Source organism: Dipodomys spectabilis, unplaced genomic scaffold (assembly GCF_019054845.1).
Source record: "Dipodomys spectabilis isolate Male_0828 unplaced genomic scaffold, ASM1905484v1 ptg000069l, whole genome shotgun sequence".
NCBI lineage: Eukaryota > Metazoa > Chordata > Mammalia > Rodentia > Heteromyidae > Dipodomys > Dipodomys spectabilis.
This window is the reverse complement of record NW_024870746.1, coordinates 9,338,430-9,585,501: the sequence shown is the minus strand read 5'-3', so window position 1 is coordinate 9,585,501 and position 247,072 is coordinate 9,338,430. Positions and strand designations below refer to the sequence as shown.

The following is a 247,072-nucleotide window of genomic DNA, read 5'->3' as shown; positions in this document are numbered from 1 at the left end:
GGGCAGGAAACGCTGTGAGACTCTTATCTCCAATTAACCACCAGAAAACCAGCAGTGACACTGTGGCTCAAGTAATAGAGCACTAGCCTTGAGCTGAAGAGCTGAGGGACAGCACCCAGGCCCAGAGTTCAAGTCCCACGACTGACCAAAAAAAAGAAAAAGAACATATTTAAGAAGAAAACTATAGCAGGATACAGTGGTTGGGCCCAGGAAGGCTCTGTATGCAACTGGAAAATTCAAAGCCATATTTAGGAAACACTTCTAAGGGACCCAACTTATTAGGACCAAATTTCTCAGCTTACGTGAATGCTTTAAGCATAGAAGCAAATGAGTGCTGAATGTTGTTAAGTTGATTATTTTTATAAATAACTGGTTTTATATAAAAAGGTTTCTAATACTTCTAATATACATACACCAAGAGCCTTTAATAATTGTGCCTGAAAATTTCAAGTTACCTAATGCTTTTTGCCTTATATTTTTGGAACTGATTAGCGGGAGATTAGAAGCAAACTTTGGGGAAATAAAAAGCAATGTATTCTATTTCTAAAGAACGAGGCACTCTCAACTATCCTGAGGTAATTTTACCAAAAATAAATTATGAGCTTGGAATGGTGGTGTACATCAATAATCCCAGCACTCAGGAGACTTAGGTAGTAGGATTGCCAGTTTGAGGCCAGCCAGGACAACATAACTAAGCTCTGTCTCCATTATGTGTCCATAGCTCAGATATCAGTTTAAAAAGTGGAAATATTGCTGGAGATGTAATTCAGTGGTAGAATGGGTACTTAGCATGGATAAAGCTGGGTTCTGTTTCTAGCAACATATACATAATTTTTTTTTAAAAAAATAGCTGAGTGAGAGTGACTCTTGCCTATAATTCTAATTACTTGGGAGGCTGAGACTTAAAGGGTTGATGTCTGAAGCCAGACCTGGCAGAAAAGCACAGCACACAGTCTCCAGTTAGCCAGCAAAATACCAGACTGGAGGTTTAATAGAGGACCAGCTATGAGCAAGAAAGCCCTGCAAGAACACGAGGCCATAAGTTCAGGCCCCAGTACTGGCACAAAGAAGAAAAAAAAATCTGAAATCAAAAATTTTTAAACTATAAAGAACACTTGTTTATGTGGGAGAAGTGTTGTATATAAAACCCAAGTCCTCTGTCTATAGTTTCACAGTGCTGGAAAACAGCCAACAAGAGGCTTACTGGGCTGTGAAACTAGTCTTGATATAAAAACTTAACATTGACTCTATTTTAGAAAATTGTAATCAGGAGGATAGTCTGAACAACTTGTTTCCAGACATTTATTTATATAAAATTGAACTGAACTCTTTAATTTTAGAAATTTTGTTGAATCTCCAGTCATTTAGGATACATGGACTTTTCTATGGCCCTGTATCTTACATGCAAAAAACAGTCATGGAGTAGAGATGATGAATGCTGAAGACTATCATTTTCATTTCCATTTGATTTTGAGTGAGTAAATCACTCTGTTTCTCTAAGCTTGGGCCTAATACAGAGCTTTATGCCTTATCAGTATGTATGACCAGGGGAATAGCAACTATCCGTGTGATAAAATAAGAAACCAGTTTCTGACCCCTTTGTCTACCTTCCTCCTTTTTCTCCCACTGCCTACTCCATCTGCCCAGATGGAGGTTAAGTGGTTTCATTGCTCGGTTTTCTTTGTATGTCAGCATGAGGGTTCCTCTTTTACCTCTTTATTTGTGAGTGTCCTACAATCTCAGTTTCTGAGGAAAGGGGGAGACAAGTTCCTAATTCCATTTTTCTTTTTTTTTTCCCCCTACCATCCCCTCCCTCCCTCCCTTCCCCGAGGTTCTTTTTTTTTTTTTTTTGATTGTGATTAAATGATTACATAATTTCAAAGTCACAAGTTCATTCTAACTTCCCTGGAGCAAATTGTCTACCACAGTCTTGTGTATTATATAACAGTGTTCACATGTTATATACCATATTTGTGATCAGCAGCATGAGGATATTTAGTAGTGGTTCAACCAGATGAGCGGGAGTTCTTTGTTTCTTAAGTCCTGTTAGTTTTGTCGTATCACCTAACCTTTTGGATTTAGCATCCACTTATCAGGGAGACCATGTACCGTTTGTCTCTTCGTTCTTGGCTTACCTCGCTCAACAGCATGAGGGTTTAAAAAAGAAAGAAAGAGAAAGGGATGGAGAGAGAAAAGTTGTGAAGAGGTTACATTGGATAGGTTACTGCCTTTGAAATCCAGCCCTCACCATTTTAGACTTGCTTGCTTGTTTGTTTGTAAATGAGAAGAAACTTGAGAGAAACTTTTTTTGGGGGGTGGGGAGCTGTCTTGGGGCTTGAACTCAGGGCCTGGCACTGTCCCTAGTTTCTTTTGCTCAAGGCTAGCAGTCTACCACTTGAGCCACAGCACCACTTCCAGGGCTTCATGCATGCTATGTGAGCACTTACCACTAATCCACAGTCCCAGCCCCCAAGTAAACATTTGAAAGATTGTTTAGAATATGGTTTTCTTAATTAAAGGTCATAGGGAAAACATGCTTTTTTTTTTTGTGCCAATCCTAGGACCTGAACTCAGGGCTTGGACCCTGTTTTGAGCTTTTTTTTTTTTCTTTTTTGGGTCCGGTCGTGGGGCTTGAACTCTGGGCCTGGGCGCTGTCCCTCAGCTCTTCAGCTCAAGGCTAGCACTCTACCACTTGAGCCACAGCGCCACTTCCTGCTTTTTTCTTTTTGCTTATGTGGTGCTGAGGAATCGAACCCAGGGCCTCAGGCATGCAAGGCAAGCGCTCTACCACTGAGCCACCTTCCTAGCCCCTTGAGCTTTTTTTTTTTTTTTAACTCAAGACTAGCACTCTACCATCTGAGCCACAGCTCTACTTCAGGCTTTTTTGGTGGTTAATTGGAGCCCAAGCAGGCTTTTAACTGTGATCCTCAGATCTCAGCCTCCTGAGAAGCTGGGATTACAGGCATGAGCCACCAGCACCAATCAAACACATGGATTTTTAATTTGGAAAAGAATTTGACAAGTGGGAAGTGGCACTGTAGCTCAAGTGGTAGAGCACTAGCCTTGAGCTGAAGAGCTGAGGGACAGTGCTCAGGCCCAGAGTTCAAGCCCCACGACCGACCTAAAAAAAAAAAAAAGAATTTGACAAGTTAACTTAATTCTCTTTACCTTGATTAGTGAAGTAATTTGTTGTAATGTTTCAAGTTGCAGAATCATTTTGGGCTCAAAATACACTGAAAATATAATTCCCAAAACCAAATTTAGCAAACAGAATTGGCTATTAGAGGCATTTAGAGAAAGGATTGGTTTTGAAACTAATCTTGGCTACTAGCCACCTAAGCTAGGTTTTCTCTGTGGTTTTGAGTACCTAGCACTTCCAAAATGCATTGATAAGAGAAAAAGTGAAATTGTATCTGCTATCAAATTATCCTGTTCCCATTTGAAGTGCTTTTTTTTTTCTTCTGTGTCCCTTTGGACACAGTGCTAATAATTAGGCTGTTATGTATGGCATTTCAAACCTTAGCTTAACTACAAGGACCAAGAATCATTTTAGATGTTAGTTGTTTTTGTTCTTTGTGTACATGTTGGTTTTACTCCTCCTCCACCATTAAGGGAGAGTAGAGGTTAACCCAACACATCCAAATCCAACCACCTCATTCTGTGGACTACTGATTGGGGATGGTGAGTATCCATCTAACGCTCTCTTTCCTGCATAAAGAGTCCCCACCTATAAGGAGAATTGTAAAAGATATGTTTGCACTAAAAAAAAAAAACCTGTAATACAGGTCAAGTCATTTTTGACAATAGAGTAAGAAAGAAGTTTGTTAGAGAAAAGGTAGGGAGGGAGAGAATGGAAATGTTTGAAGGAGGTGCACAGGAATAAAGATATCATTGTTATTTATTTGGAATAGGCTGTTTAACATCCCAGAGAAGGGACATAAGATTTGATCTCCAGTTATATTACCATGGAGAGGGGGGTGGGTCAGGATGCCTTCAAGTAGTTAGAAATTAAATATTGAAGACTGGAGGTATGGCTCAAATGGTTTTTTTTTTTTGGGTCCGGTCATGGGGCCTGAACTCTGGGCCTAGGCGCTGTCCCTCAGCTCTTCAGCTCAAGGCTAGCGCTCTACCACTTGAGCCATAGTGCCACTTCCAGCTTTTTTCTTTTTGCTTATGTGGTGCTGAGGAATCGAACCCAGGGCCTCTGGCATGCAAGGCAAGCGCTCTACCACTGAGCCACCTTCCCAGCCCGGTATGGCTCAAATGGTAGAGGGCTAACCTGGAGCAAAAAAGCTGAGTAAGAGTGCAAGACCCTGAGTTCAGGCCCCAGTAACACATGTGCGCGCACGCACATGCAGGCACACACACACACACACAGAAGAAAAAAATTAAATATTGAAGGGTCAGACCATTAATCCCAGCATTCAGGAGGCTGAGGTTGGAGAGCCTGGACTACATAGAAATATTGTCTGAAAATAAAAGATAAATTTGAAAGGAGTGGGGCGGGTGGGGAGGGGGGGACGGGGAAAGCTGGGTACAGGTGGCTCATGTCTGTAATCCTAGTAACTACTCTGGAGGCTGAGATCTGAGAACCACAATTTGAATCCAACCCAGACAGAAGGATCCAGTTAACCAGCAGAAAGCCAGAAGAGCTGTGACTCAGGTTTGGTAGAGCACTGGAGTGAAAAAGCTAGAAGACAGCACTGAGGCCCTCAGTTCAAGCCTCAGTTACCAGCATAAAAAAGTAAATAGCGAACAAACTAGCGCAATACCATTTTATGACTTTACATAATTGAATCAGTCATGGAAGTCATTAAGATGTGGCTTAATTCTTTCAGTTTAGAAGATTCCAGCTGTTTTTTGTTTTGTGTTTTGTTTTGTTTTTTGTCAGTTATAAGGCTTGAACTGAAGGTCTGGGCAATGTCCTTAACCTTTTTACTTCAAGTCTAGAGCTGTACCATTTTGAGCCACAGTGCCATTTCCAGTTTTCTGATAGTTAATAACCTTTCCCACCCAGGCTGCCTTTGAATCACAATCCTCAGATCTCAGCCTCCTAAGTAGTTAGGAGCCACCAGCACCTGGTGATACTTTTTTTTTTTTTGGGGGGGGGTCCATCATGGGGCCTGAACTCTGGGCTTGGGCACTGTCCATCATCTCCTCAGTTCAAAGGCTAGCGCTCAGGCTGGGAAGGTGGCTCAGTGGTAGAGTGCTTGCCTTGCATGCATGAGGCCCTGGGTTCGATTCCTCAGCACCACATAAGCAAAAAAAAAAAAAAAGCCAGAAATGGCTCTGTGGCTCAAGTGGTAGAGCGCTAGCCTTGAGCTGAAGAGCTGAGGGAGTGTGCCCAGGACCAGACCCAAAAAAAAAAGGCTAGCACTCTACCACTTGAGCCACAGTGCCACTTCCGGCATTTTCTGTTTATGTGGTGCTGAGGAGTCAAACCCAGAGTCTCATGCATGCAAGGCAAGCACTCTACCACTGAGCCACCTTCCCAGCCCCCCCCACCTTTTTTTTTTGGCATAGTGGTTTATTGAGAATTATCAGACAAGTAGTCCAGAGTTGGCGCTTGAACCAGAGGAACTTGGAGTTTAGAGTGGTGCTTGCTTTAAAATAATGCTGCTTTAGCAATATCAGTATTAATGTCAGGAATTTTGACCCTATGTTTGCATTTTGGTCTTAAGCCTTTGCTGTAAAAAGATGGAAAAAAAGAATTTTAATACTTCTGTTCTTATTCCTAACTTCAGGGAAATTAATTGTAAATGTATAAATATACATTCCCTTCCCATGCCTAACTTTGTGAGACCTCTAAGTTGTAATGCCAAAGTTAAGATATCTTGATTGAACTGTAAGAGAATTTGGCTATAGGGTTACCTGTTTTGAACTCAGTGCCTTAAAAGATACTTTTTTTGTCAAATATTATTATTTTTTACTTTGATTTCCCTCTACTTCAGCTTTACTATTGCATTAAATGTTTGTCTACTCAGTAATACTAGAAATCTGTGACATACAAAGTGATTTCCTTTTTTATATTGATATAAAAGAAATTTACTAGCTAACTCCATTTGTTTGGTATTGAATGATAGGTAGTTTTTATATGTATTTCTAGATGTAAGTTAGTGTACATGTTTGTAAATATATATATGGATTTTCCCACTGTTGTTCATTTTAGGTTCATCTCTAAATTACCTGGTATAACCTGGAAATCTTAAATTTAATGAAACACAGAGGTTTCTTTGTATCCAATGAATGGGCTGAAAATGAGGAAGACAGCTTTACCTTGCCCTTCTCTGTCAAGCAGTAAAGAGAAATCCAAGGGGTGAAGTCTCAGGGAGAGCCAGTGCCTGGCAGTAAAGGGAATTATTGCCAAGTGCTGGTGGCTTATGCCTGTAATCTTAGCTACTCAGGAGACTAAGATCTGAGGATCAAGGTTTGAAGCCAGCTTGGGCAGACAAATCCTAGAGACTTGTATCTCCAATTAACCAGCCAAAAAGCTGGAAGTAGAGATGTGGCTTACATGGTAGAGTTCAAGCCCCAGAAAAACAACATTAAAAAGTTATAAATAAATGGAATTGATTAGCCAACAGTGTGATGACATGATGTATGCAGAAAGGTTGAGAGTTCTACTTTTACTCCTATGGAAGATACTTTGACACAAAATCCCTTATACATCCCAGCAAGTCAGAAGTCTCCCGATAAACTGTCATGGTAAAAGGAACAGAACAAACATTCTGTAATATAGCTACCTTTGAGGTTCAGAATCTCATCATTTTGACAAATGATGTTCATTTTGAGAAAGCCTGTGTGACTATGTCTTCACATTAAGATCCTTCAGGCTAGAAGATTTACAGCACAGAATGAACTTGGCCCAGAAGTTTAACAATGTGATGGGATAAGTTTTTGTCCTAGTTTATTAGAGAATTGCTGTTCTCTAGTCTTTGTGCAGCCCAAAATGGAATACATGTCAAGGCACCTGTATGCACTTTCAGCCCTTATCTATCTCCACTTTGTGTGGTGATTCTTTCCCCCTTCTAAGTTTGTACTCTTTGCTATGCCAATTTATCTAACAAGAGACCAGAATTGAGAAGAATGTGAATTGGAATTAAATAGCTTTGAGCCTCTGGTGCTGCCCTTAAAAAAAAAAAATTAACCTCTTTAGGATTAGGGGGTGGGGTGACATTCCTAGACTCTACAGTAGCAATTTGGCTTGTTAATAGCAGGAAATTGTATTCCCTATCTCTCTCCCTTCCCCTTCCCCCTGCCCTACCACGGCTTCTGTAGTTGCATTGTTCTTATCTCACTGAGGCTTTCCCAGGCACTAGAACCTAATTAGTAGGTCATCTTTAATCCTTGGGCCTTATCTTTTGGACCCCTTCTCTCCCCATTACCACATACTTTGTTTATACTGCCGTTGATTTGTTTCTGAGAATTAATCTAGGTCACACCCTCTATGTAGCTGTGCTTCCCAGTTGGTTTGAGCATCTTGTTCTGTCAACAATAATGGTAGCCACTCTGTTCCCTGGCTTAATGGTAGCCACTCTGTTCCCTGGCTGTGTTCTCTTTCTGCCAAGGCCACTGTGTTTTTCAGGCAGGGGCATGTCCCTAGACTCTTCACAATGTCCTCGGTTTTCCAGGGCATCTGACAGCTTTATGTACAGAAACTTCAATTTTAGGAAAACTTAAATATCATTTCCTTTTTTGAAAATTTGCGATAGTTTGATTCTGATAAGTTTGTGTGGATGTGTGTGTGAATGAGCAGCTATGTGAATATACACTTACACAGATCTATATATACATACAATTTTTCTACTGTCAGTTAAAATAAAAATGTTTCTTAATAAAACGTCAGTGTCATTGAATTCTTTTTCATTACATAGGCAAAAATTACATTTATCTTCTGATCGTATTCCTACCTTCTGCCTTCTCCTTATCTAGTGACTCCATGGCTGGGTATTCTTGACAGGCAGAACAAATTAAATCTACCCCTTTGCCTAGCAGTAGACATCTAAGAGAGGAGAATGGTAACTGAAAGTCTTATGTGGGAGTCCTTGCTGAGCCAGAGTGAGGAAAACACTGAGCTCAGGGAGACTTGGAAAGAGTGGATTTGCCCTGCTGGCTTCTCAGCTATTCTTAGGTAATATGGTGTTTGCTCTCAGCCCAAATTCAGCACCCATTTATTAATTATATACAAGGAGCGGTCTTATAGTAGCATAATCCCCTTGTTAGCTAGGGTTGAAAAAGCTGATTAGGCCAGCTAGAGGTGCTCCCATTTAATGTATAGTGTTTTCAAATGATGTTCTATCCAGTGGCCACCAGTGGCTCATGCCTGTAATCCTAGCTACTCAGGAAGCTGAGGTCTGAAGCTCCAGGTTCAAAGCCAGCCCGGGCAGGAAAGTCTATGAGACGCTTATCTCCAGTTAACTACTGAAAAGCCAAACATGGAGCCATGGCTCAACTATAATGCTAGCCTTGAGCAAAAAAGTTAGACAGTGCCCAGGTCCTAAATTCAAGCCCAGGACTGGTACCCACACACACACACAAAAGATGCTTCATTGGCAATAAGGATGCTTTTCTTCAAAGATGATAATAAACTGGGTACCTGGGGCTCATGCCTGTAATCCCAGTTACTCAGGAGGTTGAAAGCTGAGGATCCTGGTTTAAAGCCAAGACAGAAAAGTCCAAGAGACTCTTATCTCCAATAAACTACTCAGAAAATCTGGAAGTGGCGATGTGGCTCAAGTTGTAGAGTGCTAGCCTTGAGCAAAAGACGCTCAGGGACAGCACCCAGGCCCTGAGTTCAAGCCCCAAGACCTGCAAAAGGAAAAAAAATGGTAATAATATCAAGGCCAAAAACAAAAATGTCTGGCTTTGAGCTGAGTGCTGGTGGCTCACATCTGTAATCGTTACTCAGGAGACTGAGATCTGAGGATCCAGGTTCAAACCCAGCCCGGGCAGAAAGGCCTCCTGTGACTCTTTAACCACTCAAAAACTGGAAGTGGCACTGTGGCTCAAATGGTAGAGCACTAACCTTGAGCACAGAGGCTAAGCACAGGCCCTGAGTTCAAGCCCCACAACCAACAGCAACAACAGTTTGGACTCAACAATGAGAATCTGATACTCTCAAAGTATATATTTATAGGTAAATTATTTTTTGTTTTTTGTTTTTTTTTCTGGGGGGGGGGGTCCAGTCGTGGGCCTGAACTCTGGGCCTGGGTACTGTCCCTTAGCTCTTCACCTCAAGGCTAGTGCTCTACCACTTGAGCCACAGCGCCACTTCCGGCTTTTTTCTTTTTTTGCTTATGTGGTGCTGAGGAATCGAACCCAGGGCCTCATGCATGTAAGGCAAGCGCTCTACCACTGAGCCACCTTCCCGGCCCAGTAAATTTTGGTAAATACATATAATGAATAAATATGTATATATGAATTACAAGGTACTTCTGAGAGGTACCTTACAAATGTATATGTGATCATTGCTATACTGAAAGAAGCGAGCAGGAAAACTTGAGACGCAAACTAAGTTTGTTTGAATTAAAATCCTAGGGGCTGCCGGGCGCTGGTGGCTCACACCTGTAATCCTAGCTACTCAGGAGGCTGAGATCTGAGGATCGCGGTTCAAAGCCAGCCCAGGCAGGAGAGACTGTGAGACTCTTATCTCCAATAAACCACCAGAAAACTGGAAGTGGCGCTGTAGCTCAAGTGGTAGAGTGCTAGCCTTGAGCTGAAGAGCTGAGGGACAGCACTCAGGCCCAGAGTTCAAGCCCCACAACCGACAAAAAAAAAAAAAATCCTAGGGGCTGGGAAGGTGGCTCAGTGTTAGAGTGCTTGCCTTGCATGCATGAGGCCCTGGGTTCGATTCCTCAGCACCACATAAGCAAAAAGAAAAAAGCCGGAAGTGGTGCTGTGGCTTAAGTGGTAGAGCGCTAGCCTTGAGCTGAAGAGCTGAGGGACAGCGCCCAGGCCCAGAGTTCAGGCCCCACGACCGGACCCAAAACAAAACAAAAAAACAACTAAAGTTCTATATCATATTCCTAAGTAATGGGGGGAAAACGAACCAGGGCTGAGAATGTGGCTTAGTGGTAGAGTGCTTGCCTTGTATGCATGAAGCCCTGGGTTACATTCCTCAATACCACATAAACAGAAAAAGCTGGAAGTGGTACTGTGACTGAAGTAGAAAGTGCTAGCCTTGAACGAAAGAAACTTAGGCCCTGAGTTCAAGCTCTAGGACTGGCCAAAAAAAAACCCCATGAACTATGGTGACTTTGCTTTTTTTTTTTTGGCAGTCCTGGGTCTTAAAATCTGGGCCTAGGTGCTGTCCCTCAGCTCTTCAGCTCAAGGTGAGTACTCTACCACTTGAGCCACAGCGCCACTTCTGGCTTTCTGGTGGTTAAGTGAAGATAAGAGTCTCATGGACATTCCTGCCAGGGCTAGCTCTGAACCATGATCCTCGGATCTCAGTCTCCTGAGTAGCTAGGATTACAGGCATGAGCTACCAGCCCCTGGCACCACTAATATTTTCTTTGTGACGAGATTCCTCTACTCCTAGATTGATAGAAAATGCAGAAGATGTTGGGCACCAGTGGATTACATTTATAATCCTAGCCAATCAGGAAGCTGAAAAAAATGAGGATTGAGATTCAGAACCAGCTGGGGCAGAACAAAAGCTAGAACTAGAGGTATAGCTGAAGTGATAGAAGGCCAATTGAGTGAGAAAGCTGAAAAAGAGCTGAAGACCCTGAGATAAAGCCATAGTACCAGCACAAAAGAAAAGAGGAAAAAAGACTGGAATGGGAGCAACCTGGTGATAACTACACCTATGAACGCCTTAGGCAAGACATCCAGGAGGCATGAGTGAGTAAGATGAGAAGGGACCTTTGAGCAAAAACACGGTGCTGTTCAATTTATGAAAGATTATTATAAAGAAAAGTAATAATCTGGGCATCAGTGGCTTTCACCTATAATTCCAGCAACTCAGGAAGCTGAGATCTGAGGATCCTGGTTCAAAGCCAGCCTCACCAGGAAAGTCCTGAGACTCTTACCTAAAATTAGCCACCAAAATTCTGGAAGTGGAGCTGTGGCTCAAACTGTAGAGCACCCTTTGTGCCAAAAGCTCAGGGATGGCACCCATGCCCTGAGTTCAAGCCCCAGGACCAGCACAGTAAAGAGGAAGGAATGAAGAAAAGAAGAAAAAGTGATGCTTGGGAGAGGCCCCAATGTATAAATAATAATAGTTATGAGGCTTTATAAACTTTTGCTACATATCTGGCAATGAGTTTAGCACTTTGCGTGTACACACACACACACACACACACACACACACACACCCCTCTCTTGCAAGGTATATCCTCATTCATATAGTGCATACAGGTTATGTCTTTGCTTATTCTCACAACTTGTAAACATTAGTCTTTCTAAAACTACAGTTTCTATACTAGTTGTTAGTGTTAATTCCTCTGTAGTTTGTCCTTTAGTCAGAATATTATTCACTGGATTTAGGCAGCTTCATTGATCTCAGATTGCACTTAAGAAATAAGAGAGAGCCGGGCGCTGGTGGCTCATGCCTGTGATCCTAGCTACTCAGGAAGCTGAGATCTGAGGATCATGGTTCAAAGCCAGCCCGGGCAGAAAAGTCCGTGAGACTCTTCTCTCCAATAAACCACTAAAAAACCAGAAGTGGCTCTGTGGCTCAAGTGGTAGAGTGCTAGCCTTGAGCTGAAGAACACAGGGACAGCACCCAAGGCCAGTCACCAGTGGCTCACAAATGTAATCCTAGCTACTTAAGAGTCTGACATCTTGGGCTGGGAAAGTGGCTCAGTGGCCTTGCATGCATGAGGCCCTGGGTTCGATTCCTCAGCACCACATAAAGAAAAAAGCCGGAAGTGGTGCTGTGGCTCAAGTGGTAGAGTGCTAGCCATAAGCTGAAGAGCTGAGGGACAGCACCCAGGCCCAGAGTTCAGGCTCCACAACTGGACACCCCCCCCCAAAAAAAAAAAAAAAAAGAGTGACATCTGAGGATCAAGGTTTGAAAATTTCTGAGATTTTTTTTTTGTCAGTCACGGGCCTTGAACTCAGGGCCTGGATGCTATCCCTGAGTTCTTTTGCTCAGGGCTAGCACTCTACCACTTAGAGCCATAGAACCACTTCTGGTTTTTCTGGTGGCTAAGTGTCACAGGCTTTCCTGCCTGGGTTGGTTCTGAATGGTGATCCTCAGATCTCAGCCTCCTTAGTAGCTAAGATTACATGCAAGAACCACCAACGCCTGACTGCATGAGATAGTTACCTCCAATTAACCAGCAAGAGCCTGGAAATGGAACTGTGGCTCAAGTGGTAAAGTACCAACCTTGTGCAAAAAAAAAAAAAAAAAGGGAAAGCCGGGCGCTGGTGGCTCATGCCTGTAATCCTAGCTACTCAGGAGGCTGAGATCTGAGGATCACGGTTCAAAGCCAGCCCGGGCAGGAAACTCCATAAGACTCTTATCTCCAATAAACCACTAGAAAACTGGAAGTGGTGCTGTGGCTCAAGCAGCAGAGTGCTTGCCTTGAGCTGAAGAGCGCAGGGACAGCGCCCAGGCCCAGAGTTCAAGCCCCATGACTGACCAAAAAAAAAATTAAGGGAGAGCATCCAGGCCCTTCATTTCAAACCAACACTAGCAAATAAATAAGTATGGGAGAGTCAGGCATGGTGATACAAGACTGTAATCTAAGCACCTTCATTATTTTAAGCATGTCATCTACACCCTGTTGGAATCCTAATACACCTAATAAAAGGTAGTTGATCTGAATTTTTTTTAATTTTTTTAATTTTTTTTTTTTTTTTGGTCCAGTCGTGGGGCCTGAACTCTGGACCTGGGTGCTGTCTCTCAGCTCTTCAGCTCAAGGCTAGCGCTCTACCACTTGAGCCACAGCGCCACTTCCAGTTTTTTTCTTTTTGCTTATGTAGTGCTGAGGAATCGAACCCAGGGCCTCGAGCATGCAAGGCAAGCGCTCTACCACTGAACCACCTTCCCAGCCCCAGATCTTCTGAATTTATGTCTCATATTTTACCCATGCACTTCAGGCTAGCTGTTATATGTATAAGCTTAAATTCACTGTTTGTGTGTGTGTGTGTATGTTGATCCTGGGGCTTAAACTCCGAGCCTGAGCACTGCCCCTGTTTTTTTGTTCAAGTATACTGCTCTACCACTGAGCCACTGCTGAACTTCCAGCTTTTTGGTGATTAATTGGAGACAAAGAGTGGCCTAGACTTTCCTGCTTAAGCTGGCTTTGAACCTCAATCATCAGATTTCAACTTCCTGAGTAGCTATGATTAGAGGCATGAGCCACCAGCGTCCAGATTTAATCTTAAATTCTTATGACTCAACATTTCTGAAGAATCAAATGCTGGATAATGTAGTAAAGAGTGACTCACACCTGTGTGTTTGAAGGCATGGAATGGTGGCATCAGGAACAACAACTCTGATAGTAATAGCTCAGGCCCTTGTGACTTAGCTCCCAAAGAACTCAATATGTTAAACAGCTTTTCAAGCCCTGTGACTTGGGAACCTTTTGTGTGTCAGGTCCCCAAAGCCTTTTTCAAGCTGATAGGCCCTGTCTGCTGGGGAGCTGGTTTCTCCATAACTAGAATACTTCTGAGAAATCAGCTTAGAAATCCCCAAGGATGACAACGCTATTCTCTGGTTGGCACTTCCCCCTAGTACTGGGGATGGAACTCAGGGCCTTGTTCATGCTAGGCAACTGCTCCACCACCTGAGGCATACCCATACTTTTTGTTTTTAGATTGTTTGTGAGCTATGGTCTTGGCTTAGTTTGTCAGGGCTGGCACAGAAATCCTCTTGCTTCCACCTCCTGAGTAAATGGGATTGCAAGCTAGAACCACCATGCCCTGACAATTCTAGTTTTCTTTTCCTTTTTTGGTTGGCTATGGGGTTTGAACTCTGGGACTGGGCACTGTCCCTGAGCTCTTCAGCTCAAAGTGAGCACTCTCCCACTTGAGCCACAGCGCCACTTCCAGTTTTCTGGTGGTTCATTGGAGATAAGAGTCTCACGGACTTTCCTGCCTGGGTTAGCTTTGAACCTTGATCGTCAGATCTCAGCCTCTTTAGTAGCTAGGATTATAAGCATGAGCTAAGGGCACCCCACTCCAATTCTAGTTTTCTACAGACGCATTTGTTGTTTTGTTTGCTAGGCACCTAATCTCAGAGCCTCAAGCTCTCAGTCTTCTTGCTTAAGGATGGTGCTCTACCACTTGAACCACATTTCCACCTCACTTGTTGCTGGTTATTTTGGAGAAAAAAGTTTCTTGAACTTTTTCCCAGGCTGGCTTTGAACCTCAATCCTTTGGATTAAAGCCTCCTGAGCAGTTATAATAACAGTTGTGAGCCATCAGCCCCTGGCTAAAGATATGTTTATCCTTCTGTCATCCACAATAGTAATTTCTTGAATTCATCCCCTTTATTCACTATGGTAATCTATCAGGAGGAAGTATCTCACGAGTATTAATGAATTACATACTTGGTAGTATTGTACTTTGAGGCAGGGTTTGTTTGGGTTTTTATGAGGCAGAGTAAAGCTGTCCTTGAACTCACAATCCTCCTAACTTCCCTAACAGCTGTGATTAAGGCATATACTACCATGACTGGCTAAATAACTTAACTGAGGTTTTTATTTTGCAGTTCTAGGAATCCACCTAGGGTCTTGCACATGCTCCGGAAGCACTCTACCACGAAAACAGATCCCTAGACTGAAGTACGTAATTTAAGTATCTATTTATATAGTGTTTCACAAACTTCTATTAGTATATGTTCTTGCCAGGCCTGGTGGCTCATGCCTATAATCCTAGCTACTCAAGAGGTTGATATATGAAGATATCAACCAAAGCTCAAAGCCAGCCCGGGCATCTCCAATTAAACACCAGAAAACTGGACGTGGGGCTGTGGCTCAAGGGGTAGAGAGCTCACCTTTAGCTGAAGAGCTCAAGGATAGCGCCCAAGCCCAGAGTTCAAGCCCCACAACTGACAACAACAACAAAAAAAGGTATATGTTCTCTCCATTCCTTACAAAAAAAACTGCAGGGCTAGGAATGTGGCTTAGTGGCAGAGTGCTTGCCTAGCATGCATAAAGCCCTGGGTTTGATTCCTCAGTATCACGTAAATAGAAAAAGCTGGAAGAGGCTCTGTGGCTCAAGTGGTAGAGTATTAGCCTTACGCAAAAAGAAGCTCAGGGACAATGCCCAGGCCCTGAATCCAAACCCCCTCACTGAGCCTCTTCACAGGTGACTTCATGGTAGAGTGCTTTCCTTGCATGAATGAGGCCCTGAGTTCAATTCCTCAGCACCATATAGGCAGACAAAGCTGGAAGTGTGGCTCAAGTGGTAGAGTGCTAGCCTTGAGCTGAAGAGCTGAGGGACAGCGCCCAAGCCCAGAGTTCAGGCCCCATGATCAACAAAAAAACAAAACAAAAAAATAAAAGGGGCTGAGAAGGTGGCTCAGTGGTAGAGTGCTTGCCTTGCATGCATGAGGCCCTGGGTTCGATTCCTCAGCACCACATAAACAGACAAAGCTGGAAATGGCGCTGTGGCTCAAGTGGTAGAGCACTAGCCTTGAGCTGAAGAGCTGAGGGACAGTGCCCAGGCCCAGAATTCAGGTCCGACGACTGGCAAAATAAATAAATAAATAAATAAATAAAACTGTCCAGGAGAGTTAGTTGAATTGCTAACATCACATACAAAGCAAGTAGTAGGGCTGTTTTTTGTTTGTTTGTTTTGGTCAGTAGTGGGGCTTGAACTCAGGGGCCAGGCTGTCCCTGAGTTCTTTTGCTCAAAAATAGCCTTGTACCACTTTGAGACACAGTGCCACTTTCAGTTTTCTGGTGGTTAATTGTAGATAAGCATCTCATGGACTTTATGGCCCAAACTGGCTTTGAACCACGATCCTCAGCTCTCAGCCTTCTGAGTAAATAGGATTACAGGCGTGAGCTACCAGTGCCTGGCCCAAGGACTGTTATACTTAATACAACATAGGAGTTTCTATTGGCCCTGAGAGTCCAGCTAAGACATTATGGGCAAGAGAAGTCACCATAGTCATATATACTAATAAATGACCATCTTTTACAATTAAATTACAACCAGGACTTTATCTGTAAATTGCTGCTGCTCGCAAAGAATTACAACACTAAATTTCTACTGCATATATACTTGACCTCAGTATGTCTGGATTGAATCTACAGATTCAACTAGCCACAGGTCAAAAATATTTGGTGGGAATAAACTGTCTTTGCTGAATATGTGGACTTTTTATCTCTTGCCATTGTTTCTAAACAATACAGTATTAACAGCAGTTTACATAGTATTTATATTGCATTAGGGATTATTGTTTTGAGAGATTATGATTTTAATCAAGAGATGCTTTAAAGTATACTGAAGTATATACACATAGGTTATATACAAATATAATGACTTTTTTTTTTTTTTTTTTGGTCATGGGGCCTGAACTCTGGACCTGGGCACTGTCCCTCAGCTCTTCAGCTCAAGGCTAGTGCCCTACCACTTGAGCCAAAGCGCCACTTCCAGCTTTTTCTGCTTATGTGGTGCTGAGTAATCAAACCCAGGGCCTCATGCATGCAAGGCAAGCACTCTACCACTGAGCCACCTTCCTAGCCCCTACAATGACATTTTATATGAGGGACTTGAGTATCCACAGATTTTAGTATGAACCAATTAGTAGAACCAACTCCCCCATGAAAAGACTTCCTTCTTAGTTATCTTTTTGTTTTGTTTTGTGCAAGTCCTGGGGCTTGAACTCTGGGTTTAGGCATTGTCCCTCATCTCTTCAGCTCAAGGCTAGCACTCTACCACTTGAACTACAGCATCACTTCCGGTTTTCTGGTGGTTAATTGGAGATAAAAGTCTCGAAGACTTTGCTGCCCTGGCTGGCTTTAGAACCATGATCCTCAGATCTCAGCCTTCTGAGTAGCTAGGATTACAGGCGTGAACCAGTGCCTGGCTTTTTCCCTGAGATTTTTTGATCAAGGCTAGCACTCTACCATTGAGCCAAAGATCCATTCTCGACTTTTTGCTGGATTAAAGTCTGAGACGAGACTTTCCAGTTCTGTCTGGCTTTGGATTGCAATCCTCAAATCTCAGCCTAGAGTAACTAGGATTACAAACATAAGCTATAGTTATCTGTCTCTTTTGTTTTTATTGTTTTGTTGGTTGTGGGGCTTTGAACTCTGGGCCTGGGCGCTGTCCCTCAGCTCTTCAGCTCGAGGTGAGTGCTCTACCACGTGCACCACAGTGCCACTTCCTGTTTTCTGGTGGTTAATTTGAGATAAGAGTCTCACAGATTTTCCTGCCCAGTCTGGCTTTGAACCGAGATCCTCATATCTCAGCCTCCTTAGTAGCTAGGGTTACAGGCGTGAGCCACCAGCGCCAGTTCTCAGTTTGTTTTTAAACCTGTAGATCATTTACCCCTTTGCTTAGAGCTACCTTCAGGGTAAGAACTGTGAGAGTAGTTCCGCAGAGACAGTTTTTAGGCTTCAGGCTTTCTTTTCCTTATCCTTGCTTTACCATACTGATTTGAAGAAGTTTTAATGAAGTCAGGTGACTGGAAAAACCTTCCGCCCCTATTTTATACAGTCTCAGTAACGATGGCCCCAAAGCAGAATCCAAGAAGGGAAAAACCGAGGTTTGTTGGAAAAGTTGCTAAGGAGAAAGATTAAATTCTGGAGGACAACCAAATTTGTCCAAATAAGCTTAAGTGGCATTCGAGAACCATTCAGAGGGGAAAATATGCACGCAAAGCTTATAAGGATGCAAAAGGAAACTGTTGCCTAGTAAAAGCGTACTGCTAAGCATGACTCTGTAGGAACCCCCAACACGCTTTCTCCTTAGCACTTGAGCGACCCCATTATTTCGCAAGTAGTGACGGGAGGAGGGATAGTAATTCTTTCTTCTTGGTCTGAGCCAAGACCGTTTAAGCTAATGGAGAGAGGAACTAATGAGTCCCTGGGCTGCAGGACGTGGGCCTACCTCTAGGCGGCGCGCGCTGGAGATGGCGCAGGGCTGCAAGTGGGCGGATGGTTCTCACCACGCGCGGGCGAAAAGCCGGACTTGCAAATCCGCCAGTGCAGGCGCCGCCCACGCGAGGCCTTAAGTGTCCTTAACTCCAGGGGGTGGGCGGGGCAGATGGTCCGGTGCTTCCCCTCGGTACCCAAGGGTCTATAAACAGGTATCTGCAGCCAGCACCGGCCCAAGGAATGGAGCATCGTCACGACGGGCACACGCGAGCTGATCCCCGGCGCGGCGCGCTGGGTTTCTGGGCAAGCGGCCGGCCAGGAGGCTCCAGGAGGGGAGGCTGCGCATGCGTGCATGAAACCCTCTACCGCTAACTGAAGGGGAGCTGCTCCCCCCCCCCCCAATGCTGGGGCAAACTCTTGCCTCCAACAGGGCTGAGGAATCCTCTCTGCCGGGTGTTTGTTTTTGCAGGCTCTACAAGTCTAATTCTCTTTAGGACGAGATTTCCTGATGTGAAACTCCGATCAAGCTGCTTCATTTTATTTCTCAAAGGGGGTAAAAAAAAAACTCCCTCTTCCCCCCCAGCCTAGGCCTCGAAACCGCCCCTTCCCGCCTGCGCGCGTCCCTCACCACCACCTCACCTCTCGCCGCGGGTCCCGCGGGCCCCGGCTCATCCCCCACGCGCCGTGTCTTCGCGCGTCTCCTTCAGGAAACCTTTCCTGATTAACCCCGGCGGGACGGCAGCCTTCCCAGCGCCCCGGGAGAGCGCGCGAGGCCACGGTGACGGCGGCTGCGGGGGCCGTGGGGGGGGCGCTGGCCGACCCCGCCCTGCCCGCCCTCCCCTGCCCGCCCTCCCCGGCGCGAGTGAAGTCAGGCAGCGGCTCGGGGACACAGCTGTATTGGGGAGCGGGGGCTCCTACATAGTAGGAGGAGGCACGTCCCAGTCCCGGGGGGGCCGAGAACTCTGTACACAACGCGCGCGTGGCCCCAGCCCGGTCCATCCACCCTCCGGCCCGCCGTGCGGCCCGCCCGGGGCCCAGTCCTCCGAGGACGCCCGGAGGGGCGAGTTAAGGCAGCTTGGCTGGAAGGGAAGGGGGTGGGGGTGGGAGTCGGCCGTTTCCCCCCAAAACGCTGGCTCACCGGGAGGACGAGCTTCGCGCCTCCCACCCCCCTCTCGGGGATGGGGGGGGGGGGGGAGACAATCGACGGTAATAAATAAGCCCGGGGCCGGGGGGGGGGGGGAGCCCGGGAGACTCTCAGAGTCCAGGAAGGCTGGAGGCGCGGGGCGGAGAGGGCGGTGGCGATCCTCGGGGAGGCTGGGGGGGCCGGGGCCCGGGCGCCCCAGCAGCAGCCTCTAAAAGTTAAAATGGCTGCCCTGAGGGGCGGCCCCGACGAGGGGAGACTTGGGGGACAACGGGGACTTGTCGACGTCCACCCTCTTCGGGGCGCGGCCGCGGTAGCCCTCGGCACGGCCCAGGTACAGGAGGTGTCTCCCGGGCCCCCCGGAGTACCTGGAGGGGCCCCCGGAGGGGACTCGGGTGAGCAGCGCCGGGGGCGCCCGGTGCGTGGGGAACGGCAGGCGGCGGCTCCCCCCGACGCCGAGGCGGGGAGCCGGGGCGGAGAGCGCGGGCCGCGTGGGGGCGGCGGGCGCGGCGCCCTGGCCGTCGGGGGGCACGTCCAGCCGGAGGGGCGGCGCGCATTCTCGGGGGAGCGCCCCCGAGTCCGCGAAGAGGGGGGGGCTGGGGGCCGGCTCGGGCGGGAGCGGCCGGCAGGTGAACGGGGCCGGGGGCTCGGCGGCCTTGCGGGGCGGCTGCGGGCCGTGCAGGTAGCGCAGCAGTTCCTCCAGCGTGGTCACCTCCACCGCCTGCCCCGGGCAGCCGGGCGGCGGCGGCCTCACCAGCACGCGCGGCGCGGGCCCGCCGGCCGCGTGGCCGCCCCGCGCGCGCCCCGGACCCTCCTTGGCGTTGTTCCCGTTCTGGTTCCACTCCCACGGGCCCCCGGAGGCGCGGAGGTGCTTGACGGGCAGCTCGGGCGTGGACTCGGGCGTGGGCAGGCAGGCCAGCTCGGGCGGAGGCCCGGCCTCGGGCGGAGGCAGGAAGGTGGTGTAGAGCTGCGGCGCCGGCGCCGGGTCGGCGTCCTTGGACGGCGGCGGGGGCTCCAGGCCGGCCCCGTGCAGCCGGGCCAGGCTGCGAAGCGAGAGAGGGCGCGGGAGCACCGGCGACTCCACGTCCTTGTTCCGACGGTGGTGGGTGCGGCGACACACACAGGAGACCAGGAGGCCGGAGACCGAGGCGCCCAAGGCGAAGGCTGCGGCCACACTGGCCAGGAGCAGCGGGATGGGGACGGAGCGGGAGGCCGAGGCGGGGAGGAGGTCCCGGCGCACGCCTGCCGACCGAGAGGGAGGAGGGAGGCTCAGCCCCGCGGAGGCCGCGGAGGCTGGGCCTCCAGGGCAAGTTCAGGAAGTCTTAACACCAGTCGCGTGGCGCCTCGGATCAGACCTCACCGCCTGCCCCCCCCCCCGCCCCGCGGCCCCCCCCACCGGCTGGGGCATAGGTCTGGGGAGTCTCCAGCCCAGCCTGGCCCCTGTGAGCCATGCCAAGAACCTCTGCCAAACTGCTCGTGCAGGGGGAGGCGGGCTGCGATGCCCAGCTCTGGGCAAGGAAGGCCCCACACAGGCGTTAGTGGGCACCCCACACCAGCCTTAGGACTCTCCAACCGTCAGCAGCCCCACACTGCACTCCTCGGCCCTCCCAGGTAAGTCCCCTTACCCTCAGTGTGAGCTCCAAGAGTGGAAGACAGGGGCCCGGGGTGGACATCACTGGGGGAACTGGGGGTCTCAAGGGAAGGGCCAGGACCCAGAAGCACTGGTGACAGAGACCAGGTCAGAGCCGGTGAGGCTCCTGCTCTCCCTCCCCTGCGACCCCCATACAAAGGTTCTCTTCCCCTCTTCCCCCATCTTCGGAACCTAAGAGTTCAGAACTCTAATCTGTACTTCCTTTTGGAGTGGAAGGGCTCACCGTACACAACCTTTATTTGTTCTAAGTCCTATTTATCAAGCATCCAGGCATTGAGCCAGATGCTGGTATCTGGAGGATGCTGACCCTTTTCTGGGACCATGAGGTGTGCAGAGTGCTGTCTGCTGCTGCTCTTGGCCACAGAGTTGGTATGGAGGCTGAGCAAGGGGAAGGAGAGCTGGAACAAGAGAACTCACCGTAAGCAGAGTCCCCAGGGCCAGACTGACTCCCGGTGGCTCCATCTATGAAGAAAATAGAGGGTAAACACGGGGGTAGGAGGAAGCTTCAGAAAGAGCTGAAGGAGGTGGAACTGAAGGTGAGGAGACATGGCCTGAGATGTGGCCATGAGGCCATGTGCAGCTGGGTGCCTCTGTTTACCTCGACAGTCACCATGCTCCGTGGGCTCATGGTTCCCAGCGAGGGCCACATCAGCCCTAGAAGGAAAAGGAGGCAACTCAGAGCCGGTCTGTGCCTCATCCCCATCTCCCACACCTCCTTTATTTCTCAATCCTTTTAATTCTTTTTCTCTCTAATATAGTATCAGTGTATATTAATTGGAACAGAGTTTCATTAGATATTTCCATACAGGCATATAATGTACTTTGATCAAATTCATCCCCCCTATTAATCTTTTTCACCCCCTCCCCCTTTTGAACACTTGGAAGAGGTTTCATTATTCTATTTTCATACCTGCTCTTCAATCACATTCACCCCTCCTTCACCCTCCCTTCACCCTCCCTGCTTCCCACTCCCTAGCACAGTCCCCTAGCTTTACTCTCCTGTCGTCCTCCCTCCCCGCTTCCCAGGCTTCCCTTCTTTAGTGGTGGAGAATATTATCCTCAGATCTACGGGCTCCTTACTTACCCACCAGGTCCTCTGATATCCACACAGCCTCTGGAGCTGTGCCATCCACAGTATGGGTCCCGAGAAGCCAGACAACTCCTAAGGGAAACTGAGTCATATGAGACTGGGACCCCCTTCACTCCGGTCACATTCCATTTCACAGCCTTTTCTACTCTTCCCCTGGCTTACGGGAAGTTCCCGGCTCCATATTCCCATCCCAGCCTGCCCTCGAGGCTTTGGTTGTTAGTCCCCTTTAGAATGTTCAAGTACCCTTTTACCCCAAGCATCCCCTCCAGCCCACTCTGCGCTCTTGCTACCCAGGAAGCCTGGCGAGGCAGTGCCACTGGATTTCAGGCCCCTCTTACCTTTGACAGGCCCCATGTCTGGCACAGCGGCTCAGAGGGAGGTAGACAATACAGCCAGAGAAGGCCACAAAAAGCCTGTGACCTTCAGTGTCCAGCTCCAGCCCTATAATCCGTCGTGCTGTGTGGGCTGCCCGCTTCCCGCTGCACCTAGGGTGAGGCCAGAAGGAATGAGAATGCAGCAAGCGAGGTTCCCTTTTGCCCAAAACGATGAACAGGAAGGGAGGCCACAAACTAAGCTGTGTGCTCAGGCCTCCTCACCATGCTCCTTTCTCGACCCACCGCTCCTGGCCCATCAAAAGCCATCACTAGAGTTCCTAGTCCATTCCCACACAGCCATGTGCCACCTCCCAGCCCACCTCTGCCCCTCAGAGAGCAGCCCTCCAGAGACTCACCGCGAAGGGCTGTAGGCATCAATCTCTTCCAATAGGATGGGCTCAGGCTCCCCGGATTGCCCCCCTGGGGGCAGCACCTTCAGCACTGTCCCGTCATTGGAGCCAAGGAACAGGACGGTGGTGTTACTATGGGGGCCAGCCATACCGTCCACAGCTACCTGGGTCAATAGCGCCCTGGAGTGATAGGCCTTGGGTGAGGGCAACCTGTCTAGCTGAAGGTTAGAACCCAGGTTCCCGCTCCAGTGTCCTTCCCTTGCACCCTCTGGGGCTCCCTTCTTCGCTCTCCCCCTTCTGCCTTCGAGAGCTTTTACTCCCACCAATGGAATTGACTCTGGAAAGCCAGAGAAGGAAGAGCGGCTAAGGACAGGGGGCAGTGGCCAGTGTTTCATAGCCCCATACCTGTTACTGAGCGTGAGGAGAGGCTGATGGGTGGCAGGTGGCACAGCGGGGTCTAGCAGTGGGTGTGCCTTGATGAAAGTCAGGACGTCATCAGGGAGGTCTTGAGAAGAGGAGAACAAGGCAGCGCCTCCCACACCTGCACACGACCCTGGCCTGGCAGGCACATGGGAAAGGAGCACCTTAGGGCAGGGAAGCTGACCTTAGTGAAGCCGTGCCCCCAATGCTGCTCCCAAACATGGGTGGTAAAAACCTCTGCCTCCTCCACACAGACACTGGCACTACTGCATCCCTTTCCTGTTGCAACCCAAGTGTCACTGCAGACCCCCACCAGCTCCTTGCTCAGGCCGTGGCCACGTGAGGTTTTCTCCTAATCCCATCTTGGGACGAGACACTTTGCTTCTGCTCCCAGCAAAAGCCACCCCCATCCTGGGTACCTGGGTGAAGGGACCCTGTCCTCAGACACAGGGGTCCAGGCCCCATCCAGACTCCTCTGCTCCTTGAACTTGCCCTCAAACCCACGCTCAACATCATCCAGGTAGAAGGCGCAGACTGCAGAGCCAGGAATGCTGAGGAAGCCAGAAAAAATGCGGGATGAAAGAAAGGGCCTGCAAAGTTCCTGCCTGCACTACGCCACGAGGCAGAGCCGGGGCTCGGCGGCCACTGGCTGCCACGCTAGGAGAAGAAGAAAAACAAGTGGGCAGAGCAGAAAACCAGATGTGTTTAAAGTACACCCTCACTGTCTCCAACAATAGAACTTAAGAGGGGAGTTTGAACTTAGGTAGAACAAGGAACAGATTCAGTACTAGCCAGCCAAGGACCAACCTATTGGTCTGAGTGGTGAAGACTCCAAAGAGCGCAGAGCGACCGTGCAGGTTCACAGGCCCAGTCAATGCCTGCAAGACGTCGAAGTAAAAGGTAGAGTCCCCAGGAACAGAGCAGTTGAGCCGCAGCTTTAGGAAGGATGTCCAATGGCGGTCCAAGGCTCGAGGTGAGCCACCCATGTCCCGTTTACACACCCGGGCCACCCGGGAGAACTGCACCTGCCAGCAAGAGAGGCGGAGAACCACGGGGCCAGTTGGCTGGAAGGAACGTGCTGAGTGATCAGCACCAAGAAGCAAACGCGGGGGAAAGAGGAATTACTTAAATATTTAAGTGAAAAGGCTATCCATTTTAAATTGTAAGTTTATAAAAATATTGATAATTTGTGACCTGACAAACAAGTAAAGTGATTAATACTGCTACCCTTTTTTTTTTTTTTTGGTTGGTTGGTTGATTGTGGGGCTTGAACTCTAGGCCTAGGTGCTGTCCCTCAGCTCTTCAGCTCCAGGCTAGCGCTCTACCACCACGTGAGCCACAGTGCCACTTCCGGCTTTTTCTGTTTATGTGGTGCTGAGGAATCGAACCCTGAGGGAAGCATTCTACTGCTGAGCCACCTCCCCACACACCCCCACCCCTGCTTTTTTTGTCATGGGGCTTGAACTCAGAGCCTGGGCACTGTTCCAGAACTTTTTTTTTTTTTTTTTTGTCCATTGTGAGGCCTGAACTCTGGGACTGGGCGCTGTCCCTCAGCTCTTCAGCTCAAGGCTAATGCTCTACCACTTGAGCCACAGCACCACTTCCGGCTTTTTTCTTTTTGCTTATGTGGTGCTGAGGAATGGAGCCCAGGGCCTCATGCATACAAGGCAAGCACTCTACTACTGAGCTATCTTCCCAGCCCTGTTCCAGAACTTTTGTGCTCAAGGCTAACACTCTACCACTTTGAGCCACAGCACCACTACTGGTTTTCTGGTGGTTAGTAGGAGATAACCAGCACTAGGCTCATCATTTGCTTCTTTAAGAAAATAATAAAGGGCTGGGAAGGTGGCTCAGTGGTAGAGTGCTTGCCTTGCATGCATGAGGCCCTGGGTTCAATTCCTCAGCACCACATAAGCAAAAAGAAAAAAAGCTGGAAGTCGCTCTGTGGCTCAAGTGGTAGAGTGCTAGCCTTGAGCTGAAGAGCTGAGGGACAGCGCCCAGGCCCAGAGTTCAGGCCCCATGACCGGTTTCCCCCCCCCACTCCGCAAAATAAAAAGCAGATGGGCCATAGCAAAGAGAGGGAATGATGTGAAGGGTCAATTTGGATAAGGCTCAGAGCTTCTGTCACGGCAGAGAGCTGGGGGCTATTCAGGAAATTGTGTGGTAGAGATGAGAACCTGAAACTTTCCCTTGGACTCAAACCAGCTCCTCAGGGTCAACAGGACTCTCCGGCTACCCACCCCTGATGCCCAGCTCCTTACCCTTCCTAGCCGGGCATCCTCCACAGAGACCTCTCGGAAGAAGAAGTAAACATGCTCTCCATGTTCCAAGGCATGGACAAAGTGTGGCTCTAGGGGTGGGACGGGAAAGGGGAGGGAAGAGCATTTATAGAGCTGCTCAGACACTCTTAGCTCCTCCCCCTCTTCCCTCTGCAAGTATCTTCCCACTGTCCCCACACAGTCCACCCTCCAAGAACAGCCTCCCTCCCGAGGCAGGCCCTGACCTCGGAGCCACTTGGAGTCGTACTTGGCCGAACGGAGGGGGGGCTGAGGCCCAAGGCTTCGGTAAACGACAGCATCGCTGGCCTGGAAATCTGCAGCGGTGGCTGAGTACAGACTGCCCTCTGAAGATATGGGGAGGCCGGTGAGGGAAGGGCTCAGAAGTCTGTTCCCTGTCTGCTGCGTGGGCCCCCACACCCTACCTAGGACTACCCCTCCAACTCAGGGACACAGAGAAAACACCAAGCTGGGGGAGGAGCTCCCGCCAGCCATATGCCAGCTCCTCACACGCCCAGGTGCACACCTGCGAAGATGGCCACATTGGACTGGGTGGCATCAAAGGGGCATCGAGCCTGCCCACTCAGCTCCTCACCCTCCTGCTGCAGCGAAGTTATCTGGAGACAGATGAAGCAGGTTCTAGAACCCTGGGTTCTGGAATCTGGCTCTGCAGCCCCCTCACCTCCTTCCCCAAACCCTCAGAATCCTTGCATGCCAGGCATGCCCATTCCCAACCGCTAGTCCCTTCCCACCAAAGCGATCGCTCCTCTTGAGCTCTCCTCCCTACCCCGGCCCGCCCCAGACCTCCTTTGTACCCCATAGCTGCGGCACATAGGGCTGAACGAGTTTGTCCCACAGGCCAAGAGTGTCTGGGAGTCCCAGGGAACGAGAACACGAATGTAGTTGTAGCACTCGTCCTAGAGAATCCAAAATTCTAGGTTAGTGATAGGGGACCCCTTGACTGGGATTGGGGGTCACAGGAAGTAAGGTTACTATCCCTAAGCCAGTCAGAGTATGTGGCTAAGCTTCCAGACTAAGCTATTTGCTAGCCTCTGGCCTCTCTGAGCCTCATTTTTCTTCCTTCCTTCCTTCCTTCCTTCCTTCCTTCCTTCCTTCCTTCCTTCCTCCCCATCCCCCTCTCTGTCAGTCATGGAGCTTGAACTCAGCGCCTGGGCACTGTCCCTGAGCTCTTTTGCTCAAAGGTTTTCAAGTGATTAATTAGAGACAAGAGTCTCACGGACTTTCCAGCCCGTGCTGGCTTTGAACTACAATCCTAAAATCTAAGCCTCCTGAGTAGCTAGGATTACAGGTGTGAGTCACCAGCAACCGACTTTTCTTTCTTTCTCTCTCTCTTTCCTTCTTTCTTTCCTTCTTTCTCTTCCTTCCTTCCTTCTTTCCTTCCTTCCTTCCTTTTGTTTTGTTTTCTTTCTTTTCTTTTCTTTTTTTTTTTGCCAGTCCTGGGGTTTGAACTCAGGGCCTGGACACTGTCCTTGAACTTATTTTGCTCAAGGCTAGCACTCTACCACTTGAGTCACAGCACCACTTCCAGCTTTTTCTGTTTATGTGGCACTGAGGAATTGAACCCAGGGCTTCATGCATGCTAGGCAAGCACTCTACCACTGAGCCACATTCAGCCCCTCTTCTCTCTCTCTCTCTCTCTCTCTCTCTCTCTCTTTGGTGAGGTGTCCAAAGGGAAATCAGAAGCAAGAGCTCTCGTTCCTCCCGCTGTCCTCTGCGGGCTGGCAGCGAGACGTGGGTAAGGAATTGGCCGCAGCAGAGCACTGCCACGCTGTGCTCATCCCCTCCTCACCGTCAGCTTCCCCCGCACCGCACAGTTCTCCATATCTTGGCTCCTCCATGTTAGATACTGAAAGGAAACACAAAAGAAGGAAAACCATGGAACAACCTTGACCTCTCCGCACATTACAGCTCCTTTCAGCGCCTTCTCCCCACCCTCGTGCCCCCCAGGAGAACTTGCTTGGCCTCTTCTCCAGGCCTGCGCCTCCTCCCACACAGCTCCTCACCTTGTTGGGCACCAGCCCCTCCCCTTCTTCTTGGGCTTGAAGATCGAAGGAGAAAACGTGGTCCCTGAAGAGGAAGTAAGGAGGGATCAGAGCTGAGCCAACGCACCCTGCCTGAGCTTACCCAACCTTGCTCCTCATCACCTGCTTAGGGACAAACCACACGGACCTCCTCCCCTCCCCTCCTCTTTATTCCATGCCTTGGCATTTGTGCACTGGGTCCAAGCATGTCCATGTCCCATGGCTTGTGCACCTGCATGTGTCCCCTGCAAGATGCTGCAGTGGCCATGCAAGTCCCATGTCTGCCCAGGAGCATGCATGTGTGCCCCACAACTGGGCCTCGGCCAGTTTACCGGGCAGCCACTAGCAAGGTCCGGTTCAAAGTCAGGAATCTCTGAAAGTCCAACCCAAGTTCTGCAGCCACAGCATCATCCTCCAGGCCCCGGAACCAAGTTAACGGGGAAGTACCTAGAAGACAGAGAAGTGGACTGCTGAGAGCAGCCAGGATGCTACCCTCTTCCTCGACTCCCTGTCTAACCAGTGACACACGGCCATGTACAGAGTGGAGACGTGAAGTAAGAGGGGTCCCAAGGCTATTCATAAAAGTAATACCAGTGAGCCGGGAGCCAGTGGCTCATGCCTATAATCCTAGCTACTTAGGAGGCTGAGATCTTAAGACAGAGGTTCAAAGCCAGCCTGGGCATGAAAGGCCATGAGATTCTTTTTTTTTTTTTGGATCCAGTCGTGGGGCCTGAACTCTGGGCCTGGGCACTATCCCTCAGCTCTTCAGCTCAAGGCTAGTGCTCTACCACCTGAGCCACAGCACTACTTCCGGCTTTTTTTCTTTTTGCTTATGTGGTGCTGAGGAATCGAACCCAGGGTCTCAGGCATGCAAGGCAAGTGCTTTACCACTGAGCCACCTTCCCAGCCCGGCCATGAGATTCTTATCTCCCATTAACTACCAAAAAGCCAGACGTGAAGCTGTGGCTTAAGTTGGTTGAGCACTAGCCTGGACCAGAAAAACCTCAGGGACTGTGCTCAGGCCCTGAGTTTAAGCCCCCAAGACCTCGTCTCTACTACCACCATCCCCTAACACACACACACACACACACACACACACAAATTAATAATACCAGTAACACTGAGCACTTAATTCCTGCCAAGCACTTGTTTAGTACTTTATTTGTTTAATTTTCTCTTGTGCTGATTCTGGGGCTTGAACACCGGGCCTGGCACTGTCCCTGAAGCTTTTGTGCTTAAAGCTAGTGCTCTACCATTTGAGCCACACTTGGGTTACATAGCACTCTACATGCACTGTCTCATTTACTACACAAACCCTCTGAGGTAGGTACTCACTTTGGCCCCACTTCACAGATGAGGAGCATAAGGCTGGGAGCAGCAGGGAACTTAGGAGCTCATTTGGATTAAACTGTCTGATTCCAGAGCTGAGCCCAGTTCCTTTTTTTTTTTTTTTTTGGGGTGGGGGGGTCCAGTCGTGGGGCCTGAACTCTGGGACTGGGCGCTGTCCCTCAGCTCTTCAGCTCTAGGCCAGCACTCTACCACTTGAGCCACAGTGCCACTTCCGGCTTTTTTCTTTTTGCTTATATGGTGCTGAGGAATCGAACCCAGGGCCTCATGCATGCAAGGCAAGCACTCTACCACTGAGCCACCTCCCAGCCCCCACTTCTAATTTTCTAATGGTTAATTGGAAATAAGAATTTCATGGACTTTCCTTCCTCAGCTGGCTTGGAACATGATCCTCAGATCTCTGCCTCCTGAGTAGGTAGGATTACAGGCATAAGCCACCAGCGCCCAGCTACTTGTACACTTCAGACCCACTCCAGCTATCGACTTGGTCTCATCATTGAAACCACTGTCTGTGGCTTAAGTGGTAGAGCGCTTGCCTTGAGCTGAAAAGCTCAGGGACAGAGTCCAGGCCCAGAGTTCAAGCCCCAGGACTGACCAAAAAAAAAAAAAGTAATTTGAAACCACTGTCATCAGTGTTCAAAGGAAGCCAAGAGTTTAGGGATAGATAATTTTTTATTCATAAAATGCCAGAGGGTTGCATCTGGAATTTTGTCAGTTTTTTTTTTTTTTTTTTGCCAGTCCTGGGCCTGAACTCTGGGCCTGGGCACTGCCCCTGAGCTCTTCAGCTCAAGGCGAGCAATCTACCACTTGAGCCACAGCGCCACTTCCGGCTTTTTCTGCTTATGTGGTGCTGAGGAATTGAACCCAGGGCCTCATGCATGCAAGGCAAGCGCTCTACCACTGAGCCACCTTCCCAGCCCTTGTCAGTTATTCTTATCTGTCCCCCAGCAATTACCTCCAGTATCTCAACTGCATTTCCTTACTTCTTAAAATTACTCCAAGTCTTATATATAACTGGGCTTGTGGTGCACATCTGTAATCCTAGCACTTGGGAGGCTGAGGCAGGAGGATCATGAGTTCCAGAACAGCCTAGGCCTGAGAGAGAGACCCTCATCTCCCCCCCCCAAAAAAAGACCAAAACAACAATAACAAACAAACAGAAACCTAAATATATAAGCAAGGGCCTGTCAACAGATACAAGTTTTAGAAAAAGTGGGCTTCTAATTTCTGTCATGTTGGGACACAGGCTTATTGGTCGTACAAACAGTTGACAGGGAGGTAAGAATTGTTGGGAACCACTGTAGTAGTCCCAGGCTTTTACTTTGTAGCCAAAAATAAAACAAACAAATATAAGGCATTTACTTCATGCCAGACAGTGTTCTCAGCACTTTACTTCATTTGTATCTATTACCTCATTTAATCTCCAAATAACTTTGTGAAGTAGAATACTATTATTATCTTCATTTTACAGATGAGGAGACTGAGGCATAGGGAGGTTAGATAACCTTACAAGGTCACACAGCGAATAACCAGCTTAGCAGATACTCAAGTATGCTAAGTTTTGTTCTGGCTGAGAGCTCAAGTTCTTTTTTGTTTTGTTAGTAGGGTTTTTCTATGTAGCTCAAGCTGGCCTTCAACTTGAGATCCTCCTGTCTCAACCTCCCCAGTGTTGAGATTACAGAAGTGCACTATCGCAGGTGGCAGAGCTCATATTCTGTGTGTGTGTGTGTGTGTGTGTGTGTGTGTGTGTGTGTGTGTGTGTGTGTGCCAGTCCTGGGGCTTGAACTCAGGGCCTGGATGTTGTCTGTCTCTGAGCCTCTTTGTGCTTGAGCCACAGCACCACTCCACTTTTTTGAGTGGTTAATTGACAATAAGAGTCTCATCGGGACTTTTCTGCTTAGGCTGGCTTCAAACCACCATCCTCAGATCTCAGCCTCTTGAGTCGCTAGGATTATAGGCACAAGCCACCGGGCTCCCGGGCCACTCGACCCCTTTGAGCCACAACTCTACTTCCATTTTTAAGGTTAATGGGAGTCTCATGGACTTTCTTGCCTGGGCTGGTTTCAAACCCTGATCCTCAGATCTCAGCCTCCTGAGTAGCTAGGATGTGAGCCACCAGTGCCTGGCAAAAGCTCATATTCTTAAATGATACTGCCTTTAAATAATAATAAAAAAAAATACAGACCCCAGGATGAGAAGTAACCAATATCGGGTACCAGCTCAATCTGTTTCTTCCCCTTTGCTGGTTGGGCTTCTAGCTTCTCAGAGCCTTTCTGTACCTTGCCTCCCACATAGGAGTCTCAGTCTCCCCTTGCTCATGAGAAGGGCGAGGTGGGTAGAGGGCACTCACCTTGCAGGTCAGAGGTCAACAGAGGGAGGGGGTCCTGAGGAAAGGCAGCCTGGGTGTGGGGAAGTGACAGCAGCAGCAGCAGTAGCAGTAGCAGCAAGGGCATGAGGTAGGGGGCTCGGGGCATCCTGTGCGGGGCAGCTCAGGCCCCCGGGGGTGCCCCCTCACCCATAAGCTGGCCCTGAAAGGGGAGACAGAAAAGTGGGGGAAGAGACCCTTTCCTTCTACCCTGTTGTAGGCTCTTCCCCACGCCTATCCCCAGAAGACCTTGTAAGGTGGGGGTTAGAGCCCTCGTCCACACTGTCCCAGTGCCAACCAGCTGTCACTGTCACTAAGGCTCTTCCCTCTCCAACTGGCCCAAACTGGCTTGTGTGAGGCCCCCCCCCCCATGACCCCAGGTAAGGACAGGACACGCTAGCTCCCATTCCCCCTCCCAGACTTCTCACTCTTCTCTCCTGACTGGCTGGGACACTCGGTAGGTGACACCTCCTGGCCCCCCTTGTGCTAACCCCTTCTCCAGCTATAATTAGACGCTGAAGCCTTAAAATTATAAATAGTGACTCCTTGGCACGAGGAAGAGGCAGAGGGCACTAAGACTGCTCCTTTTCCCTCCCAGACCCCAACGGCACCCTGGGAGCAATGCAGGCACCACGCCCAGGCACCCACAGCTGGGTGGCAGCTCCCAGCCTCTCTAGGGGTGAGGAAGACCAGAATGCAGGGGCAGATAGCCTGGTGGGGGGGGGGAGGTATTGTCTTGGTCCAAGCTTCTATTTCAGGGGTCCTTCCAATGCTAGGGAAGAAGCTGGGCAGGGAGGGAGAAAAGGGGGGGGTGGGCGACAATCTTAGCCAAAAATGAATCTGCATCAAAGCCAGATCAGAGGCTAAATTTAGCTCTGGCTGCAGCTGTCTCCTCGACCACTGGGCCCCCTCCCAGCCTCTCTAGCCCCTTATTCCCTCCCTGGTTCCTAAGGACTTGATTTGGGGGAGAACAGACCTCCTCCTCCCCAACTATGAGGAGCCGGGGAGAGAAGGGACTGGTGAAGCTTAATAGCTCAACGTGCCTCTCTTTTCCTTTCTTCCCTCATTGGGCTGCCTCTGAAATTGAAATATAAATAATTCAATGACAGGCAATTGTAGCCCAAAGTCCAGAGAAAAGACGGATATGGTGGAAGGGATGATGAGACGGGTCTCATTCCCACTCATCAGCCCCCCCAGCCAGCTGACCCTGGCTGGACCCACAGTGGGAGGCGCACATCAGCTTCCTGCCTTTCCCTGACATTGAAATGAGGGGCTGAGGAGGCGCCGGAAATCAGGTCAAGAAGGGGGAAGCATCCTTTCTTTTGTGAACAGATCACGGCCAGCCCATGTCCCCCTCTAAAGAAGAAACCCTGGGTTTAAAGCCCAGTCTCTTTCCATCTCCCCAGTAATTCTGCTCTCAAAGCCAGGACCCATTGTCCCCCACCCCCATTCCAGCGTCACTGGTGGGGAGGCTGACGTCAGGTGGAGCCCCATGAGAGCTGGAGGAAGGGAAGGGGTAGAAACACCTAATGATGACCCCCTCTTCCCCAGAGGCAGACAGTCAGCGAGCTAACGACCCTCCGGTGTGGCAAAGTCTAGCCTCCTTCTCTCCCGCAGCCCATGATTCCGGATGCTGATGCTCCCAGGGGAAGAGAAAGGGACACAGCTTGTCTCCCGTGCTCCCCTACCTGCCCCCCCTCAAGTTGCCCAGGGCAACTGGTATCTTCACCCTGGAAACAACTTTGGTCTCTGACAAGTGGGGAAAATAGCCAGACCCTCTTCCTGCTCCCTGGCAGGGCCTGCTTGTAGCCCCGGCCCCCAGGACTCGCCTGCCCTTTCTTACCTGGGGTGGGGAGTCCTGTGGGGGACCCGAGGGAACTTAGGAGACCTCTGACCTGACAGAAGAAGGGACAAAAGGAGGAAAAAGACTAAGTTACACTTTGCTGAACACATCCCTTAAAAGTCAATGTGAGAATTCAGGCAAAGTCTGCCGAGGCTAGTATCGGGGAGATGCTGCTTTGGGAGGGGGACCTCGTGGGTGAGGAGGGGTGCTGACATTTAGTTCGGTGACAAAGGCACTGACATCTTCATACTGGGGAGAGCCCCGAGCCAGAAGCTGCGGAAAGCTGGGCACCAGCCTTGAGAAAAGGGGTGCCCGGGAGAGTTTGTGGGACACGATGACCACTCCCATGTTGAAACCTTCAACATCCAACAGCATTCTCAGCAAAAAGCGCCCAAGCTAGGGACAATAGAGGCTAATTTACATCTCATTTGCATGCTCTTCATTTCCAGGCAAAATGCTCTGATAGGGAGCACCCCCCACCCCAGTCCCTTCTTCCTTCAGAAAGCAGGCCCGGCCTCTTCCACCAACCTCCCCACACCGCCCCCCTGGCACACACTTCAGGCTGGCTTAGTCCAGCCTCTAAAAACACTTGGTTGGCCTTTGCCTTGGCCCAGGAGACTCAACTGTGATACATCTTTAAGAGGACTTCCCATAGCTGCTTGGGGGAAGCAGCATCTGGGTGGCTCCCACCCAACCTCGGGTCTGGGTGGGGGAGAGGCTCACAGAGACTTGGAGGAACCCTAGGAACACACCTGGCCACGCTTTCCTCCCCTTTCAGATCCCCCCCCCCCCCGGCCCCCAGGCTGGGAGAAGGACTCAGCCCTCCTCTCCGTGGGGCAAGCAGCCACCTCTGGGGAGTGGCCGAGGTCATAGCCAGAGTCTAGCGGAGCTGAGGAAGGGACCGAGGAGGCCGGGCTGGGGACAATAGCAGGAAGCCCTGGCGCTGGTCTCCCGCCTCAGCCCACCTTCTTTAGGGGGCGTCGGGGGTGCCCGGGGAGCCCAGCAGCGCAGACGCGTTCGGATCTCCAAGACCTTTCCCCTCCGCCCTTCCGCGCTCGGCCCCTACCCTGCCTCCCTCCCACCCAGCCCCCAACGAGGAGAAGCCAGGTGTCCCCAGCTTCGCGGGCGGCGGGGCTCCGGGCCAGGGGCTCGACGTCTCCCGCTCAGTGAAGCTAAGGAGGGGCGGGCAGCAGAGTCTGGGCCGGGACCGGGTCCCAGAGCCACGTTAGCGGGAGGAGGGGCTGGAGGGGCCTGCAGGCGCCGGGCGGCGGGGACCGAGCGGGGGTGGGGGAGCGGAGGCGGGTCTCCCCGGCCCCGGGAACCGGCGCCAGAAGCCGAGCACCAACGAGGGCGGGCCCCGGGGCCCCGGGCCGGCGCTGAGCGGCATCGCCAAGCGGCGATGCCCGGTTCTCCTCCTCCTCGGTCCTCCTCTTAACAAAGCCCTGGACCGAGTAGGGGGCGAAGGAAGGAGACGGGAGCTGGGACGATGCCCCAGACCCCGACTCTGCTCAAGCCGATCCCCCAGGGCGTGCTCGGACTCCTGCTTGCACAAGGACGAAGCTGCAGCCCTGACACCCAAGTCCGAACCACACATCGCCTTTGGCATCCCTGCAGGGGCCTCGGGAGTCTGGCCCTCCGCGGGTCTCCGAGCCTCAGTTTTCCCTGCGGGGGAGGCGGGGGGGGGGCGGCTTTCCACCCTCTGTACCGTGCGCGCCTCGGGAAAAAAAAAAAATCCATCTTGGTGCTCCTGGAATCTTGCAGGAGGCGACACAAGTGAGAATGGTGGGAAGAGGAGCACGAGCGCAGCCCCAGCGTCCAACAGTGCGGGGGGCGGGAGGGGGGGCTCCGCCGCGGACCCCTTCCCCCCCCCAGCACCCAACTCTGCTGACCCCCCTCTGCAAGCCGGTGACCCCTCCCGGGTCGCTGTGGCACAGCGGAAGCCAGACCCCGACCTGCGAGCGGCCCCGTCACACCCCCCACCTCTCCATTCCCGCCCCGGGGTACTTGCTCGAGATCCGGGTCAGTAGGCTGGAGATCGAAGCAGGCGGTCAGCAGCTCCGCGCCGTGCAGAGTTCGAAATCCGTGATTGGGGCTCAGGTGAGCTGGGATGAGCGTCCCGGTTGAACGGTACTTGGATGTGGGCGCCCAGGCGCTGTCGGGTTAGGAGAGCCCAGGGTTCGAGTCGCGGCCCCCACTCCCTCCTCGGATCCGCGGAGGAAAACAATGCGACCGCCCGGAGCTCTGGGCTCGGCCCCAGCGGCCCCGCCCGCCTCCTGGCAGGACCCGCCTCCCGCCCGCCTCTAGGTGGCCTCAACTAATCGCGGCTTCAGAGGTCGCCTAGACTCCGCCTTCTCTCCACCTTTCCACCAATAGCATGGCTCGAGGGCGGAGCTCCAGAAGCACCGTCCACCCAGAGGGCGGAACCTGGAGGGTGAGACTGGGGCGAGATGGAGAGACCCCACGGACAGTCGCTGAGACCCTCCCCCCGACCCCCCTCCTCCCCGCTCCGACAGAAGAGGAGACACACACCGAAACAGACAAGCTGGCAGAGGAGAGGCCCTGGGGGGAAATGTCATAAGAGAGGAGGGAAAAGAAGCTGAGAGAAATAGAGACAGGAAACCTGGGGGCCTCGAATGGGCTGGGCTGTCAGAGCCTGCGCGGTCCTCCCTCACTTCCCTTCAATGGCTTTGGCGACTACGTTCCCTAGGGGTTCCTCCTGCTTCTCCTGTCCTCTGCTCCAACCCTCCGCTCCTCCTCTATATGCTTTTCCCTCTATATGCCCATGTGCCGCCTCCAGCTCATCCTGACCCCACTAGGAAGGCCTCGCTTATATTTGGGGGCTTGAGGCCTGAGAAAGGAAAGAAAGTGCCCATGGCATGTTTTCCTTGTCCCCATCATCTCCTCCCAAAGCAGGATGGACTTGGGCCACCATACCCAAGTCAGGAAACTAGTGTTAGTAGTCAGGCTGCTGGCTGATGGAAGAAGACAGGTGAGAGAGCTGAAGCCAAGAGAGAGACATGGAACTGAGCCTAACTGATTCAGAGAAGTAGAGAAGGAAGAGCCACTCTGCACATCTGAAAGACATAAAGTGACCAGCTAGCCTATCTTCATTCTTCGCCATTAGCACAGGCTTAGTAAGTATTCCATTTCTCCTGAGAGGATCTTGAACATCCCTCAATTAGCAAAACTGCTCCTCCATAAAGACCCTTCGATTTTAGGAATGTCCATGAGAAGGGAGAATAGGCGACTTCAAACAGTACTGTTGGTTTCCACCTTAAAATTGGCTGCTAAGATTCTTCCCTGCGTGGGGCTGGAACAAAAGACATTCTCAAAGTTCCCAGGAAAGTAGGTGGCCTGGGAGACATTGACATTCTGGGACAGTATTATCTGAGTGGGCACTTCCATCCACATCTTGGACATTGGATTAGAGGAAAGGAAGGGCAGGTACCATTTTTCCACCAGCTTTGACTGGATGGGGATGAGCGTGTAGAGCATCAACAACTGGGCTAAGTACCTTAGTGAGTAATACACTCACCTACACACACACACACACACACACACACACACACACACACACACACACACACACACACACACAGAAACAGAGATCCAGGCCTGGTAAACCACTGAGGGATTTTGGACCCAAGCCAATTTAGCAGATAGTTAAATTAGGAATTGTTTAAAAGGCTGAAAAGAAGGGTTTTTTTTTGTTTTGTTTTGGTTTTGTCAGTCATGGGGCTTGAACTCTGGGTCTGCGCACTGTCCCTCAGTTCTTCAAGGATAACACTCTATCACTTGAGCCATAGTGTCACTTCCAGTTTTCTGGTGGTTAAAGGAAGATATGAATCTGAATCTGGTTTTGTATCATGATCCTCAGATCTCAGCCTCCTGAGTAGCTAGGATTACAGGCATGAGCCACCGGTGCCCAGCTTGAAAAGAAGTTTTAAGAGAAAGATAATTCAAAGTGCAGAGGCACTTAAAGGTTAAAATTAATTTCTCCAGCTCCTAAAACAGGGCTTAGTTATTCAAATATGTATTTATTGAATAGATTAAATAGATTGAATTATTGAATAGATTGAAAAAGATTAAAGTACAATTCATTAAAGTGTGTGTGTGTGTGTATGTGTGTGTGTGTGTGACTGTGAGTACTAGGACTTAAACTCTGGGCCTGGGTGCTGATGCTGAATTTTTTTCACTGAAGTCTGCCACTTGAGCAACATCTCCCCTTCTGGCTCTTTGGTTGTTAATTGGAGGTAAGAGTTTCATTGACTTTCCTTCCCAAGATGGCTTCAAACCACAATCCTCAAATCTCAGCCTCCTGAGTAGGTATGAGCCAAGATTTGACTCACCTAAAGTTTTAAGACATTATATCTATTGTATCCCTAGCTGTGCATTTGTAAGTTACTCAGGAGATAAAATTGAGAAAAGTAAGGCAGATGAGCAAAATACCATATGCAAACTGGAAAGCATTAAAAAGTTTGGAAAGAACCTGTACCAGTGATTCATGCCTATAATCCTAGTTGTTTAGTAGGCTGAGATGCAGAGGATTGAACTTTGAAGCCAGCAAAGCAGAAAAGGCTATGACATCTGCCTCCAAAATTATCAGCGAAAGCCATAAGCCATGCTATAAGCATGGCTCAAGTAATAAAGTGTTGGCAGAGCAAGTAAATGGAGGGAGTACAAGATCCTCCAGGGAAGAGAGAAGAGAGAAGAGGCAGGTGACAGGAAGAAGAGCCTGCAAATGGAGATCAAGGCTCATTGGAAGGCTGAGTTTGTAGTACTTGAGTCAGAGGAGAGACAGGAAGGAACTCAAGGTGAGGGACTGCCTACAGAAAATGGCTGTGCAAGCCGGGCGCTGGTGGCTCACGCCTGTAATCCTAGCTACTCAGGAGGCTGAGATCTGAGGATCGCGGTTCAAAGCCAGCCCGGGCAGGAGAGACCATGAGACTCCTATCTCCAATAAACCACCAGAAAACCGGAAGTGGCGCTGTAGCTCAAGTGGTAGAGCGCTCGCCTTGAGCTGAAGAGCTGAGGGACAGCGCCCAGGCCCAGAGTTCAAGCCCCACAACCGACAAAAAAAAAGAAAAAAGAAAATGGCTGTGCAGAGGAACTCTGATCCATCCCTTAGTGTAATGGGAAAACACCCTCAAATAGTCAGTGAGGGATCTAAGCAAACAAAAACAAAGAAACAAAAGCAAAGAAAAACAAATAAAGAAGGGCTGGGAATGTGGCTAAGTGGTAGAGTGCTTGTCTAGCATGCATAAAGCCCTGGATTCAATTCCTCAGTACCACATAAAAAGAAAAAGCCAGAAGTGGCACTGTGCCTCAAGTGGTAGAATGCTAGCCTTGAGCAAAAGAAGCTCAGGGACAGTGCCAGGCTCTGAGTTTAAGCCCCAGGACTGGCCAAAAAACAAAAAACAAAACCTTGTCAGGTGCTGGTGGCTTATATGTAAATCAATCCTTGGTGCTCAGGAGGCTGAGGATTGAGATTCAAAGTCAGCCCAGACAGGAAAGTTCATGAGACTCACTCTTATCTCCAATTAACCTCTAGAAACCAGAAGTGGCACTCTGGCTCACATTGAGTGGATGGTCACCTTCAGGCAGCAGTCTCCACTTGTGACAATCTGCTTGTCATGTCACCAGCAAATCCATCAGACTGGATCTATATGTCTTATTTTTGTTTGTTTGTTTTGTTGTTAGTCCTGGAAGCTGAACACGAGTCCTCAAGCTAGGTAGGGAGGCAGTCTACCCTTGAGCCATGCCCCTCAGCCTATAATGCCCTCTTAGAACAACCTTGATTTGACTCTTAACTCTTGAGTTTGATGCCTGCAGCCCCAGAATCTGAGGGTCTGTGGCTTTGGAGGTGGCTTACATATCATCTTTCAGTAAAAAGCCCCAATATTTCCCTTTCCAATACTTTTATCTTGAACTCTGAAGGGCAATAGTCTTCTTGCTAGACTTCCCAGCTGGCTGGGTGCCTATATTTTCCTCACCCTCATTCTCATCCTTAAGCCCAGAGGTAGCTGGGAAAACACTTTTGATATTTTGCTTATGAGGCTTAGATATTATTTCACAGCTCCCTGACCCAGACTCCTAGATAATCTAAAGTTCTTAAATACCAGGCTGCATGTCTAGGGCACTTGAGATCGGCGAGCCTTTCCCCTAAAACTCCAGTATTTGCACATCAGTAGAAGTTTCTCAAGTAAATACAGAGAACCAGATCCACTTTATAAGTCCTGCTCAACTCCCTGCCTAAGACACAGAGAGCAAGGGCTATGTATGCTATTGGGCTGTCTTAGGCTAGGAGGGGCCCCAGGCTGACTTTGCTACTGGCTTTTGTTAAAAACTCTGGGGACTGCTGAATGGTATATTACTAGGAAAATAGGAGTAGATTTACATTCAAGTGAGCACCCATCACTTTAGGTAGAATTCAGCCCTCCCTCTCTAAGGTCTGTTTTCTAAAAAGCAGTCTCTTCTCAGGACCCCTTTTCTTTGGATTGTACAAGGTGGCCATTGTTCCCAAATGAAAAGACACCAAGCTGGGCACTGGTGGCTCACACCTGCAATCCTAGCTACTTGGGAAGCTTAGATCTGAGAATTATAGTTCAAAGCCAGCCCTGGCAGGAAATTCTGTGAGACTCTTATCTTCAATTAACTACCCCAAAACAGGAGGTGATGCTGTGGCTCAAAGTGGTAGAGCACTAGCTTTGAGCAAAGGAGCTCAGGGAGAGTCCCCAGGCCCAGAGTTCAAGCCTCAAAATCAACCAAAAAAAAAAAAAAAAGAAGAAGAAGAAAGAAAGAGAGAGAGAAAGGAAGAGAGAACGAGAGAGAGAAATAAAGCAAGCCAGGTACTGGTGATTCACATCTGTAATCCTAGCTACTAAGGAGGCTGAGATCTGAGGATCGAGGTTCAAAGCCAGCCCGGGCAGGAAAGTCTGTGAGACTCTTATCTCCAATTAACTACCAGAAAACTGGAAGTGGCGCTGTGGCTCAAGTGGTAGGGGGCTTGCCATGAGCTGAAGAACTGAGGGACAGGGCTCAGGCCCAGAGTTCAAGCCCATGACGGCCAAAAAAAGAAAAAGAAAAGAAAAGGAAGAAAGGAAGGAAGGAAGGAAAAGACACCAACTTCTCCCTACAAATCTCTCCACCACAGCTGTTTCCTAGTCAAGTCACTCTGACATTTGACAGGTGAAGATGGGAGCTTACCTGGCTAGGGAGCTGGGATACTTTTTCTTTCTTTCTTTTTGTTTTTTGTCTGTAGTTCATGGGGCTTGAACTCTGGGCCTGGGCACTGTCCCTCAGCTCTTCAGCTCAAGGCTAGCGCTCTACCACTTGAGCTACAGCGCTACTCCCTGTTTTCTGAGTGTTTATTGGAAATAAGAGTTTCACAGACTTTCCTGCCGGGGCTGGCTTTGAACTGTGATCCTCAGATCTCAGCCTCCTGAGTAGCTAGGATTACAGACATGAGCCACCAGCACCCAGCTCTTCCTTTCTTAAGTGGAGCTTTAAGTTGCCACTGTGTATATGTTCATAATAACAAAGGCTCCTCTGTCTTTTGAAACTAAGAGCGTTACTTCTATGTAAATTCTTAAAAAACAAAACACAGTTCATTGGAATAAAAATAAAAGTTTTAAGGCCTAATTCAAATTTTAATCAATCCAATAAGTATTAAACATTTAATTCCAGCATAATCTCTTGCAAAATTCATGGTGGGTTTTATCCTAGTTTTGAAAATAACCATTTAGGCTGGGAAGGTGGCTCAGTGGTAGAGTGCTTGCCTTGCATGCATGAGGCCCTGGGTTCGATTCTTCAGCACCACATAAGCAGAAAAAGCAGGAGTGATACTGTGGCTCAAGAGTTAAAGTCCTAGCCTTGAGCTGAAGAGCTGAGGGACAGCGCCCAGGCCGAGTTCAGGCCCTACGACCGACAAAAAAAAAAAAAAAGAAAGAAAATAACCGTTTATTTGAATTAAAACAGGATTTGCATTTACTAAGTAGTCAAAAAGCAGTATCAAAAGCAGGGCATGGTGGTATGCGTTTATAATCCCAGCACTCTTAAAACTAAGACAATCCAGGCACTAGTGACTCACAACTATAATCCTAGCCATTCAGAGTGCTGAGATCTGAGGATAACAGGTCAAAGCCAGACAAGGCAAGGAAGCCTGTGAAACTCTCCTCTCCGCTTAGCCACCATAAAAGAAAGGTGGGGGGGGGGGGGAGGGAAGCAGAAAGAAGAGCTGTGGTTCAACTGGTAGAGTGGTGGCTTTGAGCAAAAAAGTGAAGCAACAGTACACTGGCTATGAGTTCAAGGTCCAATAGGGCACAAAATTAATTAATTTTTTTTGGGGGGGGTTGGTCATGGGGCTTGAACTCTGGGCCTGGGCACTGTCCCTCAGCTCTTCAGCTCAAGGCCAGTGCTCTACCACTTGAGCTACAGCGCCACTTCTGGTTTTCTGGTGGTTTATTGGAGATAGGAGTCTCACGGTCTCTCCTGCCTGGGCTGGCTTTGAACCGCGATCCTCAGATCTCAGCCTCCTGAGTAGCTAGGATTACAGGCGTGAGCCACCAGCGTAGGGCACAAAATTAATTAATGAATCAGTCAATCAATTACATGCTGAGGTAGAAGCACAACCTGGTTATACTGTGAAACCCTGACACAAAAGGAAAAACCCTACAAAATACACACACACACACACACACACACACACACACACACACACAAAACCCATACCAAAATTCATTCTCATGAAGACTCTAGAGAAAGATGCTGGATACATTTTTGTTTTTCTTTTTCAGCTCTGGGACCAAACCGTCAGCCTTGAGCACACTGTGCAAGCATTCTACTCTTAGTCACATCTCTAGCCTGCTGGATACATTTTCTTGTGGAGGACGAGGGAACTTTGGTGGGAGTTAACTTGGAAAATGAAGAAAATGTTCCAAAGGGGGACAGAGATAAGAAAAAACTCTGAGCTGGTGAGCCTGGAGACCGAAGTCTGACTAGCAAAGTCCTGCGAGGCTGGTGGAGAACGGCCCCAGGGACATTATCTGGGAGCAGGGGAACCAAATTCAGGAAGGCCCACAACACTAAGGTGAGGAGTTCAAGTGATCCGGTAGGCGTAGGGCATCGTTTTAAGCCCTTTATAAGGTAGAAGTTGTGGAAATGTTTTATTTGTTTTGAAGCAAGAAGACAGAGAACTCCATTAGCAAGAAAACAAATGGAGAGCTCCAGGGAGGAGGGGCAGCCAGCTAGGATGACAGCTTTGGACATGGAAAGAAATGAGAAGGCTGAGAGCTATTCATTGGGCTGCCCTGGAAACGGAGGCAGATCTCACTACGTAACTTAGGCTTCCCTTGAACTCGCTATGTAACCCTGGCTGACCCTTAACTTTCAATCCTGCTTCCGCCTCCAGAGTGCTGGAATTACAAGGGTGCACCACCAGGCTCTGGTCCTTCCTTCCTTCATCTTTAGATATTATTATTATTTAGATGTTGTTATTATTATTGTAGTAGAGTTTAAACTCAGGGCCTGCACTAGTCTGGTGAGGCTCTCCCACTTGAGCCATACCCTCAGCCCTCTTTCTTTTATTTCTTAACTCTTTCTTACCTTTAATATATACATAGTCTGATAATGAAAAGAAAAAATTTCCAGCTAGACATTATAATCCCAGTACTCAGAAAGCTGAGGCAGAGGGATCATGAGTTCAAGGCCAGCCTGGGACACACATTGAGATTTTTTTGTCTCAGAAAAACAAACAAATTAGCAAACTGGGCACTGGTGGCTCATACTTGTATCCTATTCAAGAGACTGACATCTAAGCCAGGCGCTGATGGCTCATGCCTGTAACCCTAGCTACTCAGGAAGCTGAGATCTGAGGATCACCGTTCAAAGCTACCTAGGCAGGAAAGACCATAAGACTCTTATTAACCACTAGAAAACCAGAAGTGGTGCTGTAGCACAGGTGGCAGAATGCTAGCCTTGAGCTGAAGAGCTCAGGGACAGAGCCCAGGACCAGAGTTCAAGCCCCACAACTGACCAAAAAAAAAAAAAAAAAGCTAGCTAGGGCTGAAAAGTGGCTCAGTGGTAGGGTACTTGCCTTGAATGAATGAGGCCCTGGGTTCAATTCCTCAGCACCACCTAAGCAGAAAAAGCCAGAAGTGGTGCTGTGGCTCAAGTGGTAGAGTGCTAACCTTGAGCTGAAGAGCTGAGGGACAGCGCCCAGGCCTAGAATTCAGGCCCCATGATCGGCAAAAAAAAAAAGCTAGCTAGCTAGCTAGAGAGATAGGAATATTACTCAGGCATAAAGAAAAAAGAATGACATTTTCAGGAAGGTGGGTGAAATTGGAGATCATCTTCTTGAGTGAAATAAGCCAAATATCACATATTTGCGCATTTTCAGAGTCTAGATCTAAAGGATATACATAGATACATACTTGTATGTACATCCATATAGAAAGAAAACGAATGTAACTGAAGGACTGTTTGGGGAGATAAGAGATGGGGAGAAGGAAGGGGAATGATTGAGGATATTAAAATACATAGTGTCTCTGTATGAAGATGGCATAGGAAAATCCACTGACAGCTACTGAACAATAGGAGAGTGGGAAGGGGGATGGGAACAAGAATGCAACACACGAGGTTAAGCTGACTAAAGTATCATGTATGCACGTGCACATTACCATGGTGAAACCTCTTTGTACAACTAATATTCATTAAAAAAGAAAAAGAGAAAAAAGAATCGCAGGAAAGTAAAACAGGCTGTGATAGGGTAGGGGCAGCAGGTGCAAGTGGAAAAGGGAAGAGCCAATGGAGAGGGTAAATACAGTGGGATTTTTTTTTTGGGGGGGGGGAGTCCAGTCGTGGGGTCTGAACTCTGGGCCTGGGCGCTGTCCCTCAGCTCTTCAGCTCAAGGCTAGCGCTCTACCACTTGAGTCACAGCGCCACTTCCGGCTTTTTTCTTTTTGCGTATGTGGTGCTGAGGAATTGAACCCAGGGCCTCAGGCATGCAAGGCAAGCGCTCTACCACTGAGCCACCTTCCCAGCCCCTTTTTTATATGTTTGAAAATAAATGAAAATAGAATCTTGAAACCTGATGATAGTGTTTTTAAGAGGGGAGAATGAGGGAGAGAGAAGGAGGGGTACGTTGAATTATGAATGCTTATATGTGTAGAAATGTCACAGCGAACATTCTCCCTGTACAAGTAATACATGCTAATTTTGTTGTTGTTGTTGGTCGTGGGGCCTGAACTCTGGGTGGGCCTGGCCACTGTCTCTCAGCTCTTCACCTCCAGGCTAGCACTCTACCACTTGAGCCATGGCGCCACTTTTGGCTTTTTCTGCTTATGTGGTGCTAAGGAATCAAACCCAGGGCCTCCTGCATGCAAGGCAAGCACCCTACCACGGAGCCACCTTCTCAGCCCCAATACATGCTAATTGTTTATTTAGTTATTTATTTTTGTCGGTTGTGGGCTTGAACTCAGGGCCTGGTCACTGTCCCTGAGCTCTTCGTGCTCAAGGCTAGCATTCTGCCACTTGAGCCACGGTGCCACTTCTGCTTTTTGAGTGGTTAATTGGAGATAAGAGTTTCCACAGGGGCCGGGCGCTGGTGGCTCACGCCTGTAATCCTAGCTACTCAGGAGGCTGAGATCTGAGGATCGCGGTTCAAAGCCAGCCCGGGTAGGAGAGACCGTGAGACTCCTATCTCCAATAAACCACCAGAAAACCGGAAGTGGCGCTGTGGCTCAAGTGGTAGAGCGCTAGCCTTGAGCTGAAGAGCTAAGGGACAGCGCCCAGGCCCAGAGTTCAAGCCCCACGACCGACAAAAAAAAAAAAAAAGAGTTTCCACAGTGACTTGTCTGCCTGGGCTAGCTTCAAACCATGATCCTCAGATCTCAGCCTCCTGAGTAGCTAGGATTATAGGCATGAGCCACAGCATCAGGCATATATATGCTAATTTCTTTTAAATCTTAAAAAACAAAAGACTGAGGGAGTAGCTTTAGTGGTAGAGTAGGAAGGCATGAGTTCAATCCTCTACACCCCTAAATTCCACACTTTCTCTTGAACTCTGGACCTTGACTCCGTCCTTCAGCTCTTCAGGTTTATTGGAGATAAGTCTCACAGGCTTTCCTGCCCAGGCTGGCTTTGTTTGACCCGTGATGCTCAGATCTCATCTTCCCGAGTAGCTAGGACTATAGGCGTGAGCCACCAGCACCCGGCTTAGAGTATCTTTTCTATCCGATGGCTACATCCATCTTCAGGATTTCCACTTGGCCATCTCATTTTGCCCCCACCGTCCATGGAAATTGCTTCATCAAGGCCACCAAAGACCTCCTGGTCATATTCAATGAACAGCTCTTCAGTCTTTTTCCTTTTGCCCTCTTTGTGGCATTTGACTCTGTTGACCTTTCCTTCCTTGAAATTTTCTCCTCTTTTGCCTCCTGGGGTTCTTTTTTCTCTTGACTGAGATGAGGGGCTTAATACATATATATTTCTCAAGCAAATGAATGGTATCCCTTCTAATAATGTGGTCTTTCTCAACTTTCTCTGACCTCTTCTTAAATGTTGGTGATCCCTGGGGTCACACTTAGCCACCCCCTGACTGTGGACATTCTCATTGGTTAAAACAATCCACACCAAGTTAAAATAATGACGTGCTTCTTTCTCTCCACTAAATCTAAGTCTTCAGGTCTTTCTCCTGAGCTCCAGACTCATTGCTGATTGGATACTTTGATTTGGATTTTTTTTCTGTGTATTTACCACTTAGTGTGAAGATAGGAAGCTTGCCTTTTATCTTTCTATCCCTAGCACTTTGTCATAATCTCTGGCATGCAGCAAGAAAAAGAAGAAATAAATGCACCAAAGATTAAAGAGGGACAAAAGATGAAAAGCTGTGAACTATCTCCAGCTGCAAGTCGTTTGACTGTTTAAAGTCACATTGAACTTTCTCTTCCTGAACTGACAAAAGAAACTGATCTTTAAAATGGTGAACCCTGGAAAATGAACTGTGTAACTTGTGAACAGGGACAGGAGGGAGAAACTTTAGGAAAGCAAAGGGAGGGGTGATATTATCCAAATCATCAATGTACTCATTATCTGACCTACAGAGTGACACATCTTTTGGGGGGGGGGGGATCATGTAGCTTGAACTCAGGGCCTGGGTACTATCCCTGAGCTCTTTTACTCAAGGCTAGTGTTCTACCACTTTGAACCACAGCACCACTTCAGATTTCCTGGCAGTTAATTGGCAATAAGAGTCTCATGGACTTTCCTGCCTGGGCTGGCTTCAATCTGCAATCCTCAAATCTCAGCCTCCTGAATAGCGAGGATTATAGGCATGAGCCACCAGTGCCCAGCTGTATGACACCTTAATAAAATTTAAAAAATGGTGATGCTCAACTAGAACTGGGGTGTAGCCAGTGGTAGAAAGCATGTTAGGCGGGGCACCAGTGGCTCACGCCTGTAATCATAGTTACTTAGGAGGCTAAGATCTGAGGATTATGGTTCAAAGCAAGCCTGATCAGAAAAGTCCATGAAATTCTTTTTTTTTTTTTTTGTCAGTTGTGGGGTCTGAACTCTGGGCCTGGGCGCTGTCCCTTAGCTCTTCAGCTCAAGGCTAGCATTGTACTACTTGAGCCACAGCGCCACTTCCAGCTTTTTTTTTTTTTCTGCTTATGTGGTGCTGAGGAGTCGAACCCAGGGCCTCATGCATGCAAGGCAAGCGCTCTACCACTGAGCCACCTTCCCAGCCCCCCAGTCTAGCTTTGAACTGAGATGCTCAGATCTCAGTCTCCTGAGTAGTTAGGATTACAGGCATGAGCCACCAGAGCCTGGCTGATGAAATTCTTATCTTGAGTAAAATACTCAGAAAAAGCCAGAAATAGCGCTGTGGCTCAAGTGGAACACTAGCCTTGAGCAAAGGAAGCTTAGGGACAGTGTGTAGGCCCAGAGTTCAAGCCCCAAAACCAGTAAAAACGCAAGCAAACAAGCATATTAGCGTATGAAGTATTGTATTCAATCTCCTGCCCAAACAGGAACCTCAGCTGAGCCAAATTTGGGACTTTTCCATTCTAAGTGCTTTTATTCTGCTTTTTTTTTCTGTGTGATACTGGGTTGAGTTAGAGCTTCGCGCTTGGGAAGCAGCTGTTCTATGTCTTAATGCTTCAGTTATTTTTCAGGTAGAGTCTCACATTCTTGTCCATGAGAGTCTGACCTCAATCCTCCTACTTAAGCTTCCTAAGAAGCAAAAAATAGCAGGCGTAACCACCATGCTTTTCCATTGAGATGAGTCCTCCCTAACTTTTTACCTGTGCTGGACTCAAACCTCCATATTTCCAATCTCTGCCTCTCAAGTAGCTACGATTACAAGTATGAACCACACTGTAACTGGCAGCAGCTTCCTCCTCCTCGGCTTCCTTCCTTCCTTCCTTTTTCTCCTTCTTCTTCTTCTAATACTTGAGATTGAGCCCAGAACCTCATGCATGCTGGGCAAGTGCTCTACCACTGTGCTATACCCATAACTTTTATTCTGTTTCAAATAGAGATTATTAAGGGCTGGTAGCATGGCTCAGATGGTAGACAGCCTGCCTAGCAAGCACGTGGCCCCAAGTTCAAACCTCAGTTTTACCATATATAAATAAATATAATATAATATAATCAAATAGAGATGATTCAAAAAGGTATTACTGGCTTCCTGTGGTTAACTAGTAAAAAGGGTACAATCTGGAGATATTAAGACTTAGATTAACTTCTAGTTAATAGCTTTGGACAAACCAGTTATATTCAATGGATGTTGTGCCTAACTGCCTACTTCATGGAGATTGTGAAATGTCTCATAAACTCAGAGTGGTGCATACATTTAAGATGCCATCATTGAACCAGATTTTTGTTTGTTTTGTTTTTGTTTTGGGCAGTACTGGGGCTTGAACTCAGGGCCTGTGCTGGCTAGACAGGCACTCTACCACTGGAGCCAGGCTCCCAGCCCTTGAATCAGGTTTTGTTTATTCAGAGTAGCATTTAAAATCATCCAGATGACAGCAAGTACCCCAAAGCCTAGAATTTATGTAGAGAATTCTGATCACAGATGTTGCAATATCCAACTGTCTTCTTGTTTCCCTAGTTTTTGTGTGTGTTTCCTTCCTTCCTTCCTTCTTTCCTTCCTTCCTTTCTTTTTTTTCTTTCTTCCTTCCTTCCTTTCTTCCTTTCTTTTCCTTTCTTTCCTTCTTCTTCCCTTTCTTTCTTTCTTTCTTTCTTTTTTTCCCCCCAGTTCTAGGGCTTGAACTCAGGGCCTGGGCACTGTCCCTGAGCTTCATTTGCTCAAGGCTAGCACTCTACCACTTAAGCCACAGTACCACTTCTGACTTTTCTTTTTTCTTTTTTCTTCTTTCTTTCTTTTTTTTTTTTTGTCAATTGTGGGACTTGAACTCTGGGCTTGGGCGCTGTCCCTGCGCTCTTCAGCTCAAGGCAAGTGCTCTACCGCGTGAGCCACAGTGCCATTTCGGTTTTCTAGTGGTTTATTGGAGATAAGAGTCTCACAGACTTTCCTGCCAGGGCAGGCTTTGAACTGTGATCCTCAGATTTCAGCCTCTTGAATAGCTAGGATTACAGGTATGAGCCACCGGTGCCCGACTACTTCTGACTTTTTCTGTTTATGTGGTACTGAGGAATCTAACCAAAGGCTCGTGCATACTAGGCAAGCACTGTACCACTAAGCTACATTCCCAACCCCTCCCTAGTCTTCTCTTATTGTATTAATTTTATTATCACTGTTCTTCTAAAAGTTCCTCTTTTCTCTTTTAATTTGCTAATTATATGTGATAAGTTCAGAGATTGTTATAAGGAAGTATAGATTAAGAGAAAATAAAAGAAAGCCTTATTCCTATGTAAATTTAAATGGACATTCTACCACTACAGAGACTGTCCCCTGCTGGTAGCAGTCATAGGCTTGAACTCAAGGTCTGGGCACTGTCTCTGAGCTTCTTTTGCTCAAGGCTAGCACTCTACCACTTTTAGCCACAGTGCCACGTCCAGTTTTCTAGTGATTAATTGGAGGTAAGAGTTTCATGGACTTTTCTGCCCTGGCTGGCTTTAAACTGTGATTCTCAGATCTCAGGTAGGATTACAGGTTTGAACCACCAGCACGTGGCTTTCTTTCGTGTGTGTGTGTGTGTGTGTGTGTGTGTGTGTGTGTGTGTGTGTGTGTGTGTGTATTATGTGTGTGCACATGCGCACACAGGCAAGGCTACTTTGTCTTGAATTCAGGGCCTGGGAGTCTGACCTTTAGCTTTTTTGCTCAAGGTCAGTGCTCTACACTTTGAGTCATAGCTCCACTTCTGGCTTTTTGGTCATTACTAGAGAGAAGAGCTCACTTCTGCTTGGGCTGGCTTCAAATCTTGATCCTCAGATCTCAGCCTCTGGAGTAGCTAGGATTACAGGCGTGAGCCACCGGAGCCCAGCTTCTCCCTTACCTCTTTTTTTTTTTTGGTTGGTCATGGGGCTTGAACTCTGGGCCTGGGCGCTGTCCCTCAGCTCTTCAGCTCAAGACTAGCACTCTACCATTTGAGCCATAGCACCACTTCCAGTTTGCTGGTGGTTAACTGGAGATAAGAGTCTCACGGACATTCCTGCCTGGGCTGGCTTTGAACCATGATCCTCAGATCTCAGCTTCCTGAGTAGCTAGGATTCTAGGTGTGAGCCAGCAGCACCAGCCTCCCTTCCCTCTTGAAACCTGGACATGTTCTTTTTTTGGGGGGGGTCCGGTTGTGGGGCCTGAACTCTGGGCCTAGGCGCTGTCCCTCAGCTCTTCAGCTCAAGGCTAGCACTCTGCCACTTGAGGCTTAGCACCACTTCTGGCTTTTTTTTTTTTTTTTTTGCTTATGTGGTGCTGGGGAATCGAACCCAGGGCCTCATGCATGCAAGGCAAGCGCTCTACCACTGAGCCACCTTCCCAGCCAAGCCTGGACATGTTTTGAAATTATTCTTTCAGCAAGTATTTACTGTGCACAATAAAACTTGGTCTCTGTCTTCAAGGGGTTTACAGTCTAATGGGAAGTCTAGTCTAGGGCAATTAGCAAAGCAAAGAAGTGTAAGTCACAAGCCCCACCACATCATGTGTTTTTATTTTTCTTCTTATCTTCCAACTAGGTAATGTGTTTCTCATAAAGATGACTTACTTCTGTGATTTTGGTGGTGTCACCAAGTGTTTTGTCCCCAGAGTATAATGTGCTCAGTGTATTGATAGGGCATACAGAAGCAGAAACTGTTGTGCCATGCTGATGATGTATGACTTCATAAACTTGCCAGGTAATTTATCAGGAAAAGAAAAGAGAGGGGCTGGGAAGGTGGCTCAGGGGTAGAGTGATTGCCTCACATGCATGAGGCCCTGGGTTCGATTCCTCAGCACCACATAAGCAGAAAAAACTAGAAGTGGTGCTATGGCTCAAGTGGCAGAGCACTAGCCTTGAGCTGAAGAGCTGAGGAACAGCGCCCAGGCCCAGAGTTTAAGCCCCACGACCGACAAACAAAAACAAAAACAAAACAAAAAAAAAAAAAACCCGACAAACGTGCTTGAGAATCATATAAAATTCTCATTCTGCCCTGTGCTAGCTCATTAACCTCTTTAAGATTTCATTTTTTTTTTCCATCAGCAGAAAAGGACTTAGTGACATTTAATTCACAAAGTACCATGAGGATTAAATAGGCTATTTTGGTAACATCTAACAAACTACACAAATGCTCGTCCCTTTCCTCACCTCTCCCTTCCTTCTTCTGAACATTTAGTTCATTGTTTTTTATTTTTAGTTTTGAGACACAGTCTTGCTATGTAGCCCAGGCTGGCTTCAAATTCACAATCTTCCTGTATCAGCCTCCTAAGAGTTGGGATTATAGGCATGTACCACTATCCAGTGTCATTCTTTTCCATCTGCCCCTACACCTTACTCCTTTCCATTTTCTTTTCTTCCTTTTTTTCTTTTGTGCCAGTTCTAGGGCTTGAACTCAGGGCTTCATGCTCTCACTTGGCTTTTTTACTTTACTACTTGAGCCATACCTCCATTTGTGCCTTTTTGCTGTTTAATTGGAGATAAGAGTTTCACAGACTTTCTTGCCTCGGCTGACTTTGAACCTCTTTCTTCAGATGTCAGCCTCCTGAATAGTAAGAACAGCAAGAGAATGGTTCTCCTTTGTATTTTCTTAGCCTATCTCTCCACTGGTGCTTTTCTTAGCCAATGACAAGTATACTAAACCAAAAGCTAAAAATAGTCTCCCTCTCAATCCAGTTCTCCATTCCCTTAAGCTTTCTATTTCTCTTCATTCCTTGTCACTAAACTCTTTCAAAGAGTTGTCAACCAGCTAGGAAGAGTGGCACTTGACTATAATCTCAGTACTGAGAGACTAAGGCAAAGGGATCTTGAGTTTGAGGTCATCAAAGGACTACATAATGAGATCCTATCTCTTAATTTAAAGAGTTGTCAACTGTTCACAATCCAAGTTGTAACAAGGACTTTCAGCTCCACTCAGGGTGATAAAGAGGCGAGAATACATGTACAAAGTCTTCAAAGTGGAGAACAAATGCGTTCAGATCAGAAGCACGCTGACTACTTTTACTTCTAAATTTCTGTACATTCTTTAACCAATTTTTTTTTAATACTTTCCCTTCTAGAATCACCCTATCCTAAACATGGTCTTACTATGCAGCCCAGGTTGACCTAGAACTTGAGATCTTCCCTCCTCAGCCTCCCAAATACTGGGATTTCAGCCATGTTCCACTATCCTCTGACTCTAAAATTTCTTTCTCTTTTTTTCTTTGGTGCCAGGCTTGAGGCTAAACTCAGGGCCTGGGTGCTGTTCCTAAGCTTCTTTTGCTAAAGACTAGTGCTTTACCACTTGTGCTACAGCTCCACTTCAGGCTGTGTGTGTGTGTGTGTGTGTGTGTGTGTATGTGTGTATGTGTGGTCAAGGGGCTTGAATTCAGCCAGGGTGCTGCCCCTCAGCTCTTCAGCTCAAGGCAAGCGCTCTACCATTTGAGCCACAGCGCCACTTCGTTTTCTGGTGGTTTATTGGAGATAAGAGCCTCACGGACTTTCTTGCCTGGGTTGGCTTTGAACCACAATCCTTAGATCTCAGTCTCCCGAGTAGCTAGGATTACAGGTGTGAGCTACCATCGTCTGGTTTCAAGCTTTTTTAAAGTAGTTTATTGGAGATGAAGCTCAGGTCTGGGCACTAGTGGTTCATGCCTATAATCGTAACTATTCAAGAGGCTGAAATGTCTGAGGGTCATGGTTCAAAGACAATCCAGATAGGAAAGTCCATGAAACTCTTCTTTCCAATTAACTACCAAACAGGGGCTGGGAAGGTGGCTCAGTGGTAGAGTGCTTGCCTTGCATGCATGAGGCCCTGGGTTCGATTCCTCGGTACCATATAAGCAAAAAGAAAAAAGCCAGAAGTGGCGCTGTGGCTCAAGACCTAGAGCACTAGCCTTGAGCTGAAGAGCTGAGGGACAGCGCCCAGGCCGAGTTCAGGCCCCACAACCTGACCCCCCCCCAAAAAAAAAAACAAACCAAACCAATTAACCACCAAAAAGCTGGAAGTAGAGGTGTGGTTCAAGGGGCAGAACATGAACCTTTAGCAAAAAAGCTCAGTGACAGCTCCCAGGCCCTGAGTTCAAGCTCCAGGATTGGAGCACATGTGTACATGTGTCCACATATACCTCACAGACTTTCCTGCCAGGCTGGCTTTGAACTGAGATCCTCAGATCTCAGCCTCCTGAGAAGCTAGGATTACAGGCATGAGCCATCGGTACATGGTAAACCCGAGCTCTTTTGCCACAACTGAAACACTTGAACTTAGGGCCTTGAACTCTTGCTCTGTTTTTTTTTTTTTTGTCGGTTGTGGGGCTTGAACTCTGGGCCTGGGCGCTGTCCCTCAGCTCTTCAACTCAAGGCAAACACTCTACCACTTGAGCCACAGCACCACTTCTGGTTTTCTGGAAGCTTATTGGAGATAAGAATCTCATGGCCTTTCCTCCCCAAATTGGCTTTGAACCGAGATCTTCAGATCTCAGCCTCCTGAGTAGCTAGGATTACAGGCATAAGCCACCAGTGCCTGGTTATTACTCTGCCTTTTTTATTTATGGCTAGTGCTCTGCCAGTTGAGCCATGTCTCCATTTCTAGCTTTTTGCTGGTTAACTGGAGATAGGAATCTCTTGAGACTTGTCTACTCTTGGATTTTTTTTTTTTTTTTTTTTTGTGGTCGTGGGGCTTGAACTCTGGGCCTGGGCACTGTCCCTCAGCTCTTCAGCTCAAGGCGAGCGCTCTACCACTTGAGCTACAGCGCCACTTCCGGTTTTCTGGTGGTTTATTGGAGATAGGAGTCTCACGGTCTCTCCTGCCCGGCCTGGCTTTGAACCGTGATCCTCAGATCTCAGCCTCCTGAGTAGCTAGGATTACAGGCGTGAGCCACACCAGCACCTTGCTTAAGCATAAACGCTTTAAAGCCTGTCATATCCTGGACTTTTTTCCTTCTTCAGTTCTCAGACAACCTATGCCTCCAGACATACAAAACAAGTCATCGCTTCTGGTGAGTGCCACGGATTAGGTTTATTCCATGTGTTATTTTTAAGTTATTCCCGTCTTCTGGAAAGTGCTTCATTCATCCCCATCTCTACTAGAGACTTTAATCTACCCTTGCAAGTCTTTGTTTTCTCCACTGTCAAAGTGAATCCAAGCTTCTTTAAACCTCCATCAAGGCTAATAGACTTTGTTGGTATTATCATTATCTATGCTTAAATTCTTCTCCCTGACCAGGTTGTAAGATTTTTCTTTTTTTTTTTTTTTTTTTGGGTCCGGTCATGGGGCCTGAACTCTGGGCCTGGGCGCTGTCCCTCAGCTCTTCAGCTCAAGGCTAGCGCTCTACCACTTGAGCCACAGCGCCACTTCCGGCTTTTTTCTTTTTGCTTATGTGGTGCTGAGGAATTGAACCCAGGGCCTCAGGCATGCAAGGCAAGCGCTCTACCACTGAGCCATCTTCCCAGCCCCAAGATTTTTCTTTTTTGGTAGTCCTACAGTTTGTATTTATGGCCTCAGGTTTGCACTTGAGAGACACTCCCAGCCCTTTTTTTTTGTACTAGTTTTTTTTTTTTTTTTTTTTGTCCATTGTGGGGCTTCAACTCTTTGCCAGGGCGCTGTCCCTCAGCTCTTCAGCTCAAAGTGAGTGCTCTACCACTTCAGTTACAGCGCCACTTCCGGTTTTCTGGTGGTTTATTGGAGATAAGAGTCTCATAGTCTTTTCTGCCTGGGCTGGCTTTGAACTGTGATCCTCAGATCTCAGCCTCCTGAGTAGCTAGGATTACACCTGCTCAGCTTCACTACTGTTTTAGATTTAAGATCTCAAAGCATTTGCCCTGGACAGTCAAAGATTAAGATCTTCCTAACTCTGCCTCCCAAGAAACTGAGTTAACAGATGTGCACTACTGTAAGATTCTTGATAGCAAATACTTTTGCTTCCTTCAAGAACTTCCCCTTTATGTTTGCTTCTCTGTAACTGCTACACCACTTTGTAGGGTTGATCCTCCAGTAATCCAATGCACTCCTGACCCCTGCTGGTCACAGGTGGTTCAGCAGCCTGGCTCCAGTAACTTCCTTTCTTCAAGTATTGGCTGGGACAATCTGCACCATTACCTGCCAGGCAAAAGAAGATGCCTGCAGTTATGTTGCCTCTCTGAAAAACTCTTCAGGCTTCACAAATTTCCCCACTGGATCTGAATGCAGCCATTTGGACTTTGCTTCTTTCTCAGTTTCTCAGAAATAGGATTTCAAGGGGAGGGAAGGGATGGTAGGGGAAAAATAAAGGAGGAGGTTAACAATGTTTGATAGGAAATGTACTCATTACCTTAGTCATGTAACTGTAACTCCTCTGTACAGTATCTTTACAATAAGAAATATATACTGAAAAAAAATTGGATTTCAAGGAGTGAAGGCAGCAAGGAAAAAGAAAAGGTCAGCGGAAATTGAGGGAGGTGGGGATGTACAGCTCCTCTACCCCACCTCAAAGAGTCAAGTCCACGCCTCACAGAATTCTATTCCTTTTGACCTTTGTCAATCAAAAGGTTGTTCTTGGGCCATAGGCCTTCTTGGTGAGTGATGAACGGGAGGTTGGGTAGAACAGGTGGGCGGGGCTTGAGGGGTGGAGTTAGGCCAAAGTGCTTCTGAGAAGCTTCTCCATTCTGTCAGCTCTCCGGGAACATCCAAGGCAAGCAAGACTGGCACCCAGGACATACCAGGTGAGGGATTGGCAATGATTGACAGAAGGGTAAGCCTCCGGGTGACAGAGGCAGAAAGGTCCCCAGTTTTTTAAGCCTGAGATTTCTTTCCATATTGTGAAACGCTCACCTGTAGAAATCTTGAGTCTGCTCAAGCAAAAGTAGCCTCTGCAATAAAGATATGACTTGGGATAGAGGAGGGGGTAGGGCTGCAGGGACAGGGGTGGACATGAGCGTGTGACAGAGGCCTTGAGATACAAAAGAAGTCTTAAGAGACATGAAAGTGGATGAGTCAGGTCCAGGGAGAGAACACAACCATTGGAAAGTCCCAGACAAGAGAAAGGAGGCCATAACAAGGAGACTGAGAAGGGCAACAGGGCCAGTTTGAGAGGGCAGCAGGGCCAATGGAGAGCTGGGTAACAGGAAGGCCAGGGAGGAAGGAAGGCTTCACGGAGCAATGGCCTCTTCCGGCTGTGAAGCATGGCCCAGGTAAGCGGGAAACACATCAAAAATGTGGGTTCCCAGTAGAATGGTTCAACTGGGGAAGGATCCCCTCTGCCCCCCGTTACCCACCTCCTCTGTTTCTTCAGACTCCTATTTTTCATTTAGGGGAGAGGGTGAGGCTGTTCCTCCCTGCGGTCACAGCCACATCCTGCAGAGCAGGGGAGGGGGAAGTAAGAAGCAAAACAAGCAGAACCACGGGGAGCGAACCCTGGACACACGCGGCAGATAGGCAGAGGGTCCCAGGCCAGCCAAGCAGACCTTAGACCTTAGTACAGTCTGTTTTCCGCACTTTTTCCCTGCTTCAACCCACTGGCTGCATTCCAGAAGGTTCTTTGAATTATTTGGTTGGAACCCTATTTTATCATTTACTAGTGATTTCAGCCAACTTGCTTGCTTTCTCTTAGCTTCAGTTTTCTCATTGAAAAATAAGGAATACACCTACTTTGTGGGAAGGCTGAGGTGGTTCACATAGAGCGCTTGGTATATAGGCTCTCAGGAAAGTTTCATTATTCTTACTAGGAGTACTGGGAGTACTTTATCATCATTTCTTTCAAGATTATGAAGCATACCAGCTGACATGGGCTTTTGGAGTCAGAAAAGGTTGTGTTTCGTATTCATTAGGTAAATAATTTCACATAAGCCTCAGTTTGCTCAGCTGGAAACCAAAGAGTAATACCTATAGCTCCTAGAGAATATAGCTCTCAAAAATGGCATCTGGAGGCTGAGAATGTGGCTTAGGGGTAGAGTGCTCACCTAGCATGCATGAAGCCCTGGGTTTGATTCCTCAGTACCACATACACAGAAAAGGCCAGAAATGGCACTGTGCTCAAGTGGTAGAGTGCTAGCCTTGAGCAAAAGAGGCTTAGGGACAGTGCCCAGGCCCTGAGTTCAAGCCCTAGGACTGGAAAAAAAAAAAGGCATCTGTGAAGCTGGGGCTAGTGGCTCATGCCGTAATCCAAGCTACTCAGGAGGCTGGGAGCTGAGGATAGAGATTCAAAGCCAGTGCCAGCAGATAAATCTGAGAGACTTTTATCTCTAATTAACCAGCAAAATGCCAGAAGTGGAGGTGTGGCTTAAGTGGTAGAGTGTCGGCCTTGAGAAAAAGTCAAGTGAGAATGCAAGGGTTGAATTCCAACCCCAGTCCTGGCATGCATTCGGCAGCTGTGAGAACTACCAGCCAAGGAAACATACCCTCTCCATTCTAGTGGCAATAAGGTACCTGGCCTAAGACTTAACTGGCTTGAACTTAGGGCCTGGGCGCTGTCCCTGAGCTCTTTCACTCAAGGCTAGCCACTCTACTACTTTGAGCCACAGCACCACTTCCGATTTTCTGGTGGTTAATTGGAGATAAGAGTCTCACAGGGACTTTCCTGCCTGGGCTGGCTTTGAACAGCAATCCTCAGATCTCAGCCTCCTGAGTAGCTAGGATTACAGGCCTGAACTACTGGCACCCGGCTTCATTTCTCTTCCTAAGGAAGCCTGTGGCCTCTCTTCTAGTGACTGACCACATACCATCAGCCCAAGCACTATGGAGTCCTTCAGTTCAAGGAATCTGGCACTGCAAGCGGAGAAGAAACTACTGAGTAAGATGGCAGGCCGGTCTGTGGTGCATCTCTTCATCGACGAGACCAGTAGCGAGGTCCTGGACGAGCTCTACCGGGTGTCTAAGGAGTACACGCACAGCCGGCCGCAGGCTCAGCGGGTCATCAAGGACTTGATCAAGGTAGCTGTCAAAGTGGCCGTGCTCCACCGCAACGACTGCTTTGCTCCCAGTGAGCTGGCCCTGGCTGAGCGCTTTCGCCAGAAGCTTCGGCAGGGTGCCATGACGGCGCTTAGCTTTGGGGAGGTGGACTTCACCTTCGAGGCTGCGGTGCTGGCCGGCCTGCTCACCGAATGCCGAGACGTGCTGCTGGAGCTGGTGGCGAACCACCTGACGGCCAAGTCCCACGGCCGCATCCGCCACGTGTTCGATCACTTCTCTGACCCGGGCCTGCTCACCGCCTTGTACGGGCCTGACTTCACCCAGCACCTGGGCAAGATCTGCGATGGGCTCCGGAAGCTGCTGGACGAGGGCAAGCTCTGAGCGCCGGCCCCAGCGCCGGACCTTGGCTAAAGGGCTGCGCTGGGATGACCACAGGCCGCGGGCTTTCTGACCCTGCTCCGCCGGCCTAGCGCTTCTGGGTCCTCGGGCTTCACCCTCACCCCGCCCCCCCCGGGCTGCTGGGGCAGGAGCCACGCCGAGCGGGGTCAGGCTTCTCCTCCAGCCCCAGCACAGGAAATGGAGCTGCCTGAAAAAGGCGAAGTGAAACTTGGATCTCTCTCCGTCTCCCAGGAAGGATGCCTAAAACAGGAAATCTGTGTCCTTACAGCCCGAGAAAACAGGGGATAGCCCATAGAGCCCTGTGGGGGTACTGAAGACTGAAGGGGGGTGCTGGTGGCCCTTCGAGACAAGGTAGACTTCTAGTTCTAGGCAGAGTTTGGATAGCTACTGCAGGCTCTGTTTCAGAATGAAGGGAGAAGAGGCCAGGCAAGAGAGATTCTCACCAGGGAAATAAAGCTACTAAAACATGCATAGGGCTCAATGTTTAATCTCTCCAGCTTCTTGTACCTTAGGATCATTGCAACAGAAAGGAGGTATACAAACACCATCCATCAAACCTCTCACCATTTCCACACAGGACACTGAGGCATATTTCCAGTATTCTGAGGTTCTCTCGACTACTATTTCTGTTTAAGACACACACACACACACACACACACACACACACACACACCAACAACAACAACAACAACAACAAGCTGTACTGCAGATCAGTGCTACATATTGCAAATAAATATGCAGTGAGAAGCAAGGCCTAGACACGCTCTGATGGGAAGGGGGTGTTGTTACCAAGAGACTCCTACAACTATCCTCCTCTTCAAGCCCCAAGGCATTTATTTCTCATCCCTCAGCAACCCACAGGCTAGCAGGGGAACTGGGGGAACAGAGCTCAGGTCCTTATGCGACTGCTTTTTCTCAGAGCAGGAATTGTGAAAAAGTTATTGGTAATTGGTTAGGATGGTCAAGACAGCCTTTTACCTTGACACTGAGAAAAAGACGCAGTAGAGTTCACCATTCTGTGCAGCGATGCTAGATCACTGATTCCTCCGCCCTGGGTGACAACTAAGGCTAAGGAGGCAGGGAGGTGAGGAGCTGGCAATGTTCCTGGGGTCCCCCTCAGCCTGGAGCTCTACAAGTCCCCAGTATTAGCTGAGTGGGAAGGAATTAGATACAGCAAATAAATAGTACTTCAAGATAGCACCAAATAAGTTAGGTAACTTAGTTGGAGATGGGGAGAAAGTTGAAGTTTCCTTCCTCTAAAGCCAGGAAATGGTAAGGAGAGGACAGGGATGGGGGGGGGGGGGGGGAGGGTGAGGAGGGGAGAGGGTGGTAAAAGAGCCTTCTGAATCTAAAAGACAACTCTAGATTCAGCTCCCGAAATGGGAAGGAGTCTAGTCCCCATCTCCTATTTCTATCAAAACAATAACAACAACAATAATAATTGTCCCAGATGGTGGAATTCTTGATAGACAAGAAAGCTGGGGAAGATGGCTGGAGTAGAGGGAGGCAGGCAGCGAGGCTGGGTTCCTGAGCCTCACCTCAGGCTCTTCTCCCCTCAAATTGTTTCTGTAATACCCTGCTTCTCAAAGTCTGCTCTGGGGACATCAGAGCTTGAAAATTTCATCTTCCTGCTCTCGTAGTGATTGGGTCCGAGAGGTCCGGGTCAGCGGCACCGGACCTAGGACTGCTCGTTGCTGCATCCGAGGAGAGCTCTGATGAGCTGCATGCTCCCCAGGCACCCTGTAAGGAAACAGGGGAAAGGGTGACAGATCAAGGCAAGAATCTGAGAATGGGCCAAAGGAAGAGGTTCACAGAAGCTATCTTCCTCTCTTGATGCATGAACTGATTGCTCTAAGATGAAGTATCAATAGCTACATGCTGGTGGCTCACACTTCCCATAATCTTAGCTGCTCTCCCAGCAGAGATCCAGAGGATTGCAGTTCAGCAATCCTGAGAAATCCTGGGTAGAAAAAAATCCATAGAGGGCTGGGAAGGTGGCTCAGTGGAAGAGTGCTTGCCTTGCATGCATGAGGCCCTGGGTTCGATTCCTCAGCACCACATAAGCAAAAAAAGAAAAAAGCTGGAAGTGGCACTGTGGCTCAAGTGGTAGAGCACTAGCCTTGAGCTGAAGAGCTGAGGGACAGCGCCCAGGCCCAGAGTTCAGGCCCCACGACTAGACCCCTCCCCCCCAAAAAAAGAAAAAGAAAAAATCCATAGAGAGGGGTTGGGAAGGTGGCTCAGTGGTAAAGTGCTTGCCTTGCATGCACAAGTCCCTGGGTTCGATTCCTCAGCACCACATAAGCAGAAAACGCCAGAAGTGGCATTGTGGCTCAAGTACAGGGCACTCACCTTGAGCTGAAGAGCTTAGGGACAGCTCCCAGGCCCAGAGTTCAGGCCCCATGACCGACAAAAAAAAAAAAAAAAAAGAAAAATCCACAAAGCTACATTGCCAAAATAACCAGCAAAAAAGCTGGGCTCAGGGCATGGTTCAAGTGTTTGAGTGCCTATAGATGATCACAGCATGAAGAAGGGTCAACTGTTTTACTCCAGTAAGAAATGGAACTTAGTTTCCTACCACCTCAACCCATTCAAGCAGCCACTGGCTCTGGCCTCAATGTCTTGGAGCCATCTAGAGAAAATGTACCCTGCTTGCTTCTGCTGGCACTGTGTTCCTTACTTGTATTTGAGGTTTGGGTGAGATGGAGGAGACTATGGAGGAACTGTTAAGGAACCATTCAAGACTCACCCACTCTCCCCTTTTCTCAGCTTCTGGGCAGCAGCCTTCTTTGAAAGGCTGATCTGTAAATCAAGCTTCTTAAGGAAATCAGAGGCAGAGAGGTCATGGACAGGTCGGGGTGATTCGTGGCCAGGTGTAGAGGGCACTTCACCATTGGCACGTCCAGAACTTGTCTCTCGTTTCTTCCTCTCAGGTGAGTGTGAACGAGCTGCAGCCTTCCTTGAATGTACCTCTTCCTCTCCATCTTTCTCTTCCTCAGAATCCAAGCTGTTGAACAGGTCTCTGGGCTCTGTCAGTATGGGAATGTAGATGGTTTTCTTTAGGAAGATGGAGTCATTCGTATAAAGGCGGTTTGCACGTTTAATCTGTTCCATCTTTAAAAATAAAAAGTCACCAAAATTAATGACAGTAACAATGATCAATCTTATCTACCATCTTAAGCTTTTCAAAGCCATTGTACAAGCCAAGTACCAGTGGCTCACGCCTGTAGTCTTAGCTTCTCAGGAGGGTGAGATCTGAGGAAAATTGAAGCCAGCCCAGGCAGTTAAGCCCATGAGATTCTTAGTTCCAATTAACTACCAAAAAGTCATAAGTGGAACTGTGGATCAAGTGGTAGAGCACCAGCCTTGATTGAAAAGCTAAGACACAATGCCCAGTTTTGGGTTCAAGCCCCAGGACTAGCATAAAACAAATGACTAGGACTAGGCTAGAAGTAAGGCTCAAGTGACAGAGTAATTTCTAGCAAGCATGAGTCTGAGTTCAAATCTCAGTACAATAACAGCAAAAAAAAGGATAACTCTATCTTACAAATAAAAAGTTATATTGCCTAGTCTTATGGCCCTTTTATGTTTTTCAAATTACTGAGACAAAAGCTTTTACTTAAAGCCTGAAATTTAAGGTCTTTAAAATGAAAATTGAGGGGCTGGGAAGGTGGCTCAGTGGCAGAGCGCTTGCCTTGCATGCATGAGGCCCTGGGTTTGATTCCCCAGCACCACATAAGCAAAAAGAAAAAAAAAAGCCGGAAGTGGCATTGTGGCTCAAGAGGTAGAGCACTAGCCTTGAGCAAAAGAAGCTCAGAGACAGTGCCCAGGCCCTGAGTTCAAGCCCCAGGACTGGCAAAAAAAATAGTATTACAATAATGAAAAGCAGGGGCTGGGAAGATGGCTCAGTGGTAGAGTGCTTGCCTTGCATGCATGAGGCCCTGGGTTCGATTCCTCAGCACCACATAAGCAGAAAAGGCCGGAAGTGGTGCTGTGACTCTAGTGGTAGAGCGCTAGCCTTGAGCTGAAGAGCTGAGGGACAGCGCTCAGGCCCAGAGTTCAGGCACCAAGACTGGCAAAAAAAAAAAAGAAAGCTGAGAAGCCAGGTTTAGTGGCTCATGCCTATAATCCTAGCTACTTGAGAGGTGATGTTTGGGAGGAATGTGGTTTAGGACAGCACAGGCAAAAAAGCTCCAGAGACCTCCCCTCCATCTCAATTAATAGAAGTTGGATATTTTGCTATGTATCTGTCATCCTATCTATGTGGAAAATGTAAGTAGAAGAACTGGGGTCTAGGCTGGCCAGCATAAATGAGAAACTCTATTTAGAAAGAACTAAAGTGGGGCTGGGAAGGTGGCTCAAAGGTAGAGCGCTTGCCTTGTATACATGAGGCCCTGAGTTCGATTCCTCAGCACCACATAAGCAGAAAAAGCCAGAAGTGGCGCTGTGGCTCAAGTGGTAGAGCGCTAGCCTTGAGCTGAAGAGCTGAGGGACAGTACCCAGGCCCAGAGTTCAGGCCCCACAACCGACCAAAAAAAAAAAAAAAAAAAGAACTAAAGCAAAAAGGGGATATTGATCAAGTGGTAGCTTATCTGTCTAGCAAGTGTAAGCCCCTGAGTTCAAACCTCCATATTTCAAAAAAAATTATAATTAAAGCTGATAAAATTTTAGGAAAATCAGTTTATTGATTTATTTTTGTCAGTTGTGTGGGGCTTGAACTCTGGGCCTGGACACTGCCCCCGAGCTCTTCAGCTTAAGACAAGGTCTACCACTTGAGCCATAGAGCCACTTCCAGTTTTCTGTTGGTTAGTTGGAGATAAGAATCTCATAGAGGGGCTGGGAAGTTGGCTCAGTGGTAGAGCGCTTGCCTTGCATGCCTGAGGCCCTGGGTTCGATTCTCAGCACCACATAAGCAAAAAGCCAGAAGTGGCGCTGTGGCTCAAGTGGTAGAGCGCTAGCCTTGAGCTGAAGAGCTGAGGGACAGTGCCCAAGCCCAGAGTTCAGGCCCCACGACGGGACCCAAAAAAAAAAAAAAAAAAAAAGAATCTCATAGACTTTCTTGCCCACCTGGCTTTGAACTGTGATCCTCAGATCTCAGCCTTCTGAGTAGCTAGGATTACAAGTGTGAGCCACCGACCACCCAGTGAAATTTTTTTTTTTTTGCCACTCCTGGGACTTGAACTCTGGGCATGGGCACTGTCCCTGAGCTTCTTTTGTTCAAGGCTAGTACTCTACCACTTGAGCCACCGTGCCAGTACCATCTTTTTCTGTGTATGTGGTACTGAGCAATCAAACACAGGGCTTATGCATGTGAGGCACTAAGCCACATTCCCAGCCTGTGAAATTATTATTATTATTTTTTTGTCAGTCATGGGGCCTGAACTCTGGGCCTGGGCGCTGTCCCTCAGCTCTTTAGCTCAAGGCTAACGCTCTACCACTTGAGCCACAGCGCCACTTCCGGCTTGTTTTGCTTTTGTGGTGCTGAGGAATTGAACCCAGGGCCTCATGCATGAGAGGCAAGCACTCTACCTCTGAGCCACCTTCCCAGTCCCACGAAATTATTTTAATGGACAAAAACCTCCTATTTTTCAAATCAAAATCAACAAAAACTAGGGAAAACACTTTAATTCTGACAACACAAAGCCACAAGATTGGCCTATTCAATCTGCTGCAATATCACACTTACAGTCTTCAGAGAACACAACGCATTCATGAGAAAATGAGAATGAAGAAAGAAAAGAGCACCTTATTCACCTTATTATTACAGTAAAAATAGTTTCAACCCTGTAGACCTCTGAAGAGTCTCACTATGTAAAATAAGAAACTAAGGCTCAGAGAGATAAAGCTACTTGCTTCAGATTATTTAGCAAGTTAATAGTAGAAGTGAAATTAGAATCTCAGATCTTTTTATTTCTATAAATGCTATTTAGTTACTTATTTTGGTGCTGGGGAGAGAACTCAGGCCTCTTGACTGATGCCTGAAGAGTGCTCTATCAACTGAGCTACATCTTCAGTGCTTAGGAGTGCTTTTCATTATTTTTATTTTTTTTGGGTCTGGTCGTGGGGCCTGAACTCTGAGCCTGGGCACTGTCCCTCAGCTCTTCAGCTCAAGGCTACCACTTGAGCCACAGTGCCACTTCCGGCTTTTTTCTTTTTGCTTATGTGGTGCTGAGGAATCGAACCCAGGGCCTCATGCATGCAAGGCAAGCACTCTACCACTGAGACACCTTCCCAGCCCCTGCTTTTCATTATTGTAATACTATTTTTTTTTTTGCCAGTCCTGGGGCTTGAACTCAGGACCTGGGCACTGTCCCTGAGCTTCTTTTGCTCAAGGCTACCACTCTACTACTTGAGCCACTCTGCTTTTCCTGTTTATGTGGTTCTGAAGTATTGAACCCAGGGCTTAATGCATGCTAGGCAAACACTCTACCACTAAGCCATATTCCCAGTCCTGTAATACTAATAATTTTTCCACCAAATATTTACTTTGTATCTATATATTCATCACTGAACACACATGGCTAGCATCACCACTCATTTCCCTGGCTTTGCAAAGTAGAATTATCAATGTCTGTAGAACCTGTTTAGGAATATCAATGTCATACTTAAGTTAGGTGGTGTAAGGAATGTCACCAGAAGCTATTGAACAATAGAGGCATAGGCGAATTGGCAAAGAAAGAGCAATAGAGGGGGTTATTCTGATTAAAATATATGATATATGCATGTATAAAATACCATGGTGAAATCCCTTGGTAAAATTAATATACACACAAAAAAAAAGAATGACAGAAAAATAAAACAGGCTCTGTTGGAGGACAGGTATCAGCAGGAGGATGAATGGAGGGGGTAAATGTGGATGAATATGGTTGAAGCACTTTCTATGCATATATAGAAGGAGAATAATGAAACTGGTAAAAATTGTTTTAAGAAGTTGGAGAGAGGGGGGCTGGAAGGGTGGCCCAATGGTACAGTGCTTGCCTTGCACGCATGAGGCCCTGGGTTTGAGTTCTCAGCACCACATAAACAGAAAAGGCTGGAACAGGAACTGTGGCTTAAGTGGTAGAGCACTCACCTTGAGCTGAACAGTGGAGGGACAGCTCCCAGGCCAAGTTCAAGCCCCAGAACCGAAAAAAAAAAAAAAAAAAAGTTGGAGGGAGCCGGGAGCTGGGAGCCCTTGGCTCACGCCTATAATTCTAGCTACGCAGGAGGTTGAGATCTGAGGATCGAGGTTCAAAGCCAGCCCAGGCAGGAAAGGCAGAGAAACTCTTATCTCCAAAAATCCACCAGAAAACCAGAAGTGGCGCTGTGGCTCAAGTGGTAGAGCACTAGCCTTGAGCTAAAGAGCTGAGGAACAGCGCCTAGGCCCAGAGTTCAGGCCCCAGGACCAACCAAAAAAAAAAAAAAAAGAACTCAGAGGGAGAATAAGGGACAGTAAGAGGGAGTGAAGTTGATGAGGCAGATTATATTCATGTATAGAAATGCCACAATGAAACCTATCTTCTTTTTTTTTCTTTTTTGCCCTGGGGCCTGAACTCTGGGTCTGGGTGCTGTCCCTCAGCTCTTCAGTTCAAGGCTAGTGCTCTACCACTTTGAGCCACAGCGCCACTTCCAGCTTTTTCTGCTTATGTGGTGCTGAGGAATCGAACCTAGGGCCTCATGCATGCAAGGCAAGCACTCTACCACTGAGCCACTTTCCCAGCCATGAAACCTACCTTCTACAACCAATACAAGCTAAGAAAAAAAAATCTTAATTGAAGCCAGGTGCTGGTGACTCATACCTGCAATTCTAGCTATTAAGGAGGCTGAGATCTGAGGATCGCGGTTCAGAGCCAGCCTGAGGAAGGAAAGTCTATGAGACTCTTATCTTCAATAAACCACCAGAAAACCAGAAGTAGCACTGTAGTTCAAGTGGTAGAGCACTTGCCTTGAGCTGAAGAGCTTGGAGACAGCACCCAGACCCAGAGCTCAAGCCCCACTACTGACCCTCTACCCCTCCCCCCCCAAAAAAGATCTCTCTCATATTTGGTCTCATTTTATGTCTACTGTCATTGCCTTACAGTATTTCTCATGTGGCTTATTCTAACAGTTTAACTGCTCTTCTTTCATTCCTACACATGTTCCTCTTGACATCTAGAAAAATAAATCTGATCAATCACCTAATATAACCTGTTTATAAACCTTCTAGGTTCCTATTAGCTAAAAGATAAAGTGTAAATTAGCATTCAAAAGCTTTCTCAAGGGCTGGGAAGGTGGTTCAGTGGTAGAGTGCTTGCCTTGCATGCATGAGGTCATGGTTTCGATTCCTCAGCACCACATAAGCAGAAAAAGCCAGAAGTGGCGCTGAAGCTCAAGCTGAAGAGCTGAGGGACAGTACCCAGACCCAGAGTTCAGGCCCCACGACTGGGAAAAAAAAAAAGCTTTCTCAAACTAGCTTCCACGGGAAATGTGTAGCTTTGGCTGTGGCAAAAGGCCACCTATACTTTTTTTTGTCAATGGTGGGGCTTGAACTCTGGGTCTGGGCATTGTCTCTGAGCTCTTCAGCTCAAGGCAAGCAATCTATCATTCGAGCCACAGTGCCACTTCTAATTTTCTGGTGGTTAATTGGAGATAAGAGTCTCGCGGACCTTCCTGCTGGGTCTAGCTTTGAACCACAATCCTCAGATCTCAGCCTCCTGAGTAGCTAGGATTAAAGTTGTGAGCCATTGGCACCCAGCTCTACATTTTTTACTTCCCTGAACTTTTCATTTTTCTTTGATGGTTCCATGATAGTTGACACTTTTGAGTGTTTATTCATGCTGTTTCTTCTGCTTGAAATGTCTGCCCACTTTCCCTTTCTCAGTTTGGGAAAACTTACTCAGCAGCCATCACGCCCTTTGTGTTACAATCTTCAGGACTCTCAAAGCATGTAATTAGCTATTCCTTCCTTCTTTCTTACTTTTCATACTGCATACTGTTATGATTGCTGTAATACTTGCCTTATGGGCAAGTATGATGGAGTTATAGCTCAGTGGTAGAGTAGTTCACATGTGCAATGCACTGGGTTTGACCCCCCAGGTACTATGGGTATGGCTTAAGTGGTAGAGCACTTGCAGAGCAATTATAAGTCTCTGAGTTCAAACACCAGTATTGACAAAAATTTTTTTTAAAAGGTAGCATTATTTTATATCCTTAAGCCTCATTTTCTTTTCTTTTTTCTTTTTTGGTGGTGGTTTGAACTCAGATCCTTAAACTTAGTAGGCCAGAATTCTACCACTTGAACCATAATCTAGCTCTTTTGTTTTTAGTTTATTTTTCAGGTAAGGTTCATGTTAACAGCTGCTAGTCTTAAACCAAGATCCTCCAAAAAATACTACTCCTTGAAATGAGTAGCTTCATCGTGTATGTGTGTGCGTGTTGGTCCTGGGGCTTGACTCAGGGCCTAGACCCTGTCTCTGAGTTTCTTTTGCTCAAGGCAAGTATTTTACCACTTAAGCCACAGCTGTACTTTATACTTTTTGGTGGTTAATTGGAGATAAGAGTCTCATAGACTTTCTTGCCTGGGCTGCCCTTCGAACCATGATCCTCAGATTTCGGCCTCCTGAGTAGCTAGGATTATAGGCATGAGCCATCATTGCCCAAGTTTATTGTTTTTTTTTTTTCCCCTTTCTGTTACCTTGGTTTTGAACTCAGGGCCTCAGGCTTGCTTGGCTTGTTTGCTTGCTTGGCTAGTACCAAGCTCATTAGAGCCATGTCTCCAGCCTAGTTTTTTTGGAATCTCTCAGATATTTCTGCCTAGCCTAGCTTCAAACCTAGTACTCTGGATCTCAACCTGCTGAGTAGCTAGGATCACAGGCATAATCCATGAGCACCCAGCGTTGTTCATTTTCTAACAGGAGTAGTTATATCTACCTGATAGTCCTTTGTTTTTTCTTGCGAATATCTTTGTTTTTGTTTTTTTTTGGCGGTTGTGGGGCTTGAACTCTGGGCCTGGGCGCTGTCCCTCAGCTCTTCAGCTCAAGGCGAGCGCTCTACCACTTGAGCTACAGCACCACTTCCTTTGTTTTTTCTTTTTAGACAGTTCCTGCTATATAGCCCAGGCCAGCCCCAAACTTGTAATTCTCTTGTAACAGCCTACCTAGTGCTGAGATTACAGTAGTGAACTACCACACCTTCTGCACCTCATAACTGTATGAAGATGATACATGATAATGTATGTATAGAGCCTAGCACACACTTTCCTCATTTATAGGCAATAAATTAAGTAACTTTTATTTTTTTGTTAGTTGTGGGGCTTGAACTTGGCCTGAATGCTATCCCTCAGTTCTTCAGCTCAAGGCTAGTGTTCTACCACTTGAACCACAGCACTACTTCCAGCTTTTTCTGTTTATATGGTGCTGAGGAATCGAAGTCAGGGCCTCATGCATGCGAAGCAAGCACTCTATCACTGAGCCACTTTCCCAGGCCCTTAAGTAACTTTTATTTGTTAATACACTTCCCTTATTTTATAAATGGTAGAGAAACAGGCCTCAATTAAGGGGAAATGACCAAGCTAGAATGGAGAATAGAACCAGAATCTAAAGCTCTTATTCACTAGATTACAGAGAGTTTCCAAAGAAGAAAGTCTAAGAAAGTCAAGCAGGTTACTTGTAATGCTAGCTATTCAAGAGGCTTAATCAAGGGTCAAAACAAGCCGGGTGCTGGTGGCTCATGCCTATAATTCTAAACTACTCAGGAGGCTGAGATCTGAGGATCTCGGTTCAAAGCCAGCCTGGCCAGAAAAGTCGGAGAGACTCTTATCTCCAATTAACCACCAAAAACCAGAACTGGTATTGTGGCTCAAGTTGTAGAGTGCTGGTGTTGAGCTAAAGAACTCAAGGACAGCACCCAGTCCAGAGTTCAAGCCCCAGAACCAACCAAAAAAAAAAAAAGTTTTTCTGGTCATTCATACCTATAATCCTACTACTCAGGAGGTTAAGATTTGAGGATCTTGGGGCTGGGAAGGTGGCTCAGTGGTAGAGCGCTTGCCTTGCATGCTCAAGGCCCTGGGTTCAATTCCTCATCACCACATAAGCAAAAAGAAAAAAGCCGGAAATGGTGCTGTGGCTCAAGTGGTAGAGCGCTAGCCTTGAGCTGAAGAGCCGAGGGACAGCGCCCAGGCCCAGAGTTCAGGCCCCACAACCGGACCCAAAAAAAAAAAGATTTGAGGATCTTGGTGCATAGTCCAGGAAAGCCATTAGAGAATTATCTCTAATGAACTACCAAAATGCCAGAAGTGGAGCTATGGCTCAAGTAATAGCCAAAAATCTCAGAGATAGTGCTTAGGCCCTGAGTTCAAGCCCCATGACCACCACCACCAACAACAACAACAAAAAATAGAGTGGGAGGTTTGACTCAAATGGTTGAGTGCCCTACTTTATCAAGTAGGAGGCCCTGAGTTAAATGCCAGTACTGTCAAGAAAAAACATTAGAAAGGAAGGAAGGAACAAAGGAAGAAGAAACGAAGGAACGAAGGAGAAAGAAAAAAGAGAGAGAAAGAAAGAAAGGAAGGAAGGAAGGAAGAAAGAAAGAGAAAGAAAGAAAGAAAGAAAGAAAGAAAGAAAGAAAGAAAGAAAGAAAGAAAGAAAGAAAGAGAAAGAAAGGAGAGAGAGAGAGAGAGAGAAAGAAAGAAAGAAAGAAAGAAAGAAAGAAAGAAAGAAAGAAAGAAAGAAAGAAAGAAAGGGGGGCTGGGAAGGTGGCTCAGTGGTAGAGCGCTTGCCTTGCATGATGAGGCCCTGGGTTCGATTCCTCAGCACCACATAAGCAGAAAAAGCTGGCAAAAAAAAAAAGAAAGAAAGAAAAGAAAAGAAAGAAAGGGAAAAAAGAGCCGGGTACCGCTGGCTCACGCCTGTAATCCTAGCTACTCAGGAGACTGAGATCTGAGGATCGCAGTTCAAACCCAGTCTTTCTGGCCAGGAAAGACCCTAAGACTCTTTTTTTTTTTTTTTTTTTTTGGGGGGGGGTCCAGTCGTGGGGCCTGAACTCTGGGCCTGGGCGCTGTCCCTCAGCTCTTCAGCTCAAGGCTAGCGCTCTACCACTTAAGCCACAGCACCACTTCCGGCTTTTTTCTTTTTGCTTATGTGGTGCTGAGGAATCGAACCCAGGGCCTCATGCATGCAAGGCAAGCGCTCTACCACTGAGCCACTTTCCCAGCCCATACCCTAAGACTCTTATCTCCAATAAACCACCAGAAAACTGGAAGTAGTGCTGTAGCTCAAGTGATAGAGCAATTGCCTTGAGCTTTAGAGCTGAGGGACAGCGCCCAGGCCCAGAGTTCAAGCCCCACGACTGACAAAAAGAAAGAGAGAGAGAGAAACTCTGGCTGGATGTGGAGCTTAGTGGTAGTATGAAAATTGCCTAGCATTGCAGAAACCTTATGTTTGATCCTTAGGATCACAGAAAAGAAAAGAAAGGAAAGAAGGAAGGAAAGGAAGGAAGAAAGAAAGAGAGAGAGAGAGAAAGAAAGGAAGGAAGGAAGAAAGAAAGGAAGGAAGGAAGGAAGGAAGGAAGGAAGGAAGGAAGGAAGGAAGGAAGAAAGAAAGAAAGAAAGGAAGAAAGAAAGAAAGGAAGGAAGGAAGGATAGCCGGGCGCCAATGGCTCACGCCTGTAATCCTAGCTAATCAGGAGGCTGAGATTTGAGGATCGCGGTTAAAAGCCAGCCTGGGCAGGAAAGACTATGAGACTCCTATCTCCAATAAGCCACTAGAAAACCGGAAGTGGTGCTGTAGCTCAAGTGGTAGAGCGCTCGCCTTGAGCTGAAGAGCTGAGGGACAGCACCCAGACCCAGAGTTCAAGCCTCATGACCCACAAAAAAAAAAAAAAGGAAGGAAGAAGGAAAGAAAGAAAGAAATCTCAAGAAATTAATAATTGCTGAGTAGCCTAGTTCTTTCTTTTTTCCCTATTCTCTTCAGTACTGAGAATAATTGGCCATTTCTCTTATTTCTCTTTTTCCTCCTCCACCCCTCTCTCGGGTGGGTCGTGGGGCTGGAACTCTAGGCCTAAGCACAGTCCCTAAGCTCTTTAGCTCAAAGCGAGAGCTCTACCACTTGAGCCACAGCACCACTTCCGATTTTCTGGTGGTTTATTGGAGATAAAACTCTCACAGATTTTCCTGCCCTGGCTGGCTTTCAACCCTGATCCTCAGATCTCAGCCTCCTTGAGTAGCTGGGGTTACAGGGATCAGCCACCAGCACTGGGCCACCTCTCTTTTTAAAGACAGGGTAGCCCAGTTTGGCCTTGAACTTGACATAGTCTTGCCTCAATCTCTGAAATGATGGAATTATAGCTATGTACTACCATGACTGGCTTGAAAAAAAAAACACACATTTTAAAGCATGTATGTGCTGAGGACTATGCCAGAGTTTAGAGATAAAAAGTTGAAGGGGGCTGGGAATGGTGCTTAGTGGTGGAGTGCTTGCCTAGCATCACGAAGCCCCACATAGCTTAGGTGGTAGAGTGCTAGCCCTGAGCAAAAAGAAGCTCAAGGACAGCACCCAGGCCCTGAGCTCAAGCCCCAAAAGTTAGGGGCAATAAAAACTTACTCTTTTTTTTTTTTGCTGATACTGGGGTTGAACTTAGAGCCCTGAGCTTTCTCAGATTGTTTATATGCCTGGTGCTCTACCACTTGAATTGTACCTCTAGTCCTGCTGTTTGCTGGTTATTTTGGAGATGGGGTTTCACAAAGTTATCTCAGAGCTGGCTTCAAACCTCAACCCTCAGATCTCAGCCTCCAGATTGCAGATGTGAGCTATCAGTGCCTGACAAATAGTTCCTATTTTTAAAAAGTATGGAAACCGGGCTGGGAAGGTGGCTCAGTGGTAGAGCGCTTGCCTTGCATGCATGAGGCCCTGGGTTCGATTCCTCAGCACCACATAAGCAAAAAGAAAAAAGCCGGAAGTGGCGCTGTGGCTCAAGTGGTAGAGCACTAGCCTTGAGCTGAAGAGCTGAGAAACAGCGCCCAGGCCCAGAGTTCAGGCCCCACGACTGGACCCCCCCCCCAAAAAAAAGTATATAGACCATTGCAAAGAAAAAGATATAAACAATGGATTCCAGAGACTTATAGGAAAGAGCTTAGGAGAAAAAGTCTTTCAAGGCTAATAGTAAAGAAACCCTTAAGGCTCGAACTAATGCCACTCCTGTCTCCTTCCAAGTAAAAATATTGTTTTCTGTTTTTTTTGTTTTGTTTTGGTGCTGGTCCTGGGGCTTTAACTCTGGTGGTGAGCACTGTCCAGGAGCTTTTGTGCTCAAGGTCAGCACTCTACTACTTCAGCCACAGCTCCACCTCTGTTTTTCTGGTGGTTAATTGGAGGTAAGAGTCTCACAGACTTTCTTGCCTGGGCTGGCTTTCAATAGAGATACTAAGATTTCAGCCTCCTGAGTAGCTAGTATTTACAGGTGTGAGCCACCACCACCATACTTCTACCCTTGCTTTTATGAAAAAATTTGTCAGGCTGGGAATGTGGTTTAGCGGTAGAGTGCTTGCCTAGCATGCATGGGTTTGACAGCTCACTACCACATAAACAGAAAAGGCTGGGAGTGGCACTGTGGTTCAAGTGATAGAATGCTAGCCTTGAGCAAAAGAAGCTCAGGGACAGTGCCCACGCTCTGAGTTCAAGCCCCAGGACTGGCAAAAAACAGAAAAATAAAAAACTAAAAACAAAAAACTTGTCATATCATCACTCCTTCTTAGAACCCACAAACACCACATCCACATTCTGTCATCTATGACTATTATTTATATCCTCATTCATTTCTCACTACACTATTTATCTATTTATTTATTTTGTCAGTAGAGGGACTTGAACTCTGGCCTGAGCCCTGTCCCTCAACTCTTCAGGTCAAGGCAAGCACTCTACCACTTGAGCCACAGCGCCACTTCTGGTTTTCTGAGTGGTTTGTTGGAGATAAGAGTCTCTTGGAGTTTCCTGCCCGGGCTGGCTTTGAACCATGATCCTCAGCTCTCAGTCTCCTGAGTAGCTAGGATTACAGGCATGAGCCACGGATGCCAGGCTTCTCACTAAACTTTAAATGACATAAAAACAGTAAACAATGGCTAGGAATTTGGCTTAGTGGTAGAGTGCTTGCCTAGCATGCATAAAGCCCTGGGTTCAATTCCTTAGTACCACATATGCAGAAAAAGCCAGAAGTAGAGCTGTGGTTCAAGTAGTAGAGTGCTAGCTAGCCTTGAACAAAAGAAGCTCAGGGACAATGCCTAGACCCTCAGTTCAAGGCCCAGGATTGGCAAAAAACAAAACAAAACTCAAAACAGCAAAGATACATTTACGTTTCTATCTCTAAAAAGGGCTACCATAGTGTTTTAAATATAGCAAGCATAGAAATGTTGCCTAAATTCAACATCTATTTATGTAAGATGGAGCAGAAAATGGGGGGAATCTCATCAATTTTAATGCAATATATTTTTTTACCCCTATCTCCTCTAAATAGAACCTGAAATATTTGGTATAGAAAATGTTGGTTTGGGGCTGGGAAGGTGGCTCAGTGGTAAAGTGCTTGCCTTGCATGCATGAGACCCTAGGTTCGATTCCTCAGCACCACATAAGCAGAAAAAAAGCTGGAAGTGGTGCTGTGGCTCAAGTGGTAGAACGCTAGCCTTGAACTGAAGAGCTGAGGGACAGTGCCCAGGCCTTCCCCCAACCAACAACAAAAAAAAAAAAAAGAAAGAAAGAAAAGAAAGAAAATGCCTGTTGGGCATTTTGTTGGAAAGAAAGCAGAATACCAAGGAGGCACTTTAGAATCTAGAACTAAAAACCCCCAGCTCTTCATTACTTGCTGTAAATGTTTAATCACTCTCAATTAAAATTATTCTATGTAGTTAATAGTACGAGCCGTACAGTAAGACCTGTTTAAATGAACTCAGTTATCTGACCCCAGTCAAATTGTTTTACCAAAGTCTCAAGTTTCTTCATCCACATGAAAAACAATAGTCGTGTATTTGATAGGGGATGTGAGGCTCACATACGTTAATGACTGTAAAGCCCCTAGCCCAGGGTCTGGCATAATAAATAAAAGATGCTCCTCTCCATTGGGACAGTAGGTCCAGATCTATCCCCACCAGACAGGGCAACATGAAGATGGGAAATCAAATGTATAAAGACAGGAACCGACCACAACACGATTAGGGGAAATATCAGGGGAGGTTGCCTGGGCCACCCAATTCTCCACAGGACTAAATCTCTCCTAAATGACTATCACACCCCCATCCTGGAAGACTCACCGTCACCCCGTATTTGAGTGCTAGGCCAGCCAGGGTATCTCCGGGCTCCAACTGATGCTCCAGGCGTCTTTCCCTCACTGGTGAGCAGGCTGATTGCACCAGGCTTCCATAAGAACGAGCCCGACTCCCTTGCAGCAGCCCTGACGCCCCAAGCGGGGGCTGTCTAGAGGGAGAGGCCATGGATCTCCTCACCCTGCCGGGGCAGGGTTGCAACCGTTGGGAGGCCTGGCTAAGTGATGGACTGTGACGACCCGAAGCAACTCAGGGAATGGATATTCCTTTCCCCTCCTCTCTTCTTTCCTAAGTCTCTCGGCTTCCTCCGACACCACGCCTCCCGATTTTGCCTTTCTCCACACCCCCTCACCTACACATCTGTCCACGGTGTATTGACCCCTCCGATTTCTCACCCCCGACAACTCCTCGCCACCCTGACCTCTGACCTTTTAACTCTAAATATCCTCCTTTTCACAATCTCCTCAGATTATCCCAAAGCCCGCAGCCGGGTCTCGGGTGGTCCCTACATGCCGAACTCTGCCCCGTCCGGGGGCTTCGCCTGCTAGGGTTAGGAATAAGTCAGGCCCATCTCAGGTAGGCTGTAGCTGCAGACGATGCGCGTGAGGTCTGCGTGAGTTCGTAGTACACTTTCCACTCTGAGATCCTCAAAGGCTCGCTCCGGACCAGACAGGTCACAGTCTTAAACTTGGCCACCACACCTGGGGTCCCGTTCTCCCGACGCAGTGAATTCACCAAGAGGCAAAAGGCCGGGGGCCAGCCGAGCCGCAAGCTCTTTGAAAATGAGACTTCATTTCCCAGAAGGCTCCGCGGTCTCCGCGAGGTCGCAGAGCATCATAGGAAACGTAGTCCCTTCAGGGCTCTGGAGGCGGGCTTTCGCGAACGCGCAGTGCATGCTGGAAAAACCTTATCCTACGGAAGTACGGAATCAACCGGAAGGAGGCCGGAAGGAGGGACGTAGAGGCTAGTCCACTCTACGGTGGCCTAGAGGAGTGGCGAAGTCACAGCAGAGAATTGAGCGTTTCTGTAACTCGGTGTCGTGATGTCTTTCAAGAGGGAAGGGGACGACTGGAGTCAGCTCAATGTGCTCAAAGTACGTCAGAGTGTGGAGGATCTGGGACGGCTTCAGTCCTCCTCCGAAGGCTGAGTAGGAGCTTGGTGTTGATGCTCTGGACACCTCTGAGGGGACAGGGAGGTCTGCAGACCGAAGCGGCGGGTGGCTCCTTCTTAGCTCGGGTTGCTGTTCTCTCCGTGGCCCTTCCTCCATCTGATTTCTGGATCCTATTATTTCCCTTCCATTTGTTCCTCCCCGTCTTTCTGATCCCGTGCGGACTTCTTTCTCTGTCCCCTGCAGAAACGAAGAGTTGGGGATTTGCTGGCTAGTTACATCCCCGAGGACGAGGCGCTGATGCTACGGGATGGACGGTGAGAGGGAGCAGTGATCAAGCCCGAGTGTTCTGCGGCTAAGGGCTCAACTTTTGTTATTAAAGAGACCTAGAGGATTTCGTATTCTTTGTCGTGAAGTGAGGACCGGAAGAAATGGGGATGGGGAGTTGGTTTGGGGGAAGAGACTGAGGTCAGGGCTCGAATCTATCCGGCCGTCTCCACGAACTACCTACCCTCTTGGACTTACTCTTTTTATGCCTCCTCCCATTCTCAGCTTTGCTTGTGCCATCTGCCCTCACCGGCCTGTGCTGGACACCGTGTCAATGTTGACTGCCCACCGCTCAGGCAAGAAGCATCTATCCAGTAAGTCTGGGAGAAGATAAAGGATAGAGAATGTATTAACTCTTGACATGCTAGCACGTCGTTTGATGCTATGCTTTTTTTCTCTCCTTGTTCTTAGGTTTACAGCTTTTCTATGGCAAAAAACACCCAAGAAAGGAAACGGAACAAAATCCAAGACAGCAGAATGAATTGATAAGGGAAGAAGCCAAAGCTGAGGTAATGAAAAGAGGGAGGAGGGTGCCTTCTAGATTGGACTCTGCTGCACACAACGGGCTGGAAGGGCTTTTGCTTCTGAAGACTCTGACTTTGTCTCTTATCCTCATACCAGGCTCCTCTGCTAACCCAGACTCGACTTATTACCCAGAGTGCCCTGCACAGAGCTCCCCACTATAACAGTTGCTGCCGCCGGAAGCAGAAGTCTGTGGAAAGCAAGAGGTAGGAAGAAACAGGAAATTATGACTCTTATTTTTAAAATTATATTTAAGTAGTTATATAGAACTCTGGGTCTGGGCACTATCCATGAGCTTCTTTTACTCAAGGTGAGCACTACTTCCAGCTATTTTTTTTTTTTTTTTTAGTAGTTTATTGGAGATAAGAGTCCAATGGAGGGGCTGGGAAGTTGGCTCAGTGGTAGAGCGCTTGCCTTGCATGCCAGAGGCCCTGGGTTCGATTCCTCAGCACCACATAAGCAAAAAGAAAAAAGCCGGAAGTGGCACTGTGGCGCAAGTGGTAGAGCACTAGCCTTGAGCTGAAGAGCTGAGGGACAGCGCCCAGGCCCAGAGTTCAGGCCCCACGACCAGACCCAAAAAAAAAAAAAGAGTCCAATGGAGTTTGCTGTCTGGGCTGGGTTCGAACCACGATCCTCAGATCTCAGCTTCTTGAGTAGCTAGGATTATAGGCCTGAGCCACCAGCACCAGGCCTGCTTTTTTTGTGGGGGGAGGAGTGGGAAGAGGAGATGGTAGTCTTGGGCTTGAATTCAGGGCCTGGGTGCTGTCATTGAGCCTCTATGTGCTCAAGGCTAGTGCTCTACTACTTGAGCCACTTCTGGCTTTTCTGAGTAGTTTATTGGACATAAGAGTCTCATTGAGTTTCCTATCCGGGCTGGCTTTGAACTGCCATCTTCAGATCCTCAGATCTTAGCCTTGCTAGGATTACAGGTGTGAGCCCTCAACACCTGACCCTGCTTTACTTTAAAAAAATAAAACATTTGAGGCTGGGAATGTGGCTTAGTGGTAGAGTGCTTGCCTAACATGTATGAAGCCCTGGATTTGATTCCTCTGTACCACATACACAGAAAAAGCTGGAAGTGGCACTGTGGCTGAAGTAATAAGAGTGTTAACCTTGAGCAAAAGAAGCGCAAGGATAGCGCCCAGGCCCCAAGTTCCAGTCTCAGGACTGACCAAAAAAAAAAAAAAAAAAAATTTTGTTATTGTAAAGGTGATGTACAGAGGGGTTACAGTTACATAAGTCAGGTAATATAAGTACATTTCTTTTTTGGCAATGATACTCTTTTCTTACTTAATGTTTTTTTTGGTTGGTCATGGGGCCTGGACGCTGTTCCTCAGCTCTTCAGCTCAAGGCTAGCACTCTACTACTTGAGACACAGCATTACTTAGAACTTTTTTGGCTTATGCGGTGCTGAGGAATCAAACCCTGGGCCTCATGCATGCAAGGCAAGTGCTCTACCACTGAGCCACCTTCCCAGCCCCACTTTTCTTTTTTCTTTTTCTTTTTTTTTTGGTCAGTCATGGACCTGAACTCTGGGCCTAGGTGCTGTCCCTTAGCTCTTCAGCTACCGCTTGAGCCACAGTACCACTTCTGGCTTTTTCTGTTTATGTGGTGCTGAGGAATCAAACCCAGGGCCTCATGCATGTAAGGCAAGCACTCTACCACTGAGCCACCTTCCCAACCCCTCAGCCCCACTTTTCTTAATTTTGTAGGATATACATTGAATTATTTCAAAAATTCTTTCGTTTTTCTTTTTTGTTGGTCATGGGGCTTGAACTCTGGGCTTGGGCACTGCCTCTGAGCTCTTCAGCTCAAGGCGAGCGCTCTACCACTTGAGCTACAGCGCCACTTCCGGTTTTCTGGTGGTTTATTGGAGATAGGAGTCTCACACTCTCCCCTGCCTGGGCTGGCTTTGAACCGTGATCCTCAGATCTCAGCCTCCTGAGTAGCTAGGATTACAGGCGTGAGCCACCAGCGCCCGGCAGAACTAAGGATCTTGGTTTAAAGCCAGCCTAGGCAGGAAAGTCCAGTTGAGACTCTGATCTCCAAAAAAAAAGAGTTACAGGCTTGTCTATCCCAGTTTTCAACTGAAGTCCTCAGAGCTCAGCCTCCTAAGTAGCTAGGATTACAGGAGCCTAACTTGACATTGAATTCTTGACTGTTTTCTACTCCATTTCTCTCTCTCTCTCTCTCTCTTTTTTTTTCTTTTTTTGTCGGTCATGGGGCTTGCACTCTGGGCCTGGACACTCTCCCTCAGCTCTTCAGCTTAAGTCTAGCGCTCTACCCCACTTGAGCCACTGTGCCATTTCCAGTTTTCTGAGTGGTTTACTGGAGATAAGAGTCTCATGGACTTTCCTGCTGGGCCTGGCTTTGAACCACAATCCTCAGATCTCAGCCTCCTGAGTAGGTAGAATTATATGTGTGAACCACCAGCACCCAGATCTTGGTGTTTATTTTGTTGAGCTTTGACTTTGGTTTTCTAAGGAATTATGCTATTTGAGTTCTCTGGTCAATCTAACAAATTCAGTTAGTACATTTTTATACCCTTACATGCCACCAACTGTATTTGCTTATATTTTTGTAAGATGACCCTAAAATTATTGCCCTCTACATTGTCTTCTGAGTCATACTGGTGTTATGGAGATGTTAATTGGCATTTAAGGAAAAATGATTTTGTGATTTTAAGTAAATTTCAAGAAATGGAGCACTCTGATCTTATTTGCTTATTGTGCCAGTCCTGGGGCTTTAACTCAGGGCCTGGATGCTGTCCCTTACCTTTTTTGCTCAAGGCTGGTGCTTCATAGTTTGAGCCACAGTTCCACTTTTGGCTTTTTGGTTGTTAATTGTAGATCAGAACCTTTTGGACTTTCCTGCCAGTCCTGTCCTGGAAGTGAACCATAATCTTCAGATCTTAGCCTACTGAGTAGTTAAGATTACAGGTGGGGGAGGGGGGTGGGAGATGGGAAGGGATGGGAAGGGGAAACAAAGGAGGAAGCAACAATGCTTGATAAGAAATGTACTCATTACCGTGTGCCCATGTAATTGTAACCCCTCTGTACGGTATTTTCACAATAAAAAAGAAAAAAAAAGATTACAGGTGTGAGCCACTAGTGCCTGGTTTGTGATCTTATTTGAAGAATAGTAACATTGGTATATGTTTTGTTTTTGGGTCCGGTCGTGGGCCCTGAACTCTGGGCCTGGGCACTGTCCCTCAGCTCTTCAGCTCAAGGCTAGCACTCTACCACTTGAGCCACAGCACCACTTCCGGCTTTTTTTCTTTTTGCTTATGTGGTACTGAGGAATTGAACCCAGGGCCTCAGGCATGCAAGGCAAGCGCTCTACCACTGAGCCAACTTCCCAGCCCCTTTTTTTTTTTTTTTTTTTTTTTTTTATTGCTAGTCCTAGGGCTTGAACTCAGGGCCTGGGCACTGTCCCGAGCTTCTTTTGCTCAAGGCTAGCACTCTACCACTTGAGCCACAATGCCACTTCCTGCTTTTTCTGTTTATATGGTACTGAGGAATTGAACCAAGGGCTTCATGCATGTTAGGCAAGCACTCTGCCACTAAGCCACATTCCCAGCCCTACATTGGTATATTTAAAGGGCTGTATTCATGGGACTGGGAAGGTGGCTCCTTGGTAGAGTGCTTGCCTCGAATGCATGAAGCCCTGGGTTCAATTCCTCAGAACCACATAAACAGAAAAAGCTGGAAGTGGTGCTATGCTGTGTGTCAAGTGGTAGAACACTAATTTTGAACTGAAGAGCTGATGGACAGCGCCCAGGCCCAGAGTTCAAACCCCATAACCTTAAAAAAAAAAGGGGGGGGCCGCTATACAGAGTCTTAAGACAAAAACTATTTATTTATTTATTTATTTTTGTTGGGGCTTGAACTCTGGACCTGGGCATTGTACCTCAGCTTGTCAGCTCAAGGCTAGCGCTCTCCCACTTGAGACACATTGCCACTTCCAGTTTTCTGGTGGTTAATTGGAGATAAGAGTCTCAGGGACTTTCCTGCTGGGCCTGGCTTTGAGCTTCAATACTCAGATCTTAGCCTCCTGAGTAGCTAGGATTACTAGCATGAGCCCCTGGCACCTGGTGACAAAAACAATCTTAAAAGTTGTAGGTAGCTTCTCTAAAAGCATAACTCGAAAATTTTTTTTATGCAGGACTCCTATTATGATCTTAAGAAGCTGAGTTTAGGGGCTGGGAATGTGGCTTAGTAGTAGAGTGCTTGCCTAGCAGACATGAAGACCTGGGTTCAATTCCCCAGTACCACATAAACAGAAAAGGCCAGAAGTGGTGCTGTAGCTCAAATGATAGAGTGCTAGCCCTTGAGCAAAAGAAGCTCAGGGACAGTGCCCAGGTCTTGAGTTCAAGCCCCAGAACTGGCAAAAAAAAAAAAGAAAAGAAAAGAAACTGGGTTTAGGAAATACTGTTCAGGAGTTTGGAGTCATAGAAGAGTTGGACCTTTCCTTTACTGCTTTTACAGGCTTTGATTCTTCTCTACCCAGACCAGAAGCCCCTGTTCCCTCTGTTTCCTGTTCCCCTTTGCCAGCCCCAGAAGTGGAGCTCCGAAGTGAGAAGATCAATAGGGAACCTGAGACTGAGGCTGGCCCACAAGCCAAAGAGTCAGAAACTGTCTCAGATCCTACATCTGTCAGCCCCACAAGAAGACGCATCATGGACCATTACCTCAGACTTCGCAGGTAAATATGCCAGATGTTCTCTTTTCTGTCCTCTTTTTTTTTTTTTTTGTCAGTTGTGGGGCTTGAACTTTGTCCGTGAGCTTCTTTGCTCAAGGCTAGCACTCTACCACTTGAGCCACAGCACCATTTCCAACTTTGTCTGTTTATGTAGTACTGAGGAGTGAACCCAGGCCTTCATGCATGCTAGGCAAACACTCTACCACTAAGCTACATTCCCAACCCATGTATTTTTTTTTGCCTAGGCCAATGTGCACCATGATCCTAACAATGCCTTCTAAATATCTATGGAAAGGCATGTGTCTTCACAGTGCACAGCTTTTTGTTGTGGTTGAGATGGTCTCTCAGTAACTTTTTGCCTAGGCTATCCTCAAACTATGATCTTCCCAACTTCTGCCTCCTGCATAGCTGGGTTCACAGGTTCAGCTCCTGGCTTTATTGCCACTAACTTTTTCTGGTTGTGGTGGAGTTGTCTGGTTGTGCTAGGCTGGCACGTCACCTTCAAGCCACACGTCCAGTCCCTTTTTTCACTGGTTATTTTTAGGATAGGGTGTTGCTTCCTATCTAGTTATACAGCTAGTCTGCAGCTTACCTAGTTTAGGCTTACTGACATTATTGGGATCACAAGGGTATGCCATTTCTCTTCCTCGAAGGAGGGGGAGAGTATTGCTGACTATTCTGTCCAGACTGCCTAGAACTCCCATCTTCTGAGCTCAGCCTCCCAACTAACTAGGATTATATACAGGAACCACTTGGCTCATCATTTTTTTTTTTTCCATCATTTTTTTTCTGGTGGGGGATATACTGGGATTTGAACTCTTGAACTTGCTTGGCAGTCACTCTTACCACTGAGCCACACCTCCGGCCCTAACTTTTGTTCCTTATTCATTTTACTTTTTGTCAGTCATGGGGCTTGAACTCAGGGCCTGGATGCTATCCCTGAGCTCTTTTGGTCAAAACTTAACACTCTACCACCTTGAGCCATAGCTCTACTTCTAGTTTTCTGGTGGTGAATTGGAGATAAGAGTCTCATGAATTTTCCTGCCCAGGCTGGCTTTGAACCATGATCCTTAGATTTCAGCCTCCTGAGTAGCTAGGATTACAGGTGTGAACCACCAGCGCCCAGCTGGTACCCAGCCTTAGTCTGGGCATGTACCCTTCTTATGGTAGGCTTCCCCAGAAACTAAGCAGACAGGCACACAGTGCCATATCAAGCTCTTTATTGAGAAAGGGGGTCTTGTGAGCTTTTTTCTTTTGGGACTGGCCTGGAATTGTAATCCCAACAATCTTTGCCTCCTGGGATTACAAACACTAATAGCTAGTAGTAGCTAGGATTACATGCCTGAGCCACCAGTGTCCAGCTGCCACTAACTTCTTAATAAACCTCTTTCCAGACTAATTCCATTTTCTTTGCTGTTTCTAGCTCTGGATGGATTCCAGATGGACAAGGTCGATGGAGAAAAGATGAAAATGTTGAGTTTGATTCTGATGAGGAAGAACCCCCTGATCTGCCCTCGGACTAACACCCTCTTTCCCCATTCATTTCACAAATAAACTCCGCTGAGCGCTGGGAGCTTAACTTTGCTACTGTTTGGTTCCATGTCCAACATCAGGACTTCAGAGCTACTTATTTGTACCTAGTCACTCCTTCCCTGCAATATACACAGCTCCCCATACTTCGGGCCCCTCCCCCACCGCCTACCAAAATCTTGCCAAGCGTCAGCTGCATGCAGCCTGGTGCCCTATTAATAAGTCTGTCAGAAAGAGGTCTTTGCCCTTCACATTGTCTGCTTCCTTCCCCACCTCCACTCCATATCATTCCCTCCTCAGATCACAGGAGAGATGTGAGTAGACACTGGGGCATTCTGACTACATCTGGAAAAAGAATTGAAGCCAAGTACCAGGTAAAAGTTGAAAAGATTAAAGGGCACTGGCAGATTTATGGGGAACACCAAGAGAGGGAGCTCCCCCACCTCCTCTAAGTAATCTGAACCTCCCTGCCTGCTGATCCCCAGAGTATAAATAATCCCTTGATGAACTGGCAGTAACTCTTGGGGGTTAACGCCAAGATTCCCACCCAAAAGCCCAAGGAAAGAGGCAGACAGAGTGGACAAAAGGGACTTTATTTACAGGAAAGCAGGAGAGGAGAGAATTTGTATCTCTAGGGTTCCTAGCTCTAGTTGGTGAAGAGAAGAGCGATGTTATCTCTTCTTTTGCTGGCGACCTGTAAAGGACAAAGAGTAAACATAAGTCTTTGTTTCCTTTCTTGCTTTTGGCAAAGGTGCTCTCCTCCTTTCCAGTTCCTTAGCCAGACTTACAGTGTGGTAATGTTTTAGGCCACCTGACAGCCCATCCCACATTAGCAGGACAAAATAGGAAACCACACAGAAAATAAAAATGCCTGCAAGGCAAGCGCTCTACCACTGAGCCACCTTCAAAAAAATAAATAAAAACCCCATGCCTCCCACTAGGTTTTAATGAATACGTCTCCCTTCCTTCCTACCTCTCTCTATTGGTATGTATCCAGGTTAGAAGGGTTTTCTGTCTACTTTGTGATCCTTCATGGGATTTGAACTTGTGGTATGAATATCTGTGGTAGCAACTCAAGCTGTTTCTCACTGTTTTCAGGAGGATCTACCAGTTCCTGGACTGCTTGTCCTTTGTCCCCGCACACAGGCTCTGTAAATACTTACGTAGTTCATTGTTCCGGGTCACGGCCTGGGCCGCCCGAGCTCGCGGCCCCTGTTGTGTAAAGTGGTAGCCAAAGCGGACAATAGAGGGACACTGCTCCAGCACGGTGGCCATTTCCATCTCCACTGCATCACCGGGCCACTGGCGCTGGAGGATACAGAAGGGAAGGCTATCAGCCCTGAGGTCTGGGTTGCTCACCATCCCACACTACTATAGGCCCCTTTGGGAAGTCAGGAGGCTTGTTGGTTCAGAAACAAGAGAGATGCTGACTTAGCTCCTCTCATGGAGGTAATAAGAGAATTCAAACACATGATTAACTGAGCTAGTTCTGCTGGGTGTGCTGATAGCTCATGCCAGTAATTACAGCTACTTAGGAGGCTGAGATCTAAGGATCACAGTTCGAAGCCAGTCCAGGGAGGAAAATTTGAGACTTGGCTCCAATTAACCACCAGAAAACTGGAAATGACACTGTGGTTCAAAGTGTTATGGTGTGCTAGCCTTGAGCAGAAAAGCTCAGGGACAGCACCCAGGCCATGAGTTCAAGTCCCACAGCGGACAAAAAAAAAAGCTAGTTCCTTCATGGCTGGCTCAGGAAGGAAGCTCAGTAAGTATTCCTTGAATGCTAAGACCAGGGGAAAGGCCGGGTGCCAGTGGCTCATGCCTGTAATCCTAGCTACTCAGGAGGCTGTGATCTGAGGATCAGGGTTCAAAGCCAGCCTGGGCAGGAAAGTCCATGAGACTCTTATCTCCAATAAACCACTAGAAAACCAGAAATGGAGGCTTAAGCGGTACAGCACTTGCCTTGAGCTGAAGAGAGCAGGGACAGTGCCCAAGCCCAGAGTTCAAGCCCCACAACAGACCCCAAAAAAAAGAAAATGGGAAAGGAACGCTGACCTGGTTGTCTACACGGAGCTCAGTGAGTGTGGCATTTTCTCGAACTGCCTTCAGCACAGCCATGAGCCCTGTACTGCTAATGAAGTTGGACTCGATGTTCAGGCTCTGGAGGCTACGGTTCTCACGCAACATGTCAGCCACCGCCTGGGTAGTAGGGACTTGGGTTAGGATTAGGGTAGTTTCACAGATGACTGAGGAGAGAAAGAACAGGAGCAAGAGGGAAACAGCCCTTTGAGAAGGGTCCTTGAAGAGCTGTAAGTGGGGCTAGAGGAGACGGAAAGGGATGGGGACCGTAGGGGAAAGCAGGGAGATGAAGTGAGTGGTGGAGTTGGGGACCTTAATGGAGGATTGTGGTCCTTTGGGAAGATCATCTTAGGCTTTCAGAGTTGTGGGCCATTAGGAACAAGGGAAAGGATCTCTGTGAGGGCTGTCCTAAGAAAGCATGCTGAGAGCAGCAGCCCTGCAGGGAGTACACATCCACTAGCCTTACATTGGCAATGGGGTCACCACTCCTCGTGGCCACCAGACTGAAGCTCCGGACGTAGGTATTGGTCTTCATCGCCTCACACAACTCACTCAGCATGGGGATTGGGATGTCCTATCAGAGGAGTGTAGGAAATGATGACTAAAGAGTCTTCTATGTCAACAGCAGTCCCAGTGTTATTATTTGGAAGATTGGCGTCAAATACCTGTATATTATTGAGGTTCACCTCCTCCAGATCCTTGTCATTGCTTCGAACCCTCTTTAGCATTTCCTCAATGTTCGTAGGATTTGGGGGTTCATCTGGCACTGGCTTATATTTATCAGGCTGTACCACACCTAATGGGTGAAGCAGGAAAGGAACCCCAACATGTCCCCCACAACCTCCCCAGTTCTTCCTCTTATCACCCGTGCACCATGTCCTCACCCAGATTTCTCTTTTCTATCCCTTGCTACCTTTTCTCTAACCCTGGGACTGCCCGCCCAGAGCCCTGGGGTGCGGCCTTCCCCACCACACTCACTGCTAATGCCTTCAGTGTTGCAAATTTCTCCACTGCAGATGGCATCATAGTATTGCTTGTTGCTCATCAGTGTGTACATGCCCAGAATTGCTGGAAAGGGTAAACAGAGAGGCATGGAAAATGAGGGTATGGGGCTTGGTCCAACCCTGCCTCTGATGTAGCATTTTTTTTTTTTACAACCTGGCTAGCTTCCTCTTTTCCAGAGAGGTTTCTTATCCTCCCTCAGTCCTAGGGGTCTGTTCCAAAAACTGCCTAAGAGGGGCTGAGAAGGTGGCTCAGTGGTAGAGCACTTGCCTTGCATGCATGAGGCCCTGGGTTCAATTCCTCAGCACCACATAAGCAGAAAAAAAAAAAGCCGGAAGTGGTGCTATGGCTCAAGTGGTAGCGTGCTAACCTTGAGCTGAAGAGCTGAGGGACAGCGCCCAGGCCCAGAGTTCAGGCCCCACGACTGGACCCAAAAAAAAACAAAACAAAACTGACTAAGACCGTGGTTTCTAAAATATTGAAATGGGAAGTTTCTTAAGAGTTACTAAAGGATGAAGGTAGTCTGCATAAATTCCCTGATTTTAACCAGAATACCTTCACTTGAATTTGCCTTCACAATCCCTGTAAAATTGCTCTTGAGATAGTAACTTATTACATTTAAGATGAATGGATACATAAGCAAACATTTCAAAAGGTAAAAAGTGCCAGGTACCAGTGGCTTATGCCTAGCTATTCAGGAAGCTTTTGATCTGAGGATTGTGCTTTGAAACCAGTCCCAGCAGACAAACCCATGAGACTTTTTTTTGGGGGGAGGGGGTCCGGTCATGGAGCTTGAACTCTGGGCCTGGGTGCTGTCCTCAGCTCTTCAACTCAAGGCTAGCTCTACCACTTGAGCCACAGCGCCACTTCCGGCTTTTTTCTTTTTGCTTATGTGGTGCTGAGGAATCAAACCCAGGGCCTCATGCATGCAAGACAAGCGCTCTACCACTACGCCACCTTCCCTGCCCTTTAAAAAAATTTTTTTTAAATTTATTTTTGTAGGTCCTGGGGCTTGAACTCTGGGCCTGGGCTCTGTCCCTCAGGTCTTCAGCTCAAGGCAAGTGTTCTACCACTTGAGCCATAGCACCATTTCCGGTTTTCTGGTGGTTTATTGGAGATAAGAGTCTCACAGACTTTCCTGCCCGGGCTAGCTTTGAACTGTGACCCTCAGATCTCAACCACCTGAGTAGCTAGGATTACAGGTGTGAGCCACTGGTGCCTGACTATGAGACTCTTATTTCCTGTTAACAAACAGAAAAGCAGAAGTAGAAGTAGGCTCAAGTGGTATAGTTCCAGCTTGGAGTTTGGGCTCCTGTCTGAGGCTCTCTCAGATCTCCAGGCCTTCCCCATTAATTCTCCTTTAAGGGGAGGCTCTCCCTCTCATCCTCATTTTTCCACAGCTGCCCACCTGCAATGTCACACATTTCAGCATCTGTGGCATGGGCCAGTGCCTCTTCCAGCTCAGGCTCCAGGGTGATCTGTTCCTGTGCTGGGATTTCTCTCTTGGGTTGAATGTAGGGTTTCCCTGATGGGGAGATGAAGGATGCTTCAGGTAGGGATCATTTCTCCCAATATCCTTGCCTCCAGCTTCCTTTCTTTCTCTAGGAGGCATAACATTGGATTACTAGGGGGACATAGGAAAGCCTGAATCCTCCACAAACTTAGGACTCTTGGGTCCCAGGGTCTTTGAAAAAAACTGAAGACCTGAGATGCATTGGTGCATGCCTATAATCCCAGCACTTGGGAGGTAGGAGCTGAGGTAGGAGAATCAAGAATCAAGCCCAGGACAACCTGGGCTATGTAATGAGACCTTATCTCAAAACAAAATAAAATAAAACACACATATACACCCACCTACCCTCAAAACAAACAAAGAGTACAAGCTGGCATACAGGTGTCAGGGCACCTCAGTCCCTAGGCAGGTAGGAGCTAGAAGGTAAGAGGGAAGCTGGAGGGGAAACATGAGAAAGTCATTTGATTTCTGAGCGGCATGGACATCAAGTCCCCATACCCTTCTTCTCGCCTGTGAAGGGCACCAAGTCATCACGCTCTTTGACCTCTAGTGCCTGTTGCTCCAGGTACTGCAAAAGGGCCTCTCGGTCCAGCGGCCCTGTTGGGCTCTTCTTTGTCTGGTCACGTTGTCTTAGTCCAGCTGGCAGGAGCATGTTCTTAGGGATGAGTTTTGGGGAGCAAGTCAGGTACTCTCTCTGGGTAGGAACTCTAGAGCTCCCTAAAACATCTCCAGATATTCACCCCTGTAGTTATCACTGGTCTCAGCCACCTTCCCGAATGCCTGGTCCCCTGGGCCAGCATCCCTACCTCAGGGTCCATCTCCTGTAGCTCGCAGTCCAGCTTCTCTAGTTCTTCGGGGCTCAACGTCCTTAGGATCTCATCTTCATCTATATCTCTGTATTTCTCCAATTCCTTCTGATATGAGGACATGATGGCCCCCACCCACTCCCCACTGTGTGGCACTCAGAGCCTGGGGGGAACATGGGAAATGTATTTGAACATGGAAGGATGGACATGGACACAGTAGGGACCCAAAGTAACCAGCCAGGGGAGGATCACAGAGTTAGATACCTTTGAGGTTAGCAATCTAGTTGGAGATGGAGAAATGGGAAAGTTATGATGTTTTAAGTTAGAATTGGTCTCCTTCTTGCTTTTTTAACCTCTGGCTATTCTGGCCAGAGATTCCAGGATCTAAGCTGTATGGCAAAGAAATCCTGGCAGAACATCCCTTTCCCTACAACCTCACCCATCAGTGCCTCTCGGCCTAGCACAGCTGCTGGAAGCTCTGCCAGCAGAGTTGGCTTCATGCCCAGTTCCTACTGAATATGGGAAGGGGGTGACAGAAAGCTACAGGGAAATTCTTCCTCTCTTCTCCCATTATTCAACCTTTTTTTCCTGAAGTGTTGAAGGAAGGAAGAAACATTGGCTGGGTGAGTAGAAGTCTCTTATGCATTTCTACTTTTATTGTGGAGGATCAAGATTTCACTTTGTTAAAATTCTAAATCCTAGAGGAAAGCTAGGGCTCAGGAGCTGAGGGACTTTCAGGTTGGGGGAAGGGTCGTCCAGCCTCAGAAGGGACCGAGTCCCCATAATCTGTCACCAGAAAGGTGACACCAGACCAATAGATAGGAAATAACCTTCTGAATGGAGTCATTTTACTAAAAACAGCACGAAGATTAAACTTATACAATCTTTCACAACATGAAAAATATACACTAGCACCACATGCATAATTTGAAGGATCCAAAGTGTATGAGACACAAGGACAACATAAACTATAGAGTTAAGAGACAGGACAGTAGCAGCAACATTCTCTGAGTGACAGGGGCAGACACACTCTGTCACTCCAGGAGGAGCCCCTCTTCTTCCATCTCCCACCATAAACCCCCTCCTTCCCCACCTACCAGTTCTGATGGCCACTTCTCACCTCACCTTCCCGTCTATCCGTTGTTCTGTTCTCTGGGGCACTGTCCTGACAGCAGGAGGAGCCGGTGCCGGGGGAGAGGGTGGGGGAACAGTGAGCTCAGCATTTTATTATTTTAGCTCTGGCCAGGTGGGGGGTAGTGGGAGATCACATATACACAGCCCCCATACCCTGCCCAGCCCTGAGAGCCTCTAGTGGCCATCATCAGCTACGGCACCTCCTTTTCAGACAAGACCGTGTCCTAGAGTGGAATTTTGAGGTATATCAGAAGTTCCTACTAAGCAGGACACTGGTGGCTCATGCCTGTAATCCTAGCTACTCAGGAGGCTGAGATCTGGGGATCACGGTTCAAAGCCAGCATGGGCAGGAAAAGTCCGTGAGACTCTTATCTCCAATAAACCACTCAGAAAACTGATAGTGGTGCTGTGGTTCAAGTGGTAGAGCGTTAGCCTTGAGCCAAAGAGCTGAGGGACAGCACCCAGACCCAGAGTTCAAGCCCCATGACTGACAAAAAAAAAAAAAAATTCCTACTATTTGGTACTTGCCATATTCAAAGTAGTGAATAATAAGGTGACAAAAATGTTAAGTATAAGGATTTCATAAATAGAAAAAAAAGCTAGTTTTAAGGTTATTTTATAGCATAATTGGAGGAATGAATGAATATAATTTAAAAAGGACAAGCCTGGCACATGCATCCTTAACCCCAGCGTTGGGACACTGAGGCGAGAAGACTGCTTGAGCCCAGGAGTTGGAGACTAACCCTAGGCAATCCAGCAAGACCTAATGTCAGAAAAGAAAAAGATAAAAAAGGATAATTCGTAATAAATATTATCCAAGAAATATAAACACAGAAACTGGTGACAATTTAGAAGTAGAGCTACTTGCTTAGCAAGCACGTGCTGCCAGGTTCAATCCCCAGCACACATTGCACATACCACACACTTATATACTTCTTGTTCCCAACTCTAGATTAGACATCAGACAAAAATAAATCTTTCTGTTTTATTAGATTAAAAAAACAACAAAACCAGAAAGAACTAGAGGAAAGGTGGGAAAAGAAATACAGAAGAGGACTGAGCAAGTTATCAGAGATGACAAAGGGAAAAAACAAAGAAAGGGAAGGGAAGGAGAAAAGTCAAGAGCCCCAGGTTAGGGCCGGAAGAGGTTTCTAGGGACTAGACATCTGTTCATTTGATGACGATTTTCTGACGTAAGGCTCGGGGCCCAGAGCCAGGGAGGGGCTCAGGAGGAGGGGGGCCAGGGCCCAGGGCCGAGGCAGTGGGAGGTAGTCCATGGGCAGTGATATACTTCTTGTAAGCTTCACGGATGATCTTGAAGGCTCGAGCAGTGGCATAGGGTATATCTGTTACAGGGTCCCGGTATAGGGCTGGACGGTGGGTCACTGGGCAAACCTCCCGAACTGGGACCTTTGGGGGTCGCCCTTGGGGGAACCATTCTTCAAATGTTGCATCATCACTGAATGTGATGAAGGTACGTGAGCAGCGAGCAGGAGGGATGACAGGTCCACTCCCAGCATGAGGAGTCAATGCAGAAGCTGAAGGAGCTGGATCAAGTCTGAGGGCAAAAGACAAACACAAAGAGCTGAGGAGAAGGCAATGGATAGAGAAAGAAATCAGAGCTGAAGAAAGAGAAAGGATGTAGTCTAGTGAGGATATCCTTAGATAACCTACTAAATGGTACAAATGAGGGGAAGAAATGAGGTTAATAAATAAAGTAGGAAGCCAGGCACTGGTGGCTCACGCCTGTAATGCTAGCTACTCAGGAGGCTGAGACCTGAGGATCACGGTTCAAAGCCATCCCGGGCAGGAAAATCCATGAGACTCTTTTTTTTTTTTTTTTGGTCCAGTTGTGGGGCCTGAACTCTGGGCCTGGACGCTGTCCCTCAGCTCTTCAGCTCAAGGCTAGCGCTCTACCACTTGAGCCACAGCGCCACTTCCGGCTTTTTTCTTTTTGCTTATGTGGTGCTGAGGAATCGAACCCAGGGCCTCATGCATGCAAGGCAAGTGCTCTACCACTGAGCCATACTTCCCAGCCCTCCATGAGACTCTTATCTCCAATAACCACTAAAAAACTGGAAGTGGTGGTGTGGTGCATACAGTAGAGCGCTTGCCTTAAGCTGAAGAGCTGAGGGACAGCGCCCAAGCCCAGAGTTCAAGACCCATGACCGACCAAAAAAATAAGAAAATAAAAAAGAAAGAAAGAAAGTAGGAGGGCTGGGAAGGTGGCTCAGTGGTACAGCACTTGCCTTGCATGCATGAGGCCTTGGGTTCGATTCCTCAGCACCACAAAAACAGAAAAAGCTAGAAGTGGGTGCTATGGCTCAAGTGGTAGAGCACTAGCCTTGAATTGAAGAGCTGAGGGACAGCGCCCAGGCCCAGAGTGCAAGCCCCACGATGGGCAAGACAAAAAAATAAAATAAAATAAAGTAGGAAGTAGTGCTGTGGCTCAAGGGGTACAGTACTAGCTTTGAGCACAAAGAGGCAGCAAGTAAGCCCTGAATTCAAGTCCCATAACCAAAAAAAAAAAAAAAAAGTAAAACCAGTAGCTGGATGCCAGTTGCTCATGTTCATCATTTTGACTACTCAGAAGGCTGAGATCTGAAGAACAGGGTTCAAAGCCAGCCCAGACAGACAAATCCTAGAGACAAGATCTTATGTCCAATTATCCAGTAATTCAGTAAAAAGCCAGAATAGGAGATGTGGCTCAACCAGTAGAGAGCAATAGTCATGAACAAAACAGTTAATGGACAGCTCAAGTTCTGGAGTTCAAGCATGAGCATTGGTGAAGTACATGTGTATGTATGCATGCAAACACACACACACACACACACACACACACGAAAATAGGAGAGAGGTAAAGAGAAAAATAAGGTACTGAAAAGAGGACAGAATCTGAGAAGTATGAGAGAACTGTGAGGAAAGCCAGTGAAATTTAATCAGGACGACACGGTTGATGACTGACTCACCCCTCTACATCCACATTCTCTTCTTTGGGGCCTGGCTCCCCAACCAGTGGCACTGTCACGGAATGATAGGTGATTATGGGCCCGGGACACTTCCGTTTCTTATGAACCTGTTTCTTCTTGTCAGCCTCAAGCCTCTCATATGTCTCTTCAGGGACAATAAGAAGATAATTAGTTTCTCTTTTCCCACACTCTGGTCCAAATTTTCTTCCTGGCTTCCCATCTACTACAAGGCAATGGTGGAAGTTCTAATGTACTCTAGTACTCCCTGCTTCCTGAGCGCTCTGCTTACTCCTCCTGACATCATCTCCATTCTCTTTTCTCAACTACACTTGGGGCCTTACTCACGCAGAATTGGAATAAGAACTGTGATAAGGAGTCTGTTCATTTTCCCAGAAAACAAAATCTGCTCTACAACTGCCCTGGGTCAACCTGCTTCTAGCCAAAACAGTCCATTACATCATTAAGAGTCCTTTCCTATTTTCAGCTGAAATGCAATTCCCAGTGAGCAGTTTTATCTTTTAAAGCCATAAAGGGCACCAGTCTAATCTGGCTTATTACTGTCCTTCAAGTAGTTGAAATGGGTACCACGTTTCCATCAAGACCTCTCCAGGCAGCCGGGCGCTGGTGGCTCACGCCTGTAATCCTAGCTACTCAGGAGGCTGAGATCTGAGGATCGCGGTTCAAAGCCAGCCCGGGCAGGAAAGACCGTGAGACTCCTATCTCCAATAAACCACCAGAAAACCGGAAGTGGCGCCGTAGCTCAAGTGGTAGAGCGCTTGCCTTGAGCTGAAGAGCTGAGGGACAGCACCCAGGCCCAGAGTTCAAGCCCCACAACCGACAAAAAAAAAAAAGACCTCTCCAGGCTCAGCACCCATTCCACAGAACCATTCCTCATACCACATGGTTTTGTCACCCACTCAATTATGCTACCCCTTTGTCTTTTCTACTACCCTTCTGTTAAAACTGGGTTTACCACAGTTTATGGCAAGCCAGACCACTCAAGTGTTTGATGTGTATAGTGTTGTTTTTTTTTTTTTTGTCCATCATAGGGCTTGAACTCAGGGCCTGAGCACAGTCCCTGAGCAACTTTGTTCAAGGCTAGGGCTCTACCACTTTGAGCCACAGCTCCACTTCCAGTTTTTGAGTGGTTAACGGAGATAAGAGTCTCGTGGGAGCCGGGCGCTGGTGGCTCACGCCTGTAATCCTAGCTACTCAGGAGGCTGAGATCTGAGGATCGCGGTTCAAAGCCAGCCCGGGCAGGAGAGACCGTGAGAGACTCTTATCTCCAATAAACCACCAGAAAACCGGAAGTGGCACTGTAGCTCAAGTGGTAGAGCGCTCGCCTTGAGCTGAAGAGCTGAGGGACAGCGCCCAGGCCCAGAGTTCAAGCCCCACGACCGACAAAAAAAAAAAAAAAAGGAGTCTCGTGGGGACTTTTCTGCCTGGGCTGGCTTCAAACCATGATCCTCAGATCTCAGCCTCCTGAGTAGCTAGGATTACAGGCATGAGCCATCAGTGCCCTGCAAAACATTCCTTTTCAAGTCACTTTAATCCCTGTGGCTACTCTATACATTACCTGCCTGGACCATGTCACACTATATTGCATATCTATCTATCTATCTATCTATCTATCTATCTATCTATCTATCTATCTATCTATCTGTCTATCTCCTCAAGGCAGAGACTGTGACTCATCATTAGGATCGTGCAGCATCATATACATTCTGGGCACTCAATAAGTATTTGTTAATAAATCAAATTATTCCTGGCCCCTTTCCTCAAAATGAAGTCTAAATTTTTGTGTCTGGCTTTTTTTTTCTGCCAGTCCCTGTGTTGAACTCAGTGACTTACACTCTTTTTGGATTGCTTACTCATGCCTAGTGCTCTACCACTTGAGCCATGCCTCCAGCTTGACCTTTTGTTGCTTATTTTGAGATGGAACCTTGAAGACTTTCCTGGATCTCATCCTCCTGATCTAGGATTACAGGCATGAGCCACTGGTGCTGGCTACTATGTCTTCCTTGTACATAGATAATACAAACATAATCCTCTAAAGTCTAACTGTTGTCCTCTGGAAACCCTGTTAGTGACTGAAACTCTTTGGAACTTGGATTCTGACTAATACTACTACTATCCTTCCTTTGAGCCAACCTTCTAACCTTCTTCTTGCCTGTACCCTGTGGAACTCCTTGCTCTATAATTAGTCACCTCACCTATCTGTATCTTCAAGCTCCTTACACAGCATTCTGTATGCAGCTTGCCTTACTAGGAACCTGGTCATCCAAGGCTACAGCTTTCCCTGTGGCCCTCTGGAGGCTGCTCATTCTCTCACATTCCACAAAGGTCATAGCTGTGACATGCTTTTATATAATAAATTGCAGGATTATATACCCAATAGCACATATATTGAAGGCTGTTTTTATTCTGGGAGTGGGGCTTGAAGTCAGAGCCTTGGGTGCTGCCCTGAGCTTTTGTGCGCCAAGACTAGCACTCTACCACTTGAGCCACAGCTCTACTTCCAGCTTTTTGGTGGTTAATTGGAAGTAAGTCTTAGGGACGTTCCTGCCTGGGCTGGTTCCAACCATTATTCTCAGATCTCAGCCTCCTAGGTAGCTAGGATTACAGGCATGAACCACCAGCGCCTGGTCTTTATGTATTTTTTTTTTGAGGCAAGATCTCACTCTGTGGCTCAGACTGACCCTGAACTTGTAATTATGCTGCCTCAGTCTTGTGATATTACAGGTGTGTACTTCCATGTCTTCTTACTTTCTCTTTTTCTTTTTTTTTAATGTAGGCACTGGGACTTGAGCTCAAGGCCTTGTACTGTTGCTTGGCTTTTTTCTGCTGGCATTTTACCACTTAAGCTATGTCTCCATTTTGCCATTTTGGTGGCCAACTGGAGATAAGACTTTTCTACTTGGACTAGCTTCAAACTGACCTTAGACCTCAGACTTCTAAGGTTTACAGGTATGAGCCCTTGGCCCCTGGCCTCACTCTTCTGATTATCGTGATAAAAAGCAAGAGGCAGAGTTTCAGCCATTTGGCTTTAAGTAAAAAGCACTAGAGTTTTAATTCAGTTCTCTATTGTTTTTTTTGTTTTTTTTGTCAGTCATGGTGCTTGAACTCAGGGCCTGGGCAGTCCGTGAGCTCTTTTTTGCTCAACGCTAGTACTCTACCACTTTGAGCCACAGTACCACTTCTGGTTTTTTGGTGGCTCACTGGAGATAAGAGTCTCTGCTGGGGCTGGCTCTGATCCCTGATCCTGAGATCTCAGCCTCATGAGTAGCTATGATTACAGGAATGAGCTATTGGCGCCCAGCTTTATTAGGTTATTTTATACCAAAACCCTCAATATAACTATTCTTCAGAGCTCTCACACAATGGACCCTTGCTTATCACCTACTGTCTTCATTTCCTTCTTTTGATTATTTTGTCCCCATCTCCATTTCTCCAATCCTCCAGGTTTCACAGTTTTCCTCATGCTCTTCATTATCTCTACCCATTTTTCCCTAAGCCGCAGACTGACCCAGTGAACGTAAGTTGAGCTCTTCTGTGATCTTAGCCTCCCTGAGTAGCTCTTCCTGGGTCAGTGGTCGCTCAAAATGAGGCCCCTTTCGTCGTCGGGACTGGCCTTGCCTCTCCTGTACCCGAAGGAACGTTTGTCGTGTATGCTCAGCTGTGGACTGACGCATGGATTTCCGACCTGAAACAAAACCAAATAGGAAGAAGTTGTATTTATTTATTTATGTTTGGTTGTTATTGGTCCTGGAGCTTGAGCTCAGGGCCAGGCACTGTCCTTGAGCCTCTTTGTGCTAAGGCAAGCGCTCTACCACTTGAGCCACAATGCCACTTTCAGCTTTTTTTTTCTTTTGGTCAGTCATGGGGCTTGAACTCTGGGCCTGGGTGCTGTCCCTCAGCTCTTCAGCTCAAGGCTAGTGCTTGAACTCTGGGCCTGGGTGCTGTCCCTCAGCTCTTCAGCTCAAGGTTAGTGCTCTACCCCTTGAGCCACAGCACCTCTTCCTGTTTTCTGGTATCACAGACTTTCCTGCCAGGGCTGGCTTTGAACCCTGATTCTTATATCTCAGCCTCCTAAGTAGCTAGGATTATAGGCGTGAGCCACCAGCGCTTGGTTTCAGCTTTTTTGATACTTTTTTGTTGTTGTTGGTCGTGGGGCTTGAACTCTGTGCTTGGGCACTGTCCCTCAGCTCTTCAGCTCAAGGTGAGTGCTCTACCCCTTGAGCCACAGCACCACTTCCAAGGTTTCCGCTTTTTTGAGTAGTTTATTGGATTTAAGAATCTCACAGGGGGGCTGGGAAGTGGCTCAGTGGTAGAGCGCTTGCCTTGCATGCCTGAGGCCCTGGGTTCGATTCCTCAGCACCACATGAGCAAAAAAAAAAAGAAAAAAGAAAAAAGCCGGAAGTGGTGCTGTGGTTCAAGTGGTAGAGCGCTAGCCTTGAGCTGAAGAGCTGAGGGATAGCGCCCAGGTCCAGAGTTCAGGCCCCACGACTGGACTCAAAAAAAAAAGAATCTCACAGGGACTTTTCTGCCCAGTCTGGCCTCAAACCATGATCCTAAATTCTCAGCCTCCTGAGGAGCTAGGATTACAGGCGTGAGCCACTGGCATCCAGCAGTGAAGAAAACTGAATTCACACCCACTCATCTATTCTTTGTTTACTCGTGGGTTTTGGGGGGTTTTTTGGTCAGTCGTGGGGCCTGAACTCTGGGCCTGGGCGCTGTCCCTCAGCTCTTCAGCTCAAGGCTAGCGCTCTAGCATTTTGAGCCACAGCACCACTTCCAATTTTTTTCTGCTTATGTGGTGCTGAGGAATCGAACCCAGGGCCTCAGGCATGCAAGGCAAGCACTCTACCACTGAGCCACCTTCCCAGGCCCCAGGTTGTTTTTTTTTTAAAAAAAACAACAGGTTCTTAGGATTCCCCAAACTCAGTTTCCTGGGATTAAAGGCATGTATCTATTAAAATTGTGTGTGTGTGTGTGTATGTGTGTGTGTGTGTCTGTGTGCGCACATGTGCACGCACGGGCTGCTACTGGAACTTGAACTCAGGCCCTCTTGCTGTTATTGACTGCTCTCACTTAGAATTTTTCCCTTATGGCTGGTGCTCTACTAGTTGAGCCACATCTCTAATTCAGCATTTTTTGCTACTTAGTTGGAAATAGGGTCTCATGAACTTTTCTGTCCAGGCTTGTTTTGAACTGCAGTCCTCAGATCTCAGCCTCCTGAGTAGCTAGAATTACAAGTATGAGTCACTAGTACCTGGTTAAATTATTTATAATTTCAAATTTATAAAAATCACTGCAAGAGGGGCTGGGAAGGTAGCTTAGTTGTAGAGCGCTTGCCTTGCATGCATGAGGCCCTGGGTTCGATTCCTCAGCACCACATAAGCAAAAAGAAAAAAGCCAGAAGTGGTGCTGTGGGTCAAGTAGTAGAGCGCTAGCCTTGAGCTGAAGAGCTGAGGGACAGCGCCCAGGCCCAGAGTTCAGGCCCCATGACCGGACCCCCCCCCAAAAAAAAATTATAAGTAATCAATAAGTAAATAATAAACAAATAATAAGTAGTAAACAAAAGTAAAACATAAAGAGCATTGAACAAAATGCTATGTATGGTTTTTTCTGAATGGTGCCAGTTAAATTACACTTCAGTGCATACTTCTTAAGGGTTTTCCTTTCATGACACAGTGTAGTTATCAACTTTAGCAAATTTAACATTTATAAAGTAATTCATTATCACATTCCAAGATTTTCATGTGAACCCAAACTTCTCTACTCACTGTCAGAGCCATCATCCTGTAGTTCTAGTGGCAGCAGAGCCTTCTCTTCTCGGGCCTTCTGGGAGCTACCAGCTGGGGTGCTGACCTTTCGAGGCCTCAGGCTTTTTAGAGGCTCCTAGGAATAGATTAGAATCAGATTAAGTTTAGGCAGAGATGAAGGTATTAGAGAAAAACTAACTGTCCTGTACCTTATAGGCTTTGGTGACTATTCGGCGCTTCCTTCTTGGCTCTTCTGCTTCTCCATCACTGGATGGTTCATCTCCTTCATCGATGTCAAAGTCAGAGTCCACTTCATCCTCTGTGTCTGACTGATCCCCTTGATACTCATCATCTCCAGATTCCTGAGGACACAGGGAGATGAGAACTGGTCGGCCATGGAGTTCTTTTTGTTGTTGTTGGTCATGGGGCTTGAACCAGGTACCCAGTAGCTATCAAGTTCTTAATGTCCCTTCAGGAGGAACAAAATTCCTTAACTTTCCTGAAGGGCTGCCCCATTTTCCTTTTCAGCTTAGCCCTCTGCTTTTCGCAGGCAAAGATTTTTTGGTTGGTAGCCTTTTGTTTCAGCATCACTCCCTTCCAGCCTTCACTGTGTTTTATCTATAGTACTCTGTATTATTTACTGAGGAACAAAAGGATATGGTTTGGTCTCACTTCAAGGGGTTCACAGGATATCATCATAAAAAGAAGTTTTAAGTTGGACACCAGTGGCTCATCCCTTATTCCTAGCTACTCAGGAGGGAGAATCCATAGGACAGTATTCTAGAGCCAGCCTGGGCAGAAAAGTTCACTAGACTCTATCTCCAAAATAACCAGCAAAAAAGTAAGGCTGAAGCCTTGGGGCTAGTGGCTCACCTGTAATCCTAGCTACTCAGGAGGCTGAGATCTGAGGATCACATTCAAAGCCAGCCCATGAAGCAAAATCCATGAGACTCTTATCTCCAATTAACCACCAGAAAACCAGAAGTAGAGCTGTGGTTCAAGTGGTAGAGCACTCACCTTAAGCTGAAGAGCTCAGGAACAGTTCCCTGGTCCAGAGTTCAAGCCTCCAAGCCCTCCTCCCCTCCAAAAAAAAAGTAAGGCTGAGCTGGGCACCGGTGGTTTACACCTGTAATCCTAGCTACTCAGGAGGGCTGGAGTCATGGCTTAAATGGACAAACGCCCAAATCCTCAACCTTGAAGGTTTGAATGCCCAAATGTTCAAACCTAAGTGCCACAGAAGTCTGAATAAAAAGCAATATATGCAGGAGATCAAAGGAGGCTGGTATAAACTTTGGACTTTGCTTCTTTACATCAGATGTTGGGAAACTTCCTTTTCTAGGTGGTGGGGTAGTACTGGAGCTTGAACTCAGGGCACTGTCTTTTCGCTTTCTCACTCAAGGCTAGCACTCTATCACTTAAGCCTTCCCTCCACTTGTTTTTGTTGTTTTGATAATTAGAAATAAAGAGTCCCGACCAAGATTCTTAGTCTGCCTAAGCTGGCTTTGAACTAGGAACCTTAGATTTCAGTCTCCTGAGGAGCTAGGATTACAGATGTAAGCCAGTTGTGCCCAATGGGAAATTTCCTTTGAGCAGGACTAGACTAAAACAGATAGTGGGCCTAGGACATGGGTTGTAGTTTGAGACCTGCTTTAGACTCTAGTAGATGATTAGGGCTATAGCCATGGTTCAAAACATTGGGAATATTTAAACAGCTAAGAGAAAATTACAGGTGGATAGAAAAACAGGAATTATGTTTATGACAAAAGGATTTAGAGCCAAGTAAAGCAACTTTATCTCTGCCAAGAAGTACTTTCTTAGATGTGATTTTCCTGTAGGCCTAGAAAATTTTCTTCCTTTTTAATTTTTGAAAAAGGGTCTCAGCCGGGCGCTGGTGGCTCATGCCTGTGATCCTGGCTACTCAGGAGGCTGAGATCTGAGGATCGAAGTTCAAAGCCAGCCCAGGCAGGAAACTCCATGAAAAAAACCAGAAGTGGTGCTGTGGCTCAAGTGGCAGAGGGTTAGCCTTGAGCTGAAGAGCTGAGGGACAGTGCCCAGGCCCAAAGTTCAGAGGCGCCAAAAACAAAAAAAAAAAATCTATATATCTATATCTATAGATATATAGATATATAGATATATATGAGTCCTTGAGTTCAATACATAATATTACTACCACAGAAAGAGAGAGGAAGGAAGGAAGGAAGGAATATATAGATATATATATGAGTCCTTGAGTTCAATACGTAATATTACTACCACAGAAAGAGAGAGGAAGGAAGGAAAGAAGGGAAGGAAGGAAGGAAGGAAGGAAGGAAGGAAGGAAGGAAGGAAGGAAGGGAGGAAGGAAGGAAGGAAAGAAAAAAAAGCCAGCCATCAGTAGCTGACATCTATAATCCTAGCTACTCAGGAGGCTAAGATGTGAGGATCACAGTTCAAACCCAGCTTAGGCAAGAAAATCTATGAGACTCTTATCTCCAATTAACCACCAGAAAACTGGAAGTAGAGCTGTGGCTCAAAATGCTAGAGTGTTAGCCTTGAATGAAAGAGCTCAGAGATAGCACCAATGCCCTTAGTTCAAGTCCCAGGATCGGCCAAAAAAAGGCAGGAAGCAAGCAGGCAGGCAAGCCTGCAGGCCAGGTGCTGATGGCTCATACCTGTAATCCTAGCTAGATTTCAGGAGGCTGACATCTGAGAGTCAGAAGTCTGGGCAGGAAAGTATGTGAGATTCTTTTTTTTTTTTTTCTTGCTGGTCCTGGAGTTTGAACTCTGGGCCAGGATGCTGTCCCTGAGCTTTGGCTCAAGGCTAGCACTCTATCATTTAAGCCACAATGCCACGTCTGGCTTTTTCTGAGTAATTTATTGGAAATATGAGCCTCACGGACTTTGCTGCGTGGGTTAGCTCCAAATTGCAATCCTCAGATGTCAGCCTCCTGAGTAGCTAGGATTACAGGCATGAGCCATCTGAGCCCAGCTCTTAAAACTCTTATCTCCAGTCAACTACTAAAAAAGCTGGAAGCAGGGCTGTGGCTCAAGTGGTAGAGTGCTAGCCTTAAGCAAAAGCAGCTCAAGGATAGTGTCCAGGCCCTGAGTTTAAGCCCCTGTACTGGCACATGTGCACAAACAGAAAAAATAAAAAATGAAGGAAGGAAACGTCCCTTCCCCTTTCTATCCCAGCAATTAATACTTTGTTGAGGTAAAATTCCTAAGAGAACTCTTCAGTGTGCTGCTACAAAAAAGTATTTCAGTAATGGGAGCTATTGGAGATATGTATGAGGGATTTTTCAGAAAGCTGAGGAAGTTAGTTGGGCTGAAGTAGAGAATCTGAAGTACCATGCAGACCTGAAGCAATAAAGGTAAAGGCTAGAATGGCAGACATATTGGAAAGGGTAAGGGAACCACTTGAGGGAAGAGGAGTCAACTGGGCTGGGTAGCACTTTCAACATGTGGCTCTACTTTTAATAATGATATAGACTACTGGACTAATCTTAGTATACAGGCTGCCAAAACAAGTACAGATGGCTGACACTCCAACCCAGCTAGAATTCAAATCCACACTGATGACCATCATTTTGTCCCAACTGATGTTTGTACAAGACAGACAGAGAACACACTAATCTCTCCAAGTCTAATCTGGTATTAAGCCACATCAGAGGATCATAGATCAACTTTCCATTAGCTTAATGTCCAAATGAAATACTTTCACAAAATTATGAATTTAATTGATATGACTAGGTAAGACAATGTTTTCATGGGCTGGGAAGGTGGCTCAGTGGTAGAGCGCTTGCCTTACATGCCTGAGGCCCTGGGTTCGATTCCTCAGTACCACATAAGCAAAAAGAAAAAAGCCGGAAGTGGCGCTGTAGCTCAAGTGGTAAAGCGCTAGCCTTGAGCTGAAGAGCTGAGGGACAGTGCCCAGGCCAGAGTTCAGGCCCCACGACCAGACCAAAAAAAAAAAAAAGAGAGAGAGAGAGAGAGAAAGTTTTCATATCATCTACCATACACTTGCTTACTTTAGGTATATTTTATATAAGGATATGATATATTCTCCCTATGATTTAATGCCAAAGAAGGTGGGCACCAGTGACTCATGCCTGTAATTCTAGCTATTCAGAAGGCCGACATTTGAGGATCTAGGTTTGAAGTCAGCCTGGGAAGGAAAATCACTGAGACTCTTACCTCTAATAAACAACTCAGAAAAAGCTGGAAGTAGAACTGTGGCTCAGTGGTAGAGAACTATCCTTGAGCATAAAGATCAGGGACAGTGCCCAGGCCCTGAGCTCAAGCCCCAGGTCTGGCGCGCACTCGTGTGCACGTGCACACACACACTGTTTGATTGCTAGGAGACTCACAGCTAAATTTAATATCAATTGTTATTACCACTTTCCCACAGGCTTCTGGTGCAAGTGGTTCTGATCTATCTCTATTTTTACTGTTCTTACTTTTTGTTTATATTGTAAGCCTCCTTAAATCCTTTTTGGAAGCACAAAGGGTACATATTAAATAACAACTCATAAAACGACAGGAATAGGAAAATGAGCATTGAAGGATGAGAAAGTTCTATTTTAAACTAGTTGATTAGGGCGATGTTAAGTAATGATTATGGGTTCTATTTTCTTAATTTTGTTTAAATCCTACTGGTTATGTAATTTTTTTTTTTCTCTTTGGTAATGATGCTGGGGACAGCACCCAGATGCTCAGGTGTGCTAGACAAGTGCTCTATTACTGATCTACACCCCTAAACACTGACCAATTCATAGCCAGTTCAGGTATGCCCATGAGCTTCTTATCTCCAATTAACCAGTAAAATCCACAAGTGGAGGTATGGCTCAAGTGCTTGCCTTGAGCAGAAGAAACCAAGCAAGAACATGAGGGCATGAGGCACTGAGTTCAAGTGCTGTACATGAAAGAAGGAAAGAAAAGAAAAGAAAAACAAATAGAAAGGAAGAAAGAGAAACAGGAAGAGAAGAGAGAAAAGGAAGAAGAAAAGAAAGGAAAAAGAAGGCTCACAAGGCCTTAGAGAATTGGCCACATCAGGATATCAGTACCCTTTATACACTCTTTCCACCATTTCCAGGAACTAACCTTTCACTTCTTGCTATTCCTTTTCTTTTTTTTTTGGTCATTGGGCTTGAACTCTGGACCTGGGCGCTGTCCCTCAGCAATTCAGCTCAAGTGTAACACTCTACCACTAGAGCCACAGCACCACTTCCAGCTTTTTCTGTTTATGTGGTGCTGAGGAATCGAACCCAGGACCTCATGCATGTGAGGCAAGCACTCTACCACTAAGCCCCACTTCCTGCTATTCTTCATCCAGCAAAGACCTACTTTTCACACTGTCCTCAGCTTACATAGTATCTGCCTAGGTTCTCATCGTTCCCATAGTACTGTGCTTACCTCTTGCTTTAGACCTTATAATACAACAACTTAATTGACTGTGAACCCCGACAGTTGCCCCACTGGGCATCTCAGGCATACTAAACGTGTGCTGTATCACTGAGCTGTATCCCTAATCCCAAGACAGTGTTTTCAATACTGTCTACAACAACTTAGCACCTAAAGCATGCTCTCAGATATCAGAGATATTAAAAGTGAATGGAGGGGCTGGGAATGTGGCTTAGTGGTAGAGTGCTAGCATTCATGAAGCCCCGGGTTCGATTTCTAAGTACCACATAAACAGAAAAAAGCTGAAAGTGGTGTTGTAGCTCCAGTGGTAGAACACTAGTCTTGAGCAAAAGAAGTTCAGGGACAGTGCCCATAACCACCAAAAAACCAGAAGTGGAGCTATGACTCAATCAAGTGGTTGAGCGCTAGCCTTGCGCTCAAGCTCCAGTACTAGTTTAAAACAAACAAACAAACGAATGAATGAATTAATGGGTAGAGCTGGGTATGGTGGTATCTGTGTGTAATCTCAGCATTTGGGAGGCTGATGTGAGAGGATGGAGAGTTTGAGGTCTGGTCAGCCTGGACTACATAGAGATCCTGTCTCAAAACAAAATAAGATAGATTGAATCAATATAATTTTAGTTAAGTGTCATCCTAATCCAAATACTGGCCTAGGCTTTGGACCTATAATGCTGTACAGACTACGCTGATAGGGAGTTTACAATCCAAAAGGAAAGTAAGTGCAGAGAGGTAAACCAAATCTAATAGCCGAAAACGTATTCTTTGAAGAAAATAAACAAAGAACTAACGGTTACCTAAGAAAATATTCACGCTGAAGCCGGGCGCTGGTGGCTCACGCCTGTCATCCTAGCTACTCAGGAGGCTGAGATCTGAGGATCACGGTTCAAAGCCAGCCCCGGGGGCAGGAAAGACCGTGAGACTCCTATCTGCAATAAACCACTAGAAAACCGGAAGCGGCGCTGTAGCTCAAGCGGTAGAGCGCTCGCCTTGAGCTGAAGAGCTGAGGGACAGCGCCCAGGCCCAGAGTTCAAGCCCCACGACCGACCAAAATAAAAAAAAAAAAAGAAAATATTCACGCTGAGATTTGAGCGCTGATACAAGGAAGCGAGCTGTCGGAGCTCCTCCACTTCTTGGAGGGGTTCCTTCCTACGCTGGGGGCGAATAACCCGGCCGAGGACCGAGAGACTGACTACAGAAGCCCCAAGCGGGTCTCTACCGCACGGAGGGGCCTTCTGGGGGTCTCTCCACCCCTGACATCCCCCCACCCAGCGCGGCCAGGGCTCCCCCTCCTAGGACCCCACGGCAGCCTTCCCCGCGTCGCCCCCGGCCCTGGTGTCAGCCCCTGCGCCTCTCCGCTCCCCGCCCCCCTTCTTCTTTGTCTGGGGCTGTTCCCTGAAGAACTCCGCTTCCCTTTCCCTCTCCCTGGTCCCGGCTCTTGCCTCGGTGAAACCCCCATAAGTCGTCTGATAGAATTCATCTTCCTCCTCCGCCTCCAGGAGCCCGGAGAGCCGGTTCCCAGCCGTCTTCCGGGGGGCGCGGCCCCCAGCCAAACTCATGTTCGCCTACCGAGGCTGCGCCGCCACTCTGCCGCCCCTCACCCAGCTCGATTCTTGGGGCTCGGCGCTCGACACTATTACCTGCGCAGGGCGGGAGGTGGGGGAACGCCCAGAGGAAGCCCGGCGTCTACAGGCAAAAGCAGCAGAACGTCGAGAAGCTCCTAGTCCCGCCCCTTAACTTTATTTTTTCGGCCCCGCCCACTCTTGTGAAGAGGCTGAGATGACTTTCCCACCTAGCTGGTTGATGAATCTGTTCTGACACCACGACTCGTATTACCCTAACTAGAATTTAAGAGTCAAAAATAAAATAATAAGATAAAACAGGCCTGAGAAGGTGACTCAGTGGTAGATTGCTTGTTTTGCATGCATGAGGCCCTGGTTGGATTCCTCAGCACCACATAAGCAAAAAAAGCAGTAAGGGGCGCTGTGGCTCAAGTGGTAGAGCGCTAGCCTTGAGTTGAAGAGCTGAGGGATTGTGACCAGGCCCAGAGTTCAGGACTCACGATCAACAAAAAATACATACATACATACATGCACACATACATAAAACAAAAGAAAAAATAGACATTTATCTACACTCAGTTTCCTTCTGTGCCAATCTGTTTTTCACTGTGCTAATGGGAACTTTTCTAAAAATCCAGCCCATTGTCACTTCTGTCTTCAAAAGTGTTTAGTGACTCCCAATCATGTACAAGATAAGCAGAAAGCATAAAATTGTGGTTTATACACAGCTTTAGAGCCAACCAGACCTGAGTTTGACTGAGAGTTTGGTTTTCTAAGTGTATGACTTAGGTGAAATAGTTTTACTTCTCTAAACTCACTTTTTTTGTAACATGAAACTAATATTATTTACCTTTTTCAGGTTGTTGAAAAGACTAAGATATAATAATTTTTTTTGTCAGTTGTGGAGCTTGAACTCAGGCCCTTGGTGCTGTCCCTGAGTTCTTTTACTCAAGGCTCGTGAGCTACCACTTGAACGACAGTGCCACTTAGGGTTTTCTAGTGGTTACTTGGAGATAAGAGTCTCACGGACTTTCTGCCCTGGCTGGCTTTGAGGTGTGATCCTCAAATCTCAGCCTCTTGAGTAGCTAGTATTACAGGCATGAGCCACCAGTGCTTAGCTAAGATATAATTCTTGTAAACTGCTTAAAAGTGTTTAGTAAGTGCATAGTAAATGTTTCATAGATGATAACTACTATTAATATGACATTTAAGATCTTTCATAATTTAGCCCCTCCCAGTCTTTCTAATTTATCTCTTGACACATCATTTTATTTCAGGGTCTCTCCCCCTATCATCCAATTCTGTCATGCCACCAGCTTTTTCCTTCTTAGAACTCTTTTCTTTTCTATCTGTCAAAACTCTACTTTTACAGGACAGTGAAATCTTCCTGAAATCATGTGTCCTAGATTTCTCTAGAATAGTTCCAATCTCAAATAGTCTATGGTACTGTCAAGACTGCTAACTTCTTGCTTGCTTTTTTTTTTTTTGGAGGGGATGGGGTCATGAGGCTTGAACTCAGGGCCAGACACTGTCCCTAAGGTGTTGTTTTTTGTTTTTTTTTTTTTCCACTCAAGACTAGTGCTCTATCATTCTGAGCCACAGTGTCACTTCTGGTTTCTGGTGGTTAATTGAAGATGAGTCTCATGGACTTTTCTGCTTAAGTTGCCTTCAAACTGAGATCCTTAGACCTCAGCCTACCAAGTAGCTAGGACTGCAAGCTTGAGCATAGTCTAGGCTAAGACTATGTTAACTTCTATTCCCATTTTTAATTCTGGATCTATGGTTATCAAACTATAGAGTTATATACACTCTGTGATGTTACATATCACTTTTTTTTTTTTGCCAGTCCTGGGCCTTGAACTCAGGGCCTGGGCTCTATACCTGAGCTTTTGTACTCAAGGATAGTGCTCTACCACTTTGAACTATACTACCATTTCTGGCTCTTTTGTAGTTAATTGTTTTTGGTGTTTTTGTTGTTGTTGGTCATGGGGCCTGACCCCTAGGCCTAGGTACTGTCCCTCAGCTTTTTACCTCAAGGTGAGCGCTCTACCACTTGAGCCACAGCTCCATTCCAGCTTTTTCTGCTTATGTGGTGCTGAGGAATTGAACGCAAGGCCTCAAGCATGTAAGGCAAGCACTCTACCACTGAGCCACCTTCCTAGCCCTTTTGTAGTTAATTAGAGATAAGAATCTCATGGATTTTCCTGCCCAGGGTGGCTTTGAAAAACTATAGTCAGATCTCAGGCTCTTGAGTAGCTAGGATTACAGGTGTGAGCCACCAGTGACTAGTTACATTTCATTCTCATGTAAGACATTGTAATATGTCTGTCTCATCCTTATTAATCTACTAGTTTTTTGTTTTTGTTTTTATGTAGAACAAGCTACCCTTCAACTTGTTATGCATCTGGTTTTACAGGCATGTACTACCAGGAATGGCTGAGTGTATTATTATGATTGTTGTTATTTTTATTATTTTGTAGTGCTGGGGATTGAACTCAAGGCTTCACAAATAGGGCAAAGGCTCTTACATCCTCAGCCAGGACAGGGATTCTATTTTCATCTTTGTGTACTAAGAATTTTCAGTGCCTAGTGTATAGCTGGAACTAAATCATGTTAATTAAATGAATTAATGAATTAAGTACTCATGCTCTTGTTCTTTTGAGACATAGCCTCCTCCAGGGGCTGGGAAGGTGGCTCAGGGGTAGAGTGCTTGCCTTGCATGCATGAGGCCCTGGGTTCGATTCCTCAGTACCACATAAGCAAAAAGAAAAAAGCCAGAAGTGGCGCGGTGGCTCAAAGTGGTAGAGCGCTAGCCTTGAGCTGAATAGCTGAGGGACAGCGCCCAGGCCCAGAGTTCAGCCCCCATGACCGGACCCAAAAAAAAAAGAAAAAAAAGAGAGACATAGCCTCCATAGTCCGGCTAGCCTCAAATGTATAATCTTTCAGCCTCTGCCTCTGGAGTGCTGGTCCCTCACATTGTTTTTGCCTCTGCATGGATTTTGTGGTCTCTAGCTCCTTATTCTGCCCTTAAGGGCTGTTCTAAGACTTTTTCTCCCTCCCCACCCCCCCAACCCCCTCCAAACTGGGGCTTGGATTCAGGATCTGGTGATCTTGCTTGGCTTTTTAACTCATGGCTGGCACTCTGCCACTTGAGCAACATCTTCAGTCCAGCTTTTTTATTCCTGCTTATTTGGAGAAAGAATCCTGTGCACTTTTCTGCCCAGGCTTTCAAACCTGACTCCTCAAATTCTAGCCTCCTGAGTAGCTAGGATTACAGGTGTGAGCCATTAGGACCTGAATTCTAAAACTTCTTTTTTTTGGTAGGTCGTGGGGCTTGAACTCTGGGCTTGGGCGCTGTCCTTCAGCTCTTCAGTTCAAGGTGAGCACTCTACCACTTGAGCCACAGCACTATTTCCTTTTAAAACTTATTGAAGGCTGCTTAAAAAAAAATACTGGGGTAGCCGGGCGCTGGTGGCTCAAGCCTGTAATCCTAGCTACTCAGGAGGCTGAGATCTGAGGATCACGGTTCAAAGCCAGCCCGGGCAGGGGAGACCTTGAGACTCCTATCTCCAATAAACCACCAGAAAACCGGAAGTGGCGCTGTAGCTCAAGTGGTAGAGTGCTCGCCTTGAGCTGAAGAGCTGAGGGACAGCGCCCAGGCCCAGAGTTCAAGCCCCATGACCGACAAAAAAAAAAAAAAAATACTGGAGGGGGGGGCTGGGAAGGTGGCTCAGTGGTAGAGCACTTGCCTTGCATGCTCGAGGCCCTGGGTTCGATTCCTCAGCACCACATAAGAAAAAAGCTGGAAGTGACGCTGTGGCTCAAGTGGTAGAGCGCTAGCCTTGAGCTGAAGAGCTGAGGGACAGCACCCAGGCCCAGAGTTCAGGCCCCACAACTGGACCCAAAAAAAAAAAAAAATACTGGGGGCTGGGCACTTGTGGCTCACGCCTGTAATCCTAGCTACTCAGGAGGCTGAGATCTGAGGATCGTGGTTCAAAGCCAGCCCGGGGAAGGAAAGACCATGAGTCTCCTATCTCCAATAAAACCACTAGAAAACCGAGTGGCGCTGTAGGTCAAGTGGAAGAGCACTCTCCTTGAGCTGAGGGACAACATACAGGCCCAGAGTTCAAGCCCCATGACCGACAAAAAAAAAAAAAACAAAAAACAATTGGGGCTCAAACTTGGGACATTGTACTATCAGAGGCAAATGCTGTAGAATTTCAGTATATTCCCAGTTTGGAACAGTGCTCTAAGTGTTCTCAAGTCTAAATGTATGACGCTGTTTTCATGCAACTATATTACCTTCCTTCTCAAAGTATGTATTGGTGAACTCCCTTTCCTATTTCCTCAGGGCACCAAGCCAAGACATCCTGCTCTGCCCCTGCTTCCACACCCTGCCACATCACCCCAGTGCTGCTATGCCAGGAATGTTACTGGGGTAGAGTATCTACATGACTCACGAGACACCCTAGGGATTAAGTGGGTGTGAAGGCAGAGACAAGATTCAGGAGCAAAAGATGGAGACACCTTCTTAAACATCTCTAACTCCTTTTTTGTTTACTTATTTTTTCAGACAAGTTTTTGCTATTTTATCTGTTGCCTAGGCTGGACTGTACTACATGATTCTCCTGCCTTAGCCTCCTGAGTAGCTGGGACTACAGGCATATATTACTACATCCCACTCCTAACTCGACTATTTTAATTTTACCTCCATTCATTCACATGTTGAGGAGACAGTGCCAAGTACTAGTCTAGATGCTTGATGTGAAAATGGTTGAGATGTAATCTTTGCTTTGGAGTTCAGTCTTCTGAGGGAGACAAACATATAAACAAATTGAAGATGAGGTGGTAAGTGTAATAGTAATCTTTTCTCTCTCTCTTTTTTTTTTAGTACAACAGATAGAAATAGTGATCTCCCAAAAAGCTACAAAACCAACATTTCTTCTTTTAAGAGAGCTGCCATCAAATTCACACATCAGTTGCAAGGTAGAAGATTCCCCTGTTTGACTGCCTTAAGTTAGTCAGGGATTTATTAGTCTAGTCCCAGTTTTGAAATTAGAAACACTTTTGCCTTTAACCATGCCAATTTTTTTTTGGTTGGTCATGGGAATTGAATTCAAGGCCTGGGTGCTGTTGGTGAGATTTTCTGCTCAAGGCTAGCACTCTACCACTTGAGCCATAGCATCACTTCTGGCTTTATCTGTTTATGTGGTACTGAGGAATTGAACCTAGGGCTTCATGCATGCTAGGCAAGCACTCTACTAGCAAGCCACCTTCCCAGTCCAACCAGGCCAATTTTTAAAGTAACTTGGGAAATTATTTCTGGAAATAAGTATTCAACACATTTATTTACCAAATGGAATACCTGTCCAGCTTCTGTACTGTTCGGTCTGAATGGCAACATAGATATAGACCACCAAAAAATTCTTCAATACCACATAGTTACTACTGCTGCAAAATTAGGGTACAGGTTGAAATTTGTCTCCTCAGCACCCCAAAAAAGCACTCAATAGTGCCAAAATAGCACCAAATAGTCCAGCAGGTGGCAGCAAAGAAACAATTATTTTAGGTCTTGAAGGAAAGGCAGAAAGCTAAGGTGGGAAATGTTATGGATATTTAGGACCTATGTTCCTTTGAGGACTCAGAAAAAAATTCTCAATAAAAGGTAACCAGAACACTTTGGGGGCTGCAAAACAGAATTAAAAAATTCTCATTTATTCATTCCACAAGTTACTATTTAGCACTTACTCTGTGTAAAGTCGAGAGGAATTGGAGATAAAAGAATGAAACAGACATAGTCCTTACTCTCCAGAATCTTAGTTTGTTTAGACACAGGTCTTCAGATCCCACCAAGGTTCACAAACCTTCAGGATATGTTGTTAAAATTCACCAGAGGTAATAGAATGGGAGACGAGACTTCTATTATTTCCATGAACTTTTTTTTTTATTATCATTTTTTCCCATGAACTTTGGAACTTAGATAATTGACAGTCGTGATAAGGACTTCGGATGAAGGGAAGGTCTGATCTTCCATGATCCCTGTTGTCAACTCTTTCAAGGATATGCCTATTTTATTTTTGTTGATTCATGTATCAAATATGTACTGCTGTGTCCCTGTTCTGTGCCTAGCATTTGTGTTTGACACAAACATGGATCTATATCTAATGTCATTCGGAGGTAAAATATGCATCCACGTCAAACTAAACAGTAAACAAGGTAATAGAAACAGGAAAAGGGCTGGGAAGAGTGCTGGGTAACAGGTCATATTTTGTGGTTTTCGATCGCTTAACGTCTCTGCCTTGACAACAGTTCTTAGGTTTGGCGTTCTTTCTCGGCAAGTCAAGGTGTGAAGGCACCGGCTCTTTCAAAGAGCCGCAACGAAAATGACCTACCGAGCCACCGTAGGAGAGGGCCGCGGAGCGCTCGTCTACCACCCGGGGATTCGTTAGCAGGAGGAGCGACCCGCGTCACGTGACCAACGGCAGCCTGCGGATTGGCTCCGTTTTTCCTCCCCCGGTGAAGCGAAAGGAACCCCCTGAGGAAGTCGGGCGCATGCGCAATGCTGGAATTTCCTTAGCCACTCTGAGCGGAGCGGCGGGGTTGGGCAATAAACTGGAGCTGACGGGGAAGGTGGGGGAGGGGGCTCTTCTCTTGGACTTCTGGGTGCTTCGTTCTGCCTTTTGGTGAGGTTTAACTCCGACGCCGGGTCCTGGAAGCCAGGGGGACCCCTAACACTGTTCTGGAAGGAGAAAACAGCTCGTGTGGTGAGCGGTTCAAGTTGCGGAGGGAGTGCGCGCCGGGAGCTCCCCCCCCCCACATCCCGGCGAATGGTGCGGCCCTGAGCGGGTCTCGGAGCCAGCCCGACGTGTCTGGGAGAGGCCCCGGAGGGGGCGGGAGGGTGGCCCGCGGGACGCGGGTTCTGTGGGGAGACGTGGGGAACATTTGATTCCGAGAAGAGGAAGAGCCCGAGTGACCGGGAGCGAGCCGGCGGAGAGGGAGGGAGGGGGCTGCCAAGATGGCGACAGCCTCCTCTGGGCCGTCGTCGGCCGGGTTTCCAGCCTTTGATCCTGGGGTGTCTTCCTCGACCTCAGGTAAGTTTGCTTGGGGCTTGGGGGAAGGGGTGGTGGTGCTGGCTGGCAGCGGGCTGGCGAGTGAACTGCGCGGTGGAAGAAAGAGCTGGACCTGACGGGCGCACCTGTGGGAATGATCGGGGAACGAGCTCGAAAAAGGCTAGACTTTCTTCAAGCCTGCAGGGATTTCTGAGCGGGCCGGGGTTAGACGGTGATCAGGGGGGAACGGTCAGAAACGCTGCCTTGAGGAGGGATGGAGAACGAAAGTGGGGGGGAGGAGGGAGGCAAACCAGGGGGGAGAGCCACTCAATGGAGGCTCGACTGAAAGAAGGGGGCTACTTGGTGTGAGAGGCAGGTACAGGAGGAGTTGATGGTGGCGTGAACTGGGTGGAAGAAATCGTGGGACTTGAAGGTATTGGGGTGCTTTTGAGGATTGGGAGTGGGAGTTGTCGGAGCGGTTTTTCCGTTCGGAGACTCCCCCCCAACTGCGTCATTCTTTCTCGCAGGGCCCCCTCCTCCCACGCGCGGCGCGGGGGAGCGGGAGCGCGCGCACAAGCTTACAGCTCCTTTGATGACCCCCCCCCCCGGGGGTCTCTAGCCTGCTCCGCTTTGGAAAGCCAGGCAAGTTTGAGAAGCGAGCCTAAGGAACGTGGGGGGAGTGTAGGCCAAAAGACTCCTGAAACGCAGTGAGAAATTAAATGGAGCCTTGACTGGCAGGTAGAGCAGTGATGTTTGGAGTTAGGTATCAGGAAGAAAGAATGATTGGGGTGGGGAAGGTTCTGACTGCTGTGGCTGGGTCTTACATAATAAGCAATAAACTGGAAGGAACGTTTAAAGAAATTGGAACTTGGAGAATAGGAAGCTCAGGATAGCTCAGAATTGGAAACTAATGAAGATTAGGGGAGGGTTGAAGCAAGGCCCACAAGAAAAGCAACAGATTGTGTGTAGGAGGGCAAATGCGTGTTGGTGTGTGTGAGTCAGAAACTGTTCTAGAGCTTCTGTCAGAAATATCTGGGGATCCACAGTGCCTGTTGGCTTTACACTGTGAAAAGGAGCTGTTGGATGCTTTGAGATTTTGACATTTCCTTAAGTCTGGGATTGCGATCTTGCCGTTTTGAATTGGCTTAATAGAAGAGTTCTGCCTTAAACTCTCCAGATTAGATGAGAGAATACATAGTCATGGATACCTTCTTCATAAGCCGCAGTTTTATTTATGTACATCTATTTTTAGTTTGTTGGAGAGGTGATTTTTGCCTTTCCTATAAAAAGCATTAGAGGAGGAGGAGGTGGCATATGTTTATAATCCCAGCACTCAGGATTCCTGAAGGGCAGGAGCTTCATGGGTTAAAGGCTAGTCAGAGTTACCTAGGAAGTCCCTGGCACAAAAAATAAAAAAGCAGTAGTGGGCCAGAACAAATCATGTTTCATTCTAAGCCTAAACAAGGCAAAGTACAAGTGACAGTTTTGTTTTTAATACAGTAGCTTCTTAAAACCTTCTCCCCATTTTCCTCAACCTAGAAAGAATGTGTGTGTGTGTGTGTATGTGTGTATGTGTATGTATATGTATGTATGTGTATGTGTTCCTTAAGTAAGTTTCTCAATTCTCAAGTCAGATAGTCCCTGTGTTAGAAATCAGGCTAATTGTTCTGGGTATGGTGATACAAATCTGTAATCCCAGAACTCCCAAGGAAGAGGCAAGAGGATCATGATCATGAGTTGCAGGCCATTTTAAGCTACATAGTAAGACCTGTCTCTAAAACAAACAAACAAAAACCCAAGCTAGCCAACACACAAAAACAAGGGTTAAGAATGTAGCTCAGTATTAGAGCTCTGCATATCATGTACAAGGCCCTAGATTCAATCCGTAGCACCAGCACCACCACCACCAAAACAAAGCAGTATGTTTATAACCTGGAGTTGGATTAAGCCTCTGTTTCATGGAAGTAAGTACCTTTCTCCTTTATTGACATGTCTTTTGTCTTTTTCTATCTTTGCTTCTTGTCCAGATAATCCTTATATCTATTTCAGATGTTTATTTTGGATGTTACTATTTGATATTTTTGCAGGTTTTAATTTTCTGGCAGATCTCAGGTGTAGCAATTAATATAGAGTGTATAAATGTTTTTCTGCTTTCACTAGATAGAATATCAAACATTAGGCCTCAGTGCACTTCACAGTGTCTTATGTGTGAAATCTTATGTGTCTTGCTGGGCGCTGGTGGCTCACGCCTGTAATCCTAGCGACTCAGCAGGCTGAGATCTGAGGATCGTGGTTCAAAGCCAGCCCGGAAAGTTCGTGAAACTTACCTCCAGTAAACCACCAGAAAACTGCAAGTGGCATTGTGGCTCAGTGGTAGAGTGCTAGCCTTGAGCTGAAAAGCTGAGGGACAGCGCCCAGGCCCAGAATTCAAGCCCCACAACTGACCAAAAAAAAAAGAAAGAAAGAAAAAAAAGTCTTAAAAGTAAATAAAAACTTTTCTTTCTCACCTCTTTCTTTGGTGCATACATACGGAATTAGTTGTGTTAAGAAATATTCTGGTTATAAATACACCTGAAAGCATTTTGGCGTTGTTTATTTTTTTTGGCCAGTTGTGGGGCTTGAACTCAGGGTCTGGGCACTATCCCTGAGCTTCTTTTTGCTCACGGCTAGTGCTCTACATTTGAGTCACAGTGCCATTTCTGGTTTTTCTGTTTATGTGGTACTGAGGAATGAAACCCAGGGCTTCATGGATGCTAAGCAAGCACTCTACCCCTAATCCACATTCCATTTATTTATTGTTGTGGGGCTTGAACTCTGGGCCTGGGCGCTGTACCTTAGCTCTTCAGTTCAAGGCTAGCACTCTTAATACTTGAGCCACCGAGCCACTTCCAGTTTTCTGGTGGTTAATCGGAGATAAGAGTTTCCTGGACTTTCTTGCCTGGGCTTGGCTTTGAATAGTGATCCTCAGATCTCAGCCTCCTGAGTAGCAAGGATTACAGGTGTGAGCAACCAGCACCCCACTGTTTTGGCATTTTGTGTGTATATGTTCGCTTAAATTCAGGCTTGGTGAATTTAATAAAATTTTTCCTTTCAATGATAATGTTTTTTTTTGTTTGTTTGTTTGTTTGTTTTTGAGTCCGGTTGTCGGGAGCCTGAACTGTGGGCCTGGGAGCTGTCCCTCAGCTCTTCAGCTCAAGGCTAGCGCTCTACCACTTGAGCCACAGCGCCACTTCTGGCTTTTTTCTTTTTGCTTATGTGGTGCTGAGGAATTGAACCCAGGGCCTCATGCATGCAAGGCAAGCGCTCTACCACTGAGCCACCTTCCCAGCCCCATGATATGTTTTTGAAGAGGATAAAATGTTTGAGATTCAGGAAAAGACAAGAAATTGTTTTGTGATCAGAGAAGAATACTTACCTGGGTGGTAATAGAAGGATTACAAAATTGGGAAGTGTAAATTATGGTTTATGATCTCCTAATTTGTTAAAGGCTAAAAAACTAGCTTTGTAAAAAAAAATCAAGTTATGTTTGTGTTTCAGCCATCCTAAAACCAATGTATTAGATATTTGAACTCCACCTAAGTTTTTTTTTTTTTTGTTGGTCGTGGGGTTTGAACTCTGGGCTTGGGCGCTATCCTTGTGCTCTTCAGCTCAAGGCGAGCGCCCTACCGCTTGAGCTACAGTAACACTTCCAGTTTTCTTTTTTTTTTTTTTTTTTTTGGGTCCGGTCGTGGGGCCTGAACTCTGGGCCTGGGCGCTGTCCCTCAGCTCTTCAGCTCAAGGCTAGCGCTCTACCACTTGAGCCAAAGTGCCACTTCCAGCTTTTTTCTTTTTGCTTATGTGGTGCTGGGGAATCAAACCCAAGGCCTCATGCATGCAAGGCAAGCACTCTACCACTGAGCCACCTTCCCAGCCCCACTTCCAGTTTTCTAGCGGTTTATTGGAGATAAAAGTCTCACGAACTTTCCTGCCTGGGCTGGCTTTGAACCATGATGCTCAGATCTCAGCTTCCTGAGTAGCTAGGATTATAGGCATGGAAATTCTCATTTTATACCTATTTTCAACACTGCCAGAGAACCTTGTTCTTGTCAGTTTTACGAAAACTTAGGTGGAAGCCGGGCGCCAGTGGCTCATGCCTGTAATCCTAGCTACTAAGGAGGCTGAGATCTGAGGATTGTGGTTCAAAGCCAGCCTGGACAGGAAAGTCTGTGACTGATCTCCAATTAACCACCAGAAAACCAGAAGTGGCACTGTGGCTCAAGTGGTATAGCGCTAGCTTTGAGCAGGAGAGCTCAGGGACAGCGCCCAGGTCTAGAGTTCAAGCCCCATGTTGGACCAAAAAAAAAAAAAGAATGTCTTGTTTCAGGGACAGATTGGTAAACATAATTGTAGATAAGCAATTCATAATTTTTAAAGGCTCCTCTCTCTTTTTTTTGTTTTGGATCCGCTCAAGGGGCCTGAACTCTGGGCCTGGGCGCTGCCCTCAGCTCTTCAGCTCAAGGCTAGCGCTCTACCACTTGAGCCACAGCGCCACTTCCAGCTTTTTTCTTTTTGCTTATGTGGTGCTGAGGAATCGAACCCAAGGCCTCAGACATGCAAGGCAAGCGCTCTACCACTGAGCCACCTTCCCAGCCCCTAAAGGCTCATCTCTTCTGGTGTTCAGGTTAGGGAAAAGAGGGTATTGAGAGTAGTTCTTCCCTGCTAATAGTAAACTCCTTATTTAGATTGTTTTACCAGCTAGAGCTGGTCTTTTATACTGGTGACAAATGAAATAAAGAGCAGAACAAAAATCATAAGCTCTCAGTGATGTTAACATCTTTTCCCATTGGAATAGTTTCCATGTTTGGATCTGAGGGAGACAATTTTTTTTTATTTTTAATAGATTTTTATTGTGAAAATACTGTACAGAGGGGTTACAATTACGTGAGTAAGATAATGAGCACATTTCTTTTTTTTTTTTTTTTTGGTCGGTCGTGGGGCTTGAACTCTGGGCTTGGGCGCTGTCCCTCAGCTCTTCAGCTCAAGGCGAGCGCTCTACCACTTGAGCTACAGCGCCACTTCCGGTTTTCTGGTGGTTTATTGGAGATAGGAGTCTCACGGTCTCTCTTGCCCGGGCTGGCTTTGAACCGAGATCCTCAGATCTCAGCCTCCTGAGTAGCTAGGATTACAGGCGTGAGCCACCAGCGCCCGGCTAATGAGCACATTTCTTATCAAGCATTGTAGCCTCCTGCTTTGTTTCCCCTTCGTATCCTTTAACATCCCCCCCCCCCCCCCCCCCCCCGTCCTCCCCCACCAAAGTTGTAAAGTTCATTTTTCGACATAACGAATGACTTGTACATCTCATTGTTGCAATGGGTCCTCCTGTATCCCTGTTTTTACAATTTGTTTTTTTGAGGGAGATAATTTTAAATGAATATCATCTTTTTTTTTTTTTGGGTCAGTTGTGGGGCTTGAACTCTGGGCTTGGGCACTATCCCTCTACTTTTCAGCTCACTACTTTCAAGCGCTCTACTGCTTGAGCCATAGCACCACTTCCGGTTTTTCTAGTGGTTTATTGGAGATAAAAGTCTCACGAGACTTTCCTGCTTGGGCTGGCTTTGAACCATGATCCTCAGATCTCAGCCTCCTGAGTAGCTAGGATTACAGGTGTGTGCCACTGGGCGCCCCGCTAAATGAATGTCATCTTAACAGAAGCTGTCATCTTGTGCTTATCCTTATCCTTTGGTTATTAGTAGAATGTGATGCATTTTGCTGTCTGGTCTCAACTATTGGTGGGTAAAGAGAATTTATTCCTTTTTTTTTTTTTTTTTTTTTTTTTGTCATGGGGCTTGAGCTCTGAGCCTGGGTGCTGTTTCTCAGCTCTTCAGCTCAAGGCTAATGCTCTACCACTTGAGCCACAGCACCACTTCCAGTTTTCTGAGTGGTTTATTGGAGATAAAGAGTCTCATGGACTTTTCCTGCCTGGCTGGCTTTGAACTGTGATCCTCAGCTCTCAGCCTTCTGAGTAGCTAGGATTACGGGCATGAGTCACCACTCCCTTCCTTTCTTAAAGCTCCATCTTTATTTGGACAATAGCAACGCTTATTAAAAATCAGCCCTGATAAGATATTGTTGACAATGTGACCATCTGTCCAGTCAGTGTTCAGAGAGCAAATTACCCTTATCTTTACCTTCTTAAATTTTTTTTTTGTTATTATGGTAAAGGGTACTTTTTTTTTTTGCTGGTTGTAGGGCCTGAACTCTGGGCCTGGGTGCTGTCCCTGAGCTCTTTAGCTCAAGGTTAGCTTTCTACCACTTGAGCCACAGTGCTACTTCTGGCTTTTTCTGCTTATGTGGTGCTGAGGAATTGAACTCAGGGCCTCATGCATGCAAGGCAAGCACTCTACCACTGAGCCATCTTCTCAGCCTCTAAAGGGTACTTTCTTTTTGGACAATGTTACCTCTTCCTCCTTGCTCTCTCCCAGTTTATCCCTCCTGTCCCCACCCACAAGTTGTATAGTTTATTTATTTATTTATTTATTTATTTTGGGGGAGGTCCAGGTGTAGGGCCTGAACTCTGGGCCTGGGAGCTGTCCCTCAGCTCTTCAGCCGCTCAGCTCTTCAGCTAAAGGTTAGCGCTCTGCCACTTGACCATAGCGCCACTTCCAGCTTTATTATTTTTGCTTATGTGGTGCTGAGGAATCAGCCCAGGGCCTCATGCATGCATGCAAGCAAGCGCTCTACCACTGAGCTACCTTCCCAGCCCCGTATAGTTTATTTTTGACTTATTATCTACTGGGTACCACTTGCTGCATTTAATTTAATGTCTTATAAGACATCAACAGCTAGAAATTCAAGTCAGTCTGCTTTTTACTAGAAAAGTTTGTTTTCAAGTCTTTATTTGAAGTTAGTAGAGGGGTTGGAAAGGAAGTTAAGATACTAAGATATACACTGTTCCCCTGAAATAAGAGCTCTGTGATAAAATCCCATGTGACTCCCTGAAGGAAAAGCACTTGAAACCTTAGATGATCATCAACCTGTAGTTTCTTCTGCCTTATATGAGAAAATTTTGGAATAGTTACCCTTTACTTGTATGATTTTTGCTAGGAACACAAATAATTTTGGGGTAACTTTCCTGACTTTTCCCTATTGGATGCTGAGGGAAACAAAGCCCAGAACACACAGGATTGAAGCATATGTGTTCATAAAATGGGCTTTATGCATGCTAGGCAAGCACTCTACCACTAAGCCACATTTCCAGCTGAAGCCATTTGTAAGGGTGATCTGTATCCCTTGAAATCTTTCACACTGGTGAAAAATTACAGCAACTTAGATTTCTAATTGAGTTTAGAGTTGAAATTTGAAAATGTAAGGTAGAACAATACAGTGTTATGTAGTTAGGATATCAGCAGATACCATTTTGATTGAAACTTTATTTAGTTTTTGTTGGTCATGGGGCCTGAACTCTGGACCTGGGCACTGTCCCTCAGCTCTTCAGCTCAAGGCTAGCATTGTACACTTGAGCCACAGTGCCATACCACTTCCAGCTTTTTCTGCTTATGTGGTGCTTAGGAATAGAACCTAGGGCCTTATGCATGCAAGGTAAGCACTCTACCACTGAGCCACCTTCCCAGCCCCTGATTGATACTTTTTTTTTTTTGGGGGGGGGGGGTCTGGTCGTGGGGCCTGAACTGTGGGCCTGGGCGCTGTCCCTCAGCTCTTTTTTTTTTTTTTTTTTTTGGGTCCAGTCATGGGGCCTGAACTCTGGGCCTGGGTACTGTCCCTCAGCTCTTCAGCTCAAGGCTAGCGCTCTACCACTTGAGCCACAGCGCCACTTCCGGCTTTTTTCTTTTTGCTTGTGTGGTGCTGAGGAATCGAACCCAGGGCCTCAGGCATGCAAGGCAAGTGCTCTACCACTGAGCCACTTTCCCAGCCCTATGATTGATACTTTATAAGTAGAGATTTTTCTTTTTGCTCTATACTGGGAGGTTGTCACCTCACCCTTTTTCTTATTTCTATCCTTGATAAGAGTCTCATGGACTTTACTCCCCAGGCTAGCTTTCAACTTTGGTTCTCAGATCTCAGCCTCCTATGTAGCTAAAATTGTTGGTATGACTCACTGGTGTCCAGCTTCATTTTTTTTTTTTTTTTTTTTTGGGACGGTCATGGGGTCTGAACTCTGGGCCTGGGCGCTATCCCTAAGCTCTGCAGCTCAAGGCTAGCACTCTACCATTTGAGCCATAGCACCACTTCTGGCTTTTTCTGCTTATGTGGTGCTGAGGAATTGAACTTGGGGCCTCATGCTTTTTTTTTTTTTTTTTTTTAATATTGTCACTTTGGGCTTTATGTTCAGAGATACTTTTTTTTTTGGTCGGTCGTGGGGCCTGAACTCTGGGCCTGGGCACTGTCCCTGAGCGCTTCAGCTCAAGGCTAGCGCTCTACCACTTGAGCCACAGCATCCACTTCCAGCTTTTTCTGTTTATATGGTGCTAAGGAATCAAACCCAGGGCCTCATGCATGCAAGGCAAGCACTCTACCACTGACCTACCTTACCAGGCCTGTTCAGATATACTTTTTATAGGATGTGTTAACATTTCTAACACATTTTTGAGTATTTTCATTTAAAGAACATCCTGTGCCTTCTACCTCTAGGGGTATAATTGAATGATTTTTCGGTTATTTCCAAGTTAACTAGGGCCAGAGAAATTGATTTAAATAGCTAAGCACATGGCTAGCTTATTATTATTATTTTTTTGTCGGTCATGGGTCTTGAACTTTGGGTCTGGGCACTGTCCCTGAACCTATTTGTGCTTAAGGGTAGTCCTCTACTACTTGAGCCACATCGCGACTTCTGATTTTCTGGTGGTTAATTGGAAATAAGAGTTTTGCTGCCGGGCTTCGGTGGTTCACGCCTATATTCCTAGCTACTCAGGAGGCTAAGATCTGTGGATCATGGCTCAAAGCCAGCCCGAGACAGGAAAGTCCGGGAGACTCTTTTTTGTTTGTTTGTTTTTGGGTCCGGTCGTGGGGCCTGAACTCTGGGCCTGGGCGCTGTCCCTCAGCTCTTCAGCTCAAGGCTAGCCCTCTACCATTTGAGTCACAGCACCACTTCCAGCTTTTTTCTTTTTGCTTATGTGGTGCTGAGTAATCGAACCCAGGCCTCATGCATGCAAGGCAAGCGCTCTACCACTGAGCCACCTTCCCAGCCCAGTCTGGGAAATTCTTTTTTTTTTTTTTTTTTGTCGGTCGTGGGGCTTGAACTCCGGGCCTGGGCGGTGTCCCTGAGCTCTATAGTCTGGGAGATTCTTATCTCCAATAAACCACTAGAAAACCGGAAGTGGTGCTGTGGCTCAAGTGGTAGAGCACTGGCCTTGAGCTGAAGAGCTGAGAGACAGCGCCCAGGCCCAGAGCTCAAGCCACATGACTGACCCAAAAAAAAAAAAAAAAGTCTCAGGACTTTACTGCCCGGGCTAACTTTGAACCATTATCCTCAGATTTCATCCTCCTCATTAGCCAGGATTACAGGTGTGAGCCACCAGTACCCAGCTCTTTTTTTTTTTTTTTTTAAATAAATAGTAGTAGAGTTTTAACTCAGTGCCTGTGCTTGCCAGGCAGGTGTACTACCACTTTAACCACACCCCAGCTTTTACTATTTTTGAGTAGGATCTTGAGTTCATGTAACAATCTGCTGGCTTGGACCCCAGTCATTATATTTATACCTACTTCGCAGCTGAGGTTAATATGTATGCCTTTATGCTCTTTTTATTAGTTGAGATAGGGTCTTGTGAACATTTTGTCCTGGCTGGCTACAAACTTCAGTTCCTTCCATTTCTGCCTTCCCAGTAGCTAGGATCACAGGTATAAGCCACTGTACCTGACTTTATTTCCTTTATTTTTTTTTGAGACAAATTATCACTACATAGACCAGGTTGGCCTGGAGCTTATAAACCTGCCTCTGCTCCCTGAGTGCTGGGATTATAGGTTTGGGCTACCACACCCAGCTTGATTTTGTTTTTGTTTTATTTTGTTGCAGGTGGTTTTGCTTTAAAAAAAAAATCTCTGGCTTGTAGTCTTATCAAAAAAGTTTCCTCAGAGTTAGCAATTCGCTATTAAGAAGGCAGATGATCTTTTTGTGCTATGTAGGAATTATGGATATATTATGTAGTAGTGTTGGTACATGATTAAATTGAGCCTCTCAGATTGCTTCTCTCTGACCTGTTCAGGCAAAACTCCAGTTGTCTGAGAGGAATGCATATCCGGCTAGCCTTTGGCGTCTCCAAATTATATGTGTATTTCAAACATTGAAATCAGTGACACACTGCCTCTTAGTTTCTCATCTGGTGAATGATGTCATCTCATCTCCCACGGAAATGCTTCTGCTCTGAAAGTTCAGGGAGAGGCTCTGCTATTAAGACCAACTTTTGTTCCACATGCTCTGGGGGGTGATGGGGATGGCAGGACCCAACTCATTTCAGAGCTATTCATTGTCTGAAGATACCATTGTTTAATTGATCTGGCTCATTTTCCCTTCTGAAATTTCTCTGGATTATGTTGGTGATTTTATTTTCTTTTTTTGATAGTTTTTAATACCTCTCAATTGTGAACTTTACTCTCCAATGACTTAGAAATAACAAAGCAGACTTATAGAGAATCTCAGTGGTATTTTGCCAAGTGACTAGAAACCAGCCCTTCCACTACCCTTTTCTCTACAAACAAGATAAGGTGGGGCCGAGGACTAAAGAGGAATGCTTCCCTAAAACTGGTAGAGAGTTGCCCAGAAAAATTTTCTGTGACACAGTGTGATGATTCATCTTTGTCTTTCAGCAAGAATTGACTGGTTCAGTGGTTCTGAAATTGTTTTAGTAGCATTAATTTCCTATTTTATTTTCATAATTTATTTTTCATTTGTGCAGGTCCAGCAGCTTGAAATCAGGCCTAGGTGCTTTTTCCTGCACTTTCATGTTAAAGGCTTGAGCCACAGCTGTTCTTGTAGCTTTTTTTAGTGGTTAATTGGAAGTAAGAGTCTCATGGACTTTCCTGCCTGTATTGGCTTCAAACAGCCACTAGCGCCTGACAATTTTCATAATTTAAAAGCTAGCTTAAAAAAGGTTTTTTTCAAGTCTTGGTATTCATGAGTGATGCCAAAATTAGGTATTCCTGTTTTGTTTTAGACCATTGATACTCGAGGGATATGCTTTTTTTTTTTTGGTCTGTCATGGGGCTTGAACTCTGGGCTTGGGCGCTGTCCCAGAGCTCTTCAGCTCAAGGCGAGCACTGTAGCACTGTACAGCTTGAGCTACAGCACCATTTCTGGTTTTCAAGTGGTTTATTGGAGATAAGAGTTTCACAGACTTTCCTGTCTGGGCTGGCTTTGAACCGTGATAATCAGATTTCAGGCAGGTGTGAGCCACTGGCCCCTGGCCTGCTTCTATTTTTTGTTGTTGTTGGTGGTGGTGGTGCTGATGGTGGTGGTGGTCATGGGGCCTGAACTCCGGGCCTGGGCGCTATCCCTGAGCTCTTCAGCTCAAGGCTAGCGCTCTACTACTTGAGCCACAGTACCACTTTCGGCTTTTTCCTGCTTATGTGGTGCTGAGGAATCAAACCAAGGGCCTCATGCATGCAAGGCAAGCGCTCTACCACTGAGCCACCTTCCCAGCCCACTTCGATTTTTTTTCTTTTTTAAAGAATCTCTTATCATCTGCTTTTTATAGGTTGTATAAGCATCCTAAAGTAATGTGTAGTTAAGAAAGAGGGCCTAGGCTGGGAAGTTGGCTCAGTGGTAGAATGTTTGCCTTGCATACCTGAGGCCCTGGGTTCAATTCCTCAGCACCATATAAGCAGAAAAAAACAGAAGTGGCGCTGTTGCTCAAGTGGTAGAATGCTAGCCTTGAGCTGAAGAGCTGAGGGACAGTGTCTAGGCCCAGAGTTCAGGCCCCACAACGGACCAAAAAAAAAAAGGGGGGGGGGGGCGCCTAGACCTGAAGAGCATGCTTATTTTAACCTCAAGATTGTGCCTGGAGGGCTGGGAAGGTGGCTCAGTGGTAGAGCGCTTGCCTTGCATGCCTGAGGCCCTGGGTTCGATTCCTCAGCACCACATAAGCAAAAAGGAAAATATCAGAAGTGGTGCTGTGGCTCAAGTGGTAGAGCGCTAGCCTTGAGCTGAAGAGCTGAGGGACAGCGCCCAGGCCCAGAGTTCAGGCCCTACGACTGGACCCAAAAAAAAAAAAAAGATTGTGCCTGGACATTGCATTGTCTTCACTTTTTTTTCCTTCTTGCTTGTCTTCACATCAGCAGTGCATTTTCATAATGAGCTTTGAGTTAGTTTGTGTGTGGGGAGTGATAGTGGTTTAGAGGCGCTGTTGAATAGTGTACTGGGAATTATGGATTATAAAACAGATTATAAAACAAAGCCATCCTTATGTTACCTTCTTCCTTTTCTTTTGCTCCTTTTTATTATATAACATAGACAATAAAATGTTTGTTACAAAAGCTATGTAGATGGGCTAGGAAGATGGTTTAGTGGTATAGTGCTTGCCTAGCATACATGAAGCTTTGTGTTCGATCCTCAGTACCACATACACAGAAAAAGCCAGAAGTGGCACTGTGACTCAAGTGGTAGAGCTCTAGCCTTGAGCAAAAAAAGCTCAGTCACGGTACCCAGAGGCTGAGTTCAAGCCCTGGGACTGGCAAAAACAAAAACAAAAAACAAAACAAAAAACCACACCAAAAAAACTATGAAGTTGAGGAAAAACACATTTAAAATTACAAAATTAACCTAATACCATCATCTAGAGGTGGTTATATTGGTGGAGGGGGGCCTTTCATAAATAAGTACACACAAATTCATAGATAAATGTTTTACAAAAGGTATGTCATGCCTTTTTCTGTTGGTTGAGCTTGAACTCGCCCTGAGTGCTGTCCCTGAGCTTTTCTGCTCAAAGCTAGCACTTGAGCACTTTGAGTCACAGCTCCACTTCCAGTTTTCTGGTAGTTAATTGGAGATAGAAGACTCATGGACTTTCCTGCCCTGGCTGGCTTTGAACCATGATCCTCAGATTTCATCCTCTTGAGTTGTTAGGGTTACAGGCGTGAGCCACTGGCACCTGTCATGTCTTTTTTTTTGCCAGTCCTGGGGGGGTGAACTCAGGTCCTAGGCACTTGTCCTGAACTTCTTTTGCTCAAGGCTAGCACTCTACCACTTGAGCCACAGCATCACTTCCCGCTTTTTCTGATTATGTGGTACTGAGGAATCAAGCCCAGGTCTTCATGCATGCTAGGCAAGCACTCTACTAAGCTAAGCCACATTCCCAACCCCTCTTTGAGACTTATGGCCAGTTAAAAGCTGGAAGTGGAGCTTTGGTTCCAGTGGTAAAGAGCCAGCCTTATAGACAATAAGTTTAAGTAAGAAAGAAAGAAAAAAGGAAGTAAAATTTAAAGTAATGGTATTATTATTATTATATATATTTTTTGGCCGTGGGGCTTGAACTCTGGGCTTGGGGACTGTCCCTGTACTCTTCAGCTCAAGGTGGGCGCTCTACCACTTGAGCCACAGCGCCACTTCCAGTTTTATAGTGGTTTATTGGCCATAAGAGTCTCATAGACTTTCCTGCCCAGGTTGGCTTTGAACTGTGATCCTCAGATCTCAGCCTCCTGAGTAGCTAGGATTACAGGTGTGAGCCACTGGCACCTGGCTATACTGGTATTATTTTTATTTATATATTTACAAGTATAGTATTCCATTTTAAACTACACTATGATTAATATCACTGATCTCCTTTTGTTCACTTAGGTTCTTTCCAATAATGGTACTTAATAATTTATACTGACTATACATAAAATGCTACGTAAATATCCTATGCATTTATTAAGCCTCTGTTTCAATTCACTTGAGAGTGAAGTGCTTTAGGTACAAGTCTGGTTTATGACTACTATTGGGATAGAGATGCTTTTTCTTTGTTTTGGATGTTTACCTAGAAATAATAAAAAATAATGTTACATTTCATAGTATGGTGGTAGAGATCGAGCACCATGCTGTGTGTTTTTAATATTCTTATTCTGCTGTAAGCAAGTAGAACAATAGAAGTAAGTGATAACTCTCTGTTTTTCCTCATTAGGTTTCAAGTTTCTGTGCTGTGGGGTCAACCGTAAGAGAGGTAGATCTGATGTGTATCTGTGCTGTAGAAGCATGAGCTCCTTGCAGTAACTGACAGCCAGCTCTCCTCTCTGAATGAATATACATTTTTTTGTAGTGGTCTTCTGAGAAGGCCATACAGGCGTTTATAGCTGTGCAAAAGATGCTATCATTTTTTCCCCCTAGTATTGGGGATTGAACCCAAGAATGCATACCAGGCAAGTGCTCTACTATTTGAGCCATGCTCCCAGCCCTCTTTTTGTGTATATATATATATATATATATATATATATATATACATGCACACACATACATCCATATACAAGCTTTGTTTGCCCAAACTGGCCTAGCACTTGAGATTATCTTGCCTCCACCTATCAGTAGCTGAGATTACAGGCCTGCTCCCCTACTCCAGGCTAAAAGATATATTTTAATATAGAATGCTATAGTATCATTTTCACAGTTCCTTTTGTTTAGCAAATTACTCTCAGCTCTTCCCTTTACACTTCTCATTTCCCCTAACATTTTCCATCCTACTACAGAGATTTCATATTTCATGATGATTATACTTGCTAATACTTAGAGTGTTTAGTACATGTTAAATCAATAGATGACTTAACTTACTTAATTCTTATAATACCCTATGGAGGTTCATTTGAGTTTTCTATCTAACTGGCTGAATGGCTGTTTGTTGTTTATTAATTGCAATGCTGGGATTGAACCCAAACACAGGAACACATATACTACCACTGAGCCATACCCAGTCCCTATTTCTACTTTTTGTAGATGAAATAACCAAGGCTTGGAGAACTTTTAATCTACCTGCCCAGTGCTACCTATTTAGTAAATGTTGTGCCTCATATTCAGACAGAGGTGTCTTATTCCTACCTACTGAATAGACAAGCACCCTACCGCTTGGCTATACCCTCAGCATTCCCTGCTTGCTAATCTCAGTCTTTGTGTGAATTAAAGTGACTTTAACCAGTCAATATTTGTTGCTGAATGGATTCTGTCTGAACCAGAGATCAGTCCTTGGTGAAGGAGAAAATGGTCACTGAAGAGACTTTGCTTTCTTTAGCCCTCCTAAAAAAGTCTACAAAATGCTGTGCATAGTACATAGTATGTGGAATTATTGAGAATTCTTTCAGAAACTTGTTTTTGTTTTTATGCCAGTCCTGGTTCTTGAACTGAACTCAAGGCCTGGGCACTGTCCCTTAGTTGTTTTTTTCCCCTCAAGGATAGTGATTTACTATTTAAGCCGCAGCTCTACTTCTGGCTTTTTTTTGGGTCCGGTCGTGGGGCCTGAACTGTGGGCCTGGGTGCTGTCTGTCCCTCAGCTCTTCAGCTCAAGGCTAGCGCTCTACCACTTGAGCCATAGTGCCACTTCCGGCTTTTTTCTTTTTGCTTATGTGGTGCTGAGGAATTGAACCCAGGGCCTCAGGCATGCCAGGCAAGCGCTCTACCACTGAGCCACCTTCCCAGCCCTACTTCTGGCTTTTTGATGGTTAATTTGATGGTTAAGTCTCATGGACTTTCCTGTCCAGGCTGCCTTTGAACTACAGTCTTCAGATCTCAGCCTCCTGAGTACAATTACAGGCTTGAGCCACCAGTGCCTGGCTTTCAGAAACTATTTTGGAAAGTTTATTTTTATTTTATTTTTTCAGTTCTGGGGATTGGATTCTGTTTTGGTTGTGCTTGTTAGACCAGTATTCTACCATTGGAGCTATATCCTAGTCAGAAACTATTGTAAACACTAATGCCTATACTTTTGCCTAGAACTGATAACTAATTCAGTAGTTAATTACAAGATGCCTAAAACAGTAGACAACAATTTGAATTTGTCTGTTAGAAATGCTCTTTTTGAGACAGGGTCTTATGTAGTCCAGGCTGGTCTTAAAATTCTCCTGCCTCTATCTTTGAAGTGCTGAGATTATAGATGTGTTCCACCATGCTTGGCTAGAACTGCTTGTGTGTGTGTGTGTATGCGCGCGCGTGTGCGTGTGTGCTGGTCTTAAAATTCTCCTGCCTCTATCTTCCAAGTGCTGAGATTATAGATGTGTTCCACCATGCCTGGTAGAACTGCTTGAGCTCAGGATCTCTTGCTCTCACATGGCTACCACTCTGCTCTCATTGGTTAATCAGAGACAAGAGTCTCAGATTTATCTACCCTGAGATCTCAGTGAATATGTAGCTTGGTGGTAGAGCATATGCTTAGCATGTACAAGACATTGGGTTCAATCCCCAGTACTCTCCTCCCCGCCCTCCAAAAGTTTAAAAAAACCAGTAAGAACCAGCTAGCCTGGGACCTACTGCAGCAGTAATAGCCAAGCCATCAGCTTCTGTATTATAAAGAACATGGGTAGAGAACTTCAAGTAGATGGTCCTCAAAATCATTTAATATGTGATGGGAGAATACATATAGTTCTTGTTGGCTGTCCATTTTGTATGGCCAATAGATGATGTTAGAAGTACTCAAATGGGCACTGGTGGCTTAACATTAAGCCTGTAATCCTAGCTACTCAGAGATCTGAGGATTGTGGTTTGTAGCCAGCCGGTGAAGAAAAGTCCCCATGAGAATCTTATCTGCAATAAACTACTAAAAAAAAAAACCTGGAAATGGCAGTGTGGCTCAAGTGGCTGGCCTTGGGCACAAAGAGGCTGAAGGACAGCAGCCAGGGCCTGAGTTCAAGACTCAGGACTGGCAAAAAAACAAAACAAAACAAAACAACACCCAAATGTCCTTGGCAGAAAAAATGTTCCCACTGCTACATGTAACTGTCCTTGGCTAAAAAATTCTGCCATATTTCCAAGTATGAATTGAAATAATATGATAGTGTATATTTAGAGTATTTTAAACAAATATTTAAATTTTCTTTTTTTAACATGTAATCTTTATTTTTTTAACTTTTTTAGTAAGTTTTTTTATTGTGAAAGTACTGTAGAGAGGGGTTACAGTTACACGAGCAAGGTAATGAGTACACTTTTTTTTTTGGGTCCGGTCGTGGGGCCTGAACTCTGGGCTTGGGCGCTGTCCCTCAGCTCTTCAGCTCAAGGCTAGTGCTCTACCACTTGAGCCATAGCACCACTTCCAGCTTTTTTCTTTTTGCTTATGTGGTGCTGAAGAATCAAACCCAGGGCCTCGAGCATGCAAGGCAAGCGCTCTACCACTGAGCCACCTTCCCAGCCCCATGAGTACACTTCTTATCAAGCATTGTTGCCTCCTCCTTTGTTTTCTTTTTTTTTTTTCTTTCTTCCTTGTCAGTGGTAAAGCTTGAACTCAGAGCTTGGGCACTTTCTCTCCCAGAGCTTTTTCACTCAAGGGTAGTGTTCTACCATTTTGAGCCACAGCACTACTTCCCCTTTTCTGGTGGCCAATTGTAGATAAGAGTCTAATGATCTTTGCTTCCTGGGCTGGCTTCAAACCATGATCCTTAGATCTCAGACTCCTGAGTAGCTAGGATTATAGGCATCAACTACCAGAGCCTGGCAGGAAGCAAATTTTCTTTCTTCTTTTTTTTGTGTGTGGGGGGGGTTGGGTCGTGGGGCCTGAACTCTGGGCCTGGGCGCTGTCCCTCAGCTCTTCAGCTCAAGGCTAGCGCTCTACCACTTGAGCCACAGCGCCACTTCCAGCTTTTTTCTTTTTTCTTTTTTTTGCTTATGTGGTGCTGAGGAATTGAACCCAGGGCCTCAGGCGTGCAAGGCAAATGCTCTTACACTGAGCCACCTTCCCAGCCCCCAGGAAGCAAATTTTCTATTGAACAATATTCTGGTTTTATCCATGAGGTTGAATCTTATTCTCTGTAAATATTGACCAGTATTACTAGGCTAGATGTTGCCATGCCTAGTTGGCTTTCTTTTCCATTTTTTTCTTTACTTGTTCTCTTCCTTGTCCCCTACCCTCTTTCTATACGTCAATGAAAAGCTTAATTATAAGATGGGCAAGTGCAATGCTTCAGGTTCATGGTCTTCCTCAACAGATGATTTCTTGTCAGTCCCTTGGACCAGGTGGTAGCATCTGGTTCCTTGTACTGTCACTATGCTCTTTCTTGGGTTTCTGGACCAACTTAGATGTTAGAGAGTAATATTGGTAAAATTTTGTGGATATTTTTCTTTTCCTTGCCCTTCTTTGATAGATTGGATCTTGATGTGTAAAGCAATTTTAGCAAGGAAAAGGGTAACTCTGCGTGTACTTTGGGGACATGTACTCATGGCCTTTTCTGTCTTGTCTTGTCTTGTCCTTCCTTCCTTCCTTCCTTCCTCTTTGTCTCTTTCTTTCCTTCCTCTCTCCTTATCTCCCCCCCCCCCCCCTTTCTTTCTTTTCTTTCTTGTCGCTTATGGGGCTTGAACTCAGGCCTGGATGCTGTCCCTGAGATTTTTTGCTCAAGGCTGGTGCTCTACCACTTCAAACCACAGCACTTTTTCTGGTTTTCTGGTGGTTAATTGGAGATAAGAGTCTCAGACTTTCCTGCCTGGGCTGGCTTTGAACTGTGATCTTCCAAGCTCAGCTCTCTGAGTAGCTAGGATTACATGTGTCAGCCACTGATGCCCCACTCCTTTTTATTCTTGCTTAGCTTTTTTGCTTCGTCTATCACTTGAACCATGCCTCCAGTTTTGTTATTTTGCTGGCTAATTGGAGATGAGAGTACCTCTGATTTGTCTGTCTGGGCTTGCTTTGAACAGTGATTCTCAGATCTTGGCCTACTGAGTAGCTAGGATCATAGGTGTGAAATAGCCTGTCTGCTTTTTTTTTTTTTTTTTTTTGGTTGGTTGTGAGGCCTGAACTCTGGGCCTGGGTACTGTCTTCAGCTCAAGGCTAATGCTCTACCAATTGAGTCACAGCACCACTTCTGGCTTTTTCTGCTTTGTGGTGCTGAGGAATCAAACCCAGGGCCTCATGCATGCAAAGTAAGCACTCTACCTCTGAGCCATCTTCCCAGCCCCAGCCCGTCTGCTTTTTAAATAGCTCAGAATGTTGACTCATTTGAAAGATTGTACGACAGTTTTGATATTAGACATCTCAAATTCTGCATTAAGTGAGCAGAATTCATATCTGAATTCATATCAGAATTCGGATATGAATTCTGCTGACTTTAGCTTAAGATTTTAGTCATTAATCTTTTACCCACCTATAGGCAACCTAATTGAAAATCAGTCATTCTAAAAAAAGTGATTGTTGGGTTCTGCTAGAGAGAAGTTACAGTCAAAATTGTTCTGTTTAAGTGGCACTGTGGCTCAAGTGGTTGAGTGCTCGCCTTGAGCTAAAGAGCTCAGGGACAGTGCTCAGGCTCAGAGTTCAAGCCCCACGATTGACAAAAGAAAAAAAGAAAGAATACAGTTTGAAACCCTTTAGCCAAGCACCGGTGGCTCACACCTGTAATCCTAGCTACTCAGGAGGCTAAGATCAGAGGATCACAGTTCAAAGCCAGCTGGGGCAGGAAAGTCCGTGAGACTTACTCCAATTAACCACCTGAAAACCAGAAGTGGCACTTTGGCTCAAACCTGCCCCCCCCCCCCCCCAAAAAAAAAAAAAAGTCTGTTGTTATGTCTTTTAAATTGTGTGGATCATTTTGTCCAGCATACTTCCTAACAGGTGAATTGTATTTTTATTGTTTGTTTCTGAGAAGAGGTTTGAAAATTATCCAAGTTTTTTCTACCCTGCCTCACTATGGGGAAGAAAATTTTGTTGCTTCTTTTTTTTTTTTGCCAGTCCTGGGTCTTGGACTCAGGGTCTAGGCACTGTCCCTGAGCTACTTTTGTTCAAGGTTAGCACTCTACCACTTGAGCCACAGTGCTACTTCCAGCTTTTTCTGTTTATGTGGTACTGAGGAATCTAACCCAGGTCTTCATGCATGCTAGGCAAGCACTCTACCACCAAGCCACATTCCCAGCCCTTGTTGCTCTTCTTATTGGTACTATAAATATTTAATCTGTGCCTTTTCAATTACTGTGAACTATCACAACCACTTAACCCTCCTATATATTATGAACTTTAGGAGCCCTTAATAATTTTTTTTTAGACAATTACAGTTGCAACTTACTTGATTTGTCCTTAATCTTATGTGTTTCTGTTGCTGCTTCACTATTATTAATCTTTACATGTGCATTGAGTCTTATGACTCAGTATTAATATATACTATTCCATTTGGACTTGGTTCTTAGTTTTCTTTAACATGGTTAATCTTTCTTTGAATTTTTAAAAACTAGGTCAAAGTGATAGTTTAGTAGTATTTAAAGATAAAGGACAACTTCCTCTGAATGCGAGGTGGGGGAAGGCCTGTTTTTTAGTTATCATATGTTTCCAGTGTAATTATGAATGGAAGTTGTGGGATGCCAAACCCTTAGGAATTTAATCTTTAGGAGTTTAATTTTTTTCCATGGATTTTCTATAGCTATGGTGTGTGTGTGTAAGAGAGTGAGGGGGGGTACTAGAGCTTGAACTCAGGGCTTCATGTGCTCACTTGGCTTTTTTTGCTCACCTCCAATTAACTAGCAAAAGCTGAAAATGGAAATATAGAGTGCCAGCCTTGAGTAAAAAGAGCAAAAGTACAAGGCCCTGAGCATACGTCCCAGAACTGACAGACACACAAACTGTTTTTACATTGGGTCTCACTAATTTGTTTAAGCTGGCCTTGAACTTGCAATCTGCCTATCTCAGCTTTTTTTTTTTTTTTTGGTAGCCCAAGACTGGGACTCAAATTCTGTACCTAACACTTTTTCTCATTGGCTGGTGTTGTACCAACTGAGCCATGCCTCTAACTCCTAACCTCAGCCTTTTGTGTGTATATGTGCTGGTCCTGGGACTTAAACTCAAGGCTTGAGTGCTGTCCCTGAGCTTTTTTTGCTCAAGAACAGTGCTCTACCACTTGAGTCACAGCTCTACTTCTTGCTTTTTGGTGGTTAATTGGAATTGGAGATAAGAGTTTAACAGACTTTTCCTGCCCGGGCTGGCTTCAAATGATGATTTTCAGATCTCAGCCTCCTGAGTTGCTAGGATTACAAGCTTGAGCCATTGATGCTTGGCTATAAGTGAGTCTTAAACACCAAAAAATTTCTGATCATAGCAGAAATTAAGATCGGAATGTAGGAGTGCAGATTCAAATTTCTGCCTATATTAAATGCTTTTCAGTTATTTTGATGCTATTTTCTCATCCTTAGCCTTCTTACTACCATAGATCAAATCTTTTGTTTTCTAAAATAGTAAATACAGGAGAAAAACTACTGTAGATAGTGCTAAAAGTTCTTACTCTTCTACCTCTGGGGGGGAAAAATTGTTTCTGGACATTATGGCACATGCTTATGATCCCAGTATTTGGGATGGTTAAGTGGAAGAATTGTTATTTTGAGGCCAATGTTGACCCCAGTACAAAAAGAAAACTAAATGAGAAGAAAAGAAAAAATTACAGCCCAGAGCCTGTGGCTCATGCCTTGTAACTCTTGCTCCTCAGGAAGCTGAGATCTGAGGATCATGGTTCAAACTCAGCCCAGGCAGCAAAGTCTGTGAGACTCATATCTCCAATAAACAACTAGAAAACTGGAAGTGGTACTGTGGCTCAAGCAGTAGAGTGCTTGCCTTGAGTTAAAGAGCACAGGGACAGCACCCAAGCCCAGAGTTCAAGCCACACCACCAACCAAAAAAGAAAAAATTACTACTCAGGCCATAGGATATCCAGTGAATTTGGATATCAAGCCCTTTTTCTTTCAACCATGTTAAGCAGTGATTCTAAGTGGTAATATAAATGTGTTAAGAACCAGGCACAGGGGACGTTGTCCAAAAGCAAATGTACTCTTAGCTGGGCACTGGTGGCTTGTAACTGTAATCCTAGCTATTCAGGAGGCTGAGATCTGAGGATTGTGGCTCAGAGCAAGCCTGGGCAGAAAAGCCTGTGAGACTCTTATCTCCAATAAACTACTCAGAAAAAGCCAGAAGTAGTGCTGTGGCTCAAATGATAGAGAGTTAGCCTAAGCACAAAGAGGCTTTGCCCAGGCCCTGAGTTCAAGCCCTAGGACCCGAAAAAAGAGAGGGGAGGAGGGAGAGGGAGAGGGAGAAGAAGGGGAGGTATTGAATAACAATGGAATATGTATAGGACCTCCATGGGTATGGAGAGAATGATTTCCAAAAGGATTTCATACCAGTGAACAGGAAGCATAGCTTATTGTTTTGTTTAGTTGACTAAAACCTTGCTGCTTTTGGTATGCTTGATAGACAGTGTGTGTATACATTTATGATTATATATATGTATATGCATATACATTTATACACACATAAATTTGTTTTTTCTTAGCAGCAGCACCTGGAATCAAGAAACCCTTGGCACCTGAGGTGAGTTGAATGTTGGTAACCGTGGTTACTAAACTTTAATCCTGGGAGATCTGTTTACAATATCTTTATTTTCTCTATTCTTAGGTCTTGGAAAGTTAGAAAGGATTTTTTTTTTTTTTGAGGGGGGAATGTTAGGATCAAATCAGGTCCTTGTGCATGCTAGGCAAGTACTGTACTACTTGAGCTATACCCCCAATTCTAGATCACATTCTTTCATCCTTTGGGTAATTCTGGAAATTGTTTACACTCTGTATTTGATACATTAAATACTCAAAGCTGTCTGGGTTGGAAGTGGCGAGGTGGCTCAGTGTGGTACAGTGCTAGCCTTGAGTGAAAAAGTTTAGAGGCAGTGCCCAGGCCCTGAGTTCTACCTCATGACCTACCAAAAAAAAAAAACAAACAAAAAACTGTCTGGGTGCTTGTGGCTCACAACTGTAATCCTGTTCAAAAGGCTGAGATCTGAGGATGATGATTCAAAGCCAGACCAGGCATGAAAGTCCATGAGACTCTTATCTCCATTTAACCACCAAAAAGCTGGAAGTGCAGCTATGACTCAAGTGGTAGAGTACTAGTCTTGAGCACAAAAGCTCAAGATCCAGATCTAAGTTCAAGCCTAGGACATTCTCTCTCTCTCCACTCACTCTCTTAAAGCTGGGCATACCTGTAATCCTAGCTACTTAGGAGGCTGAAATCTGAGGATCTCTGTTTAAAACCAGCCTGGACAGGAAGGTCTATAAGACTGTCTCCAGTTAACTACTAGAAAGTTGGAAGTGAAGCTATAGCTCAGGTGGTAGAGTATTAGTCTTGAGTGAATATGCTAAGAGACAATTCCCAGACCCTGAGATCAAGCAGAACTCAATGAATAACAAATATTGTTAATGTTCATAAAAAATAAAATTTTGAATATTTCTTAATGTACCATATTCAATGTATGGCAAAGAGTATATACTCTTCAGAGAGTATAAGTGTTCTTTTTAGATGTTGTTACTTACTCCTACAAGCAAGTACTGTTATTAATGTTTTAACCTATGAAGTGAGGATTTCAGATTGTATAACTTTCTCAAGTTCCTATAAAAGCTTGTTAAAGACGAGGATTAAAATCCAGATAGTCCTGGAAGTGGCGCTGTAGCTCAAGTGGTAGAGCGCTCGCCTTGAGTTGAAGAGCTGAGGGACAACGCCCAGGCCCAGAGTTCAAGCCCCACGACCGACCAAAAAAAAAAAAAATCTATATAGAGCACTCAAAATCCAGATAGTCCAATAGTCTTATATTGCTGTTACTGTCTGTTGTTTGTGTATGTTGAGTTTATAGGATCAACGTGTGGGTATGCACTTGCACATGTGCCTGCATGCACGCACACATGTGCTGGTACTGGGGCTTGAACTCAGAGCTGGGATGCTGTCCCTTAGTTTTTTAGCTCAAGTTCTACCACTTGAGCCAGAGCTCTACTTCCAGCTTTTTGGTTGTTAATTGGAGATAAGAGTCTTCATGGACTTTCCTGTTTGGCTTGGTTTTGAACTATGATCCTCAGATCTCAGGCTCCTGAGTAGGATTACAGGCATGAACCACCAGTGCCTGGTGATCAATTTATTTATTCATTTATTTATTTATTTTGACCAGTTCTGGCACTTGAACTCAGGGCTTGGACACTGTCCCTGAGCTTCTTTTATTCAAGGCTAGCATTTTACTACATGAACCACAGTGCTACTTCTAACCTTTTCTGTTTATGTGGTACTGAGGAATTGAACCCAGGGCTTCATGCATAGTAGGCAAGCACTCAACCTCTAAGCTACATTCCCAGTCCATGATAGTTTATTTTGATCAAAAGAAGCCTGTTAATTTTCCAATTTTCTCTTTTCTGTGAAGAATATCTTGTTTGTTTTACTTTCTCCTCATGTAGTTTCCCCATACTTCTCACCTCTTGGATCCTGCATTTGATATCCGAGATCTCAGACTAGTCCTATGCCCCTCCATGAGACATTTTTTTTTTTTTGAGGGGGGGGTTGGTCATGGGGCTTGAACTCTGGGTCTGGGTGGGTGCTGTCCCTGAGCTCTTTGGCTCAAGTGCTAGCCTTGAGTGCTAGGGACAGTGCCCAAGTTCCATGATCAGCTAAAAAAAAAGAAAAGGTACCCTTGAAATTTTTTGATTTGCCCCTCTTTTTTTTTTTTTTTTTCTTGGTCAGTGGTGGGGCTTGAACTCTGGGCTTGGGCGCTGTCCCTGCACTCTTTAGCTCAAGGCTAGTGCTCTACTACTTTGATCCATAGTGCTTCCTGAGGAGCTAGGATTATAGGTGTGAGCCCCAGTGCCCAGCTCTTTTTTTTTTTTTTTTTTTAAGATATTGTTTTGCTAGCTATGTAACTCAAGCTAACCTTGAATTGGCCAACTTCCTGCCTTAGCCTGAGTGCTAGGGTTCAGGCATGGACCACTATACCTGTTGTCTGTTTTGCTTTTGTGGATTCCATAGGGTGTTTTGTGTTTTCATAGAGTGGGACTTCTAAAAAGTATTTATAAAATTTTCTTCATATAGAAAGAATGTCTTGATTGAAAATTTTTGCTTTGATAAATTGTCAATATTCCTGTTTATTATATTAACATGGAAATCATATGTTAATCTTAACTATTCTTTTCTAGGTGCCTTATACCTCTAGTGTGTCCAGCAAGAAAATAGGCCACAGGGGGGTTGATCCCTCAGGAGAGACAACATATAAAAAGGTAGGTCTGAATGGAACCTTCTCATTTGTCAATTCAGGGACAAATACTGATAGTAATATTATATTTTTTTATTTACTTATTTTTGTAGTGAGACTTGAACATCAGGGCCTGGGTGCTGTTCCTAAGCTCTTTTGCTCAAGGCAAGTGCTCTACCACTTTGAGCCACAGCTCTACCTCCAGTTTTCAGGTGGTTAATTGGATATGAGTCTTATTGACTCTCCTGCCTGGGCTGGCTTTGAACTATAATCCTCAGATCTCAGCTCCTGAGTAGCTAGGATTACAGACATGAGCCATCAGTGCCTGGCTTGATATTCTTCTGCATATATACCCTTTCTTTTCTTTTCTTTCTTTTTTTTTTTTTTTGGCTGGTCCAGGGGCTTGAACTCAGTGACTAGGCACTATCCCCACTCCTCTTTGTGCTCAAATTAGTACTCTACCACTTGAACCACTGCACCACTTCCAGACTTTTCTGAGCAGTTTATTAGAGATAAGAGTCTCATGGATTTTTCTACCTAGGGTGGCTCTGAACTGTGATCCTCAGATTTCAGCTTCCTGAGCAGCTAGAATTACAGGCATGAGCCACTGGTGCCCAGCTTGCTTGCTTGCTTCCTTCCTTCCTTCTTTCTTCCTTCCTTTCTTTCTTCCTTCCTTTTTTTTTTTTTGTGCCAGTCTTTGGGCTTGAACTCAGAGCCTGGATACTGTTCTTGAGTTTTTTTTCCTCAACGCTAGTGCTCCACTTGATCCATAATTCCACTTCTAGCTTTTTGTGGTTGGAGATAAGAGTCTCATGGACTTTCCTTTCCTGGGCTGGCAAGAAAGAACTTAGATCCTCAGATCTCAGCTTCCTGAGTAACTAGTATTACAGATGTGAGACACTGGTAACCAGCCATATAACCCCTATTTCTTGATATCCTAGGCCATTGAAAAATGATCATTTTATAACTTGGACTTTAGAATTTATTTCAGAAAGGATAGATTGTTATCTATCATCTATATGTTTAAAGGAGAATGTTCTTTGTCTTTTGTAGTTCTGGGAATGGATCCCAGGAGCTTGTGTTTTCTGGACAAATACTCTGCCACTGAGGTATATTCCCAGCCCTAGATGAGAATATTTTGTGTGTGTGTATGTATGCTGCCACTGAGGCTTAAACTCGGGGCCTTATGCTCTTCCTTGGCTTTTTTTGCTCAAGGCCCCACTCTTATCATTTGAGCCTCTACTTCTGTGTTTTTATTGGTTAATTAAAGATGAGAGTAACTCAAATTTGTTTTCTTGGGTTGACTTTGAATCTCGATTCTCAGATCTCAGCCTGTGCCTGGCAAGAATGTTCTTAATGAAAAAAAACTAACATTGGTTGCTGTTTTACTGAGCTTAAGAAATTGGAGGGGTTGGGAAGGTGGCTCAGTGGTAGAGTACTTGCCTTGCATGCATGAGGCCCTGGGTTCGATTCCTCAGCACCACATAAGCAGAAAAAAAGCTGGAAGTGGTGCTGTGGCTCAAGTGGTAGAGTGTTACACTTGAGCTAAAGAGTTGAGGGAGGGGCTGGGAAGGTGGCTCAGTGGTAGAGTGTTTGCCTTGCATTCATGAGGCCCTGGGTTCGATTCCTCAGCACCACATGAGCAGAATAAGCCCGAGTGGCACTATGGCTCAAGTGGTAGAGCGCTAGCCTTGAGCTGAAGAGCTCAGGGACAGCATCCAGCCCTAGAGTTCAGGCCCCATGACCAAAAAAAACAAAAAAAAAAAAGAGTTGAGGGACAGTGCCCAGGCCCAGAGTTCAGACCCCATGACTGGCAAAAAATTAAAAAAAAGAAGAAAGAAATTGGATTTTGAGGGGCGCCAGTGGCTCATGTCTATAATCCTAGCTACTTAGGAGGCTAGATCTGAGGATTGCAGTTCAAAGCCAGCCCAGGCAGGAAAGTCAGTGAGACTTTTTTTTGGGGGGTGGAGGGGGGGTCCGGTCCTGGGGCCTGGGCGCTGTCCCTCAGCTCTTCAGCTCAAGGCTAGCCCTCTACCACTTGAGCCACAGCGCCACTTCTGGCTTTTTTCTTTTTGCTTATGTGGTGCTGAGGAATCGAACCCAGGGCCTCGAGCATGCAAGGCAAGTGCTCTACCACTGAGCCACCTTCCCAACTCATCGGTGAGACTCTTATGTCCACTTAACTACCATAAAACCAGAAATGGCACTGTGGCTCAAGTGGTAGAGGGCTCACCTTGAGCTGAAGAGCTGAAGGGACAGCACCCAGAGTCCAAGCCCCACAACCAACCAACAACAACACTAACAAAAATGGATTTTATTTATAGGAATAAACTTGTAACTAGGCCCTAAAGGCCATTCTTACATAGAGGACTATGTTTCCTGAAGTCTCTCTTCTCCCCCACTTTTCCTTAAAGACTTTCTGTTGTCCTTTATCATTAAATGTTTATGAAGTAAAGTTCAGATTCTAGTGTGGTAATACAATAGATTAGAAGCAGGTGAGGCATAGAGCCAGTGGCTCATACCTATAATCCTAGCTTCAGGAATCTGAGATTGGAAGATCTGAGTTTGAATTTAGCCCAGGCACAACAGTCCATGAGATTTATACTACTAATTAATGAACCACTTGAGGCGTGCCTCCAGTCTGACATTTTTACTAATTAATTGGAGATTGAGTTTCCCAGATGTTTCCTGCACAGGCTGACTTTAACCCTTAGTCTTCAGGTCTCAGCCTGAGTAGCTAGAATTATAGGCACAAGTCACTGGCACCTGTCCCTCTTGACTGCTTATTGCTGTGATCAGACTTTTTTTTCCCCCAGTCCTGGGGCTTGAATTGAAACCAGGGCTTCATGCATTCTGGGCAAGCACTCTACTACTAAGCCACATTCCCAGCCCTTGATCAGACTTAATAATGAAATTTTCATACCTGGTCATCGATAACACCAGTAATTCTATTTACTCAGGAAGCTGAGATTTAGAGGATCAAGGATGGAAGCCAGCCTGGGTAGAAAAGTTCTCAATACATTTCATCTCCAGATAAAAAGCAAAACAGCAAAAAGAAACCTGGGCTGGAGATGTGCATGGTTCCAGTAGTAGAGCACCAGTTGTGATATAAGAAAGCCAGGTGAAGCCAGGCACCAGTGGCTCATGCTTATAATCCTAGCTACTCAGGTGAGTAAAGCCTGAGGATGGAGATTTGAAGCCAGCCCTGATGGGAAAGTGTATGAAACTCTTACCTCCAGTTATTCACTAGAAAAGCTGGAAGTAGAGCTGTGGCTCAAGTAATAGAATACTAGCTTTGAGCAAAAGAAGTTCAGGGTCAGCAACCAGGCCCTGAGCTCAAGCCCCAGGACTGGCATGTACACACACACACCACACACACACACACACACACACACCACACACACACACACACACACACACACACACACACCAGGTAAGAGTGCAATGCAAGGAGTTTAACACACACACACACACACCAGGTAAGAGTGCAATGCGAGGAGTTTAAGCCCCAGGACCAAAAAGGGAAGAAAGGGATAGAGGGAAAAGACTGAAAATAATTTCCTTGTTTCTTTTCTGTTTATTAGACAACCTCATCAGCTTTGAAAGGTGCCATCCAGTTAGGCATTACTCACACAGTGGGAAGCCTGAGTACCAAACCAGAGCGGGATGTCCTTATGCAAGACTTCTACGTGGTAGAAAGTATCTTCTTCCCCAGGTATAGACACTTTTAAGGATTCTAGTGTGATTCAGCATATACAAGTCCTTGGCCTTGTTGTAATTAGGTAAATGGAACTGCACAGTTGCAGAACACATAGTATTCTTTGGATGCTTACATGAGCCTCTGACCTGTGGAATAAGTCATTAGAAAAAACAACTCAGTTGGATACCAATGGTTTAAGCTTGTAATGCTAGTTGCTTAGGAGGGAGGCTGAGATCTGAGAATCAGAGTTCAAAGCCAGCTCAGGGGGGAAAGTCTCTAAGACTTTTATCTCCAATTAGCCACTAAAAAGCTGGAAGTATGTGGCTCAAGTGGTAGAGCAATAGCCTTGAGCACAAAAACTCAGGGACAGTGCCCACATCTTGAGTTCAGGTTCCAGGACAGGCATGTGTGTACATGCATGCGCATGTGTGCTCACGCACACGCACGCACATACACACACACACACACTCCCCAACTCAGAATGATAGTTATGTCTTACTCCCCATGATGTATCTTTGTCCCAGTCACTCCTATTGTCTCTGGAGGATGTTTTTGCCTCTCATTGAATTCTTGGGTGGACTCCCTGGACGATAGGAACTGGGAAATTAAAGGTTCTTTTACTTAACTCCACAGTGAAGGAAGCAACCTGACTCCTGCTCATCATTACAATGACTTTCGTTTCAAGACCTATGCACCCGTTGCCTTCCGTTACTTTCGGGAGCTGTTTGGCATTCGACCTGATGATTACTTGGTAAACTTCTAATCTCAGAATACTTTGACTCCAGTGTTAGAGGGATAGTCTCAAAGAAAAGCTCCCTCTTCTCACAGTCTTGCTTGGGTTTTTTATTTTTTGTTTTGTTTTGTCAGTCATGGGGCTTGAACTCTGGGCTTGGGCACTGTCCATCAGCTCTTCAGCTCAAGGCTAGTGGCCTACCACTTGAGCCACAGCACCACTTCCAGTTTTCTTGTGGTTTATTGGAGATAAGAGTCTCATGGACTTTCCTGCCCAAGCTCACTTTGAACCGTGATCCTCAGATCTCAGCCTCCCTCTGAGTAGCTAGGATTACAGGCATGAGCCATTGGCGCTCGCATTGGGGTTTTCTTCAAAGCAGAAATGCATACATATTTTATTTCTTTGTTGAGCAGTGCCTGGTATATCTGAATATCTTACTGTCTTCTCTCTTGGCTTTAGTACTCTCTTTGCAGTGAGCCTCTGATTGAACTCTGCAACTCTGGAGCTAGTGGTTCCCTCTTCTATGTGTCCAGTGATGATGAATTCATCATCAAGACAGTCCAGCATAAGGAAGCAGAATTTCTGCAAAAATTGCTTCCAGGATACTACATGGTAAGCAAAGGAAGAGAGGAGCGCTGGCTGACTACTGAGTGAGGCTGGGGAGGCTGTCTTCAGCAAGGCAGAATAGTGTTAAAACTTTTTCTGAAGAGTATTTTTGTGCTTTTTGCTCCATCTCTTTTGACTCTGGGATTTGTTTTTCTGCCTTGTTTTAAATGGTATTATACTGGCTTAAGATTCAAGATGTTTCTGTTTTGTTGTTTGTCGACCTTGTAGTTTGGAAAATAAATTAGTTTACTTTCTTTGCTAATCTCATTCTGATAGATTGCGCTTGTAGATACTGGAGAATTTGTGAAACACTTTTTAGTCTTCCAGGAATATAACCAGGGCTATGGGTTAAGATCTTTTGTTGTTGTTGTTTGTGGTGCTGGGATTGAATTTATCACCTTATGCTATATACATGCTAGGCAGGTGCTTCTACCACTGAGCTACACCCTCAGCCTTCTAAATTTTTTTTTTAAACCTTGTTAAGTTTGAATACACCCATCATATGTTTGATATCCTAATTCCTATTTTGGATAATCTCTGGCTTGGTGGTGATGTCATTGAGGTCGATACATCAATATATTTTGGTGTGTTTTTTTTTGCAAATTTTTTATTGTGATTAAGTGATTACATAATTTCACAAATTTCACAGTATTGTGGGATAGTGATGCTTAAAGTCACATTCCAACCTTCATGGGGCAAATTATTGTAGTCTATAAAGTTTATGAGTTCTATGGGCTTTGACTATACAGCATTAATATATTTTGAACAAAATATGTGGTAGACGCATTATGTCTTAATCCCATGTAGGAAACAAGAAGGAGGATGACAGTTTTTGCCCTTGAATTTTACTGAAAACTTTCATTTGTGCCACCAGAACCTCAACCAGAATCCTCGAACTTTGCTGCCTAAATTCTATGGACTGTACTGTGTACAGGCAGGTGGCAAGAACATACGAATTGTGGTGATGAACAATCTCTTACCGCGGTCAGTCAAAATGCATATGAAATATGACCTCAAGGGTTCAACCTACAAGCGGCGGGCTTCTCAAAAAGAACGAGAGAAACCCCTCCCCACCTTCAAAGACCTGGACTTTATACAAGACATCCCTGATGGTCTTTTTTTGGATGCTGATATGTACAATGCTCTGTGTAAGACCCTACAGCGTGACTGTTTGGTGAGTTTATGCCATATTTGCCTCTCTCAGACATCAAAATTCTCAGTCAAATTCCAGGAAATGGAAACTTTTTTGTTGTTGTTGTTGGTGGTGGTGGTGGTTTTGTTGTCTTTTTGTGCGGGTGGTAGGGGGGGGACACAAGAATGAGGGGAGGAGGGCAAACAAATTGAGTCATGTTATTCAATATATACTATGTAAAAAATGAACTATGCAACTTGTGGGAAAAGACCAGATGGGGAAAAGTGAAGGAAGAGGTGACATTGTCCAAGAAGCATCATATTCATTACCTGACTTAGGGAATTGTAACCTCTTGTACAACTCCTTAATAATAATAATAGTAATTTTTTAAAAAAGTACCTAAAACGTTCTCAGTCTCTGAAACAGCTTGGTTATTCTTAGTGACTTTTTCAGGAGCTGGGGCTCTGTTCCTTAGTGCCAAAGGTCCTAGATGTTAGGCAAAAGAGATTTCTAAAAGGTTTGGCACTCTGTTTTTTTTTTTCGTTTTTGTTTTTGTTTGGTGGTATAGGGGATTGAATGCAGGGACTTGAACTTGGTGGGTAAAAACTCTACCACTTAGAGCCACATTTCCAAGCCCTTTTACTGTGTGTGCATGCGTTCATGTGTGTGTGCCAGTACTGGTACTTAAACTCTTGACTGGGTTCCGTCTCTTAGTTTTTTCACTCAAGTCTGGTGCTCCTACTACTAGAGTCGCAGTTCCACTTCCTGTTTTTTGGTGGTTAATTGGAGATAACAGACTCTTATCAGCCTACAACAAGAAGAAGACAGATCCCCAGATCTGTCTCCTGAATAGCTAGGATTATATAGGCTTGAGCCACTGGTGCCCAGGGCAGCTCTTTTGCTTTTGTTTTTCAGAATAGGGTACACAGCCTGAGGCCATTGGCTCACAACTATAATCCTAGCTACTAAGGAGGCTGAGGTCTATCGACCACAGTCCAAAGCTAGCCCAGGCAGGAAAGTCTGAGACTTTTTTTTGCGGGGGGGGGGGGGGGGGGGGGAGGCAGGGGTCGTGGGGCCTGAACTCTGGGCCTGGGCACTGTCCCTCAGCTCTTCAGCTCAAGGCTAGTGCTTTACTACTTGAGCCACAGTGCCACTTCTGGCTTTTTGCTTTTGTGGTGCTGAGGAATCGAACCCAGGTCCTCATGCATGCAAGGCAAGGGCTCTACCACTGAGCCACCTTCGCAGCCCCAGTCTGAGACTTTTATCTCCAGTTAACCACCAGAAAATCAGAAATGGTGCTGTGGTTCAATGTAGTAGATTGCTAGCCTTGAGCAAAAAAGCTCAGGGACAGCCTCCAAGCCCCAAGTTTAGTCCCACATCAGCTTATAATAAAAACTACACTAATTTGGCCTTGTACTGAGATCCTTCTACTCCTGCCTCCCAAGTATCTGAGACCGCAGGAGATCCCAAGTATCTGAGACTGAGGAGAGCCACTCCAATGGCTGGCGCCTGCGCTGGGTGACTTTTCCCTGGATGGAACTGAGTCTGTGAGGTCACTTCACCGTTAAGTTCTTGTGACCTGCTAAATGACTCATTTTATTCCAAGGCCTGAGCTGGAGCTAGCAGCTCCTCCGAGCTTTGTCGGTATCCAAGATGGAGATCACCGGTGCTGGGGGGGGGGAGGGGTGGCCTTCCCTCCTCTGCTCCCTGAGAAGGAGTGAGGACGTCGGGCTTCTACTCACGCCGAGTCTTGGTTCCTGGGTCGTCTCTGGTCTGCAAACTGCAGGATGAAGATGACCACTCCTTGTCGGTTCTTGCTGGTGTTGAGTAGAATCCAGGATATATACCTGAGACAGTTTTTTTTGTGTGTGTTTTTTTGTTTTTTGGCCAGTTGTGGGGCCTGAACTCAGCCTGGGTGCTGTCCCTCAGCTCTTCAGCTCAAGGCTGGCACTCTACCACTTGAGCCACAGCACTGCTTCCAGCTTTTGCTGCTTATGTGGTGCTGAGGAATTGAACCCAGTCCTCATGCATGTGAGGCAAGCACTTTATCACTAAGCTACCTTCCCAGCCCAGGTGTTTTTTGTTTTTTTGTTTTTTTTCCAAATTATACTGAAGAATCGGTCCTAGACTCTCTTTCTTCTTTTTCTTACATTTTTTGTTAGCATCAATTAATTAGACAAGAGAATTTAATTGACATGTCCATAAATACTTACAATGTACCTTAATTAGATTTGCCTCTTCCATCACTCCTTATCAACCCCTCCTTCCCAAACCAATTCTGACAAGCTTCATTGTTCTAGTTTCACATATGCACATGGAGTATTTTGACCATGCTTGTTTCTTCCTCTTCTATTCCACCCACTTATCAAGATACTCTTGGTTAAGCTGCACTGCCAATGTGAGCTATAGGAGATTCTATACCAGATTCTAGAGTGAAAAGGGGGTTAGAGACAATGAGATATTCTCCAGCTCCTTATTGTGACATAGCGTGCCTGATGTCTTCCTCCTATTGGCCTCCAGTGTGCTACATCTTCTCTTTGCATTCTACCTCTGTACATAGCATTTTGTTCAATGCTCTGGATGTTTTACTTTTGTTTACTACTTATTATTTGTTTATTATTTACTTATTTATTACTTATAAATTTTTTTTGGGGGGGTCCGGTCGTGGGGCTTGAACTCTGGGCCTGGGCGCTGTCTCTCAGCTCTTCAGCTCAAGACTAGCACTCTATCACTTGAGCCACAGCACCACCTTCCGGCTTTTTTCTTTTTGCTTATGTGGTGCTGAAGAATTGAAACCAGGGCCTCAGGCATTCAAGGCAAGGGCTCTACCACTGAGCCACTTTCCCAGCCCAACTATTACTTATAAATTTATTTAAGTAAAATTTCTTGACCATCTTACTCTTATCACAAACAGTTCCTTGTTATGGGAATTAGCATATATTGCATTTATTTTACATCTGTGTACCTTTCTAAATTTAAATTTATATCCTTGAGCATGTAAACTTATTTTTTGTGGTGCTGGTGTTTGATTCCGAGGTTGTTGCTCATTTTTAGGCAAGCACTCTACCCCTGAGCTGTACTTCAGACCAGAAACTGCCCTAAATATCTTTTTTTTTTTTTGCCAGTTCTGGGGCTTGAACTCAGGGCCTGGACCTGTCCTTGAGAAGCTCAAGGCTAGCACTCTACCACTTGAGCCACAGCACCACTTCCAGCTTTTTCTGTGTATGTGGTACTGAGGAATTGAACCCAGGGCTTCATGAATACAAGACAAGCACTCTAAGCACTAAGCCACATTCCCAGCCTTTCTCCCCTCTTCCTCCCCTCCCCAGATCATGGGGCTTGAACTCTGGGCCTAGGTGCTGTCCCTCAGCTCTTCAGCTCAAGGCTAGCATTCTATCACTTGAGCCACAGCATCACTTCTAGTTTTCTGTTGCTTAATTGGAGATGAATTCCATGGACTTTCTATTGAAGCTGGCTTTGAACTGTGATCCTCAGATCTTAGCTTTCTGATTAGCTAGGGTTATAGGCGTGAGTCACCAGCACCAGGCTCTGTCCTAACTACCTTTGTATCTCTATAAGAAGGTACAGTACCTTTATATGGTGGGATTCAGTGAATGTTGAACTGAATTGAAATTGACACAGAGTATATTTCTGTTAGGCTCTCATTGTGTTTTCTTTAAAACACAGATAATCCTTGTTCCCTTGAAAAAATAGCATTATTTTCATGAAGAAATAAAAGGAAAAAATGGAGTCTGTGATCTAAGCAGTGGGACTTGAAAAAACAAGTATTACTGAACTGAGAGAAAAGTTAAGAGTATGTAAATAAAGTCTGATCAGAGGAGGTTAATGCAAGGACTAGGAAGACCAACGGGATAAGACCTGGAAATTCAGTATCAAGTAAAACTAGATCATGGAAACTGCGAGAGCCTAAAACAGTCCTGATACCTCCCAAAGCTTAGCTTATGTTTTCCCCCTCCTCCTCTCCTTAGGTGCTACAGAGCTTCAAGATAATGGACTATAGCCTCTTGATGTCAATCCACAACATAGATCATGCACAGCGAGAGCCCGTAAACAGTGAAACACAATACTCAGTTGATTCCCGAAGACCAGCTCCCCAGAAGGCTCTCTATTCCACAGCTATGGAATCCATCCAGGGCGAGGCTCGACGGGGTGGTACCATGGAGACTGAGGACCAGTGAGTGGGCTCTGATGCACGAGGGAGTCAATCATAGGTCATAACATTTTTTCTCAAGAAAGGAACCATGCTCTGGAAAGGAATAGCTTTGTTTTAGCAATTAGACAAGCTATATTAAGACTTCTAGGAGCCTTTGAATAAGCCTTTTGTTTGTGCTTGAGTTTTTATTTTTTATTGATTTTTGAGGTGGTACTGGGGCTTGAACTGAAAGCTTTATGACTTGCTGAGCTTTTTTTTTTTTTGGCCAATCCTGGGGCTTGAACTCGGGGCCTGGGCACTATCCCTGAGCTCTTTCACTCCAGGCTAGCACTCTGCCACTTTAAGCCACAGAGTCACTTCTGTTTTTTTGGTAATTAATTGGAGATTAGAGTCTCTTGGACTTTCCTGCCCCAGGCTGGCTTTGAATGGAGATCCTCAGATCTCAGCCTCCCGAGTAGTTAGATTGCCACCAGCAACCTGGCCTCTTGGTTTTTGTTTTTTCTTTTTTTTGGTCGGTCATGGGGCTTGAACTCTGGGCCTAGGCGCTGTCCCTCAGCTCTTCAGCTCAAAGCGAACACTCTACCGCTTGAGCCACAACAGCATTCTGGTTTTCTAGTGGTTTATTGGAGATAAGAGTCTCACGGACTTGACTTTCCTTGCCCGGGCTGGCTTTGAACCGTGATCCTCAGATCTCAGCCTTCTGAGTAGCTAGGATTACAGGCGTGAGCCACCGGTGCCCAGCTTTTTGTTTTTTTTTGTTTTTGTTATAGTTGGTTGTGGGACTTGAACTCTGGGCCTGGCCGCTGTCTCTCAGCTCTTCAGCTCCAGGTGAGCGCTCTACCACTTGGCTACAGTGCCACTTCCAATTTTCTGGTGGTTGCTTGGAGATAAGTCTCACAGACTTTCCTGCCCCGACTAGCTTTGAACTATGATCCTCAGATCTCAGCCTCCTGAGTAGCTAGGATTACAGACATGAGCTAGTGGTGCTGGCTTGTTCTTGTTTTTGACACAATCTCACTGTGATCCTCCTGGTCTCAATCTTGCTTTAGCCTCTGGAGCGCTGAGACCTCTTAAGTTCTGAGATTACTCCTGTGAATCACCATATCCATTGAGTTCAGTTTTGGTGGTATTTGGGTTTAACTCAGTCTTGCTCTTGCTAGGCAAGTACACTACCACTTGAACCACAACCCACCCCACCCCTTGAATAAGCTATCTTAAGAATAAGAGGGCTGGGAAGGTGGCTCAGTGGTAGAGCGCTTGCCTTGCATGCATGAGGCCCTGGGTTCAATTCCTCAGCACCACATAAGCAAAAAGAAAAAAGCCGGAAGGTGGCGCTGTGGCTTAAGTGGTAGAGTGCTAGCCTTGAGCTGAAGAGCTGAGGGACAGAGTCCAGGCCCGGAGTTCAGGCCCCATGACCGGAGGCCCCCCCCCCCCCCAAAAAAAAAAATATATATATATATATATATATAAAGAGCCAGGCACCGGTGGCTCACACCTGTAATCCTAGCTACTCAGGAGGCTAAGATCTAAGGATCATGGTTCAAAGCCAGCCCGGGCAGGAAAGTCCATGAGACTACTACCTCCAATTAACCACCAGAAAACTGGAAGTAGCACTGTGGCTCAAACAGTAGAGTGCTTGCCTTGAGCTGAAGAGATGAGGGACATTACCCAAGCCCAGAGTTCAAGTCACAGGACTGACCCCCAAAAAAAAAAAAAGAATATAAAGAGCCAAGGCTGGGAATGTAGTGGTAAAGTGTTTCCCTAGCATGCATGAAGCCCTGGGTTCGATTCCTCAGTACCATATAAACAGAAAAAGCCGGAAATGGCACTGTGGCTCAAGTGGTAGGATGCTAGCCTTGAGCAAAAGAAGCTCAGGAACAGTGCTCAGGCCTTGAGTTCAAGACCCAGGACTGGCCGAAAAAAATTAGATAGCTAGCCACCGGTGGCTCATGCCTATAATCCTAGCTACTCAGGAGGCTGAGGTCTGAGGACCACAGTTCAAAGCCATCCCCAACAGACTCCTACCTCCAATTAAATCACCAGAAAAATCAGAAGTGGATCTGGGGTTCAAAGTGTTAGAGCACTAGCCTTGATCACCAAAGCTCAGCATCAGCTCCTATCCCCAGCACCAGAATTTTATTTATTTTTGTCAGTCATAGGCCTGAACTCTGGGCCTGGGCGCTGTCCCTCAGCTCTTCTGCTCAAGGCTAGTGCTCTACCACTTGAGCCACAGCACTACTTCTGTTTTTTTCTGCTTATGTGGTACTAAGGAATAGAACCCAGGTCCTCATGCATGCGAGGCAAGCACTCTACCACTGAGCCACCTTCCCAGCCCTGTTTTATTTTTTAGGTAGCTTGTAACATGACTTAATATTAAGAGTATTTAAATGAGCACAAATGAATCTTTAAGTGTTCTCAGACAGTTTCAAGTTAATTGGTGGAGCATTCCCTAAGTTTCTAAGTAGGAATGATTGTAGAGTCTTGTTGGTAGAACCTAGGGTAGGAGAAGGTAGCAAAGAAATTGGAGAGAGGATTACAGTATGTATTCCCAAAAGGTTTCTAAGATTGGAAAGACAATCTCAATCTCTCAACACTTTGTGGAGAATGTCAGTGTTTCCATGTCTATATTTCATATTCTGATTTTGACTCAAATTTAGGAGAAGTCTGTACTTGCTAGCCAACAGATTTTCTGATTTTTACCTTTCTGTCTTCCCAGTATGGGTGGCATCCCTGCCCGGAATAATAAAGGGGAGAGGCTCCTCCTTTATATTGGCATCATTGATATTCTACAATCCTACAGGTGAGGTACATTTGGATCATAAATTAGGAGACAGAGTAGATACATTGTTGTCAGGATAAATTTATTTCCTTGATTTTGCCTTTCTTGGCTTTCCTACCCCAAACTCTCCTGTGGAAAGCTGAGTCAGTGCTTGGAAGCATCAGGGTAGAACATGCCATCTGCCTGACTCTGTGAAAAACCTGTGAGTTGATTCATGCATCATATTGGGATCAGCTGCAACAACAACGGCCTTTTCACAGAGAAAAAAATAAAAGGATCACTGTGTTCTATAAAACATATTAACCTGTGGATCTAAGAAGCAACGAGGAGGGAGAAGTCAGAAATACTAGAGTCTCATTTTGTTCCTATAATATTTCAGACTGAACAAGACTTGAATTACTAACTCAGATAGCACCTAATTTTAGCTACCCTTTCCCAGGCTCGTCCATCTGCTCCTCCAGCTTTCATTTATAATTAATATTATTTTTACTTTCGTTGTGCTCTGCTGGGAGACTGAACCCAGATTCTCATGTGTGCTAGGCAAGTGTTGTGCCATTGCATTGCCCATTTATGATGAATATTCTTGTCCCTGGGATGACAGGGACTTGTAAGCTCCATTTTCTCGTGGGAGAACAGTTGACTCAATTAGAGACACGTTGGTCTCCATGTAGAACCTGCACAGTCTCCGTGTAGAACATGATTGCCAGCCTGTTCTTTGAAAGCTATATCCACAGTGGATATACTTTCCCAGCTATTGCCTTTCCTAGGTCTCTATTATTATTATTAACTATTAAGGCTATGCATTCAGAAACAATGTGTGATATGAATTTTCCTTGGCAGGTTCGTTAAGAAGTTGGAGCACTCTTGGAAAGCGCTGGTACATGATGGGGTGAGTGTAGCACACAACTAAAGGCCTCCTCCCCGCACCCTCTCTTTTTGGCCTCTTGGGACTTGAACTCAGAGCCTAGGCTTTGTCCTTGAGCCTCTTGTTGCTCAAGGAAAGCACTCTACCATTTGAGCCACTTCCAGCTTTTTTTCTGAGTACTTTATTAGAGTCTGACACACTTTCTTGTGTATGCTAGTTTCAAATCACTGATCCCCCCAGATCTCAGCCTCCTGAATAGCTAGGATTATAGATGTGGGCCACCAGTGCCCAGCTTGGGCTCTTCTCTTTTATTTCTGATTTGCCCCCTCAAGTTCTTCTACATTTTTGTTTTTGTTGTTGGTCATGGGGCTTGAAATCAGGGCCTGGGGGCTGTCCCTAAGCTTTTTCACTCAAGGCTTGCACTCTACCACTTTGAGCCATAGTGCCACTTGCGATTTTCTGGTGGTTAATTGGAGATGAGTCTTACAGACTTTCCTGCCCTGGATGGCTTTGAATCAAGATCCTTAGATCTGAGCCTCCTGAGTAGCTAGGATTACAGGTGTGAGCCACTGGTGCCTGGCCTTTTTTTTTTTTTTTCCCCATTTTCTGGTTTTACCCTTCTCTTAGGGTTAAAGCCTAGGGTAACATGATCCTTTGATTCTAAATCCTCTTGCTGATTCCTCTCTCTTTTTTTTTTTTGGTCCGGTCGTGGGGCCTGAACGCTGGGCCTGGGTGCTGTCCCTCAGCTCTTCAGCTCAAGGCTAGCACTCTACCACTTGAGCCACAGCACCATTTCTGACTTTTTTGTTATGTGGTGCTGAGGGCCTCAGGCATGCAAGGCAAGCGCTCTACTACTGAGCCACCTTCCTAGCCCTGATTCCTCTCTCTTTAACTCTGGAGCCATCTCTTCTTTTTTACAGGACACTGTGTCAGTGCATCGTCCTGGCTTCTATGCTGAACGGTTCCAGCGCTTCATGTGCAACACAGTGTTCAAGAAGATCCCCTGTAAGTGGCTTCTACCAGATGACCTCCCCTCCCTCAGTGACTCCTTTACCCCAGAGATGGGGGGCAGGACACTTCTGTCAGGGAACTACAAAGGCCAGAGGCCTCTACTGTTCTACCTGCATCCTGTGAGAGCTGCTTTTCATCCTTATGTCAGTCACTCTGTCTATCTCAGTTGTTTCCGAGTTGCTGTTTTCCCCTGGCTCTCCCTACATGTATTATTGAGGTGAGGGCCATTTCTGGGGAACTGGTTGGATTGAGGGGGGAAAACGTATAGTTGTGAATAGAATATACACCCCATATTGAGTTAGACAGAGCCACAGACTTCTATATATAGAGATAGACAAGATTGTTATCTACCAGTCTTTTTAATTTCCAGCCATGTCTCAGGTAGCAAGCAATTTCAGATTAGTTCAGGTGGAAGAAGCATTGCTAATTTTTCCTAGGTCTTTTCCTTCAACTTAATTTGGAAGTGCTGGTATTCTTTTCCTCAAACCTTCTGTGCTTTTGACATTGGCATCTTCTAGCTCTTCCTTTTCTCCTCACATCATTGGCAGCAGCAGTCCTTTAGGGAGGCAAAGACTATCTAGGCATGCCACATTCTTTACAGGCATGGAAAAATCCTCTTACATGTTTTGTGTGTGTGTGTGTGTGTGTGTGTGTGTGTGTGTGTGTGTGTGTGTGTGTGTGTGTGTGTGTGTGTGTGTGTGTGTGTGTGTGTGCGCGCGCGCGTGTGCGCACATGTGCATATGAGCATGCTTGAGCTCAGGGCCTTTTTTTTTTTTTTTGGTTGTGGGGCTTGAACTCTGGGCCTGAGTGCTGTCCCTCAGCTCTTTGAGCTCAGGGCCTTGTACTCTCCCTTACGTTTTTAATTTTTATTTATTTATTTATTTTTTTTAATTTTTTTTTGCCAGTCATGGGGCCTGAACTCTGGGCCTGGGCACTGTCCCTTAGCTCTTCAACTCAAGGCTAGTGCTCTACCACTTGAGCCACAGCGCCACTTCCAGCTTTTTCTGCTTATGTGGTGCTGAGGAATCGAACCCAGGGCCTCATGCATGCAAGGCAAGCACTCTACCACTGAGCCACCTTCCTAGACCCATTACGTTTATTTATTTATTTATTTATTTTTTGGGTCCAGTCGTGGGGCCTGAACTCTGGGCCTGGGCGCTGTCCCTCAGCTCTTCAGCTCAAGGCTAGCTCTCTACCACTTGAGCCACAGCACCACTTCCGGCTTTTTTCTTTTTGCTTATGTGGTGCTGAGGAATCGAACCCAGGGCCTCACATGCAAGGCAAGTGCTCTAAAACCACTGAGCCACCTTCCCAGCCCTCCTCCCTTACATTTTTTTACACATGGTTGCTATTTTATGTTTTCAAAGTGACATTTTCTAAGTATAAATAAGTATAAATAACATAGTGCTGTGTGCATTAAATACTTTAGAGAATGTAGAATGACAGGGTCATCTTTGTTAGATTTTACTTGGGGATACTATTAAAAAGCCAGGAAGTATGGAATAGAGGACATCTCTCATTGGTTGAATCAAAGCTATGAAGGGTTGCATATGGGAGGCAAGGGAGGGATATGTGTTACTCTTCCTGTAGGTTTTTCTGCTGCTTTCCAAAGTGAAGAAGACCCCTGCTTTGAATAGTACATTGTAGAGCTTATCTTTGTTGACATTAACCTCTCTTCCTGCTCTGCTTCAGAAGAACAACTTTGGGTCTGTGTTGGGGCACTAGCAGTTTGTATCTATGTCTTGGTGATGGTTTCTGAAGTGGGTGCTAAGTAGGCTCTCTCTTTCCCTTTTGAAGTGAAGCCCTCTCCTTCCAAAAAGTTTCGGTCTGGCTCATCTTTCTCTCGGCGAGCAGGCCCCAGCGGCAACTCCTGCATTACTTTCCAGTCATCGGTCTCTGGGGAACACAAAGCACAAGTGACAACAAAGGCGGAAGTGGAGCCAGGTCAGCGCCAGGGCTGGGGTCCCCATGTGATTGGGCACTCCCCTTCTCCCTCCTGAGTCCTCATCTTCTCTGAACAGTACCTCTACTCCCCATTTCTATCCAGGAAAAGTCCAGTTGCTACATAGCTTCCCCCTGTATTTCCCTGATCCCATTACATCTTTTTCCATTTATTCATGTTCTTCCCGTTTTCCTTTCCAGATGTCTCCCTCGGCCGTCCTGATGTCTTACCTCAGACTCCATCTTTGGAGGGAGTCATTGAGGAGTCACCCAGTGTCTCAGCTGTAACTGCAGAGTCTTTTCAAGTACTAAATACAAGGTTAGTTCCTTGGCCCTTTTTCATATAATCTTCTGCTCTTCACATGCTTGGGAGCTTTGAGACTCTTTACTGTTTTTCAAGGGTTTATTTGTTTGTGCTCAATAGTAGATTGTGCTCAATAGTAGATTTGTGCAGAGATTTTTGTGTTTGTGTGCCCCTACCGGAGCTTGAACTTGGGACCTGGAGGCTTGGTGCTTTTCCTTAGTATTTTTTGCTTGAGGCTAGAGCTCTACTACTTTGAGCCACAGCACTACTACTGACTTTTGGGTGGTTAATTGGAGATAGTCTCACAGACATCCTTAGTCTCCTGAGTAGCTAGGATTTTAAGTGTGAATCATTTGTGCCTGGCCCCGCTGGGAGCTCCAAGTGGGCCAATATAGCCAGGTGCCCATGGCTTGTGCCTGCAAACCTAGTTCCTCAGGAAGCTGAAATCTGGAGTTTAAAGCCAGCCTGGCAGAAAAGTCTGTGAGTCTCTTACCTCCCGTTAACCACCAGAAAACTGGAAGTGGTACTGTGGCTCAGACTGGTAGACCACTAGCCTTGAGCATAAAATGTCAGGGACAGTGCCCAGGCCCTAAGTTCAAGCCCCACAACCACCACCACCAACCGCAAAAACAACAATAAACAGCAGGGACTGGGGAGAAGGGTGCAATAAAGATGGTGACTTAACTTTGCTACCTAGTGTATTATTTTATCATAGTAAATTAATTTCTGTAGGTCAGGAATCTAGGTGCAGCCTACCTGGATCTTCTGGCTCATGGTTTCTCATGAGGTCGAGTTAAGTTGTTGCCAGGGCTAGACTCTTATCTAAAGGTTCCAATGGAAGGATTTGCTTCTAAGCCCATTTATATAGTTGCTGAAAGTCTTAATTCCTTGCTGGCTGGGGACTGGAAGCCTCCCTCGGTTCTTTGCTATATGAATCTCTCCACAGGGCAGCTCAAAGTATGGCAACTAGCTTCTCTCACAATGCAAGAGAGCACATGCCTAATTGCAGATATGATAGCATATTATTACCTATGCTACATTCTACTCATTAATGCAACTCATACTCAAGAGGAAGGATTACACAGGCTGTCAGTACTAGCTCCAGGGGTCATTGGAAGCTGTCTTAGATCTGTCATTTCCCCCCCTCCCCCAAACTTCCTATCACAGTCTGCCCCTAACCCTAAGCAACACACATCTCTTTTTGCAGAATATATATACTTCCTTCCAGATTCTGGAGAAAATACCATTCCATTATGGTACTGGGACCAGACCACATCCAGGTGTTTTTTGTTTTTTGTTTTTTTTTTTTTTTGCCAGTCCTGGGGCTTGTTTTCAGGGCCTCAGCACTGCCTCAGAGCTTCTTTTGCTTCAGGCTAGCACTCTACCACTTGAGCCATAAGCGCTACTTCTGGCTCTTTCTGTTTATGTGGTACTGAGGAATCGAACCCAGAGCTTCGTGCATGCTGGGCAAGCACTCTACGACTGTCCATTCCCAGCCACATCCAGGTTTTGAATGAGTTGTCCAAGTATATTCCTTAAGCACAGTTCCTCAAGTATAGTTCCTCTCAGTCCGTGGACCTTTGAAACTAAAAGACAAATCTTCCCAGGCACTTACCTTACTGTGGTAGAGCAGGCCTTAAATGACCACTATATACATTCTTATGTAAAAAGAGAATTCCAAGAACGAGGGTGTTGCTCAGTGGTAGAGCACTTGCCTAACATACCTACTGCCCATAGTCCTAGCTACTCAGGAGGCTGAGATCTGAGGATCACAATTTGAAGCCAGCTTTGGCAGGAAAGTCTGAGACTCTGTCTCTGATTAACCACCATAAAACCAGAAGTAGTACTGTGGCTCAAGTAGTAGAGCAGTAGCCTCAAGGCCTTGAGCAAAAAAGGCTCAAGGACAGTGCCCAGGCCCTGAATGTGTGTTTGTGCACACACACACATCTGCTCACGCACGTGTGCGCACACACATGTATCTTTTTAGGAAGTCCTAAACTTTTTGGAGATCCTGTTTCTCAGAGGATCTATGTAATATATCTTTCACAACTTCAGATGACTTGTATTCCTTTACCTTTTTTCATTTTTCTTTTATTTGAGGAAGATGGGGATGGAATCCAGGACCTCATACCTGCTAAGCAAGCATTCTTTCACTGAGTTAATTCCCCCCCTCCAGTCATTTTGAACAGGTTTTTGATGTAACTAAATAGCATTCTAAAGCATCACCTTTTCTTTCGCTGAGGCCTTAATAGAGTGTTAAAACTCATAACTTGCTTCATCTTCAAACATTTTCTAGATTGGACCTTTGTTCAAAAGCCATTAGGGGCAGGTAGAGGAGTCAAATGATAGAGCACCAAAGCCTCTGGATTCAGTCCCCAGTGCTAAAAAGAAGAGGAAACCAGTTGTGATCTCGAGGACTTGCCTTGGCAATCTGGTTAGCTAGACCACCCACTGCATAAGGCAAATATTCTGCCTTTCAAATGATCACAGATGACATTGTTGCTAGTTTTTGTGCCACTAAGATTTTTCTCACTTAACCCTTAAGCCCTCCCTGGAAACCCTTTAAGTCCAAAATTCTACATATAACATATTCAAGATACTTGAAGATGTCACTAAAATTCTCAAAGCTCCTTCCCACTCCTCTTCAAAAGCTGTTACTAAAAAAATTTTTTTCTTTTTTTTTTGTATTGCTGCTGGGCATGTGGCTCATGCCCATAATCCTAGCTACTCAGGATGCTAAGATCTGAGGATCAATGTGTAAAGCCAGCCCAGACAGGAAAGTTCGTGAGACTCATCTCCAAAAAAGCTGGGAGCTGTGGCTCACATGGTAGAGTGCTAACCTTGAACAACAAAGCTCAGGGACAGTGCTTAGGACCTGAGTTCAATCCCCAGAACCAGTACCAAAAAAAAAAAAATTTATTGCCTAATAAATTATTAGTAAGATATCATAAAATTCAGTAGTTGAAGTTGGGGACTGGTGGCTCACGCTTTACCTAGCTACTTAGGAGGCTGAGATCTGAGGTTCATGGTTCAAAGCTATCCCGGGTAGGAAAGTCCATGAAACTTATCTCCAATAAACCACTCAGAAAACTGGAAGTGGATCAGTGGCTCAAGCGGTAGAGTGCTCGCCTTGAGCTGAAGAGCTGAGGGACAGTTCCTGGGCCCAGAGTTCAAGCACCACAACCGACCAAAAAAAAAAAAAAAGATTTTGAGTAGTTGAAGACAACAAACACTACTTCCAGTTTTCTGTGGCTCAAGAGTCCAAGGTAGCCAGGCGCTGGTGGCTCACGCCTTTAATCCTAGCTACTTAGGAGGCTGAGATCTGAGGATTGCTGTTCAAAGCCAGCCCAGGCATGAAACTCTGTCAGACTCTTATCTCCAATAAACCACTAGAAAACCAGAAGTGGCCTTGTGGCTCAGGGGCAGCGCCCAAGCCCAGAGTTCAAGCCCCACAACTGACCAAAAAAAAAAAAATGTCTAGGACATGGCTTCACTAGATGTTATTGCCTCAGGCTCTCTCCAGAAGATAGCAATTTTCCAGGGCAGTAGTCTCACTTGGAAATTTGCCTAGGGCCGGGTGTTCAGTGTAACTAAGTGGTACAGGATGCCTAGTTGGCACTCAAGCGGCCCTGGGCTCCATCCCTGTGCCCACTGGAGGGAGTGGGGGGAGAGAGCAGAAGGGAAAGAGGAAAGTTTGGGAGAAGGTGATCAGCCTCCAAGCTCACTTACATGATAGTTGTCAGGATTCATTTCCATGAAGGCTGTTGGATTGAGGGCTCCGCTCCTCACTGGCTTGCTATTGGCCAGTGATACTCTCTCAGTTCCTTGTCATATTGTCCTATCTGGAGGGCAGCTCACAACATGGCAGTAGCTTCTCTCAGCAAACAGGCAAAGAGAACATATGACCAAAGAGGAAGCTACAATCTTTTTGCAATCTAACTTCAGAATTGACATTTCTGTTACCATTGAAAGCAAAGCCACTTTCGAAACTGCTTTCCACACCTGGGGATTGAAGACAGAATAGCAAAGCGCTAACACTAAAGAAAACACTTACTTGGCTCAAAGTGGTAGAACACTAGCCTTAAAAAGTGGTGCTGTGACTCAAGTAGTAGAATGTTAGCCTTGAGCTGAAGAGCTCAGGGATAGCGCCCAGGCCCAGAGTTCAAGACCCACAACTGACAAAAAAAAAAAAGAAACCACTTACTCAAAATAATGTGCTTCTGATTCTAGTAGCTTCTAAGCTGCTTCTTTCTGAATCTTGAGTTAATTCTGAAGTAAAATATAGAGAAGCATTCTGAGATTTGACCTCAAGTAGAGTCTTGTTATCTTCTAATCTTTTTCCTCTCTCTTTTTCTTCTGTTAGTACAACCTTGGAAAAGCTTGAAATTACAGAGCCAGAGTTGACCCATGTAAGTTCTGGGACTTAGGGGAGGTGAATTCTTTGAAGGGTATAAAATGGATCACCAGTGGGATGGAGCAAGAAAGTAGAGCATTTAAGTGCCTTTTGAATCTTGCTTTTTAAAAATTGTGTTTTGGTGCTTCGTACTTGGAATCTGAGACGAAAATAAACAAAAAGTGTCTTAGCAGCCAGGTTGAAATTAACTTGAATTCTATTCCTGCCTCCTTATCTTATATTCTGCTTACTTAACTTTATACTCTTTCTCTTTTTAGTGAGCAGCAAACCTTGGAAGACCCAAAACAAGATTCTACTGTCTCTGTGATCCCAAGATGTCAGCCCTTGCCCCAGGAATGCTGAATTTTCTTCTTTTCTTGGTCATCAAAAAAGGAGTAGAAATTGGAGGCTAAGGGAGCTTTCCATCTCCTTTTAAAAGAAGAGTCTCGTTCTCTCTCCCTTCTTCTGAGTGGGCAGTAGTGCCTTGGACAGCTGAGGACAGCGGCATCTCCCCCGCTCCAGAGTTGGGGGACACAACTTTTCAGATGGCTAGCCCTGGCTTCCACATTGATTTTTTTTTTTTCAAGTCCCCATTTTTCATTGGGAATGGGGTTGCTGGACTTTGATTCTACCAGGAGCTGGACTCTTAATTTCCTCAGGACAGACTGGCCACCACATTATTCCCACCCTTAGCTCTTCCTTTCTGATCCTTAGAGGAAGACCCCTGTAATTTTTGTAAATTTTTTTGGGGGGGGATTAATGGTATTTAAACCACCTCCCAACCTTTTTTAGTTTTCCTTAATAAAGGAAAAGAACAGCACACAGCACAATTTCAAGCCAGTTTCAGATAAAACTCCAGAAGTGTCAAAAGAGGTGCCTCTTGGTATGCAGAATTCCTACAGAGAAATGGAAGGCAGTGATTGATCTGTCAGCAGCAGCTCCTTGTAACTTCTCTTTTGATGAGTTTTTAAGGCCGAAAGAATGGAGCAAAAGAGACATGAGTTGTTCTCTCCCTTTGTATTAAAACAGTGGGGCAGCCATGGGGCTAGGAGATGAAAGCCCTTCTTAAGAAGAACCCTCCTCACTGCCAGGCCATAATGATTAGTACTATTTTGCAGTTTGAAATGTATTCTGATTCTTTTTCTAAATATGAAGACCTAGCAAATGAATTTTTGACTATTCTCCAAAGGAGATTTCTTCTTTGTTCTTCCCATTTTTTCCAACAGTGTTCCGTTCTCCATGGAGCTAAGGTGGAGGGAGACACGTGCGTCTGTTGAACAGTCAATCTATATCTCTGAGGATAGAGAATATTCTCTTAAACTCATGGGGAGCAGCAGACTTTTGCCTTGGTGAGGTCATCGCTGTGTCAAATGGCTGCCCCTCTTGTTACAGGGAACTTGGAAACGGGGCTGATAAACCCTCCCCTCCCCATGTCTGAGAGCTGTGGTTGTCCATCTCTTGTTTGATCCACCACTCTTGTCAGGGGAAGAAGGGGGCGTGGTGTCTCAGGCAGATTGTTGAAGTCACACACTACTATCTCTTCTCCATCCTACCCTACCTTGATAGTAGGCTAGCCCATACCCAAGTAACTGTCTATATTAGACACCCCCAGCCAGTTTTTGGCTGCCTGTCTTTGTTGCCATGTTCTTTTTTACAAGAAGGAAAGAAACAGTTCTTGCTATTTTTTTCATGATTTACTATTTATGATGTATTTATGTGTTTTATTCAGGACAGAGTTCTGTAAGGGGTGGGAGGGACTAAGTCTTAGGGAAAGGAATGGGGACTCGACATTTTTATGAAGTGTTACTATTTGCCTCTACTTTGTATTGTTCAGAAATGGCAAATGCAATATAAAAGTAATAAATATAAATATCTGGTTTTAATGTATAAACTTTGATCTGTTATTTAGACCTTTTTTTGATTTATTTTTTAATGTTGGGGATTGAATCCAGTATCCAGCACATCTGCTCTATGGTGGAGGTATACCCCCCAGTTTTCTTTGGACCTTTTTCATATTGCATCTGCTCCAGCCTTCTTCACCATCTAACCTTACTGTTACTCAAGTTGCTATGAACAGAACGCTTCACGTTTTCCAGTTGCTTTCACTCCAGCTTCAGTCTAACTACAGCCAAGAGAAATGTCTTCATCCCTGTTTTCCAGCCACCTCACAAGTTAAATCTAACAAGGAAAAGCTGTTACAGCATAAATTGCAATCCAATTTAACTGAAGGATCTGGAGATCTGAAGCTCAGCTTACTCAGGTGCATAGGAAAGGAGAGGAATTGAGGAGAGCAAGCCTCATGGCAGTTGACCCTAGGATTCCCTGCCTTCTGAGCAGGCCCTAGGGTGTCACTCAGAAAATCATCCATACTACCTCCTCTCTTTGTTGTGTTTCGCTCTACTACTTGAGCCAGCAGGGCTGGAGGTAGTAGGGTTTGAACTCTGGGCCTGGGCACTATCCCTCAGCTCTTCAGCTCAAGGTGAGCATTCTACCACTTGAGCCACAGTACTACTTCTGGTTTTCTGGTGGTTTATTGGAGTAAGAGTCTCTCGGCCTTTTCTGTTGGGGCTGGCTTTGAACAGTGATCCTCAGACCTGAGCCTCCTGAGTAGCTAGAATTACAGGTGTGAACCACCAGTTCCAGCCCTTTAGCTCTTTCATGAGGTTGCGTTTAGGTTCTTGTGTCAAAAACTAAACAAGCTGGGTGCTGGTTGCTCATGCCTGTAATCCTAGCTACTCGGGAGGCTGAGATTTGAGGATCGCAGTTCAAAGCCAGCCTGGGCAGTAAGTCCGTGAGACTTTATCTCCAAATAACCACCAGAAAACCAGAAGTGGTGCTGTGACTCAAGTGGTAGAGTGCTTGCATTGAGCCAAAGAGCTGAGGGACAGTTCCCAAGCCCAGAGTTCAAGCCCCACACTGACAAAAAATAAATAAAATAAATATAACAAGCTTGTAGGTGGGAAAGCTTTAGAGAAAAGCAAACATTGTTATGGTTTCTTTGTTTTTTTTTTCCAAATAAGGTCTATGGAGCACTGCTAACCTTGAACTGAACTTGCTCAGGAGGAGGTGGCCTTGGCTTCTGAGGACTGGGATTTTTGGCATGTGTCCCCATGCTTGTTTCGTATTGTTCCTTTTGTAGCATTGTTCCCTATCTGAGGATCGGCTTACAAATATTTATATAACAGCTAGTGAGCAATACCCAGGGTAGCTGGGAGGTCAAAAGAAGTAGCTGGGCTGGCGCTGGCAGCTCACCCTGTAATCCTAGTTGTTCAGGAAGCTGAGATCTAAGGAGCACTGTTGGAAGCCAGCCTGAGCAGGAAAGTCTATGAGACTCTTATTTCCAATTAATCACAAAAAAACTGCAAGTGAAGCCGTGGCTCAAGTGGTAGAGCACTAGACGAGCAAAAAAAAAAAGCTCAAGGGACTGGGAAGTTGGCTCAGTGGTAGAGCGCTTGCCTTGCATGCCTGAGGCCCTGGGTTCGATTCCTTAGCACCACATAAGCAAAAAGAAAAAAGCCGGAAGTGGCGCTGTGGCTCAAGTGGTAGAGTGCTAGCCTTGAGCAGAAGAGCTGAGGGACAGCGCCCAGGCCCAGAGTTGAGGCCCCACGACCCGACCCAAAAAAAAAAAAAAAAAAAAAGCTCAAGGACAGTGCCCAGACCCTGAATTTAAGCCATGACCAGCACACTAATTTGAAGCCAGTGGCTTTTGCCTATTAGCTACTTGGGAGAAAAGTCGAGCAGACCCCACATCTGGACATGGTTACATCAGCTATCATTGTAGCTACAATAGGAAGCCTAAAATAGGCAGATCATAGGCTAGATGCACACTTGGGCAGGAAGCAAGATCCTGTTTCAAAATATAGCCAGCACATAGGGTTCAGTACTACAATGCCTATAGTAAGTGCCCTAGGTCAAATCCTAGTACTGCCAAAAATTAAAAGGGTGGTCTTTAAGAGTTTATAGTGCCTGAGTAAAACACATATATAAGAATAACTTTAGATATGCTAACTAAGGATTTAAGTTCTCTTGAGTGATAGAAACCATCCAAGTGGAAGGAAACTAGACTTACTGTGGGCTGGAAATTTCACTTCAGCAGAGGAACATAGAGGTATGAGAGATTTGTTTTTGAGAATGAGATGATGGTGAGAATAGCCAAGTACATATAGGTAGATACAACATTGGAAGCTGCTGGGGTGAGGAATTTTCACTTTAACTTGTAAACAAATGGGAATCATGAAATATTTTTGGATATGACCAAAATAACTTGGGGCTGGGGTATAATTCAGTGGTGGGCACTTGCCTAGTATGTGTGAAGCCCATGTTTGATCCCCAACACTGCAAAAAGAAAAAAGTTCAGAGACCAATCTACTAACAAAGATCTATCCAAATGGTTATAAGAAGAGTAAGAGCCCGGCACCGGTGGCTCACGCCTGTAATCCTAGCTACTCAGGAGGCTGAGATCTGAGGATCACAGTTCAAAGCTAGCTCAGGCAGCAAAGTCTAAGAGCCTGGTGTTGGTGGCTCACACCTGTAATCTTAGCTACTAGGAGGCTGAGATCTGCAGATCGTGGTTCAAAGCCAGCCTGGGCAGGAAACTCCGTGAGACTCTTATCTCCAATAAACCACTCAGAAAACCGGAAGTGGCACTGTGGCTCAAGTGGTAGAGAGCTAGCCTTGAGCTAAAGGAGCTGAGGGACAGTGCCCAGGCCCAGAGTTCAAGCCCTATAACTGACAAAAAAGAAGGTGAGTTAGTATAATTCAAGTGGTAAGAGTGCCTAGCAAGTGAGCAGCTATGAGTTCAAATCCTAAGGCCACAATTTAAAAAAAAAAAAACGTAGAGAAGGCAAGACTGGTTACATTAATAAAATGTGAGGTGATAGGGTCTTGGGATAGTAGGGACAGCAATTGGAGAGAAAGGGGAACACAGTGAATAAAAACTGGGCAGGGGCTGGGAAGGTGGCCCAATGGTAGAGTGCTAGCCTTGCATGCCTGAGGCCCTGGGTTTGATTCCTCAGCACCACATAAGCAAAAAGAAAAAAGCCAGAAGTGGCGCTGTGGTTCAAGCGGTAGAGCACTAGCCTTGAGCTAAAGAGCTGAGGGACAGTGCCAGGCCCAGAGTTCAGGCCCATGACTGACCAAAAAAAAGATTTTAGCCTGGGGCTGGTGGCTCATGCCTGTAATACTAGCTACTCAGGAGGCTGAGATCTGAAGATCATGGTTCAAAGCTAGCCTAGGCAGGAAAGCTGAGACTCATCTCCAATAAACCACCAGAAAACTGGGAGTGGCACTGTGGATCAAGTGGTAGAGCACTAGCCTTGAGCTGAAGAGCACAAGGACAGAGCCCAGGCCGAGTTCAAGCCCCACAGCCTACAAAAAAGAACCTGGGCCAGGCCCCAGTAGTTCACACCTGAAATCCTAACTACTCAGGAGGCTGAGATCTGAGGATCACAGTTCAAAGCCAGCTCAGGCAGGAAACTCAGTGAAACTCATCTCCCAATAAACCACCAGAAAACAGGAAGTGGTGCTGTGGCTCAAGTGGTAGAGCACTAGCCTTGAGCTGAAGAGCTGAGGGACATGTCATGCCCAGGCCCAGAGACAGACAAAAAAAACCCCACAAAACTGGGCCCTTGCAGCTCATGATTTTAATCCTAGCTCAGGAGGTTGAAATCTGAAGTTTGAAGCCAGCCTGGGCAAGAAACTATGCGCCTCATCTCCATTTAACAACCAAAAAACCACAGGTGGCTGGGCACCAGTGGCTAACACCTGTAATTCTAGCTACTCAGGTGACTAAAATCTGAGGATTGCAGTTCAAAGTCAGCCTGGGCAGGAAAGTCTGTGAGACTCTTACCTCCAATAAACCACTAGAAGACCGGAGGTGGTGTTGTGGCTCAAGCGGTAGAGAGCTCCCCTTGAGCTGAAGAGTGCAGGGACAGCGCCCAGGCCCAGAGTTCAAGCTCCACGACCGACAAAAAAAAAAAAGGTAGAGTGCTATGCTTGAGAAAAATCTCAGGGATAGTGCCCAAACCCAGAGCTCAAGCCCCAGGACTAGTAAAAGGGGGAAAAAAAAAACAAGTGGATCTGTGGCACAAGCAGTAGAGCACCAGCCTTAGTGAAAAAAGCTAAGGTACAGTGCCCAAGCCCTGTGTTTAAACCACAATAGAAAGACAAAACAAAAAACATTGCAGAATTACATTTTTATTTGAGTTTAACCTACAGGTTCAATCCTCTGGTAGGAGCCAGATCTGAATGTGTTCTAGACTTTGGGCTACTCTGACCTTTGTCACACACACCCTGTTCAGTGCACTATTAGATGCAGAGCAGGGATGGAGGCCGCCTTCTGGTCAGAGGGTCCCTCTAGTGGTGAGTAGTAGCTAGTGTTGGTAGTTGTACACTAACCTACAGTCCTACACATGTGGTCTTGGTGTAAAACTTCTGTAACTAGCCCTGCGCCGGTGGCTCACGATAATCCTAGCTACTAAGGAGGCTGAGATCTGAAGATTGCGGTTCAAAGCCAGCCGGGGCAGAAGCGTTCCTGAGACTCATCTCCAGTAAACCACCAGAACACGGGAAGTGGCGCTGTGGCTCACGAGATAGAGCACTTGCCTTGAGCTGAAGAGCTGAGGGACAGCGCCCAGACCCAGAGTTCAAGCTCCATGACCAAATAATGATAATCACCATCATCCAAAGAAAATCCTGAAACTACAAAGAAATAAAATGATATGACAATAAAACTGAAAATCCTCCACTATCTTAATGTTTCAAATGTCCATCTTAGCTATTTTTAAAAGATATGTATCAGCTGGAATGCTAGAACTGACCTAATCACAGCTTCTGGTATCTCGCCTGGGAACTAGGATGGTTGGGAAGGTGGAGATAAAGTTCTCTTACTGTGCGAGTGTCTCCACGTAACCTCCACCCACCTTCCCACTAGCTTGACAGCCCCTTTAGTGCGCTGCGCCTACAACTCCCAGAATGCCACGCGGGGAGGGAGGCGGGCCCAGAGTACACCACCGAGGTCTGTGATTGGTGACGTTCTCCGGCCAATTGAAGAAGCTGTTGTTCAGCAGTTCCCGAGAGCCGGTCGGGAAGGGAGCGAAGTGGCAAGATGGTGTTGGAGAGCACTATGGTTTGGTGAGGAGCTCCCTCCGGGTCTGTGGGGGCGGGCGTGGGTCCCGGGCCGCGCGCAGCCTCGGGGCCCGCGGGGCATGGGATATAGGTGGGGGACCGGCGGGCGAGCTGTGTTCTTGGGTGCCGGAGGCAAGGAGCCGGACGACTCCCTGAGTCATCCCAAGGCCCGGGAGACGACAGGCCTGGCCACTCCCGCAGCCCCTAGCCGGGGGCAGCCACCGACCCCCGATCCCTGACTTCCTTTACTCTGCTGTTCGGACTTTGCCTTTCTCTCCTCTCCCCAAAATAATGGGTACTAGGAAGAGCGATTGTTAACGCCCCCCCCCCCCCCCCATGCCTCTTTTCTAATTGCCAGCGTCTTTCCCAGTATCATCTTCACAGTCAGCACTTTTCTGTGCTGTGTTTTCTCTGTGTTGGGATTTTCATTACTTTATCTCACTTAGATTTTCTTACCACACTATTTAAAGTAGTTCTCCGGCTGGGAAGGTGGCTCAGTGGTAGGGAGCTTGCCTAGCATGCATGAAGCCCTAGATTCGATTCCTCAGCACCCCGTAAACAGAAAACGCTGGATGTGGCACTGTGGCTCAAGTGATAGAGCACTAGCATTGAATAAAAAGAAGCCCGGGGACAGTGCCCAGGCCCTGAGTTCAAGCCCCAGGACTGGCCAAAAAAAAAAAGTTCCCCATTTTACCAGTGAGTCGTGGCTATGTTAAGTCACACAGATAAAAGTTTTTTTTATTTATGAGTAGTACTGGGAATTGAATTCAGGGCCTCATGGTAGACTGATCTGCCACATGAGCCACTCCCCCAGTGCTTTTATTTTTGTCGGTTGTGGCGCTTAAACTCTGGGCCTGGGCACTGTTCTTCAGTTGTTTTTTTGTGTTTTTTTTTTAATGTAGTAGTTGGGGTCAGGTAGATTATTATGAACGTCAGGGCTGGGAATGTGGCTTAGTGGTAGAGTGCTTGCCTAGCTAGCATGCATGAAGTCCTGGGTTCAATTCCTCAGTACCACATAAACAGAAAAAGCCAGAAGTGGCATTGTGGCTGAAGTGGTAGAGTGCTAGCCTTGAGCAAAAGAAGCTCAGGGGCCGGGCGCTGGAGGCTCACGCCTGTAATCCTAGCTACTCAGGAGGCTGAGATCTGAGGATCGAGGTTCAAAGCCAGCCCGGGCAGGAGAGACCGAGAGACTCCTATCTCCAATAAACACCAGAAAACCGGAAGTGGCACTGTAGCTCAAGTGGTAGAGCGCTCGCCTTGAGCTGAAGAGCTGAGGGACAGCGCCCAGGCCCAGAGTTCAAGCCCCACGACCGACCAAAAAAAAAAAAAGAAGCTCAGGGACAGTGCCCAGGCCCTGAGTTCAAGTCCCTGGACTGGCAAACAAAAATTAAAGAAGTGTATACATATGTGTATGTGTGTATACATATGTATGTGTGTGTGTATATATATATATATGAAAGCTAAGGAGAGTGAATTGAATTTTGTACACTCCACGCATGGCAGATACAGACCTGTATAAAAATATTGATTTAGGGAGCTGGGAAGGTGGCTCAGTGGTAGAGCTCTTGCCTTGCATGCATGAGGCCCTGGGTTCAATTCCCAAGCACCACATAAGCAAAAAGAAAAAAAGCCAGAAGTGGTGCTGTGGCTCAAGTGGTAGAGCACTAGCCTTGAGCTGAAGAGCTGAGGGACAGCGCCCAGGCCCAGAGTTCAGGCCCCACAACTGGACCAAAAAAAAAATATATATATATATTGATTTAGCCGGAAGTGGCGCAGTGGCTCAAGTCATAGAGCCCAGAGTTGAGGCTCCACAACCGACAAAAAAAAAATAAAAATAAGTATTGATTTTACTAGGCATGGTGGCAGCGGACTTGTGAGTTTGGGGCCAGCTTGAGATACATAGACCCTGTCTCGAAACCAAGCAAACAACAACAGAAGCTGGTCTGGATTGATTGTAAGAAAAGATTAGAAAGCTGGGCACTGAGGCTCATGCCTGTAATCCTAGCTACTCAGGAAGCTGAGATCTGAGGATTGCAGTTCAAAGCCAGCCCAAGCAGGAAAGGCCAAGAAACTCTTATCTCCGATAAACCACTCAGAAAACCAGAAGTGGTGCTGTGGCTCAAATGGTAGAGCACTAGCCTTGAACTGAAGAGCTCAGGGATAGCACCCAGGCCCAGAGTTCAAGCCACACGACTGACCAAAAAAAAAAAAGGTTAGAACCAGAGGGGCACAGTGGCCATTAGCTGTAATAGCCCAGGCATAGAGTTACAAAGAGGGCCACCTCTGTTCTTCCATAGGGTCTCATTCTTTGCCACACATCAGAATTTTCTGGAGGTGTTTAACATGTAGGTATTTTCTGAGTGTGGTGGCTCAAGCCTGTAATCCTAGCTACTTGAGAGGCAGAGATAGAAATCATAGTTCAAAGCTAGCCTGAGCAGAAAAGTTTACAGGATTCCATCTCAACCAATGGCCAGGCATGGGGTGCATGTCTAATACCCTGCTACAGAGTAAACACAAGGCACAGTGGCCCCTGTCTGTTATCCTCAGCAACATAGGGAAGTCCAAGTAGAAGAATCCCAGCCCAACATGTCCCTGGCAAGACCTTACCTGGAGAATAACCAATCACAAAAGGGGGCTGGAGATGTGGCTTGAGTGGTAAAGAATCTTTCTGAAACGAATGAAGCTCGTGAGTTCAATCCCCAGTATTGCCAAGAAATGTAGGTGTTTGGCTTTACTCTTAATATGCTAACTCAGGTTCTCCTAGACAGGAAAAAGTATCTGCATTTTATTTCTTGCACTATTGCCTTATCCCTAAAATCATAGTCACTGAGATCTAGGATCTAGGCTGAGATCTACGATCAGTGTTTGAAGCCAGGTGGGGCAGATAAGTCTGTGAGGCTCTTAGTTACACTTAACCAGCAAAAAGCTGAAAGTAGAGGTGTGGCACTAGCCTGTGCAAAAAGGCTAAGGGACAATGTTTTCCCTCTCCCCTTTACTCCCTCTGTCAGTGTGGACAACAGTGAGTATATGCGGAACGGGGACTTCTTGCCAACCCGGCTGCAGGCCCAACAGGACGCTGTCAACATAGTATGTCACTCAAAGACCCGCAGCAACCCCGAAAACAACGTGGGCCTCATCACACTGGCCAAGTAGGTGGGGCCGAGGAGGTGGAGGGCATGGAAATGGGTGTAGCCTTTCCCATATGTCCCCATAACACCTGTAGGCTGTTCTGTAGGGTCCCTGAGGCCTCTTTTGCCCATCACCTTTCTAAAACTATACTTCTTTTCAGTTCCAGTGTACGTAGTAGCACTCCTTCCCCATGAGAAAAATCTTAGGGTATCGTACATGTATGCATGCTGTGCTACAGAGTTACACCCCCAGTTCCTGTGTTTAATGCTGATTCCATTTAATATAGTTATGAAGATAAATGTCTTGGGGTGAAATTTTATAGTGTATTTTAAAGTTAGTGAAAGGTGATTTTCAGCCAGAGCCCCTTGGCATGTATCAAATATTCTGGTACCCCAAAAGTCATTTTGAGCTGGGAAGGTGGCTCAGTGGTAGAGTGCTTGCCTTGCATGCATGAGGCCCTGGGTTCGATTCCTCAGCACCACATAAGCAGAAAAAGCTGGAAGTGGCGCTGTGGCTCAAGTAGTAGAGCGCTAGCCTTGAGCTAAAGAGCTGAGGAACAGCGCCCAGGCCCCAGAATTCAGGCCCCACAACCAAAAAAAGAAAAAAGTCACTTGTTTAGGGGCTGTTTTCTCTTGCTATAGATACTTTTAGCTGAAAAATAGGTGTCCAAGTCTCCAAATGGAGAAAGTGGGCTGCTATAAAGTAGGGTTCAGTTACTGTGGAATCTCAAGCCCCAGAGCAGGACAGGATGAATGGAAGTTAGGAGGAAACATTGGGAAGTGGAGGACAGCTTTCCTATTGTGCATGGTATTTACTAAACATGAGAGTCTCTAGAAAGAAGGTCTCTAAAAAGAAGACAGGCATGGTTGGGGGTGCCCATGCTCATGCATACTCACTCAAATGCTTTGCCCCATCCCAGTGACTGTGAAGTGCTGACCACGCTCACCCCTGACACTGGGCGAATCCTCTCCAAGCTCCACACAGTCCAGCCTAAGGGCAAGATCACCTTCTGTACTGGCATCCGCGTGGCCCACGTGAGTCCTCTTAGGTCCCCTCAGTTGTCCCTCCTGCTGTGAGGCTTGCCTCCCCTGGGTTAGAACCAGAGCAGGGGGAGAGAGAGGGCCTAGAGGAAGCTAACTGGGGGGAAAGAATATGGTGGGATGAATCCCAGGATCCCTTTGTGAATCCACTGAAGGGCACAGCAAGACTCGAGGGGTTTATATCCTGTATGAGCAGAATAGTTAGACCTGAGATGCATAGACTCTGTAAAGATAAAACAGAACCAAAGGAAAGAGCTAGGTGTTCTATGTTGATATAATTTCCTGTTCTTTCCAAGCTGGCTCTGAAGCACCGGCAGGGCAAGAATCACAAGATGCGCATCATTGCCTTTGTGGGAAGCCCCGTGGAGGACAACGAGAAGGATGTGAGTTCACCGGACAGCATGCGTGACGCAGCCCACGCTAGGGAATGAGGTTTTGCAGCACTAAGAACCTTACAGGGCACCAGGCTCCTTTTGTGGGGGGAGAATGGAGGGGCAGATTTCAGTGTGTCTGGGAGAGAAATGATTTTCTGTATGCTTTTGTGAGGTGAGTCCTTTTTCCTCATAGCATGGAGTAGATTGCTTGCTTTTTCTCCTCTTCCTAGCTGGTGAAACTAGCCAAACGCCTCAAGAAAGAGAAAGTGAATGTTGACATCATCAATTTTGGGGAAGAGGTGAGTTGGGCCGTTGGGGCGCTGGTTTGATTTGGCTGGTTCTGATGGGACAGCCCTTTGCAGAGCAGGGTCCCCCCTGAGAGCGAAGCTGCAGGCAGGGCTGCGGCTCGAGCAGGAGGCGGGAGGTGTGAAGGAACATGCCTGTGGCCTCCCTTCCCAGGAGGTGAACACGGAGAAGCTGACGGCCTTTGTCAACACATTGAATGGCAAAGATGGGACCGGCTCTCATCTCGTCACCGTGCCTCCGGGGCCTAGCTTGGCCGATGCCCTCATCAGTTCTCCGATTCTGGCTGGCGAAGGTGGTGCCATGCTGGGTCTTGGTGCCAGTGACTTTGAATTTGGAGTGGATCCCAGTGCTGACCCTGAGCTGGCCCTGGTGAGCAAATACCTGTGCTGATGCACCAGGTGACAGCAGAGAATATTAAACACTCCCACAACCCTCATTCATTTCCTCAGCCCCGGGCTTACATCTAGGTCTGTCTGACCAGTGTCAGACTAGCGTGTTGACTTCTGACTAAACCCCAGGCTCTAGCTGTTCCTTCTACTTTCCCATACCTTCCCTTAACCCTTCTAGCTTCTTCCCCATGTGATGCACAGAAGTTGTCATCATGCCCCTTCCCCACACTCCTGGCCTTCACCAGCCCCGAGTGGGATTGCAGCTGGGGAAATCTGACCTTGCTCTTCCCCTTGCCAGGCCCTTCGTGTTTCTATGGAGGAGCAGCGGCAGCGGCAGGAGGAGGAGGCGCGGCGGGCTGCTGCAGCCTCTGCAGCTGAAGCTGGAATTGCTGCTACTGGGGCTGAAGGTGAAAGAGGTGGAATCTGAAGTCCCAGGATGCAGGGTGCTAACCATCGGGGTGGCCTGGCAGGCCTTCGGGAGGCTAGCCTCAGGGAATGGCTTGGGGCTAGGGCTGTGTGGAATGTGGCCCCCATTCTATCCTGCCCGTTTTGCTTTTCCAGACTCAGATGATGCGCTGCTGAAGATGACCATCAACCAGCAGGAGTTTGGACGCCCAGGGCTTCCTGACCTAAGCAGCATGACTGAGGAGGAGCAGATCGCCTATGCCATGCAAATGTCCCTACAGGGAGCAGGTGGGCCTGAGCTGGAGTGGTAGTGCGTGGTCGGAGTTATAATGAGGAGATTGAACTAAGTGACTGCCCTCCTTTCCCCAGAGTTTGGTCAGGCAGAATCAGCTGACATTGATGCCAACTCGGCCATGGACACATCAGAGCCAGCCAAGGTGAGGGCCAGCGATGACCTCCTGCCCCTGTCAGGTTTGCAAACCTCTAGTCCTGGGGACTAGACCATCCATCCCTTTCTCCAGGTGTCACAGATGAGTCTTGAGGAGCAGGAGGAAGTACAGAGCTGCTAAAGGAACAGAATGTTAGTGGTCAGTTGGAGAAATGGCCCACATTCTGACATGTCTCTTCCTTGCTGTGGGAGCAGACTAGGATACCTTCTTCCCAGAAAGTCTGGGAAAGAGAACACACGGAATGCGGGGTCTGGTAGCAGGAAAGCTCCTCTGAGTTCAGTTAGCCCCGTTCTCATGCGTCAGCAGAGCTGGGCTCAGGTAGCAGTGTGCTCTCAGCCAGCCCCTGGCAGCCTCCAAGCTAATGCTGCCTCTTTTCAGGAGGAGGATGATTATGATGTGATGCAGGACCCCGAGTTCCTTCAGAGCGTCCTAGAAAACCTGCCAGGTGTGGATCCCAACAATGAGGCCATCCGAAATGCCATGGGCTCCCTGGCCTCCCAGGCCACCAAGGATGGCAAGAAGGACAAGAAGGAGGAAGAGAAGAAATGAGACTGGAGGAGAATGGGCAGCCGAGACTGCCAGGGGACTGCGTAGTGTGGGTGGATTATAGAGTTAGATATGCTATCTGCAACCTTTCCAACCTAAATAAAGCTTGGCAAGTTTGTTTTTTCCTTTTTGCTTCAAATTGTGATGGCTTTGCTTGGAAAGAAGGAGCACAAGGCCGGAAGCAGTTCCTTCCCTTCTTTCCTTGGCTTCTGTTTTTGTCATTGGGACGCTTTGCTGAGCACCCTCTGTGTTAGGACCATGGCCACAGAGGTGAGCAGAAACAGCAGCGGCCCCTGGAAGAGCCAGCGTATAATGGAGTGACTCCATATATCTGATAGTTGAAAAGAGAATGAACTCAGCGCTGTGGAACTGTGAGGAGAAAGCCAACTGCTGGTAGCCTCTAGGTAGGCTCTTGGATGTACATTCGAGCCCAAGTTCAGCCAATAAAGAAGGTGGGATGTTTCTAGTCACCAGGAACAGTGGAGACATGTTGGAGGAATCTGGGGGCTCAGAGACCAGTTGGATGAATGGTTCAGGACACTAAGGCCCAGGTACCCGTTGAGGCCTGATTTTCACAGGTGGTTTTAAATATCCACAGGATAAAATGTGCTGTCCCTTCATGGAGCACCAAGTTTGGGGGGGGGGGGGTGGTAAGGGAGGTCCTGTAGGATATGGTGTGGAATGCTAAATCACCCTCTTTGCTTATTGTGTGTGTGTGTTGGTCATGGGCTTGAACTCTGGGCTTGGGCACTATCCCTGAGCTCTTCAGCTCAAGGTGAGCACTTTACTACTTGAGCCACAGCACCACTTCCAGTTTTCAGGTAGTTAATTGGAGTTAAAAGTCTATGGCCTTTCTTGCCCGGACTGGCTTTGAACCATGATCCTCAGATCTCAGCCTCCTGAAAAGCTAAGATCACAGGTGTGAGCCAAGGGTGCCAGGCAAGGTGTTTTTTTTGTTTTGTTTTGTTTTGTTTTTTGTCGATCATGGGGCTTGAACTCTGGGCCTGGACACTGTCCCTCAACTCTTCAGCTCAAGGCTAATGCTTTACCACTTGAGCCACAGTGCCACTTCGGCTTCCCGGTGGTTTATTGGAGATAAGTCTCATGGACTTTCCTGCCTGGGCTGGAGCTGGCTTTGAACCATGATCCTCAGACCTCAGCCTCTTGAGTAGCCACCAAGAGATGGCATGAGCCACCAGCGCCTGGCAGGTTTTTGTTTTTAACACATGGTCTCACTGTGTAGTCCAGGCTGGCCTTGAACTAGTAATCTCTCTGTGTTGGCCTCCCAGTGTAAATTAACTGGGGCTTAAACTTGGCCTCATGTTCACTTGGCTTTTTTGCTCACTCACTCATGACTAGCACTGTACAACTTTGCACACCTCTATTTCCATATTTTTTGCTTGTTGATTGGAGACAATGTCAGATTTGTCTGCCCAGGCTTCTCCAAACCTCAGTTCTCAGATATTAGTCTATTGAGTAGCTAAGATTATAGGTATGGGCCACCAGTATCCGTCTTAATATTTTCCCTCAAGTTTTACTTTTTTTTTGTACCAGTACTAGGGCTTGAACTAAGGACCTGGCACTGTCTTTTAGCTTTTTCCCCTCAAGACTGGCAGTCTACTACTGGAGTCACAGCTCTACTCTCTTTTTGCTGGTTAACTGAAGATAAGAGTCATGGATTGTTGAGCTATCAGCACTAGACAGATTTTGCTTTATAGTAGGAATGGAACTCAGTTAATGCATGTAACACAAGGCCAGCGTATGATAAGGATAAAGAAATCAGAGCAGGGCTGGGAATGTGGATTAGTGGTAGAGTGCTTGCCTAGCATGCATAAAGCCCTGGGTTCTATTCCTCAGCACCACATAAACAGAAAAAGCTGGAAGTGGCGCTGTGGCTCACGTGGTGGAGTGCTAGCCTTGAGCTGAAGAGCTGAGGGACAGCGCCCAGGCCCAGAGTTCAAGCTGCACGAACAACAACAAAATCTGTTCTCAGCGAACAGATTTAATGTGACAATCAGTGATTATAATTCAAAATACCTGAAGAGTAATTCAGGATTTTTTTTTGGGGGGGGGGCCTGGTCGTGGAGCCTGAACTCTGGGCCTGGGCGCTGTCCCTCAGCTCTTCAGCTCAAGGCTAGCGCTCTACCACTTGAGCCACAGCGCCACTTCTGGCTTTTTTCTTTTTGCTTATGTGGTGCTGAGGAATCGAACCCAGGGTCTCAGGCATGCAAGGCAAGCGCTCTACCACTGAGCCACCTTCCCAGCCCAGGATTTTTTTATTTTTATTTTTTTGGCCAGTTCTGGGGCTTGAACTCAGGGCCTGGGCACTGTCTCTGAGCTTCTTTTGCTTAAGGCCAGCAATACAACATGAGCCACAGTGCCACTTCTGACCATTTCTGTTTTTGTGGTGCTGAGGAATCGAATCCAGGGCTGCATGCATGCTAGGCAAGCACTCTACCACTGAGCCACATTCCCAGCCCCCAGCAGTATTTTCGCTAGTACTAATGTCATTTGTATACCTGGAAGTCAGGGCATTCAGTCAAATGTGTCTCTTGCTTCTCAGTGCTGGACCCAGCCCAGAATCTGCTTCCCCCTCTCCTCCTGTCACCCCACCCCCACCACCCCTCTTTTCTGGTTCATAATCTACATATTTGGCTTGCTTTCTATGTGTTCTACTACTTCAGCCAGCCCAACTTTTTTTTTTTTTTTGGTACTGGGGCTTGAACTCAGGGCCTGGGCACTGTCCCTGAGCTGCTTTTGCTCAAGGCTAGCACTCTACCACTTGACTCACAGCTCCATTTCTGGCTTTTTTGGGTCATTTATTAGAGATAAAAGTCTCATGGACTTTTCTGGCTGGGCTGGCTTTGAACCTTGATCCTTGGATCTCTGCTTGCTAACTAGGATAACAGGTGTGAGCCACCAGTGCCTGGCTTCCAGCCCAGCTTTGTGTTATTTTGTCAAGTCATAGGGCTTGAACTCAGAGCCTGGGCACTGTCCCTGAGCTCTTTTTGCTCAAGGCTAAGGTTCTACTACTTGAGCCACAGCTCCACTTCCAGCTTTATCTGTGATCAGTTGGAGATAAGTATCTCAGACCTTCCCTGAGTGGCTTTTTTTTTGCCAGTCATGGGGCCTGAACTCTGGGATTGGGTGCTGTCCCTCAGCTCTTCAGCTCAAGGCTAGCGCTCTACCACTTAAGCCACAGTACCACTTCTGGCTTTTTCTGCCTATGTGGTGCTGAGGAATCAAACCTAGGGCCTCATGCATGCAAGGCAAGCACTCTACCACTGAGCCACCTTCCCAGCACCCTCCTGAGTGGCTTTGAATGGTGATCCTGAGTTCTCAGCCTCCTGAGTAGGATTACAGGCATGGTAGGTCTTGTTAACAGTCACTGGATGCAGCTCACCAGGGAAGGCATAATTGTGGTGAGGGGCTGTCTAGCTGAGGCAATGCTGCCGATTTTAACTGGTGCGGATGATCTGGCCAGCCATTATCCAAGAGAGAAGGATACGCCCCCCCCCCCACCAGTACCCACTATGCGCTGGGTACATGGGCACTGTCCCATTTCCTCCTCACAGGACAAACCTGGAATTCCAAGCCATGTCTGCTCACCCAAGGAGGAGCCAGGCCTGGCAAGGTTTACAGTGTACTCAAGCAAACACAGGAGAAGCTAAGTGCCATATGTGGCCTGGGATTCAGGGCCCTGGTGCAGAAGAGGCTCCAAGCATAAAGGAGGAAGCAATGACCCTGTGAGTGTGGTTCATGAAGACTTTCTGGAGCCAACGCTTAGCCTGAGCCTCAGCCGAAAGGTGGAGGAAGAGGTGGCATGCTGGCACATGCCCTCAGCGTCCTGTAGCTTATGCTCGGCATGTTCCTTGCTCTCACACACCTCCTCCACTTGGCCACCAGGGGGTCAGCCCCACCTAGAGTGCAAGTTTGGCTTAGCTACTGGGAAGCCCTCAGCAAATCATTTTCTTGTATTTAAACAAACATGTAGTTAAGAAGAGTTTATTTTCTCTGGGTGCCAGTGGCTCGTGCCTGTAATCCTAGCCACTCAGGAGGCTGAGATCTGAGGATCATTGTTCAAAGCCAGCCTGGGCAGGAAGGTCTGAGACTCTTTCTCTCCAATAAACCACCAGAAAAGCAGAAGTGGTGCTATGGCTCAAGTGGTAGAGTATTCACCTTGAGCTGAAGAGCTGAGGGACAGCGCCCAGGCCTGGAGTTCAAGCCCCATGACCAACCAAAAAAAAAAGTATTTTAGGAAAACAGATATAGCAAAAAGGCAGAAAGCAGATAGCTAAGGAAAAGTGTGTCCCTTCCCTCCTGTTTAGGTGCCGCACTGTTGCCCTTCCTAGAGCTATCCATTGCTTAGCCAGTTTCTTGTTTATACTTCTCAAAATATCCTTGCTCAAAGGGCACATATCTGAAAGAAGGCCTGGACACTGGGTAACAAGCCCTGTCTTGTCCTCTGCCATTTCCCCCCTCTGAGTCTCTCAGTCACTGTGGAACTTCAGGAAGAATAAAGATCAAAGAATGAACACCTGGGGCTTGGAAATAAGACTTAGTGGTAGAGTGCTTGCCTAGCATGCATGAAACCCTGGGGTTTGATTCCTCAGTACCGCATACACAGAAAAAGCCGAAAGTGGTGCTGTGGCTCAAGTGGTAGAATGCTAGCCCTGGGTACAGAGAGGCTCAGGGACAGAGCCCAGGCCCTGAGTTCAAGCCCCAGGACTGGCAAAAAAAAAACCCCAAAAGACTAAACATCTGGAACAGCCCCTCAGATAAGCCATGCTTTTTTTTGGGGGGGAGGGTTGGGGAGGGAGGTGGGGGGTGGGGGGGAGGTCCAGTCATGGGGCCTGAACTCTGGGCTTGGGGGCTGTCCCTCAGCTCTTCAGCTCAAGACTAGCGCTCTACACCTTGAGCCACAGCACCACTTCCGGCTTTTTTCTTTTTGTTTATGTGGTGCTGAGGAATCGAACCCAGAGGCTCAGGCATGCAAGGCAAGCGCTCTACCACTGAGCCACCTTCCTAGCCCCAAGCCATGCCTTCTTTTTTTTTTTTTTGTTGGTCGTGGGGCTTGAACTCTGGGCCTGGGCGCTGTCCCTCAGCTCTTCAGCTCAAGGCGAGCGCTCTACCATTTGAGCTACAGCGCCACTTCCGGTTTTCTGGTGGTTTATTGGAGATGGGAGTCTCACGGTCTTTCCTGCCTGGGCTGGCTTTGAACCGCGATCCTCAGATCTCAGCCTCCTGAGTAGCTAGAATTACAGGCGTGAGCCACCAGCGCCCAGCGCCATGCCTTCTTACGGTGACTGGACATCACACAGCACCCTGGGATAACCATCAGCCTCAACTGGAGCACATCTAGACATGACTTACACAAAACTCTGACCCCTGGCCCAACTCTTCTCTTACTTAAACCTAAAGTTTATGCCAATCCCTTGAAGGCAGGTGCCTTCTGAGGTGCCACTGAGCCTCCTTGTCTTCCTAATCCAGCCAAGTTCAATTAAATCTTCCTCTACCATTCCCAGTGCTTGTCTCTTTAATTGCCCAGTAGGATTTTTACCTAAAACTCCACATTCATATCCATTCTTTTTTCTTCTTCTTTCTTTTCTTTTCTTTTTTTTTTTTTTGGGTCCAGTTGTGGGGCCTGAACTCTGGGCCTGGGCGCTGTCCCTCAGCTCTTCAGCTCAAGGTTAGTGCTCTACCACTTGAGCCACAGCGCCACTTCCGGCTTTTTTCTTTTTGCTTATGTGGTGCTGAGGAATGGAACCCAGGGCCTCATGCATGCAAGGCAAGCGCTCTACCACTGAGCCATCTTCCCAGCCCCTCTTCTTCTTTCTTGTGCCACAGGTATTGAGGCTTGTTCTCAGAGCCTTGCACTTTTATTGACTTCTTTTGCTCAAGGCTGGCTGGCCCTCTACTATTTGAGCCACATCTCTACTTCTAGCTTTCTGCTGGTTAACTGCAGATAAGGAGTTTTATGGACTTCCCTGCCTGGGCTGGCTTCCGAGTAGTTAGGACTACAGGTGTGAGCCATGGACACCCAGCTCCAACTTGAAAGTTGTGGTTGAGATGGAGTCTTGCTAATTTTGTCAGGGTTGGCCTGGAACTTTCAGTCCTCCTGCCTCTGACTCTTAGGACTTAGGGTTTAGTTTATTTTTTTTTTTTTTCAGTACCACCTCAGCCACACCTCTGGCTTTATCCCTCTCCCTCTTGAGTAGCTGGGATTATAGATGTCACCACCATGCCTGTCTCCTCCAAAAGCATGGTCAATCTCACCTTCTCAAAGATACCTTTCCTGGAGCTGAGGACGGATCAGGGAAGGTGAGCCATGAGAAACAGCAGCCAGGAATTCAGAAATACACATTGGATTAGTCTTGCATAAAAGCTTATAGGCAATATTTCCTTGCTTTAAACTCCTCCCTTACTAAGCTAAAATGTTAAAAAAAAAAAAAAAAAACACAACAAACTGGGCACCCGTGGTTCACACCTGTATAATCCTAGCTATTCAAGAGGCTGAGATCTAAGGATCACAGTTCAAAGCCAGCCCAGGCAGGGAAGGCCGTGAGACTCATATCTCCAATAAACCACCAGAAAACCAAAAGTGGCGCTGTGGCTCAAGTGGTAGAGTGCAATCCTTGAGCTGAAGAGCTGAGAGACAGAGCCCAGGCCCAGAGTTCAAGCCCCACGACCGACAAAAAAAAGAAAAAGAATGTACACACAGATGTACAAGTCACAATGAAATCCTCTTGTATAACTAATTGACACAAATAAAATGTAGAACAAAGACGAGGCAGAAAGAAGGAAATAAAGCAGCTCTTTGACCTTGTGGGAATAAGTACCACACTTTGGGAAGGGAACAAGAAGATCTTAGGGAAGACACTTATTCTGGGTATTAGGGGGAAGGGAACACTTGGTAAAAAATAATTCCTTTGATCATAAAAGGGCTTGCAGGCAGATGAAAATGTTTACCTCAAGGATGGACACCTGTTTTAAAGGGGAGTAACTTGTATGTTCCAATATCTATGCTTTCATAACTCAAATGTAATAAGCAGGCAATTTGGTTATCTCCGGACTCACTGATAGAAACAGGGTAACAGTAAGAGTGAATGAGCCAGGTGCTCATTTAAGCAGCTTGCTTCTTGTTAATTTTGCATCTGGCTTTATCTGTATTTTTTTTTTAATCTCAACTTGATAAATGGCAGAGTAGAATTTTTCTTTCTCAGTCAAAGCTATATTTATTTTCTCAGGACACAATGTTTCTGAATCTTGGTGGGAGCCATGAAGTGGAAGACTCTTTCTAGGATGATCAGACCAGGGGGAACCTCCACTCCCAGCCCCCGTCAGTGTCCAGAGATCAAATTCTCCAAACACTGTATCTCCTACCTGGACAGTATAATTCTTTTTCCCTTTCATACTCCTGGGGATGGAAGCTGGGTCTCCCAAATGCTCTGAAAGTTCTCCACCAGTAATCTACATGAGTATAAATCTGATTGTTGTGTTCTGGGTGTTCAGTTAGTGAACAGGGCTGGGGGGGGGGGTTCAGAATTTAAGATGCAAATATACTCCCTTTGTTTTTAGAATGATTTTCTTGCTTTCTCTGGAATATTAATTTTCACTTTTTTTGGGGGGGGGGTGTCAGTTGTGGGGCTTGAACTCAGGGCCTGGGTGCTATCCCTGAGCTTTTTTGCTCAAGATTAGTGCTCTAGGGGCTGGGAAGGTGGCTCAGTGGTAGAGTGCTTGCCTTGCATGCATGAGGCCCTGGATTCGATTCCTTAGCACCACAAAAGCAGAAAAAGCTGGAAGTGCTGCTGTCGCTCAATTGGTAGAGCACTAGCCTTGAGCTGTAAAGCTGAGGGACAGCGCCCAAGCCCTGAGTTCAGGCTCCACAAATGACAAAAAAAAAAATGAAAGAAAGAAAAAAGAAGAAAAAAAGACTAGTGCTCTAGCACTTTGAGCCATAGCACCATTTCTAGTTTTCTGGTAGTTAATTGGAAATAATAGTTTCATGGATTTTCCTGCTCAGGCTGGCTTTGAACCATGATCCTCAGATCTGTCTCCTGAGTAGCTGGAATCACAGGCATGAGCTACTTGCACCCAGCACTTTTTTTTGTTGGTGTATGTCCTGGAAATTGGGTCAAGTTGTTGTCCCTGAGAATTGTTTTTCCTCTCAAGGCTAGTACTCTACTACGTAAGCCACAGCTCCACTTCCAGCTTTTTGGTGGTTAATTGGAAATAAGAGTTACAGGTTGGGCACTGGTGGCTCCTGCCCGAAATCTTAGCTACTCAGGAGGCTGAGATTCTGAGGACTGTAGTTCAAATACAGGGCTGGACAGGAAAGTCCATAAGACTCTTATCTCCAATTAGCCACTCAAAAACCAGAAATGGGTGCTGTGGCTCAAAGTGGTAGAGCACTAGCCTTGAGCAAAAAAGAGAACTCAGGGACAGTGCCCAAGCCCAGAGGTAATGACTGACAAAAAAAAAAAAAAAGTCTCACAGACTGTCCTGCCCAGGATGGCGGATGCTCAGATCTCAGCCTCATGAGTAGCCAGCATTACAGGTGTGAACCACTGGTGCCAGGTTTTAACTTCTACTTTTCCTGCCATCGTGAAGGACAAAAAAACTATATGAGGACAGGTTTGACACTTGTCATCCCAGCGCTTTTTTTTGGTGGGAGTGGGGGGTGATACTGGGGTTTGAACCAAGGGCCTCACACTTCATTTGCTTTGCTTGCTAGACTGATGTTCTACCCTTGAGCCACACCTCCAGCCTAGCTTTTTGATGGTTATTTTCTTTGTTTTTTTTGGTCAGTCATGGGGCTTGACCTCTGAGCCTGGGCGCTGTCCCTGAGCTCTTCAGCTCAAGGCAAGCACTCTACCACTTGAACCACAGCAGGACTTCTGGTTTTTTGGTGGTTAATTGGAGATGAGTTTCATGGACTTTCCTGCCCAGGCTAGCTTTGAAAGGTGATCCTCAGATCTCAGCCTCCTGAGTAGCTAGGATTACAGGCATGAGCCACCAAGTGCCCAACTTTGCTGGTTATTTCCGAGATGGAAGTTTTGTGGATTTTTCTGTCTTGTTTGGCCTTAAACATCAATCCTCCAGGTCTTAGCTTCCTGAGGGACTAGGATTACAGGTGTGTGCTACCAAGGTCTGGCTTCATCCTAATACTCTTTCTAAAAATGGCTCTGTGTGTGTGTAAAATCCTGCACTCTAACACTTGAGCTATGTCTCCAGAAATCTTGTGAGAGAGGCAGGAGGGTCATGAGTTTGAGAGGCCTTTCTAGACTACCAAGTGACATTGCCTCAAAACCCCAAACAACAACAACAACAACCAAGACAACAAACGTTGCCTGAGTGCAGCATCTGGCATATAACTCTCCTAATACATATTTGTACCCTGTCTTTACCACCTCCTTCCAGAAGCTTCTGATAATGTGATTTCTGTTTTCCAGGGTTTTTTTTTTTTTTTTTCCTTCACCAATTCTGGGGCTTGTACTCAGGGCCTGGGCGCTGTCCCTGAGCTTCTTTTGCTCAAGGCTAGCACTCTACCACTTGAGCCACAGTGCCACTTCTGGCTTTTTTTTTTAATTTTTATTGTCGGTCGTGAGGCTTGAACTCTGGGCCTGAGAGCTGTCCCTCAGCATTTCAGCTCGAGGCTAGCACTCTACCACTTGAGCTACAGCGCCACTTCTGGTTTTCTGGTGGTTTATTGGAGATAAGAGTTTCACGGACTTTCCTGCCTGGGGTGGCTTTGAACCGGAATCCTCAGATCTCAGCCTCCTGAGTAACTAGGATTATAGGTGTGAGCCACCGGCACCCGGCTACTTCTGGCTTTTTCTGTGTATGTGGTACTGAGGAATTGAACCTGGGGCTTCATGCATGCTAGGCAAGCACTCTACCACTGAGCCACCTTCCCAGCCCCCCTGGTCTTTTTTTTTTTTTTGTCGGTCGTAGGGCTTGAACTCTGGGCCTGGGCGCTGTCCCTCAGCTCTTCAGCTCAAGGCGAGCGCTCTACCACTTGAGCTACAGCGACACTTCCGGTTTTCTGGTGGTTTATTGGAGATAGGAGTCTCACGGTCTTTCCTGCCCGGGCTGGCTTTGAACTGTGATCCTCAGATCTCAGCCTCCTGAGTAGCTAGGATTACAGGCGTGAGCCACCAGCGCCCGGCCCCTGTAGTCTTTTTTAATGGCAAGCTCTTCGTTTCTCAAGTGCTGTGGATGCAGCATGTGCTGAGCAAGTGCTGTCATTGAACCACATTCTTCCTGAGTACTGAGTTCATCTGTCTTTTTGATGGCTTCCTATCTCACTCTGAGAAAATGCCAAATACCTTCCAATAGCCCCCGATCACCCCATGACCTGACTTTGCCGTCCTACCTGCTGATTTCTCTGGATCATACTGGCAGCTGGGAACCTTTGTAACTCTCCTTCCTTTCTGTAATGTTTGTGACCCAGTGAGCATGGCTCACTCCCTCACTTTGGGTCTATTTATCACTATCATATCAGAAAGGCCTATCATTCATCCACTCCATCTAACATTACAACCCTCCCAAAGTTCCTGTCTTCTTCCTGCTTTGAAATGCTGCTGTTAAAATAATATACTTTGCTTGTTGGAACCATTTAAGTTTATAGAAAAATTCTTGTCTGCTTTGTTCACTCCAGTGTCTGAAATAGTGCTTAACTATTGCTACATATTGGTAGCATTGAAATATTTTCTTTTCTTTTCTTTTTTTTGCCAGTCATGGGGCCTGAACTCTGAGCCTGGGCACTGTCCCTCAGCTCTTCAGCTCAAGACTAGCGCTCTACCACTTGAGCCACAGTGCCACTTCCAGCTTTTTCTGCTTATGTGGTTCTGAGGAATCAAACCTAGGGCTTCATGCATGCAAGACAAGGACTCTACCACTGAGCCACTTTCCCAACCCCTTTCTTTCTTTTCTTTTTTTGGTTGGTCATGGGGCTTGAACTCTGGACCTGGGCGCTGTCCCTCAGCTCTTCAGCTCAAGGCGAGCGCTCTACCACTTGAGCTACAGCGCCACTTCTGGTTTTCTGGTGGTTTACTGGAGATAAGAGTTTCACAGACTTTCTTCTCTGGGCTGGCTTTGAACCTCGATGCTCAGATTTCATCCTCCTGAGTAGCTAGGATTACAGGCGTGAGCCACCGGGGCCTGGCTCCCTTTCTTTCTTTTTTGTTGGCCGTGGGACTTGAATTCAGGGCTTGGGTGCTGTCCCTGAGCTATTTATTTATTTACTTATTTATTTTCGCCAGTCCTGGAGCTTGCACTCAGGGCCTGGGCACTGTCCCTGAGCTTTTATTTTTTTTCTCAAGGACAGCACTCTACCTCTTGAGCCACAGTGCTAGTTCTGGCTTTTTCTGTGTATGTGGTACTGAGTAATTGAACCCAGGACTTAATGCATGCTAGGAAAGCATTCTACCACTAAGCCACATTCCTAGCCCCAGTCCCTAAACTCTTTTTTCTTCGGTCGGCCGTGGGGCTTGAACTCTGGGCCTGGGCGCTGTCCCTCAGCTCTTCAGCTCAAGGCGAGCGCTCTACCACTTGAGCTACAGTGCCACTTCTGGTTTTCTGGTGGTTTATTGGAGATAGGAGTCTCATGGTCTCTCCTGCCCGGGCTGGCTTTGAACCGCGATCCTCAGATCTCAGCCTCCTAAGTAGCTAGGATTACAGGCGTGAGCCACCAGCGCCTGGCCCTAAACTCTTTTGCTTAAGGCTAGCACTCTACCACTTGGAGCCATGGCCATTTGAGCCATATCCAGTTTTCTGGTGGTTAATTGGAGATAAGAATCTCATGGACTTTCCTACCTGGGCTGGTTTTGAATCCCAATCCTCAGATCTCAGCTTCCTGAGTAGCCAGGATTACAGGCATGAGCCACCAGTGCCCAGCTTAAAATATTTATTAAATGAATGAATAATGCATTTAATTAAAGATCAAACTTCTGTCTAAAACCCTCTTAGCAAGGGACCCTTAAAAAATTTAGTGTTTGGAGGGCTGGCAAGGTAGCTCAGCGGTAGAGTGCATGCCTTGCAAGCATGAGGCCCTGGGTTCAACTCCTCAGCACCACATAAACAGAAAAAGCCAGAAGTGGCGCTGTGGCTCCAGTGGTAGAGCACTAACCTTGAGCTGAAGAGCTGAGGGACAGCGCCCAGGCCCAGAGTTCAAGCCCCACAGCCGACCAAAAAGAAAAAGAGTTTAGGGACTGGGGCTGGGAATGTGGCTTAGTGGTAGAATGCTTGCCTAGCATGCATGACCGGCAAAAAACAAAACAAACAAAAAAACAAAAAATTTAATGTTTGGGGCTGGGAATGTAGCTTAGTGGTAGAGTGTTTGCCTAGCATTCATGAAACCCTGGGTTCAATTCCTCAGTACTAGATAAATGAAAAAGGCTGGAAGTGGTGCTGTAGCTCAAGTGGTAGAGTGCTAGCCTTGAGCAAAAGCTCAGGGTCAGTGTCCAGGCCCTGAATTCAAGTCCCAGGACTGGAAAAAAAATTTTGTGTTTACCTTACTTTACTGCCTTTAACTAGACTTAACCTTGCCTGCCTGTGCCTGTCTTCTTCTCAGTAAAATGGATATACTAACAATGCCTCTGTTGGGGTTTGTGGTAAGAATTAAATGAGTTAATATATACAATGTTCTAATCATAGGTCCTTGCATATAGTACAAATGAGTAGTAACTTGTATAGGAAAACACAGAGGAGAAGTGGGAAGGGAATATGAGTTGGTTACATTCAGTAGGAAACTCTTAGTTGTTCAGAGAAGGAAGAGCACTTGGAAGCAGAGTAACTTGTGTGCAGCACAAGAAAGATGGCAGTGTGTGTGTGTGTGTGTGTGTGTGTGTGTTACACTAATCTCATCTGCCATCACTTCACAAGGCTCTTGTACATCCTGTGTGAGTATGCCAGTACTGGGGCTGGAACTCAGGGCCTATATGTTGTCTCTTGGCTTTTTTGCTCAGTCAAGAGTAGTATTCAAACTGGGTAATGGAAGTGGTGCTGTGGCTCAAGTGGTAGAGCACTCACCTTGAGCTAAAGAGCTGAGGGACAGCGCTCAAGCTCAGAGTTCAAACCCCACAACCAACCAAAAAAAAAAAAGAATGAGCACCAGTGGCTCACACATGCCTGCAATCCCAGCTACTCAGGAGGCTGAGATCTGAGGTTCACAGTTCAAAGTCAGCCTGAGCAGAAAAGTTCCCCACAGACTCTTTTTTTTTTTTGGGGTCCCGTCGTGGGGCCTGAACTCTGGGCCTGGGCGCTGTCCCTCAGTTCTTCAGCTCAAGGCTAGCGCTCTACCACTTGAGCCACAGCGCCACTTCCGGTTTTTTTTTTCGGCTTATGTGGTGCTGAGGAATCGAACCCAGGGCCTTAAGTATGCAAGGGGAGCGCTATGTGGTGCTGAGGAATCCAACCCAGGGCCTTAAGCATGCAAGGGGAGCGCTCTACCACGGAGCCAACTTCCCAGCCCCATCCCCACAGACTCATCTCCAATTACCCACTCAAAACCTGGAAGTGGTGTGGCTCTCAAGTGGTAAAGCAAAGCCTTGAGCACAAAGAGGCTCAGGGACAGCACCAGTGACCAGGCCCTGAGTTCAAGTCCCTGGATTGGCAAAAAAATAATAATAATAAAAAAGAGTTGTACTCTACCACTTGAGCCACAGCTACTCTTGCAGAGTTTTGCTGGTTCATTAATTTGTCTGCCCAGGCTGGCTTCTAAACATGATCCTTATGGTTCTCACCCTTCTTAGTAGTTATGATTTACAGGCATGAGCCATGGGCTCTAGGCTTTGTATACATTCTATACTTATCTCATCGGCATAAAAATCCCACCATGGGACTGGGAAGGTGGCTCAGTAGTAGAGCGCTTGCCTTGCATGCTTGAGGCCCTGGGTTCCATTCCTCAGCACCACATAAGCAAAAAGAAAAAAGCCGCATGTGGTGCTGTGGCTCAAGTGGTAGAGTGCTAGCCTTGAGCTGAAGAGCTGAGGGACAGCGCGCAGGCCCAGAGTTCAGGCCCAGGACCGACCAAAAAAAAAAGAAAGAAAAAATCTCACCAGGTGGTTATTACAATCCCCATTTTATCCATGAGAATACAGGCTCAGGGAAGTCGAGTAACTTGCCCAAAATGGTCATAAGGTAAATGATGTCCCCATCTAGCAGCCCTGTTACACAATTCCATGCACTTTTTTTCCCCCCGAGTCCTGGGGCTTTGACTCTGGGCCTGGGCACTGCCCTGAGCTTCTTTTGCTCAAGGCTAGCACTCTACTACTTGAGCCACAGCGCCATTCTGGCTTTTTGTGTTTATGTGGCACTGAGGAATCGAACCCAGGACTCAAGCATGCTAGGCAAGCACTCTACCGCTGAGCCTTCCGTGCAGCCATGTAAACTCCGTATGCCCCTGAGAATTCGGTCAAGCGTCCAGGGACCCTATGGCACGTGACCGATCTCCTTAGACGACACAGTTCAGTGGTGGAGCGCCTGCTCTGGCGGGCTCTGGGCGGTGGATTCCAGCCTTATCCCTGTAAAAGGCAAAAGAAAAAGTACAAACGTAGACCCTCAGCCTGGCGAGCCGCGGCAGGGCGGCGGGCTGCGGAGGAGCGGGTGAGCCCACGGCGAGCGCCAGGCGGCACGCTGCAACTGCAGACGGACCTGCGAATGCGTGCGGGCTAGGGGGCGGCGCTGGCCGGCGCGTCATCTTACGGTAGCCCCGCCCCCGCCCCGCCCCCAGGGGGTGGGGCAACGCAGCGCGGGAAAGCTCAACGCGGATCCCAGCCTCTCATTCGTGCTGGAGGAGGGGGGTAAGAGAACTCTTAAATGGAAGTGCATGTGGGGTCCCTGCCTTCCCGGGCTTAGGAGGCGCATCGGTAAGCGTTCTCTAGATCCCTTTGGAAATGGTCCAGGCCACGTCACCTCCCCAACTTCCGGTCCGCAAGCCGGTCCTCGCTCCAGATCCCGGTTCTTTCCACACTCCACCCCAAGCCCCGTCCGAGGTCTAAGGCAAAGGCAGGAGCTGCCCTGCCGGAGGAGCTAACCTTCCCAGATTTTAAAACGATTCAGAGGGAAGAACGCGAGGCGTTGGTCAGCCGGATGACGTAATACTTGAGGTGGCGTCTCATTTAGGGACTACTGCACAGCTTCGCGGACACGGAGGCTTAGCTTGAGGAAAAAGGCATACACAGGTCCAAGCACCTAGGTTCCACCTGGAGTCGCTGAGGTTCTCAGAGCTCACCACCCAGAAGCGAAGAGTTCCTTAAATTTGCATAAGTGAACCACTGCTTCCAGCTTCGAGCGGCCAATAGGAGTGAGGCTCAGGAGGACACGCACCTGGCTAGTCACCCCTCCCGTCGGAAAGCCGAGAATCTGGCTGGCTTCTTCTTGAGCGACAGATCTGGCGCCCAATCGCTTTTGAGATGCTCAGAGAGGGCAGGTGGATTCCGGAGCAGCCAATGGGAAGAGGGTTCTTCAGAAGGCCTAGGCCTCTGGCCCAATGAGAATAGGAGGACTGTGCAGGGCTAGTTCCGAACGGCAGTACTTAAGACCAACCCAGCGCGGAGATGGGAAGGGCGTAGGAATGAGTGACGGAGATACTAGCCAATGGCGAGTATGAAAGCGGGCAGCACTGTCCAGGAGCGCGGAGGGAGCCGAGGGAGAGAGGAGGCCGAACCGGAGAGAAGCAGGAAGTAGCGGTGGCCGCGGGGAGGGCGGCGGCGACGGCAGTGGTGGCGGCTGCAGCAAGGTAGAAACCGTCGGGTCTCAGCCTGCACTGGGAACGGAGCAAGTAAGCGTGCCTGGGGTAAATACCCGCCCTTGGCTCCGCCCCCTGGGGGGGCGGGTAAATGCCCCCGCCCCTCCCCCACTTGGCCCAACTACACCCCCCCCTCCGCGCTGCCCCCCTGGGGCGTCTTCTAGGAAGGCCCCGACACCGCCTTCAGCACCTGGGGCGGATGGTCCAAACTCTCAGCTTGTTGCAAGCAGTCCCTAGCCAGGTAAATGTGGAAGGAGGGCCAGGGACCCCCAAGTCCCGGCGCCCCACAGTCGTAGAGGCAATGAAGTGCAGTCCGGGGACTGCGGGCTGCGGGATGTCGCGACCTAAAATGGTGTCCGTGCCCGGGGATGGGGGCGGGGGAGCCGCGCCGGGCTCGCGCCGAGCCTGCATCCCAACTGGGCGCGGGGTAGCGCCGGGCCCGGCCGCTCTCGGGCTCGCGCCGCGGGGAGGGGGCCCGCCGCGCGCCGGCATCACTCCCCAGTTTCTAGAACCCCCGGGTGTCCGCGCTCGGAGGGGAGGGGACGCGGTCTGAGTTGGGACAGACCCCCGTCCGGAGAGCTGAGAGTCACGCAGGGACGGCCCCCTCCCCCTTTACCACTTTCCCGGGTCCCCCCCACCCCGACCTCTCCTCCCCCCCAGCTCTCAACTCCAGGGTAGTTCAGAGCCCGAGGTGCTGCGCCGCAGCTCCCGCAGGGCCTGGCCTGGCCGAGGCCCGGCTTTCACTTTGCGGCCAGTGGAAAAAGAAATGCCGCACGCCTCAGTTTCCCCGTTCGCTTTTATTCCCCCCCCCTCCTGTGCATCCCGTCCCCTCCTCACACCCCCAGACTTGCTCCTCGCGCCAGCCCTCGGCAGATGGCAGAGACTTAATTCCGCCCGCTGCCCAGCTTGGCCGCAGTAATCGCCCCCGGCCAGGCGCCCGGCCCCTTGCCCTTTGCGCAGCAGGCCTTGGCCCCGGGCAAAGGGCATCGGAGCCCCCACCCAACCCAACCCCCCGTCTGTTCACCCCTAACTCTTAAGCCCTTTCTCCGTTGGCTTTTGAGGAACACCGGGAGAAGGGGGCGGGCGAGGCGGGAGCCCTGGAGACCAAGCACAGCAGCCGCAGAAAGGCCTGCGCTGTGGAGTTGGGGAGCCTCCGCTGGTTGGACGGCTGTTTGCTCCAGGTGGCGACGGGATGACCTCTAAGTCACTTGCACGCTAGAGAGGCAGATGGTTAGTAAAGGCAAGTTCGCAGGTGTTTTCTCATAGTGACCACTGGCCTGTGCTCCACCAACCCCCTTTGCTGGGGGCCAGAGTGGAAGATAGCTCAGGACTCTCCCTGGGGGGAGGGACCCAAGCAAAGGAGGGCCCTAGCGATTGATCAAGGCAAAAGCAAGCTCTTTGTTTAAACCCAGAGTCTGCAGAATTAAGTGTGTGTGTTGGGGGGGGGGGAGAGCAGGGGGGGCAGGGTGCAAGGCACACTCCCCTTTCTTCCTGTAGTTGGTACCCATCTCCCCAACCCCCTCCTTGGTTTGAGCAATGCCAGCTGCCACCTGCTGGGACTATCTCCAGTTACAGTCTGAAGGCTGGAAAGAGGTGAGAGAATTGGCCCTGGGAAATGGCTCACACCCTGGACAAGGACTGTGTAAGGATGGACTTGTTCAGTTACTTCTTTCTAGATACAGAAACTCTTATGGGAGGAGGTACTCTGAGCTGGCCTCCTTGTTGATTAAGTGCCCCATAAGTTCGTGTGTGTATGTGTGTGTGTGTGTGTGTGTGTTTACACTGGGCCAGGTAGGGAGTTGAGTTAGACTTCTTAGACTCTTGTTGCCAATGGAAGATAGAGTTTGATTTAGGAGGATAGACTTGGGGTAAGTAGTTCAGAGTAGAAACGACAGGGGAAGGGAACTAGCTTTTCCCATCATGGCAGTTGTGCTGGATATCCTTATACCCTGGAGTTTTAGCCCTGAGAGAGCAAGATGGGGAGGAGAGAGGAGGCACTCTGGGGAAGGTAGGTGAGCAAGCAGCAGGTGTTTGTGACAGGAGAGGAGCCGGGGCCCTTTGTGACCAGGCTACTGTCACCATTTCCCCCCCCCTCTGTCTTTCTTCTCTTTGTTTCTTTTTGTTCCTGTATAGCATTCGTTCTATCTTCATCTTGGGTCTTTTTCTCCCTACTAAGATAAATCTTGGGATGGCTCTGGTGGCCACATGTGTCCACCCTTGACCTTACATGACCCTTGACTCTTGTCTCTGACCCCAGCCCTAGTGTGTCCAATGGGTGTTCCTTCCCAGCTCCTCTTTGGCCTCCCATGTACTTGTTTGGCTCAGCTGTAATAATAGATTGAATCCTGATTTTCATATTCACAAGTTCATGTGCTTAGAATAACCTTGTGATCATTTGTCCCCTCTTTCAGACAGTAAAAGTCAGGCAGTGAAATAGCTTGCTTATGGAGTGGCCTTGTGAGAAAACTAAAGTGGAAAAATATCCCAGGTCTTGGCTTTAGTCACTGCATTTTGTATAGATGTCTTTTCAAATCTCTGTGAATACCAAATCCATGAAGAGAGTGCATTTATCCCTTGCTGATACAAATAACTCCTTAGACATCGAGCATCGTTTCCATCTTTCTCCTTAATAATACTGGTGACTAATGGTTTTCTGTGCTGAGCACAGGAGGGATGAGCTAGTTCAACCAAGTTGCTCACTGATCTCCCTCCACCTCTGTATCTATCTATCTATCTTTCTTTCTTTTCTTTTCTTTTCTTTTTCCACTTGTAGAGCTTAAACTCAGGGCCTGGGCACTATCCCTGAGCTATTTTGCTCAAAAGTGAGCACTCTATTACGTTGAGACACAACTTCACTTCTGGTGTTCTGGTGGTTTATTGGAGCTAAGAGTCTCATGGACTTTCCTGCCCATGCTGGCTTTGAACCTCTATTCTCAGGTCTCAGCCTCCTGCGTAGTTAGGATTACAGGTGTGAGCCACTTGTACCTGGCATCTTCTATGTATTTCTGAGACTCTCTCTTCCTCTGTTTTTTCTGTTGGTCCTATGTGCCCACCCACTCACTTGATTTAGGGTTTGGCACCCAAAGCCCTCTAGGATCCTATGGTATGGTGAAGGTGTATCAAGAGGGAGAGGCTAAGTTTGGAGATCCTGAAGGCAGAGGTGTAAGGTCTCTATTCCAGGCATCTCAGTTTCTCCTTTCTCCTCTTGTTTTCATCAGGTCTGGGGCCTGACGATATGGGGGACATGAAGACCCCTGATTTTGATGACCTTCTTGCTGCCTTTGATATCCCTGATATTGATGCGAATGAAGCCATCCATTCTGGATCTGAAGAAAATGAGGGGCCAGGGGGCTCAGGGAAGCCAGGACCCAATGTAGGAAGTGAAGCTGAAGGTGCACCAGCAGCAGCTCTTGAAGATAACTCTGAAGTTCCAGCCTCTGACCACGGCCTGCCATCACAGGACACTTCTACCGTTAGCGTCATTGTCAAGAACACAGTGTGTCCTGAGCAGCCTGAGACCCTGGCTGGGGGTTCAGGAGAGGAAGAGATCCTACCTGGGGAGGCCACTAAGGAAGGGACTGTGGGGCCTTGTCTAATGCAAAATGGATTTGGTGGGCCTGAGCCATCCCTCCCAGAAACCCCCAACTCTCCAGCTCCTCCCACGGGGGATAGCTGGAAAGAAAAAACTTCAGAAGGCAAAGCTCCCTTGGATCTCTTTGCTCATTTTGGCCCTGAACCAGGCGAGCACCCGGATCCCCTGCCTCCTGCACCTTCACCCTCTCAGGCTGGGGCCATGAGCCCACCTCCGTTCCCCTCTTCCTTTGAGCTAGCCCCAGAGAATAGCCCAGTCCTGGTGCCCCTTAATTCTTCCCCACCACCACTAGGGACCTTGAAACAGGAAAGCTGCAGCCCTAGTCATTCCCAGGGCCTAGCCCAGAGAGGCTATAGCGCCAAGGACACAGATGTCCCTTCCAGCACCTCACCTCCTCAGGTGGCTGGGGTGTCCTTCTTTAAGCAGTCTCCAGGGCATCAGAGCCCACCTGCTTCCCCTAAAGTTCCCAGCTGTAAGCCCTTGAAGGAAGAAGATGAGGAGCCAGTGGAAAAATCACCCCCAAGAAGTCCGCAGAGCCCCTCCAGCGGCGCTGATGCTGCAGACGAGGACAGCAATGACTCCCCTGCCTCCTCCAACTCTTCTAGGCCCCTTAAAGTGCGGATCAAGACCATTAAAACATCCTGTGGCAATATCACAAGAACCGTAACCAGGATCCCCTCAGACCCTGATCCTCCTGTCCCCTTGGCTGAAGGGGCCTTCCTGGCTGAAGCTAGCCTACTGAAGTTGTCCCCTGTAGCCCCAAACGCTGAGGGTCCAAAGGTGGTGAGTGTACAGTTGGGTGATGGCACTAGGCTAAAAGGCACTGTGTTGCCCGTGGCCACCATCCAGAACGCCAGCACTGCCATGCTCATGGCAGCTAGTGTGGCTCGAAAAGCTGTGGTTTTGCCTGGGGGGACTGCCACCAGCCCTAAGATGATTAAGAATGTGCTAGGCCTGGTGCCCCAAGTTCTGCCCAAGGTTGATTTGCGGGCAGGGCTGGGAACAGGGGGACAGAAGTTAAATGGTGCCTCTGTGATGATGGTGCAGCCTTCAAAGCCTGTTCCTGCTCCAGGCCCAGCAAGTGGCACGGTGATCTCACGGACTCAGTCCAGCCTAGTGGAAGCCTTCAATAAAATCCTCAACAGCAAGAACCTGCTGCCGGCCTACCGACCAAACCTGAGTCCACCAGCCGAGGCTGGACTGGCCTTGCCTCCGACAGGCTACCGCTGCCTCGAGTGTGGGGATGCCTTCTCATTGGAGAAGAGCCTGGCACGGCACTATGACCGCCGGAGCATGCGCATTGAGGTCACCTGCAACCACTGTGCCCGCCGTCTGGTCTTCTTCAACAAATGCAGCTTACTCTTACACGCACGCGAGCACAAGGACAAGGGGCTTGTCATGCAGTGCTCGCATTTAGTCATGAGACCTGTAGCCCTCGATCAGATGGTGGGGCAGCCAGACATCACACCCCTGCTGCCCGTGGCTGTGCCGTCTGTCCCTGGACCTCTGGCCTTGCCCATCTTCGGCAAGGGTGAGGGGGCCATCACCGCCTCTGCCATTGCCGCCATTGCCACTGAAGCCCCTGTGCTGCCACTCTCCACAGAGCCGCCTGTTGTCCCTGCCACCTCCACTTACACATGCTTTCGCTGTCTGGAGTGCAAGGAGCAGTGCCGGGACAAGGCTGGCATGGCAGCCCATTTCCAGCAGCTGGGGCCCCCTGCACCCGGGGCCACCAGCAACGTGAGTTGCCTTTCCCAGCCCTTCTCTGGGGTAGGGGACAGCCATACACCAAAGAGAGGCTCTAGGAAGGCGTTGGGGGCTTGGGTAGGAGACATGACGGAGATTATGGCACCCTTACCAACTGAACCTTGTTTAATCCCCTCGACAGGTGTGCCCCTCCTGCCCCATGATGCTCCCCAACCGCTGCAGCTTCAGTGCCCATCAACGCACACATAAGAACCGGCCCCCCCACGTCTGTCCTGAGTGTGGAGGCAACTTCCTGCAAGCCAATTTTCAAACCCACCTGCAGGAGGCCTGTCTGCACTTTTCCCGCCGTGTAGGATACAGGTACCTTGTGCCCCTCGCCCCCCTGTACAGCTTCAGGGCCTCTTGTCTCAGCAGCAGCCTTTTCGATGACCTCAAGCAAAGTCCATCTCTATCCCTCCAGCTCTGCTAGCTGTCAGACTCAGCCCTGTGACATCATAGCCTGCCTTCAGGCATTCCCCTTGGGGATCCCCAGGGGGGAGCAGGGGACTGGGTCTCTAGCTCTTCCCTTTGTACCTTGTTCATGCTCCACTGCTGATTTCTTTCTTGGAGTCCACCCAGGCCTAGGCGATTAAGTATGGGGTGGGGGTAGGGGCTTTGGAGTGGCCCTGCCTCATCACGGCGCTTCCGCTTCCTCCACCAGGTGCCCTAGCTGTGCAGTGGTGTTTGGAGGTGTGAACTCCATCAAGTCTCATGTCCAGGCATCGCACTGCGAAATTTTCCACAAGTGCCCCATCTGCCCCATGGCCTTCAAGTCTGGACCCAGCGCCCATGCCCACCTTTACTCCCAGCATCCCAGCTTCCTCATGCAGCAAGCCAAGTGAGAGCTGGGGAGAAAGCGTAGGGAAGAGGGGTGGGTGGGAGGGCGGGACGGGAGCAGAGCTCCCATCCTGATGTCCGCCCTGTCCCTTCTGCCCCACAGGCTGATCTACAAGTGCGCCATGTGTGACACAGTCTTTACTCACAAACCCCTCCTTTCTGCCCACTTCGACCAGCACCTGATGCCCCAGCGTGTCAGTGTTTTTAAATGCCCATCTTGTCCACTGCTCTTTGCCCAAAAACGGACCATGCTGGACCATCTCAAGGTATAGGCTCCAAGAGCCAGGGGATCATGGGTGCTTGGCCGGGTTGGTTGACATAGGCCATGTCTGCACAGCCTTCCAGCCGGCAAAGCCAGTCCCTCCTTTCCCTTAACAGCCATTTGCTTTGTGTCTTTCGCAGAACACCCATCCGTCTGGACGGGGTGGGGAGGATACTGCTGGGAAAGGGGGTGGAGGTGCTCTTCTCACTCCTAAGACTGAGCCCGAGGAGCTGGCTGTGACTGGGGAAGGGGCAGCCCCTGCTACTGAGGAATCTTCATCTTCCGAAGAAGAGCCGCCCAGCTCCCCCTCGCCCCCTCGCCCCACCAAACGGCCCAGGCGGGAACTGGGAGGCAAAGGTGTCAAAGGTGGGGGTGGGGGAGCTGGAGGCTGGACCTGTGGCCTTTGTCACTCCTGGTTCCCTGAGCGTGACGAGTATGTGGCTCACATGAAGAAGGAGCATGGCAAGGTGAGTGGCCCCCCCGGCTGGGATGGGATGGGCCAGGCAGCCCGGTGGTTGGCTCCTGAAGCCTGGCTCTGAAATCTCTCACCCTCTGCTCTCCTAGTCAGTGAAAAAGTTCCCCTGTCGCCTGTGTGAGCGCTCCTTCTGCTCTGCCCCCAGCCTGAGGCGCCATGTCAGGGTCAATCACGAGGGAATCAAGCGAGTTTACCCATGCAGGTAACCTTTGCTTCCCACTCCTTTTCCAGCCCAAGAACCCAGAGTTCCTTCCTGCCTGCCTCTTCCTTGAGGAGGCCCCCCTCTGCTCTGGCAGCCCCTCAGGGGCTGGGCCTTGGCCTTCGAGCTGTGCGTGTGGTGCCATTCTGTCCTCTCCCCTCGTTCTAGGTATTGCACAGAGGGAAAGCGCACCTTCAGCAGTCGCCTGATCCTGGAGAAACACGTCCAGGTCCGGCACGGCCTGCCCCTTGGGGTCCAGTCAGGGAGTACCATGGCTCGAGGTTCTGGTGCCAGAGCCCAGGTAGGTAGAGGCCCCGTATATATTGAGACCACGGAGTGGGAGACTGGCAGGTGCAGACCCTGGTCTCCGCAAGCCAGGGTGAGGGGACCAGAGAGAGAGGTTGGTGGTAACGCCCAGTGTCTCCCATTCTTCTCCAGGGACCAGGAAGGAAGCGCCGTCAGTCTTCTGACTCCTGCAGTGAGGAGCCTGACAGCACAACACCGCCAGCCAAGTCCCCCAGGGGTGGCCCCGGGGCAGGTGGCCACGGCCCACTCCGCTATAGGAGCAGCAGCTCAGTGGAGCAAAGCGTCGTGGTGGGATTGAGGGTGGATGGTGGAGCCCAGCAGTGCCTGGACTGTGGCTTGTGCTTTGCCTCCCCAGGCTCCCTGAGCCGCCATCGATTCATCAGCCACAAGAAGAAACGGGGTGTGGGTAGAGCCAGTGCCCTGGGGCTGGAGGATGGGGAGGAAGAGGCTGCTCCCCCAACAAGGTCTGACCTAGAGAGTGGAGATTCACTCCTGCCTGCTCCTGGAGGCCCACTCACCTGTAAGGTCTGTGGCAAGAGCTGTGATAGTCCGCTCAACCTCAAGACCCATTTCCGCACGCATGGCATGGCGTTCATCAGGGCTCGGCAGGGGGGCAGTGGGGAGAACTAGGCCCCAGGCTGGGACTGACCAGCCCTTCCCTCCCCTCCCCCAGGCAAGGAGCCTGGGTTTCACTGCTGCTGCCACCCAGTCCCTGGGCTGGGGAATTTGTTTAACATTCACATTTTGTTCAGTTTCTCCAAATCCTGCAGGAAAAAGCTTTTGAGGATTATAGTGATTTATAACCTCCCCTCCCTCGGGTTTGGCCCTTGGGTCCTAGTCAAATGAGCCTTCCATTCCTCCTTTCTGAACTCAACACTAATTATGTTCCTGCTGCAGACCCTCAGTGTGTGGCTGAGGATGGGGGATGGGACCTTGGTAAAGTCTGCGATCAGGCACCGGAAGGACTGATGCGGGGGCTGGGGGCGGGGTGGGGGCTGGCCACAGCCTTCCACAATTCCTTCAGGGCAGACTAGGCTCTGGCTCTCCGGGCCAGGTCCTGCCCCAGCACCCTGGCATTCACGCCCCCACCCTGCAGTGCCTTTTACTTCTTTTTTCCCCCAGAAGTTCAGCGGGGAGGTTGGTGGGGATGTGTCCTGTCAAAGGGGGCCCAGGGAGAGGAGGAGACAGGCTCTCAGGAATCCTTTATTCTTGTAATAATACTAACAGTGGGAGAAAACAGGAGGGAGAAAACCAGACCATTAAAACCGCTCGTGGTTTAATCCCCACTCAGGTTGCTCTTTGTATATGACTTGGACAATGGACTTGACCAGGAGGGGGGGTGAGAGGCAGAACGGGGCAGTCCCTCCTCTGCAGGGAAGAGCAAGCTTTCCACCTGTGCTGTGTGCCGCCTTTTGTATCTTGGATGCATTCCCCCCCCCCCCCAGAAGTGAACAACTCAGATAGGACACAGGTGGCTAACTAAGGACTTTATTTCAGACAAAAATTAAAAATAAAAAATCGAGAGCCATTTCCCTGGGTGTAAGGAAGGTATGAGGGGAAGGAATTCCTCATGGCTAGGCCAATACCCTCAATATGCTGGAGGGATTGTGGTAATTCCCTTCCTCACCGCCATGACAGGGAAGCTCAGCAACTTCAGGAACCTATGTCAGAGCCCACCTACCAAGGGGAACTCTGGCTGGGGGTCAGTCCCTGGCAGAGGAGAGTTGGGCAGCAGCATGGCCAAAGGCCAACTAGAGGATCAAATCCTAAGTACCAAGAACCCACTCTTCTCCCTTTGCTGGGGCCCAGAAAAGATTAAAGATGGCCTGTGGAAAAGAGCCTCAGATCCTATCCTGGTGAGAAGAAAGGCCCTGGTGCCCCTCATTCGTCATCTGTTCTCTGGAGGGCAGTGAGTCCTGGAGTCTTGTCAGGTGGTAATACTGACACCGCAGGGGGCATAGGAACCCCAGCAGGTCTGGACCCCTTAGCTGGCTCTCCCACCCCTTGGCAAGCTCTCACGGTTACCACATGATCCTTTGTATTTCTTGCCTTCTATTTCCCTTGGGTGGATGGTTGGGTAGGTGGGATTTCATGGTTTGGGGTTTCTTCGACAAGGGCCCTCCCGGGGAGGGTGCCATAGATGCCCCCCACTACTGCTGGGCCTGAGAAGGAGAGTGTCACATGATGCCGTTGGTGAGGTACTGGAAGCCATCATAGAGTTTGGTGGTGATAGACCGCATGCTGCCATCCACCATCTGCTCTACCAACAGCTGGAGCTGCTCCTCAGTCATGCTCATGTGGAATCTCTCTTTAAGGTTGCGAATGGTGCTGGAGCCGTGGAAGCAAGGCAGCTGAGAGCCTGGGGGTCGGGGGACAGGGATCACAGATGGATAGGAGGGAAAGTTAAGAGCGGCCACCACCAGGAATGCAGTCAGGGGTATCTTGAAGTACCGCTTCCCTCCCTTTCCCAAAGGTCCGCGGTGTGGGTGCTACTGCACTGGTGCAGAGAGCAGCAGTTGGTGGGCGCCCTTGTCTGGAGCCCACCTTCACCCCATACTCCTTAGCCCCTCTGCATGTGAGGGCATATGGGCAGAGGAGGGATGGGAGCCCACACCATCTCTCCCCCAGTAAGGAGAGTTGAGGGAGCAGAGGCTTAGGGCCCATGGGGAAGGAAGGCTGGGAAGAGGCTCTGGAAATGGGCCCTGCACACTTATCTGGTTGCAGGACTCTGTCTACGCTACGTCTGACACTCACAGATGACCTGGGCCACCGTCATCACGGGGCCAGACGGGGATGCTCCTGAGCAACGGCGACAACCTGTGGGGTAGGGGTATGGAGGGGAGGAGACTGGCAGCTCAGATCTGGTGTACATCTGAAGCCTTGGGAGGAAGAGGAGGAGGAGGGCCTAGAGAAGCGGGTAGAAGAGGGCATCCTGATCAAACAACTACAGGTGTGAAGGCAACCAGGAAGTTGAATCATAAAGATGAGAAGGAAAAACTCGGGGCAGGACAGGGGAGTAGTATGAAAAGGCAGGTTGCATACCAGGGTGGCTGAGCTAGGGCAATGAGAGGTCAAAGTAGAACGGGAGGAATCTGAATTGGCAAAATGATGCAGGAGCGGGAGACAGGTGTCCAGTGCTAGACAGGGTGGTTAGAAGGACCAGAAACTAGGACTGCTCTCCCCGAGGGTGCCTAAGAAGTCCTTTCTGCTGTCTCCTTCCTCCCACCCGAGACCCAGCTCTGCCAGGGTTCTAAAGGGAAAACAGCACTGGGTCAGAGCCAGAAATCCTCCGGTTAACCTTGAATTTTACAGGGGAATCAACTTTCTGGAAGTCCTAAACTTCAGGGCCCCAACCTGAGTGGAATCCTGAGGCGCCCTGGGACCTGAGCTCTCCCTAGCCGCACCTTGTTGCATGATCTCCACGATCTGCACCACCTTATCCATGTGTTTGCGAGCGGCGATCAGCCCTTGCAGCATCAGCATCTTGTAGTAGTTGAACATGTCACCATTCAGGCCACCCATTACCTGGGAAGGGAAAGTCACGTGAACAAACATGCTTCTGGTAGGTATGGACCTTGTCCCAAGGGCCTTCAGCACTACTTCCTTAGCTAGGTGCTGGTAGCTCACGCCTGTAATCCTAGCTACTCAGGAGGCTGAGATCTGAGGATTGCAAAGCCAGTCCAGGCTGGAGAGTCCATGAGACTCTTGTTTATAATTAACCACCAGAAAACCAGAAATGGAATTGTGGTTCAAAGTGGTAGAGTGCTAGCCTTGAAGCAGAAAAGCTCAGGGAGAGAGCCCAAGCCCTGAGTTCAAGCCTCATGATGGACCAAAAAATAAAGAACTAGTTCTCGGAGCAACCATGCCCAACTCTTATTTCCTCATTCCCCTACAAGGGCAGGAAGCTCCCAGGAAATCTTGCCTCATCCTGACTTACTGTCATTTCTGTTATGTTCCTCCCAAATCTCAGGGAAATCCACCAGTTCTCTTCCCATGAGAGAGAAAGACAGTGATCCTGGAGGCACAGCCTCCTTTCTGACTCACATCCACAAACTCTGTGGTCAGCTTAAAGGCTGATGTTTCAAAGCCCAGGTTTCGGGGTGAGCTGGACAGGATGAAGCCAAAGTCGATGTGGATGATATGGCCTTCTGCATCAAGAAGGATGTTCCCATTGTGCCTGAGGAAGGAGAGGAGACACAGTAAACCTAAAGCTGGGACTTTAAGATGTAATACACTGGCCATGGGCTAACAGGCAGGGGAGTACTCATCCATGTTACCTTCCTGCCTATAACTGGCTCCAAAGTTAGTGGTGGAAAGAAAGGAAGTGTAAAAAGAACCAGTAAAGGCGGTGGGATCTGAAATTGCGATTAATAAAAAACAGTTTAAGATTATCCCAGTTTCCCAGAAATCATATATCTAGCACCCTGACTGAACCAAATCTAGTAGCAAGTCCTGAAGCAAAGGCCTCTGAGGCTCCAGCCAGCTATTACAGACTACTTTGCTAAGTGTGTAGCCTCGACACAGGACAGATTTACCTATGTTTTGTTTGTAATCCCTATCAGCCTACTGCAGAAGAAGCTCCGTCAAAAGGGACCAATAATTAGAGGCAAGGAGGCTCAGTGTGTTTAAATGTAAAACAGTATAGGCATTTCAAGCAGTAAGTTCTAAATCACTTAGGTTAAAAACTCAGGAGCCAAGCCTTACAGGCCATCTGTAGGGAAAGAAGAGTTAAAGGGAGATAAATCCCAGGTCTTTGTGATTCCCACATGAATGGCCAGTGGAAAGAACAATTAACATGCGAAGCATGTAAGGCCTGGCCTATTCAGTATAACCAATCTCCTCACTGTCAATAGAGGCTTTGTTAGTCTGAGAGCTGTGTCAGAGGGCTACCTTCTGGAGTTGATCTGCCAAAAGAGGAGGGGGGTGGTAGAAGGAGAACAAGGCCTACCTGAGTCTTTCCCCCCACAAGTTAATTTTTTTGTCCAAGGTTCCAAGACTAAGGAGAGACAGAAGATTGACACTCTACCACTTATCAGAGAGTGTGTGTGTGTGTGTGTGTGTGTGTGTGTGTGTGTGTGTGTGTGTGTGTGTGTGTGTGTGTGTGTGTGTGTGTGTGTGTGTGTGTGTGTGTGTGTGTGTGTGTGTGTGTGTGTGTGTGGTGTATAGCTAATTGGAGATAAGTCTCACAGACTTTCCTGCCCAGGCTGGCTTCAAACCATGATCCTCAGATCTCAGCCTCCTCAGATGCTAGGATTACAGGTATGATTCAGTGGTATATGCTTGCTAGGCAGATGGTCTACCTCTTGAGCTGTGCATCCAGCCTTTTTTGCTTTTTTTTTTTTTTTTGGCCAGTCCTGGGGCTTAAACTTAGGGCCTTGGCTCTGTCTCCGAGTGTCTCTATGCTCAAGGCTGGGACTCCACCACTTGAGCCACAGTGCCACTTCCAGCCCTTTCTATTTAGGTGATACTGAGGACTTGAACCCAGGGCTTCATGCATGCTAGACAAGCACTCTACCACTAAGTCACATGCTCAGCGCTTGCATAGGTTATTTTTGAGATGGGTCTTACTTTGAGCTTGGACTTAGTCGCCTGGCTTGTGATCCTCCTACTTGTGCTTTCACATCCATTGTTCAGATGAGTCTTGCAAACTTTTATGCTCAGGTTAGCCTCAAACCATGACCCTCCCACCTCTATTTCAAATAGCTAGGATTATAGGTTTGTGCCACCATACCTGGCTGGTCTCTCAGCATGTATTTTTCACAAATTGAAGCCTAGAGTTGATCAACTCCAATAATTTTTTTCCTCAGCTTTGTGGTGCCTAACCAAGAATAGTCCTACATGTGTGTGTGTGTGTGTGTGTGTGTGTGTGTGTTGGTTCTGGGGCATGAACTCATGGCCTGGGAGCTGCCCTTGAACTTTTGTGCTCAAGGCTAGTGCTCTACTACTTGAGCCATAGCTCCACTTCTTCCTTTTTGGTACTTAATTGGAGATAAGTCTCTTGGGTTTGTCTGCGCAGACTTGCTTCAAACTGTGATCCTCAGATCTCCGCCTCCTAAGTTGCTAGGGTTAATTATAGTTATGAGCCACTAGCACCCAGCTTGCTTTTTTTTGCCAGTCCTGGGGTTTGAACTCAGGGCTTGGGTACTATGCCTGAGCTCTTCAGCTCAAAGCAAGTACTCTACCATTTGAGCCACAGGACCATTTCTGGTTTTCTGGTGGTTAATTGGAGATAAAAGAGTCTCATGGACTTTCCTGCCCAGGCAGTCTTTGAACTGCGATCCTCAGCTCGTAGTCTCCTGAGTAGCTAGGATTACAGGTGTGAGCCACCAGCGCCTGGCTCCTCAGCTTGCTTATTGAGCTAGGGGCTCAAGACATAACACTAAGCTGCCATAAAGTCAGCCTAGGCAAGAAAGTCTGAGAAACTCTTATCTCCAGTAAACTCAAAAAAGCTAGAAATGGCTCTGTGGCTCCAGTGGTAGAGTACATGCCTTGAACAAAAGCAACAGCACCCAGGCCCTGAGTTCAAGCCCCAGGCTCAGAAAAAGAAAAAAATAAAAAAAGGACATAGTCCTATTATTGAGTTGGTGGCTCAAGACATAACCCTAGCTACCCAGGAGGCTGAGACCTAAGGACTGTTGTTCAAAGCCAACATGCATGGAAAAACGTATGCGATTCCATCTCCACTTAACCAGCAAAAAAGCCAGAGTTAGAGTCATGGCTTAAGGGGTAGAATACCAATTGTGAGCAAATGAGCCAAACAAGAGCATGAAGTACTAAGTTCAAGATTGGGAATCTGCTACATAAAAAAAGTTATTATTGAGTTTACTCAGTTGCCTGGCTCTTCTTCCCCAAAGGATAGACTTTCACCTTCCAAGCACTTGAGAAAATCCCTTGAGGCCTGACTAATGCCAGTTTCTTTGACTCCATGTACTTAACCCTGGTGCTAAGTCCTAGGCTCTCTAGGCACTGGGTTCAAATCCTGACATTTCAGGGTCAGTCTAAAACTTGCAATCAGCTCATTATAATTATATTCTTCTAACGACCTCAGATGCAGAACCTATGCTGGCTTATTGTAGGGCAGAGTCTAGGTGGTATTATTATCTACATGCAAGATGTGCTTTCTCTCCATGTGTAGGAAGGCCTCATAAAGGTCATCTGATACTGACAAATATGGTATTCTGGGCAAAACAACAGATACTTTGATTTTTTTTTTGGGGGGGGGGGGTCAGTCCTAGGGCTTGAATTCTGGGCCTGGGCTCTTCAGCTCAAGGTGAGCGCTCTACCACTTGCGCCACAGCACCACTTCCCATTTTCTAGTGGTTTATTGGAAATAAGAGTCTCATGGATGTTCCTGCCTGGGCTGGCTTTGAACCGTGATCTCAGATCTCAGCCTCCTGAGTAGCTAGGATTACAGGCGTGAGCCACCAGCGCCCAGATATTTTGAAAGTTGTGGAAATCACATGTTGGAATGGACAGAAAGGAAACTTAGAGCTGTGAGTTTCAACTTTATCTTCATAATGTCCCTTATATCCATCTTCGTGCTGTCACTCAGCTGGTGCTGTATCACTTGAGCTAAGCTATCAGTTCTGGCTTTTTGCTGGCTAATTGGCAATAAAAGTCTCTCACTTTTGTCTGCCGAGGTTGGATTTGAATCTTGATCCTTAGATTTCAGCCTCCTGGGTAGCTAGGATTATAGGCATGTGCCCTGACATAATTGTGTTTTAATTTTAAAAACATTATTTTTCTTAAAAAAAAACAAAAAACCAAAACTATTCCTCAATTTTATCTTTTTCCAATCTCTATTGTCTTTTCAGTCCTTGTCCACTCAAAACCTTATTTTTCAATCCTACAACTCCTTTTTGTGTGTGTGTATGTCGGTTGTGGGGCCTGAACTCTGGGCCTGGGCGCTGTCCTTCAGCTCTTCAGCTCAAGGCTTGTACTCTACCACTTGAGCCACAGGGCCACTTCTGGCTTTTTCTGCTTATGTGGTAAAGAATTGAACCCAGGGCCTCATGCATGCAAGTCAAGCATTCTACTACTGAGCCACCTTCCTAGCCCCAACTCCTTCATTATTTTACTCCTTTACTCAAACACTTGTCAATCTGTCTTCTTGGCTTAAATGAACATTTGTCTCATACCCTCAGAAAACAAAAACCCTAAGAATAAACCTAACCAAGGCAGAAATACCTCTATAGTGAAAACTATAAAAATCTGAAGAAAGACATTGAACAAGACACCAGGAAGTTCAAAGAACTCCCATATTCATGGATCAGCAGAATTAATATTGTTAAAATAGCCACAGTACTAAAGGTGATCTACAAATTTAACACACTATTCATCAAAATCCCAAGGCCATTCTTCACTGAGATAAAGAGAAAACAATCCAAAAATTCATATAAAACCACAAAAGGCCCAAATAGTCAAAGCAAATATGGACAAAAAATACAGGAAAGCCAGGCACCAGTGGCTTACACCTGTAATCCTAGCTACTCAGGAGGCTGAGATCTGAGATCACAAAGCCAGCCCGCACAAGGAAAGTCTGTGAGACTCTTATCTCAACTTAACCACTAGAAAACTGGAAGTGGCGCTGTGGCTCAAGTGGTAGAGCGCTAGCCTTGAGCTGAAGAGCTTAGGGACAGCGCCCAGGCCCAGAGTTCAAGCCCCATGCAGACCAAAAAAAAAAAAAAGGCAGAAGGTATTATAATTCCAGAACTCAAACTTTACTACAGAGCCTACACTAAGAAAAACAGCTTGGAACTGGCATAAAAATAAGTCAGAAAACCAACAGGATAGACCAGAAGACCCAGAAATAAACCCATATACTTACAGCCATCTGATTTGAGAAGGGAGGCAAAAATATGTGTTGAAAGAAAAGCCTCTTCAACAATGGTGTTAGGAAAACTAGATATCCATATGTAGAAGACTGAAATTGGATCTGGATCTCTGTCATCTTAGACTAATAACAACTCAAAATGGATCAAAGACCTCAATGTAAGACCTGAAACCTTGAAACTAGTATAGGAAGGAGCAGGAGAAACATTAGAATTTACTGGCATAGATAGGAACTTCTTTAGTAGAATTCCAGGGACTCAGAAAATTGGAGAGAGAATTGACATTGCATCAGGCTAAAGTTTCTGTACAGCAAAGGACATAGTAACTAAGCTAAAAAGACAAACTACACAATGGGCTATTCATCTGACAAGGGCCTGATATCCAGAATATACAAAGAACTCCAGGAACTAAATTCCCTCAAAATCAAAACTCCAACTAATGGGCAAAGGTGCTAAATACAGACTGTCAGAAGTAAGAATGGTCAATACACAGGAGGAAATGTTTATAATGTCTGGCCATAAAGGAAATGAAGACAGGTGTCAGTGGCTTACACTTGTAATCCCAGCTACAGGACGCTGAGATCGTGGTTCAAAACCAGCCTGGGGAGGAAAGTCTGTGAGACTCTTCTCTAATTAACCACCAGAAAATGGGAAGTGACACTGTAGCTCAAAGTGGTGGAGCACTGGCCTTGACTGAAAGAGATCAGGGACAATGCCCAGGCCCTGAGTTCAAGCCCCACAACTGACAAAAACAGAATATGTGAATAGCAACAAATACTAGTGGGGATATGGGGGAAAAGGGAAACGAAACCCTAATATCCTGGGCTGGGAAGGTGGCTCACTGGTAGAGGGCTTGCCTTACATACATGAAGGCCTTGGTTCAATTCCTCAGTACCACATAAGCAGAAAGCTGGAAGTGGCACTGTGGCTCAAGTGGAAGGGTACTAGCCTTGAGCTGAAGAGCTGGAGGGGTCAGTACCCAGGCCCAGAGTTCAGGCCCCACGACTGACCAAAAAGAAAAAGAAACCCTAATATCCTGTTGGGAATATAAACTACTGCAACTACTTCACAGCGATGTGGAGGGTCCTCAAAAATAAATAAATAACTAAATATAGAACTATTCTATGATCCAGCAATACCACTCTAGGGTATCTACTCAGTATTAGAAGTCAAGGTTTCGTAAAGACACTTGCATATTCGAGTTTATTGCTATACTACAGCCAAATTATGGAGACAACCCTAATGTCTGACAATAGATGAGAGGATTAAGAAAATGTGGTATATATACACAGCAGAATTTTTTTTTTTCCTTTTTGGCAGTCATGGGCCTTGAACTCTGGGCTGGGGCACTGTCCCTCAGCTCTTCAGCTCAAGGCTAATGCTCTACTGCTTGAGCCACAGCGCCACTTCCAGCTTTTTCTGCTTATATGGTACTGAGGAATTGAGCCTAGGGCCTCATGCATGCAAGGCAAGCACTCTACCACTGAGCCACCTTCCCAGCCTCATACAGTAAAATTTATAACATCTATTAGGAATGAAATTGATTTATAAAATGCTTTGTTAAATGGCAACTCCTTTGTACAACTACTTTTAAAGATGATAATTTATTTTAAAAGAAAAGATAATACTACGTCATTCACAGGGAAACGGATAGCCCTCAAAAAAAAAAAATATGTAAAGTGAAATAACTTAGGCTCCGAGAGATAAGTGGTACAAATGGTACATGTTTTCTTTCACATGAGGAGGTGAGATCTAAATTATAAACAAAAGAAAACTTATTCTAGTTACACACACACACACACACACACACACACACACACACACACACACACACACACACACACACACACACACACACACACACACACTAAAGGTTATACTCAGGAAGATTCTAATGGTATGACTCTTCTGAACAATTAACAAATGGTTTAACAAATGAATACCAGGAACCTTAAACATGTTTTGTTGGGAAGTAGGACAGATGAATAGAGAAAGGAAAGGTGGGCAGATGGTCATTATATTCAATATACACATGTAAAATGGAATTACATAATTTAAGGTATAGGTGGGATTGGAAGGGGTGGGGGAGAACAATGGAATGGTGACATTGACCAAGATGCACTATATTCATAATCTGACTTGTTGAAATTAAACTCCTTTGTACAATTTCTTGAAAAAAAAGAAAGAAAATACATTTGTCTCTCTAAAAAAAAAAAAGTTTGTTCAGCCAGTAGCCGGGCATCGGTGGCTCACGCCTGTAATCCTAACTAATCAGGAGGCTGAGATCTGAGGATCATGATTCAAAGCCAGCCAGGGCAGAAAAGTCTGTGAGACTTTTTATCACCAATAAACCACTAAAAAACCAGAAGTGGCGCTGTGGCTCAAGCGGTAGAGCGCTCGCCTTGAGCTGAAGAGCGCAGGAACAGCGTCCAAGCCGAGTTCAAGCCCCACGACCGACAAAAAAAAAAGTTTGTTCATCAATTGTTGACTGCAACTGAAGGGACAGAGGGGTCCCAGGAAAGATTAAGATGAAGGGAGAAGTCACTCACCTGTCTTTGACTTGCAGCAGGTAGCAGACCAAGCAGTAGCCAGCACAACTTTGCACAAAATTGCGTTGGGCACTGAGGAACGCCTCAGTGGTGTAACTGCCATGCTCTTGTAGGAAGTAATCAAGCAAGGAAAGCTGGGACTGTTTTTTCACTTGGTGGATGGAAACAGCATTGACCACTGGTTCAATCATGCCACTGTCGGCCGAAATCACAAGAATCTTGTATGGCTTGATCCAAAGGGGCACTCGCTCCTGTTCCCAAATGGACTGTGAGGAGACACAAAAGTACCGAGACTCTCAGCTCTCTCTAAGCCAGAAAAGCAAGCTGTATCTCCCTTCTTTCCTAACTTTCTTTCCTTTGTCACCTTGGATTCTAGGCCATCAAGTGAGTGGTCTACTGAGGGCTGGAAGCTTCGAAAGAAAGACAAGGGCCTCTCAAAGGCAGGAAACTACATGTAGAGAAATGCAAGAAAAGCTTTCATATAGATAGAAGGTCCAGAAAATACCTATCATCTTATACACAGGGAGGTTGGTACTATCATTAACAAAACAGGAACCAGATATGGTAGGACATGCCTGTAATCCAGCATTTGGGAGGAAGAGGCAGGAAAATATTCAGTTTGAGGTCTGTCTAGACCAAATGATTAGAGCTTGAATAAATAAACAAAATAAAAATCCAGCCAGTCGTCAGTGGCTCACGCCTGTAACTCTAGCTACTCAGGAGGCTGAGATCTGAGGATCACGGTTCAAAGCCAGCCCAGGCAGGAAAGTCTGTGAGACTCTTATCTCCAATAACCACTAGAAAACCGGAAGTGATGATGTGGCTCATGCGGTAGAGCACTAGCCTTGAGCTGAAGAGCTGAGGGACAGAGCCCAGGCAGAGTTCAAGCCCCATGACTTCCAAAAAGAAAAAAAAAAAAAAAATCCAGGTATGATGCCTCCCAGCTTCTTGGGAGGTAGAGATCAGGAGGATGGTAGACTAAGACCAGCCCAGGTAAAATGTTAGTGAGACCTATTTCAACAAAAAAGTTGGACATGGTGGAATGTGGATGTCATTCCAGCTATAAAGGAAGCTATTGGTATGAGGATTAAGGTCAAAGGCCAGCTTTGGGTGAAACCTAAAAGGTACTTGCGGGGGGGGGGGGGGGGGGGGGGGGCAGGAAGGCAACTCAGGTCTCAAACTCTTGCTTTGCTTTTTTCACTTAAGGCTAGTGTTCTACCACTTGAACCATACCTCCACTTGTGGCTTTGTGCTGGTTAATTAGAGATAAGAGGTCTCAATTACTTTTCTGACCTGGCTGGCTTTGAACTGTCATCTTCAGATCTCAGCCTCCTGAGCTATATATTTACCCTGGGCTCCAGGAAGAACAATAAGCATCTTGTGATTAAAAAACAAAGTGCCTCTCAAGCAGCCAATGCCGGCTTCTAATCATCTTTTTTTTTTTTTTTTTGGGGGGGGGGGGGGCCTGGTCGTGGGGCCTGAACTCTGGGCCTGGGCGCTGTCCCTCAGCTCTTCAGCTCAAGGCTAGCGCTCTACCACTTGAGCCACAGGGCCACTTCTGGCTTTTTTCTTTTTGCTTATGTGGTGCTGAGGAATCGAACCCAGGGCCTCATGCATGCAAGGCAAGCGCTCTACCACTGAGCCACCTTCCCAGCCCTCTTCTAATCATCTTGAAGAGAGAAGGCAGACTACTAGACTTTAGAGAAAAATACTAAACTAATGCTTAATCAAATACCTGTGACTTGGTTCTGCTTTAACTATGCTGACCTTTTTACTCCCTGCTCCAATTCTTCCTATTTAACTTGAGATAACACTCTCTGCATGTGTGCATGTGTACACACCAAGACAGATGAAGATATACTAAGTGCTGTCTTCCTCTGTCTCATGTAGTAAATCTCTGCTCTCTATCTCTTTATAATAGCTCTCTGTCTCATGTTTTGTATATGTCTCTTTATTTGGTGTATGAGGGTAAGTGGCTGGACTTAATGTGGGACTCCGTGACTCTAGGCATGGAGTTCAAAACACTTGGTTTCAAAACCTCCTGAGACCCTGTCTAAAAATTACTAAAGCAAAAAGGGGTGAAGGAGTAGCAGAGCAACCACTTAAGAAGTATGATGTTGGGCTGGGAAGGTGGCTCAGTGGCAGAGCGCTTGCCTTGCATGCCTGAGGCCCTGGGTTCGATTCCTCAGCACCACATAAGCAAAAAGAAAAATACCGGAAGTGGCGCCGTGGCTCAAGTGGTAGAGTGCTAGCCTTGAGCTGAAGAGCTGAGGGATAGCGCCCAGGCCCAGAGTTCAGGCCCCACTACCGGACCAAAATAAAAAAAAAACAAAAAAAAAACAAACAAAAAAAAGAAGTATGATGTTCTCAGGCTGGGAAAGTGGCTCAGTGGTAGAGCGCTTGCCTTGCATGCATGAGGCCCTGGGTTTGATTCCTCAGCACCACATAAGCAAAAAGAAAAAAGCCGGAAGTGGTGCTGTGGCTCAAGTGGTTGAGCGCTAGCCTTGAGCTGAAGAGCTGAGGGACAGCGCCCAGGCCCAGAGTTCAGGCACCAAGACTGGAAACCCCCCCCCCCCCCAAAAAAAAAAAAGAAGTATGATATTCTGAGATCAAAACTACAGGATCATAAAAGACAGAAAAGGATTTAGGGTTAGAAAATGAGCATGTTTAAGCTTGGCATAATAACACATGTCTAAGAGCCCAGCCCTAAGTAGGCTGAGGCCGGAGAATCTCAAGTTTTAGGCCGGCCTGGGTTATATAACAAGAGCCTTTCTCAACAGAAAAAGAAGAAAAAAAGATAATAGTTTAAAGAACTACATTAAACAGGTGAATCTGCTTGTAAGTGACCAAGTGATTCATGGGAATCAGGAAATCAATTTCTCCACACTGGAACCCACCCACCCATTTCAGAAGTTCTGATTGTAAGGGCAAAGCCCCTGTCTTCAGTGGTCAGAAAAGGGTAGGTGCAATTTACAAAAGCACCAGTAGAGGCCGCCATAGAACTGCTATGGTTTCTCAGAAAACTGACCTAGGAGAAAGACAATTTGCTTTTTAGTCTGTTTCCAGTTGAGGCCTGGGCAGAAGCTGGTCCCCAGCAAGTGTGGGGACTGGAAGTTTGTCAAGTGCCAAGGCTTTGAATTTAATCCTCAGTATAAGAAGAAAAAAAGAGTTGGGCGAGCTGGGCACCGGTGGCTCACGCCTAGCTACTCAGGAGGCTGAGATCTGAGGGTCACGGTTCAAAGCCAGCCCGGGCAGGAAATTCCGTGAGACTCTTATCTCCAATAAGCCACTAGAAAACCAGAAGTGGCACTGTGGCTTAAGCGGTAGAGCGCTAGCCTTGAGCTGAAGAGCGCAGGGACAGTGCCCAGGCCCAGAGTTCAAGCCCCACGACTGACAAAAAAAAAAAGGAATTGGGCCCTGGTGGCTCATGCCTGTAATCCTAGCTACTCAGGAGCCTGAGATCTGAGGATCATGGTTCAAAATCAGCCCATGCAGGAAAGTCCCTGAGACTCTTATCTCCAATAAACCACTCAGAAAACCAGAAGTGGCGCAGTAGCTGAAGTGGTAGAGCACTAGCCTTGAGCTGGAGAGTTGAAGGACAGTGTTCAAGCCTAGAGTTCAAGCCCCATGACTGACAAGAAGAAGAGGAGGAGGGGGTCGGGGGGAAAGGATCTATGTGGTCATTCAGGTGTGCTCGAGTTGGGCTGAGGCCCTTTCCTTCTTTTCCTTACCTGCAGTTGCTTCAACACCTGGAAGGCCAGCAGTTCCTGCCGAAGGTCATCCCCACACTTGACAATGACTGACAGGAGCCGCCAATTGGGGAGATGGCCATAGGGGGAGCCTTCTCTGATCCGCCTGTGAAGAAAGAAGAAAGAAAGTATCACTGGATAGAGTGAGGACTCAGGCTGCCTGGAAGTCTGATGGACCTTTTGGAGGCTGATGGGTTCCTGAAACCGCTTAGGAATTCTGAGAGTAGAGAGACCACTCCTTACTCCCACTCACCGTACTTTTTCCTGCCAAGGCTCTTTGAGGGCAACGGCAGAAGGGTCTTCTGGGTCTCGCTTGAAGGCTGTGGGGGTATGAGCTAGCTGTTCTGAAAGGCGCCGTCTAGTAGGAAGAAAACACATTTGTTTAGAGAAGTTACCCCAGAGCTTCAGGCCCTGTCTACGCTGGCATTCTCTGCACTAGTCCTGGACTCTAAGCACATAGATAGAAACCTATGCTGAGAGAGAGAGATGCATGGAAGGAAAAGCCTCATCTGCAGCACCATTTTGCTAACTTGGGCACTAGTGGCTCATGCTGGTAATCTTAGCTAGTCAGGAGGCTGAGACCTGGAGGATCATGATTTGAAACTAGCCTAGGCAGAAAAATCTGTGAGATTCCATCTCTACTTGACCAGAGGCCCTGAGTTGAAACACAACTACTGGAAATAAAATAAAAATTCGGGGTATCTGGTCCTCTCTATTCCCCTACCCAAATATTGATTTAGAATGGATGTGACTCCAGAATCTCCTCCCTCCCACTTGATTCTGAGGTCCCACTTTGGGACCTCACTTTTTTTTGTGTTGTTGGCTTCATTTACTTTTGGTGGTGGTGTTAAAGACAAACCCGGGGCCTTGCACGTGTTAGACAAGCAGTCTATCACTGTGCCAGTCTCCCACTTTGAGAAACACTGCTTGAATTCCTTTCTTGGCTACTCCCGCCCCTTTAGAGTCCCTCTTAACATTTCATTTCTTCCTGTAGCTGTTTGAGTACTGTCTCAGCCTTCTTCAGTAATGTCTTCACTGCCCTAAGTCAGGTGGCCTCAGGACAAGGACAAAGTAGAGAAAAGGGAAAGACAGGCTGAAAGACAGAGAGGAAGGGGATGAAGCGGTGTCTTAGGAAGGGATAAAAAAAGGAGGCGCGATGTGATCTGGCCATACCGGATATCCCCTGCTGCAATGAACACAGGTTCCTTGCTCTCCTGGCTGGTGATGCTGTCCACGGAGAACTGGGAGATGTTGTCACAGCTGTTGGTGTGCACTTCAGGGAGCTGGGGAGAGCAGGGGAGTGCTGGTCAGAGGTACTAAGCATAGAGCTCTGTCACTCTGCCTGCCATCACCATGGCATGTTCACCCCTCCCTTCCAGACTGTTGAGTAAGCCTCCCATGGTTCCGTGCCATTCTAACCACTTGCAGCTTGAGCTGCCTGGGCATGCTCAAAGGACCCCACAGCAGTGTTTCTCAAAGTGTGAACTACCTGTTCTCAGAACTGACAGAGCAGCTTGCTGGAATGCATAATTCTAGGTCCTGCCATCCATCTGAATTAGCATGACTGAGAATGAAAATTGGAAGTCTGAATTTTTCAAAAGGTCTCCAGAGACTCCCAACATACTAAAGTTTGCAAACCACTGCCAAAGATCATAAGCTGAATTCTCAGCCTCATCTTGAGTGAGAGGCCCTCAAGGTTAAGGGTTCATTCTTCCCTGTGGTTTAGAATTCTTCTAGACTAGATTTCTCTGAGCAGTTCAATCTAAACCGATCTTATCTCCTCACTTCTCTCCTTTACTCCACTGTTACCTAATGTATGCTGCCTTATACATATATCTTCTGTAATTTTTCTTCTTAAATGTCTATGTCTAATTTCTCTAGCTGAATTGAAAACTCAAACATAGAGATTTAGAGATTCGTGTGTGTATGTATGTGCACTGGTCCTAAGGTCTGAATTCAGGGCCTGGGCACTGTCCCTGAACTTTTTTGCTCAAGGCTGGTGCTCTACCACTTAAACCACAGTTGCACTTCTGGCTTTCTGGTGGTTAATTGGAGATAAGCTTTTCATGGATTTTCCTGCCCAGGATGGCTTCCAAGCATGATCTGCAGATCTCAGCTTCTGGAGTAGTAAGGATTAAAAGTGTGAGCCACTGGCAACCAGCTAAGTCCCTGTATAAAATCCTGCTCTGGTTCCTTATAATCCAGAATAAAATTTAAGTTTCCACAGCTAACAAGATCCTCCCTATACCATGACTCATGGCAACCTTCCTACACCATGACTCACAGCAACCTCTCCAGCCTCCTTACTCAGGGATTCTCACCTCACTCCCACAGCATGCAAATTTTCTTTCAGTTCTTATCAGGGGCCAGGTACTGTCTTATCTTCCAGTCTTTGTATACAGATCCTTTGCCCCAAAGCTTTTTTTTCTGTCTGTAGTGGGGCCTGAACTCTCTATCACTTTAGCCACAGCACCACTTCCCGCTTTTTCTGCTTATGTGTGCTAAGGAATTGAACCCAGGGTCTCATGTATACAAGGCAAGCACTCTAACACTGAGCCACCTTCCCAGCCCCATGCCCCAAAGCTTTGTCCAGCTAATTCCTACCATACTTCATGCATCACCAAGAGATCACTTCCTCTAGCTAATTTTTTTTGTTGTTGCTGGTGGTGGTCATGGGGCTTGAACTCAGGGCCTCTGCGCTGTCCTTGAGCTCTTTTGCTAAAAGCTAGCCTAGCGTTCTACCACTTTTGAGCCACAGTACCAGTTCCAGTTTTCTGGTTGGTTAACTGGAGATAAGAGTCTCATGGACTTTCCTGCCCAGGCTATCTTTCAATTATGATCCTCAGATCTCAGCCTCCTGAGTAGCTAGGAATACAGGCATGAGCCACCAGCGCTAAGTCTTCTAGGAAATCTTTTGACTCCAAATAAAGGACTATCTTCACCCTTGGATGGTCCTGTAATGTCCCATCTTCTGCACTATCTTGTTCTCTTTCCTATTAGGTCATAAACTTCTTGAAGGTAGAGACCAAGTCTTTTTTTTTTTGTTTGTTTGTTTTTTTGCCAGTCCTGAGCTTTAATTCTGGGCATGGGTGCTGTCCTTGAGCTTCTTTGTGCTCAGGCTAGAGCTCTGCCACTTGAGCCATAGCACCACTTCCAGCTTTTTCTAAGTAGTTTACTGGAGATAAGAGTCTCACGGATATGGGCTGGGATGTAGCTCAGTGCAAGGCACTTGCCTAGCAAGTGCAACGTCCTGGGTTCGATCCCTAGTACCAAAAAAAGAAAAGACAAAAAAAAATACAGGTAAAAAAAAGAGTCTCACGGATATTACTGCCCAGTCTGGCTTCAAACTGTAATTCTCAGATCTCAGCCTCCTGAGTAGCTAGCATTACAGGCGTGAGCCACCAGCTTACTTAGCAGAGGCCAAGTCTTATTCACTGGCATATAGCACTCAGGTGTGGCACACAGAAATTCCTTCAGTATTTTTTTTTTTTTTTTGAGACAAAGTGGTCTTGCTATGAAGCCCAAACTGGCATTAAATTCATGATCTTCCTGCCTCAGCCTTCTGCATGCTGGGATTACAGGCATGTGCCACCATGTCCAGTATAAAAAATACTTTGTGAAAGAAAGCATGGCTTGCCAGTATTTGCTAGCTTAAAACAGCTTTATTTAGCAAGTGTTCAATAAATAAGTTCATGACATTTTTCACTCTCCAGGGTCTACAAGTTCTTCCTTATATTTAACTTGAATTCTTTCTTCAGGAGAACAAGCTCCACATGAATCTAACCCAGATCAGCTGCTCAGAGATTGTCCCTCTCACATCTATACCACTCATTTGGGCTCTTGGCTCCCCCACCAGGGAGGAGACTGTCTTATCTCCAATGTCTTGAAAGCTCCCGAAGAACAGGGGATGTGCCCTGGTATTACCACTGTGGAGCTCCCTCACCTCGACTTGTAGCTCGCCTATGTCATCCACTGACCAGGCTTCGTCGTCATTGTCATAGTTGGGCACGGTGCTGAAGCTGCCAGCCCGCTGCTCATGGGTGATACCACATTCAGGCAGATTCTCTACAGATCGTGTGCTCCGAATTCGGTTCTCAGGGATCCGGGCAGGGACACTGGTAGTGTCGAAGTTTTCACATTCAAGGACTTCCACATAGATCAGGTAGGGAGCCTAGTGGAGGAGGTAAGAACAGTATTTGCAACTTACCTCTACCACCACTTTTCTTTTTCTTTCTTTTTCTTTTTTTTTGTCAGTTGTGGAGCCCATACTCTGGGCCTGGGCACTGTCCCTCAGCTCTTCAGCTCAAGGCTAGCACTCTACCACTTGAGCCACAGTGCCACTTTCAGCTTTTTTGCTTATGTGGTGCTGAGGAATTGAACCCAGGGCCTCATGCATGCAAGGCAAACACTCTACCACTGAGCCCTCTTTCTTTTTTTTGTTGGTCACAGGGCCTGGGTGCTGTCCCTGAGCTCTTTTGCTCAAGCCTAGTGCTCTATCACTTTAAGCCACAGCTTATTTAGTGGTTATTTAGTGGTTAACTGGAGATAAGACTCTCACACACTTTCCTGCCTGGGCTGACTTCGAACCTGTGTCCTCAGATCTCAGCCTCTAGAGTTGCTTGGATTACAAGTGTGAGCTACCAGCACCATTAATGCCTGGCTTCTATCACCACTTCCTAAATCTCAATTCTGTTAACACAGTTCTTCCCGTTGCCCCTTCCTAACTCTAAGCCTCATCTACCTTCATACATGAACACCATAGTAAGGCAGGAACTTGTCATATATGATCACCTACATAAAGTATTTGGGTGAGAGAAAAAAAAACAAGTTTTCCAGCTGGGCTTCAAATGACCTGATTTTGCAATTGGACCAAACTATTCCAACTAGAAATTACAACCGTGGGCCTGTCCTAAAGACAGGACCCTAGAAGCTGCTGGGGACATAAAGATGGGACAAAACTTGGCACAGTCCCAAGAAGGACTCTAATCTTTCATACTTCCTATGAAAGACGAATTGGAATGATGTAGTCATTCTAATCGGCACATTCAGTTACTTTTCTCCAGTGATGGGCATCCTTTTTTCCTCTCTGCCTACACTGTTCAGAAAACGTCTTAGAAACAAAACATTTCTCTACCTTCATAGTAGCTGTATCTAGATAGCCTGAGAACTTCAGAAGAACTGAGGAAGAACTATCAAAATGAAGGTAAGGAACGGGTGGAGAGTGCTTCTTCTAAGATATAGTTAAGAGGGAAGGTGAAAGATTAGGCTTGATGGCTCAGAAAAGCAAAGTCTAAGAAATAAGGAAGGAGGGCTCTCAGCATCACAACAGTGACGGAATACAGTCATGGTTGACACGTGTACCATGAACTATGAAGGGCATCTAAGGTGTTGGTAGGCGATTCTTGGGGCATATACATAAACTTTAGCAATCATGGGTGAACAGTGAAATCAGTGATAAGGTCTGAGTCAGAATCTACCTACCTTGTCCTTGGAATTGAGGACAACTGCCTGTGTGTGGGGCACGCGGACCACGTGGTGGTCAAAGCCAGCGGTGGGTAGCCAGACTCGGGCAGGGAGCTTATGGTTGAGCAGGGAGAGCTCTGAGATCAGCCGCTGGGTTTTCTGCTCTTTGGTGGGGAGAGTGGCCAGCCGTTTGCCAATTGCCATTAGGGACTTGATGAATTCTCGCTCAGGAGCCAGTCGGACAGGCTATTGAGAAGATTAAGACAAAAAAAAAAAAGATGAGTTAAAACAACAACAACAACAAACCCAACAGATATTGAAAAAAGTAGCCCACCCTCTTCAATGACTCCTGGCCAAGTAGACCAGGGCCTCTAGTATCTAGAGAATTCTGGGAAAGGAGCTAACCCAACCCTCTCAGCTTGAATTGAGAACAAGTAGAGCATTCCTTCTTTGCAGTTTTACTCCTTGGGGAATCCAAGGGATATACACTCCTTGTCTGTTAAACTTGAGGTCCTCAAGGACTGTCCTAAGGCTTTAAGACAGGCAAGGGGACAACAGGTCCTCAGAGAGAAGTACGCCTTCACTCGTCTCAGGATAGGATTGTCTCCTCATCTGAGTCCTTGGTCTGGATCCCTGTTGAAGGGCTTTGTCAGGGCCCACGAATTAGGAAAGAAAGCTCCACATCTATAGTCTCCTTCCAAAGAAGGAAGGTGTTCTTCATCCAAGTGACTTTAGGTGCCTTCCATGGTACTCCACAACCATCCCACATTCTCTTAACACGAGATCAATGCACATGCACAGGATGAGAAAACTACATTAATGAGGGAATGGTGAAGGGGAAAAGAAAAAGCAGAGGGAGGGAGGAATGAGTAAATGAATGGAGAAAACAGTAGCCTATTTTTAGTCTTGATGACCCTGAAGACTGTCTCTAGTAATTCCTCCTTGGGTCCTCCTCCCCTACCTCTCAGCAACTAGGCTCCCATTTTAGCTCCCTATTGTGAGGCTGCTTATGCTAAGCACTTCAGTCATCCCCCGAAAGGGCAAAGTCAGTCTGGGAAGACAGGATGGGGAAAAAGTTGGACTTAGCTAGACATGAAGAAGGGCTCTGTAGTCCAAGTTCTTCTATTCCAAGGGGCATTTTATCAAGATAGCCACTCAACTTCCCAACCTATCCCCCCTCAGCTACATAAGCAAAATATCTCCTCCTTTTACAGGAATAGCATTGTACTCACCAGACTTTTCTTTCTCTTTCTGAATGTGCCTTGCTTAGTTTTCTGATAGAGATTTTCTACCTTAACTGCGGGGCGGTTAGGGGACTTCTTTTGAAAACTGAGCAGTATACCATGTCCACTTGTGTATATAGGACAGAGCCAGGGTAGAGGAAAGAAACAGCAACTCTGTCAGCCTCTCATGACAGGAAAAGAGGGGCTGGCAGTAAGCAATGAAAGAGTGTCAGAATTAGAAATTTAGGGGATAGGGAGAAGAGAGATAAAGAAAGGTAATAGTATTGGACTTCTTTGAATCCTGGGGGCTTAGTAGAAAAGACTGAAGCCTTGGGTTCAAGCCTCACACAAAGACAGAAAGAGACAGAGAGCAAGAGAGGGAAGGAGAAAGAGAGAGAACTATCTGAAATATCTGAGCCCTACTCCATCCATTCAGGTGGCAACCAGTCACCATCCCAAGGACCTTCCAGCCCAACTGATTCATAGCCATCTCATATTCTAAAGGGCAGAATTCCTTTCCATTCTCAAATCAGCATTTGAGATGGGGGTCTCTATGTTACATGAGTATGTCAGAAATGTGACCCCTAAGTTACAGCAACATGTTGGAAATGTGACCCCTAAGTTACAGGACAACGTTGGAAATGTGACCCCAGGCCTCTAGAGAGAGGCTCTGCCACATGGGAGGAGATAACAATCATGACTGAAAGGGGAGCAGCACAGCACATTGAAAACTGATTGGGTAGACAAATAAAATAGAAAAAAATAGAAAAATAAAATAGAAAAAATTTTAAAAAATAGAAAAAAAATCATTTAAACTCCCAGAGGGTCCAGCATTTCCTCTCACGTCTTTATCCAGCAATAAGGTCTAAGACACTGTGGGTCTAGAGGGTCAGGAGTTAGTCCAGAGGGAATAAGAAAGGAGAATGGGGATTAAAGAATACCCTGGACAGTAAACTGGGAAAAGGGAAGAATTCAGACCTGGAAGAAATGTGGTGAAAAGTTAAAAAGGAACACCAGTTGTGGGGAAGTAAAAAAAACAAAAAACAAAAACAAAACCTTCTTCCGGTCAGGTCCTGTTTGCTTTTGGAGTTGCTCCCAAGCAGCTCAGGGTCTACCATTTAGAAGACTGGCTGAATACGTTGTGGTCCAAGGACAGAAGCCATGGGGAAGAGTTCTGGGTGGGAGCAATAAGACCCAGGAGGTTCTGCCAAGCAGTCTTTGGCTCTAATCCAGGAGTGATTTCTACCTCTTTCCCAGCTGTTTGTTCCCGAGACCCAGGAGCTGGCATGGAACAGCACAGCATCCAGCCCAGCTGTCTCTGAGAGAAGGATCAACCCAGCCTGTCTGCCTGGGCTCCTGTAGATGCCTACAGGGCTGGGAGGGCTGAAAGGGAGAAGCCTATCTCCCAGGAATTAAAGGGGTCTTTGAACTCTAGCCTCTGCCTGGAGGCTCAGAAGACCTGGGACGGAGAGGAAATGCGGCCATGGGGGGAGCCTGCCACCCCAGTCCCAGCCTGGCCCCACTTACGGAACTGAATGAATTATCAATACTCTCGGTGCTGGAGGAGAGCTCCTGGGAAAGGGCCAGAGGGCAAAGGGAGGAAGAGGGGGCAGGGAGGGAAGGGAAAGAGACAAAGGCAAAGAATTTAGCTCCAACTTGGACCATAACTACTTCTCTTGTGCTGTTCTAATTTAGTGAAAGACACATAAACACAGAAATCCCACTTGCCCGATTCTAGACATTTGTGGGATGCTGAAAGGACAGTTCAGACCTCGAGTCAAAAAGGCCGAAGAGACAAAGCAGCCTCTCCTTTTTACTTTATTCTTATCTATTCTTGCCTAAATGAGTCTTATTTTGGGGGCTAAACCCTAAAGTCAGGCCCTTTTGGCAGTAGCTGTGCGGCTAAGCTTCCCTGCTCTTCCTCTGTAGTTACTCACGTGCTCTCAGCCAACCCTTCTTCATGAAGATCACTGAGAGGAGACGGGACTCCATGAGCAGCATGACCCCCATACTAGAATTCTTTTGAAATCTCAGGAAGAGCTAAACTTTCTTTGCCAAGTACATTTACCTTTTCTCCAATCAGCTTCTGGATCACCCTGGGAAGCCTAACCCCAACTTGAGCCTATGTGCCAAGGGCATACAAGACCCATGAACATAGAGGCTCTGGGTTGGATGCTAGAGGAAGTAAGACTAGCTCAATCTTACATCCATCAAACCTTCTAAAGCTTCCTGACAGGCTATTTCACTTGACATTGGGCATATTACAAGTTTTTCTTACTTAAATTGGACACTTTTACCTAAATTCACTGGAGAAAGCTGATTATTAGCTGGGCAGTCGCTGTCCTAATCGTAGCCCAGGGGTAAAAATCTAAGCATCACCCCATTCCTGTGTCTTAACTGGTATCAGTGAACAAAACTGGGGACAGGGATGGATGGTACGTGAACTCTCATTCAGTAGTTCTGCAGAAGCACTCGAAGTGCAGGGCCATCTTGGGTTCTGCCCAACAAGGTCTACCAGGGAAGGGTGCAGGGGTAGTACATGCACACAAACGGCAGGAGGAGGGGGGCCTGGACAGAAAAGGCAAAGTCCTGAAAGCTCCCAGGGCAAGAAACCCATGGACACTGAGATTTAGTCTACAACCAGCATCTCAAGTATCAGCTTAATTCAGGTTCATGTTTTAAATTCTATTCTAACTGGAGGTCCTATAGTTGGGATTTGGCTTGGAAAATTGGGGCTGAAGAGCATTTGTAGGGAAAAGCCACACCTGGAAACACTCTCCTAAGGCAACAACTCTTTACTTCAGTAGAAGTGTGAGAGACAATGCAGGCAGTGAAGGCACCAGAATTGATGACAACATAGTGGTTCAATTTCTACACCTGATCTGTCTAGAGAAGGAACAGCAGGCAGGACATTGGCTCTATGAGCAATGCTCTGGCCGATTCTCTCACAGAAAGGTCTCAGTGGACTCATTAATAGCCTTACGGGGAGGGAGGTATAGTATGAGCTGGCCCTTTCCTCCTACTCCCTAGGCTTGAGTCACTCATACTGAGTCAGCTGCAGGGAATAAAGCTGAGGCCAAGAAGCTGACATCACACCATATCAGGCTGGAAGGCCCACTGGGCCTCTAGTGTGACATGCAGCAGATTTCTCTGTACAAAGGTTGCACTCCTGAAAAGACAAAATTGATCTGGTGTCCTTATGTGGGAAAGGGCGGAGGTGGTACCTAAACCACTCCCTGCATCCCCACTTTATGCCAAAATATTTGTCATTTGGCTACGAATGGAAAGGAAGGCTGCCTGAACAGAGAGCCCTGAAGTGGCTGATTAAAAAAACTGCTTTAAAGAGGCAAGTTTGAAGGAGAATAGTGGGAAATGGGAGAGCTCAGTACTAGAGACTTCTCATCGTGTGTGGGGAGAGTGTAATAAAAGATTCCTCAGAAAGGAAAGAAAATGGAACCCTCTGTGAGATCTAGGCAGAAAAGAGCTGAGCAGGGAGACTCCAGCCTAGAAGAAAAGTGGAGCAGTTCTTCCCTCTTCACTGTGCTGCCACCCGAGTCTCAGGCGCAACCTACTGTGGTAGAAGCACAGGATGAAACTCAGGACCCAAAAGGAGAGCAGACATGGAGAGCATGGCACCAGGGCTCTCCGAGAGACTCTACTTTCCTGAAAGTCTACTCAGGCTTCAGAAAATTCTATGCTTCGTGGGCTGGGGAGGTGGCTCAGTGGTAGAGCACTTGCCTTGCATGCATGAGGCCCTGGGTTCGATTCCTCAGTACCACATAAGCAGAAAAAAACAAAAGCCGGAAGTGGCGTTGTGGCTCAAGTGGTAGAGCGCTAGCCTTGAGCTGAAGAGCGGAGGGACAGCGCCCAGGCCCAGAGTTCAGGCCCCATGACGGGACCAAAAAAAAAAAGAAAATCTATGCTTCATGTTTGAAATGTGTACTTCCTGGCTATGAGCAGAAAACTTTTCAAGAGTCACAAACTAACCTCCCTATATCCATGGTTTTCATATCACCTTATCAGTTACTACAGGGAGGAACAGTATTTTTGTCCTCTATTTTCTGCTGTCTTTTCAACAGGGTTTGTTTTTGTACACTGTACAAGGTCAGTTGTTGGGTGAATGAATGTTGCATGACAGGGAAGAAAAGTAAAAGAAGGAAAACCAGTTCTTTGGTATCTAGAGGACAAAGGTCTTGGTATAGATAGCCTCAAAATGGAAAAAGGGTTTGGGAGAGACCCCAAAGAAACACTCCAGTGCTTACAAGCCTGGTGATATTCACATTTCTGTCTCTCTTATACTCTCCTATTTCCTGAAGAGCCATAGTGGATTCAGGTGTCTCATTCTGCCAATATCAGGCAATCCAGGAGGGCCTAGAGACTTGTAATCTTCATCTTTTCCTGGACAAGGAGCTGGGTTGGGGAAGAGTGGCAGCCAGTTGCAGAACCCTCCCTAGAGCTTTTTTTTTTTTTTTTTTTTGCTGGTCCTGGGGCTTGAACCCAGGACCTGGGTGCTGTCCCAGAGCCTCTTTGTGCTCAAGGCTAATGCTTTACCATTTGAGCCACAGTGCCACTTCTGGCTTTTTCTGAGTAGTTTCTTGGAGATCAGAGTCTCATGGACTTTTCTGCCGGGCAGACTTTGAACCATGATCCTCAGATCTCCACCTCCTGAGTAGCTAGGATTACAGATGTGAGCCACTAGCACCTGGCTGGCCCCATAGCTTTAAACACTCAGAGAATACCTGCCTGTCACCCATAATCCTGGAGCAGACGTTAGATGTAAAGAAGAGGAACCCCAGCCCAGCAGAGGGCAAGAGAAAGCCTAAGGCCTAAAGGTTTCTTAAGATTTCTGGTCCTAAAATGAGGACTAAAAAAATGGATACAGCAAAAAGCCAAGCCTGACAAGAGGCACCAAGGAACTCAATTCTAGTTGCTCACATTCATTCTGCCACAGGCTTAAAACCTTGGATGAGACAGTGATCAAACCCTATGTGCTATTAGATCCACCAGAATCTAGAAGATTTTTCTTGCTCTGCAACATTCTCCCTTCATGGATCCTGGATTCAGCTGCTAATCTCAAACAGAAATGAAAAAGAGCCACCCATTGTGGTTCCTGAAACAGCTTGGGCTTTGTCTGTGCACGGATATGAAAGGGTAGATAGCTATAGCCGGGTCTTTCTTCCCCAATGGCCTCTGACAGCTGGGATCTAAGCAAGTAGATGGTGAGAAATATTGAAGGCAGCTCAGTTGAATGGTTATGAAGACAAGATGTGGGTTTGGGTCCTGGTCTGATATTTACCAGTTGAGACACACTGGGGAAATTAACCTCAATGTGTCTTAGTTTCTTCATTGGTAAAATATATATTAAGGTTGTTATAAGGACTAAATGTAAGGCACTTGACATAATGCCTGACACCTAGTAAGTGCTCAATAAAAATGAACACTTTACCATTATTCAATTACAATACTAAAACACATTTTTGGCCAGGCAAGGTAGCTCAAGCCTGTAATCTTAGCCACTTGAGAGGTGGAGATCAAGGCATCATGGACTAGTCTGGACAAAAAGAAAAGTTATTGAGACTTCATTTGGACACACAATGGTGTGTACCTGTCATCCCCATTAACTTAGGAAAGCCCAGATAAGAAGCCTGAATTTGGGCCTGGGCATAAGAAGTTACTATCTGGAAAGTAACCAATGTAAAAGGGGGCTGGTGGCTTAGCTCAAGGGGTATAGCCCTTGCTCAGCAAGCATGAGGCCCTGAGTTTCACTCTGACTTCCCTCTACTTGAAAGAAATCCCATTATATCAAAAATGTGGATGGGTTGTGTCCCAGAGGCTGAGGCCAGGACCATAGCCATTCACATTTTCGAACAGTGCAAGTTCCTCATTTTTTTCTCCCTTCTTTTCTAAGTTGGGCTGATAAGCCTGGTTAATGGTGAATCAAGAGAAGAGAAACAGGGCACCAACTGCCTGGCTGGGATACCAGGTTACCAAACTTGCCTGCCCATTGGGCCATTTTCCCTGCTATCTGTCCAGATGTGGAGGAAGGTGGCTATAACCTACAGATGTGCTTATTTCCTCTCTGCTCTGTATTTTACATTAGATATCCCTAACTGCTGCTGCAGTGTCCTGTTCCTCAGCCTTAGATCCTTCACCAGGCACTAGCTTTACTCTGCTAAGACTGCTTGTTCCTTCCCTTTGTGCTTCTCCCAAATGAAGGCAGGCAGGCAGAATATTCTGCAGATGCTTCGGTGACAAGGTATGAACCTTACTCTATGTTAACAAGAAGTATTCAGGGAAAAGGAGAGGGATTATGAGGAGGGACCAGGAAAATGATGCTGACATTCTATTTAACATCTCCCCTCCTGCAGTACACACAAACACCACAGCCCCTTTCCCCTCCCTCTGATGGCTGCCCTAATAGCTATCCTGGAAACCCTCTCCTACCATTCTCAGCAAGTAGTTAATGGAATGACAGTGCAGTTTAGTGAAAACAACTCTGGACAGAATCAGAAGGATCAACCTTCCATTAGCTATATGACCTGAGGCAAGTCACTTTATCCCTGCAGGTCTTGATTCTTCCTCTGTAAAATGAGGCAGTTGGAATACATGAATTCTAAGGTCTTTTTCCATTCTATCATTCCATGCGTTCATCAGTGAAATGAAACAGAGGAAAGGACAGAAAGGACAGAATAACCCTACATAAGACATCCTGTCTTCATGCAGTCCTCTCACGCTGCCTCTCCGTCCCATCCCCGAATTTTACCTCATCCTCATTCTCCACCTTAGGGTTGCTGGCTGTTCGTTTCAGGTTGCTGCTGAGACTTATGCTGGCAGTGGCATCTGACTTAGACCGCTGGTGAGTCCTTTTGGAGGGAGACAGCCCTGTATCAGGAGCTGGGCTCAAGGAGGGAAGCTCCCTCTTTCGGTGAGCTGGCTTCAGCTCATCTGAGAGGATCAGCTTCCGTAACTTGGTCCCACGGGAGTGTCGTTGAGTGGAAATGTGCATGTCTGAAGAGTAGGCCCCAAGCAATAGGGCACACTGGAGGGAAAAGTTAATGCTCTGGCGACAACGGTGGACAATGTAGGGCTTAATGGCATCACCCACATCCTCATCCATGTGGATGTACATGTTAAGCAGCTGGGGCAGATAGAAGTCCACATCTTCATTGCGAAAGCAAAAAAGCCGGTTGCCAATGTAGGCTTGCACTCCAGGCTCCTTGGAGTTATACAAGTATGAAATGGCCATAGAGATGTCAAACAGTTTTGACTCAAACAGCCTCAGCAGCCAAGACTGTTTGGCTGAGTTGTTCTGCCGACGCCTTCTTGCTCCTTTGGCTGTTCCCGAGGCCACAGCAGCTTCCATCTCATCTTCCTCTTCCCTGATCTGGGCAGGTGGATCATCCAGGCAACGGATCTCACTGTCCACACCATCTCCATTGACCAACTCCAGTGGGGTGCCTCTGCTGGAGATGGCCACACCTCCGTGCAAAAGCTTGACTTTTTCCAGCACCTCTTGGCAGGCCTTCTGGGCCACCTCAGGGTCAATCACTGATAGTTCCCCGACCCCCTCCGTGATGACGCTTAGCAAGGAGCCCCCATTATTCCCTGGTGGGCTAGAAGTAGGCTCAGAAGTTGGCTTCAGGGGGGCAGGCTCCACTACCATGTCTCCCATGGCTACAGCCAGACTTCGAGCTTCCAAGCTAGAGCAGGGTGGAGGGAGAAAGGAACAGAAAGGGAGACGTACACATACTGGTTAATGGTGTCATCCACAGGTCTTCGCTTTGTCATGAAACCTCACCCAGCATCTCCTCTTTCTGTCTTCCTGGACTCCTCCCAAATCATAGGAAAAGTCATCTACCAGGAGCTTGTATCACTATATCCACTTCCAATCACCCTATTATTTTTTCTCTCTGCATTAGTTACTCACCTTGGCCTCACTTCTCAGCTTGTACTTGCAAAATGTTATGTTATGTTAGGTTTTTACAAACATAAATATCACAGGTATACTGGGAAGCAATTCTTCTCTTATTCCCTGTCTTTAACTCTGTAAATTCTTTTTTTCTTTTTTTTTTGTCGGCCGTGAGGCTTGAACTCTGGGCCTGGGCGCTGTCCTTCAGCTCTTCAGCTCAAGGCAAGCCCTCTACCACTTGAGCTACAGCGCCACTTCCGGTTTTCTGGTGGTTTATTGGAGATAGGAGTCTCACGGTCTCTCCTGCCCGGGCTGGCTTTGAACCGCGATCCTCAGATCTCAGCCTCCTGAGTAGCTAGGATTACAGGCGTGAGCCACCAGCGCCCGGCTCTTTTTTTCTTTTTCTTTTTTGGTCGGTCGTGGGCCTCACCTCTGGGCCTGGGTGCTGTCCCTCAGCTCTTCAGCTCAAGGCTAGTGCTCTACCACGTGAGACACAGCGCCACTTCCGGCTTTTTCTGCTTATGTGGTTCTGAGGAATCGAACCCAGGGCCTCATGCATGCAAGGCAAGCGCTCTACCACTAAGCCACCTTTCCAGCCCCTCTGTAAATTTCTTTGTACCTCTTCCTCATCATGTATCTCCCTTCAAATGTTTGCATAACCCTTTTCTTTTTCTATTCAAATTTAATTTCCTATTCATATACATTCCACACTCAGGTCCTAGGCATCTCATCTTTACTTAGAATTAAAGTCTTGATATATTTTCCTAGTTACAGATACTCTCTTACCTTTTGTCTTTAAACTCAAAGTTTCCAGTAAATAAGGGCCAACAAATACTATACTATACTTTGCTTATAAGAAAACAGCTCTGCTGGGCGCTGGTGGCTTACACCTGTAATCTTAGCTATCAGGAGGCTGAGATCTGAGGATCACAGTTTAAAGCCATCCTGGGCAGGAAAGTCCATGAGACTCTTTTTTTTTTTTTTTTTTGGGGGGGGGGGTCCTCCGGTTGTGGGGCCTGAACTCTGTCCCTCAGCTCTTCAGCTCAAGGCTAGCACTCTACCACTTGAGCCACAGCGCCACTTTCGGCTTTTTCCTTTTTTTTTGCTTATGTGGTGCTGAGGAATCGAACCCAGGGCCTCAGGCATGCAAGACAAGTGCTTTACCACTGAGCCACCTTCCCAGCCCCCTCTTATCTTCAATAAAAACCACTGAAAACTGGAAGTGGAGCTGTGGCTCAAGTGGTAGAGAACTTGCTTTGAGCTGAAGAGCACAGGGACAGCGCCCAGGCCCAGAGTTCAATCCCCATGACTGACCAAAAAAAAAAAAGAAAGAAAGAAAGAAAAAGGAAGGGCTGGGAAGGTGGCTCAGTGGTAGAGTGCTTGCCTTGCATGCCTGAGGCCCTGGGTTCGATTCCTCAGCACCACATAAGCAAAAAAAAGGAAAAAGCCGGAAGTGGCTGTGGCTCAAGTGGTAGAGCGCTAGCCTTGAGCTGAAGAGCTGAGGGACAGCGCCCAGGCCAGAGTTCAGGCCCCACAACTGGACCCCCCCCCAAAAAAAAAAAAAAAAAGAAAAAGAAAACAGCTCTAAAGCCACCATCACCAACCCTTCAAAAGCTGTATAAGCCAGGCGCGTATGGCTCACGCCTGTAATCCTAGCTACTCAGGAAGCTGAGATCTGAGGATCAAGGTTCAAAGACAGCTGGGAAGGAAAGTCTGTAAGACTCTTATTTCTAATTAATCACAGAAAAAGCTGAAAGTAGGGCCCGTGGCTAGAGTGGTAGAGTGTTAGCCTTGAGCAAAAGGAGCTCAGGGACAGTGCCCAGGCCCAGAGTGTAAGCCCCAGGAGGGAGGAAAAAGCTGTACAAATTCACTGTCTGGCTTCATAGCTCTTCTTCAGTGTGGTGACAACTGAAGGACGGTGGGAAGAACCCTGGACTTGGTAACAACTATGCTGGGGTTCAAAATCCTTTCTATAAAATGTAAAGTTATGCAAGCCATGTGTCTTCTGAGTTTCCATTTGCTCAACTGCCAACAGGGAAAATAAACTACTTCTCACTGTTACTGTGTAAAAGCAGTAAGTTCATGTCACTGCAAGGATTTAGCACAGTCCCTGGCACACAGTGGAACGCAAATGCTAGTTGAAGCCTGGCATATACCTGTACCAGTTGTTCAGGAGGCAGTGATTAGGAGAAAAACAATTTGAAGCCAGAAAAAAAACAAAAAAGTTGGTGAGACCCTCATCTCAATAAATAGGCCAGACATGGTAATTCAAAACTGTGATCCCGACTATAGGAGGCAAAGGTAGGAGGACTATGGTCCCAGGCTGGCTTCAGGCAAAGATGCAGCCAATGCTACCCCAAAATAGCTAAAGCAAAAAAGGGCTAGTAGTGTAGCTCATGTGATACAGTACCTGTATAGCAGGCATGTAGACCTGAGTTTCAATCCAATACTACCACACACACACACACACACACACACACACACACAAACACACACACACACAAAATGCTAGTTGAATCCTAACTACTCACAAGCTCAGTCAACAGTAAATGTGTGTGTGTACATGCTTATATTATTTTATAGAAGTGAATTATGCCAGGTGCCAGTAACTCATGCACATAATCCTATCTATTTAGAAGTCTAAATTCTGAAAACTACAGTTCAGAACCAGCCCGGACGCTGTCCCTTAGCTCTTCAGCTCAAGGCTAGCGCACTACCACTTGAGCCACAGCGCCACTTTCGGCTTTTTCCTTTTTTTTGCTTATGTGGTGCTGAGGAATTGAACCCAGAGCCTCAGGCATGCAAGGCAAGTGCTCTACCACTGAGCTACCTTCCCAGCCCTCCAGGAAACTCTTATCTTCAATTAACCACTCAAAAACCAGAAGTGGGTGCTGTGGCTCAAAGTGATATAGCAGTAGCCTTGAACAAAAGTAAGTAGGGACAGCGCCTAGGCCCTGAGTTCAAGGCCCAAGACCAACAAAAAATAAATAAATAAAAAATGTACCATAAAGGTAATGTACAGAGGGGTTATAGTTACATAAGTCAGGTAAAGAGTATTTCCTTTTTTTTTTTTTTTGGTCAGTCATTGGGCTTGAACTCAGGGTCTGGGCACTATTCCTGAGCCTCTTTGTGCTCAAGGCTAACACTGTATCACTTTGAGTCACCACCCACTTCCAATTTTCTGGTGGTTAATTGCAGATAAGAGTCTCAGTACCTTCCTGGACAGGCTGGCTTTGAACTATAATACTCAGATCTCAGACCCCTGAGGAGCTAGGACAATAGGTGTAAGCTATCAGTCCCTGGCAAAAGTATTTTGTTTTGCCGGGCGCTGGTGGCTCACGCCTGTCATCCTAGCTACTCAGGAGGCTGAGATCTGAGGATCGCGGTTCAAAGCCAGCCCGGGCAGGAGAGACCGTGAGACTCCTATCTCCAATAAACCACCAGAAAACTGGAAGTGGCGCTGTAGCTCAAGTGGTAGAGCACTCGCCTTGAGCTGAAGAGCTGAGGGACAGCGCCCAGGCCCAGAGTTCAAGCCCCACGACCGACAAAAAAAAAAAAAAAAAAAAGTATTTTGTTTTCTGGACAATGTTGCCCCTTCCCTCACTCTCTCCCACTTGTACCTTTTTTTTGGTCAGTCATAGGGCTTGAACTCAGGGCCTGGGTGCTGTCCCTGAGCTTTTCTGCTCAAAGCTAGAGCTCTACCAATTTGAGCTACAGCTCCATTTCCAGTTTTCTAGTGGTTTGTTGGAGATAAGAGCCTCACAGACTTTCCTGCCCAAGCTGGCTTTGAATCATAATCCTCATATCTCAGCCTCCTGAGTAGGTAGGATTACAGGCATCAGCTACCAGAGCCTGGCTCCACTTATAACTCTTTTATAGTTTTTTTGTTTTGATTTTGGTCATGGGGCTTGAACTCTGGGCCTGGGCGCTGTCCCTCAGCTCTTAGCTCAAGCTAGTACTCTACCACTTGAGCCACAGCACCAGTTCTGGTTTTCTGGTGGTTTATTAAGAGATAAAAGAGTCTCATGGACTTTCCTGCCTGGACTTTCCTGCCCGGGCTGGCTTTTAACAGCAATTCTCAGATCTCTGCCTCCAGAGTAGCTAGGATTACAGGTGTGAGTCACTGACACCCAGCCAACTCTTTTAAAACATTTATGATGATAGCTTTCTCCTGACCCAATGTCATCACATACTCCACGTACTAGAGGCAAAAAGAAATCAGGTTAAGACTTGTAGATCTAGAAGTTCTGTTTGTTTTTGTGTGTAGGCTGGACCTGGGGCTTGAACTCAGGGCCCAGGCACTGTCCCAGAGCTTCTTTTGCTCAAGGATAGGATTCTACCACTTGAGCCACAGCTCCACTTCTAACTTTTTTGGTAGTTTATTGGAGATAAGAGTCTCATGGTCTTTCCTGCCTCTATTAGCTTTGAACCATGATCCTCAGATATTAGTTTCCTGAGAAGCTAGGATTATAGATGTGAGCTACCTAGCGCCCAGCTTGTTATGTTTTAGAGACAGAATTTTACTTATATAATCTAGGATTGCCTTGTGCTCATAATCCTTCTGTTTCCTCATAGCCTCTTGATTGTGAGGAATATAGCTGTGTATCACCCATATCTGGCTCATGGGTCTAGATAGTGCTTTCTGATAGTACTAGGGTTTGAACTCAGGGCCTTGTGATTGCTAGACAGGTGCTTTGCTGCTTGAGCCACCTCTAGTCCTAGAAGTCTTTTTTTGTTTTGTTTTGGTTTTTTTGGGTCCGGTCATGGGGCCTCAACTCTGGGCCTGGGCGCTGTCCCTCAGCTCTTCTGCTCAAGGCTAGCACTCTACCACTTGAGCCACAGCGCCACTTCCGGCTTTTTTCTTTTTGCTTATGTGGTGCTGAGGAATCGAACCCAGGGCCTCAGGCATGCAAGGCAAGCACTCTACCACTGAGCCACCTTCCCAGCCCCTAGTCCTAGAATTTTTTTTTTGGGGGGGGGTCCGGTCATGGGGCTTGAACTCTGGGCCTGGGGGCTGTCCCTCAGCTCTTCAGCTCAAGGCTAGTGCTCTACCACTTGAGCCACAGCCCCACTTCTGGCTTTTTCTTTTTGCTTATGTGGTGCTAAGGAATCGTACCCAGGGCCTCAGGCATGCAAGGCAAGCGCTCTACCACTGAGCCACTTTCCCAGCCCCTAGTTCTAGAATTTTTAAAGACTAGGGAGGCACAAAAATCATTACTCAGAACTCTCTAGAGGGACTCACAACCAGACCCCCCCCCCAAAAAAAAAAAGATACACTTGTGAATCATAACTGTAATCACTACTCAAGAGGCTGAAATAAAAAATAAAATAAGATTCACTTCAGAACGTGACCAAGGGGAGATAAGCAAGATAAAGCTGGAAATGTAGGTGATTTCCAAGATCAGTGACACCACTTTTGGTGCTGGTGACTCAGGATGCCTATACTTTGAATAGGCACATAGATTCTTTGGGTCACTCTGGAAACGCCTATTTTCTACCACTACCCTTCTAGTGCCTCTTTCTCAAAATATGGAAATGTTAGTCAAGATGATTACTTCATAGAAAAATAAGACAGAGAACTCTTATATTCCTCAGAGATGAACAAAACAGTCTATTAAAAAACAAAACAAAACAAAAAGCTGGGCACTGGTAGCTCACGCCTGTAATCCTAGCTACTCAGGAAGCTGAGATCTGAGGATCGCAGTTCAAAGCAAACCCAGGCAGAAAAGTCTGTGAGACTCATCTCCAATTAACCACAAGAAAACTGGAAGTGGCACTATGGCTCAAGTGGTAGAGAGTTAGCCTTGAGCTGAAGAGCTCAGGGACAGAGTTCAATCTCAAGACCCACAAAAAAAAAAAAAAAAGTTTGGGGCTGGGATGAGGTGTGGCTTAAGTAGTAGAGTATATGCTCAGTAAGCATGATACTCTCAGTTCAAACCCAACTACCACCAATCAATTTTTTTTTAAGTTTACCTGTTTAGCAAGAAGTTCATTCCTCACTCACAGTGAGACCAAAGGAGGATACTCTTCCTCTTAGGAGAGGAACACAAAGGCGAAATGTCTATGTGCATCTGATCATATAAAATATATTTATCAAAATGAACTTTAGGAAATGAAAACAAGAGGAGTTTGTTCTTTGTTGTTGTTTTTGTTTTCTTTCTGTCTTGTTTATCTGTCTTTGAGGGGGCAAGGAGGGGACACAGAAATGGAGGAATAAAGGGTGAACAAATGCAGCAGTGGTACTCACTAGAGACTATGTTGAAAATGAATTACACAACTCATGGGTGGGGATTAGAGGGGAACACTGGGAAAGAGTGAGGGAAGGGGTGACATGGTCCAAAAAGAAATGCTCTCTTAATCTGACTTCTGTAACTGTAACCTCTCTGGCACATGATCTTCATGATAATAATTTTTTTAATTGGAAAAAAAAAGTTCATTCCTGGATTTAATTTCTCTGATGTAGTTTGCGCTTGGTATTAGCAAGAAGGCAACAACTCTTTTACTATGCTCTCCTAAAATTAGGTAGTGTCCTCTGAGCGGTAGAACCAGCATGGCTGCCTCTGTGAATCTGTCTCTACTCACAACTATGTGTTGCACAGGAATAAGAAGAAGGAAGCTTTAATCATTCCCAGCCACACCTTTCTTTGTAGGGCACTCTCCTCAGAGGGCCACTTTAATTCAACTGGGACCTTTACCTTTTAGGTCTGCTTAGAAACTCATGTGCTAGCTGTAATCATCCTATATAAACAACTCTTTTTCTCAGTATCTCTATACTTGTCACATCCTTCTCTTTTTCTCTACTTCAGAGACTGCTAGGTCAACAAAAACTTCAAGATGTCCACTGTTCAAAACTTAAAAGTTTGCTTAGCCTCAGATTTGATCCTCAGCACACAAAAGAAAAACAACAAATATGCCAGTGGTGGCTCACTCCTTTCATTCTAGCTGCTCAGAAGGCTGAGATCTAAGGATTGCAGTTCAAATCCAGATCAGAGACAAGGATGTCTATAAGACTCTTATCTCCAGTTAACCACCAAAAAGCAAGAACTGGAGCTGTGACTCACGTGGTAGAGTGGCAGCCTTGAGCGAACGAGCTAAGGGACAGTGCCTAGGCCCTGAGTTCAAATCCCGGTACTGGCACAAAAACAAACCAAAAAACTTAGACATGGTCCTCAGCATCAATTCACTTATTGTTAAGAATAAGAGAAGGGCACAAGTATATCATGCTTGTAATTCTAGATACTCAGAAGTCTGGGATCTAAGGATTGCAGTTTCAAGCCAGCCCCAGCAGGAAAGTCCATGAGACTTTTAGCCGCAATAAACCTCTAAAATGCTGGAAGTGGAGCGCTGTGGCTTAAGTGGTAGAGCACTGACCTTGAGCAGAAAAGCTGAAAAGCAGAGCCCAGACCCTGAGTTTAAGTTTAAGCCCTAGTACTCGTACACATGTACATGTGTACGCACACACACACACACATACACGCAAACACAGAGTAAAGGAAAATTCAAACCATTAGCATGAAGCAACTTCTATAGTCCTCAAGGACCAAACAACTCCACACTTAACTGGGAAGCCTGGGGGAACTCTCCTTCTACATGGCATGAGAGGGGAACTTGGGGTGGGGGGTGGGGGGAAGGGAGCCTCCTTTGACTTAGCCTAACAGCTGGCTCCTAAGAAGGGTAAAATAAGAAGCCGGGCGCCAGTGGCTCACGTCTGTAATCCTAGCTACTCAGGAGGCTGAGATCTGAGGATCGCAGTTCAAAGCCAGCCTGGGCAGGAAAGTCCATGAGCCTCTTATCTTCAATAAACCACTAGAAAACTGGAAGTGGCACTGTGGCTCAAGCAGTAGAGCACTCGCCTTGAGCTGAAGAGAACAGGGACAGCGCCCAAGCCCAGAGTTCAAGCCCCATGATTGACCAAAAAAAATAAGAAACAAGGGAGTGTTCACAACTATGCCTTGTGGCTTAGGTCTAGGCAAGGTAGGAAATCCAGTCTCAGCACCAGGGATTATTATAGGGCAGAGAGAGAGCAGCAGCTAGAGACTGAACATACGTATTCTGTGGGACTGAGCAGTTAAGTACATGTCTGCAAAAGGGAATTCTACCACTTAACCTAGCTTCCTGATCCTCAGCCTCAAAAGACTGGCAAATAACCTTCTACTGCCTTCTACTAAACAACTTACTGAACTGGTCTTTCTCAAGACAAGATGGCAAAGAGTCCCAAATCAAACCCCTGCCTTAGTTAATCACCATTCTTCTCTTCAAATCTTTTTCTATGGACTTGATAAATATGAATTGGACTTGATAAATATGAATTGTTTTAGATCAGTCTCAATGTTTTCATACATTCCTATATTTTCACACAGTGGTCTCTCCCCGTCTCTGTTCATTACTACGTAATCAAGGCTAACCTCAAACTCACCATGTAGCCCAGGCTGGCCTTGAACTCCTAAGTCTCCTGCCTCAGATTCCAGAGTGTACTACTATAGCTAGTTCATAGAATGACCTTTAAGAGATCATTCTGAGCCAGGCATGATAGCACTTTCCTGTAATCCAAGCACTCTGGAGGCTGAAGGAGAATAGCAGACCGCCATATGGCCTCACCTAGGCTATCTAGTGAGTTCAAGGCCAATTTGGGCTATGTAGTTAAACTCTCTTCTATTTAAAAGGTCCTTTGAGATGGATCATGAAAGGTGAAAAAAAAAGGGGGGGGGGAGAAAGGTACAAATATCTTTATCCTAATTAGGTGGGTACCGACTAGGTGGTTAGTCAGGTGTGTAGCAATACACAGCTGTAAACCCAGTTAAGGTAGAGTTCAAGGTCAATCTGGGCTATAGAGGAAGACCCTATTTCCCAAGGGAGAGAAAGGAGAGAGAGGAAAGAGAAGAGAGAGAGGAAAGAGAGGAGAGAGAACATGAGAGGATTTGAGACTGTTTAAAGTTAATGAAAATGATAGGGCTGGGAAGGTGGCTCAGTGGTAGAGTGCTTACTTCGCATGCATGAGGCCCTGGGTTCGATTCCTCAGCACCACATAAACAGAAAAGGCTGGAAGTGGTGCTCTGGCTCAAGTGGTAGAGTGCTATCTGAAGAAGTTCAGGGACAGTGCCCAGGCCTAGAGTTCAAGCCCCACAACCGACAAAAAGAACAAAAACAAAAAATAAAGTTAATGAAAAAGAGGACTGGGGCAGAAGGTAAATGTAGAGCAATCGCCTACCATGAATGAGGCTCTGGATTCTAATCCTCAGTCATTCCCCACCCACCACCACACAGTACAGTTAATAGAAAAGAAAGTTCAAATATATTATTTAAATTTACACAAGTGTCTAAAAGAAGAAATAACATGATTGCATAAATAACAGGTATAAAGCCTCTAAAGTTAAATCCACTTTTGTACCAATGAGTCAAGAAATCTCAAACACTGGGCTGGGAATGGGGCTTAGTGGTAGAGTACTTGCCTAGTACACATGAAGTCCTGTGTTCAATTTCTCAGTAGCACATAAATGGAAAAAGCCAGAAATAGTGCTGTAGCTCAAGTGGTAGAGTGCTAGCCTTGAGCCAAGAAGAAAAGAAGGTCAGGGACAGTGCCTAAGAGTTCAAGGCCCAGGACAGAGTGCGGGGGGGGGGGGGGGGGGGGGAGAGGGAGGTGGGAGAGGAGAGAGGGAAGAGAAGAGAGGAGAGAGAGAGAGAGAGAGAGAGAGAGAGAGAGAGAGAGAGAGAGAGAGAGAGATTCCATATCACCTTAGGCTGTTTGTTTGGCTATTGAGAAGTTCCTCTCATGTCTTAATGTTTTAATGTCTAATTAAAACCTTCTCTCTCTCTCTCTCACTCTCTCTCTCTCTCTCTTTGCCAGTATATTGGTTTGTTGTTGTTTTTTGGTCATGGGGCTTGAACTCAGGGCCTGGGTGCTGTCCCTGAATTTTTTTGCTCAAGACGAGTGCTCTACCACTTGGAGCCACAGCACCACTTTCAATTTTCTGATGTTTAATTGGAGATAAAGAGTCTTATAGGGACTTTTCTGCCTGGGCTGGCTTTGAACTGCAATCCTCAGATCTCAGCCTCCTGAGTAGCTAGGATTTCAGGCATGAGCCACCAGCACCTAGCTTCAGTATGGTATTTTCAACTAGGGCTTCACGCTTGCTCAGCTTGCTTGAGCCATAACTCTACCCTGGCTTTTTGCTGGTCTCTATCTGAGATCCTCTGGATCTCAGCATTTTAAGTAGTTAAGATTACAGCATGAGTTACAAGTGCTCTGCTTCAAACCTTTCTTTAAAGAGGTCTCAATCATCTTTCCTTTTTGGCTTCAACGGTAAATGTGGAGAGAGAAAAAAAAATCCTCCATTTTCCTTATAGTTACTCAAAGCTAAGCAGTCAAGCAGGCTCAAGCCCCACCAGGAAGCAGACAAAGGCTTACCCAAGGCCCTAAAAAGTGCTAGCATTAGGGGAGAGGGCATTCCCAAGCTACAGTAGGTAGGGAGGCAGTGGTCTCAAGGTAGTAAAGTCAATATTGAATCAGGTTAAGGACTCTGTGCAGGGCTGTGAAGCTTGTAGATTCCAGCCAGACAGCCCAAGCCAGCTCTTAGAACCCCTGATGAAACTGACAGATGGCAACAGAAGCAACCTATATGTTCACCTTTCTCTGAACTGTTCCTCCCTTTTGCAAGTTCCAAATGTGCTTAGACTAGGCCTTCTCTTATCCTATGTTAATTACTGAAGGATCCTCCCAAACCTCTTCCCCAAATGAAAGAAAATCTCAGTTTGTTCCTTTGGATAGTGTTCAACGAACATATTCTCATGTGGTGTGAACCTAGCTGAGAAGGAAGCAGAGACACTAGGGGAAATATTTCTGGTTACGATGCTTCTAAGGAGTAAAGCTTCTTCTATAAAGGGTATGATGAGCAGACTGCACTCTGGCTAACTAGGGCATAGAAAAAGGAGAAGTGAGATGAAGTGGCATAACTACTTTCAGATGGGACTAGAACTGGAAGATGAGTGCAACTTCATGTGTCCTCTTCACAATCACAGGCCAAGAGAGATGGTATACAACTAGTTTCCAATCCCAAGTTCTCTTTCCTAGCCAGTTTCTTCAAAAGGCTTTTGCACAAACACTTTCTACCCCCAAAGAATCTGGATTTATGAGCAAGAGGAATGGCACAGGTGGTTAGCAGCTTAATGCACAGGGTTGACGAAAGAAGCAAGTCAGGAGCTTGTGTTTCAAACTTTCACTCATGGTTATAAACTGGAAAGACTGAGATGAAGGAAAATTCTCAGGATGACAAAACCACTAGCAATAAATGTCTTTTGTCTGAGAACCCAGAATGTTTTATAAACAAATAAACCAAGCCGAATTCTTCTCCCAACCCACATCCTGCTATTAGCCTATTACTGCATTGATGCTTATTGAGTGGGCCATTTTTACAAAAAGACCATTCTAGAAGTTAAGTGAGGAAGTTATATGCTGAACCCAGGAGTTCTGATTCTGAATGTACAAGCTCTTTCCATTGTCTGATTTTTTTTTGTCCCATTTACCCCCATCTACCCCACCCTAAACTTGAGCTCTTATGAAATCAACCAAAACTATTCTAGTAAGCCTCAATCAGTAAACTGATTCCCCTTGCATCTTGAAAGGGGGTGGGAAGACACTCTATTCTGGGATTTATTTAACACAACCCCGAAATAATCCAAAACAAAATTTCTCACAACCTCATTCAGTTTCCATGCAGGCCTGTTCATCCCTCCTAGTGGCTGCTCCTGAGTAGTCAACAAAGTGTAATCTGATAGGGACTTCTTCAAAACTTGCTCCATCCTCCAGAAACACCCTTTTGTCCAGAAAAGCCTGAGACAGCTGAGGCTCCCCCTCCTCCCAACACATTTTCTTCTTAGTTCAAGGTTTAGCTGATCCTGAAATAAGTGGTATTTGGAGATAAAGAGTGTGACAGAGAACACATAAAAGCCACAGGAAAAACAGAACCAATTGACACAAAGATCAGCAAAATCCTTGAAACTACGGGGAGGTGTCAAAGTTGGAAATGGGAAGGATCCAAAGTCGGATCTTTCTCTTAGGGGAAGGAACCTTCAGAGGGCTGGGATTGAGAAGGGGGAAAAGGAAGCTAGATGGCTCCAGGGATCATAAAACCCTCTACAGAAGGTGAGGGTTAAGGTCAAAGTAGAATGTAAATGGTACTTTGGAAATGATGACAAGGGCCCGAGATCAATGAAGGAGAGAGGCATGGGCAATTCTTGGACGCCAGGAGCTGGGTGGGTGGGAGACGGTGAGGTAATGACACCAGAAGCAGCCTCGGATAAGGGGGCTACAAGCTTTTAGTTCCAGAAAACGGGAACTCCGTGCAGAGGGCGCACAGATTTTGGTGGAGTGGGGCAAAATAGAAAAAGCGATAAAGGCGGAGTCTATGGAAAATGTTTGGGGCAGAAGCACAGATGACGGAAAAGGACAAACAAAGATGGACATTCTGGAAGGGATCTCAGGTGGGAAGGGTTCGCGACAGGAAAAATAATTAGGGACGGAGGCAATAAGGGTAAGAAGGTGCGGGGGGGAGGGGGTGGACGGGAATCCTCGGGGCCGAAGGAGGGGCTACACAGACGAGGAAACCAAAAAGCAGAGGAGGACCCCCGCCCCGAGAGCCAAGGGTGGAGGGCAGGGTGCAGCTGCCACCCCGAGGGCAGTTTTGTGGTCGAACCCAGGTGGAGGGAGGCTTTGCGGGACAGGGCGAGAGCGCCCCACCACCACCACCACACGGGGCAAAGGTGACTCAAGGGGTAGGAGTCGCTTACCTCCTGGGGACCCCTGCGGAGGGGGTGCAGGCGGTCGGGGTCGGGCTGCCGACACCGCCGCCTCAGCAGCAGCGGCCGCTCCCGGGTTCCATTGGCCGCCTGCGCTTCCCTGACAGCGGCCGCGGCGGCTGCACCAGGCCCCGGCTGCGGGGCTGCCCACGGCGCTGCCTGAAGGGGCCTCGAGGCTGCCTGAAGTTGAACCCTGCTCCACAGTCAGGACCAAAAGAATATATACTGATAATAATAATAACCACAATAATATTTCTCCAGCAGGTCTTGATGTAAGGTTTTCCGGAACTGAAGCCTTTCTTCCCGGGATTTGCTTTCTTACTTCCCCGACGCTCAGGACCCCCACCGATCCTATAGTAATCGGAGTCAAATGAGCTGCCCAGACTGTGCCTGTTCAAAAATAGAAAAGGGGGCGGGGAAAGGATATTTGGAATCTCGGGAGGGAGAGGGAAGGGCGGGGCTTACGGGGAGTGGGCGGGGCCAATGTTTGAGAGGCGGACCTGAGGCGGAGGAGGTTTTGCTCGACTAAGGAAGCCGAGAAGGTGGTTCTGCGAAACGAACTGGATTAGGTGGCCGGGTATGGGCGCCCTCTTAGGAAAGAACGTCTGTAAATACAGAAACATGTAAATACTATGTAAAGGAGGCTTTTTGAGTCAGCTACAGTTACAGGCTACTGTAATTGAAACCGGGGACTTTCCCTCCTCCCTAATCCTACTTCACTTCCTTAGTAAAGCGGACTCTGGGATCCATGCCCGAGGGGCCAAAAAGGAGACGGGAAAGACCGGGGTGGGTGAGGAAGACCGTCACCCTTACTGCTCTTTCCTTATTCATCTTTAAGGGCAATGCCACGATTGTGTTTCTTCTCGCTTCCGGAATGTTACAATTTCAGCGGCCGTGGTTCTGTCTCCGAAGTCACTCCCTGGCTGGGAGAGGTGAGTGAAATGATAAGGACGTAAATCCCTTCTTTCTAACGAAAGCCACCACGGCAAAAGACTAAATAAATAGACAGACTGAACTTCTGGTTTTGATTTTGTGTATTTGTTGATTCGCACTGATAATTGAGAGACTTCTTCCTCTTCAGAACCTCTATCCCAGTGTCTTTCCTAAGGGATTTAAGTAACATTTATCCTCCCCCCCCTTAGAATCTTACCTGATGATATTCTACACTGAGGGTAGTTATTTGGCATCCAGATCTTGGATGCCATCATCTTCTTTGCCACTGCCAAACTGATAACTGATATAACCTCTTAAACTCGTTTTTTTTTTTTTCCTTTCTGTTTAGAAGCCAGGCTGGTCTGGAACTCCTGGGCTTAAGCGATTCCCTTACCTTAACCTACTTAGTAGCTGGTGCTACCACCACATATCATCCACCCCAGGCTTGAACGTCAGTTTCTGTGTTTGCAAAGTGGATGCAGTAATATTAACAGCTCACAAAGTTTTGTGAGCGTCAAGAGAATACAGATCAAAGCCAGGTGCCAGGGGGCTCATGCCCGTAATCCTACCTACTCAGGAGGCTAAGATTTGAAGATCACAGTTCAAGTTCAACCCAGATTTGGCTAGCCAATTAATCAGTAAAAATGTGGAAGTAGATCTATGACTCAAATGATGGAGCACCAGCCTTGATCAACCAGTACTGGTTTAAAAAAAAAAAAAAGAATACTGTGGCTACCGTGACTTAGATTGTAGATATTAAATACTGGATATTATACAGCAGAATAATAAAAGAGGAGAGCACATTCTGAAGGCCAAAAAGATTATAGAAGAATAGAACTGGAAGTTTATTCAAATCATAAGTACAGGGCAAAAAGGTACACTAGGTGGAAGCAGGAGTATAGTAGTGAAAGACAAGCAGAGAACAGGTGCCAAAGACAGTTTCAATTTGTCATCACATCTGCAGTGAGGCATCACCAGTCCACCTGTTAGGATTAGCAGCTCTTGGCCAGTTTCCAACTAGTTGTTCCATGAGTATCAAGGCAAAAATGTTTGCTTTAGCCTAAAATGCCTCATATCCCCTTACGGGGTAGAATTCGCAAGGGCCACAAGACTAACCTTTTTTTTTGTGTGGGGGGGTAGTCAGTCATGGGGCTTGAACTCTGGGCTTGGGCGCTGTCCCTGTGCTCTTCAGCTCAAGGTGAGCGCTCTACTGCTTGAGCCACAGTGCTACTTCCGGTTTTCTAGTGGTTTATTGAAGATAAGAGTCTCACAGACTTTCCTGCCCTGGTTGGCTTTGAACCGTGATTCTCAGATCTCAGCCTCCTGAGTAGCTAGGATTACAGGCATGAGCCACCAGTGTAGAAAGAGATGGGACCACCTTTCAATAGTAGGTAGATATTGTTGTTGTTTTTTCAGTACTGGGAATTGAACACAGGACAATGAACACAGGGTCTATTCAAACTAAGCAAGTGCTCTAACACTTGAACTACACTCCCCAAATCCCCTTTTTTTAGACATTTATTATTTTTTTTAATTTTTTTGTTGGTCATAGGACCTGAACTCTGGGCATGGGTGCTGTCCTTCAGCATTTCAGCTCAAGGCTAGTGCCCTACCACTTGAGCTACAGCACCACTTCTGGCTTTTTCTGCTTATGTGGTGCTGAGGTATCTAACCCAGGGCCTCATGTATGCGAGACAAGCACTCTACCACTGAGCCACCTTCCCGACCCCACCCCGACCCCCAATCCCCTTTTTGATGGCATTGGGATTGGGATTGGGATTTTAAACTCAGGCTTTGTGCTTGTTAAACTTGAATCATGCCTCCAGCTCTATTTTTCATTGATTATTTTAGGATAGCCACAATCCACTTACTTTAGAGTTCCCATCATCTCTGGGATCACAGATTTATGCCACTACATGCAGCTTTCCTCTGTGGAGACATTGTCTTGATTACTTTTCTGCCCCAGCTTGCCTGGCCCTGCAGCCTGCCAAGTTTCAGTCTTTCATATAGTTTTATGTGACAGGTGTGTACCAGTGTGCCCAGCTATGAACTGAAAGGGGTCTTATGAACTTTTCTTCCCCTGCTGGTCTTAAACCATGATTCTCTTGGTTCTCAGCCTCCCACATAGCTTCTTTTAGGTTTATTTTATGTTTTTTTTTTTTTTTTGGGGGGGGGGGGAGTGTGGGGAGCAGTCCTGGGGCTTGAACTCAGGACCCGGGCACTGTCCCTGAGCTTCTCTGTGCTCAAGGCTAGTTCTCTACCACTTGAGCCACAGTGCCACTTCTGGCCTTTTCTGCGTCCGAGGAATCGAACCCAGGACTTCATGCATGCCAGGCAAGCACTCTATCACTAAGCCACATTCCCAGCCCAGTTTATTTATTTTATTTTCCAGTTTATTTTGTTTTTGAGATAGGGTCTTACTGACTTTGCCTGGGCTGGCTTTGAACTCTTGATCTTATTGCCTTTGCTTCTTAAGTAGCGTAATCCCATTAAAGGTGTGCTCACGGTTTGTTTGTTCTAAATGGTATTGATTTGAACTGAGAGCTTTGCACTTAGGCAGGTACTCTACCACTGGAGCCCTTTTTTTTTTTTTTTTTTTGCCAGTTGTGGGGCCTGAACTCTGGGCCTGGGCGCTGTCCCTCAGCTCTTCAGCTCAAGGCTAGCACTCTACCACTTGAGCTACAGCGCCATTTCCGGCTTTTTCTGCTTATGTGATGCTGAGGAATTGAACCGAGGGCCTCATGCAAATAAGCACTCTACCACTGAGCCACATTCCAGCTCACTAGAGCCCTTTTTGCTCTGGTTATAATTTTTGTTTTCCTGGTCTTGAGGTTTGAACTCAGGGTCTGGGTGTTACCCCTGAGCTCTTTTGCTCACGGCTAGGACTATACCACTTTGAGCCACAGCTCCACTTCTGGTTTCTGGTGGTTAATTGGAGATGAGTCTCATGGACTTTTCTGCCCAGGCTGGCTTCCAACCATGGTCCTCAGATCTCAGCCTCTTGGATAGCTAGGACCCCAGCATGAACCACAAGTGTTTGGCTAAAATGGAATACTATTATTTTTCCCATATTATGTATAAAAATAGAACATGTGTTATATGAAAGTCTTCAACCCATGAACTTATTTTTTTATTTTATTTTATTTTTTTTTTGCCAGTCTTGGGGCTTGAACTCAGGGACTGGGTACTGTCCCTGAGCCTGTCTGTGCTCAATGCTAGTGCTCTACCACTTGAGCCACAGCCTCACTTCTGGCTTTTTCTGTGTAAGTGGTACTGAGGAATCAAACCCAGGGCTTCATGCATGCTAGGCATGCTAGGCTACTACTAAGCCATATTCCCAGCATATATGCCTGTGAAGAAGCCTCTTGTCTTGGTGGAAAAGTATGTATGTGTGTGTCACATTGATTGTGAGGAGGGCAGGAAAGTACAAACAGGATAAGATAATGACATTTGTCTTATTTAAATTTCATCAAAGGCCTAGGAATGTGGCCTAGTGGTAGAGTGCTTGCCTAGCATGCCTGAAATCCTGAGTTCAATTCCTTAGTACCACATAAACAGAAAAAAGCCAGAAGTGGGCACTGTGGCTCAAGTGGTAGAGTACTAGCCGTAAGCAAAAAAAAACTCAGGAACAGTGCCTAAGCCCTGAGTTCAAGCCCCAGGACTGGCACAAAAAATAATTTCATTAAATATGGGAAAGAAATTGGCTTACTGGAAGACTAATAAAATTATAGGACTTATATCATGCCATAACTACAATTATATGTTAAACACCTTTGTGGCCAAATAAAAGCCAGACATGGTGGTACACATCTGTGATACCGCACCTATAATCATAGCTACTAAAGAGGCTGAGGCAGGAGTTACATGTTTAAGGCCAGCCTGAGCAGCTTAATGGGACCCTGTAATAAGAGTAAAATGAAAAACAAAGGGCTGGTGGTATGTGTCGGTGGCTCGGTGGCAGAGTGCCTACCTATTATGCAAGGCCCTGAGTTCAATTTACAAAACTAAAACAAAACAACAAAAAAAATAAAGTCCTTCCCTAACCATGGATATTACAAGCTTTTTTCCCCAGTGAAATGAAAAGAAAGTTAGTAGTTTTTTCCTTACAAGTCTATGAAAGAAACTTTAGCCCATTTAATAGAAAGTGAGCTTCAGAATGGTTAGTAATTGCTTTTCCATATTGTTTTACTTCAGCCCACAGTAAGAGATATATTTTATATCATGACTACTGAAGATTGATACATAAACATGTCTTAACGAATTTTATGAAATACTCTATGTGTGATGCACTTTGATATTTTAGATTATTATTATTTTATTTATTTATTTTTGTCAGTTGTGGGGCCTGAACTCTGGGCCTGGGAACTGTCCCTCAGCTCTTCAGCTCGAGGCTAGTGCTCTACCACTTTGAACTACAGCACCACTTCCAGCATTTTCTGCTTATGTGGTGCTGAGGAATCAAACTTAGGGCCTCATGCATTCAAGGCAAGCGCTCTACCACTGAGCCACCTTCTCAGCCTGATATTTTAGATTCTTATTTCATTTTTTAAAAATGCTGTTTTGCAACTTTGCTAAACTGGATAATGTTCAAAATCATATGGTAATGGTAAAGCTAAAGTTTGAATTCATGCTCTTAACTGTAAGAAAATCTCCCTTCAGCTATTTCTTTCTTTGTTATATCACAAGCTGCTGTGATCATGTATTTAAAAATCCTATGAGTAGGGCTGGGAAGGTGGCTCAGTAGTACAGCACTTGCCTTGCATGCCTGAGGCCCTGGGTTTGATTCCTCAGCACCACATAAGCAAAAAGAAAAAAGCTGAAACTGGCGCTGGGGCTCAAGTGGTAGAGCGCTAGCCTTGAGCTGAAGAGCTGAGGGACAGCGCCTAGGCCCAGAGTTCAGGCCCCACAACCAGACCCCCCCCCCCAAAAAAAAATCCTGTGAGTTGCCGGGTGCTTGGCTCACACCTGTAATTCTAGCTACTCAGGAGGCTGAGAGCTGAGGATCACCGTTCAAAGCCAACCAGGGCAGGAAAGTTCGTGAAACCCTTATCTCCAATAAATCACCAGAAAAACGGAAGTGGCACTGTAGCTCAAGTGGTAGAGCGCTAGCCTTGAGCTGAAGAGCTGAGGGACAGCGCCCAGGTCCAGAGTTCAGGCCCCACAACCAGACCCCCCCCCAAAAAAAAAAAAGAAAGAAAGCTAGCCCTATGAGCTACACACACACACACACACACACACACACACACACACACACATACACACGTATTTAATGCCTTATCTATGTAACTGTAACCCTCCAGCTCATCATTCTTTCAATAAAAAAAGACCCTATGGAAGGCAGTAGGGACCTGGGGATTGTGAAGGGGCAAAAGTCAGGAATGTGGGAGGGGAAGCAGTAGGTACTCCTCTACAATCTTAAGTTCAGCTATTCATCTAATAAACTGAAGGTTGTTTCAACTATGCAGAAGTAACCTGTTTCGTCTTCCATTTTAACAATAGGGTGCATGAGACTACTTTAAGTTCCACACAAATCTCAAAATCATCCAATGGTCTGGTATTCCAGTGAATAGATATGTCCCATCCCCAGTCATGGTGAGGATATTTCCTAGGTAGCTTCTATATATCTTTTTTTTTTTTTTTTTTTTTGTCGGTCGTGGGGCTTGAACTCTGGGCCTGGGCGCTGTCCAGCTCAAGGTGAGCGCTCTACCACTTGAGCTACAGCGCCACTTCCGGTTTTCTGGTGGTTTATTGGAGATAGGAGTCTCTCAGTCTCTCCTGCCCGGGCTGGCTTTGAACCACAATCCTCAGATCTCAGCCTCCTGAGTAGCTAGGATTACAGGCGTGAGCCACCAGCGCCCGGCTGCTTCTATATATCTTATTACCAGTGATTTCTTTTTCCCTATGCTGATCACTTCTAATGTCAGCGTCAGGGTCAGTCCCTCATCTGCTCCTACTTGGATAATGTCAACAGCTCTAGACTCCAGTTCTCCATACACTAATACCAACTTCTCACTTTTTTTAAAAATTCAGTTTCTTTCAAACAACAAATAACTATAATGCTAGGTGCTCTTCCAGTTTCTCACTATTGTCTGTTTGGGTTTTTTGGTCAGTCGTGGGGATTGAAGTTGGTATGGATGCTGTCCTTATGCTCTTCAGCTCAAGGCTAGCGCTATACCTCTTGAGCCACAGCGCCCCTTCCGGTTTTCTGGTGGTTAATTGGAGATAAGAGTCTCCTGGGCTTTCCTGCTCAGACTGGCTTTGAACAGCCATCCTTAGATCTCAGCCTCCTGAGTATTTAGGATTACAGGTGTGAGCCACCAGTGCTCTGCTTGAGCTTCCTTTGCTCAAGGCTAGCACTCTACCACTTGAGCCACAGTGCCACTTCCAGCTTTTTCTGTGCATGTGGTAGTGAGGAATCAAACCGAGGGCATCATGCATGCTAGGGCAAGCACTCTACCACATTCCTAGCCCTCACTATTGTGCTTATATATTTCTCCTAATCATGTCTCTCCTAGGTTACCATACCATGCCACATCCCCACCGTTTTCTAAAATGCTCTACTAGATTTCACTTTACCTCCAAGCCTTAAGTTTTCCACAAAGCCTTCCCAGATTACTCAGCTCAAACTGATGTCCCTGCATTTACAGTTCTCTGAGAGTCTCAAAACAATAGGTCTTACTTTTTTTCACTATATGCCTATGTTATTTTTGCTTTTCGGGGCCTTAGGGCAGTCTGAGCTTCTTTTTACCTTTTTTTTTTTTTTTTTTTGGGAGTTGTGGGCCTTGAACTCAGGGCCTGGGCTCTGTCCCTGAGCTCTTTAACTCAAAGCTAGCGTTCTACCACTTGAACCACAGCCACCAGTTCTGGTTTTTGAGTGGCTAATTAGAGATAAGAGTCTCACAGGGACTTTTCTGCCTGAGCTGGCTTTGAACTGTGATCCTCAGATCTCAGCCTCCTGAGTCGCTAGAATTATAGGCATGAGCCACCTGCTTTCTGAGCTTCTTTTTGCTCCAGGCTAGCTCTCTACCACGTGAGCCACAGCTTCACTTCTGGCTTTTTGATGATTAATTGGAGATGAGAGTCTCACAAACTTCCCTACCTGGGCTGGCTTGGAACTGTAATCCTCAGATCTCAGCCTCTGAGTAGGTAAGATTAGGCATGAGTCACAAGTACTGGGCTTACCTTTGCCTTTGCTTTATGAACTAGACTTGACCTTCTAACTCCTATTTACCTCTACCAGCAAGATAACTTTTTCACCTGAGTGCTATTCCTCTGCCCTACACAGCCCTGGGTGCATGGAACTCATACTCTGTGTGATCATCATTAACTTCTCTACCTTCCCACCTAGAATGTTTGAAGACAGAATCTCAGGAAGCTGCTGCTGTAAAGCAAGTGCCAAACATTTAGAAAAACAAAGGAGAAAATGTTACAACTTTGTTAATAGATTCCTAGCAGCATGAATAATATGGAGCACTCTCCTGTTAAAATGCAAGTACCTTCTGGGTCAATTATAGCAATAGCATAATTGTTACCACTTTGCTGCGCTAATTAAAAAAGGGAAAATACTAAAATACTAACGGAGAAAAAATATATATCATTAAGCTGAAGCGTTCACAAAAGATGAACAACATGTGGTAGAACCAGGTTTGCCTTGAGGACAAATGCCTAAATCAATGTTGTGAATTCTGTAAACCATGGATCAACTAAGTAAAGGGTTAAAAACTTGGGACTCCTAAATTAAATCTGGACTTTCACCCTCACCTCCAACCCAGAGCCACAGACATGCTGGACAAACACTCTGCCAGTGAGCTATACCCTCAGCCTTCTAAACCTGGACTATATTTTTTTTTTTCCTTAGTGGTACTGGGGTTTGAACTCAGTCCCTTGCGATTTCCAGGATGGTACTCTACTATTTGAGCTATGACTCCAGCCCTGTTTTTGCTGGTTATTTTGGAGATAGTGTCTAGCAAACTTCTAGGGTAGCTGGCCAGATTTCAGCCTCCTGGAGAGCTAGTGCCTGGCTTAACCCTGTACTCTAGGAAGAGGCTGAAACAATCCCAAGTAAGGGGCACAACCTGGTGAAACTTAAGTACAAATTCTTTTTTTTTTTTTTTTTGGTCCAGTTGTGGGGCCTGAACTCTAGGCCTGGCCGCTGTCCCTCAGCTCTTCAGCTCAAGGCTAGCGCTCTACCACTTGAGCCACAGCGCCACTTCTGGCTTTTTTCTTTTTGCTTATGTGGTGCTGAGGAATCGAACCCAGGGCCTCATGCATACAAGGCAAGCGCTCTACCACTGAGCCACCTTCCCAACCCTTAAGTACAAATTCTTTCTAGAGGAAAACACCTAATTTGGGCCCTTGGGTTCCCACAACGTTAAACAAAGAATGTGTTAAAAACCCTAAGATAAAATGTAGCTAGGCACTGGTGGCTCACTCCTGGCATCCTAGCTACTCAGGAGGCTG

The 247,072-nt window shown here is 46.8% G+C and overlaps 10 protein-coding genes and 1 long non-coding RNA gene across 24 annotated transcripts; 6 read left to right on the top strand and 5 right to left on the bottom strand.

The window, feature by feature from the left end:
- Positions 1–19,306: 19,306 nt before the first annotated feature.
- Sema6c (semaphorin 6C) lies at positions 19,307–32,956 on the bottom strand. Of its 2 annotated transcripts, XM_042681888.1 has the most exons (19): positions 32,905–32,956; positions 31,047–31,224; positions 27,682–27,796; positions 27,332–27,395; positions 27,118–27,174; positions 26,123–26,224; positions 25,834–25,924; positions 25,535–25,654; positions 25,293–25,381; positions 23,839–24,056; positions 23,451–23,582; positions 23,017–23,169; positions 22,618–22,791; positions 22,226–22,372; positions 21,882–21,959; positions 21,396–21,451; positions 21,215–21,259; positions 20,772–20,867; positions 19,307–20,388 (listed from the first exon to the last, which is right to left on the bottom strand). In XM_042681888.1, the coding sequence occupies exons 2-19, from the start codon at positions 31,168–31,170 to the stop codon at positions 19,358–19,360; spliced, it is 2,892 nt and encodes a 963-aa protein (XP_042537822.1). In that variant the 5' UTR covers positions 31,171–31,224; positions 32,905–32,956; the 3' UTR covers positions 19,307–19,357. The 2 variants fall into 2 exon arrangements, with proteins under 2 accessions (XP_042537822.1, XP_042537823.1); XM_042681889.1 differs by lacking the exon at positions 20,772–20,867.
- A 22,114-nt stretch (positions 32,957–55,070) lies between these two features.
- Tnfaip8l2 (TNF alpha induced protein 8 like 2) lies at positions 55,071–58,228 on the top strand. Of its 4 annotated transcripts, none has more exons than XM_042682288.1 (2): positions 55,071–55,175; positions 57,156–58,228. In XM_042682288.1, the coding sequence occupies exon 2, from the start codon at positions 57,187–57,189 to the stop codon at positions 57,739–57,741; it is 555 nt and encodes a 184-aa protein (XP_042538222.1). In that variant the 5' UTR covers positions 55,071–55,175; positions 57,156–57,186; the 3' UTR covers positions 57,742–58,228. The 4 variants fall into 4 exon arrangements, with proteins under 4 accessions (XP_042538222.1, XP_042538224.1, XP_042538223.1 ...); XM_042682290.1 differs by having other exon boundaries at positions 55,083–55,175; positions 57,133–58,228; XM_042682289.1 differs by having other exon boundaries at positions 55,084–55,175; positions 57,160–58,228.
- Positions 58,229–59,077: 849 nt separating this feature from the next.
- On the bottom strand, positions 59,078–74,800 carry Lysmd1 (LysM domain containing 1). The gene is made up of 3 exons (XM_042682168.1): positions 74,006–74,800; positions 60,506–60,870; positions 59,078–59,499 (listed from the first exon to the last, which is right to left on the bottom strand). The coding sequence occupies exons 1-3, from the start codon at positions 74,183–74,185 to the stop codon at positions 59,364–59,366; spliced, it is 681 nt and encodes a 226-aa protein (XP_042538102.1). The 5' UTR covers positions 74,186–74,800; the 3' UTR covers positions 59,078–59,363.
- Positions 74,801–74,945: 145 nt separating this feature from the next.
- LOC122109640 (sodium channel modifier 1-like) lies at positions 74,946–82,259 on the top strand. 2 transcript variants are annotated; one of them, XM_042682165.1, is made up of 7 exons: positions 74,946–75,110; positions 75,372–75,442; positions 75,678–75,766; positions 75,864–75,961; positions 76,074–76,180; positions 80,484–80,678; positions 82,099–82,259. In XM_042682165.1, the coding sequence occupies exons 1-7, from the start codon at positions 75,060–75,062 to the stop codon at positions 82,196–82,198; spliced, it is 711 nt and encodes a 236-aa protein (XP_042538099.1). In that variant the 5' UTR covers positions 74,946–75,059; the 3' UTR covers positions 82,199–82,259. The 2 variants fall into 2 exon arrangements, with proteins under 2 accessions (XP_042538099.1, XP_042538101.1); XM_042682167.1 differs by lacking the exon at positions 74,946–75,110 and adding an exon at positions 75,137–75,212.
- Positions 82,260–82,779: 520 nt separating this feature from the next.
- Tmod4 (tropomodulin 4) lies at positions 82,780–87,900 on the bottom strand. The gene is made up of 9 exons (XM_042682164.1): positions 87,606–87,900; positions 87,298–87,454; positions 86,695–86,811; positions 85,263–85,352; positions 84,950–85,080; positions 84,751–84,858; positions 84,261–84,404; positions 83,369–83,513; positions 82,780–82,899 (listed from the first exon to the last, which is right to left on the bottom strand). The coding sequence occupies exons 1-9, from the start codon at positions 87,726–87,728 to the stop codon at positions 82,877–82,879; spliced, it is 1,038 nt and encodes a 345-aa protein (XP_042538098.1). The 5' UTR covers positions 87,729–87,900; the 3' UTR covers positions 82,780–82,876.
- Positions 87,901–89,710: 1,810 nt separating this feature from the next.
- Vps72 (vacuolar protein sorting 72 homolog) lies at positions 89,711–104,490 on the bottom strand. The gene is made up of 6 exons (XM_042681770.1): positions 104,313–104,490; positions 97,683–97,835; positions 97,495–97,609; positions 95,235–95,411; positions 91,709–91,853; positions 89,711–90,297 (listed from the first exon to the last, which is right to left on the bottom strand). Exons 1-6 carry the CDS (start codon positions 104,427–104,429, stop codon positions 89,910–89,912), a joined length of 1,095 nt encoding a protein of 364 aa, XP_042537704.1. The 5' UTR covers positions 104,430–104,490; the 3' UTR covers positions 89,711–89,909.
- A 6,547-nt stretch (positions 104,491–111,037) lies between these two features.
- Pip5k1a (phosphatidylinositol-4-phosphate 5-kinase type 1 alpha) lies at positions 111,038–160,127 on the top strand. Of its 2 annotated transcripts, XM_042681466.1 has the most exons (15): positions 111,039–111,523; positions 133,871–133,908; positions 136,539–136,619; positions 140,179–140,309; positions 140,928–141,045; positions 141,487–141,639; positions 142,508–142,807; positions 146,755–146,960; positions 149,656–149,739; positions 150,559–150,607; positions 151,504–151,588; positions 153,392–153,538; positions 153,737–153,854; positions 158,203–158,248; positions 158,511–160,127. In XM_042681466.1, exons 1-15 carry the CDS (start codon positions 111,448–111,450, stop codon positions 158,511–158,513), a joined length of 1,635 nt encoding a protein of 544 aa, XP_042537400.1. In that variant the 5' UTR covers positions 111,039–111,447; the 3' UTR covers positions 158,514–160,127. The 2 variants fall into 2 exon arrangements, with proteins under 2 accessions (XP_042537401.1, XP_042537400.1); XM_042681467.1 differs by lacking the exon at positions 153,392–153,538 and having other exon boundaries at positions 111,038–111,523.
- A 5,126-nt stretch (positions 160,128–165,253) lies between these two features.
- Positions 165,254–172,120, top strand: Psmd4 (proteasome 26S subunit ubiquitin receptor, non-ATPase 4). 2 transcript variants are annotated; one of them, XM_042681469.1, is made up of 10 exons: positions 165,254–165,363; positions 168,366–168,506; positions 169,406–169,520; positions 169,823–169,909; positions 170,131–170,199; positions 170,360–170,575; positions 170,894–171,002; positions 171,157–171,288; positions 171,370–171,437; positions 171,828–172,120. In XM_042681469.1, exons 1-10 carry the CDS (start codon positions 165,338–165,340, stop codon positions 171,996–171,998), a joined length of 1,134 nt encoding a protein of 377 aa, XP_042537403.1. In that variant the 5' UTR covers positions 165,254–165,337; the 3' UTR covers positions 171,999–172,120. The 2 variants fall into 2 exon arrangements, with proteins under 2 accessions (XP_042537403.1, XP_042537402.1); XM_042681468.1 differs by having other exon boundaries at positions 170,894–171,011.
- A 15,519-nt stretch (positions 172,121–187,639) lies between these two features.
- Znf687 (zinc finger protein 687) lies at positions 187,640–196,449 on the top strand. 3 transcript variants are annotated; one of them, XM_042681331.1, is made up of 9 exons: positions 187,640–187,779; positions 190,965–193,078; positions 193,227–193,405; positions 193,746–193,922; positions 194,025–194,187; positions 194,324–194,650; positions 194,748–194,860; positions 195,026–195,158; positions 195,296–196,449. In XM_042681331.1, the coding sequence occupies exons 2-9, from the start codon at positions 190,982–190,984 to the stop codon at positions 195,791–195,793; spliced, it is 3,687 nt and encodes a 1,228-aa protein (XP_042537265.1). In that variant the 5' UTR covers positions 187,640–187,779; positions 190,965–190,981; the 3' UTR covers positions 195,794–196,449. The 3 variants fall into 3 exon arrangements, with proteins under 3 accessions (XP_042537265.1, XP_042537266.1, XP_042537267.1); XM_042681332.1 differs by having other exon boundaries at positions 187,640–187,794; XM_042681333.1 differs by lacking the exon at positions 187,640–187,779 and adding an exon at positions 189,318–189,339.
- Positions 196,450–196,635: 186 nt separating this feature from the next.
- Positions 196,636–238,054, bottom strand: Pi4kb (phosphatidylinositol 4-kinase beta). 4 transcript variants are annotated; one of them, XM_042681338.1, is made up of 14 exons: positions 237,671–238,054; positions 236,582–236,779; positions 223,742–224,678; positions 218,506–218,550; positions 215,774–216,001; positions 214,236–214,463; positions 211,466–211,575; positions 210,546–210,650; positions 210,275–210,398; positions 206,544–206,809; positions 199,208–199,340; positions 198,568–198,688; positions 197,918–197,980; positions 196,636–197,522 (listed from the first exon to the last, which is right to left on the bottom strand). In XM_042681338.1, exons 2-14 carry the CDS (start codon positions 236,584–236,586, stop codon positions 197,341–197,343), a joined length of 2,547 nt encoding a protein of 848 aa, XP_042537272.1. In that variant the 5' UTR covers positions 236,587–236,779; positions 237,671–238,054; the 3' UTR covers positions 196,636–197,340. The 4 variants fall into 4 exon arrangements, with proteins under 4 accessions (XP_042537272.1, XP_042537268.1, XP_042537271.1 ...); XM_042681334.1 differs by lacking the exon at positions 197,918–197,980 and having other exon boundaries at positions 237,671–238,052; XM_042681337.1 differs by lacking the exons at positions 197,918–197,980; positions 218,506–218,550 and having other exon boundaries at positions 237,671–238,051.
- Positions 238,055–238,172: 118 nt separating this feature from the next.
- Positions 238,173–238,694, top strand: LOC122109150. 2 transcript variants are annotated; one of them, XR_006147685.1, is made up of 2 exons: positions 238,173–238,256; positions 238,518–238,694. It is a non-coding gene; the product is annotated as an uncharacterized LOC122109150 (long non-coding RNA). The 2 variants fall into 2 exon arrangements; XR_006147686.1 differs by having other exon boundaries at positions 238,200–238,302.
- Positions 238,695–247,072: the final 8,378 nt, after the last annotated feature.

What these genes read in the sequence shown, in the direction of transcription:
- Tmod4 (XM_042682164.1), bottom strand. Translation starts at nt 87,728, where the DNA reads ATGTCCTCATATCAGAAGGAATTGGAGAAATACAGAGATATAGATGAA. An exon ending in CTTCACAGGCGAGAAGAAGG is followed by an intron (nt 86,812 to 87,297) that starts GTATGGGGACTT and finishes TCTCCCCATCAG; the next exon opens with GGAAACCCTACATTCAACCC. An exon ending in TGAAATGTGTGACATTGCAG is followed by an intron (nt 85,353 to 86,694) that starts GTGGGCAGCTGT and finishes TACCCTTTCCAG; the next exon opens with CAATTCTGGGCATGTACACA.
- Lysmd1 (XM_042682168.1), bottom strand. Translation starts at nt 74,185, where the DNA reads ATGGCCTCTCCCTCTAGACAGCCCCCGCTTGGGGCGTCAGGGCTGCTG. An exon ending in CACTCAAATACGGGGTGACG is followed by an intron (nt 60,871 to 74,005) that starts GTGAGTCTTCCA and finishes TTATTTTTAAAG; the next exon opens with ATGGAACAGATTAAACGTGC. An exon ending in CTGAGAAAAGGGGAGAGTGG is followed by an intron (nt 59,500 to 60,505) that starts GTGAGTCTTGAA and finishes GTTTCCTTACAG; the next exon opens with GGTGCCTGGGGAGCATGCAG.
- Vps72 (XM_042681770.1), bottom strand. Translation starts at nt 104,429, where the DNA reads ATGAGTTTGGCTGGGGGCCGCGCCCCCCGGAAGACGGCTGGGAACCGG. An exon ending in CTTATGGGGGTTTCACCGAG is followed by an intron (nt 97,836 to 104,312) that starts GCAAGAGCCGGG and finishes CTGTGTCCTCAG; the next exon opens with GAATCTGGAGATGATGAGTA. An exon ending in ACAGGATGATGGCTCTGACA is followed by an intron (nt 95,412 to 97,494) that starts GTGAGTAGAGAA and finishes GTTTTGTTTCAG; the next exon opens with GTCGGAAATCCATGCGTCAG.
- Pi4kb (XM_042681338.1), bottom strand. An exon ending in TCCTCAATTCCAAGGACAAG is followed by an intron (nt 214,464 to 215,773) that starts GTAGGTAGATTC and finishes CTCCTCCACTAG; the next exon opens with GCTCCCTACCTGATCTATGT. An exon ending in CTGCTGCAAGTCAAAGACAG is followed by an intron (nt 199,341 to 206,543) that starts GTGAGTGACTTC and finishes CTCCTTCCTCAG; the next exon opens with GCACAATGGGAACATCCTTC.
- Psmd4 (XM_042681468.1), top strand. Translation starts at nt 165,338, where the DNA reads ATGGTGTTGGAGAGCACTATGGTTTG. An exon ending in CTGACCCTGAGCTGGCCCTG is followed by an intron (nt 170,576 to 170,893) that starts GTGAGCAAATAC and finishes TCCCCTTGCCAG; the next exon opens with GCCCTTCGTGTTTCTATGGA. An exon ending in TGGGGCTGAAGGTGAAAGAG is followed by an intron (nt 171,012 to 171,156) that starts GTGGAATCTGAA and finishes TTGCTTTTCCAG; the next exon opens with ACTCAGATGATGCGCTGCTG.
- Znf687 (XM_042681331.1), top strand. Translation starts at nt 190,982, where the DNA reads ATGGGGGACATGAAGACCCCTGATTTTGATGACCTTCTTGCTGCCTTT. An exon ending in TTCCTCATGCAGCAAGCCAA is followed by an intron (nt 193,923 to 194,024) that starts GTGAGAGCTGGG and finishes TCTGCCCCACAG; the next exon opens with GCTGATCTACAAGTGCGCCA. An exon ending in GTTCTGGTGCCAGAGCCCAG is followed by an intron (nt 195,159 to 195,295) that starts GTAGGTAGAGGC and finishes ATTCTTCTCCAG; the next exon opens with GGACCAGGAAGGAAGCGCCG.
- Tnfaip8l2 (XM_042682288.1), top strand. Translation starts at nt 57,187, where the DNA reads ATGGAGTCCTTCAGTTCAAGGAATCTGGCACTGCAAGCGGAGAAGAAA.
- Pip5k1a (XM_042681466.1), top strand. Translation starts at nt 111,448, where the DNA reads ATGGCGACAGCCTCCTCTGGGCCGTCGTCGGCCGGGTTTCCAGCCTTT. An exon ending in GGTGTCTTCCTCGACCTCAG is followed by an intron (nt 111,524 to 133,870) that starts GTAAGTTTGCTT and finishes GTTTTTTCTTAG; the next exon opens with CAGCAGCACCTGGAATCAAG. An exon ending in GAAAGTATCTTCTTCCCCAG is followed by an intron (nt 140,310 to 140,927) that starts GTATAGACACTT and finishes TTAACTCCACAG; the next exon opens with TGAAGGAAGCAACCTGACTC.
- Sema6c (XM_042681888.1), bottom strand. Translation starts at nt 31,170, where the DNA reads ATGCCCCGAGCCCCCTACCTCATGCCCTTGCTGCTACTGCTACTGCTG. An exon ending in GTTGACCTCTGACCTGCAAG is followed by an intron (nt 27,797 to 31,046) that starts GTGAGTGCCCTC and finishes TCTGTCTTCTAG; the next exon opens with GTACTTCCCCGTTAACTTGG. An exon ending in TCTTGGAGCTCACACTGAGG is followed by an intron (nt 20,389 to 20,771) that starts GTAAGGGGACTT and finishes CTCGGTCGGCAG; the next exon opens with GCGTGCGCCGGGACCTCCTC.
- LOC122109640 (XM_042682165.1), top strand. Translation starts at nt 75,060, where the DNA reads ATGTCTTTCAAGAGGGAAGGGGACGACTGGAGTCAGCTCAATGTGCTC. An exon ending in GTCAGCTCAATGTGCTCAAA is followed by an intron (nt 75,111 to 75,371) that starts GTACGTCAGAGT and finishes TGTCCCCTGCAG; the next exon opens with AAACGAAGAGTTGGGGATTT. An exon ending in CTGATGCTACGGGATGGACG is followed by an intron (nt 75,443 to 75,677) that starts GTGAGAGGGAGC and finishes TCCCATTCTCAG; the next exon opens with CTTTGCTTGTGCCATCTGCC.